Source organism: Macrotis lagotis, chromosome 1 (genome assembly GCF_037893015.1).
Source record: "Macrotis lagotis isolate mMagLag1 chromosome 1, bilby.v1.9.chrom.fasta, whole genome shotgun sequence".
In the NCBI taxonomy this organism is placed as follows: Eukaryota; Metazoa; Chordata; class Mammalia; order Peramelemorphia; family Peramelidae; genus Macrotis; species Macrotis lagotis.
The window spans coordinates 410,499,810-410,704,667 of record NC_133658.1 but is presented as its reverse complement, the minus strand read 5'-3'; the positions used below and the strand labels follow the sequence as shown (position 1 = coordinate 410,704,667).

Sequence of the window (204,858 nt, the reverse complement as noted above, 5' to 3'; positions counted from 1 at the left end):
CTTCAGCATAGCTGCAAATTTCTGAATTTGAATCTTCCATTCTGCTTAAGACCAGAGGTGTCCAACTCTGAGGAACTAAGGGTCTAACTCTAACTAGATTAAAATGTAATTGGGAAATGTTTAACAAAATAAAAATATAGCACAACATTGTGATTTTTCTATGGCAACATGCTACTCACAGGGATTCATTTCTGTTTGAGTTTGATACCACTTTACTAGATCATAGTCGTCAGAATCAGTGAGGCCCAAATGAATGTGTCTCTATATAGCTTTTTTGCAAACTTTAAAGCTTTACATACACATTCACTTACTAATATTCTATACTGGTGCTGCATTATTTGTGCACATCATATCCCTGCATTAGCTTTTTAAGTCCAAGCACAGAAATTCTCATCTTCCATACTTATATTCCCAGACTTGTACTCTTTGAACACAGTTGGTGTTTAAACCTGTTGACATGAATTTGTGCTTGGAAGCAATAGACTTGATAATCAATTCAGCGGGAGGAGGAAGGCCCTTTGATTTTCTCAAGTTGACTGGGAAGGGAAGGTTGGGGCATGGAAAAGGAGTAGGTCAAAACCTCAAAAGAAGACAAGAGTCAATACCATTCCAATGTTTTATTAACAGTTTGAAACAAATAAATCCAACAAATCAAAGTTGATGACATGTCCCAGAAGCCCAAAAGGCGAGGGAAATAGATTTGTATCTTGCTCTTTATTATTTTTTTTTATCAAATGCATCTTAGCAAAAGTGATTTAAAAAAGAAAGGCTTAAAGTCTGAGTGTCAGCCAGCAGAGAGGGACAAGGGGAGTAGTACCAAATACTCCCTCTACCACAGCATCTGAAAAAAGTTGTAGCAGCTGCTGTTGCCCCAAATCCTAGTAGGCCAGGATTCTTGACCTCCCCAACTCCCAGAATTCCCTTTCTGCCCCTGAGGCCTCTAGGTTTTTTCCTTTGGCCCTTCCTCCTATCCTTTCCTCTCGTCCCAGCAACTACATTCCTGGGCTTACACTTGAAGGGTCCCATTTTCCTCTTCTTATCTATGAGTAAGGAAGTAAAGGGGATAGGAGGACAGGGATAATTTCCTAATTTGGGGAATTCTAGGGGAATATGGCACAAAATTGTATCCAGTGTAGGGTGAGGGCACAATATCTATGGAGTATCATACTCACATGATTTTACCCTTTCTCCCCCCCCCCCCCCCAGGACCTTTCTCCTCCCCATAGTGCCCAGTTAGCATTTGCACATTTGGCTCTTCAAATATATTAAATTTATAAAAACTCAGCAGTACCTGGTCCTTTCAGCATCTTGGCCTGGCCTTTTCTGGTCAGGGAAAAAGTATGAAGCCACCCACAGATCTCAGAAATTAATAATCCAGAACTATTGCTTGGGGCTTGGGATTTGAATCTGCCCCATTAGGACAGGTTCAGATGAGGGCAGTGAGGCAGGTCCTGGTCTCTGGAGATAATAAGCCTAGGGGAGAAATTCCAGGAATTCTCACATTTGGGGGGGGGGGGGACAGGGAAGAGGGAAAGGGGGGAGGGTTTGTATATTTTCTAAAAAACATCTTATACAAAAATAGATCCATTTGCAAAACAATTTCTTAGCCAGGAGGCTCTGCCTCCCCTTTCCCTGGAGACTTGGAGAGGGTGGGGGGGCCTTGTGCAGCCATATAACAGCTGAAACTTCAGGTGGGGATGAGCCAAAGCTCTAAGAATAACAAGGGCAGTGGATACAAAGCACTGAGGGGGCAAGTATAGAAGACAAAGAGAGGGAGGGTTGGTAAGCAGAGACACTCAGTTAAGCTGAGAGTGTGGAGAGGCTGTCCTGGCTTGATGCCCAGTCCAGCAATGCCCAGACTCTTGGGCTCATTTTTCCTCAGGTGCTCTACTTCATGTCATAGCTGGATAGTAGTGATCCAGTTCTTTTTACTTTGTGAAGTTGGGAGGAGGGGTCCTTTCCTGGGGTGGGGTGAGGGTGAGAGTTGCTCATTTCTTTAGAAGCAGCAGCCAGCACCTCACCACAAACAATAAATATCCATAGAAATTGAGAGGGAGAAGAAAGCATGATGGCAGCAATGAAAGATGTAAGAAAACAGACAGAAAGTTCAAGAGACCCATGCGGTTCCTAGGGCTAGAGAAGCCACAGCAGGGTACAGGACAGCAGAAGGAAAACGTGTCCAGCAAGATTGACCTTAGGATGAGCCCCTTTGGAGCCAGGGACTGAGGAAGCAGGTGGGGCGCCACCTGAGGTGTGGCACTACAATAACAAAGGAAAGACAGGGTTAAGGCAGCGTAGATGGTCCCTGCTTTGGTAATGCAACAGCCAGTGCTGAGTGGGTGTCCAAGGGCTTCTTCCACAGTGCCCTTTCCTTCTCGCCTCCAGACAGCTGAAGCTGTGTATGCTATATAGAGAGCAGTAGGCCAAAGAAAGGAGGCAGAGAAGGCTGGCTGCCATAGAGGGAAATCCACTTGACCTGTCAGGCTCATGCTGCAAGGCAGGGCTGCCTTGGGCGTAGCTGTTCAGCCAGAGTTACTGCAAAGCCCAGGCCTAACTCGCACGACCAATCAATTCCTTATTTTCATCATGTATATCCCTGGTTCCCTCATTCATCTTCGGCATCTTAGCAGAACATGAAGTCATGGCATCATCCTTTGTCAGCTCTGAAGCAAGAAGAGAGGTGACTGCACATCCAGCCTTCCTGTTGGCTGTAAAAGAAGGGATGTGAGACTCAGTCCTAGGAAAATCTGGTTCTTAAAATCAGGGCTTAGGCTAATGTTAAGACTACTTTATGGAGAAAGGGAGGTCCTAGAGCCATGTAGAATAACAAGAGAATCAACAGTGGAGAGGAGGACTCTCAGTGAAATAAGAAGGATAAAATAGTCAAATGAAGTACAAGAGAGTTCAAATCCATCTTGGTCAACAGCTAAATTCACTTTCTGTCAGCTCAGTGTTCAGCTAGTCACAGCCAGGACAGCATCCCCATATCCTGGAAGAGCCTTCTGCAGGTGGCAGAGGATATCTCATAGCCAGAAGCACTAGAAAGGGCTTACTTCACTAGAAGGTATACACCTTGAGACCAGATTACTCTTTCTTAATGGCTTTCACCCTCAAGGAAAAAAGAAAGTCCTAAACTTCCTAACATCCTATCCATTTAGTTGAATAATGTGATCTTGAAGCTACAGATCTTATTTCAAGATAAGCCAAGGTAGGCAGAGTCATCTGCTGACTATAGAATAGTCATTGGGCAGGGGTTCTTTACTTATTTTTGGTGCCATGGGCCCCTTTGGCAATCTGGTAAAGGCTATGAACCCCTTTCTCAGAGTAATGTTTTTTAATGTTTATAATTAAAGAAAAGAGATGCTAAATATCATGAGCCCCCTGAAACCTATCCACAGACCCTTTCTATGAATTCCAAGTTAAATTTCCTGTTATGAAGCAATCCGAGGCTAAAAGTTGATGAGGTTCCATTCCAGTTATAGCCCTGTCTGTCATCAGTAACACCCCAAATTCTCATACCAGTGACCACAGCACCCTCTCTCCCCCTGCTCTATCCATTGGAATTTCCATAGAGGCTTCTAGGTTTGCAGGGCTTGTTTCTCACGGCTTCAGTGCCCCTAGGACACAAAGGCAGCTCTTCACTACCACACATCTTTGCAACTACTGTCCCTTCCCACGGCCTCTAAGTACAAACAGCATGTATTTGGAAATATGTATGGGAAAATGGGGGAGGTCAGGGTAAGGCAAAATGGAGGATGGAATACAGTGAGGCAGCTGAGGGGATCATGGTATCAATAGGTGAAGGGAGCCTGAAGAGAGGAGAATCTGGTCTATGTATGAAATATTCCTAGAATTTGAGGAAGAGCTAAACTGGATTAGAAAGTCCAAGGAAGTACCACCCCCTCTCCTCTCTTTCCTGTGGCCGTCAGCTGTGATGAACTCTCAGTCTCTATAACCCCCCAAACCTACTGCTTCTCTCCAACATAGAAAATATCAATGGAGGTAGTCAGGATTGGGGGGCACACCTAACATTGGCCCAAGGATATCAGCTCAGAAGTCTCCTTTTCCTCTTCCACTTAACTGGCACAAAATACTGTCTAACAGCAAAGAAGTAATAAATAAACATATTTCTCAATAGCAGTTCTCTGACACTCCAGTTTGCTGTATTTCAGTTTTAACACCTCTCAGGCAGCATGGAGTATAAATGCCTTAGGAATTCCATAGATAATGGATATTCTCTAGAATTTTTTGTTTTGCTTTTTTTTTCCTACAAAGAGTCACTATAGGAATTCTTAACTTATTGACAAGATGACCATGTCCCTTAGAAGAAGGGATAAGTTTTTGATTACTATCTTTTTTTTTCTTTAGACATTCCCTTTCCATGACCTCTTGTCCACCTGAAGTCCCAGGAACCCCTTTAACCTGCCCAGATTTGTCAATCTTTTTGTTTTTTTGCAGTCATTTGTTGTCCCTCAGCTTCACAATTCATTTCTAGAGAAATGAGAAAAGATTTTTAGAAAATTATGATAAGAAACCACCCACGGAACAAAAATAGGTCAATAGATAAAATTAGGAATTAATAAATTCCTAAATACCACATCATTTTCTGATTTGAGGTCAAGTTCTAAGCAATGAAGTAATGATTCTTTGAGTTCAATTTCTTTGTAGAGCTATTGAATAAAACCCAGAATAAGGTAAAACTTCTGATTCTAGACCCAGGACAAATAAAGGACAGGATTAAAGAGATAACCTAGTTTTTTTCAGGTAGTTTGGGGGCAGCTATTGTAAGGAAGAGAAGACTGGTCAAAGTAGGAGACAGGATGAAAGAGTCAAAGTTTAAATGTTGAGCTGTCTTGAAATGCCTTGTTCCTCATTTTCTTTCTCTGTAGAATAAGACTGCTGCATCTGCCCAGGAAAAATTTTGAGGACAAGCCCAAATATTCACAGATGCTAAAGATGATGCTTTATAGATTGTATGCACCTATACTTAATTCATCTTAGAAGTTAATAAGGGACGGGGTTAGGTGGCACAGTGGATAGAGCACCGGCCCTGAAGTCAGGAGTACCTGAGTTCAAATCCAGCCTCAGACACTTAATAATTACTCAGCTGTGTGGCCCTGAGCAAGCCACTTAACCCCATTGCCTTGCAAAAAAAAAAAGTTAATACAGGATCTGCAATACTTTCATTTAACACTAGACAACCTAAAGCACTAGAGACAGACACAATGTAGTTCAAGGTCATTCATATTCTAACTTGTCCATTGTAATCAAACTGAATAGCTTGAACAGCCAAGATCAAGGTGACTTCCCTGTCCCATCCCTATTAGCTAGTTGATTTTAGACCAGGGAAAACTAAAGGCTTGACAACAATACAAACAAAGAAGTATACTGAATATATGAGAAGGTTCTCCCTTATGAAATTTTATTCATATTAACAAATAATATTAATACTGATGAGAAAAGTCAGCAAGAAGAAGCTACACAATGCTGAGGATGGCAAAGGGTTCATGAGATGGAAAAAAAGCTTTATAGAACACAGGAGGGGAATTAGTTAAAATGTGCTTTGAATAAGTTCCCCCAGGGAAGAGGAAACTGGGACAGATGGGACTGTCATAGCTATACTAAAAATTTCATTCATGTCCTATTTAAGAATTTATTAACTCCTAATTATATCTATTGTCCTATTTTTGTTGTGTGGGTATTTTCTTCTTTTCATAATACTCTAAAAATCTGGGAAAAAGAAACATTCCACTGAGGTAACTTTATTACTACCTCCTAGTTTTATCTGAGGGTAAAAATAGGGTTTCCACTGTCATTTTCTGTCTAGTCATGGCCAATTAGTAGGAGCTGAGAGATAGGAAGTAGGACTTGGAGAAAAGGATGGAAGGGAAGAAGGAGATGCATTTCTTTCTTCCTTTGACTCTTGTGCTATTAAGCAGATGGTCAGTACAAGAGGCTACAATTCAGACACTGAAATAAAGTTGAGTCACTAAAACCACAAACTGACTGAATCATCAGCCTGAAAAAGTTCCTGCAGGACAATCACAGAGATTCTTCCCCTCTACACTTAAGCCATTGTTCTTGCACACTGCAGAACACAGCAGCCTGGGCTGTTTTTAATGAACTGGCCTTGAAATTCCCCCTTTCTCCCTTCTAGGCACCCCCCCCCCCCATACTCAATAAAGGGCTTTTGTATGATAGTTACTCCCTAGAGGCCTGTAGATTTTTTTTTCCATTCCTTTACATTCTAGAGAAGATCTGCTGGTGTCTTTGAATAGGGACAGCTGCCTCCCTGGAAATGAACACTCACAGACCCAGGCTGTGAAGATATATAAGCAGTGCCTCTGTATAAGGCAATAAGCCAGATAATGCAGCCAAAAAGGCAGGCAGTAATAAAGGGCTCTCAAAGGATAGGCCAGAAGCCTTAGAGGCAGGATGTAGAGCTATCATCTCCAAGAATGAAGCTTATTAATTCTCTGCATCCCCCTATGCTGCTTAAAACTGTATTGACACTAAACTTTTACAGATTAGCCCAGAAAGTTAACTGATTTGTCTTAGATAACACAGCTAGACAATAAGTAGAGTTGGAACTAGAACCTAGTTTACTGACCACCAGTCTCCTATGTTTCCTCAGTAATACTCAAGAGTTTTATCCAAGCATCATACTTCCCTCAAAAAATGAGACCTATTAACCTTCTTGAAGATTTCTGACAGATGCATTCAGAGATGATAATGCTATGATTGTATGAAAATAGATATTATACACTCATGAAGTGTACAGAATGGAAGGCACTAATAATTACAGGACAGAATCATCAAATAGAATTACCATTGCCTCTGTGACATGAGTGACAATCCATGCCTACTCTCAAACATATGGCTGGGTTCAAGGATACAAATACCTCACCTTGTACATTTAATGTCTGATTTCTCCTATAACCTCCTACACAGAAAGAACCAGAAGAGCTGTCAACTAATTCATTTTCCATAGAGGAACTAAGGCTCCAGTGAATGCTCCTTCCTCAGCCCTTGAATCTTGGATTCTCACTCTATCCACTGAGTCACTGCACCACCTAGCTACCCCAGAATTCTCACTCCAATAAGGGATAGAAGACAGAGCCAAGGAAAGTCACTAATGGTCTGAATATCTATGCACAGGAAATATTATACACTGGAATTCCAGTGTATTCTACTAGATATTCTCTAGGGTCAGATGGAAATTCTCCATGGAAGCTTATAGCTGGTACACTCCCAGCTGAAGAGTTAAAAAAAAAAAATCTGAAGGGCATTGCAGTTAAGAATGGTTTGAAATATTTATTGTGAAACTATAGTATACCTCAGTGATTGTGTAGGTACTTTTGTCTGCAAGTTGACATGAAAAATATCATTAGTCATTACTTAAGTCTATAGGCAAAGTCTAAGCAACACTAATTCAATCTGCTCTGCCTTCTCCCTACTGACTCAATCAATCAAAGCAAAACACTCTACCCAAAGATCACATCTATTACACCCAGAAAATGCTTAGAAATATTCTTTCCCTTCTTGTTTCCTTTCAAATCATCATTTCACTTCTACCTTCAGCTCAAGGGATTCTGTTTTCTTAAGGAACATGATTAAGGTGGTATTATGCTATAACCAAGGATTCTAGCATCCAATTAAATTTTCTATAGTCATTCCATTTCTAGTTATTCAAGTCATGGTAAGGGATGGTAAATAGTTCCAATCTAGCCAAATCTAGCCAATGGAAATCAGATTTTTGGATTAGTACCTGTTGATCTTGAAGTTTATCCTATACAACATGAAATGGAGTTAACTATATCTATTACTTTATACCCTGCTTCTAACAGTGAAACAACTCTCTATTATCTGTTAAACAGTCAAACAACTCTCTAATTAATTAACAGATGATAAGTATGTCATGCTCTAACTTGAATGGAACTAGTTACATTAATTACTATGGTAATTATGTACAATGGGCTCCATTTCTTTTCCAGGACTGTCCCAAGGTTAAAGATGAGATCAGGCAGGACCATAGAATGTTCAGAGAGCAAGCAGCACAATACTTGCCTTTTTAGTAGTGAGACTATGGCTAAAAGAAACCTTTAGTTGTCATTTCCTTCCTTTCTGAGAAAGAGAATACATGTCCTAAGATTCAACTGGTCATATACCAAAGCACAATCAATCCTGAGAAAAATCTTCAACAAACATGATGATGCATCTATAGCCTAGACAGGTGCCTCTCTATGCTGAAAGGAAAAAGAGTAAGAGCTTGGCTATTTCCCACATTTAATTAGGTCCCTCTGCTTCTCTCCATTTCTTTAGTTACTCATCCTCCTCACATCCTTACCTGAATAATAGTTCAACTCACCTTTATTCTTTCCCCTAGGTACTCTAGTTCAGTGTTATAAATCCACTTCTGCAGCAAATCACTCTCAAACACAGGCACAAGTCAATGTAACTCAGAATCCACTTCCTACTTCAGTTCCATACTTTGAGTGGGTCACATCCCTGTCTTCTCTCAGATATCTGATCATCTTACTCTCTTTATCCACTCTAATTCTGACTATACAAATGTTTCCATTCTCCTTATGTCCACAGAAACAAATTGCCTTCCTTCTGCTTCCCTTGCTCTAGATCTAGGATACAGGAAAGAAAAAGTGAAATCAGTGCTCTCCTCTAAGTTAGCAAATGAGCCCTAAGCATTGATGACCAGATGATTTTCTCTATTTGAAGGAAATTCAGGTAGGGTAACTTCTTTATTCACAGACTGCCCATACTTGCTCTCTCCATCAACAAATTAGCTTGGTCAGTTCTTTTCCAGTGAGTAGAATTCGTGTCCTTAACACTGGAATATAGAAAGCCAATGTATGATTATTATCAATTTCCCCCACTCACCTTGTCTGGGTCCTCTCTTCCTTCGGAATGCTGCACCTGACTGTAGGGCTTCCAAGAGACTATCCATCACACCGGTCTCATCACCCTCTGTAAGGAAATGAAGTAGGATATGGAGTTAACTGGTTCATATATTAACACCCTCTTTTTCTAAGCAGCCTGGGTTTTGCTAACATGTTGCCCCCCCCAAACGTAGAAAATGAATTGAGTCTGGTCTCTACTGCTCCATATGGTTCCAACCACAATGACAGATGAGAGTAGAAAGGCAGAGGGGCTTCAAAATCTAAGTTGTGCATACTTTCATATTACTTCAAGGTGACTGAAATAAGAGGTTTCATCATTGAAATCCTTTCAATTAATTAAGGGGCACAGCCTACCCTTACTAGGATCAAGGCAAACAGTTAATTCTTTTCTTGCAAGATATACCCCACCTCTAGTCAGTAACGTGACATAGAATTGCTGGTCTTTAAGACAGAGACTAAGATTAAAATGGTAGAAATGACCTGAAATTCCCTTCCCCCAACAGCTCTAGGCATTCTGTTTAGATGTCTGCAGCAGAGATTGTTCCACTTTGATAAAGGAAGACAGAGAGGAAGCCACAAATAAATGGTCAATTTCTACACAATTTCTATCACTCCTTAATGGCACCCGCCCCCCCCCCCCCCCCCAAGGAGCCACAATCCACTCAGGCCCTCTGGCATAAGCGGAACAATCCTTGTGGGTATACAAGGAGTTAATGTAGAATCCTTGCTCATGGCCCAGGTCTGTTTCCATGGCAACAACTCCTGGGTGGTGAAACCTGAAACTGCAGAATCCCCAGAAACAGCTGTCGTTTCCAAGGCTCTGGCTAAGTGTTCCAAGCGCCACCTGCCTGCTGAATTTGACCAATGCAGCTGACCTACATTCCAACTCAATTACCAGCCATAGGATGACAGGGCATAGGGATGTTGTGCCCCCTGCTGACTGGGTGAAACCCTAACACCACTTAAATGCCAGGGATAAAGAATCAAAAGGCTTAAAAACAGAAGGCATGTCAGAGGTCCCCTCATCTTACCCATCAGAAAACTGAAGCCCCAAGAGGCTGACCCCCAAGGCCATATTGGTGGTGAAAATACTGGGATTTCAACCAGTCTGATTCCTAATTCCATGTTGTTTTCACTGTAACATATATTGTCCCACCCCCGATACCTACAATGGCTTAGGAAATAAGCTTCTAGTTCTATTCCAATCCACAGACACATACCAGAGATGGGTTAAGATAGATCACCTTCTGTGATCTTCATTTTATGGCTAGATGCTGAGAGGCAAAAGAAATTAGTTGGGTTGAGACTTGGTATAAGCTCTGTTTACAAGGCTTTGGGCTGGAAAAGGACGAATAAATGGGCTTTACTGCTTCTTTCTTTAGGCTCCAATAGCTAGGTTGTTATGAGGGATTGAATTCAACAGGTGCTAGGATGGAAAAGGTCCAAGGAGAAAAATAATAAACCCCTAAAATCAGTTTCCAAAAAATCCCCAAACAGACCTAGATGGTTTAAAACCAGGAAAAGTCACAGCCTTTCTTTAAAAACGAAACAAAAACTCTTAACTTTTAATAGGGCACAAACTACTTAGTTTCTCTAAACTAGCTTGAATCTAGTCCTGGAATTTCAGAAGTAAAACCCCCTAACCCTCATTTGGAAGAAACAGCCAGGAGGGGGCTGGGAGGAAGAAGGAAAGAAAGGAGATATTAAGGTGAATTCAGTTGGATACTGTTAAAAATTTGAAATGCTAAATTTAACAATCAAATTTCTGCAGTCACTAACATGAGCAGAGATGGGGGGAAGGGAATAGGAAAGGAATCTGAGCAGGAAAGGAACAGAGGCAGGAAACAGGGGCAGTAATTGAGGCCATATGTTTCAACAAAGGAATGCTTCTGGTAGCAAAAGTGTGTGAGTGGGGAGAGAGAGAGACAGACAGACAGAGAGAGAGACAGACAGACAAAGAGAGAGAGACAGACAGAGAGAGAGAGAGACAGACAGAAAGAGAGACAGACAGACAGAGACAGAGAGAGATTCAGAGAGAGAGAGAGAGAGAGAGAGAGAGAGAGAGAGAGAGAGGAGAGGGGGAGAGGGTGAGTGTGGGGGGTGGGGGGGAAGAGAGAGCTCTTGAGCCATATGTTTCAACAAAGGAATGTTTCTGGTAATAAAAGACGGATGTTGCCTGGGAAGACTGCATCTTTGTGCTATGGTTTGTAAATCCATATTTTGTAACTGTTCTCAAGTCACAGTGATAAGGAGAGTCAGAGGGAGAGGAAAAGAATTAGGAATTAGAGGAGAGGTGGTTTTCTCCCCCAAAAAGGACTTGAAGAGGCTTAGGAGTCCATCTTAGAGAGATAATGTAAACAGAGGTGCAGGTTGTAAAAGACCTGAGAAGCTCCCGAATGGGTAGAATAGAGGAGTATGTGTTTATAGTAACAACACAAGAGAACATGAAAGAAGAGGTTGTATGCTTAAGAAGAAGATAAGAAGAAAAAACAGAGGAAAAAATCGGAAATCTAGCAGAGGAAATCAGAGCAAACACAAAATTGATCTGAGGGATCATGCCAAAAGCTGTTATGAGTCCAACTCAGAAATCACCACTTTCTCTGCTCAAACAGCAATTTCTGCACATTCTCATTGTTTCACCCCCATTCCTTGTTCTTCCTTCATACCTGCATTCATATCTATCAGCTGCTCTCTCTTCTGCTGTTTTTCTAATCGTTCTTTCTCTGCCTTTTCTTTGGCTAGCTTTGCTCGGCGCATCTTTTCCTCTGTCTCCCGACGCTTTTGGTTCTCCTTGACTGCTTGCTATGAGTAAAAAAAACATAATAATTAAGCAAACTGAGCTAGTCTCTGGGAGAAAAACTCTTAGGATTTCTTGATTTGGAGGTAAAGACTACTTGCTTACCAGAAACATATTCCTGAAATTGTTTAAGTCCATGAAGAATTCTTCCACAGTCATTTTTTTGGGATCAAAGAGAAAATAATCTCCTAGTTCCTTAAAGAGGGTTTCCATGTTAGAATGCATCATCCGTAGTTTATTATATTGTTCCTGAGCATCCTTTACAAAGCTGTGAGGTCAAGGAGTAAAGGAACAGGACCAAGAAAACTTAATAGCCTTGCTTCTTTAGATTCTTCTTCAACTATGTATTCCCAGAGAGGAGTGTATCATCTATTAGCCTCAAAAGAGATCTCACTAAAATGTGTTCCTTATTTCTACTCCTGAGTCCCACAGAAATTCCCTTTTATTCCCCTTTGAGTTTCTCCCCTCTTCACATTCATCGAAAGGATATGGTCATTTTCTCCACAAATTTGTCTTTTTCATCAGTAGCAGCTGGGAAGTTCTGAACATCTCGTTCTACATCTGAAATCTGCTTCTTCATTAGATCTAGGTTTTTCTGTAAATTCTCAGCTGAGACTGCATAAGACAGATGCGGTAATAATGAATTTAAAGTTTCAATGAAAAATGAACTAATAGCCCTGAAAGGATCTTTGCCTTAGAAGAGCAGCTCTTCAAGTCAGAGAGTTCCCACTTCCTAACTGCTTCAGGTACTTGATTTCATTTAATTTAGCACTTCTTAATATTTGACTTGATATACCTTTAGAGACATATACTCTCTAATGTGTGCAAGTTTTTCCTAACCTTTCCATTAAGATTCTTAACCATTACCTAGCTGTGTGGCCTTGGGCAAGCCACTTAAGCCCATCTGCCTTACAAAAACCTAAAAAAAGAAAAAAAAGATTCTTAACCATCTTGATGCCTAGAATTAATTGTGTGATGAATTTAATGTGGCAAATCCCCACAACTAAGAAATGATCAATAAATACTTGTTTAACCGAATGAACTGAGTTCCTGTCCTTTGGTTCCTGTGGTCTTGGCCCTAGATCTGTTAGAGGAATAGGGTTTGAGAATAAGATGACTGGTGCAGAAGTGTATAGCAAGGGAAAGTGCTACATGTGTGATATATTGGATTACTTCCACTCACAGAGAATCAGCCTTTCCTACAGCAGGTTATATTCTCTCTGCCTTCTTCCCAGATAGTGAAGTCTTAATTTCTGACAAGAAAGTCTGTTTTTAGAATTAGAAAACCAAGAGAGTCAAGTCTTACACTTAAAAACAAGTGCCTTTCCTCAAGATGACTTTCTTTTCATCATGCTACTAAATATCCTTCTCAATTTTAAACACAGAAGCCCTTCTCCACTTTGTATTTTCACTATGAACTCATATTTCCCCTACATCTCCCTAGACTCAAATGTATTCATTAGTTTTGAGGTTTAATGCATTCTACAACCAAATACTCTTACTTCCCTCTCCAAGCAGATACTTGCCAGTTCCCTATGCCATCTAGTCTCTCCTCAATACTCACCTCTGCTAGCCTTCTCTACATGAGTTAACTCATCAGGAAATTTAAGGACTTCAGGGTAGCTGTTTTCACACATTTCAGCCAAGAAATGCAGCAGGGTCATCTTCTGATCAGTGGACTTGGTGTCACGAAGCTGAGAATGAGAATGTCTGTGAGCAGGGGATGGAGCTGGAACCAAAAGTACCCTCAGCAGACTGTAGCCTCTACTATCTGGTTCAAAGAGCTAGAAATTTGCCCTGGTCTCTCTACATTGTATTCTCCATTCTCACCTTGCAGAGGAAGCTAATGTTGAAGCCAAAGGCACCAGCATTCCTGGACCCAGCATTCATGTAGTTGCCCACGAGCAAGGTTAATTCCAGAAGGCTAGAAAAACTCTCACTCTTTCGTACCTCTTCACAAGCAGCTGTTACAGAAACAATCTCTGGCTTGATATTTTCTACCTGTTCATTGAACTGCAGCTTAAAGAGGATAGCATTGAGTCGAGGTCGAAGGCGAGGCACAGCGCCCATCTAATGGGAAAGACAAAGGGGTTAGAGAATAGCCAGCTAAAGAATTAGTAACAGGGAGGTGTGGGGTAACAGAGGCAGCTTCAGAACTAGTGTCAGGAACAGAATCCTAAAATGGGGTATGGATGAAAAACACTAAGACCAGATTTCAGATGGAGCAAGGCTAAAAGGGGGGGAAGAGGGAATGAAATGGTCACTCACAATGGATGTATGTGTGTGTGTGTGTGTGTGTGTGTGTGTGTGTGTGTAGGTAGGTAGATAAATATTGACAAACTCACCACTACACCAAACTGTTCTGACTCAGCTAGATCATCATATTCATCCTTTAGTTCTGACAGCATCTTTAGCTGCTCTGGCTCTGGCATCTGTTTAATGAGATTCTGAAACAAAGAAAAAAAAAGAAAGGCAAGTGGGAAAAGGGGAGAAAGAAAAGAGAAATGGGGAGGATATGTATGCATGTATACACACACACACACACACACATACACAACATACACAGATATATGAGAGAGAGAGAGAGAGAGAGAGAGAGAGATGTTTAGTCTGCCAAATGTCAGCTGAGTATATTTCTAAAAATTGTCCTAGGATCAATGTGAAGGAAAACTAAAGGGCAGATTGATGAGAGAGCCAATTCAAAAGGCAAAAAGATTCTTAAAAAATATTCTAAAACAATAATATCCTTAAAAAAAACAACTGATCAACAATCTTAATGGATTTGCTCATTTCATCAGTGCAACAATCAGTGATAATTTTAGGGTATCTGCAATGGATAATGCCATCTCTAACCAAAGAAAGAACTGTGGAGTTTAAACAAATACCAAAGACTATTACCTTTAATTTTTAAAAAAAGGTATCTTATTATGTCATTTTGCTATCTCTTACATTTTATTTTTTCCTTAAGGATATGATTTCTCTCTTAACAAATTCAATTTTGATCAATGTATAATATGGAAAAAATGTAAAGACTAGCAGACTGACTTCTGTGGAATTGGAGGGAGGGAAACAAGATTGGGAGAAAAATTGTAAAATTCAAAAATATAATAAAAAAGCTAATCAAAATGGATTTATACTTAGAATGCATAGTTTAACATTAAAAAAAATTAGCACAATAAAATGTCACAAATAAAAAACAAAAATGCAATGACAACAGATGCACAAAAAACCTTGAATAAAACTCAATACTTATTTATGATTTTTAATATATATTAAAAAATAGGGTTAATAACAACAAAACTATTACAGAAACCAAGAGCTAACTAATAAACTAGAATGAAAGTAGGATGCCTTATTATTTTTTGATAATTTTTAGACATATTATCAATAGTAAGAAAATAAAGAAATTAATATCTTAATAGCAAAGAGGGTATTATGATAGGATGACTTAGAAAATCCAAGAGAAAACATAAAAATAATAACTTCAAGAAAATAAGATTAAAAAGACAACCACACAAAATTATTAATATTCCTAAAATAAACTATTAACCCAGAAGTTATAAATAAATACCACTTAAAATGTATTAAGTAGGGGCAGCTAGGTGGAGCAGTGGATAGAGCACCAGCCTTGGAGTCAGGAGTACCTGGGTTCAAATCCGACCTCAGACACTTAGTAATTACCTAGCCGTGTGGCCTTGGGCAAGCCACTTAACCCCATTGCCTTGAAAAAATCTAAAAAATGTATTAAGTATTTGGGAATTAATTTATCTAGTCATATGAAAGTCTTTTTTGTTTATTAAAAAAAAGAACTAAAGAACTTGAAGGGTACTTAAATGTAAAGTACGGGGACATGTGATTTTACCACCATAAAGAGGGCTCCTGGAGAGGAATGCCCTCTCTCTGCAATTTGAAAGTTTTACAGGGTTGTTCCAAGACTCTGAGATTTTAAATGACTTGCTCACAAATACAAAATTAGAATGTGCCAGGGGTAGGACTTGAACTTAGGTCTTCCCCTAGTTCCAAGGACAGTTTTCTTTATCTGCTACAATATTCTGCTTCTTCTGTGGTTAATATAGAAGAGAGGGAGAAAACCACTCAAATTTATCTGAAGGTTTAATACCAACTAAAATATCAATTAAATTAATTAAAATCAGAATTCAATAAGAAAACTTAAATAGATGAACCCAAGCTAAAGGTATCAAGGAAATAATGAAACAAAATAGAAAGTAAGTCAGCATCACTCAATTTCCAATTATTCTATGAAACAGTAATTATTAAAACAATCTCATACTGGGTATAAAAAAGAAAAAACAAATCTCTGATATAGATTAAAATAACAAGATTCAGAACCAAATGCAAATAACTTTCTAGCATTCAATAAATCCAAGAACACAAACCACTGGGAAATGAATCTATTATTCAACAAAAACTGTTAGGAAAAATTAATTGCAGTTTGGTGAAAAAATGCTAACAAATTAGTACCTTATAACATAGTAAGTCCCAAATAGAAAAATAACTTAATACAAAATGTCATTCTATAAAAAATTAAAGCAACTATATAATCAAACATAGCTTGTGCAGTTATGTACAAGAAAAAAATTTTAATCAGTCATGATTCAAAGAAAATTATAAGGTAGAAAATAGTGATAAATTTGACTACAGAAAAAAAGGTTCTGCACAGCTTTAAACACTAAAGCTGGAAGAAATAGGAAATATTTTCTGATAAAAAAAAGATTTATTTTATCTTATTGATGTTGATACTAAGGTTATTGCTGAAAGGGGAAAAAAAAAGATTTGGCTATACAGAAATATACCTAGAAGGATTATTTGTAATAGCAAAAAATTGAAAAAATTGAAAGCAAAAAATTGAAAACAAACATTGACCAAATGTTTGAATAACTTTTGTTATGTGAATGTATACTGTAATAGACTTTTCTTTTTTTCTTTTTAGGTTTTTTTGCAGGGCAAATGGGGTTACAGTGACTTGTCCAAGGCCACACAGCCCTAGGTAATTACTGTCTGAGGCTGGATTTGAACTCAGGTCCTCCTGACTCCAGGGCTAGTGCTGGTGCTCTATCCACTGTGCCACTTAGCCGCCCCTTGTAATAGACTTTTCAAAGTATATTTTCCTATCTTTCATTTTTATATCAGTCATTTCAACCTCATCGTCAATCCCAATAGGGATGTTATGATGTTGGAGAGAGCACTGAGTCAGGAAAACTAAAGTTCAATTTTGGCCTCAGTCACTTAACTAGCTGGGTGACCCTAGGCATGTCACTTAGTCTGTCTCAGTTTCCTCATCTGTAAAATGAGGATAATAAGCACCTCCTTCCCAAGATTGTTCCAAGGATCAGATGAGATAATAACTGAAAAGTGCTCAGCATAGTGCCTATTATCTACTAGCATCTCCATACACACAAATACATGTATGTCTGTGTGTGTGTGTGTGTGTTTGGCTACCATTAGCCCCACTTTCTACCAGCTCTGTTGTTTTTGGATTTCTCTAGACTCTATCATGACCCTGGTCCCACTTTTCAGCTTCCTTTTATTCCCCCATTAGAATAGAAGCTCCCTGAAGACAAGGACTGTCTTTGTCTTTACTGGCATGCGTATCCCCAGCATATCAGTTTGGTACACAGCAGGTGCTTTATAAATGCTTACTGGCTGCCTGAGATCACTGGGCCTGAAGTCAGGAAGAATTGAATTAAAATCTGCCTTCAGGCAGGTTCTAGCTGTGTGACCCTTTGCATCAGTTTATAGACCTAGTTCCAAGTTTCTCTGAATTCCTCAATTAATTTTTGGTTGTGTAATGATATTTAATATAATTCAGGATTACTCTCTATGACAGATAATAAACATAAAATATACAAAGAAAATGCAGGAAGACTGTTTTGAACCAACGCATAGTTAAGAAAGCAGAATTCAAAAAACCAATATATCTACCCAGTGCCTTCAGTTACATGAAGAAAAACAACATTAAACAACAAAAAATTAATGTTGACCACATTGGAATGTTGATTTAATAAAAACATATTCTTTTAACAGATTAGTTCATAGTTTACATGTATAATTATTTTTGTACTGTTTTGCTTTTGTATTTTCTTTTGTTCACAATGTCAATGCTAATATTGATCAATAGGCATTAGAATAAAATTATTTAAAATTAAAATAAATACACCAGATCAGACCAGTGTAAACTGTCCTGTTTTTACTCACCTGCACCATAGATTCTGTCAGAACAGCCTCATTCACTTCCAAAATGACAGTTTTGATCTCCTGATAGGGCATACGGAAAGAACCCAGAAAGATTGCTGCCAGAAAATGAGAAACAAAATATTCCTTTCATTCTCTTCTTCTTCCAATTCATCATGTATGCTGCTGCTAGCATAACTTTTTTTTTTTTTTTTAGGTTTTTATAATACAAATGGGGTTAAGTGGTTTGCCCAAGGCCATACATCTAGGTAATTATTAAGTGTCTGAGGCCGGATTTGAACTCAGGTACTCCTGACTCCAGGGCCGGCACTCTATCTATTATGCCACCTAGCTGCCCCTCACTGAGTCACCTAGCCGCCCCTTAGCTGAACTTTTGTGTTTATTTTTACTACTATTTAACCAAATAATGGTTACAAAATCAACTAGTGAAATGACTTACTGGGGATATATGGAATTAGTACTTACATTACAACAGTTCCCCTAAGTCACATCTTCATTGTATACAAAGAGAAGGGTAAGGCAGTGCAGGAAACACAACACAAATCTCAACAGGGCTTGGTTTAAGTATGATACCTTGTTCTCATCTGCCCTTTTTGCTATACAACTTTAAGAGATATGTGGGGGCAGCTAGGTGGCACAGTGAATAGAACGCCGGCCCTGGAGTCAGGAGTACCTGAGTTCAAATCCAACCTCAGACACTTAATTTATTACCTAGCTGTGTGGCCTTGGGCAAGCCACTTAACCCCATCTGCCTTGCAAAAAAAAACACCTTAAAACAAAAAGACATGTACATGGATCAGAGTCCTCATTTCTAACATCATAAATATCCTTGCTCCAGCCCCACTAACCTATTTAGGATAAAACTGACTTTGGGAGAGGACAAAAAATTACCATGATGAAAAACAAGATGGGTTAAGGAGGAAGTAACACAGAAATAGGAAAACTATGTGGATTCAACGCTATTGGGGGAAAAGAGGGCCTCAAGGAACCTACATTCTACAAGAGACCAAAAGGGATAAGCTAAAGAAGGATTTCCAGGCACACATTTTAAGAATTCTGGACATAATGATAGCAATATTGGTCTCCTGTCCTGGAGAAATCTCAGGGTGCTGAGACTGGATTCCTCTCTTGGAGTCATGTTGATTATAGCTACCCCCAAATTCAATCAGAGGGTACTGTCTAGTGTGCTACAGTTATTCTTAAAACTCTTCAGTTCTCAGATGTGCTTTGCACTTTACTCTTCTAGATGGAGGCAGATAGGTGACCTGGATAGTTGTTGGGGAGGAAACTTCAGGAGACCATGTGAGATCCCTTAACTGCTCACCAGTACTATTGAGAGCACCCACCATGGGCTTTGATTGTGGCAGTCAGTTTAGTTCTTCAGTGCTTCCTGATAGTGTGCATATATTCATATCAAACTATCTCATAGCCATCTAGCTAGGTGTCAATGAGAGCTTTATGGACACCCTTGATGGAGGCTACTTGTGTTTCCACCATCAGGGAATGAGGATGGAGGCCTTCTGAATGGAATGGTATCAATGAGGCATGAATGGCGCCAATGCTTTCATCCTGTACAGGTAGTTGTAATGTTGATTCCTGGTGTCTCCCACTGCAAAAGTCTGGCATTATTCTCTTAAAGAAACTGGATTTCATACTTTATGTCAACGGACCTTAGATAGTCAGATGTCAATGTCTTACTTCATATCTTTGGGAGGGCTGTAGCCCATGGGAACTTAAGGGTCTCTTCAAGACTTCATAGCAGAAATGAGGTGGGGGGGTGGAGCCAAGATGGCAACAAGAACGGATACTGTCTTAGGTGCTCTCTCATAAATCTTCGAAACTAAGGACTCTAACTAAACTTTCCAGAGACAGAACCCACAGGGGGACCCAGTGAGGCAGTTCTCCTACTCAAGGTAACCTGGAAAAGAGCAGAAAGGCTCTGCTCCCTTGGGTCAGAGGGGCAGCCCGCCAGAGGGGTGGCCTGTCAGAGCGAAAGAACTTCAGCCTCCCAGAGGCAGTCCCAGGGTGCCCTGGCTCCCAGCAGCGGGGGGAGTTTCCTGACCTACACCCCGGGGGGAGCACCGGGCACAAATTGGGGGAACAGCTGGGGGACCTCTGCCAGAGCAAGCACGTGGAACCCAGCCCTCCAGGCACACAGCAAGCAGAGTGGCCAAGGCAGGAAACAGAAGCAGGCAGAGCTGGTGAGCAGGAGCCCATTGAGCTGAGGGAGGGGAGTGAAGAGAGAGAGAATGCCGAGCTCTGTCCTCTATCCCTGGAACAGGACTCTGGGGCTCTGACCACATTCAGATCCTGATTGCAGTCTAGGCCCCCCCATAGAACTGCAGGGTCTCCCCCCACCTCAGCCCCATGGCAGAGGGGGCACATATGGTCACTCACAGACCAGGAGGGAGGACAGAGCCTCACATACTGAGATCCTTGTGGGAGTGTCCCAAAAGCTCAGGAAGCACCCCCAAAACAGGCTTAGGCTGGGAAAATGAGCAAGCAGAGAAAAAAAGAGGAACACCACTGAAAAATATTTTGCATATGAGCTCAAGAAGGATCAAAACACTCAGTCTGAAGATGAAGCTCCTGCATCTAAAGACTCCAAGAAAAACAGAAATTGGGCTCAGACTATGACAGAGCTCAAAAAAGACTTTGAAAATCAAATGAAGGAGTTAGAAGAAAAACTGGGGAAAGAAATGAGAGAGATGCAAGAAAAACATGAAAATGAAGTCAGCAGCTTAGTCAAGGAAATCCAAAAAAAAAATGCTTAAGAAAATAGCATGCTAAAAACCAGCTTAGGTCAAATGGATAAAACAGTTCAAAAAGTTATTGAGGAGAAGAATGCTTTAAAAAGCAAAATTGGCCAGATGGAAAAAGAAATAAGAAAACTGTCTGAGGAAAATAAATTTTTCAAACATAGAACAGAACTCAGGGAGATTTGATGAATTTACAAGAAATCAGGACTCAATACTTTAAAACCAAAAGAATGAAAAATTAGAAGAAAATGTGAAACATCTCACTGAAAAAACAAGTGATATAGAAAACAGATTTAGGAAAGATAATTTAAAAATTATTGGAATACCTGAAAGTCATGATCAGGAAAGAGCCTTGACATCATTTTCAAAGAATTACTACAGGAAAATTGCCCTGATATCCTAGAAGCAGAGGGCAAAATAGAAATGGAGAGAATCCACCGATCTCCCCAAGAAAGAGATACCCAAAAAACAACCCCCAGGAATATTACAGCCAAGTTCCAGAACTCCCAAGTCAAAGAGAAAATATTACAAGCAGCCAGAAGAACACAATTCAAATATCATGGAGCTGCAGTCAGGATCACATAGGACTTAGCAGCAACTACATTAAAAGCTCATAGGGCTTGGAATACAATATACCAGAAGGCAAAAGACCTTAGAATGCAACCGAGAATCGACTACCCAGCCAAACTGAATGTCTTCTTCCAGGGAAAAAGATGGACTTACAATGAACCAGGGGAATTTAAAATGTTCCTGTTAGAATGGCCAGAGCTGAACAGAAGGTTTGATCTTCAAATACAGGACTCAGGTGAAGCATAGAGATTGGAAGAGAAGGGGAAAATATGAGGGACTTAATGATGATGAACTGCATGTATTCCTCCATAGAAAAATGACACTGATAATACTCATATGAACATTCTCAATTAATAGAGCAGGTAGAAGGAGCTTTTATAGTTGAAGCACAGGAGAAAGCTGAATTTGAAGATAAAATATGGTGTAAAAATGGAGTCAATAGAAAAAAGGAAATGTAAAGGAAGAAAGAAAAAGGAGAAGGGGGATAGGCCAAGATATTCCATATAAGTTTTTTCTTTATTACCATGAGCTATTGCAATGATATGGAAGGGGGGAAGGCAAGGGGGAATGAGGGAATCTTCACTCTCATCAGAGATGGCTAGGAGAGGAAACAGCATATATACTCAATGGGGTATAGGCATCTGGAGTAAGAAGGAGGGGGGGACAGGGGGGACGGGGGTGGGGGATGTGAATGAAGGAAGAGAGGATGGACCATGGGGGGAGATTGGTCAGATATAACACATTTTCTTTTTTACTTCTTGCAAGGGGCTGGGATTGGAAGGCCTGTCCGGGACCATAGGGCCAGGTGGATGCTGGGCCTAAGGGGTGGTATGGGGGCTCGGGGCCTCTTGGCCCCAGGGCCACGGATCTTGTCTGCTGCGCCACTCAGCTACCCTACAGCAGAGTCAGAGTGAAAGGAGAGAGAAAATATAGTACATGGTAGTGGAGAAATACAGAAGGAAGGAGTTGCGATCAGCAATGGCAACGGTGGAAAAATATGGAAGTAACTTTTGTGATGGACTCATCATAAAAAATGTGATCCACCTGCGACAGTGGTGTTGGAACAAAGAATGAAGCACATTTTTTATTATTATTACTTTGAGGGGGTTGCAGGGCAAATGGGGCTGGGTGGCCTGCCTGGGGCCGCATAGCAGGGTGATCATTGGGTGTCTGAGGCCGGATTTGGACCCAGGTGCCCCTGGCTCAAGGGCCAATGCTCTGTCTGCCACCCAGCCACCCCTACTATTATTACTATTTTATTTTATTTTGGGTCTTTTTTTTCTTTTATTGGCTTTTGCAGGGCAGTGGGGTTGGGGTGGCTTGCATGTCACAGGGCTGGGTGATTGTTGGGTGTACAGGGCCGGATATGGGCTCGGGTGCTCATGGCTCCAGGGCTGGTGCTCCATCCATTGTGCCACCTAGCCATACCTACAATTATTACTATTATTTTTTTTAATTTTAATTTTTTTCTCTCCCCTTTATTGCTCAAGAGAGTCTATATTTTTTTGGGGGGAGGGGGGTATTTTGTTTACTCTTAAACAAGAATATTATATTAATGTATAAAAAACATTATTTGTACAAAATGAGAATATTAAATATAAAAATTAAAAAAAAAAAGACTTCATAGCAAAACACTTTTCACAAAAATGAACAGCAGCACAAATACCAAGCTTCTGTAGTCCATCACCAGCATGATAGTCACCCCCAGACAACCAGTTACTACAAACACCATGGCTTCTCTCCAGTTTTTTTGAGCTTGGATTCCATAGTAGTGACAGCCCTTTGGTTGCTTGGTGCTTCTGGGCATTTCCTTATGGGGGAAGCCAAAGCTTGGCCTGGACAAAAAACATGGTGGCTGGGGGGAGCATGAGAAATCCTCCTAAAATACTGCTTTTATAGTACAATGGTCAAAGATAATTCTATAGAAAATAGAAAATGTCATTCACATATAAAGAGGGAGTACTGGAGTTAAATGTAGATGAAAGCTTACTATCTTCAATTTTTAAAAGTTGCCTTGTGAGGGGTAGCTAGGTGGCCCAGTGGATAGAGCACCGGCCTTGGAGTCAGGAGTACCTGGGTTCAAACCCGACCTCAGACACTTAATAAAAAAAGTTGTCTCGTGTGTTTTTTTTCCTTTCTAATGTTTTCATTCTCATTTTGATTTGATTCTTCATTCACAGAATGATTAATATGGATCTATGTTTAGCATGGTTGTACATGTATGGCCTTTAATGGATTGCTTTCTGTCAGGGGGAGGGAGGAAGGGAGGGAGGGAGGGAGAGGAAAAATGTGAAACTCAAAACTTTGCAAAAAAATGATTGCTGAAAACTACTGTTGCATGTAATTGGAAAAATAAATAAAATATGATTAACAAAAAAAGATGGCTTTTATCATATCATGGCTCTTCTCAAAAAACCTTTTAATAGCTTCTCACTCTTTATAAAAAGTCCAAACTCCTTGTTCTAGAATTTAAAGACTTCCATGATCTGACCCTAACAAATCAGTTCAGCCTTTATTAACCCTTCATTCCAGTCAAACTCATCTATTTGAGGTCTCCTGAACAGCCTGTCACCAAATCTTTGCTATTGGAGATGCCTTTTCTGTCTTCCTGAAATAAAATGTCCATTCAAGTTCCATATCTAATCTCATTTGTCCAACTAATGATCTCTCTCCACAGTCCTTACTGTCTATATTACTCATTTGGAAATTATTTAATATTTGGTGACTTTTTATAGGGTAGGAGAGTGGAAAGAACACTAACTAGGCCTGCATTGGGGAAACTTGGGCTCTAGTTCTGGAGTCTATATTTACTAGCAGTGCAACCATGAACAAATTACATCCTTCTCTGAGCCTTATTTCCTCATCAACAAAAATGAGGAGAATAACCTTCACTTACCTTACCCCTCACAGGATGGCTTCAAGGAAAGTGTTTTGTCAGATGGAAGATGTTGGAGTTAAGCTTCTTGAAAGCAGGGAGTTTCACTTTCAGCTTTCATCTTCCTAGTTCCTGGCATGATGTCTCACACAAACTAAGTCTCAATTCATTCTTGTTGAACTGAACAGTTTTTTTGTATATGAATGGCATGGCTCTTTAACCACACTATAAGCTCTGTGAGGGACAGTAATTGTCTCTTACACATGCCCCTCTTCACACAATAATTATCTCTTACACATACTCATATAGCAACTAGCATGATGTCTTATACAGAGAAAGTGTTCAATATTTCTTTTTGTTTTTTTGCAAGGCAATGGGGTTAAGTGGTTTGCCCAAGGCCACACAGCTAAGTAATTATTAAGTGTCTGAGGTCGGATTTGAACTCAGGTACTCCTGACTCCAGGGCCAGTGCTCTATCCACTGTGCCACCTGGCTGCCCCTTCAATATTTCTTGACCATGCAAACTGTGATCAGTCAGGAATTACATATATGCTTATTAAAGTTTTCTAGCCATCTTCTTCTCATATGCACAAATCAATTTCCATCCTAACTTCTAGCAACAATTTTTCTCATTTACTCTGGAGTGAAATTTCTGACCCAAAAGTTAATTTTGGAAGCAGAGGAGAAAATTAATTTTTGAGCACTAGAATAAAACAAACTTCAAGCATTAGTTTACACTCATCCAAACTAAAATTAAGTTAATGGCTCTTCCATTTAAAGAAAATATCTCTAATACAATGATGAAGAAAGGATATAAAATAGGCAGGTGGAAACCCCAAATTTGAAATCACAGCATCTCAAGGATTGCAAGGTCTTCAGAGACCATCTAGTCTACCCCTTATCTGAATGAAAATGTCCTTTACCATATACCTGATAAATGGTCTTCCCGTTTTCAATCCAAGCTACCCAAGAGGAAGAAGAAGAAGAAAGTTCCTGAGGCAGTACATTCTGGACCACTTTAATCATAAGGCATAGCTGAAGCTGAGTTGCTAGGAAGCTATTCTCCTTCATCTTGCAAGAATGGATCACAGTTATACTTACAGAGATTTTGAGCTGTCTTTGAATCCAACACCTTCAGCTCTTTCACTTTTTTCTTCTGAACTGACTTCTTTTCTTCTCCACCTTCCTGATCCTTCTTGGCTGGGGGGAATATTAAATAGGTAGGATTAACAAGGATTAACAAATTTCATCACTGAGAAGTTTCAATTTACAGAATAGCTCTGTAACCCTGAGGAAATTACTCTCACCTTTGTAAGATGATGCCTCTGATACAAAAGAATCTGAAAGTGACTCTGTAAGGATTCTAAGTATGGTTAACCTACAGAAGGAATCCTAGTGCCTAAAATATCAACTTTTTTCCTGTAGATATTTTATGCATAATATAATATCAAAATATTTTATCTTTTAATACCATAATAATTCAGACTTCTTCTCCCTCACCACTATAAAAGGGATAACTATACTTTTAAAATATTTTATTTATTTAAGGCAATGGAATTAAGTGACTTGCCCAAGGTCGCACAGATAGGTGTCTCAGGCTGGATTTGAACTCAGGTCCTCCTGACTCCAGGGTCACTGTGACACTCAGCTGCCCCCCTGGGATAGCTATACTTCTAAACTTTACATGTTTTTATTTCTTCTACCACCAACTCAATTATAGGTTCTACTCCTTCTGTATTTTCTACTGCTTTTTATAGGCACAGTAGGCATTTAATAGCAACAAAAATAAATGAGATTTATAAGTGTTTTAAGGTTTACAGAGTGCTTTATATACATTATCTTTAATTCCCATAATAACCCTGTGAGGGAAATACTAGAAGCGTTATTCTTATTTTACTGATGGAGAAACTGAGGTTCAAAGAGCTAAATCAATGAACATTTATTAAAAGGTAAATGGCAAAGAAATCTAGACTCCTACTGCTGCCTTATTTCTATTGGGTCCGGATTTGCCCCAACTCACACTAACTGAGTCACAGGAAGGGTGTAAATCCAAGTCTTGACTAAAGTCCAACACCCTTTTCACTGTACCACATTGCCCTTCTTTAACATCTAGAAAGTTTTAAAGTTTTAGTTATGCCTTTTGATACCAACCTCCCCCAATATCTACTGTCTCAGCAAAATCAAACAATTCTATACATCAATATAGCGAAGTTTGTTCAGTTATTCTTCAATAAAAATCATACCAACTTTGGTTTTTTGCTACTATAAAAAGACCTTCATATTTTGGTATATTTGGTGTTGAATGATTGATTAAAGATAATTAAGAAAGTGTACCAGAGTACCAGAAAACACTCAGGAGAGTGAAAGCATAGATATTTACATCCAGGGAATTGTGGAGAAGGTAGGGTGGATTGCTCTCTTGCACTCATGCTCACTCACATCTCTTTCTCTCTCACTCTCTCTCAACACTATCATTTTGATATCCCTGAATTTCTGACAGCCTGCAGTTGCTCTAGTATCAGCACCTGTGTTTGAATACACTCCTAATCTGGTAACAAGGAAAAGGTTGAAGATAGTGCCCCATGTCAGTTCTGAGGCGGTACCCTCAACATTGACCTCTAAGTCACAATTGTTAATGGAAATGGAAATTCAATAAGCTTACAGATGGTAATGAACTTATGACAATAGCTTTGTCACTAAGACTCCAACTTCCCATTTACACCAGAGCAGGAAAAGCAACCTTGTAATAAGGACTCTTGTCATGCCTCACTGATGAAAGAATCCAAAGAGGAAAAGCTGAGTAATTCTAGTTCAAGAAATCATGCAAAGTTTCCAAGGGATAGAAGTCCAGTAAAGAGAAGAATTTTATTTGGGAGTTCATGTCAAAGAGCCAAACTGCCTGGACTCTTCTGGGGCCCACAGTGAAAAAAGAAGACCTTGCATCATCTAGCCACCTCCCTGGCAGTGGAGGAATAACAGCAGAGATATACAGCTGCTGAAGCCCTGACCTAGTCTGTAGATGTGAAGTACTTTGCTGATAAAAGTACCAGCTCTTAAATAAGGCAACTGGCCAAATCTAGCCTTCCCAGGAAAGCTTTGCTGATCCAATGCCCTCCTCTTAATGTATACTACTAGCCTTGCCAGGAAATCAGCTCCTGCAGCTTCCCACTCTTAGCCTGTGTACTCCTGGGGCTAGAAAGCAGAATGTTTGCTTCAGTGGCTGAAAGTCAGTCACTGACCTACTTCTGAACAGTTTAGTGAGGAAACAGCCTGGCTAAAAGTGTAATGTACCTAGTTCATCCTATGAACCTAAACCAACTCTCAGTAATTATACAGATGAAGAAATGAGGAGGTTCAGGGATTTCATGATATCAGTCCTATACATGCCTAACATTCACCCCAGTTAAGATCTCTTCTCTAGCCTAATCTCATTCCCAAGAGATTTCACTGTTATTTATCAAAACAAAATCATGAACCTAGCAGCCCCCAAAACTACAAGCAACATTGAATTCTGCCAATAGAGCACACACACACACACACACACACACACACACACACTTTCTCTCTCTCTCTCTCTCTCTCTCTCTCTCTCTCTCAATAGAGATATAAGGGACAACATAGGATTTGGGAGGTAGCAGGAGCCCAGATATTACAAGGTTGATAGACTAAGACTTCTGTAGACATAATATCCCCCATTTCTTGTCCTTGGGCCATGGCAAAAGTGTCCTAGCTCTGATAAACTGACTGTTTTCCAGATTTTAGAGAACATGCTATAATCATGGCAGAGGAGACTATACTCCCCCCCCCCCCCAATATTTCCCAGATCTCTTCTATACCTCCCATCCTCCCCAAATATTCTACCACTTCCTCTGTGGGAAAATATTAAGGTTGACTATAACTCCATGTTAAGAAGGACACCTTGATTTATGCCTTCTGGGTCCCAATGCACTAAGAAGATCTCCTAGAAGGAATTCAATCTGTCTTCCCTTATTTTTCAAGGTTATTTATGACTTCCTTTACTGTTGGAAGAATATGAAATCTCCTAGCTAAGCCTGCAATTTAAAATCTCGCTCTGTAACATGGCCCACTGCACCTCTCCAAAGGGGCCTGAAAGAAGAGAGGGTCTGACACAGAATGTTAATTCCATCTGTAAGCAGGCATCTAGCTGGATAGAATCATTGCTATGCCAGAAGGCATTCGTCAAACACCTCCCTGCTCTAGGCTTTTCGGGAAAGAACTTGTTCCTTCGTTGCCTAGGAAGCAGAAAGCCTGCAGTGAGGTGTGTCCCTGATGAGCAGCAGCTGAGCAGAGAGGCAAGCTATGCCTCAGCTTGTCTCCCTCTCTTTCCCCCTCCCCACCCAGACTCCTCCCTTGCTAAATTCTTTTTTTTTCCTGCGTCACAAGCACAAAATGGAGACATCCAGGGAGGAAAACAATCTGTATAAAATGGCTGAATGCAGCAGAACAAGGCAGCTGAAAAGAAGCACAAGGACACCCTCTGCTGTCCAACCTGGGGACCTACTTTCCTTTATTTCTCATTCTGTGCTTCATCACAGAACCATGGTCTTTTTTACCCCCACCCCCAACCTCACAGAGGAGAAATTAAAGCACCATACAAAGACAAATTTTTAATATGCACACTCAAAAGACAGCTGTTGACAGAACTCAGAGGCTAGAATGTCTGACTTGCAGTCCAATTGTTTGGTTATGTTAAGTGTTAACAGGCATTCTCTGCAGCCACAGAACAGAACAGGGGCTTTCCCAAGAGCACAGAATTCCATCATTCCCATTCATGATCTAAGAGCCTCTGGGAGCTCCAGGGGTCACTGCCTTCATTTCCCCAGGAATTCCTGCTTCAGGCTCATCTCAATGAAATTTACAAACAGGAAATAGGAGAGTAAAGAATTGTCTGACATCCTGGAAACAAAATCCTCAAGGATTTGCCTGAACTGCAGGTGGGAGTGAGTCAGCAGAGAGGACCAGGCCCCTGGTAAATTTACTGCTGAGAATAGACTTAACCTGCTGCTTCCTTAGACCTGGAAACTCAGCTGAAGACACAACCCTCCCCCACTCCCCAGTAACAAACTTTCAGTCAGGAAGGCCTGATTTCAAATTCTTCTTTTAATACCTTCTAACTATCTGACCATGGGACAAATCACTTAAATCCTCCAATTTACAGGTTTCTTCACCTGTAAAATAATATTAACACAAGGTTGCTGGAAAACTGAAATGCATTTAAAGTGTTATGCTGTTGGGTTTTTTAACTTTAAATGCTATATAAAGGTCAGTTATTATCAGTAGATATTACTTCTATATCTACCTCAACAATACCTGCTCTCTTAGGATGATGTAAATGACAATGCCTAGGCACTCAATATGGGAATTCCTTTAGATTCCCTGGGACAGAACTCCCCAGAATCCAGTCGGGCACCTCACTGTTAAATGGAACAATAGAGAAAAGATGAGAAAAGGTCAGACAGGTAAGTGTGGAAAAAATGTTTTGGGTCAGTATTATGAGTGGTTTGTTTCTACTGCCTAGATAGTTCCTATCTTGGACTCTCCTAAGCAGGATCCAGTGATAACACCCACATATATATGCTTTAAGTCACTTTAGGAAATAAAGGGACAGTACTTGGGGATCAATACCATGTTACCATCATGGACACCATGAAGAAAGAGTCAGGAGCTCTCTATAGGAACTGAGAACCTTCTACCAAGATCAAATGGACTGCAAGTGCTTAATGATCTGAACCACGTGAAGCAATGAGACAAGGAATAGGCTTACAATTGCTGGAACTTAACAGTTCCTTTTGGAGGTTATGTCCCAAGCCCTAGTGTAACAAATGCCCATATGAAGAATTCCCAGTTCTCTTCTTCATGCCCAGAACACAGATGGAGAACTCAGGGATATCTGGTACATCTTAGCTTCAGACAAAAAAACATGGAAACAAACAAGGTAGTGTACCTGCTAAAATCAGTAGTTGTTTCCACCCCACACACAAGATTTTTACAACTAAATTCTCTGCTAATTCAAACTCCCATCCCTCTGAATTACATAGAATTAGAATGTTATGGGTAAGGAAGGTTTGCAGGGAGGGAGAGAGGAGAACCAATAGCTGAATGAGACTAAGAAGTAGTGGCAAAGACATGTGGGTCCTAAGGCTAGAGGAGCAAAATGTTGTCAAGCAGGATTTGGGGGAGCACAAAGGTACATACAGATTTCACAGAGCTATTTGTTGGCTAGGATCTCCAGAAAATAGATGATCATTCAGACAATACAGTTATTCAGTTTCTCTCTGATGCTTTCCTAGCACACCCAGGGTGACTCAACAAGGGAGTGCTGAGAAACACTCAGCATCAGATTTGGGTGGGTAGGAGAGAGAACAGGCATTGCCCCAAGCAAGGACCAAGGTGTGTATCAGCTAAGGTGTGGATGAAAATAATCAGCTTATGTTATGTTAGGGAACAACAGGGCTAGAGGGCAGGAGTCAGGACCCAAAAGGAGACATGAGGATAAGGTTTATTAATAAAGCCAGATTGGCTGGGGGTGGGAGATGAAGATAAGAGTCCATAGCACAGTCCCAGGAAAAGTTCCCCACTTTTATTCAGGTCATTCCTTTCTCAAATCCTACCCAGACCTGAAGTAAACATTCTCTCCCTTTCACAAGAGTAAACAAAAATATATTTCAAATGATATTTAATGAAAGAGGTGATAATCCTACATGTTTTTAGATGATAGTAATATATCCTTGTCTCATTCTTCCTTATTCACACATGGGGCTCTGTAAACAGATTATAAATTCCTCAGAGTTCCTTTATAGCTAAGGGTCCTTAACACCCCCCCCCCCCCCCCCCGTTTTATTCTCAGTTTGGAAAGCAATAAGGCACAAGGCTTAAAGCATAAAAAAAGAACAGATGGAGAGAGCACCCTGCCCCCAGTCTGGCCCTGCTGATGCAGCTGCTTGTTTTTGTCATAGTCCTGTTTTTTTCCCTTCTTTGTTCCTGAGGTGGAGGCCAGGAAGAGGAGGGGGAAGCGGGGGAGGAAAGGGGAGTGCCTCGTCACTGCAGATACTGAAAATCACCTGATACTCTCCTCCAATCCCCAGCTTCTGACTTCATAATTCAGAACCTGAGCCAAAGTAGCTCAACTGCGCTCGCCCCGTGGCTGAAAAGAGCAATGCAAGAGAAGAGGAAAGGAATGAAGAACAGGAAAAAGTTTTGTTTTGGGGGGGTTTTAGAATGATTCTCCTGTCTTGAGGGGGTCCTGGGAAGAAAGAATAAAAAAGTTTAGCCTTTTCTGGCCTGATCTTTCCAAACGGAGCTGTCCATGGCACTGAGGGCAAGGCTAGGATGACACAAAAGCTAGAGAAAAGATGCTTCTGAAATGCTCTTTACAACAGAGCCCCTGGAACACTTTCTGCACCCTCAGGCTCTAAAAGACTTTGGGGGCATCTCACTTGATTGCAGGGTAGAAGGGGAATCTGAATAATTATAGCCCACAGTCTGAACTTAGTTTGGTCTAGCGCTTTTGTCAACTGGGTTTTCATCCTGCCCATACCAGAACAGGGACAGAATGAAGAAAACACTTTCCTTAGGAGGCTAGTGATATTGAGATACAACTGTTCCTGACTCCAAGAATCCAGGGCTTCAGGAACCAAGCTAGCAATCAAGAATGGTGCTCTTTTAGCTAGAAACCTAAAAGGTTGAAAGATTCTACTCAATGCCTGGAACCCACACATGAAAGATCAGATGGGTTAAATTCAACTTCTGCCCTGGTTGCTGTGGGGACTTCATGCAAGAGACAAAGTTCACCAGATATTAATAATTCAATATTCCTCAAGCACAGTAGATACTTAAGATAGATACAATAAGACCTAAAGGAGGCAATATAAAGACTGATATATTTCTGCACTCTAAAGCTGAAAGAGAGGCTCAGTTTATGTTTTTTAATATTCTCAATGTCTAGAAACTTCTAGGAAAACACAAAGTATAAATTACATCAGGAAATTCTCAGAAAGAATTTTGTCCTACAAAGACATCAAGGATTCTGATTTGGAACTTCTCAGTGAGCTTTGTGAAAGCATGCTGGCTATGGGAAGGCCTGGGTTAGAATCCTGCCTTCATCCCAATCTCTGTAGGTCTCAGTTTCTTCATGTAAAAAGTAAGAGAAAATAATGCCTTTAAGAGATGGCTTGTTGTAAAGCTCAAATGAAATAATGTATGTAAAGCATGTCGCAAAACTTTAAGTGTACAGGAATATCAGAGATTATTTTTAAATTGAGGAGAGAATAAAGGAGGGCCAAGACAATATACCTGGCCTTAAATCTCCAGGTTTCAAACTTTTGAGAGTCAATATTAAAAAGACAGGCTGAACGATTAGCAGAGCTCAAGAAGAAAGATGATCAGACAGAGTCCCAGGCAATCCAATGGCATTAGATATTTTGGCTAAAACATCAAAATATCCTCAGCAGGAAAAGTTTCCTGTAGCAAATACAATCTACATGGCAAGTGTTCTAGGCAGGTGGGACCAAACAAAAGTATTATGGTTTTATCCACAAGTCTGATGTTTTAAGACATATTCCCTGCAAAATAGGAATTACTAAACAGTTAAATATAAATTCTTATAGTCATGTTCTTCTCACAAGCAGCTTTGTACTCAAGTATAGGACCCACTATAGGATCATCTGAGTTCTCTTTTTCTTCCCAAAACCTCATTTCACATTTTTTTTAAAGCTCTCCTTTCTCCTTCTCAATATATCGTCTGCATAGTTGCTGTCTAGATAGTTTTGTCCATAATAATGTTTTGTCCTCATTCTTCCAAGACCATGACATCAAGGAAGGTGATGCCACGACAAGTACATGAAATGAATTTGAGTGAGAAAGGGCTGTGCTGTCATCAGTCTCACTTTCTCCTCCAGTCATCTGGGTCCAGTGGCTAGATATTTATCAGAATGACTGGAAATGGCCCTGAATATGAGGTAATCAGGTTTAAGTGAATGCTCAAGGTCACACAGCTAGTGTAAGAGGCTAATTTGAACTACTGTCCTCCCAATTCCAAGACCAGTGCTCTATCTAAATAATGGTGGTGCTCTCTATGCTCATTTCTGAACCATTTCTAATCTTATAACTTCAATTATTCCAAATAGCTGCAATTTAAGAAATATTCATTAATGATGGTTCTAACTACATCTGTTTTCTAGCCCTGATTGGCATCCCTCATTTTTTTTATCAGTTTATTTTTCTGTTCTAGCTTTGCTTATGGAGTTCAGCTTTAGTCACTATTTACTCTGAGCATTTTTCTCAATGTTTGTTAAGCCCCAGAGATCATTTGTATATTTCCTTAAATGTCGTCTATTTTCAGGAGGCCCATCTTGAAGGGAGATCAGAATAAGGAATATAATATTCCTAAGAAGAAATAAACTCATTTCTTCACTCACAAAAATCTTTGCATTGTTAACATCCTTCTTTTAAAATATCAAACCACAAAATGATATTTTGTATATTTTTTTTTTTAGGTTTTTGCAAGGCAAATGGGGTTAAGTGGCTTGCCCAAGGCCACACAGCTAGGTAATTATTAAGTGTCTGAGACCGGATTTGAACCCAGGTACTCCTGACTCCAGGGCGGGTGGTTTATCCACTGCACCACCTAGCCACCCCCTATTTTGTACATTTTAAAGATAACAAATGGGAACTATGAGTGTATTTTTTTAGCCTAATATGGAAGAAATATTTAATTAGCATCTAAAAGAAAAATTTAATCAGTATCAAGAGAGAAAAACTGTTAGAACAAACTTAAATACTGAGACTGAATGATCTATGGAGATGTTACTTAGGTAGCCTGTGTTTCAGATTGGCATAGTAAAAGGAAGCATGCTTTGACACTTAAGTCTTAAGAAAAGGGATCATAGGGGAAGCTAGGTGGCCTAGTGGATAAAGTACTGACCATGGAGTCAGGAGTACCTGGGTTCAAATCCGGTCTCAGACACTTAATAATTACCTAGCTGTGTGGCCTTGGGCAAGCCACTTAACCCCATTTGCCTTGCAAAAAAAAAAAAAAGAAAAGAAAAGGGATCTTATGTAGCCCAAGACATATGAAGTGCAATATAGAATCTACCTCCTGGACTTTCTAAATTTCTAAGATTAGAGGCTCCTGAGAAAGATGAGGTAATGAAATGATATGAGGGAGGAGAAAAACATTAATGACCAAACTACCATAAAGAAGGGCTGAAAATGAAGTTCTGTTTGGGGTAACCTAAATTAAATTCCTGAGAAAATATCTTAAAAATGTATGATCTTTGTTAGCTGTGTGATCTTTTAGACCTGTTTCTTCTCTGGAAAATGGTGGAAGCAATATCCTGCTTCTCAGCAATACCAGGAGGCTAAGTTAAAGCACTTAGAAACCCTTAGAGAGCACCATGGAAGCAGCAGCCACTATTTTTATCAACGATTCCTTTATAGGTTGCTGTGAAGAAAGCATTTTGCAAATGTGAGCTATTGTTGTTCTATTATGAGTTGGGGACCAGGTCAAGATTTTACAGGTTCTAAATATGGATAAGAAACAAGATTAAGATTAGTAAAACTTGTGAGAGCAATATGTGTACGTATTAGGTTGAGTATAAAGCCCCAAAGCAGATCCATACAATGGACTTAGAAGGAATCTAAGAAAAGGATATTTTTCAGGATCTTCACTTCTTCCTTAGAAAGAATGGCTCTAAATATTTCCTGCAAAATAAGCTGGATCTGAAGAGAAATGGGGCATCAAACAGCAGAACTTTTAGAGACTTATTACCATCTGTGACACTCTTTTAGAGGAATATTGAGCCTAACACAAAAAGAGAAAATAACTAGAAATTATGACAATCTTCCAGTTCTTTCATTACTATAAGTCTGGTAGGACTATATATTCTGGTAATCACTGACTGCTGGTCAAATTCTAAGCTAGTTTTTTTTAAGAGACTAAGTAATACAGAACCTGGATCATTTCAGGAAGAATTCCTGGTAACTTGATGGGTGATCAGTATCTTTTGTATTTATAAATTACACAAGAAATAACAAAAGAAACCTGAAACCCCTAAAAATTCTGCCTAATGAATAAGCCTATTAACTTGTTATCCAGAAAACATGTCCAATTTGCTTTTTTTCTTAGTCTGACCCAACATCAAGCCAACAAACAATTCAATATAAAGACAACCTGCAAAAAGACAGTATCACAAAACTAACATAAATAGGGAAATTAATTCCAGAGATCTAAACATAAAAGTATACATTATGCCTTGTCTTTACAAAATCTTCATCCTATATAGCAGGTCTGATGAGTTAAATGAATATTCCCATTGGGAAGGGAACTGATTTTGATGCCACCTGGTGGACAGAAAGGAGAACACAGAAAAAAAGAAAAACGAGGAAAAGTGAGAAAAGTTGGATTCCTTCCTTCTATGAACCTCTTTTGAAGATTGGTTGGGTAACTCCAGGGAAGCTACAATCAGGTAGGCAGGCCTATCAGTTTTCTTCCTGGTTTGTATACCCTGTCCTAAAATTACCTGTAGGACCCTGGAATGAGGAGATTCAGTCTTGCTTCGCTGTGGAGCTCTTCCTCTTCCCTGAGTTGTTTAAATGATCCAAACTTTCCTAAATTAGGGTCAAAACTTCAAATACATAGGATCAAAATGTCACAGTTCTAAAGTTGTAAGGATTCTCAAATGCTATTTAGTCTGAACTCCTCATTTTATTTCAGTCAAGGGAAGTTGGATTTTAAGTAATAAAGGGAACAAGAACTTCACAATTTCAAAACTCAGTCTTCAGATTGACTAAACAGAACTACTTATTTTATCTCTTCATAAAACAAGGAACTGTGCAAATTGGTTTGCTAAGTGGGGGGGGGTCCATGTGTATGATGAAGCAATGGCATTTGTGTCTCTCAAAAACTGAGGAGAGTAGATGTGAGAAAGAGTTCTACTTAATTAGTTTTCTAGTCTATTCCTAGCAGACAATATATTTGGCTTTCAGCAAATATAAGAAAACTGAATTGGTCCTGAGGTGAGCCCAAATAACCCCAGAAAAATGAACATGCTAGAACTAGAACTAGAATAATACAATTTTTGGAGGCAATAGGGTAAATCAAGTTCATTACAATGACAGGGGCTTTTTCTTTTGTCCAAATTTACTTTTGTTCTCTCCTCAGTACAGGGGGCTCACAATAGTTAATATTTTGTCAAATGTTTGACTGGAAGATATCTTAGTCAAAAGAAGAAAATTATTCATTTCACTGTAATTCATAGAATCTAGGTTCTCAAAAGTTATACCAGAAGGGCAAAAACTACCAAACTGGAGAGACTTTTGGAATGATCCCTGTGAAAGAAATTATCTACTGCTCTAAGGCCAATTCAGGGAATCTCAACATCCAATTGGCTGCAAAGTTAAGAAGTGGGTACAGAAATAGTCACAAAAATTCTTCAAGACCTATTAAATTGCTAGTGATTTATATAAATGAAGAATATTCATATTAATGAAATTTCAGACCCTTGAAATATCCTAAGAATTAATGACTACATTGATATGAAATATACCATATTGAAAGCAACTCTTGGTAATAAAAAGCTGAACTGAGGTGAGGCAAAATTATCTCAAAGTTCTAGGCAGGTCTGCTCTTTCTTCTAATGGGGGGGGGTTTACAAAATTCCAAAGATTATATCCCATATTAAGAATTAAGATGCAATTTTCCTGACAAAATACATACTCTAAAAGCGTTCAGCAGAAATCTCTGAATTAAGTCAGTCACAATTACCAAGAACATCATCTATGAAAGTTGTGAGAGTCTCTCATTAAAGAATATTAAACCTCTCTAAATTAAAACTGATATCTTATTGTCTGATCTTGCTGTCTCTTATACTTTATGTTTCTTCCTTAAGGATATGATTTCTCTCTCATCACACTCAATTTGGATCAATGTATACCATAGAAACAATGTAAAGACTGACAAATTGCCTTCTGTGGGGGGGTGGGGGGAGGAAGTAAGATTGGGGAAAAATTTTAAAACTCAAAATAAATAAAATCTTTAATTAAAAAATATTAAATTTTAAAAATCTCTCTAAATTGAAAAAGGAATAATAATTTTAAAGTCAAATACCATTTTGATATCAATAGATTCTTCTAATAAGGAAACTGCACCAGACTTAAGATTTAACACTATACAGTCAAATTCTAATAAGAATATTGATTCAAAAGTGCTAGTTATCAGCTGATTTTCTAACCAAGGGTATTTATAAAATACTTCCATCAAGAATTTACAGAGTTCTTATGAGATTCAGAACCAATCCATACTATAAAAGATATAAGGATTAATCAAATCACATCAACAATCACCTAAGTTATGGAAAAATCTAAGGACCCTGAACTCTAGGTTTAAAGATTCTAAACATGGAAAATAGAAAAAGAGATGCCAAAAAAGAGTCAGTGTTCTTAAGAACATTAACTATTATCTCCATATTTCAGGAAATCAGAATTTCTTTTAAAGGGCATCATTTTGATTGAGAGAGGATTGTAAAGACTTGGGAAAAAAAGCAATGTATAGAATAAGAGTGAGATAAATGCTAACAGACACTTCAGTAGAGATTGGAAAGGGGACCCAGAAATTTTAGTTACATCTAAATTAAATTCTAGAATGCATTCATTTATTTTTAGTTCCATTAATGTTACAGCACTTTGGAAATAAGTTAAAACAAAATATTAAGTTCTGAACTCAATGAAATAAAGAATGAATCATAGTTAAAAGGTTCATCTTAAAAATAAGAGAATTACTGTACTGTGGGAAACAGAAAGGAAAACCTGTAAGAGTTTCCTTGAGAAAACTGGTTTCCATTTTCTTTACACAAATATTCAAATTAGGTTTATGTCTTAGGTCTTTCAGACTAAGCAAAGAGGGCAGAAGGCTTCATCAGGGAATGAAAGGGCAATATAGAGACCCAAACCAGAGCTAGGAGCATGAGCTTTTAGTGCATAAATAGTTCCAGATCCTGCTACTCAGGTAGAAAATGTTTTTTTTTTTATGGTTTTTGCAAGGCAAATGGGGTTAAGTGGCTTGCCCAAGGCCACACAGCTAGGTAATTATTAAGTGTCTGAGACCGGATTTGAACCCAGGTACTCCTGACTCCAAGGTCTGTGCTTTATCCACTACACCACCACACCACTTAGCTGCCCCCCACTACGCCACCTAGCTGCCCCACAGGTAGAAAATGTTAAAAGCATACTTTTGCCATATTTCAGCATTTCAAGGTGATCTGACAGATAAGGCATTCTGTTTATCAACATGATCATAACTCCTGTATGAATTTGTAGATGGTCTTTGACAAACTGCTATGACTAAAACATTCATTACTCTATACACAATCTAGTGAAAAGGTTATCTGAATTCCAACAGACTTGTCCTTGAATAGTAAACACAGAATTCATCACCAATTCTATACTTAAAACCTTTCAAGCTTAATGGGATCTATAAGGCTTTTGATTAAACAAGACTTGCTTCTACATTATCAGGTAATCAGAGAAGAACTTCCAATCCAACTTCAGTCACAAAACTGGCAATAAACTTGGTTCATAAAGGATATAAATATAGAGTCTCATCACTAGAAATAGCTCCTTCATCACTCCAGGTGGTACCCAGACAGACTCACAAACAGAAAGACAAAAGGGTAAAAAGAGGAAAAATTGAAATCAGTGCTTATAGGAATTTGTGTTTAAGAGTAGAAAAAGCAATAAAGTCATTTGTCCTCTGCTCAATTATGAAGTATGAAATAAAGTGTGAAAAGAACAGGGAAAGCTACTGGACTTATCCTTTTAATTATCCCTTTTCTGAAGTACATTTATGAATGCTTGTTATTCAGATCTGGGCACTCCTAGAAGGCACTAAAAGAAATTCTGTTAACAACTGAAATCTGTCTATCTTCAGAACCATGGAAACTCAGCATTTATTAATCTGGATAAATATTACTTTGGAATGATCTATTGGTCCAAGACCAGTTCGGAGAATCTCATCATAAAATTGGCTGCAAAGTGAAGAAGTGGGTAGAAAAATGGTCACAAATTCTTCAAGACCTACTAAATTGCTAGTGATCTATGTGAGTGAAGAATACTCATACTAGGGAAGCTAGGTGTCACAGTGGATAGAGTACCAGCCCTGGAGTCAGGAGGACCTGAGTTCAAACCTGCCTCAGACACAATAATTACCTAGCTGTGTGACCTTGGGAAAGTCACTTAACCGCATTGCCTTAAAAATAAAATTTAAAAAAAAAATACTCATTAATGAAATTACAGATCCTTGAAATATCTTAAGATTAATGCCTACATAGGTATGAAATATGCCTTAATGAAAAGAATCCTTGGTAATAAAAAGCTGAACTGTAGTGAGGCAAAAGTCATGCCAGAGTTCTAGGCAGGTTTGCTCTTTCTTCCAATGGGGGTGGGGGCGGTGTCACAAAATTCCAAAGGTTATATCACAACTTAAATAAGAGTTGAAACTTAATAGTATCAATTTGGTGAAAATGGAAAGTTTTTTACCTAAAAGAAATCAAGTCATAACTTTAGAAAGACTTAGTAGAGACATTAAAAACTTTTCCAGCAAGCCAAAAACAGGCAAAAATCTCTCTTCTGATAGAACGTTAATATAGGATAAATTCTAGGTGATCACATGGTGGGGGGAAAAATGAGAAAGAGGTAGAGAAGGAGCTTGAAGCCATTTTCTTTGAAAAAGATACTAAATGGACCTGAGGAAACATTAGCACAACATCTAAACTAAAGAGATAGCAAAGATAACTGTCATGAGTCTTCACCAGTAAGGTTAAAGGTCACCTTTACCTTGAGGGCTTGGCAAAGAGACAAGAATGAACCCAACCAGCTCACAATACAATACAGATGCATAAGCCACTTCCAAGAGCTACCAGAAACATCCATCAACCTGTTAGGCTCCTTACTGAAACAAATTAAAGTGTAATTTTGCCCCACTAGATTAAAGATAAAAAAATATAACTGTCACATTATAACTATACTAATTTTGTTTATGGGAAAAGAGCTGCTTATTTCATTCATCAGCTGTACACATGTATGTCTGGATAACAAAAACCCAGCAAGGAGATGAAAAGGTCAAATTATAGGAATGACAACCTCTAAATACTACACCCCTAAGGAGAAAATACTCCCCACCACCATCACCACTCCTCATTCCAGTACAAGACAGCACAATAACCATTATGTCCTTGGAAAAAAAAATGGAGAAATAGAGAATAAAGAAATTGTTTTGCTGTTGAATGATTTCCAGTCATGTCCAACTCCTTATGATCCCATTTGGGGTTTTCTTGGCAAAGAAACTAGAATGATTTGCCATTTCCTTTTCCAGCTCATTTTACAAATGAGGAAAATGAGGCTAACAGGGTTAAGAGACTAGCCCAGGGGACGGCTAGGTGGTGCAGTGGATAGAGCACTGGCCTTAGAGTCAGGAGTACCTGGGTTCAAATCCAATCTCAGACACTTAATAATTACCTAGCCATGTGGCCTTGGGCATGCCACTTAACCCCATTGCCTTGAAAAACCTAAAATAAATGAATGAATAAATAAATAAATAAATAAAATAAAAGAGACTAGCCCAGGGTCACACAGCTAGTAAGTTTTTGACACCAGATTTGAAATCAGAAGAATTCTTGGCTCTACTATGCCACCTGACTTCCCATAAATAAGACAAATTAGCTTTCCTAAAATTCAATTTAACAGCATGAGAATAAGAAAAATAGCTAAACAGAGTTGAAAGAACAATAAAGAAATCACACAATATCTGATTTTGGGAGTACTTTTGATTAACTATGATTTTGGTTAAATCTTTTGACCCTTCTGAACCTCATTATTCTCAATTATAAAATGGAAGACAGCAATACCTGTCCCCACCCTAAAAGGCTTTTGTGATGCTCAAATGAGATAATCTATATATTACATATATGTATAAAGAGCTTTTATGAATATATAACTATTTATAAATGTAAGGCTTTTTAATAACAATAATAAGCAGGGAATATGAGACAACAGCAGAGATAACTGCCCATAATTTTCCAAAACACAGCTAATATATAATCTGAATGATGTCTTAAATTCACATTCGTTCCTACTAAGCCAGAGGTGTCCTTGTGATATTTGATATCCTAAAGACTTTAAAATAACATTCAGCCAAATAAATCACATAGGGACTTATTCAGAAAGAACTGAATTCCCAATATTGTGACTCAGTTACCTGAATATTTCTCTTAGCATTCACCCAACACTACTTTTCTTCTCTGTCCCTTTTTGTTTTTTTTGTCCCAGCTTTAATTGTCTGAAATTCTCTGCCATGCTATACTCACCTTTGGAAGCTGCAGGAGAAGTGGGCCAGGGAGAAAAAACCCATCAGAAGTTGGAATGAAATGAGAGAAAGAAGAATCAGATATAGTTCACTATTATCTGTAACCAACCACAAACCCACCTCAACACAAGCTGCTAAAACATAACAGGCACAAGGCATAGTCAGAGTTGGATCGTTCTGTATGTCCTAGGGCACATTGAAATCATACTATCCATAAAGCTGAAATGACTACCTAGCAGAAATGGCTGTCTCATCAATTCTAAGGAAACCTATCTAATTCTGTTAACCTCAAAAAAAAGAACACGTGTTTGTTTTTCCAAAGGGACAGAACACATTCTAAACTCTTTCCTACCCTCAATTTCCTTTCCTAGCTTAGTCAAGGCTGATAAACTCCTCCTCCATAAGGTAGTCCCTAGACCTGAACTGTTCCCTGAAGGAAAAGTACTTACTTTTTGTCTGGGCTGAGAAAGTAAGGGTAAGCTTAGCAAATAGTTCATTGTTCTCAAACCGGTCCTCTTTGGCCTTTGTCCAAAAACAGTCCTGGGAGAGATCCTCAGCAACAAACTGTGGACACAAGCAAGATCTGGAATGAGTGTTATAAGTTCTATACTTTTCCATTCATGAAAACTAAATTGTAGATATGGAAGGCAAGTAGACAAATTTTAAAGTTCCAATTTACAAAATGTCATAAAGCAGATATAATTCTTAAAGCTGAAACAAGAGATATGGACTCCAGATTAAAGCGTAAAGAAATTTCTTTAGTACTGTGATCTCTTTTTTTTTTTTTGCAAGGCAAATGAGGTTAAGTGGCTTGCCCAAGGCCACACAGCTAGGTAATTATTAACTCCTAACTCCAGGGCCGGTGCTCTATCCACTGCGCCACCTAGCTGCCCCTTGTGATCTCTCTTTAACTCTAGATACAAAGCTCTCTAGCTCTAATAACTCTGACTCCTGATACTGTGGGATATTCTTTTCATTAAAGCTACTTCTAAATATCTTAATTTTGTGAGGTGAATATAACAGTCAAATGACCCAATCAATCTTTTCATTTGAACCTGGGCCCTAGGAAAAGGTGATTTATTCAGGATCCTAATAGTTTCAAAATATCCTTCAGTCAAGTTTTGTTTAGACATGATCTTTGTTAAAGTTCAAACAGTAAGAAAGATACAGGTATATGTATTTTAATGACAAATGGAATTCATGATTTTTAGAGCAGGAAAATTATCAGCTAAATAATTTTGGAATGGCTGATTTTTTTAACCACAGTGCTGCCATCTTCTGGGGTAAAAGGTAAAGTACGTTAAGTTGATAATAAAGCCAAATTTAATAGTAGAAAGAAGTGTGCTGAATTCTCTGTGAAGATAGAAGGCTACTTTGTATAGATAAGAGCCTGAATAAATTGTTGAAAGGTACAAAAAGCTAAGACTGCAGACAGACTCAGTCAAAAGAAAGTAAAAAAAGTCTATCCTGGGAGTTTACCTACTTAAAAAAGGTAGAAGCAAGAACCAGATACAATTTTTAACCATGAGCTTTTGAATTTGGCAACTCTCACCTTGGACCAGTTTGGCCTTCGAAGCTGCACCTCTGGCTTATAAATCTTCTTTGGAATCAATCCATAGGGCAGAGCTGGAGCCAAAGTCATTCCCAGACCCCCAAATGCAGGGGGGGGAGGAGGTATACCCATTCCTGGGGGAGGTGGAGGGATACCAGGAACCCCTAAGAGTGGAGGAGGTGGAGGGATGCCAGAACCACCAGGCAAGGGGGGAGGAGGTGGGGGCATTCCAGTACCTCCAGGCAGGGGAGGAGGAGGAGGAGGAGGGCCACCTCCACCAGGCAGGGGAGGGGGAGGGGGAATGCCACCTCCACCAGGCAAGGGGGGAGGAGGAGGAATGGCAACTCCACCAGGCAAGGGGGGAGGAGGAGGAATGGCAACTCCACCAGGCAAGGGGGGAGGAGGAGGAATGGCAACTCCACCAGGCAAGGGAGGGGGAGGAGGAATGGCAACTCCACCAGGCAAGGGAGGGGGAGGGGGTGGAGAAGGTATACAAAAGTCACCAACTAAAGGAGGGGGTATATAAATACCACCAGGAAGTGGTGGAGGTGGAGGCGGAGGGGGTATATTAATACTACCAGGTAGAGGAGGAGGAGGTGGAACATTAATACCACCAGGTAAAGGAGGTGGTGAGGGTGGAGAGGGTACGTGAGAGTCACTAAGCAAAGGAGGGGCAGGGGGAACAGAAGAGACTACTGCAGCTGAGAGAGAAGCCATGTCCTTCTTGGCATCTTCCAGCTCCTTTAACAAACTGGCAACCTACAGAAGAAAGCAATGCCAACATAAGAAATTGAACACTTTCCACCTACATTCCCATCAAAGGGTAGTTCATTCCAATTCCTAAGCATGCCTATCTTGAAGCTTTAGGATGACCAACTTCATTTTTGGGTTTTTTTTGCAAGGCAATGGGGTTAAAGTGACTTGCCTGAAGTCACACAGCTAGGTAATTATTAAGTGTCTGAGGCTGCATTTGAGCTCAGGTGCTCCTGACTCCAGGGCCAGTGCTCTATCCACTATGCTATGCAACCTGGCCACCCCTGATAATGACCAATTTCAACAGGTGGTAATATACCCTACTTCTCTTGCCCAGATGTTACCTTTCCAGTCAGCTGAGAGACTTCAACCTCCAGGTCCTTTTTCTCAGTTGTTAATTGTTGTTTCTCTGTATCCAATGTTTGCTTTTCTCCTTGTAGATCCTGAAGTTTCTGTTCAAAGTCACTTTCCATCTTTTTCATTTCCACCTGTAGCTCATGTCGAGCAGTTAACTCTGAGTCCAGCTAAGGAAAAAAAGAATCAATAATCCAGGAAGCTATTCTATCTCCTAGGGTAAAGCACAAAGCTTTCTCTTTAACTACCATATAATGTTGCTATTTTGCCTCTGGAGCAGCCCTATAACAGAAGCAATGCTTAGGAAGGGAGAATGATAATGCCTGGACCCTAAAACTTGGGAGTCAAGAGTGGGGATACTAGATATTTTTTCACTTCTGAAGTCACAGCTATAGGTCTGAAATTTAAGAACATTTCCTTTATTCAATCTGGACAATTATTGGAATTTACATTTTTATTGCCCTATAACATTTGTAAAGTAAAGCATACAAAAGGGGATTTGGGAGCAAAAGTCACTCTTTCCCCCAAGAGAGCACTAAGGTGTTCAAGGATGGCCACAGAGAACCCAAAATACACTGGTTCAGGTGGGGATAGGTAGCCTCATAGCCACAAAAATCTAGACTTATTCAGACCTTATTGTTCCAAGGGAAGAAATCTATAAATACCAATGCAACCCAAGGAAGAAATCAGTTCCTTAGGGTCTTTGTCATATTTATTCTGTTGATGGCTGAGGAAAGAAAATGGAAAAAGAACCCTACTGTTCCTATATATCCATACTCATGCTAATTTATAAATTAAGCAGCTAAAATACAACTCAAAGACAGAACTCTTTCCATGAACCCAAACTGTCTGCCAACCTCATCAGAATGACTGGGGAAAAGAAGAGGGAGGAGTAGATATGGAGGAAAAGAGCAAACTAGAAAGTTACACAGACAGAACTAACTCTCAGACAAAAAGACAAAGGTGCTTTAAGTAAACCTTCTCTGGCTCCTCATAATCACCTTCTTTTCCAATTCTATAGCTTTGGCCTCAGTTTTCTCCACTTTTGTTTTATCAATCATTTGATCTGAAAAAAAGAGAAGATAAGAAGTAAAATTTCCAAGTCTCTGCCATTTCATTCCATCCTAGACAAGAATCCTTCTATTATACTCTGGGATATATTCTAAAGAGTTGATCCCTTTACCCCCTCATTAACATTCAACCTAAACAGGTTTATATGCCTAGTTTTATATATAAAACATGACCCTCTCTAATCTAATGAAGTACCTCCCAGATCCTACATAGTATCAGAGTTGTCAGTATTTGTGTGAAGATAAGGATGAGGGGCAGCTAAGTGGTGCAGTGAATACAGACCCGAACCTAGCTGAATGATCTTAGGCAAGTCACCTAATCCTATTGCCTTGCAAAAACAAACAAACAAAAAAAAGATAAAAATGAGATTCAGAGAGAAGACAGGGAGAAAGGCCAGTACACTCTTAGGATCTAGAATCATATCTTCTCCCACATGCTTTTATTCTTTCTATTTCCATAGTGTTATCATGCTTCTAATCAAATGTGACTAGAAACCCCAAAATCCTCTCTCAACTTGTCATTTCCTCTTATCCCACATATCTAATTAGTTGCTAAAGTCTTGTTGATTCTATCTCCACAATATCTCTCATATCCATTTCTTTTTCCTCTATTCACAAAGCTATCTGGACAACTTCAAAAGCCTTACTTTAAGGGGAGGAGGAAGATAGTTGAGCAGGGAGGGACTGGTTTATGGCACTGCTTATTACAAATTTCTAGTAAAAAAAATTACGATGGAAATATTTTACATTTAAATTTTGGGGATCAAAATACAATATGGCTCTTTACATAAAGAACCATGACATCAGCAACAACTGAGAAATAGAAGACTATCATCTGCTTTTATATGGTATCCCTCATTAAAGAATATAATTTGATGTTCATCATTTCTTTTAAAGAAGCTTATGGAAATTGATGATCCCTCTTTAGGAATAGACAGATGGACAGCTAAATAACAACAAAGCTCCCAATCACATCCATCCTATGTCTGGTAAATAAAAGAGAATTGACTTAAATGATTATAATGCCTAAAAAATTAAAAATAACTCCATGCTTCCAATTTTCTTTTATCTCCTTTGTATTAAGGGGTGTTATTTTCCTACTCAGCATTTGAAGATGTAAAGATATGTCTCCCAATTAAAGTCCTAACCCACTTCCCAGATATTCAAGCTCATTACTTCAACCTGGTGCCAAGGATATAGAGAACTAGGTACATAGAATCCTGGTCTCTAAGTGATACTAATATCACATTTATCCTTTAGAAAATTGTGAAGGGTCTGTATAAACTATTTTGAGGTCTATTTAATCTCATCATCTATCTGGTTAATTTAACTGACTACCTTGTCTCTGAGAGGAAATGGATCTTAACTACAAAATCTATCCTCAAGGAGGGAAGGAGCTCCTATGGGTGCTTTGGGTGTTCAGTTTCTTTTTTTTTAAGATTTTAGCAAGGCAAATGGGGTTAAGTGGCTTGCCCAAGGCCACACAGCTAGGTAATTATTAAGTGTCTGAGACCGAATTTGAACTCAGGTACTCCTGACTCCAGGGCCAGTGCTTTATCCACTGTGCCACCTAGCTGCCCCCGTTCAGTTTCTATGTATGTGTGGCACCTCAGTCAGGTGCCTCCAGGTACCTTGTTCATACAGAGAAGGCATCAACATTTAGATCAGTTTCTAATTCAAATGGAAAAAAGTTCTAGGAGCTTTTAACAGAAAACTGCCATATCCATTAATGTTCCTTTAAATGATAGCACAAGGGGCAGCTAGGTGGCGCAGTGGATGGAGCACTGTTCCTGGAGTCAGGAGTACCTGAGTTCAAATCTAGCTTCAGACACTTAATAATTATCTAGCTGTGTGGCCTTGGGCAAGCCATTTAACCCCATTGCCTTGCAAAAAAAAAAAGATAGCACAAAGGTAAGGAAAATATGTGTTGATGGTCAAATCTTTACAACTTCTAATGTAATCTACCTAGTCCCAGAATAAATCTCCTATTTTTTTTTTGACCCTCTTCCCCTGGGTCTCCCCACCTCAAGGCTTTCATCAATTCAATATATCCTCCACAGAGTTGTTTAAGTAATATTCCTGAAGACAAAGTGAAATGAATCCCTGACCTAAAGAAGGTTTACATTCTCTACTGGGGAAGACAATAAGATAGATGATGATAGGAAAGGCAAGGCAGACAGAAAGACAGTGAGAGAATGAAATAAAAGAAGAAAATATAAACAAGATGATTTTTTTTGTGGGCAGCTTTGAGGTTCAGAAAAGACTTTGTGTACAAAGTTTGAGGTCATTCTACATACACACACACACACGCCCCTCCCTCCCCAAACAAACTTTCCCTACATGCAAAGATATGAGAGATAGAGAATGGCAAGTCATATATTTTTGTTGTTGTTGTTGTTATTTTAGGTTTTTGCAAGGCAATGGGAGTTAAGTGACTTGACCAAGGCCACCCAGCTAGCTATTAAGTGTCTGTGGCTAGATTTGAACTCAGGTACTCCTGAATCTAGGACCAGTGCTCTATCCACTGCACCACCTAGCAGCCCCTGGCAAGTCATTTATTAAAATAAACAAATAAAGGTTTTCAATGTCATAGAGCAGAGTTTTTATTTTATTCTAGGATAAAAGAATCTAAATACCCTAGCTCTAGGGTCAAGAGAGTAACTTTATTAAGTAAAGCTGTGACCTGATTAGACTTGGACTTCGTGCATATCATTTTGTCAACCATATGGAGCACAGAATGTAGTGAGGAAAAAGACTTGAGGTAGGGAGACTAATTAGGGAAGATACTGCAACAGTTCAGATAAGGGCCTAAATCAGACATTGCAAATAACTCTGGGGAAAGGTGTTGGATGGAAGATATGGACATAGGCATAGAATCTGAAATATCTGGGATCAATAAAAGGAGCTGAAGATGACAATAATTATTGTCATCAGTGAAGGCAAACCTCAGTGACTCTAGAGAGATACTGTTGTCCTGTACATAATATGGAAGTTCAAGGAAATAGCTTTGAAAGGAAAGACAGGTATTCTGGATATGTAGTATTAGAGATGTCTATAGGACATTTAGTTCAAAATGTCCAAAAGTCATTGGGCAAGATACAGAGTAAAATAAAAACTCTTCCATTTTGTATGTAAAACCATCAAGCCCTTGGTTTAGCTCCAGTCTATTTTTCCAATGTTATTTATTATTCATTCTTTTCAGGTACTCTTTTTCAGGACATTCAAACTAGCCTTGTCATTGTTCTTCACAAATAACAATAGCCTATCTCCATGCCTTGGCACAAGTTTAAAAGTCCCTTCCTTCCTCATATCTGCCTCACAAAACCCCTAGTTTCTTTTAGAGATAGGTTTAAATGCCAACTCCTTTTTGAGGCTTTTCCAGATCCTTCCAGAAAGTGCCAGATCCACAAAATGACTTGTTATTTATGTTGGATTTACTTTTTTATGTATATGTTTTCTCCCTCTACAAGACCAGGAGCTTCTTGAGGAGTAAGGATAATGTCACTTTTGCCTTGGTCTCCCCAATATCTAGTATTATGTCTGGCATTTAACACATGCCTATTCTTTTGACTAATTAATGGGAAAGAAGATGGGAGATGGAGAGAATGTTTTGATGAAAAGGCAATAGCAGCGGTAATTACCCCTGTGCTTACCAATCAACCCTTCAATGTCTATTTGGAGGTGTCGGCATTTGAAGTCAGGATCAGCACCATTCTTGTGAAGCACAATCTGGGATATACATTCATCTATTAGCTTGTAGTACTGAGGTCTGCAGAAAGAAAAAGGCAGTGAGGAGTAAAGTACCTTCAGCTTCCTAAAGACATTCTGGTCCTAGAAGTCATATGACTATAACAAACAGTTCTAGTACCCTTCCTTTATTGGTTATTTCAAATTTACTTGTACAGAGCTATTTGCAATGTCTAATGAGTCTTCCTCAATAGACTGAACTCTTAAAGAGAAGGAACTTTCTTTGTGTCTCCATCGATTATTAAAGTATTTGGCACAAAGATGCTTAATAATTGTTGATTTACTGACTAAATCATTAACTCGGTATGGAGTTGCAGGGGAAAATCTGATGCAAGTTGTTATGATCTATTCCACTTCAGCTGCCCTGCATTTTCTGGATAATCAAAAGTCCAAATTCCTAACTTCTCACTCCATTTTTCAGCTGCCTCTCCTCTTCCACAGAATTCTATCTTGTGCATCCTCTAACAGCATATTACCATCATCTGCTATTTGTTTTCAATCAAACTAGCAGTACATAATCCTTATGAAGTACTTATTCCTTTCACTCCAAATGGAAATTAAAGATAACCTTAAAATGTCTTCACTCTTTGTACCTTTTAGTCAATCAGAGGTAATTTTCTGCCTAATTATTAAAAAAGAATATTATTAGACACCTATGAATGAATGGTAGTCCTTAAGTCTTCTTTTCTCCTTCTAATCTACCTTATAATCTAAAAGTTTGTTTTTCCTCCTTAATTTAACAACAAAATAACTAACTGCCCTTGACTTTCACAGACACCTGCCACCCACCCCACCTGGCTTCGTAGTCATTTCGGACCAGTAACAGGTGTTGCAGGATGGACAGAAAGAGTGGCTCAGCCTTTGAATCCTTAACTGTGTTCAGGAGGATCTGGAAAACTTCACTGAAGTCAGTGGAAAATAGCTAAGGAAAGCATGACCTTAGAAACTAGGCTACTTACAGATTCCTGACACTTGTAGTATTTCTATTAAAACTAGTAAGATGCCAGCCATACACTACCTTAAGGACCTGGCCTCCCCCCAAAAAATCTTCACCTTTAGCACATGGAAACAAGCTCTATCTCCTAAGACCCCTTAACTCAAGAGACCATTGTGCACCTTCAGATCTAGATGATTAAATAATGAAGAGAACATAAACTACAGTAGAAGTTGCAATGGATCTCAACATGTAACCAGATTATTGCTAGTGACTATCAATCTTCACCTGAGGAGCACACAAACGAGTCAGAGGCACAATTTTTTCAAAAGGTCATGCTTTGGTCATATTCCTTGAGCTATTTTTATTTTTTTAGGTTTTTTCAAGGCAACTGGGGTTAAGTGGCTTGCCCAAGGCCACACAGCTAAGTAATTATTAAGTGTCTGAAACCAGATTTGAACCCAGGTACTCCTGACTCCAGGGCCAGTGCTTTATCCACTTGTGCCACCTACCCTCCCCGAGCTATGTTGTCTTGCAATTAAATTAAAATCTCTTAGTATTCCCAGGAAGCAAATATCAAGCTTTCTAGCCCCCTCTGTTGTAAAAGACTCTCTGATATCCTTGCCAGAGCTTTCTCAGACAAAAGAAGCCTGACAATTTTGTAAAAATTGTCCACAAGGTTCTGGATCAATTATAGGGACATGGATCCTAATTCCTTAAGCAGTGAAATCTTTCTTAGGACATAAGGATTTCACCCATAGTTTAGCTGTTTCAAATTTAACACAGGTCCCACATGCAGAGCCACTATGTAGCAGAAAGGATATTCCATTTCCATTCGTATGTCTTCCAATCTTCCCTTCAGGTCATAGGAATCTTCCTCCCCTTGTTCATCAAACACAGCCAGTTGTACCTTCATATCTTCATTCTCCATTAGTCGCAGGTCCTATAAACAAGAAAACATAGGCAAAGAACTTAAAAGTGTACATTATGTTCTAGTTATTTTCCAAAACTGTTTTAAAATGATAACCAAGTTTATCTAATGCAGAGAAAAAGGAAAAAAAAACCAGGTCATATTATAATTCTGAAAAATTTGCCCTCACCTTAAGCACTTGTTGCAAACCTGAGCGCATCAACTCACTTCGGATGTGAACTCTGAAATCAAGTTCTTCTGCAGGTGTAATGAGGGCATTGATCAACTGTAGACATCCCACCTAAAATGGAAAAGCAAGACAGTTGAATCAATGTTAACTTAGAAAGAAAACTAAGGAAAGTTCCTTTTCCATTAAACTTATTTTTAGAGAAAAATGTATACCTTCAGCATCTAATATAAAACCTCTAAGAGGTATGAAAATCATGAGGTCTTTATCTAATCACTAGGCTGAATAGATCAGTTTTTTAATATAATCCCTGTGAAACCCTGGGCAAGTATCTTCCTTGTTTCAAAGTTCAGTTTTCCCAATTATAAGTCACAAAAATTTCCTAGCTGAAGTTGAATGTTGGCTGGGTCCATCAGAGGCAATTTGGTCCAAAGACAGTTTTCTGAACTTTTTTTTTTAAGCTGAGAGGAGCCATCACTAGTATAGAAACTCCTCAATGAGTAAATTCCCTCTAATAAGTCTCATCAACAATTCATCCATAACTCAGGGGTTTTTTTTAGATTTTTTTCAAGGCAATGGGGTTAAGTGGCTTGCCCAAGGCCACACGGCTAGGTAATTATTAAGTGTCTGAGGCCAGATTTGAACCCAGGTACTCCTGACTCCAAGGCAGGGGCTCTATTCACTGCGCCACCTAGCTGCCCCCCCCATAACTCAGTTTTAAGAGAGATACCTGAGGGGATGAGAGACTGAATGACTTACCCAGGTTTATTCTGCTAGCATAAGAAATTGGATTTGAACCCTGGTCAGTCTGATTCCAATTCACCCATGTCAAACTGTCTCTCAGTTCAAAATACATCTAACCAAAATTCTTGTCTGGAATATTACTGACAAGTGATCATCTAGCTTCTTCTTAAAAGACCAAGTATCTTCTATGTTGTCCACATCAAGTTAACACTAAATATTAGAAAATATTTCCTTATATTAAGCCTAAAAATCTGCCTCTCTTCTCACCTATTTGGTCCTTCAAGACCAAGCAAAATAAGACTAATCCTTTTCCCCCATAGTTTTCAAATACTTGAAAACTACCATCATGACTCCTCTAAGTCTTCTCTTTTCTAAGTTAAATATCCTCAGTTTCTTTAATCATTTTTTTAATAGGCCACGATCTTTAAGTCCTGGATGCTAACATGCTAGACTTGCTCCAAATTATCCTCTGCCCTTACAAAAATGTGGTATTCAAGTCTTTCTTGGGAAAGAAATCCCATATTTACTCTTTAGCACAAAGCACACAAAAAGACACTAATGAGAGAAATATTGCCCACTGTATTTTCTTGGGGATGCTGCTCTCAGATTACGTACTTTGAGGGCAATGGAAGTTCCACTCTTTAATCCCTCCAAGAGAGGCTGGAAGCGGTCTACTTCCTCCATCTCTGCTCGCTCTGTCATAGCCTCCAAAACTCGTTCATTCCTGCATTGGAAGCAGTAGTTGGAAAGTAGAAAGAAAGGATGGGGGGAAAAAAAGAAGATAAATTATTCAAGGTCCTACCCCAGAGCCATGCATTTGAAGAGAAAAGAAAAGAATATGATTATTCTGGCACAACAACACAAGAAGAAAGATATTTCTGGAAATATAAGAAAATTCCCAAATCACTGCTTCCACCCTCAGAGGCTTCAGAAGTAAACAGTGGTGCAAAAGACATGCTCTAATAATTCTCCTAATATAGAGTTTCTTCTAAAGATAGTCTCCACTTAGGACTCTTAATTGGGAATGAGATTCATCAAATTCTATACTGAGTAGAACCACAGTCTATCCAAAGAACTCCATGAGTTCAAGAGGCACATCCCCTTGCCCTCAAGCAAACTATCCCTCCAGCACATGTACTATCAAGAATTTAAGAAATAGAAAATGGGAAAAGAAGAAAATTCTAAGTCACATACATATCCTCAGGCTGTGGCAGAATGCAGAGAGCAGATAGAAGCTTGGCTGCATCAATCATCATATTGGGAACAGCAGGGTCCATGGCTCTGACCAGCAGCAGGATTCCTTCTTCCGTTTCCAACATTGTCTTGATCCCAAACTGGCAAAGCAAGAACAGGACAGAAGGATGTAAAGATTTTAGAACCGAATGAAAGAATATGAAAGGACAAAATCCCATGCCTCTTTCTCAGCAGAATGTCAGACTATAAGACTGAGCAAAATCTCTTCCCACGTAAGTAAAAGAATCCAAGTTCTCCAAGGAAAGAGATGAACTATTCATAAATATAAATAAATGTACAAATGAATAAGGGAAAACTAATCTGAGATGAAGCTATCTTTTTTAAATATGAATCAAAACCCAAAGAATAAGGGGATTATAGACAGGCGTATGTGAGAAGTACTAGACAAGGTAGCGCACAGTGGATAGAGTGTTGGGTCTTGGCACAAGAAGACCTAAGTTCAAATTTAGCCTTAGATACTTCCTCACTGTATGACCAGGTCAAGAAACTTAACCTCTGTTTGCACCAGTTTCCTCAACTATAAAATAGGGATCATAACAGCACCTCCCTCCCAGGGTCTTTGTGAGGATCAAATGGTATTTGTAGAGCACTTAGCACAGGGCCTGGCACACAGTAAGCATTATATAAATGATAGTTATTATTAAGTAAGGAAAGAGGTTAAACTTTTGAAAAGACTTTGTGCACAGGACAAAAAAACAAGAGAGGATGAGAACTAAGCTGGAGAGGACTAATAAAGGATGTATAGTTGCTACCCAAAAATAGGTAGGAAACAGGATAATAGAAAGTCATTTCACCTCATGCTCTTTGGCTGCTTCTTTGAAGCTGCCAAGAGGAGAGGGGACTCGTAGGGGTGTGGCAGAGGTAGGGAGATGGGCAAGGGAAAACATCTCACCTTGTTGTTCATAAAAGCTTTCAAGCAGCGAATGATCTCATGCTTATTACGGCTGTCGTAGCTTCTGCACAAAGAAGAAGTAATCAGTGAAATGCCTTTAATGTTATATTCCCTCCCAACATCTAAAGAGGCTTCTAAACTGGGACACAAGACAGTCCTAAAGGAAAACTGGGGCAGAGTTATTCTCTTCAACAAATATTTAAGTGCATGCTATGGAGGTGACTACAAAAACCAAGATAAGGAATCCCACTCCTCAAGGAGAAGGAAATGTAATGTAACATGTAAATGAGTTAAGACAAGATTACTTGAGGAGGGTAACAGCACCCACATGGAAATCAGGAAGCATTTCCTAGGGTAGGTGGCCCTTGAGCTGAACCATAAAAGGAGCTGAGGATTTTAAGCTAGGAGAAATAGAAGTGAGGAAGGAATGCATTCCAAACATGGCGGGACATGAAGACAAGAGATGGGAAACTAAGTTTGAGGAAGAATAAACAGAATGATTTGGATGAATTTTAGAGAGGATGAAGGAGCTGGATAGTTATGTGGGAATCAGATTGTGACTTTATAAATTAGGAGGAGTTGTCTATATTTTATTCTAGGGGTATTAAGGAAGAGACAAATATTTCAGAACAATTATTTCAGCAGTTATTAATGAGATTCCTAAATTTTGATCCTAATTAATCCTGTTTTCTCTCTTCAGCTCCAATGCCAAGAATCTAGTTGGAGGAGGATACCACTAATCTTCTAGGCAACCACAGAATTTCATATTCTCCAAAGTCCTATCCCAATATCTCAATGTGTATGGACTACAAGTTCTGACTGTTCAACCAATCTGGAAAGGCTTTAAACAGTGACCCAATGATAGACTGCAAGTTTACTATCTGAGCTAAGTATGGAATTGTCACAATCATGAGTGTGATGAATTTCTGGTCAATTCAATTACATGTATAATTGATACATACCCTCCTCAATTCAACTCAAACTATTTACTAAGTTATAAAAGGGTTGGTAGGGGCAGCTAGGTGGTGCAGTGGATGGAGCACTGGCCCTAGAGTCAGGAGGTCCTGAGTTTGAACACTTAATAAGTGTCACCTTAGACACTTAATAATTGTCTAGCTGTGTGACCTTGGACAAGTCACTTAACCCCATTGCCTTAAATAAAATTAAAATTAAAAAATAAAAGGGCTGAAGCAATTTTCCATGATATACTAATTACAATTTAGAAAAAGGCCCTATAGATTAATACCTCACTCCATGAGACTATTAAATTAAAAAAAGATTATTGAGAATTTGCTATTTGGCAGTACTATATAGTAGGTATTGAATTATTAAGGCAAAAACCAAAGAGTCTCTCTGGCCTCAAGGAGTTTACATTCTATTCAGAAAAATAGGCACACACATAAGTATAGAAAACACTAATGGGGAAAAGAGAACATTAAAAAGCAGGGTGGAGATCTCCTATAGAAGGTGATATCTGAATCATTTTAAAGGAAGAGGGAAATTTCAAGAGAGAGATATGAAGAGGGAAACCACTTTAGGCATGGGGACAATCTAGGCAAAGGCTTGGGAAAGGAGATGGCATGCCCTCTATTGAGACAGCAAATAGACCAATCTAGTTGAACTCAGAATGTTTATGAGGAATACACAATTTTTCTGGAGAGAGGTTACATTCAGATTGTAAAGGCTATTAAATATACCAGACTGGGGGCTTGTAATTTAGCCTAGAAAAAGTGCTACTGAAGCCTCTTGAACAAGGCAGTTAAGATAGTCAAAAGCATGCTTTAGGAATGTCTAACTGGCAGGTATATACAAAATGGGTTAGAATGGGGAAGACTTGAGTTAGGGAAAACATTTAAGAGACTTAAAAAACAAAGGGTCTGAATTAGGGTACTCAATGTGAGAGTAGAGTGAGGAAACAGATAAGAGAAGCTGTGGAGGTAGAAATAATAAAATCTGGCAACTGGAAAGTAGACATGAAGAGTTTCTGAAAATCAATTCTGAGGTTGTAAACTGAAATGCCTGGAAGGGTGAAGAGTTAAGAAAGGGAGTTAAGAAAAGGAGTACATTTTGGAACAGAAAAGAATTCTGTTTTGGACAAACTAATTTTGAGGTGCCTGTGGGACATTCAGAAGGAGATGTCCAGCAGGACATTACTGGTGCAGAGCTGAAGCTCAGGAAAGAAATAGGGTCTCAATACATATGTCTGAGAGTCAAATGAATAGAGGCAATACATAACACCTTAAATAATGCTAAGGAGTGAGGTAAAGGAATCAGGGGAGGAAATGAGAAAGAGGACAATCACTCTAATTCAGGTCTTCATTATTCTTCACCTAGATTCTGCCTCAAGCCTGCTAGATAGTCTTCTCCACACAGCTAAAAAATTTTTATTTCTAAAACTCAGGTTTGACTATGTCAATTTCAATTTTTGGTTTAAGAAGCTCTGATCTGGGATAAATGCAAATCCTTCTTTGGCATTTAAAACCCTTCACAATCTTGTTTTAACTTTCCGTTCTGGGCCAATTACTCTACTTCACAAACTATGTTCAGTCAGATTGGCTGACTTCTTGGTTCCTACACATGATATCCCCTCTCCTGTCTTGTGCTCTTACCCTGATTCTCCACCATGTCTGAAATGCTTTCCCTCTTCACTCCAACTCTTGGCACCTGTAGTTCCTATCCAGGCTCAACCCAAGTAACACTTGGGACCTTTCAAGATAGAAAACTGCTTCAAATATTTACTAGCTATGTGTGATACTAGGCAAGTCAATTAATCTGTCTTCCTCATCTATAATATGGGGCTAATACTAGCACCTAACTTCCAGGTTTATTATGAGGAAAATAGAAGATATTTGCTAAGTGCTTCATTAACTTTAAAACATTATATAAATGCCAGCTATTCATTTTTGGTGTCCCCAGGTAAAATCACTTTGCATTTACTCTGTATATATCAGGACTGGTAACATGCTGCACTCCCCAGTAGAATGTAAGCTTCTTGAGGGCAGGGAATGTTTCACTTCTGTTTTTGTATGTCTATTCACCAGCATATGGCTTATGGTTGATGTTTAATAAATGTTTATTGACTGATGAAGAGTGACCAGAACAGAGTTCCAGGATATACTCATGAAAAGGAGATGGAATATGGATAGTGCAGTTAGTGATCCCCTTCCCTCCAAAAGACAAAAGTAATAATCAGATAGATGGGAGTATCAAAAGATGATAATGTCATGAATACCCAATGAGAAGTAAGCATCTGGAGTTGGCAAAGGTCAACTTCGTCAAAACTCTCAGCAAAAATGAAGAGGATTGGGGTAGCTAGGTGGTGCAGTGGATAGAGCACCAGCCCTGGGGTCAGGAGTACCTGAGTTCAAATCTGACCTCAGACACTTAATAATTACCTAGCTGTGTGGCCTTGGGCAAGCCACTTAACCCCATTTGCCTTGCAAAAACCTAAAAAAAAAAGTGCAGCTTTAGTAGAACCATGGGGATTTTAACCAGATTTGCAAAGGTCTAAGAAGGATCTAGGAAGTGAGAAAGTGAAAATGTTGAGTTTAAATTACTAGAAACTCAGACCTAGAGGGCTGCATCAAAAGTATGTTATATCTGGTAGATTAGGTAACTCCATATCATCACATTTTTAAAGAAAACTAGAAGGTTGGGGATGACTACTTGGCACAAGCTTCAAGGTGACCCTATGCTGGTCCTAGGTATTTCCTCTGCTCACCTCAGAATTAACTCATCTAGTCCTCATCTCAGAATTAACTCAACCTTCACAACTGCATTAAATTAACTTATCCATCTAGCCCAATCCTAGAACTTGATCAGCTACTTGTAAGATTCAGATAAAGGATAACCCAGGGCAGGACAGATTTTACTAGACAGTACTGTATTTAACCAGACCTTACTTCTAGTTTGAGTGAGAATAACCTGGCCTCCATAAAACTAAGGAGATGTTTGATTTAGATGGAATATTTATCTAAAGTTTAATTTTTGGATTTCTTTCCTTGTACCTTGCCTTACCCCTTAACCATCTAAGAGAAAAACTCCATCCTTCGCTGAGAGTAATCCTCCAATCCACTACATCTCCAGTAAAACAACTGTTTATCACAAAATATATGGGTATGCATATTTTATGCTTTCCTCTTTCCAGAAGATAGAGAGATGCAGGAGTCCTCACCCAGGAGATTCCTCTCTCTCATCATGGAGTCGCTTAAGTATGTCCAGCAAGGATGCAAGGCCCTCGGCTCCAAAGGTCTGAACCCAGCTGTAAGGAATCCACAGAATCAATGCAGTATCAAATCAAATTAACAAAATTCATCTAGCATAGAGCATTCTCATACTGCTACAATATTTTCTCCAACTGAAGCCAGTCTCTCACCTGACAGGATTATTGTTAAGTGATACTCGAAGAGACTCTAGACAGCTAAGTAGAGGCATATCCTTTAACCCTGAACGAAGTTCTTGGATGTACATCATGGCAGACCTGGAGCTCTCCTTTTGACTCATACCCTAGAAAGAAAGCAGGAAGAGATGACAGACCAATCAATATCTGAAAGTTAAAACCAGATAAAACAATATTTCTTTAGACACCAGAGTCCATCACTGAGACAACTATATCATGTGGTCTACAAAAAAGTGAGATATGAGCAGGGGACTAGATAAATCTACAGAAAATCTTTCCTCCTATATTTCATTAACAAGACACATACAGGCCAAAGAGAAGAAGCCCAAACAGGAGAGCTGAGGTATTTAGAGCTATATTTTAGGATAAAACATTTACCACAGACAGATATAATATCTTTAAAATAAAGCAGTCTCCATATCTCAGTATTCACTGCCTTCCAGTTTAGCAGTACCAGATCTGAAACTAAGTTACAAAGCAGTGATCATCAAAACAATCTAGTACTGGCTAAGAAATAGATGGTCCAAGTTTTTGAACAGGCAGTTTTCAAATTAAGAAATCAAACCTATTTATAATCAGATAAAAAAAATACTATAAATCACTACTGTTTAGAGCAATCACACCTATCAGATTAGCTAAAGTAGTAGAAAGGAAAATGGAGGAGATGTAGATACTAACACAATTGGTGATGGAGTTGTCAACTAGACCAAAAACTCTAGAGTACAATTTGGAACTATGCCCAAAGGATCATAAAGCTGTGAATACCTTATGCCCCAGCAATAGAACTACTAGATTTTTCATTTCAAAAAGATGAAAAAAAAAAGGACCTACATATACAAAAATATTTATAACAGTTATTTGGTAAAGAATTAGAAATTGAAGGAATGCCCTCAGTTGGGCAATGGTTAAACAAACTGTGGCACATATGACTGCAATGAGGGGGATAGTTTCAGAAAAACCTGGGAAGACTTATATAATAAGCAAAGCATTTTCAGTGACAGCAATATTGAAACAATGACCAACCATGAAACACTTAGCTACTTTATCAACACAATGATCCAAGACAATTTCAAAGGACTAAAAATGAAAAATACTATCTTTAGAGAAAGAATTGACAAACTTTGCATGCAGATTGAAGCATAATTTTTCACTTTATTTTTCTTGCTTTTTTGCAGGGGGGCAACATGGAAATATGCTCTGCATGATTTTACATGTATAATTGATATATACTGCTGGCCTTCTTAATGGGGACTGACAGAAGAGAGAATTTGACACTTAAAATTTTTTAAAATGAATATTAAAAATAAAATTACACAATCACATATCCTTTTTTAAAAAAAAGAAAGAAAACTTACTGCCTTGGAGGTGTGCAAGTACTGGGACACCATCTCCCTCTTGATGATGATGTCTTTCTCTCTCAAAGGTTGCTGTTTTTCCTCATTCAGGTTCATATCCACCTGGTAGGGTAAAAAAGAAGTAAACAAAATCGGTTCTGATGATTTACAGGGTTACATATTTACAGGGTTCTGTATTTAGTGTCCTTAGTAGAGTGCTATGCACACTAAAAGTCATCATTCCTTTCCCTAGAGACTAAATTTCACATGGCATAGCTTTCTCACCAGGAAAGTAGACTTTAAATCTGTTTATATTACACCACCTGAGAACTGTTATCAGATAATTTTGTAGCTCTAGGCTCTGAATATTTACTTTCCCTGAATGATCTAATTCTAAACCAATTTTTCCTCCTTGTAGAGACTACGTTAAAGGGCACAATGACAATATGAGGTACTATTGGCTCCTTTAGGGAGAAAATGAGAAGTCTATCATAAATGACATCATGTACCTACCTCAGTGTAAGAATCTTCAGCAGTCACAATTACAATAAAAAGATATTCAGTGTGCATATCTTAAGAACATACTGATAAAGAAAAGCATGAATCAGAGTGTGTCTATTAAAACTGTTATTATGATAAAAAAAATGTTGGTGGGAGTCGCCCCATCAGAAAGCAAGTTCTATTGTCAATTTGGCATCCCATTCCTTGAAATAGTCATGAAGAATCATCTTACTCTACTTTATACCTGAAAAACTTAAAATTCAGTTCAAATATTCTATTTAGTATTCAGAAGTATGCATTCCTATCACATAAAAAGCATTCTGATTATTTCAACCAATATTATTTTTCTATAAAATTTTATAGTCTAAGAAAATGAAAAAACACCACAGATTTACTGCAGTCACAAGTAAGGATCTATTTAGGAAACCAGGACACAATTAGTTTGCAAGGTTTCCATTCTGTTTACAACAAATAATTTTCTTTCTGAGAAAGAAGCTGGTTCCCAGATTAGCAAAACATTAACTAAGTTTCTGAGTCCTTTCCAGACATGTTTTTGGTCTGGAAAAAAGGCCAAAGTTGCCCACAACTATAGTCATGGTCTTCTCTCTCTCATGGCACAGCATATACTCAGTTCTTTTATGAATCTGGAAATCATATCTTTTTTAAAAAAAGCTAATTTTAGTGCCATACCAATCAAAATTCCAAAAAATTACTTTAATAAATTAGAAAAAGTTATAAGTAAATTCATACAGAGAAATAAAAAGTCAAGAATTTCCAGGGATTAGGGGCAGCTAGGTGGCAAAGTGGATAGAGCACCAGCCCTGGAGTCAGGAGTACCTGAGTTCAAATCCGGCCTCAGACAATAATTACCTATCTGTGTGGCCTTGGGCAAGCCACTTAACCCCATTGCCTAGCAAAAACTTAAAAAAAAAAAATTCCAGGGATTTAATGAAAAAAAGTGCAAAAGAAGGGGGCTTAGCCCTACCTGATCTAAAATTATAAAGCATCAGTCATCAAAACTGTCTGGTATTGGCTAAGAAATAGAATGGTGGACCAATGGAATAGACTAGGTGCAATAGCAGGAAACAATTATAGTGATCTGCTGTTTGATAAACCCAAAGAGTCCAGGTATTAGGATAAAAACTCTCTCTTTGATAAAAACTACTGGGAAAAGTGTAAGTTAGTATGGAAGAAACTTAGATTAGACCAACACCTCACACCCTATACCAAGATAAGATCCAAATGGATACAGGATTTAGACATAAAAATCAATACCATAAGCAAATCAGAAGATCAGGGACTAGTTTATGTGTCAGATCTACGGAAAGGCAGCAGTTTATGACTTAGGAAGAGATGGAGAACATCACTAAAAACAAACCAGATGATTTCGATTACATTACATTAAAAAGCTTTTGCACAGACAAAAACCACTATAACCAAGATCAAAGGAAATGTAGTAAACTGGGAAACAATCCTTACAACTAATGTTTCTGACAAAGGACTAATTTCTAAAATATACAGAGAACTGAGTCATATTTTTTTTAAAAAAAGCCATTCCCCAATTGACAAATGGTCAAATGATATGCAAAGGCAATTTAAAGATGAGACCAAAGCAATCCATAGTCATATCAAAATTTTCTCTAAATCATTACTTATTAGAGAAATGCAAATTAAAGCATCTCTGAGTTACCACCTCACACCTCTCAGACTGGCCAATATGACCAGAGAGGATAATGATCATTGTTGGAAGGGTTGTGGGAAATCTGGGACACTATTACATTGTTGGTAGAGCTGTGAACTCATCCAACCTTTCTGGAGAGAAATTTGGAACTATGCCCAAAGGGCAACAAAAATGTGCATACCTTTTGATCCAGCAATACCACTACTGAGTCTATACTGAAGAGATCATGAAAAAGGGTAAAAACATCACTTAGACAAAAATATTCATAGCAGCCTTGTTTGTGGTGGCAAAGAATTGGAAATTAAGTAAGCGTCCCTCAACTGGGGAATGGCTTAGCAAACTGTGGTATATGTATGTCATGGAACACTATTGTTCTATTAGAAACCAGGAGGGATGGGAATTCAGGGAAGCCTGGAGGGATCTGCATGAACTGATGCGAGTGAGATGAGCAGAACCAGAAAAACACTGTAAGCCCTAACAGCAACATGAGGGTGATGAGCAACCTTGATGGACTCACTCATTCCATTAGTGCAACAATCAGGGATAATTTAGGGCTCTCTGAAATGGAGAATACCATCTGTATCCAAAGAAACAACTGTGGAGTTTGAACAAAGACTAAGGACTATTACCTTAAATTTAGGAAAAAAACCCAACTGATCTTGCTATCTCTTATACTTTATGTTTCTTCCTCATGGATATGATTTCTCTCTCATCACACTCAATTTGGCTCAATGTATACCATGGAAACAATGTAAAGACTGACAAATTGCCTTCTGTGGGGGGGGTGGGGGGAGGGAAGTAAGATTAGGGGAAAAATTGTAAAACTCAAAACAAATAAAATCTTTAATAAAAAAATCCAAAAAAAGAATAAAAAGTCATCAGCTATAATATAGCAGAAAGAAAAAAAAGCTAATTTTTATATAACTTTTTTAGTTTTGCAAAGCATTTAAAAAGACTGTAAAAATGTTATCTTATTTGGTCCTCACAAGAATTCTGTGAAGGAAGTGCCACTATTCATCCCCATTTTAGAGATGATGAAGCTGAGACTCTGATAAAGTTTAAGTGCAATGTCCAGGGTCACACAACTTGAAAATTTCTATCTCAAGATTCTATCTCAAGTCTCCCTGACTTCAAGCCCAATGATCTAGACCACTAGACCAGTTAGCAGTCTCTAGAAAATCACTTCTGATACAGGAGAATTTCAGAAATAAGTGACTCCTACACAAAACATGGTAAGTGAAACCTGCAAAGCTGATCTGCTCTCTCTGAACAGTAATAAGAATGACATGTTAGTATACCCGAAGTAAGTCAAAGGTTTTATAAACACAAAATATTTTTATCAGCAGTCTTTTGTACTACCAAAGACCTGGAAACAGAGGAGATGTCCATCAACTGGACAGCAGTACCATTCATGTGGTACATGGATGTAATGATGTTATTACTTCACTAAGGAACAATGAATATGAAGAATATAGAAAAGCAAATACTTTTATGAAATTAATAAAAAGTGGAAATATGGAAAATATGGAAATATGGAAAACAGCATAAAACAGTATAAATAATGACTATAACAATGTAAAGAAAAAGAAAGAACAAGAATTAAAAAACCAAAACTGAAGACATAAGAAAATTCACTTTTCTCCCTTGTTTTCAGGGGGGGAATATGAATTTGTGATATTGCACATACTAACATCAGACACAGCACTTGATGAGACCTATTGATAGAGATCAACACTGGCTCTAGACAGCTGAGTTGTACCCACTTAGGATCATTCTTTTTTCTTTTTTTGGCAAGGCAGTGGGGTTAAGTGGCTTGCCCAAGGCCACATGGCTAGGTAATTATTAAGTGTCTGAGGCCAGATTTGAAGTCAAGTATTCCTGACTTCAGGCCAGTGCTCTATCCACTGAGCCACCTAGACATCCCTAGGATCATTCTTAAAGAAAATGTCAATAATGACAAAAAAGAAAAGTTCTCACCTCCACAGTATTTGAAGATTTATAAAATACTTTCCTTAGAACCCATAAATACAAAAATATTTACAGCAGCATTTTTTGGTGTTGCAAAGAATTGGAAATTAAAGGGGTGGCCCTTGGTTGGGAAATGGCTAAGAAAATTGTGACATAAGTGTAATAAAACATTATTACATTTTTTAAAATGATAAAAGGAAAGAATTAAAAGAAATCAGGGAAATCTATAAGAACTAATGCATAGGAAAATGAGCAGAATGGAGAATGGAATTTGTACAACATTGTAAAGAAAAAAGCACTGAAAAACTCAACTCTTACAAATGCAATAACCAACCAAAATCTGAAAAGGACATATAATTAAGCATGCTACCCACCTCCTGACAGAGAGGTTAATAGACTTGAAGTGAAGAATGAGATATGTATATATTTTCAGCCATTGCTAGGTGTAGATCTGCTTTTATCTAACCAGGCTCATTTTTCAATAAGGGAAGGTTTGTTGATGTTTTAATTGGGGGAGAAAGGTGATAAGGTGGCCAATAAAAAATAAAAAGAGGGTCTTTGAAATTTTTTCTTTAAAATGCACAGAAGAAAACCAAAGGAAGTTTAAACAAGACAGTCTTGAAATTAACTTGCTGAACTTATTCTATACTTTTTAAAAACTTCTATTATATACCATCTGTATCCAGAGAAAGAATTGTGGAGCTTGAACAAAGACCAAAGGCTATTTATTAACTTCAATTCAGGAAAAAAAAAAACCATTATCTTATTATATAATTTTGCTATCTCTTATACTTTATTTTTCTTCCTTAAGGATATGATTTCTTTTGGGGGAGGCTAAGTGGCACAGTGGATAGAGCACTGGCCCTGGAGTCAGGAGTACATGAGTTCAACTCCAGCCTCAGACATTTAGTAATTACCTAGCCGTGTGGCCTTGAACAAGCAATTTAACCCCACTGCCTAACAAAACTTTAAAAAAAAAAAAGAAAGGAAAAAAAAGAAAGGATATGATTTCTCTCTCATCACATTCAACTGAGATCAGTGTATACCATGAAAACAATGTAAAGACTAGGGGGAGAGGGAAGCAAGAATGGGAGAAAAAATTATAAAACTCAAAATAAAATCTTTCTAAAAAAATAAATAAAAATAAAAATTTCTACTATATAAAACCTACCAGCTGTTGCTAGTCCCAATTTGCAAAGCATGTCTAATGATTCTGATATAAACTGAAGAGTCACTCTGAGTTTTCTTACCAAATTCACTTTTAACTCTGTGACTTTGGGCAAATTACACTTCTCTGTACCTCATTTTCTTGTTTACGAATGCTTCAAGCCCTCCTCTCCCAAGCAGATGATCTTAAAGAATAGCTCTTTCCATCATTAGAATCTGAATATTTTCTCCATGCATACCTGGCAGCTGACCTGGGCACTCAGAAATTGGGCAACAGTTTAAGTGCTACAAAGCTGTTAACTCACAGTAGTAGGCTAGTCCATGTAAATTCTAGTGTTCTAGTTTTCAGTTAAACCTAACATTCTTAAAATGGAGCAGGAAAGGCTCACTGAGAAAGTACTATAAGTACTATGCCCGACAATACATTTTCAGGGATAAGTAATTTGTCTAAAGGTTATGAACTTACCAGCATCTGTTCAAAAAGGCCCAATACTTGCTCATCTGAGATGTCCTGAAGCGATTGTGCAGAAGGATCTTCACCATAGGATGCAGATGAATTTCTATGAGCAGAATTGGGCTTTTCTTTTTCTTTCTTTATTCTCATGCTGGTAAATCTCTCCAGCTGAAAAAGAAAAAGAATCCAGCTTAACCTCTACACTAAAAACCACATTATTAGCCAATCATCTAAGGCCTTATGCACCCATGGCTCTGAGGGGCTGGTGACAGGAGCCTTCAATCTAGTTCCAGGATTTTTCTAGTATGAAATAGTTCTAACCATTATGGTAAACTAACCCACCATTGCCTATTTTCTCCAAAGCAGAGGGCACTAAAGAGCCTTAAACAACTCTTTAAAGTAAAATGAATACTTTACCTTTTACCAAATTCTCTAACTTCAAATATTCTAATCTCTCTGCACTATTATTATATATTGTTTCCCTCAAGCACCAGCAAGAGGGGCAACCAAACCCTTGCAGAAGTTCTTTGCCAAATCCAAAACAATTCAGGACCACAGCCTTTAACTAAAAGGACAAAGGAGGCAGCAACTGACAAAAAAATTTGCTTGGTCAGCCCTGGAGTCAAGAGTACCTGAGTTCAAATCCGACCTCAGACACTTAATAATTACCTAGCTTTGTGGACTTGGGCAAGCCACTTAACCCCATCTGCCTTGCAAAAAAAAAAAAATTTGCTTGGTACTTTGCGAAATATTCTTGAATACTCTTTTGAATATTAGAATATCCAGTCCCTTCTAGTATAAAACATCTGAGCAAATTCCTTGGAGAACAGGAATGTCATTTACTATATAGCCCACAGTACCTAGCAAAAAGTGCTATATAAGTAGTAGGAACTCAATAGGGAGTTTTCAAATGAATATCAACCTTCTCTGTTGGTTGGATGTCCTACAAATACTAATATGAACTTCAGCCTGAATACCTTTTCTTGGATGCACATGTACTATCTTCATTTGTATTCCAGAGTTAACTGGAATCTTACCTTCAAGTATTCATGGACCATTCCTGGCAGAGGAAAATTATATTATGTTCACTAGCAAGTCCCAAGCACAAGTGCCAAAAGAATCACCAATAACCTGCAATTTCTCCTCATGCAACTGTTAATTGTATATATTTGCAAATATATTTAAGACTTTAAACTGGTTAATACTTTATTAAATAAGCAGACAGTTCAGAGTTTAAGGATGCCATTTTAATCTTGGAAGGTGATGAAATTTATGGGCACCATATATGCCAAAGAAAGTACACATGCAATTATAAGGTCAATCATAGCAGAGATTAGGAAAAAATTTATGGATAAGCTTGAGAAAAGATGTCAGTCACACCATAGTGGGAAGCATATGTTCATGGAAACATGATCTAAAAACTGGTAATCATCACAGAATAGGAAATGAAGTAAGAAAACTACATGCAGAATAAAATCACCTTACCTCATCTGCCATGAGCCGCTTCAAAGTCTATGAAACAGAAAAAAGGAGGAAAAAGAGGGAGACAGTTTAGTGAAATGTGAGAAAATGCTCTAAGCACAAGATGAGTTAGGAAAAGAGAAGAGAAAACAATGACAAAGGAGCTATTTTAATATAGCCCTACATCCCCATCAGATTACAAAAAAGAAACTGCCAAACTATACACCTTGAGTGGCTTAAGAGTTAGGGAGGGAATGGAGGATAGAGAGAAAATTTTAAGGAGGGATGCTATGTATTTTTCAGTAAAGAAGCAAAGAGTATAGTTGATCTCCTACAGATCCTCTTTTTCCTCATTTAACCTTAAACCCAACTCCTCTTTTTGTAGTAATATATTGAGTAGATGCCCCTTGAAGCACTATTCTTACAGATAACCTTCTCCCCCTAAAGCAGTACTACCCCTCCAAGGAAAGGGAAAACTAGCTTCCTTGCAGGTGAAGTATAACAAAGGGAACCAATAACAAACCTATGCTCACCATGATTGCCATACCCTATCTTAATTGTGTCATTCTTTTCCAGGATCTGATCCAAAGGAGGTTTCTGAAACCTCACTAACAAGTACTGCATCATGATGTTTTTATTTTTCACCTCATTTTCCTGAATTAGTAAAAGATGAGAGTTTAAAATTTGCTCTGCAAGGAAAAACTAGGTTCTCAAGCAAAGTATCTAGATTGTCTTAGTTTGAAATTACTTACTGTACACTAGAATAGAAAGATGAATTCTGCAAAGGACCTGGGTTCAAATCCTGCCTCTAATGCTTCCAAACTCTGTAAATTTGGGGCAAGGCTTAATTTCCCTGGACTCCAGTCCCCTCATCTTAATATGGAAGGATTAGTTTAGATGACTTCTAAAGTTCCTTCTTGCTCTAGATCTATGATTCTATCCAGAGAACTTTGTTCAATGCCTCTGGATTTTGTGTGGGATTGCCCACCTAGGAAACACCATTTAAGGAACTTGCTAACAATTCCCTATTAGCAACCACAAAGCAAGTGAGGTAAACACAACTATTAGTTGTGTACCTGCAGTAGGAAGAATATGATTAGTTTCAGCAATCAATGAAAAGCTACTTTTGAAGAAAGAACTCAAAGTCCACTGCCAGAACAGATAGCTAAACTGGCTGTAATCCATACCATAGGTTGGGCTAGGTGATGCAGCAGATAGAATTCTGGGTCTAGAATCAGGAAGACTCTTCATGAGTTCAAACTTATTGTGTGACCCTGAGCAAAGAAATGGAAAGGGCAAACTACCCCAATGTCTTTAGAAAGCCCTAAATGAAGTCACAAAGACTCAGGCACAAAAAAAAAATAACACTATGTTTCCCTGATTGAGAGAATTCCTATGTAGAAAAATTATTCATAGCCATAACTTAAGAAAAGGGAAAGGAAGCTAAAGAAAAAGAGAAACATTTATCTGTCACTAAATTCTGTCATTTCTTTCTCTGAAATGACTTTCGGATTCATCTTTTCTTTTCCATTCCCACTGCTACTATCTGACTTCTGCTCTCCACATTACTTGGAGTAAAACATTCCAAGTAGTTTGGCTTCCTTATATTTATATTCCTTATATTTATTGAAAATATCAAATCTAAAATCCTGACTTTTCTCCAGAATTTTTCTTCTCTAGCACTTCATTTTTTCCCTGCTATTTCTCTCTCTCTCTCTCTCTCTCTCTCTCTCTCTCTCTCTCTCTCTCTCTCTCTCTTTAGGTTTTTACAAGGCAAATGGGGTTAAGTGGCTTGCCCAAGGCCACACGGCTAGGTAATTATTAAGTGTCTGAGACCGGATTTGAACCCAGGTACTCCTGACTCCAAGGCCGGTGCTTTATCCACTATGCCACCTAGCCACTCCCCCCACTATTTCTTAATGTACATTTTGGACATTTGAATACATCTCTCCTGTGATTACCTAAATCTAATTTCTCATCCAAGGCCTAATTCAAATCCCTCCCTTATTTGTTCTGAAACTACTAGCCAATTCTAAGTTTTCTTTTCTCTACTTAATATTCAAAAATGAAGTTTAACACTTAATTGTTCTCTAATCCTTAAATTCCTAATAGCCTGTTTCCTCATTGCAAAATGAGGTTGTACTACAGAATCTCTGAGGTCCCTAACAGCTCTAAAGGCAATGGTTTTCTATGCTAGTTCTGCCCTCTCAGATAGACTGTAAATGCATTAAGGGCAGGAAAAAGTATCTTAAGCCTGTTTTCTATTTCCCACAAGTACCTAAAGTTGCTAGATAGTGAAAGAAACCTAGAATCATAAAATACTTTTAAGCTAAAAGGGAACAACAAAAGCATTTTTGTAGTTAAAAGATTCTGTACTTAAAATATTGTTAAATTTTATTTAGGTCTCTGTATTCTTAATTTAGTGTCATCTCCATTACTTAGGAATTCTCAGGAATTCTTGCCTCTGGGTTTATAACACACAAATATCTTCTCCAAAATCGTAAGTCTTCTGTTTTCACTAGTTTTAAATGAAATAAATTTTTGGTAGCAATTAATATGCTTTCTAATCACTTATGACACAGGTCAAAATACACACACACACACACACACACACACACACACACCCCATTTTGTTAATAAATGAAAGGTTGCTTACATGTGTCATAATCCTGGCATTCCAGCAGAGGGCAGAGACAAACAGCAAACAAAACAGATAAAATCACATTTTCAAGAATTTGACAGAATACCAACACAATTGGTCAGAATTTGAATAGAACCCAACAGAGTAAAGGAGTATTGTTTATTTAGAAAGTTTAAAAGCTTCCAAATTAAAAGCTTCAAAGCACATGGTATTTTCAAATAGTTTCTTTAAGGGGTTTTTTGTATATATTAATGTCTTTTTTCCCCCATAGGTTCCCTAGAATATTGAAACATGGAAGGATAGTAGATAGTAGACTAGGAAGGTAAATGCAGCTATATTTGTATTCTTAACCCAGTATTTGTTTATAATGTCCTCCCATCTCTTACTCCCAGCTCTATCTCTTGGTGGTACTGTGGATAGAGTCAGGAAGACAAGAATTCAAATTTGGCCTCAAACACTTGACACTAATTAACTGTGTGACCCTGGGCAAGTCATTTAACCCTTGATTGCCTCACATCCAGGGCATCTCCAGTCATCCTGATCCATATCTGGCCATTGGATCCAGATGGCTCTGGAGGAGAAGATTGGTATCTTAGCACAGCGCCCCCTCACTCACATCAATTCATGTGCTTGTCATGGTCTTTAAGAATGAAGAACAAACATTATCATCAGGAGTTCATCTCATTGTTTCTGAGAAAAACAGAGACCATTGGTCTAAGCTTCCTCTGTTCAGTATCCAAAAAGTTCTCTGCAACATCACTTATTCTCTCCTCCTTAGTTCCAGTTTCTAATGAATAGGTGATCTTAATTTCATCCCTTTCATCCAACAGTTTATTGCTCTCTCAATCATGCCATCTCAAAGCATTCTCAATCTCTCCCTATCTACTGGTTCCCTTCCTGTCATCTATAAATATGCCTAAATTTCCCTCTTCAAAACAATATAAAACAATTCCTTCTTGACTCATCTCCTTAAAAATATTATCCTATAACTCTCCTGCTTTTCAAACTCCTAGAAAAAGTCATCTATAAATATTGCCTCCACTTCATTTCCTCTCATTCATTTCTCAATTCCTTACAATGTGGAAACTGTTCTTTCCAAAATTACCAATAATCTCTTAATTGTTCATTTTGTCAGTCCAGTCTTTTTTCATTTCTCATCCATGAGACTGTAAGATCCTCTGATAGATTGTGAGCACCTTGAGGGCAGAAACTGTCTTTTGGTCCTTCTGTATATTCAGAAGTTAACCATGTCTCAAACATGGTAGGTACTCAAGAAACGTTAATTAAATATTTACTGATTCATCCTTGATCCTTTCTGCAGCTCTGACATTTCTCTGTCTCTCCTGCCTATCTTGGACATCCTCGGTCTCCTTTAGTGGATTATAAGATATAAATTCCTCTATTTGATATCTAATATCCTTTACAATCTGACTCCAGTCTACTTCCTCAGGTTTACTACACATTTCTCCCCTTAGGAACTCTTGGTAAGAGCTTAATTGATCTACTTGCTGTTCCCGTTCTATAACCCATCCATATCCTTTAACTTTGAATAGCCCCCACAGCTCAGTCCTGGATTCTCTTCTTTCTCTAAATATCTTCGCTTAGTGATTTCAGCAGTTTCAATGGATTTTATGAGCTCTAGGTTAAAGATTCCTAAGTCTACAGATTTTGCTTTAATCTCTCTTCTGACCTGCCTTCCTGCTTCTCCAACTGTTTATTGGACATTTCAAACGAATCATCAAATAAGAATTTCAAATTCAATGTATTCAAAATAGAATTTCTTATCTTATCCCTTTTCCCCTTACAAACTTCTCTTCCTAATTTTCTTCTATCTGCTGAGGGGCACTACCATCCTTCCAGCCATTCAAATTCGTAGGGGCGGCTAGGTGGCGCAGTGGATAGAGCACCAGCCTTGGAGTCAGGAGTACCTGAGTTCAAATCCAACCTCAGACACTTAATAATGGCCTAGCTATGTGGCCGTGGGCAAGCCACTTAACCCCAATTGCCTTGCAAAAAAAAAAATTCCTGTATCATTCTAAACTCTTCATTTTCCTTCCACCCTCATATCAAAACAATTCTTGTCTCTTATACTTCCATATGTCTTAACAAACATTTACTTCACCCTACTTGCCTCTACTTTAATTCTGGTCCTGATCACTTCTGCTTGAACTGCTTCAAGAGCCTTTTAATTGTGCTAACTTATGTCTCTCTCCTCCCAAAATTTAATCCAGGTAACCATTAAATTAATGTTCCTAAATCACAAATCATTCCCCCACTCCAGTAATTCCCTAATGTCTCTGAGAGAAGATATAAATTCCTCTATTTGACATCTAATATCCTTTACAATCTGACTCCAGTCTACTTCTTCAGGTTTACTACACATTTCTCCCCTTAGGAACTCTTGGTAAGAGCTGAAATGATCTGCTGTTCCCCTTCTATAACCCATCCTCCATACCTTTCTCTGGTTACCCCCACAGCCTGAAACAAAATTCTTCTTCACTCACACCTTTCCAAATCTCTAATTCATTTCAACTGTCAATTCCTGTAAGAGGTCTTTCCTGTTCTCTCCAGTTGTTAGTGTCTCCCCCTCCCACCAAAACAATCATTTATATATTGTATAATTACTTGTACATGTTGTCTCTCTCTTCCCACTAACCCCCCCCCCAAAAAAAAGACAAGGATACAAACACCTTTGAGGGCAGGAATTGTCTGATTTTTTTTCTCTTTGTACCCCTAGGGCCTAGCATAGTGCCTTGAACACAGAAAGCATTTATTAATTGATGAATCTATAAATCAATATTCCTGTGCAGCTCTTCACTATCTTCAGTGACAACACCTCCCCCTTCTATATTCATCCTGACACCTTCCCTCCTTGTGCTTCCAAATCTACCTCTTATGGTCTTGATTTGGTGGTGCTGTTTTTACCTCTCTTTTTATCGCCTTTACTCTGCACCTCACTGAACTCCTGGCATACAAACATACTTCCTGAAGAAAAACACTGAACTGCAGAATCAAGCCTTTTAAAGACATCTATTTTTCAACATTTTTTAATATAAAACCTGCTGGAGCCAAAAAAACTAGGGTTATTACCTGGAATATGAAAAAAGTTTCATTTAATTGACTGGAATGTTAAAATGATATTTTTATAACCAAAATTAGTTGAAAGAGAGGTTCAAGTCTCTAAATTCAACAAATTTTATAAAAACAACACAGCATTTAGAAATGTACCAGATTTAGAGTCCACAGTATCACCCAGATGTCTGGGTACTATATTTCTGATCACTGCTATATACTGAGATCATCAGTCACCATGATAGAAAGCTATTCCTTCTCTTCAGGGTAAAGAGTAAGTCAGGATTCTGAGTCAATCACCACATGACAATTTTGCAATGCAAACTACTTTGGTGGCAAAAGAAATCTTTTGATTATAGAAAGTTCTTTTTTGAGTTTCCTTGAGAAGCAAAGATACAGGATGACATACAAAATGGGCTCCTATACGAAATCAAACAAACTGAAATAAATAACTTAAAGATGGTCTCTTTCTTCAAGAGCAGGGAGCTTCCTTATTTGCATTATATTATTAGGAATCTAATGAGAGGATGACCAAATCATGGTCAATTAAAGGTGGCTATGTACAACATATTTCATTACTGTACTTCATGAGAACAGTTAACTATGATTTACATCAAATATCTAATAAAAATCTAACATCTTATATAGGGAATTAACATAAATAAGACCAAGAAACATTCACTTGATAAGAGATAAAGTTATGAACAGTTCTCAGAAGAAACTAAATTATAAGCAATCATATTTTAAAATTGCTCCATATCATTAATAAGAGAAATACAAATTTTAAAAGCAAAAGTCAAGAGAGATATTCAATATCAGAGAGATTATTGGGAGGACAGGAATTATTACCACTGGTAGAGCTGTGAATTGGTCCAAGGCTTAGAAAAGAATTGAGAATTATGTAGGAAAAGTCACTCAATTCTTCTTGACCCAGTGATCTCATTAATGATAAATAGCTAAAGGAAATCAATGACATAAAGTTCCATATATATTACAAAATATTCTTAGCAGCATCCTTCATGATAGGAAAAAAAACCCTAAACAAATTGAGGCGTGTAAATTTTTTTTAATTTAAAATTTTTTCTAAAAATTCAAATCATTTTATTTAAAAAACATTCAATTTCTTTCCTTCCCACAACTATCCCAACTTAAAATATAGAAAAAATGTAAAACTTTTATAATAAATATGTAGTCAAGAAAAACAAAATTTCCACATTTTCTATGTCCAAAAACGCATGCACATATATGTGTGTGTGTGTGTGTGTATATATATATATATATACATATATATATATATATATATATATATATATTTTGTTTTAATCAGGAAGAAGGTAATAGAGATCATCATCAGTCCTCTAGAATCACAGTTGGTCATTTCATTGATCAGAGATCTTATGTTTTTCACAGTTGTTTAGCTTTACAATATTGTTATTGTATAAATTGTTCTCTTGGTTTGTAACAGAATGTTATGCAATGTAAAAAAAAACAAATATGAGTAATACTTGAGATTTATATCTACTAAGAAGGTCAAAATACAACATTCAATGGCCAATCTAGATTACATGGTCAATGTGTCACTTTGTTTTGCTTAACTATACTTTGTTACAAGGGAGAATTTTGTGCTAGGACAAGGGGGGGGGGTACCACAAAGTGAAAGTAATTGTCTAAAAAGCATCAATAAAACATTTTAAAAAATAAATTGTGAAATCAAGTCAACAAGAATTTTATCATTCATCTCACTATGTGCCAGGTACTGTGTGCTAAAATCCTGAGCTCACAGTCAAATAAGGGAGACAAAATACAAACAGTCATGCACAAACAAGATATATACCAGATAAAATGGAAATAACTGCAGAAGACACAAGCATTACAAGGACTAGGACAGGTATTTTATAGAAGGCAGGATTTTAACCAAGACTTGAAAGAAGTCATGGAAGCTAGGAGGAAGAGATAAGAATATTCCAAGCCTGGGGGAAAGTCAGTAAAAGTTCAGAGAGATAGTGTTTTTGGGGGGAACAGGGAGGATTGAAGACTATGGGAAGCATAAGTAGTATAAAAAGACTGGGAAAGTAAGAAGGGAGCGGCCATAAAGACTTTTTTAAAAAAGAGGATTTTATATTTGATCCTGAAGGAAAGAGGGGGCTACTAGAGTTTATTGAATAGGGGGGAGACCTGGTCAGATATTATGCCCAGTCTCCATAGGTGTTAAACGTAAAATACTCTATCTCCAAGTCTTACCTAAATATTAATTCACTATTTGTTAAGGTTGACTGGCCAACAGTAGAGTAGTACTTCAAAGCGCAAACTACATAATGTCTGGAGAAGTTGGATGCCCCAACTTGCCCAGTCTCTATAATGTTGCTGCTGGAGGAAGCAAAAAACTGCAGTACTTGTAACTTCAGATCTTCTTGTACAGCTTCTGCAATCCTTAATGCAATTCATTAACAGATTCAGCAGAAACCCTTTCCTTGACATCCATGTCTGTTTGTGGAAAACTCAATTCAGTTTTTGAAGGAAAGGCAGAACTAGAAAATGGCAACATGAACTTATTGCTAAAATTAGCAGACTGAATACCACTTTTGACTTCCCAGTAAACTTGAATTTTGATGTGAGCCTCTTTGTGTCCCTTGGTTCCTAATTTACAAATGCCAATAACACTCACCAAATACATATCTCCTAGAATTGCTGAGGGTGTAAGGAAAGTGGACTGGAGGGTCTGGTAATATAACATCCTGTGAAAAGAAGTTGTGTTAACTCCAAAGATTCTGGGTAAAACATACCTGTGTTGCTTCATTTAATTAGTTGATAAGAATATGATGCTAAAAGTAAGATCATGGTTTTGGTTTTGCAAGGCAAAGACTTGCCTAAGATCACACAACTGTTAAACATCTGAGGTCCTATTTGAACTCAGGTCCTCCTGACACCTAGCTGCCCCAATGGTTGTAGGTTTCACACACACACAAAAAAAATTGTTAAAATTATTACATCCCCACAGACTACATACCTAATCCTGACTGATAGTAACAAAATCATAGAATTACAGAGTTAGAAGACATCTCTGAAGCCATCAACATTTCCAAACTATATAGCAAAGTAACAAAAGAGCAATTCGACTACTTCTTAAAGACCTCTAAAAGAAAACCCACCATCTTCTAATGCAGCTCATTCTACTCAAACACAACTAAGTTTTAGAAAGTAAGTTTATCTCTGCAATTTTCATCCATTGTTACTGGTTCTGCCTTGAAGTCCTATAGAATGAATCTAATCTCTCTTCAATATGACAGCCATTCAAATACTTGTTATAACATCTATAAATACCAATCACTACTCACACTGAGGACTACAAGACTCAACAAAAACCCACCTAAACAAAAAGCACAAATCAGCTCTATATATCCAGAGATAGCATACTCATTCATATAACTTGAGCAAACTGAAGAATCCTCTTAGATCAACACTTCACACCCCATACCAAGATAAGATCAAAATGGATATAGGATTTAGACATAAAAAACAGTATCAGGGGGCGGCTAGGTGACACAATGGATAGAGCACCGGCCATGGAGTCAGGACTACCTGAGTTCAAATCCAGTCTCAGACACTTAATAATTACCTAGCTCTGTGGCCTTGGGCAAGCCACTTAACCCCATTGCCTTGCAAAAACTTAAAAAAAAAATCATGATCAAACTAGAGATCAAAGAATAGTTTTAACTGTCAGATCTATGGAAAGGGGTGCAGTTTATGACCAATGAAGAGATGGAGAACATCATTAAAAACAAACTAAATAATTATGATTACATTAATTTAAAAAGCTTTTGCACAGACAAAACCACTGTAACCAAGATCAAAAGAAATGTAAATTGGAAAAGTTTTTACAACTAGTATTTCTGACAAAGGACTCATTTTTAAAATATACAGAGAACAGAGTCAAATTTTTAAAAAAAATAAGCCATTCCCCAATTGACAAATAGTGAAAGGATATGCAAAGGCAATTTACAGATGAGGAAATCAAAGAAATCCATAGTCACATGAAAAATTGCTCTAAATCACTACTTATTAGAGAAATGAAAATTAAAGCACCTCTGAGGTACCACTTCACACCTCTCAGACTGGCCAATATAACCAAAAAGGACAATGATCAATGTTGGAAGGGATGTGGGAAATCTGGGACACTAATACATTGTTGGTGGAGCTGTGAACTCATCCAACCTTTCTAGAGAGCAATTTGGAATTATACCCAAAGGGCAACAAAAATGTGCATACCCTCTGATCCACTAATACCACTACTAGGTTGATACCCTGAAGAGATCATGAAAAAGGGTAAAAATATCACTTGTACAAAACTGTTCATAGCAGCTCTGTTTGTGGTAGCAAAGAATTAGAAATTGAGTGAATGTCCATCAATTGGGGAATGGCTGAACAAATTATGTTATGTGTATGTGATGGAACACTATTGTTGTATTAGAAACCAGGAGGGATGGGGATGAAGCTTGGAAGGATTTTCATGAACTGATGCTGAGTGAGCAGAACCAGAAGAACATTGTACACCCCAGTAGTAACATGGGAATGATGGTAAACCTTAATGGACCTGCTTACTCCCTTAGTGCAACAAACCACAATTTTGAGGTATCTGCAATGGAGAATACCATCCGGAAGCAGAGAAAAATTGTGAAGTTTAGATTTTTTTTTCAAGGCAATGGGGTTAAGTGGCTTGCCCAAGGCCACACGGCTAGGTAATTATTAAGTGTCTGAGGTCGGATTTGAACCCAGGTACTCCTGACTCCAAGGCCGGTACTCTATCCACTGCGCCACCTAGCCACCCTAATTGTGAAGTTTAAACAAAGACCAAAGACTATTACCTTTAATTTTTTAAAATAGTTATCTTATTATGTAATTTTGCTATCTTATACTTCTTTGCATCCAGTTAAAAAAAAATAACTCTGCCACCTGAATCTTTAGAAATAAACTCCCTTCCTATGAATGAATAGCAAGGAGAAGAAGGAAACAAGTGAGTTTCAACTTCAGTCCACACAAAGGGCAATATTCAATTATGGGACAGCATAAAGTTGAGGAAGATAATTACCTCTTTAGGAAACAATAAACCTCCAGGAAGAGTTTAGCCCACACTAAGTTAAGATAGGAAATGAATAGGGGCGGTTAGGTGGCGCAGTGGATAAAGCACCGGCCCTGGAGTCAGGAGTACCTGGGTTCAAATCTGGTCTCAGACACTTAATAATAATTACCTAGCCGTGTGTCCTTGGGCAAGCCACTTAACCCCATTTGCCTTGCCAAAAATCTAAAAAAAAAAAAAAAAAAAAGATAGGAAATGAATACCACTTGCAGGCAATAACTATTTCTACTCCTTACTTACAGAATCAGTCAGGGATGATTAAGTTCATAAGTCCTACATCCAAGAAAGAGTCCTCAGTTTATCTTTTCCATTTTTTAACTCTTGCTACAGTATTAATACTTAATTCCTGGTATGAGATATGCAACAGGTTTTTAACTCAATTGCCCCATTCTCCCTTCTGGATGGAGATAGGTAATCCATCTGCTTTTCAGTTTCATAACATTTATTTAGTACTACTCCACTCCATAATATTGGTGTAAAAAAGAAATAGCTATAAAATGTTTCATAATGCCAACATCACCACAGTACCATGCATGTACAATAATGAAATTCAATGGGTTAATCTCAGTGCTTCAGTACCTTCATGCTATAAATGAGGCAAAAGCTAACTATAAATACAAAAAGTAAAATTTTTACTTTCAATAAAAGGAAAAAGACATAAAGATCAGGAGAAAAAATCCAGTTATAACAACAGCTATTTGTCAGTGGTAACAATCTAACCAGGAGTGATATATTCAGTTCAGTTATATATTCAGGTATAAGAGCAACAAAGAGTTTGCAAAATGGAATACATAGGGTTGAAAAAACTTAAATGTTCACTTTAAGGAAGTAAAATTAAAGAAGAGAAAAGTCCAAGTGCCAAACCCAGAAGTAGAGATAGCAACTGCCTTGTCACAAGGGAGTATGACCACTAAGAAGGGTCAGTCCCTGACTGGTGGGCTGCACACTTTTCCAAAGTTATTTCCTCTACATATATAGATCAATGTAGGTTTTCATATATACATGTCAAAGAATGTTTTCTTTTTCAACAAACATTTATTAAGTGTCAATCATGTGCAAAGTCCTGGGCTTTGTACAGTGTAAAAGTTAGGTTGAGATTAACTGTCCAGACCCCTACTCCTTAAAATGACCAAAAGAAAAAGGTTCTCTTACTATATCCCTACATCTACATTCTAGAACCAAAAGTTTTCCTTTAAAATGTCCCAGGAAATTTTAACAATCTTCAGGAAATATCTGGTAACTAGATTAAAACAGGAATGTTATGAAAAGATTATTAAATATCCTGGTCTCTGCTTGAAGATACTTGTAAATCCAAAGTTGCAAGGGAATAATTTTCCCCAAATCTGTTTGAAAATAATGCTTTGCATGCAGTGTTTGCCTATATACCTCAAAAAAAGAAAGACCCTACTAGGAGAAAAAGATCCTTATCTTTTCACCAAAAAAATTGGAAATACAGTGGGTATCCATATATTAGATGAAAACTAAATAAATTGTGGCATATTGATCACAAAATATCCTTTCACCACATGGGAAAAAACAAGAATGTGAATTCAGGGAAGTATGAAAAGATATGTATGAAATAAGAATAAAATAAGAAGAATCAAAAGAACCATATACCATTATTTCAGTAATATAAATGACAAAACGACCAAAAGGCAGGAAAATTGACTAATTTTTTTTAGGGTTTGTTTTCTTTTGCAAGGCAATTAGGGTTAAGTGACTTGCCTAAGGCCACACAGCTAGGTAATTATTAAGTGTCTAAGGCCACATTTGAACTCAGGTACTCCTAACTTCAGGGCCAGTGCTCTATCCACTGAGCCACCTAGCCACCCCCATGACTAATTTTTAATAACTAATTATCTTTGGTGAACAAATGATGAAACATACCTGCTTCCTCTTGGGAGAGAAGTGTGGGACTAACTACAAATGTAGAATGTTGCATATTTTTACTTAAGTACCATAGAAAAGATCCAATGGAAAGGACTATATCAAAAAATAACTGATATAAAAACCAAAAGTAGTGGTTAAATGAATTTGAGTTTAACCTTGAATAAATTATATTCTTCCTTTTGTGATTAACAGAGAGAAAACCCATTTTAAATTTCAGAATATAAAAAAATCTGTCTTAGCAGGCTGGCCCAAAATATCCTAAATCTGATAAAAACCCAAGAAGTTTCTGGGATGCAAAGGACAAAGTAACTTTTTGCCTTTTCTTTGCCTGTAGTTTCAGGACCAGGACCCCAGATAGCTGATAGCACAGAAGAAGTACACTCAGGTTTCACTATTTCAGCATAAGGAACAGGTGGGAACTAGGCTGGGAACATTTCATTCCTACTTCAGGTCCACCAGACCTGTACACAGAACCTTGTACCACAACATATTCAGGGGTTAGGAAAACAAGTTGTCAGTGTAGAAGAAGCTCATTCAGAAAGCATTTTGCTATCAAGTATCACAAGGTTATTTCCCTCCCACTTCTTTTACTAGCAAAAGTGGAGGGGAACAGCCTGTAAATATATTCTGACATCATGTAAAAAAATAAACAGAGGGCAAAGTTCTCCCCTCCAGATTCTTTAGGAGTCATGACCTATTCAAGTCTGTAGGGGGAAAAAAAACCATGGCTAATTCAAGTTGGGAGAAGGTTCCATGTGAATAGTGCCTAAGTTCCAACTACCTCATCCATTCCATACCTTCCTTTTTTGAGGTCTCTTTTTTCAGTGCCTTAGCTTAGAGAAACTGGGATCGCTACTTTGAAAAAGGGGTGTTGGTCCACTCTCTTGAAAATATAGTCAGTAACTCAGGAATGCTGTTTCTCAATCTCTATAGCAACTGTCTTCTCCTCCCAAGTTGTGATGTAAGTTGCAGGTCTGACTGCCCTTACTGAAGGGTGGGCACTTGTGACACACCCAGGGCCTGGTAGACAGGAAGTTCCTTCAGTTGCTGTTGCTTTTTCATGTATCCAGGAAGCACTAGGGACACCCTGCTCTTAGTCAGGACTTACCGCTAACCCAATTTTAAAGTCTGTCCACATTAATTTCTCTTTCTCTTTTTTTTAAAGTGAAGATCCTTTTCCATTTTTCTATCATAAAATAAACTCTTAAAAATTCACAACTCAATATTCTGCCTGTTGAAACTAACAATCTGGCTAATCATAAAATTACAATTCTTCTTAACAGGCCCAACTAAACATTTTGAAAAATGACTGATTAAAAAAAAAAGGCTGACCTTTTATATAGTCAGACTAAGATTTTACTGGGAGGACATTCAGAAGTGAAACACAAAAAGTTTAATGACCTAGAATTATGTTATAATTGAGTTATAATGTGATTTATCTGGTACTTTCAATAACTAAACATCTTGGACTGAATTGGACTGAACACAAACCAGTGTTATACAGACTTCTAAACTATAGTAGATCATGCTCCAAAGAACTTCTAGTTTATCAAAGCAGCCATGGATTCCTAAAGTTGCCCAAGAGAAGAGGTTGCCTCACTGAAGAACTAAGCTCGCCAACTCTGAAACTCTTCAACAGAGCCTATTTAACTGTTAAGAGATGCTATATAGGTACTTCCTATAAATAGTGACAGACTGGATTATAAAACTTTTCAGGTCCTTCTAATTCTTATATTGTCACCATTTTCTTTTTCAGCTCTGCTAATATTAAATGCATATGATCAGGCAGAAAATAATTTTAAAGTATTAACCAATTTTGGGGGCAGCTAGGTGGTGCAATGGATAGAGCACCGGGCCTGGAGTCAGGAGGACCTGAGTTCAAAGCCAGTCTCAGACACTTAATAATTAACTAGTGTGACCTTGGACAAGTCACTTGACCCCACTGCCTTGCAAAAAAAACTAAAAAAAAGTATTAACCAATTTCCCTTACCAAAATGTCAACAAACTCTCAATAGTTTCAATCACACTACCTGTGAAACAAGAGAAGTTAAATATACATAAAGAAACCTTCCAAGGGTTTGCTGGAGAATTATGACAATGATCCATAGGAAAAATGGAAAATTTGGACTAGAGAATGATAGGCATGTAAACTACAGCTCCTCTTTCTGATATCAGTCTAATGTCTGCTTCGTGCTTGATAGTCACATCCCACAGAGGCTTCTCACCACTTCTTCTTGTGGTTTCAATCACAGGAAACAGACGTCACCCATGAGCCTAGAAGTAACTAACGAAATAAGCCATGGCGGATGCAAAAAGCTGCCAACTAAAGCCAACTCCCACTTTCTCTAAACAGTGGTGCTAAGAAATCACCACAGACCACCTTACCAAGGGAATCCTTCAAAGTCTACTTAAAGCTAAAAATTTTGCATACTTTTTTCATTTGGCTAAAAGAGTGTTAACATACTAATTTTAAGTTATTTTAATAGCCAGAAGAAAATCCAAGTTTAGTAATGAGTAGACCCTTTTGTATCAGGAAAATTACTACCCTTAACCCTCCCATGGTCCCACCCTTGCCCTTCCAACTCTTAACATTAAAAGGATTAGGCACATCCAGTCATGCAATAATACTAAAATTTCACTTTGAAACAAAGATTTTCATCCTGTCTACCTTTCAGATTAAAAAAATGTACTGCATCAATCTGTCCTTTGAGGGACAGACTAGAGGTAACAACATGGAACCAGAAAATGATTCTAGTTTTGGTTCTGTCACTGATGATATGTGACCTTGAACAAGTCACTTCCTCTGAGCCCCAGTTTCTTCATCTATAATATATAGACATTCAGCTAATTCATCTTTAAAATACATAGTTTCTTCATGTTTCTACTTCTAATAATTGCATTTAACTATCACAGGGTCAAGATTAGATTGGAGAGATAAAGATTTATTTTTCTAAATCTGAAATAGCCTTGAAATACCTGATGAAAACACAAGAGAGAAGATTAAGTAGCCCTAATATCTTCACTTTGATAGCAGAGCTGTTTCCCTGGAATTCTATCTCTAAAATAAATATATTTACATTCTCAGGCTTCTCACTACCTATCTAAAAGCAGAAAATCACCATTATATATTCCAATCTGGTAGACCAAAATGAAAGGAGAGAAAATGGAAGACATATATATTCATTACCAATGTTCTTTTACTCTTGCTTTCTATAAGAATTTCGAAAGGTTCAAGTATTCTCCAGTCAACTCAGGAACTTCCATCAATTGGTTTTACCTCACCTTTATAACCTTGAAAGAAAAGGAAAACAGTCCATTTTGGCTGAAATGAAGAGTGCTAGAATTCAAGACTCAAGACTATTTGTACAGTGTACAGACCACAGTGCTAGGTACTGTGGAAGTTGCAAAGCTTAGGTAAGTCCTTGCCCTAAGGTGTACAGCCTGGTAGAATATAACACAAATAAATAACAATATACAAACTGGAAATAGAAATAAATAACAAACTGGAAATAGTATACAGAAAAAGAGGCCTAAATGTGGAGTCAGGCGGACTAGGATATAATAAAATCCCATAGCCTCTTTGGGTTTCAGTTTCCTTACCTTTAAAGTAACATTATCTCTGAGACCCTTTCAGCTCTAATAAAATTATATGATGCTAAAAAAAATTACCTCCCTTAATATACTGAAGTTTTCCTTCTATCACATGAATCTTTCCTTCTCCAAACTACAGCATTTATAGTCAATACCAAACAATTGTATTTCATGAAGTGATCCTGCCTCATATTGCTGTTTCTTGATTAGTAAAGAGATTATGAGCCCCTTGAAGTCGGATTCCAAAACATCAGTACCTGGAACGGTATCATTACCATAAATACTTTTGGATTTGACTGAATGAACATAATAGAAGTCACTTGCCTTACTGATTATCAATGACAGATAGAGGAATAACAAAATCATGGGGCATACTGCATTAAGAAGGGCAAGAGAAACTTCAGATTCTCTATCACTATCATTCTTCTACAGACCAGATCCTGATGAAGCAGAAGATTTTTATAAGATTTCTTGCAGAAATCATTTAATGATTAACAAGTATACCAATGAAAATGAAAACCACATTTTAGAAGTCTCTTTATTCAAAAAGGGATCTAAAGTTATAAAGCTATCACCCACCCCTTTAGTCTCTCAGAAAAGTTCTGAGGCCCTAAGTAGGATTCTATCAAAGAATTCACTTGGAAGAACTGTCAAAAGGATAAACCCACAAATGTTCAAAGTTTCTACTTCCCCTCCACCACAACAACACTTGCAGTTCCATGTAATTTCCACAGCAAAATTCCTAACAGGTGACACAGTTTCATTTACACAAGAGACTGTGTTGCACTCAAAAACTATTCACTTACCTTTCTGATGACCTGTGAATCAAGAAAAAGAACAAGTTGCTTGGATTTAATGCAATACACAGTTTCCTCCTGCATGTCTAAGAGATAAATAAGATTAGGTTAACTTTTGGAAACTTTTCCTAGTTTTTTTTTTGGGGGGGGAGAAAGGCAGATAAACCTTTACCAATACAATCTTTACACAGACCAATGACGTTACAAATCAAGATTTTTCATACTCAAAAACCTGTCAGGGCAAACTATCTCTGACAGAATCCTGAAATAGTCCTTAATATCAAGGAAATCACTTTTTTTCAGTCTCAGATAATCTTCTAACATGTAAATGCCAAAACACTTATATTCTACCTTGATAAGAATTTCTTCACGGGGAGTTAGTTTCTCATAATAACAAGTCTGGTTAAAAAACAAAGTTACTGAGACAAGCAACAAAGTAGTAGTTCGTTTAATCTTTTCTCTATCATTCTCTCTTACTGTTGGTATCTGTTGCTTTTCTATAATTTACTTCTACTATTCCACATGGGGGGGGGTGTTAAAGGGAGAAGAGTGGTAATTAAAGCAAATTACAATTAACCAACAGTGCTTAGATTTTGCTTCTAGAATAGATACTAACTTACTAACTCAAAATAAGTCAGAAATATTACTTTATATCCATCAAATTATCAAGGATGATAAGAATAAAAAGAAATGTGGGAAGATAAGTAAAGGTGATTAAAGAAAAAAACAGAAGTACCTTATATTTACTAACTATAACTATATAAAGATCATTAAATAGCAACAAAATTCAGACTTGACGACTTTGTTACTACCTTGTTACATAAATACAATTTGTTGATTTCAACAATAGGAATAAATAACATGAAAAAGGTACAAATACTTTTAGTTTAGTAGTTGGGTTTTTAAGTTTTCCTGTTCTTGTTCATACACTTTAACATATAGGGAGACTGAAATTAAATTTTAAAAATAGAATATGAGCTACTATTACCATTATATTTACATACAATTTGGTTTGGGGTTTTTTTAGGTTTTTTGCACCACACAGCTAGATAATTAAGTGTCTGAGGCAGAATTTGAACTCAGGTTCTCCTGACTCCAGGGCCAGGGCTCTATTCATTGCGGCACCTAGCCGCCTCATATTTACATACAATTTGCAACTCTTTTCCCTCTGATATTTTCACCCAGAAACAAAGGTTGCAGGTAGAATTCTGTTAAGTATCCTGGGCTAGGCCTTAACAAACTTCATTAATCATTAAGAGTCTTTCCCCCAATTATAGCAATATATTGCATTACTCAAAAACTACAGTTAATCAAAATCAACTGGAATCTAAATATTGTTTTCTGATAATTTTTTTTTAATTTTTAAAAATTGTTCTTTAATGCTTAAATTTGTGTGTTTACAAAAGAAAGGCAGAGGAAGAGATACAAAAGATTTTCAAGTGGTTAAAGGAGTGAATTTCTATTTAGGTCTTTCTTTTAAATTTCAAGCTAAGACTTAAGCACCTTGGTACAAGAAGCAAGATCTATACTTCTGTTTCCCAGACTTGGAAGTTCATTTGGCTCTAACAAGCCCAAGAAGTGTAGGGACAAAGAAGGAAGAAAAGTATCTGGGCATAGTTGGAGCAATGTTGACTTGTTTCCAACTCCCTTCATCCTACCTGGTGGCAAGCATCCAGTAGCCTTGTTAAAAAGGGTTAGGGTAACTTTTTAAAAACTTTACAAAGCTTTTTTCTGGACATGTATGGTGAGTACTGAAATATAAGACCTCCTCATATCAGAAGGCACACTCTCAAAGAAGTATTTTCAAGGTAGAAAATAGTTGGGTAAAGGTAGTTAAGTAGAGAGGAAATTAAGTGGGGAAAATATATTTATAAAAATACTTAAATATGAAATTTACTTTAGCAAAAAGAAATGGAGAAGAAAAATGATTTTTCTTCATTAAAAATTAAATTAAAAAAAGGACTGGGGAAACCCTAGCATTTTAGAAAGTCATGCATTATTTGTCAATTAAATTACAGATAATTCTTGAATATTAGAATGTTAAATCCTTATCCTCTATTCCCTTTATTATCCTCTTGCACATGAGATTTAAACTTGTTCCTAATTATATCTAGAATTACCATGTATCTACTAAATTGCACCTGTGTTTCACTGCAGGTAAAATGATCTCTTAAGTATAATGTGCAATATCTATTTGTAAAGTGCAGCAGGGCCCTTGGGTTAACAAAAATTTATCATTTTAGCACAAAGAAAGGAAAACATCTCATATGACGCATAGGGTCAACATAAAAGTTTAATCATTTTCTCATTTTTATTATGTCTTTTTGTTTTTTGTTTTAAGTTACAGCAGATCTTTATAAGAGTATCTACATATAATGACAATTCTCTTTTGGCATGGAATTTAATTCTGGTTGCACTATCAGCTTCAGTACATATTGGGTGAAAGAGGATTTCCTTTGAGGCTAGTCTAAATGTACCAGTCATTGTCACTAAGCAACCTGTAGGATGTCTTTATAGACACAGCTAGAAGGGAGCAATTTTCAGATCATTTCAAAATCTGAAATATCACAATCACATTCTTGCACTTTACCCTTCATCCCAGGTATAAAAATCTTTGTATTTAGAGGCAGCTAGGTGGTACAGTGGATAAAGCACCAGCCCTGTAGTCAGGAGTACCTGGGTTCAAATCCAGTCTCAGACACTTAACAATTACCTAACCGTGTGGCCTTGGGCAAGCCACTTAACCCCATTTGCCTTGCAAAAAAAAAAATCTTTGTATTTAGCATCACTTCTAAAAGACACCAATTGCACAAAACTCTTGGTTGGCCTTCTCTGAATTTCTCAATCACAGCTATTATTGTCTTTAAAGGCAATGAGTATTTTGCACAAAAGTTTAAGACTGTAACCTATTTCCTCTTTATAGCCTTTGTATTGATTATTCTTGATCTCTCTCAAAAATCTTTACATAAGTTATTCCCTAATATGATTTCACTGTAATAAAAAAAAATAAAAAGAGGAAGGAAGGGACAAGAGAGGGCATTTATAACCCCCATGTCTCAAGATGCTTCAAATTAAAGATAGAAGATTCCTGTGGCCTCCTCTTCTATTCCTTCTCATTTAAAGTTATATCTTCTAGAATAAATAAATCTATAAAAGAAGTAACTTTAGGGGGGCACAAAAGTATAGCATTTTCTCATTGACTTTTCTTTTTGGTTATATGTGACTATCATTAAATGTGAGGATTAAAGATTATATAGACACAATAATCTCTTACAATCATATTTTAGAAATTGTTATAAACAATCATTCTAGACTGGGACCATCAGTCTCATTTACTACTACTGAAAGAGGAGAGACTACCAAATTTTGCTAAATGAGACTTCTATTATTTACCTGCAAGCTAAGGCTTTTTCAACTGATAGCTTAAAAAAATTGGGGAGAAGACGATCTGTCCATAAACCGGAGTGAAGTCAAACTCATTAAGAAGAGGGAGAGCCTCAAGCATCCTTTTTACAGTTGCTCATGACAACATATAGCAATAGAAATTATATAGCTACTATACAATAGCATTTTACAGTTAGTCTCCATCTCTTCTCCATACCCAGGGCACCTCAAAAGCAAAAAAGCAAATCCTCAGAATTCATCTTTAAGCTTCAATGTAGCTATTTACTTTTTTTTACCCTTACCTAAATCTGACTCCTTTCCTCCTTTCCCGAGAACCTTTTCTTCTAATCCGTGTCCCTCCTAAGATTTGTGGTCAGAACCTTCTAAAGCACTAAAAGGTATCAAACTCTTAAAGGGATTAATGACACTCTCTGAACCTGATATAAATAGTAGTCTGAGGGACTTAATCTCTATGGTTCAGGGTTTCTTCTTAAAGAGGTTCATGTTGTAGATCAAAAGAACAAACTTTAGAAAAGTCACAGAATAAGAGAAATAAATTTGAGTTTTGCTGCTCCCTCTAACTAGAAAGTTTCACTTCAGATTTATGACTGTCATTTATGACTGTCATTACTTTCTCACACAGAAACTTGATGCCACTCCTAGCCTTTAATATCTATTGAATTCACCTTTTTTCCCCCAAAGGCAATAGAAGGGGACTATAATGTTCCTTTATTTATCAGTAAAGGAAGATTTAAATAATTCTTTCCTGAAGGAAAAAAATACAATTTCCCTCACTAGATTAGACATTTCAGCAAGCTAAGGGTTAAGAACAACACCTTTAGAAGAAAGCAGGAACTTAAACTCCACCCTCTCTAAAGCAAATACAAACAACTGGGAAAGGTACAGTGGACTCCAGAGCAGAGAGTGCTAGAAGTATCTCAGCCTCAAGCAACTTACATTCAATAGATTCCAAAAATCTGTGAAACATACCAGAGCTAGGCAAATCAAAGACAAAAAAATTCCTAAGGATGACCTGGAAAGTGTAAAAGGAGCAACGATTGTAAATCAACAAATCTAGTTGGAATTCAGGAGAGGGAGGACAAACTCAATAATGCAAAGTGACACAAAAGATTTGAAGAAACTAAAGGAAATTCCAAATTAGGGGCCCAGAAACCTTTAACCCAGTCTATAAGAGGTTCAGCATCTAAATTAAAGAAACTCAGGGCCACTGTTGTATAAAACAGGGAATACTGTGAACCAATGAGAAATATTCTTTAACTTTTAAGCCCCAAACTCTGGATGAAGAAATAATAACCACTAAAAAAATAGTCAATTAGTGGCCTGCAATAATGAGGCTAATTATAAAGATCAATTGTTAAGAGGCCTAAGGGCATCTGGTTTAGCCATACAAGGGCAGAAATAGAGGAAACATTAATTTAATCCCCTCAGTAACTGCTATCACCAAATTTTACACAAGTGCTTTCTTCTTAAAAACTATGTCATTTATGTGGTAGATATATTACTGCCCTATTTTACAGCTAAACTAAAGGTGGCTTAGGTGATTTGCCTAAAATAACAGTTAATAGCAGAGTTAACATTCAAACCCAGTCACTCCAGATCTATTCCTCTTTCCATTATGCCAGCTGCCCCAATACATTTCCCAAGAGCCTTGGTTAGAAAGTAGTATTTCCTTGCAGTTCATTATTTTATACAGCTTTCTTGCCGATTTTGTGAGAAAATTACTTCAACTGTTTGGGAAAAGGGAGAGAAGAGAAGGAAAAAAAGTTACAAGCAATTGATTCCATCAGAAGGAAAGATTGTAACAGGATTATCATCTTGAAGAAGTGAATATATGATTACCACTAGTGAGCGATTATTTTTTTTTAGGTTTTTTGCAAGGCAAATGGGGTTAAGTGGCTTGCCCAAGGCCACATGGCTAGGTAATTATTAATTGTCTGAGGTCGAATTTGAATTCTTGTCCTCCTGACTCCAGGGCCCATGCTCTATCCACTGAACCACCTAGACACCCCATAGTGAGGAATTATTAAGATCTTGTACTCAAGTTAACTCTCTTTATGGATCTATGGACAATGTGTTCTATACTTTACTGCATGTTAAGAGAATAATAGTGCCCAGGAAAAAAGACAGTGGATTGGAGATTTAGTGTATAGACAAGGGATGAACATCAAGATAGAACCTGATAAGTAAAAGTTTACATGGGTATGTTTTTCTTCAGACAGGATAAAAAATAATTTTCACAAAAAGAAAGCTATACTCAAAATGGACAAGAGTAAGACTGTCAATAGCAGTAAGTGGATGAGGAGGTAGAAGACAGGTTGAAGTGATGGATACGATAGAAAATGTATAAAACACAGTTACATTATTCACAAATTTCTTGGACTTTACCTCTCCACTTAAAGAGGTTAAGAGTATTACCGTAGGAAAAGAGACCAAAGACCCAAGGCAGTGATATTAAGACAAAGAAAAACTCTAAGAGGGAAGAAATATTGGAAGGTCAGAGTAATAACATGACTGAGGGACATCTATAATTGACAAGAGTTTATTTCTTTAAATGCAAGGACAAATTTCTGAGAGGTCACATGTCAGGTAACATTCCTGAGAGGGAGCCATTATCAGATGACACTGGACTAAGGGCCTACAAAATTTTATTGGATGGAAAGTTAACAAGTTAAAAAAGCTAAATTTGACCAGGAAATGAGGGAGAGGGGGAATGAGAGACTTAGAAAATGAACCCAGGAAAGTACCTGGAGAAAGGGGGCTGGGCCAAGGAAGGAGGAACTTCAATGTTAACAGAGGGAAAAAAAAAAGGAAGTTGGGGAGTGAGTGATAGGAGAAGGCAGGAATTAAAAGGTGAGAGAGCAAAAGGGAACAGTTCAGTAAGGGTTACGGGGGAAAAGATCCGAAAGGAAACATCGGAAAAACAGCAAGAGCGGCCGAAGGAGCCGCACGGGAGCCGGGAAGGTGGCCGCCTGAGGGCTCCCAAGGTGGGGAAGAGAAGGAGCTGGCGAGGAGGATGGAAAGGCTCCGGCACTGGCGAGCACGTAGTGACTCCCGGGAGCCGGGGCTCCAGCCTTTCAGATTCGCCAGGTAGGGGTGGGCGGAGAGAGGGGCTGCGGGGATCCGGTCTGGTGAGGGCGGGCCGGGGGAAAGAGCCTGGGCGGCCAGGTGGCCGGGCTGGGGAGAGCAGAGCGGGTGAGGGGGCAGCGGGGGCCGGAGGAGGGATGGGGGAGCCAGGAGCGCTCGGGAGGGGTTTTGGGGGGCGAGGAGGGTGGCCAGGAGCGCTCGGATCTGGAGAGCAGGAGGGGTAAGAGGGCCAGTGGGGGCTGGCCAGGAGAGCGGGGCAGGCGGCGGGGGCGGCTCCCGGCCGTTGGCCCGGGGCCGGGGCCGGGCCGGGGCGGTGGGTGAGTGGGTGGGTGGGACACTCACGAATTTCTTGGATTTGCCGCCGTCGCCGCCGCCGCCGCCGCCGCCGCCGCCGGCCGCGGGCGGCTCCTCCGGGCTCCGGCCCTTCTTCTTGTCCCGGGTCCCGCGGCCCTGGCCCTGGCCCCCTCCGGGTGGCTCCATGTCTAGCCCCTCGGCTCGGCTCGGCTCGGCGCGCCGCCCGTCCGCCCGCTGCCTCCTCGCCGCCCGCCCGCGCGCCGCCGCCGCCCAGCGCCTCTCAGGCCCCCGCCTTCCCCAGCCTCATTAGCATGCGGAGCTGCGCGCGCCTCATGAATATCAAGCAGAGCGCGCCCCGAGCGCGGAGCCTCCCCCACTTCCGCACACTTCCGCGCGGTGCCTACCAACTTAGCGCCCGACCTGGGGGGGCGACCGTTTCAGCGCTCTACCTGCCCGATGGGCCCAACCACTACGCCCGATTTAGTGGGGAAGAAGTTGGGAGTCTAGAATCCGGAAAGGCGCCATCTGCCGGGCCTCCTGAGGAAACGCAAGCTCTCTTTAGCCCTCCACGTTCTGGGCACTGGCGTGAGGAACCTGAGGGACGTCACGGGGCTCAGCGGGGGCTGTCGGTGGGGCTTCCCGGCCCCGCTTCTAGCCAGTCAGCATGGCATGCGACAGGCAAACCCATCCATAGACTTGTGGCTGGGCTCCCCGCCCTGTGTCACAAACCCAACCTCACCACTGGGGTTGGCCTTAGAGTCCAAGTTCATGGACAGCCCAGGCCCACTGTCCTGAGCTAAAGTCCTGGGAAAGGCCCAAAAGAAGTAGAGAGCAAACCCTCATCTAAACCCCAGGCACAGTGACTCCACTCTCAACTCCTCTCCTACCCCCATATTTCCAATAAGGCACAAGGAGCACTTGAAGGAAATATCAAATTCATAGGAAGAAAGCAGTATATAAGAAAAATACTGACTCAATTTATTGGATAAAAACAATGGTAAAATGAACATAAAATATGAAAAGGTGGAACACAAACCCCTCTCTACTTCTTCTTTTCCCAAACAAAAGGGACTCAAGGTAGGAAACAATTGGCAACCCTCCCCTGGTCCCTTTCTAATCTCAAATTAAAATGTAAGATGGGGCACAGTATAGCTGGAAATAAAAAGGTACCTTCAGTATCATCCACTCCTCATCTAAAAATACCTTTGTCAAGAGGAGACAGGGGTCTGGAAATTAGGAGACTGACCCCCAGGGATAACGTGACCTCTCTGATTTGCCTAGGGGAGCTGACTTTATAACCCCAAGTCAGAACTAGAACAGTTTTCCATCACCCTGTCCATCAATTACCACCTCTGACTTGAGAGGGAGGAGACCGGAGCAAGGGTGGTTAGGTTCTGGGACCAGTAGCAGTCTTTGGACCCTTTCCCCACAAAGTGGATGCAAAGTCCCAGAGATGGAGAAAGTCACACAAGCAAAGGTCACTCTTCTAGCCACCTTCCCAGTCCTGAAGTGAGAGGTCACCCTCTGTGGAACAGTCTCTCCAAGCTTCAAATCTCTACATCACTTTCCTTATCGTTGTCATGGTCTCCATCATAGAACTCGTTGGAAGCCTCTGGCCTGGAAGATTGGAAGAGAGATCAGTACTATCAATTAATCAACTAGCATTTATTAAACACCTAGACAGAGGACAGAAGGCAGAAGAAAAAAGGAAAGGGCTAGGGAAGCAAACAAAAGGTGGTAACAGCAGGCTTCAGTGTCTAGATTCCTAAATCTTCTCAAGGTTTAGCCACTTTCTGGCTTTGCCAAAGCAACATTCTCCTTGGAACCCTTCCACCAAGGCTGTTGTAGCCTTTTACACCACCCACAAAGTACTCCAGAGTTCTCCAGGTATTCCTCTTTCCCCTTCGTTTGCCCCAAGCACATCAGAGAGGGGAAAAAAAAACACCCTTCTAAAGCTGTATTCCAGTCCTGTTGGTATATTTTTTTAAGCCTTCCTCAATGGCTATTCTCTTCTCACCCCATACCTGGTATAATTTTCTTCAGGGCCCCTTTCTTCAGCATCAGCTTCATCAGTTCTGTCATAGGTCAGCAGATCAGATGGCACATCATGAATCTGGACACTGGGTGCATGATTCAACATTTTCAGATTCTCAAAGATGGTCTGCCGGATCTGGTCAAGGTACTAGGCACGAAGAAGGCAGGCAGAAGGGAACAGGTTATTTCTCGTCCATTCCCAAAGCATAACCGTTCCCACCCTCACTCTGGAGTATTAATTCCACAAGAATCTTTTCTAGTCAAGGACATACCAGTTGAGAGATATCAACAACTAACATTACAGCCTTTGATTATCATAATCCCTATCAGAGCAACTCGGGTTCTATTAGCAGGACTACCCTGGAACTTCCTTTGCTAGTTTGTTTCTGTTAATCTCTTGTCCTGAAAGTCCTGGTCAAACCCTTACGACTGTGCCCCCCACAACAACTGCTCCCCAATCAAGCAAACAGGAAGTAAGTCCCCCATATCACAACTTGATACCCTTTACTTCCCTGTCCCTTCTCCACACCCACTTCCTATCAGCCATTCCCATTTCTCTGGGCCACTGACCTGGCGTGAATTTTGGTTTTCAATGCGTGTGCTGACATCTGGATGCAATGTGAAGTCTGGGGCAAAGTACTCAAAATATTCTTTTTCGGGGGGAGAAGAAAAAAAACAAATCAGAGCAAAGAGTAAGAAAGTTCAGTACTGGCTGGGAATCAGGGTTCCTGAGTCTCATCTCTTAGACTCCATAGGAAGAAGGGCCAGGACTTTGACCCTCCCTGCAATTCAGTGATTCAGTATCAGAAAAAAATTAACAACACTAGAGAAGAACTCAGCTCTGGCTATTTAAATCAAATTATTCTTTCATCCTTATCCCGAGTCTTCCCCAAAGGAAGGGTCCCAAGGAAAGATTTGTAGAAAATGGAGTGGGGGAGAGGTGGGAGAGGGTTGTCTCACCACTATATGGTAGCTCCTCACTGATAGCTTCTTCTACCAATAGTGATGTCTCATATGTCCTGAAACAAGGGGAAGGAAAGAACTGAACAAGAAAGTTCTAGGCCCATTAGGCAACCTTCAATGAACCCACAGACTCATGAGGATAGAAGAGGGGCTGAACTCACCAGCATCGGGCAACATTTCGCACAGTGTAGCCACCACCACCCAGTACCAGCAATGGGATGTTAAAGCTCTTGACATATTCGACACACTCCCTATTGGGGACCAAGAAATGTCAGCAGTTGAACTAGCTATCCCTTTTCCATCTTCCTAGTCACTTACTTTAGCTCTCCCAACATCCAAGAGCTCCCCATCAATTCCAATCAGACCAAGAATCCAGGTTGTTTATGACATTTTCTTCTCATATCTCAAAGTCATATAAGAATGAAGGACATTAATGGACAGGTCATGTACTCCACTGGCTACTAGACAGTGGAAGAATTTGGGCAAGGGCCCCTACACTGTTGGGTGAACTCCTGTGAGGAATATATGGGAGCACATGAAGAAGAATCTCACACAATAGGCAAGCACAGATGAAGGGAATACCTTCTTTAATGAGATCACAGATTCATTGGTTCTGTGTATATCCTTCTCTTAGTTCTTTTATCTCCACAAGAAAAGGCCAGGACCCCGCCCCTATACTTACGTGTGTGTGTGAGTGTGTGTGTGTGTGTGTGTGTGTGTGTGTGTGTGTGTGTGTGTGTATGGTACTTCTGCCCAACCCCCAAGGGGTTTCTGAAGGATGTCCAGGACAGTATGTAAAGAAGAGAGTCTCACCCATGACCTCGGATGCTAAGGTTGAAGCAGCCCAGTCGATCACAACCCAGTGAATCAGCTCCACACTGCAAAGAGCAAAATACCAGGTAGCTGTGGGACAATAAACCAACTGGGACAACATGGGTGATCATCTACTCTATATTGCTTCCCAAAATTAAGAACTGTCACCCTCCATTGCATGTTCCACAGAGATCAGGAACTAACTCTCCCCCCCCAATTCTTCATTCTCCCTCCCCCACACAGTGAGACATTCAAACTGCTGGCTACCTGTAACACAATGCATGTAGGTTGGTAAAAATCCACCACTTGGTTGATGACAGGCTGGAAGAGGTGCTTGTAACCTGGTGTGGTAAGAGGTAAACAACTAGCACCCCAAGGAGGAGTACTGAATTCAGACACAGGGAAAAGGGGCTTCAGGGAACCAGCTACCCAATTACATACAGGGCAACAGAGCACAAGAAAACAATCAGCAGACAGTGAAGAAAAAAACAAGCAACCAGACAAATAGGTAATCCTTTACTCTGGTCATCGATGCCATCTCGCAGGGGCACATTGAGACAGTAGTATCGTCCACTTTCTGCTCCAACTTCATACATATCACCTGTAAGGGAAAGGTAGCTTCAGGGTAACTTGCTGGGAAAATATTACAAATCTGGATTTTTGACCTCACACATAGCCCCTGTGCTCCCAACAACTATTCAACCCTTTCAATTTCTTTCCTAAAGCTCCCTAGTCATCCCTGGTCCACCATTCTCTCAATCTATCTTCCCCTTCTTCCCCCAGTCTTCCCAGCCAAATTTTTCTACCTGTGCCAGGGAAGAAGTAATTGCCATATTTATGGAAAGAGACAGTCATGACTCGATCAGTAAGATAAAAGGCTTCCTGTACACCATCTCCATGGTGGATGTCAATATCAATGTACAACACACGGGGATGATACCTAGGGAAAAGGAAAACAGTTTGAGACAGATATAGATAGTCAAGAAGGAACTTCTGCCCCAATCCCACATTTACATATTTCTCCCAAATATGGAACCCTTTATGTCCATAGAACCTAATTAGTTTCCAGATTAGAGGAAACTATTCTACCTAGAGAATGTTCTCACACCCTAAGGAGGGTTGCAGGTGGGGAAAGAAAGTGGAGACTGGGACTTATATGGAGAAATAAATGTGATCAAGGTAAAAGGGAACAATTAGGGTTATTAATGTGGCAAGAAATGGATACTGTGGGACACCAATAAGAGGTAGTATGTAATGGCATTGTAAAGAAAGTGCCAAGTTGGGCCTGAGAAACCTAGTCTAAGAATTCACACTCCCTCAGAGTCCATAGAGAAAACCCATTCCCCATTATCTCACCCCATCCTCCCCTGTGAGTTCCTTACTTCAGTAGTTCCAGGATGCCGATCACAATGTCATTGACATAGCAGAAACCTGAGGCCTGTATTAGGAGAGTGACTTTGGGGAGAAGAAGCACCTCATCCCTACATCCCTCACCATATTTTGGCCCCCACCCTCAGCAACCCATGCCCATGACAACCTTAATTTCCTCACCTCAAACTTCTTAGCATGGTGCAGCCCTCCAGCCCAGTTAATGGCAATATCACAGATCTAAAGGAAAAACATCCAATCATAACCCTCCCCATACCTTAAGTATAGACAATATAAAGATGGGACAAGAGATCAGTGGTTGAGGATACCATAGTAGTGGATGAATAAGAGTGACAGGGATGTGTTTACCTTATTATTCAATTGTGTAGCTCCCTGTAGGGAAGCACCTGTGTAACGGGAACAGAACTCAAAGAGGCCTGGGAACACAGGACTGTAAGACAGAGGACATAGCTAGATCACCCAGAGTTTTGCTCCTTTCCCAAAAAATTGAACACCCCCTAGGCAATACACCTAATCCAATTCAGGTCTTCCTTTTACTTCCCAGTCTATTGATTCATGTCTTTTTTTTTTTTAGGTTTTTGCAAGGCAAATGGGGTTATAAGTGGCTTGCCCAAGGCCACACAGCTAGGTAATTATTAAGTGTCTGAGGCAAGATTTGAACTCAGGTACTCCTAACTCCAGGGCCAGTGCTCTATCCACTGCACCACCTAGCAGGCCCTGTCTTTTTGTTTTAAAAGCAAAACTATGTGTATGTATACCATATAAGTGTATATACACAGAGAGAACGTTCCTTATTTATTGCATGCCTACTATTTGAAAAAAAGACACACATAGAACAAAATGAACAATTTAAGATATATAATAATTTGGTATATAATTAGTGTCAAGTGAATGATATAGACAGAAGTGCTATAGAAATTAAGAGGAAGGAGAAATAATTAGCTTGGACTCAACAAGGAAGGCTTCATGGAGAACCTGGAACTTGAGTAAAACAATAGAATTTGAATAGGTGAAAGGACGTGAGTAAAGTTGGGGACACAGAATTTTCATGGTATATTGGGGAAAAAAAGAAAACCACTTGGGAGGTTCATGTAGGGGAGTAGCAGAAGACAAATTTGGAGAGTCAGGTTAAAAGAAAGGCTACGGACAAACCTTTAAAGTGTGGAAGTTTGTACTATTTACCCTGTATATTAGGTGTCCCCGACTTGAATATATATTCCTCAAGGTCAAAAGTGCACTTCTGTGTATCCTTTTACATTCAACACAGTGCCGTATAAAAATTCCTCACAATTCCCCTCCCTTTTTTCCTACAATTAATTCCTTACTCCAATGATCCAACACTAATCTACATCAAAGGTCCCTTAGCCATCCCTCACCAGTCATCCCCTACATTGAAGGCATTGAGACTCTTAGTAAAGCCCTGCATGTTGGTGGGGCTGACCCGCTGCAAGAAATCAATGTAATCTTCTGAATGGAAGCGGCACATATCATGCTGAGAGGCTTGGTATGGCTTGAAGACCTTAGAAGAAAGAAAACATGATGAATTTAAGCAGGATAAATTCCAAATTTGACTGTTTCAATCCCATCTCAGAGGTTCATAAGTACTCCCACCCAAGTACCCATATACAGAAATACAACCTCTTACATGAAGATATCTATGAAAGAGGCTAAAACAAAGATGCTAAGATCAATCGTTGACTATTTTAATACATTTATCCCCACCCACTTTCCTATGTTCCCCAGGTGACCCTTTCGTCCCTCCCCGACTCCTTCCTGTCTCTCTTTTCATAGTGCTGAAGACAGTTCATCTCTCTTCTCTCCCTGACCTGAATGTTTCCTTCAAGATTCCAATGTAACACCATACATGAAACTATTTTGAAAAGCACAAATCAATAAATACATATAATACATTATTATTGTTGTTGAGTTATGACTCCCCAAATTAATTAGAAACTTTCTAAATTGGAGATTATGTCTTTCCCAATAGTTAAAACACCCTAAAGCTAAATACATTCTCCTTTATGTCAAAGTACAGGACTCTGCAAATGGAAGAAAAATAAACTCAGTCTGGATAGCAAAAGACTCCAGAGAGGAGTCCCCTCTAGTAATCTTGCTCTACACAGACCTCTCCAGGGATTTACACTTAACAGTAATCCTCAAAGGGACTATCAGTGATACGTATATGCATACCATTTTAAGTTTAAATAGTTCTTCCAAAGACACGGCTGAGAGCACAGCCAGAGACAAAGTTCTCTCTGTGTGTTATTAGTTAGATTTTTGGTTGTATTTGAGGGGCATGGGGATAGTAGAGGGTACAGAGTAGCCAAGAAGCCCCTTAACTCTCAAACTTGGGAGTCCTTCTAAAACCATACAAGCCAAAACAGAAAGATGAAAGGGCTGAACTAACTCTTTGTACAGGAGCATACCCAGTGTCCTCTCATTCTGTTGGGATACTAAGATTCTGGTATCTTGTGGCAAGAAGTGGATACTGTGGAGCAGCAATGAGAGGTGGCATGGCATTGTAAGAAAAACGCTAGATTTGGAGTCAAAGGACCTTGGTTCAAGACCCGGGCTTTCTCTACAGGTTACAAACCTGTTTAACATTTGACAAGTCACTTCCCTTCTCCTGGTCTCAGTTTCCCTCTACAGGATGGAAGGCATTCACTAGGGAGATCGCCAACATCCCTCCCGCTTCCAATTCCTAGTAATCCATGTCTCAGAGGATGGGGGTCTCCCCCACTCCAGGGCCTCCACGCCTGCCCCCCGGCTGCCCCCTTGCCCTCCCGCACTGCGCCCACCCCGGGGCTCCCGGGCAGGGAGGAGGGCAGACAAACACTCACTATCATCTTCTTGTAGAGTCCATAGTGCAGCACCAGGCTGTGGGTGAGCGCCAGGCGATGGGGCTTCATGGGGTGACCGGCCCCTGGGGTGAGCGCTGGTCAGGCAGGGTGGCCGACCCGCCACCCCGCGGGGCCCAGGGTCCCCGGGAGCTGGCTCCACCCCACCCCCACCTCCCTGCCCTCCACTTGGTCGGGGCTGTTGGGGGTGGGGCGGAGGAGAGGGAACCTGCTCGCGCCCGTGGCCCCCCCTCCCCGGCCCGCACCCCCTCCCCGCCCCGGGATCTCCCCGCGCTCACCGTAGTGGAAGTTCCCCACATCCGGGTCATAGAAGTAGGCCACCGTCTTGGCCATAGTACCGGGGGACCAGGCCCCGCGCCTCCGCCCTCCAGCCCCGCCTCCAGGCCAGTGCGTCCTGCGTCATCGCGCGACGCCACGCCCCTTGCGGAATCCGAGCCGCAAAGGGAAGGGTGGAGGAGCCCGAGGCCCCGCCCCGCTCCTGGATGCCCCGCCCCCGGCCCGTAGCCCCGCCCCCTCGCGAGTAGCGGCGGCTCTGGGCGCGGGGTACCCAGAGCTCCGAGGCCCCGCGGGGAGGGAGCTCCCGGGGTGTCTCCCGGGCCCCCCGCAGCCCCCCGCACCCTCCAGTTCCTCCAGCGCCTGTTCCTCCTCCGGTCCAGGGCCACGGGCATCCCCTCCTCCCTCCTGGACCCCCCGGAGCGGTGGGGCTCCCCGGTCCCGCCGCCGCCCGCCGCGCGGGAGATGGGAGGCTGTCCTAAGGCGCGGGGAGCCGGCGGCACCTCCCGACCTGCGGGGCCCTGCATTCCCGGGGCGCACCCAGGCCCGGAATGGAGGGGGTGCGCCCCGGGCCCGAGGGGCCGCGTGGACACGGAGCCCCGGGCGTGTCGGCCTCTGGTGTCACGCACGCACTCGTCCCCACACCTGCCGCTCCGCCCCCTTTATCCCCGCGCCCGCGCAGGGAGCGCAGCCCGAGCCCGAGCAGCCGGGACTAGGAGCAGGCAGCGGGAGAGGCCCCCTCCCCACCCCTGAGACCCCGGAGCCGGCCTGCCCTCTGCGGCCTCGTCTCCCCGGTCCTCCTCCCCTGCCCCCCGCCTTCCTGGGCCCGCACCTCGGCCCCCACCCCCGGCCCCAGCAGCCGCAGCCCGCCCGCAGCCGGAGCCGGAGCCGGAGCCGGTGCCGGAGCCGCAGCCGGAGCCGGAGCCGGTGCCGGAGCCGGAGCCGGTGCCGGAGCCGGAGCCCGAGCCCGAGCCCGAGCCGGAGCCGGAGCCGGTGCCGGAGCCGGTGCCGGAGCCGGAGCCGGAGCCGCAGCCGGAGCCGCAGCCGCAGCCGCAGCCGGAGCCGGTGAGGTGGTCCGGGGGGCGGGGAGCGGGGGGAGGAGGATGCTCTCGGGGAGGGCTCCCCAGGCAGGGTGACAGGCGTCAGGACGGGGCCGGAGCCGCCGCGGAGCCGACACGCCGCATCCCCGGGGGCCCTGCGGAGGCCACAAGGTCAGCCGAGCCGGGCGCTGGGGGGCGGCAGCGGAGGGGAGCCGGCCCGGGCTGGCGGGGGAGGGGAGCCGGCCCGGGGCTGCGGAGGGAGCTGACTCAGGCCCACAGGACAGCACCATAGAGAGCTCCGTCCAGGTCTTCAGCCCCAGTGTCCTTGGGAGGAAGGAGACGCAGGGAGAGCGGGGCTTGTGCGTGCGGCTGGAAGGAAGGGAGGGAGATGCCGGGGAAGGGGGACGGAGGTTACAACTTGCACCCACTGACCGGGCGGCCGGGCCCGGCCGGACCAGCACCCATTCCCTAGACGGCACCCGGGCTGACAGGAGAAAGGGTCTAGATTTACCGAGGAATGGTCTCCGGAGGGTTCTGGGCGGACTCCCCGTAGGGCTCCAAACACGGAATTCACTGCTCTCCCCCTGACCCGCATCCCTCTTTGGGGTCCTGACCCCGGCTCGGCCCGCCCCCCAGGGCCGTATGTCGGAATTGCACCCAGGACCAGAGCCCCAACATGGGCTGTACATGCTGTTCCTTCTCGTGCTGGTCTTCTTTCTCATGGGCCTGGTGGGGTTCATGATCTGCCATGTACTCAAGAAGAAGGGTTACCGCTGTCGGACATCAAGAGCCTCAGAGCCCGAGGATGCCCAGCTCCAGCCACGTGAGTGTGGGAAAAGAGGGGGAGTCCCAACACCAGTTTTCTGGTGTGTCACTCCGTTATACACTTGTATTTGCTGCACACACCTGCACACTTCACTAATACCCAATGTACCTTATTCAGGTTTTCTCTTCCGCTCTCCTGCACATGGGTGGGAATATGACTCCCCCAGTGCTACCTAGCACCAGAGGGGCTCATATCCCTCTTTGATCCCCTGCTGCATATAACTCATAGCTCATATTTCAGGAACCTAAGACAAAGACAGTTTTTGCATTTTAGTTTGAAGATAGATAGAGTGCAGTGAATTCAGGGCAAAAATCCTGTGACTTCAAGGCCCTGGTGAATTATTTTGTCAACCTGCTTCATTACTCCTGAAATTGTAGATTAGGCTGAAACACAACCCCTGGAAAAGTGGACAGGAGGCAGGAGGAAGAGAAGGATATACTTGTCAAACTTTGACAAATCCCCCACCACCTCTTTATTGATTCAAATTCCCCATCTAGAAAATGAAGGGATTGTTCTCTGTGGCCTATAAGGTCCCTTCCAGGAGCCATAGTACTAAGGATCACTGATCTTGAACCACCACAGCTGCTAGGAAACTAAATGGTCATGAAAATTTAAAAAAATCAGCAGGAAAGAGACTTTGGGTTGGCCCAGCTGCCCTTTCATTAAAGTTGAGACCGTTGTTCACCTCCACAGCAGATGATGAGGATATGAATGAGGACACAGTGGAAAGGATTGTTCAATGTATCATCCAAAATGAAGGTAAGTGCTCATTGACATATGCTCTTCAATCCCAGACCCCATTTCTACATTTGTGACTTCCTCTTGTTACTTCTCTTTTCAAAGCCAATGCTGAGGCCTTGAAAGAGATGCTTGGGGACAGTGAAGGTGAGGCAACAGTACAGCTGTCCAGGTGAGCTGGAAATATGGAGAATTCTCCCAAATACTGGTCAGGAAAACACTTTTTCCTCAATAGCTAGGCCCTACTAAAGTCACAACTTAATCAAATGTGTATTATGATTTAAGAAGTATGAATTGGGGACAGCTAGGTGGCACAGTGGATAGAGCACTGGCCCTGTAGTCAGGAGTACCTGAGTTCAAATCCAGCCTCAGACACTTAATAATGGCCTAGCTGTGTGGCCTTGGGCAAGCCACTTCACCCCATTGCCTTGCCAAAAAAAAAAAAAAGAAGTATTATTTGACTGCTGCCAAATAATTTTGCTATCCAAACATCACTTCCTGAATCCTACCATTCATTCTTTAGGTTAATTATTGACTCTTCAATGTAGCCTCCCTGGATGTGTGAGACAAAATGTTGTCACTAGTTCCTTAGTGTGAACCCCATTTTGGAATGAGGACAAGACAGATAGAAAGAAGTGGGGGGGGGGGGCAGCGGCATAGAAGCACAATGAAAAGAGAATGAAGAAAGGCAGGAACCAAAACTTCACAATTTTGATGAAAGGTACCCAAATATAAATATCTCCAGTACAAATGTATAGGTGAAATGAATTCTCCTCTATTCCTCCAGCCTTGATGGTGCTCCTAGCCTGCAGGATGGAACTCCATCTCACCACCATACAGTCCATCTGGGCTCAGCTGCCCCTTGTATCCACTGCAGCCGAAGCAAGAGACCACCTCTCGTCAGACAGGGCCGATCCAAAGAGGGCAAGGGCCGTACTAGGCCAGGGGAAACCACAGTGTTCTCTGTGGGCAGGTGTGAATGGTGTCCCAAAAGAGGAGGGGAGTGGAGTTCAAGACCTCCCATTCAAGTAGTAGATCTAAGACAACAGGCCTGGCTGGGAGAGTTATCCAGGCTCCTTTAATACTACTCCCCTCCAGTCTTGGAGGGTAAGGGAGAGAAGGGTTTCAAGCCAGGGAGTACTCTTTGGGAGCCACAATGGAATTCCAAGATTCACCTATCTGCTGAGGCTTCCTTTGGTGTCAGAAGCTATCAAATGACACCAAATGGGAGTGCAGAGGGAACTTCTAGCAATCCTAAGCCACTGTATATCCCCTTCCCTCCTAGGTTCCGGGTGACACATATTGAGAAGAGATTTGGGCTGCATGAGCATCGGGATGGTTCACCCACAGATAGAAGCTGGGGCTCCAGTGGTGAACAGGATGCAGGAGGTGGCCAGAGTTCTGGGAAAGGGCAAATTGGGACTGGAACTCCTGCCACAGAGAGACTTCCAGCATCAGGGCCAGAGGCTGGCATCCTATCTAGTTCCCCTATACAGAATGGGGGCCTCAGAGAAAGGAGCCTCGCCCCCTCTCTGATTGAGAGGCCTTGTAGAGCCATGGAAGACTTGGAAGCAGCAGCTAGAGAGAAGGACACAAGGCCAATGCTGACCAGAAGGGAGACCAATGGACAGTCAGCCAAACTGGATGCCTCAGTTCTCCAGGTAGGCCATGGTCAGATGTAAGTTTAGGGAAGGCAGGATAGGTAGAGTCACTGGGTAAAGTCACTGTCCCTGCTTAGGAGGTCCAGTTTTCTGGCTAAATGAAGTTAGAGTTTATGGTATCCCTTTCCTTTTTATCTCAGGTGTCATCGCCAGGTGACTCAGGAGGAGTGTGAGGTACGTCTGGCCCTCCCAAACATGTGTTTCCTTCCAGGGAAGGGGGGGGTACCCCAACACTTCCCTAAGTTGCAAGGTAAATTGAACATATCAGCCTATGATGCTGATTTTTAAGGTGGGAGGGACTAAGGGCACCATTGCCCCAAGGGTCATTGAGAAGGGAGGGCAATCAGAGGTACAGAGTGAGTTGGGAAGGGGTAGAGAAAGAGGCTAGAGGTGGCAGGAAGATTCTCCCCTTCCCTCTCCTTTTCCCCAAGCTTCATCTTCACTCCCTACTACAAGGATCAGTAGCTCGCTGGGCAGGGAAGAGGGGCAAGCATGAAGCCCCCTCTCACACTGAGACAGCATTGCCCTCCAGGAAAACAGAACCACCCCTCTTCCCAGGGACTGTATTATCTCAGGCTGGAAATGCATAGAGTGGTACCCAGCCTCTCAATCCCTTCCCTCCACTGCATCTCCAGCCTAAGGCAGGTCAAAGGGAGGAGTTGTCCCTACATTCTGCCCAGGCTCCTCCTCCATCAACTTGCTCCATCTGCTTGAGCATTGGCATTTAGGAGCAGCCCCATGCTCGAGATGGGCACCTGAAGCAATACTCCTCATTAGGCTCCTTCTCAGCACACAAACGCTCAGGCACTGGCTTGGGCGCCTTGCCCCTTTATTGCACTGTCAATAAATCAGCTCAGACTATTACAGCGGATCTGCACACTGGTTCCCATGCCTTCTGACCCCTCCCCCCAACCCACCAGGGTTAAAAGAGGAGAGAGGGAGGTGGGAGGTGGGACAAGTCACAGGTGGCCACAGAAAGGCAACCTGAAACACAGGAAACCTGACCCATCTATACTGCCTAGGTGTCCTAGGGCCCTGCCCCAGCCTTGGCTTCCAGGAGGGGAGATGAGGTTGGGGAGAAGTCATCACACACTTTCTTTGGTGGCAGCCACTCAGCATTTGGGAGGCATCGATAAGGAGGAGGCTGGGACTCCCCATTGGGCTCAGGTGAGGGGATCCAATTTCTCAGGCTCCAGGACTTTGGTGGGTGGGGGTGGGGGTGGGCGAAGCTACAAGGAAAATGCCAGCAATTAGTGCCAAGACCTCCTGAACCAACCTCTTTTAGCCAACCTTCCCCAGCTGTTGGCCAAGATAGGTGAACCATCTTCCTATATAGACTACCTCAAGAAAGAGGTCTTACCGGCCGGAGACGAGGGGTTGATGACTCTATTGGGCCAAGGCAATCCAATGGGTGGTCTTGGAGAAGGAACAAGAGATCAGCAGACTGGATTCCATCAAATCAATCAAAGCAATAATTTACCAAGTACCTATTTTGCCTATTTGGCACTAACATCAGGGCACAGGAATCACCTAAAATATAGACTCTCTAACAAGTTAGAGAAACAGTAGCATGGAATAATAGTATACAAGAAAACATCTTAATTATATAATTAAATACTAAATAGCATGGTATAGACTATGGATGATATAAAAATTCAAGAGAGAGAGGAGTTCATTTCAAATCATAGAAGCTTTCAGGTAAGATTGAATTAGCTGGGGAGCATGGAGAGGCTATTCCAGGTAGTGTTGGGGAACAGGGGTCAGGGAGAGATGTGCTATGGGACACAAAATTGGCAACAATTTTTTTGAAAGGTTTAATTAGAATAGCCTGTGTCATTTAGGAGATTCATGGAATAGAAATGAATAGGTGGGGTAGGGCTAGATTAAAGAGGGCTTTGAAAGCCTAATAGAAGAATTTAAATCTGAAATGGTGTAAAACATTCTTTCCCTAGGAGTCTTCAGTCTCTGTTCATTCCCAGGTTCCCCAACTCACCCTCAGAGAGAGTTCCTGCAGTCCTTTCAGCAGCAGGGATGGGAGCTGGAGGAGAGAAGCTTGGGGGGGATGGAGATGGCAGCATCTGGGAGATAAGGTGGGAGGTTTATGAATGGTTTTACTGAGGAAGCCAGATCTTGGGTTTGGGAGATAGGGAGACCTTGCCTCTCAAGCCCCACCTCCCAATTTGTCCACTTTATACTACCCCTTTCTGCACAAGTTGCAATGAAATGCCTGTACCCTCAGGGAAGTGCTAATGCCTGCAGCCTAGACCTGAAGTAGCCTTGGGGAGGGCAGGGGACACTGGTCATCCCCTTAAGGTATAAAGTCAGCTCACCTCTTCTTGGTCTGGGGAGTCTAGAGGTCCTGGAGGGCCCAACAACTCCTCTACCAACAGGGATGGGAAAACTCCAACTTGACCTCCAAACTCTCCCCTCCAAAAGCCATCGTCCACACCACCCTGGGCACGGGGCAGCAGCCGGATCAATGCCCCCTCTGGGAAGCTCAGCTCCTCAGCACTCTGTCCTGTATAGCTGTACAGGGCTCGGGCCAAGCACACTATGGAACAGGATCAGGGAGACCATGAAAGGGATAAGAGGGACATGGCACACCCCAGCTAAACACTATGGTTCCCCACTATGCTGAGGCCTCCTCACCTGTGCAGTTTCCCCCGGAGGGGTTATCACTGTGGTGGCCCTCCTGAGGAGGAGCAAGGTCTGGAAAGTCAAGGTACCGTTCCGGAACATAACCCACCACACCATGCTGATTCCGAGCCTGATCACAAGGGAAAAGGTGATGGGGAAAGGGGACATTGGAGATAATGAGAAGGGAGAAATCCAACTGGATCAAAACTCTTCACCTCCTTTTCCCCCCACCCCCAGGAACTTGCTGTCTTAAAAAGGGCCTCCAATTCCATCTCTCCCAACCTCTCCATCCCTTCTCAGAGTTAGCCCAGGGCCCTCAGCCCCTTCACCCTCAATTCCTAGGGCCCCAACACACACCTTGACCCACTCATCTGCGTCCCCATCCTCCACGACCTCCAGCCACTCCCCTTCTGTGATGGTCAGTTCATCCTCCCGCCCGGCCTGAGCCCCACAGGGATGGACTCAGATCCGGACCATTCTTGGTCCTTCCCTCCCCATTCATTCAAGAGGTGCTCCCTCCCCCAACCTGGGCTCTCCCTAGCCCCAACCATTGTGCTCCCACCTGATAGCCAAAGACTACATGTGCTGGACAAGGGAGGGACCTAGTGGGGATGGCTGGAGGAGCTGGCTCTTGAAACAGCTCCCCCCCCTCCTCACAGTCCTCAAAATCTGACAGTTCATCCTCTGCCTGGTAGAAGACACAGAAGAAGATATCAGTTCCTTCACCACAGTCTCCCATCCCCAAAATTGCATTCATTCTTCAGCAAAGATGTGTCCCCAAATCTCTACATTAGTTTCCTTGGCTATGGGGATATATCATCTGATCAGGGTCTGTCCTCCAATTTAATAGAATTTTACCGAGGAGGGGAGGGAATCTTTTGGAATATCCTCACTCTGGAGTAAAGGATCCTCATTGATGAAAGGAGAGGAACCAGTGGGGATGGGCTTTTCTTTGGGTACAGGGAAGAGAAAGTCTTAATCTTACCATGGGAGAGAGGTCTCCTTTCTGAGATAACCGAGCCTCACTGAGTCGCCTCTCCTGCTCCAGCTCTTCCTGGACCTGGGCCATAGCTGGTCGAAGCCACTGCTCTACATCCAATCCGGTGCCTTGCAGCACAGCCAGCCGAGCAGCCCCCTTCACCTGGCTCACCTGGCACATGGACAAGGGAGAAGGAAAAGGGTGTGTGATGGAGCAAAGGGTCACACAATAACTATGTTTTTCACCCTCCCCTGTGTCCCCTTCCACCCATGAAGTGTGTCCCATATAATCCAACTCTTCTAGCCAGGACTATAGAGGTAAGGGGATTTGGAAGATTCTGCCCCAACACACATATTTCGCCTTAAGCTGACACCAATCATACCCACACCTGAGCCCGACGAACACTCTCTTTTACTTCCTGAAGTCGAAGTTCCACACCTGAGGCCTCCCGTTCCAGGGCCTGTTGCCTTTTCAATTCTAACCGTTGCAGTACCTGATTTGAGGAGGGAAGAAAAGTGGGGAGTCTGCTTGATCAGAACCCCATTTTTAGCCTAAGACACCCTATGAATCACATGATAAATTATTTCCTTTCTCCTCAGAACTCCCTACTTCAGGCCCTACTTTCCTTCCCACACCATTCCAAACTTTCCACAACTCACCCGCTGCCCATGACTCTGGACTTTGTAATCTCGGGCAGCTCTGTTGGCCCAATGCTGAGCCTCCTTCTTCAGGCCACTCTCTCCTGGAACACCTCCTGAGCCTCCTTCCAGCTCCAGCACACACACCTGGACATGGGCAGGCACTGTTGGGAAGAGGCACAGTGCCCTACCCCCACCCCCCACCCTAGCCTGATCATCCTCCAGCCTTCTCTGTCTTTCTCACACATCTCTCTCATTCTCTCCCTCTCTCTGTCCCTTTTTCTCGCATACTGTCATTCTGTCTGTATGTATGTATGTCTCTATTTCTTTCTGTCACTCTCACATACTCTTTATCTCTTATTCTCTATCTCCCTTTCTCTGTCTCTATCTCCCTTTCTCTCTCTCTCTCTCTCTCTCTCTCTCTAGGGGCAGAGGTACAGAGATGAGGACACTTCAGGGATAAGGACAAATCCACCAGATGGACACACATGTAGTACTTACCATACAAGGTTCTTATGAAGATAAAATATGATAAAATGGGTAAAGAACTTTATAAATTTTAAAGGCTTGTGTAAATGTCTGTTATCATTCAAGTAGACTGGAAGCTCCTTGAGGGCAGAGGATGTTTCATTTTTGTCACTATATCTCCAGGACCTACCACAGTGGTTTGTACTTAGGAGGCACTCTATAAATGCTTCTGAATTGAATTGAAAGGACACTGACACCCATATATACATATAGGGACAGACATCTACATATAGGGAAGCCCAGATTGGGAGAGATAGGATGATACCCTTAGTAAGAAAAACTAAAGCATGAAGGGGATTGTAACCTCAAAGAGCCCAGTCTAGCACACAGGATCTGGGCTAGTTCCAGAATAATAGAGGAAACCCCAAACACAAGGATGCTTGTCCTGAGAATGATCTGAGGGAAGGAGATAGAAGAGGATCCCACCTGGTCAGCTCCCATTGGCTGAAACTGCTGTAGTGGTGTTGGGGAGAATACTCCAGGCTCTTGGAGAAAGTGCAGCCATTCTTCTTCCCAGCTTACCTGGGGGCAAGGGAGAAAGAGGGCAGGTCCTCCTCAGGAAGAGCTAGTGGGCCATTGGTAGGGAGAATGAGGGAAAAAATATATGTGGGGCAAATGGAGAGAAGGTCTTCTCTGCTGAGAGAGAGAGCAAAACAATCCATTGTTGAGAGGGATTCTACTCCAAGGAATTTGTTCGGAGCAAAAAGGGAAGATCCAGTTGGAGGTAAGCTGAGATCTACAATGGGGAGGGACTTTGGGGAAAGAGGATGATCTTCTATGTTAATGAGAAGATCTATGTTGGGTGGTAGTTTTTGGTACTGACCAAGGATAGGGAGGACACTGACCTGAGCAATCACCTGTCCCCCATGCTGGGCCAGTTCTAGCTCCTGCTGTGCAGCTTCCAGTTCTGTGCGACTCAGCAGGGCCAGGGGATCACCCAGCTGCTCAGACAGGTCCCCAACCAAGCCCTGAAAGATTCCAAGACACTAAAGCCTTGCCCTTTAGCTCCCCATGCCCAGGCTTGAGAGAACGGTGGGGTGGGGGGAACTCCTGACTGGTCTCTAGCAGGCAGCAGCTAGAATAACAGTAGTGATGTTACAGAGATAAAGTGGGGTGCTACAGGACCTGACTTACCTTGAGCAGCGCAGGCAGCTCTTCTTGGTAATAATGACCAAGGTGGGCATTGGTGCTTGCCAAGTTAAGCAGATATTCATTCCGGGCAGCACTCAAATGCTGGGAGTATTGGGCTGATTGGGCTGACAGCTAAGGGGACAAAAGAAGAAATAAGCATATGGGACTGGGGATTCTGAAGCCCCCTTCTGCCCTTCCTACAGGGAAGTTTGTCACTTCCCAGTCATATTCCTAGTCATCTGTCATCTTCCCTGGACCCCAATCCCCACATCTGACCTTGAGGCTGAGTTTCTGAAGGCTGGTCCGGGTATGAAATAAACCATGGTCATTCCGATTCAGCCTGAAGGAGTGAAGTTTAGGGAAGATAAAGAAAGGAAGTAAATGAGGGTGGTGAGAATGCAGAAGACTATCTGGAGAAACTAGTTGCATTAATCATGTTAAATTGTATTATATATTGGTAATTATATTTTTATTTATAGTTTTAATTTATGGAATAAAATAAGCATTTGCTTAACAGTATAACAAAACAGATTACAGATGAAACTGCAAATCTGTTATGTACAACTGGCTATTCCTTTTAAATATATAATAAAGTTATATAATTTTTTTCCTTCTCCCTTTTCTGAGATATTAATAATAATGATAAATAACTCCCATTTTTATAAACCTCTATGATTTACAGTGTTTCCCTCACTCTCCTGTGAGGTAGGAAAAGTATTATTATCCCCACTTTACAGATGTGGTAAGTGAGGTTTAGAAAGGTTAAATAAATCCCCTATGGGCCCCAGAGCTAATAAATACCAAAGCTCACATTTTTAACCCAAATCTCCTGACTCCAGGTCCATAGTCCTTTGCATAGTCCTACTGCCCCACACTAGCCCTATTCTGGAACTTCCCTGCCCCCCCCCCCAGCCTTCCAGTGACCTCTTCCCAAGACTTCTATTTCCCCAAAGCCCTTACCTGGCCTGGACATCAGCTGCCTTTTCCTGAACGAGGCTCCACACTCTCTCCCGCTGCCCATATAGCTTCTGGCTCCGGCTCAGCTCCCTCACAGACTCCAGCACTTCAGCCTGGGCCCGCTGCAACTGCTCAGCACCCTGGGGGTACCTCCAGGACATGGGCATCCTCCCAAATACATGGGCATCATCACATCCACCTTACTCCTCCCTCAGGTCAGATGACCCCTTTCTAGGACTTCCTCCCCTTTAAATCTCTCTTCAGGGTACCCTCCCAAAGCCACTCCCCACACCTTCCTGAGCAGCTGCTCCTTGGCACTTCTTCCTGTGCCCCCAGCCAATTCTCGGTATCGGTCAGCAGCGACAACTCGGGCCTGGCCCCCAGCCATGGTGCCCTCCAGCAGGCATCGCCAGGCATTAAACACAGTCCTGTTCCATCCCCCCCCCAAAATAAATCCCAAGAGCCAAGGTCAGAACTGGAGTGGGGGAGGCATACTAGGACTTTGTATCTTTAAAACAGTAAAAGAACAGATTTCTTTTCCCTTCCCTCCTTCTCGATTCCCTGCACACCCATCAGTCCATCAATCGATCTGCCCATTAGCTTAGCCACAGGGATCACTTGACAGTCTCCCTACCCCCATTGCCATGTCCTTGCTGGGTCAGCCTCCTTCCTACCTAAGCTACAACATCAGCTCTAGCTTCAGCTTCCCAAGTTCACCCTGAAACCCAAGCCTAACTGTCCTGCTACATCCAGAGGTTGCTCATTCATTTTTCTTTTAGTTTCTCTGTCCCAATTTTTCACTTCTTCCCCTGTTCCCCACCTGCCATCAGTCTCCAAGTTCCGATGTCCCTCTTTCTTCAGGAATGGCCCAGCCAATTTTTGTAGTGCCTGGGGGGAGAGCCCATCATTTACTCAGATCCATATATCAAAGGCAACTGCCATCATCACCACTACACATGGGGCAAAGGGAGGGACACTCAGGGCTCATGATTCCTTGGGGAGCCTGAGAAAGGAAAGGGAATGGGGTTTGGGATGCATAGAATTGAAAAGAAGTATGAATGTCATGTATGGTGAGGGTGGGAAATAGGTGGGCATAGGATAGTAGGCAACTACCATTCAGGATAGAGTTGTGAGAAACTACCCTCTGAATCAACATTCCTTACCTGTCCATATTCCCTTTCAATGGCTGCCCGTTGTTTACTGTAAGATCTGTGGAAATAAATGATCATTAGCCCTTCTAGCTTCCCCATAGCTCCGGCACAACCCAGCCACAAGGGGACAAGATTGAGAGATTAGGAGTGAACTAGAATAGATAGAATCAGAGAGTGCTTTAGAGTGACCTATACTGACACTTCTCCAAACCATTAGATTCTGGTACCCTCAATGGAACAGAGTTCGAGATAGGTAGCACCCTGGGGAAACACACTTTAGTTTTTGTCAAGAAGTGGGGACATAAAAGACAGAGATTTGTGTGAAATAGACTTTTCCCTATATGAAAAAGAAGGGAATTATATATATATATATATATATATATATATATATATATATATATATATGTTATCAGGGGAATTTGGGAATATGGATGTATACACATTTGAGCTGTTGGTTGGGCCAGGGGAGGTTTTCTTTAGGGATCTGTCTGACTAGGAGTTATGTATATGTATGAGGGACTTTATTAAGGTAGAGAAACTTATTGAGGATGGCACACCTTCCATAATATAGTGAACACATGGTTTTCTTGGTATGTTTCAGTACTATAGAATAGTTCATGATGACTTCCCATCCCAATCCACTATTCGTTCCCAGTCCTCTTCCACCACGACATAGTCTGGTGTTAGGGATAGCTATGTGTAGTGTGTAGTATATAGAGGGGGGAGGTCTGTCTGTGGGAAAGCATGTCTGTCAGAAACATATGCATGTAAGATTGGAGATGTCTCTATGCAGAGGTGTCGGGAGGAAGGAGACTGGGACGAGGGGTGAGGCCTGCGAAGCTCTCCCGGAGGGAGGCTACCTGATGTCCTCCAGTAGGTCGGCCTCTCTCTGCTGCCGACTCTGCAAGATGCTCAGCTGCTCCAGGAAGCACAGCTTCACCTCCTGGACTGGCTTCACCTGGGGGAAGGGACAGGGAGGGGGTCTGCTCCACTAAGGAATGAGGGGCTAAAGCCCCATTCTGGAAGGACTCCAAGCGGCCCCCACGTGGGGGGTGGGGAGGCGGGAGGGGCGGGGCCCTGGAGGCGGGGCTGTCTCCCTTTCCTGGCTCCATTCCTAGCCCCCCGCCCCGGCTCCCCTGCTCGCCGCCCCCCAGACGGGCCGCTGTGGCCCACCTTGCCCAGCACACTCACTTTTCGCGGCGGCGGCTGCATGTCCTCTCCGGTTCCAGACCCGGTCGGAGCTGGGGCTCGGACTCCGGAACTCCTGGAGGCCCCACCCCTCCAGACAAGTCCCTCCCCGGCCCCCCCTTTTCCCCACCCCCCTCGGCTTGCTCGGATCTGGGCCGTGCCGACTTGGGGAGGCCGGGGACGGGAAGCGGCGGGCGGGGAGGGGCCCCGCGGCTCCGGAGGGGAGGACGCGGCGTCCGCGGGGCGGCCCAGGGAGCCCGTGCTGGGGAGTTTGGACGCCCGGGGGCCGCTGACTCAACCCGTAATTAGTCTCCTTAGCCGACACCTTCTTTTATACAAATCTGTTTATTTCCATATGCAGATCCGCAACTGGGGTGCCCCCCCTCCCCACCACCTCGGGGCCGAGGAGGAGGAAGCGGCTGTGATGACGTCGATGGCCTCAGACAGGGGGACAGACCGCTTCTGGGGGACCAGAGTGGAGGCGGGGCCAGCTGGGGCGGAGACCGACTCCGGTTCGGGGGCTCCGGCGTTTGGCTTGGCCAGATTCTCACCCAACAGGAAAAGCCGGAGCAGTCCGGGCGAGGGAGCTGCCTGGGGCTCCGCGAGTGGGAGACACGGGAGGGACCCGAGGCCTCGGCACCCGCCAGTAAGGAGCGCCGAGGGGGTAGAGGAGGGGTGTCTCGCCGGCACCCCCAGAACTCTCCTCCAGGCGCTGTCCCCAGCTCCTCCCAGTTTTCTCCCTTTCTTTCAAGACGGATCCTCCCTCAAAGCCGACCCTCTCCCCACTCGCATTATAACCTAAGCTTAAGGTCCTGGACGGGGTCTTTCTCACCTCCTCAACCCCATTTTCCAAGAGGGAAGCAAAAGTAAACCAGTAGCCGCTTGTTTTCAAAGTTTATTCAATGGATTCCCACCCTGCCTGGTTAACCGCATCCAAAACCTCCCCACAACCCGGGGTCTTGGAAAGTTAGAATGTCAGTCCTGGAAAGGACCTTAGAAATCCCTTCAACTCCCTTATTTTACAGATGAGGAAACTGAGGTCCAAAGAGGAAAAGGAACTTGCCCAAAGTCAGCGAACAAGTTAGTGCCAGAATCCTGACTGGAGCCCAGGTCTCCTGACTCATCCGTCCCATTATACCACAGCACACGGGATTGTCAGGGACTGGGAGGGGTTCTCCTGGCTGTGGCTGAGGGAGTTCCCATAGGTTCTTCTTGTAGGCTTTATGACCCCTTTTTAATCTTTGAATCTCCAATCTTAAACTCAGGCCCTCAGACAGTAGACACAATGTTTACTGTCTTTTGTCCCATGATCATCTCCCTCCCCATCCTAGAACTGGTTGCTTGGCTTCAGGGTCATGTAAGGGTCTGGCCAGATGGGGAATGAGAATTACAAGATTTGGGAGAACGTCCAGGAGTTTGCACAGGGTGGCTTATAGGGTTAGGGGTCCGTGATGGGGGGCTAGGAGGTTGAGAGGTGGGGAGACTGGGAGCAGAGGCCTCGCCCTTTCGCAGAATCAGCGAGTTTAGCTCCTGTACTAATTTATCCTCCAGAGACAAATGATGTTGAAAACTGGTTTTCCGAGGGGGACCCGGAGGTGGTTCCGGGGGTCCCCTCTCTTGTCCAAGGGAGCTTAACTTAGAAAGAGGGGGACGGTCACTCTGTAGACTCTGGCTTTGCTCTGGAATTGCAGTCTGGCTAATGGGGGGATCCCTAGGGACCTCTGATTCAGATGTCCGATCCAGTGGAAGTAGAGAGTCCTTAGTCAGTTCAGGGAAGGCCCCTACCTCTTCATACAAAGGTTCTTCAGTCTCTTCTTGTTCTTCCACAGAATCCTGAGACAGCTTCAGAGGCTGAATTGGGGAGTGAGTGGAATATTAGGGTTCCAGGGATATCTCATATCCTCCTAAGGGTCCCTCCCCTCTGTTCCCATTGTCTAATGCCCCTGAAACTCCTGCTCCTCCTCCTCACACAGAATCATGCTCCCAGCTTCACAGATCAATGTACAGCACATCAGGAGCATACAGCAATCCCCTGATCAGAGATGGGCACAGAGGAACACAAAAAGGCACATGACATTGGGGCAAAGGGACACAATACTCACAAAAAACATGGATAGTGTTCTCCGGTTGTGCAGGCGGCGCTGGTCATGGCAGCAGGAGTGGGAAAGACATAATGAGCAACAACAGACAGACAGCAGAGCAAGGGCAATAGGAGCATTGAGACACTGAGCAGGGAGTGGGCATGGGGATGATGGACTTTGTTGGGGGGGGGGGAAATGCTGCCCTTGCCCTGTTCCCCTGTGAATAGGATCACCCCAACCCTGACCTTGTGAAGCTTCCTTGAAGGAACAAAGGCAGGGGGAATGAAGTTGTGTCTTGGGTAGAGGGGCTGGACAAGGAATAGTGCCTAGGTTAGGGAGGATTTGGGAGGGTTCATACCAGTGTCTGGTTGGCAGAGAGTAGGGTGGCACCACTGTCATCACCTCGAATAGGCAACAGGGGCATTGTGCCAAATTTCTGTCGGGCTAGGTCAGAAGAGGAATGTCGACGCAGGACCACAGGCTGCTGGTCATCATGCTGGGCAAAGACAAGGGAGATATTAATGGGTATAAGCCAGCTCCTAAAGAGTGTGTGGAGTAGTATTGGGCACACAAGCTCTCCTCCCCTCCTCAATCTTCTTATTTACCTGGGCTTTCAGGATGCTGGTTGTCCAATCCCACATCTCCTCCTCATCTGTGCAGGACAGGTAGCTAAGGAGTAGTCAGAGAGAGAAAGAGAGTGAAAGTGACTGAACACAAACATAGAACTGGGGAAGGCAGCAGGAACCAGATATTTTTAACGTTCTATGAGTCTACAGTGAAGGAAGAAATGAAGTAAGAGAAAGTCAAAAAGGAAAAGAGATAATGGAAGGAAAAGGAGGGAGATGGGTAGAGCAAGAGATAAAAAAATCGGAAGGAAGCTTTAGAATAGATGATAATACTCACAGCTGCAACTTCTCCAGAATCAGTGTAAACCCCCATCTAGGAACCAAGTGAGAGCAATGTTGAAGAGAAAGAAGAGGGATGAATAGAGGTAGGAAAACATTTGAATGGGAGTAAAGACAAGAATTTCAGGTGACTCACGGTGTTGGTGGCTTTAGTTTTCTGCGTATTCCTAGGTAAACTTTTGCACTGTCCAAAGACCATTCTCGTTCTGGCTTAGAACTCTAGAGACAAGGTCAGGAATGTCAGTCACTCAACCAATAAGAAATTAGGGTCAACAAGGTCATGAGAACAACAAGATTATCAATAAACAGCTTCACCTTCTCTCTGTCCAAGGTGGCCTTACCAATTCCAAGCTTATAGTTCTAGGGCCTCTGGGATGGTAGAGGGTAGGGGAAGACATATGGAAGATGATCTCAGAGGCATCTGGGAAGATCATCTCTTAGGGTAGGGCTTTGAGAAGCTGAAGATGACATATCCCAGGTGCACTCACTCTTTTCTCCTTGAGCAGCAATAGGCAGCGTCCCCGAAGTAGGAAAAACCTTTCCTGAAAACGACTTCCTAGTAACTTGGGGGGTTCTTCACGGCACCGAAGGAGACCTACTCGGGGGCTCTCTCGTCGTACACCTGAGCATAGATGGGCAAGTGATGGACCAAGGAAACTGGGGAAAGTGGGATAATCCAAGGATAAATGGTTCAGTGCTCTGTGGATAGGCCCAATTTGATGCCTGCTTAGGGAGAGGCCATAAGTAGTATCGTGGGGACCAGGGATTGATGGGGTGGATCTTACCTGTGAAAAGGCAGCTGGCCTGGGTTAGGGAAACCTTGCGCAGCAACAAGGATGCAGAGCCTGGTTCAGGGAGCTGGCACCACTGCAGAGCTTGTTCAAGAACCCTTTCCTTTGGATGCAGGGGCCGCTCTAGAAGGTGACACAGAGAGGAGCTCACTTCCAACCCAGAACCTGCAACCCCCTCTCATCTATGGCCAGTCCTCATCAGAGCCAGACTCACCAAGCTCGCCATGCTCTCGAATCTCAAATGTCAACCACAGGTCTGTGCCAGCTGCTGCTCCCCTCATCTCTAGTACCTGATTTGTCAGCTCTTCAGCAGTCAGTGTTGGGGAAACCTGAGGCCAGAGAAAAATAGCAGGGGCCAGAGTTTCAGCTCTCTGTCTCCTTTCACCTTTCCTCTATCCTCTGATTACCTTTCCAGTTCTCACAAGACCGACCTTCAGAGTGACACAGTTGTCTGGTAGCTGCTGTTCCAAGTAAACTTCCATGATGATATCTCCAGCTTGTGACAGCTTTGGGTTGGGGTGGAGGGTGTCAGGAAGGAAGCAGTCAATGGAAGAGTAGAGAAGCAGATGTGGGTAAATGGTCAGACTCAGAGACCCCCTCTTGCTCTTTCAGATCACATTAAGTCACATTGCTTTATTTTCCTCCTGGCCCTTATCTTAGGATCAAGATGGGGAATCAATTGAGTATATCATTTGGAATCTCTTGAAGCCTTTATAAATTGGAGGGTGGGGGAGTGGGATAGTGATTGGGGTGAAGGATGAATCAAAGAAGTTCTAGGAAATTAGGGAAGGAATCAAAGGAGAATTTTGGAGGAGTTGCCTAATTTAACCAGAGAGTCAGCATCTTCTCTTGATGTTCCCCAATGCTCTAAGTGAGAAGGCTTTACTTACCTGCACATCCTTCCAGGTAGTAATGAGACTGACTTCCAGGTCAATCTGAGCCACTTGGTCTGAGTCAATCTATGGGAGAATAAGAGGCACTGGAAGAACTGGGAAACTATGGGAGCATAAAGAAAACTAATAAAGTTGCTGGTGGTAGAATAATAATAACAGCTGGCATTTATATAGCCCTTCAAGTTTACAAAGTGCTTTATAATATTATCTCATTTGTTCCTCGAAACAACTCTGGGGTCTAGATGCTCTTATTATTCAAATTGTACAGCTGAGGAAACTGAGTCAGAGGTTAAGTGGCTTGCCCAGAGTCTCAGAGATTGTATCTGTGGCTAGAGTTGAACTTAGTCTTCCTGATTCCAGGTCAGGGTTCTACGCATTCTACCACCTAGCTGCCTACTTTTCCACTTAGAAGCCTTGGAGAAAATCAGAATGTGCTTATTAAATAGGATAAGGAGGATCAGAGATCAGTAGTTGAGGGTCAGTGGGGGTGAGAGTGGCAGAAATGGGGAAACTATCAGAAAAGATGAAATGCACAACTTTCCTTTTCTTTAAGGAATGGTGAATTACCAGTTGAAAATGTAAACACTGTCAGAAGTAGTCACTGTGCAATTTGTTTTTTTATAACTGCTTTCTTTTTTGTTCATAATAAAAGGTCATTGGGGTGGGATGGGGGAAAAGAAGTATCTGGAAATATCTATGACGTAAAAACATATAAACAGAAAAAGTAACAAGAACAGAGTGACTCAGAGTTATGATGGCATGGTCACAGAGATGAGGTCTTGGAAGGAAAGGTTACTGGTCTCAGGAAAGGGGGAAAAGAGATGGCCACTGATGTAGGGGAACTTAGGCTGTTGATGTTGGGGGCTGATGAAGGGGAGAAGGACTGAAAGGAATTGAGGCTGAGGATGTGCAATGTTAGTGGATTAGAGAATCACTGGAGTTGAGAAAGGCCTTACATCAAAGACAAATACGTAGTTGTCGATGAGTTCCTGAAGCACTCGAACTTCATGCTCTCCTCTACCATCTGTCTGGAATACGCTTGGAGCAAACAACAGGGCCAGGTTCCGAGTACACATCTGGTTCAGAGTTGCACATTTCTGCACCCTGAGAGAGAGGCAGGAAAGTCAATGTGGCTACTAACATGATCCAATGGTTGACTGAAGTCAATGACAAGAGTCCTTAAAGATATCATTCTGGGCAATGAGTTAAAAACATTGCAAAGTCATTTTGGGAGATGAAGGAACACTAAGCTAGACTGACCGGAAGAGGTGACCAATGAGTGTGGACAGTGTCCTGTGGTTGACCTTGGGCAGGCATCCAATCACTTCTTTGTAACGCTCAAGCCGCTGAGACTTCTGGGGTAACTCTGAAATCAGAAATAAGGGATGGCAAAGGTTCGGAGACTAAGATATGGGTAGAAATAAGGTTAGGGACACTCCAGAGAATAAACTCTTCTAGACCAGGGTTTAGAAATAGCTAAGGATGATTGGGCTTCATCACTTAGTCATATACATGGATGACCTCTCCATCCTTACCTCCAGGTGGAGAATTTAAGGGATTAGTGAGAAAAGGAAGGATCTCAGAAGGGTTGAAATAGCTTGTGGCAAGTTCCTAGAAAGTTACCTGCAGCCTCCCTCCATCGAGGTAATAAGCGTGCAGAAGTCACAGGGTCATCCAGTTCCCGGAAAAAGCGTTTGAGTGTGTCTGTTACATCTTCCACAAAGTGCTCCCCTGGTCGGAGCTTCACTGACCGGGCATCCTGCCGGAACTCAGCCAAGAGCCGGAGACTTCGTGCTCGAGCACCCCCCTTTCTATATACACCCTCCAAACGAAGACCTAGAGACACCACCCATTATAGTTGCCATTGCACCTTGCCATCTTTCATTATTTTTCCTCATGTTTAAAAGTTGCTAGTCTTCATTCCTCAGTAGTTTTCTATCCTCCCCATATTTACCATTACCCACCCTTAATCCTCCATGCCCCTTAGATAGTGCTATCTTATTCATGGCAATGGATGAAGTTAACAGAGCCTAGATGCCAGAAAAGCTTCCCCATCAGTTCTAGAGACCTGCTCCCTGAGTTTTCTCCTGTTTCCCTCTCTCCTCACCATGCTGAGTGACAAAGCTAATGCAGGCATCCACAATGATGGGAATGTCTCCTCGACTCATCTGTTGCCCTTGCAGTGCTGTGCCCCCTCCACCAGCTGCTCCTCCAATGGCAGTGCTCCAGCCAGCAAAGTCTATACGTCCCTCCCCCTGTAAATAAAGGGTCCTGAGACCCAAGGAGACTTAGGTCAGGGACAGATGAAAAATGGATACAGAATGACTACAATGGTGTGAAGCTACTGAGTCAAGTTGCCAAAAAAAATTGAAGGTAGTAAGGACCATCAAGGCCCATCTATAGTGAGCAATGATATCCCTGACAAATGATAACTTCATGTATCTACTTAAAGAACTCCAGTAATGAGGAAGTCATTCATTCCTATGACAGACCTATCCATTTTTGGACAGCTCAATTTTAACCTAGAGTTACCAGCAGGGGGCAGGAATAACTCAATCTGACCCATCTCCAAAGCTGAAGAGGAGGCTGAGCACACAGAAAGAGCCATCAGAAACAAGGCCACAAGATATGGCCAGAATGCTGGCCATTGTTAGGATGGTGTGGGAAGGATTAGCTCCTTCAAGGGCCCTTACCTTCCTGTTTCCACCAGGACTAGATGGTCTTTCTTCTCAGGGCTGTCACTTGAAGATACCACACCTAGAAGGGAAAGAGAGAAGAGTGAGGAGAGCCCCTTTTGACCTCTATGGGACCCTCCTCCCTTCCTATCCACACCATCCATCCACCCCTAGCTCACTGATCTCCTGAAGTCTTCGAAGGTGCACAGTATCCTCAGGGGCCTGGGTGCCTGGACCTGGTGCTGGGCACAGGAACAGGTGGTCACCTCGAAGAAGGCCAAAGGCAGACAGCCAGAGGCCTGGGGTCAGTGCAGTCTGAGAGGGGGACCGCAACCGTAAACGGCCTAGCTTCAGCAGGCCAGGGCCCAGAAGCTGGTGACAGCTTAGTGGGGAGAACCACTGCAGGTGAAGGGAAAGCAGACAGAGGAAAGACATAGAGTAAGACATCAGGTGAAACCAAGAGAAAAGTGGAAAAAATTAGCACAGAAAAAAATGGGAGAGAGAGAGAGAGAGAGAGAGAGAAGTACAGGGAGAGATGAAGAAAAATCAAAGGAGAGAGAGAGAGACCAAAATGAAAAGAAACATCAATTAGCTCATCTGGGATGATACAAGGGATGCTATTGGGGCTGTGTGTGTTGGTAGGATTGAGGACCCAAGGCACGTGGATCTGTGAGATGAGGAAAAGATAGGGTTTTTTTTGAAAGACAATTGGAGTTAAGTGACTTTCCCACCAAGCTGCCCCAAGGAAAGGGTATTTGTGAAAGGTAATGGTATATTATGAAGGGAACTCTGAACTCTGATTTATTTACCTTGCCCACTGCTCTGGTCCAGGTCTCCAAACTATCAGCTCCATCAGCCCCAAAGTATTGAACCCTTTCTCCAGTCAGAATGAGTTCAAAAGAGAACGGGAACCTGGGGGCATAGAATTGGGAGAATGAAATAGGGACAACTATAGGGAAGAGTAAGGAACTATATAAGATGAGGGGATGGAAGAAAAGACTATGAAAGTACTTGGAGGGCTACCTGTCAAGGTCCCCTGAGTCAACTGGTGGGGGGCTTACCCCCAGACACACCACATCCTGAGGTTGTATCAGACTGACTGGTTCTGGACTGGTCTCTGATGAAAACATCTCCAAGGCTGCACCCAACACACACCACAGCCTGGGGGGTGCTGCAAAAATTGGAGAGGGGCAGGCACCACATATCAGGTAGTATCCTCTATTCTAAAAGTCTCTTTGTAAGCCTTCCCAGTACAGACCCCTTCCTAACAGCATTAAGTTTTTTCAAGCCCAATCCCATCTCCAGAACCACTTCTGCTTTCCCCTAATTCTTCTGCCAGGGTCCCCCTTCCTCACCATCTCGGCCCCGGCGGTAGGGTGGAGGTCCAGGCTTGTTGCTGACTGGGCTGCAGTGCAAATAGCCACTTAGTGTAGCAGGCACTAGGACTTCATTGTACACACCAGGGGATGAGTCTGAAGGATGACATGATGAGGGGCAGGAGATTAGCTCAAGAGATCAGTGCAGATAGTATGAGCTCAAATTTACCTACCTCCAATCATAATGGCAGAATGTCCCAGATTCTTCAGTTTCCCACCTACCCAAATGAAGTCTGGGATAGAGGATAGAATGTGAGGTGGGGGCTGGTGGGATGGCAAGTTTCATTTACTTCTACCTCAAGCCCCCCCCCTCCCACTCAACTCTAGATGGATGAATCCCATTTAAGGCTGACCTTTATTTAAACCATACTTTCTTCTGGTAGGGAAGAACAAAAAGTGATTATAAGGGAGGGATTCAGCATTAAGGAAATTTCGAGAAGGTCCTAGAAGAACCTAGGAGGCTATGTCAAGGCTAGAGAAAAGCAAGAGGTATTGAACTAGAGGATTAACAATAGGGTCCTAAGGAAGTCACCAGAAAAACTTTACCCAGAAAAAAAAAAGTTTACCCAGGGGGAGGAAATTAGAGAAACTGCCTTCAGAGCTGGGTTCCTCATATGAGAAGAGCTGAATCATGGTTTTCAATAGGTTGGGTCCTGTCACAGCTGTACATAGTGCCTGGGTAAGAGAGGAGTCAAACATCAATCCCCTCCCAGAGAATCTAAAGGATGACCCCAAACTGCCCTCCTCCATGCATCCCTCTCACCTGAAGCAGTTGACTGTGGTCATGGTACTGAGGATGGGGTGCCCGAAAAAGACCAAGACGGTATTTGCTGGAGATGAAGTCCCCACGAGGGCCGGGTGGAGTATCTGGATGCAGCCCTCCTCCTGGGGGCAGTCCCTTTATCCAGAAACGGTTGGCTCCATCATTGCCCAGGATGAGGAAAAGCTGACAGATGAGAAGGAGAGCCAAGGGGCTATGATGACTAGTTTCAACAGAAGCTAGTTTTCTCTGATCTCCAGCTCCCTGGGATATCCTATGGCCTTTTTCTTTCTTCAGATACCCTCCCTTGAGTCACTCAATCTCTACCATTAACCACCTTTGATTTCAACTTTTTTTTTTTAGGTTTTTGCAAGGCAACGGGGTTAAGTGGCTTGCCCAATGCCACACAGCTAGGTGTCTGAGACCAAATTTGAACCCAGGTACTCCTGACTCCAGGGCTGGTGCTTTATCCACTACGCCACCTAGGCACCCCGATTTCAACTTTTTCACCAGTTACTTTTACCTGCACAATCTCATTGCTCCAGATGCTTGTATCCAGTTTCAAGCTCTGCACTTTAGACACCCCAGAGCCCAGAGCCCGATGTTGTCCTATAGGAAAGCAACTGGTTTGAATACTACTAGCCTTGGGGATAGAGCTCCCACTCCCCTCCCCTCCTCAGAGTCATCTCCTTACTACTTCTGCCTTGCCCTCTCAGTCTTTCTGTCTCTGAGCCCAACATTCCCCACCTGCACAATGTTTGCAGATAACCACCCCCAGGTTGATTGAGGCCCAGTCAGGACGAGGTGCTCCGCAGTCTGCACAGTGTCGGTTTGCTCTGTTGGACCAGATCTTCTCAGCCACCTCATAGTCAGACAGAGTCTCAGTGATGGCCTCCTGCAGAACAGCTGCCCAGTCCTGGCGAGTGCAGGCTGACTCTGCTGTGAAGCTGGTAAGGGGGCGGGATATATTTGAGCCAGCCCATCAGGATTCAACTTGTACCTTCCTCCAAATCCATCCTCAGACCCTCCTGCTTGCAGTGGATCCCTGGAGGCAGCCATTAGTAATTTTAACATGAACTATTCAAAAGGAATGAATGACTTTGGAGGTGATAAGGCTCACTCACTAAAACGTTTTCAAGTAAAGACTGGATGGTTACCTATTGGTTATATATGAGTATGCTTATTCAAACAGGGAATTGGACTACCTAGCTTTGGAGGCGTCCTCTAATTCTGAGAATCTGACCCTTCTCACTAATTTCTCTAGTCTCATTTTAGTTGTTCATAAGGTCAAAGACTTTCTGAATTCTAGCCTCTGCACCCTCATCCAACAGTCCCATCTTAGATGTAACCCTTCTCTCCCCACCTGAAGCATCGATGGGGTGTAAGAAGGTCAAAGCTTCGATTCTTGGTCTCCCGGACACTGCAGCCCCGAAGCTCAATGAAACAAATTCCAATGCCCAGAGAGAAGGACTGAAGAGATGAAGAGTTGGGGAAGAAGTATCAGGGATTCATCTGGAGGATGGTGCCCTCAAGGGCTCCATTCAGGCTGTATTCCCTGGGTCCTACTCTATCCCTCATGCCACCTCTCTCCCTTTTACCTGCTCACTCTTGTACAGTCCTAGCTCCCCAGGGCTCAGAGCTGCGAACACTTTAGCTTTGTGTCCTCGAAGTTCTAAGGTCCCTGTGCGGAGGGGCCGTGGTGGATGAGGAGGCCGGGGGTTACCTAGAAGCCGTTGCTCCTTTAGTCGAGACTGTAGTGTGGAACACCAGTTGTCCCTCTGAGCTGAAGGCAAATGAGGATGAGGAATGGAGAAGTTGAATCATAGAGCGAAGAGTATGTAGATAATGCCCAAGAGAGCAGTGGACCTGGATTTGTGGTTGATGTGACTACCCTCTAAGAAGACACTTTGAAGCAATATATGAACATCTCCATCTGAGAGCTCTATGGCACCTCAAATTCAGTCATTATAGAATTTATTGTTTATTTTCTCTATTTGTTCCTCCCCCAAGTTTTTCTGCTTCTTTTGAGTATATTACTACCTTTTCAGTCACCCAGGTTTATAACCTCAGTCTTGCCCTCTTCCTTATCACTCCCCTGCCCACAGTCAGTAGCCTTGTCAATTCTACTATCACTATATCTTTGTATCTTCCTTCAAACTGCCAGCACCCTACTTCAAATCTTTATCATCTCTGGTCGAGACTATTGCAAGAGTCTCCTCCCTGCTCTCTGTTTTTAACCTTTGCAATCCATTCTCCATGGGGTTGCCAAAATAATATTCCTCAGGTGTAATTCTTATTATGTCATTTCTCAGCTCAAGAATTTCCAATGACTCCCTATTGCCTCTAGAATAAAATACAAACTCCTGTTTTGTCATTGAAAGGCTTTCATAATCTGGTTTCAGATTATCTTTTTTTTTTTTTTAAGTTTTTGGAAGGCAATAGGGTTAAGTGGCTTGCCCAAGGCCATACAGCTAGGTAATTATTAAGTGTCTAAGGCCGCATTTGAATTTAGGTACTCCTGACTCCAGGGCCGATGCTCTATCCACTGCACCACCTAGCTACCCCAGAACTAGGTAATTATTAAGTGTCTGAGGCTGGATTTAAACTCAGGTCCTCCTGACTACAGATTATCTTTCCAGATTTACTCTGTATTGCTCTGATTGCCATAGTTTATGTTCTGTGTAGTGTCCTATGTTCTTATTCCCCCTTTTGGCATACCATCTCCTATCTCCATCTATGGCTTTGTCCAGACTGTCCTCATCCCTGGAATGCTGCCTCTTCTCACCTTCCCCTCTCAAAATCCTATCTTCAGGCTATCTAGTGCACTTCCTGGTACCCTTACTTGTTATTGCTGTTTCCTTTCTCATATTATCTTGTATTTATTTATGTTTATATGCCATAATAATCATATAACATAAGTTATTTGAAGTTGAAGGCTGTTTTTCATGTTTCTCTTTGTATCATAAACACCTAGCACAATGATTTGCACAGTCTTTTTTTTTCTTTTTTGGTCCTGTGATTTCAAAATTTGGATAGAAATTTTGGTGTGGAAATATTCTTCACAAATGAAAGTCAACAAATCACCTGCAAATAATAGAGAATTTCCTAAAGCACAGAGAGGTTTATCATTGCTCATGAACACACAGTTTGTCAGAGGCAGAAGTTGTACCCAGGTCTTCTTCATGCCAAAGCCCTCCACTCTGCTATGTTGTTTCTCACTTTGCACACAATATATACTTAATAAATGCTTTTTTTTTTGGATTGAAGGGAATTGGATGGCAATGAGTCTACCTCATGGTTTCCTACCCCAGGCTGCCCCTCCTCTCACCTTCACTCTCAGCTCGAAACACAAACACTCTTTGGCTAGTGATGACTTGGAACTTGCAATCCTTACAGCTTCGGATCATCTCTATGACAGTCAGCGGGATAACCCCTTTAGGGAAGGTATCCTGGGGAAGAGATCAGCATTGACCCACAGTCAACAAGTTGGTCTAACCACCCCAGGAATAGTCCCTCTCCTCATTCTGTTTCTCCTTGAGACCCTCATTTTCTCCCTTCTCTCACAAATTTCAGATCCATTAATAACCTAACATTCCTTCTTCACCTTCCTACTCTCCTTGTACTCCATTCCCAACCTCCACATACATGCAAACCCACCTTGTCACTCCCATAATACATCAGCTTCTTTCCATTGAACCTGACAAAACGCCTCTGAAAGACATAATTCCTGGGGGAAAGGAAGGAGGGAAGAATTAGTCTTCCAGAGCCCCAGGTAGGCAACAGGAAGATACTCTCTAATGAAGGGGAAGGGGAGGGTCTCTTAGGGTTAAGGGATAGACTGGCACCTTTCCAAGTCATTTATTAACACCAACACCTTCCAGCCACTCTTCCTAGATCCTACCTCACCCCTCTTATGGCTTCCCCTACTCATACTCTTCCTTTTTTTTTCCCTTTCCAAAGTTCCCCACATGACCCCCTTCCAATCACACCCTTGAGGTGAGAGCTTGTCCAACCAGCCACTAAGCAGGGGTGTAGGGGGATCAGCTAGTGAGGTGAAGCTGGCATAGGGGGAGATAAGATCATCGCCCGGCTCTTCAGGGTCCACAATGGGCATCAAGTGGGTGGAGTCTCCAGGCAGCTCCAGGCTGGCATAGCCACAATCCTCTCCCCCCTCAGGTTCATGGCTGCTTGGCCTAGGAAAAGTAGAGGAGGGATGTGAATCAGTTGACTCTACTCACTCTATTCCTTTGCCTCATGATTGTTATATTCCTCCCCATCATTCCTTGTTCTAAATATTCTCCTTTATGATCTTTCTAAATTTCTCCCCAATATACTCTCTATGTCTCCTTTACATCTTACCTTTTATTATCTTCCTCAAAGCACCTACCTGGGTTCACCAGCTGACTGACTGACACCTTGTGTCTTCCTTCCTTTGGGAGTCCCAGTGACTGAAACAGGCTGAACACCATAATACAGGCTGCTGGGGTCCATGATATGCACTGGAGTTTGGTGAAATATAGATGGGGAGGTAAGTCAAAGGGTAAGAAGCTTTTACATCTTACCCTCACCTCTAATAAATCTGCGATCCCTTTTCCCCATCCTCCTTATGGTCCTCTGCTGACCTGTGCCTCCCGTGGGTCTGGAAGTGGGAATGGGAGTAGGAAGATCTACCATGGAGCAGTCTGTAGGCCTAAGGACAGAAGGGAACTTGTAACACAGGGAAGAAAGAGGGAGAACAGAAAGAAAAAGAACTTTGCCTTCTCCCTCTCCCCCTTATTTCTCCTTCCCTTACTGAATTCCAGATCTTTTAGTCCCTTCCCCAGGTGATTGCTAACCCACTCACGTCTCTTGAAGTCCTGGTTGGGCTCCCCTTCCAAGATCCAGCCCAAAGTAGATATCATTGGGCATCATTGTCATCTTGTGCAAGTTGGGAGGCTGATCTGAAAGACGGGAAGGGGGAAAGGGGGATTGAGGAGTGCTTAGGGAAGGCTTTTGGCTCGCTGGCTGCATGGGGAGCATGTTTTCCTCATCTTGGACTATTAGGCTGGTATCCTCTCTTTGAGATGCTGGAGGGGTTTCCACAGGAGAGTCTGATGGAGGAACTGGAACTGATTCAGCAGGGGTGGTGCCAAAAAAAGTAAATACAGTCCTTGGTTTGGGTACTGGTTTGGTGGGGAGCACTTGAGAATCTGGGCTTGGGGATTGATCCATGGTAGCGTCCAGTGGGATGTCTGTAGGAACTTCCACAGTGGCCCCCTGCAACAGGCGAAGAATCCGTTTGCGATGACCTGTGGCCCAGATGCCCATTCGATCAAGTTCCTTGTGGCCCAGGTTTTGGGCAGCAGCTGCAGTAGACACACCGTGCCTCCGGAATGTATCTGCGTACCGCTCCAGATGTACTCCTGCCAGCCAGACCTCAATGTCCAGGTCCCTGGGTGACTCCATGAGGGTTCAGGCCATTTCCTACACAAGAGAGAGTGGAGGTGGGGGTGATGGAGAGGGCTCAAGGTAAACTTCACAGACCCTTCTCCTCAGTTTGGGATAGAAGGGGTCTAATCCAAATCCTGCAAACCACCCCCAATGACAATCAGGCAAAATTACAGGGATATAGACATATGGCATGTGGAGACACAGAATTTCTAGATTGTCAAAGCTGGAAGGGAATTAAGAGATCTGACCTAAACCCCTTGTTTTACAAATAAAGAAAGGAAGGCCCAAAGAGATTAAGTGACTTGCCCAAGATCACATATCCAATAGGTGGCAGAATCAGAGCCAAAACCCAGGTTTCTTTGACTCACGGTTGAGTGTTCTTTCCATTACACCACACAGAGTCACTGAGAATGCAGATACCTAGAGTCCTAGAAAGCCACTGTGAAGTGAGGAAAGGGACCAAGGTCACAGGAGGGGGCTGGGAGCACTGAGAGCTTCAAGATAAGGTAGTTGGTCCAAGAGCAGCAGCCTGGAACCAAGGCAGAGGAAGGAGAAGGGTCAACATAATCAGGGTGGAGTAAAAGGACCAGTGATCAACCTAGTAAAAATTAGTAAGAGGCAAGAATGGAAGAGACCATTCCCACAGGCCTCTGCAACTCTAACCCAAAACACTGCTGTCCAGTTTCCAGTTCCTCCTCCCCTTCCACCTATTGTCTCCACTCAGACTTCCTTCCTGTCCCTTCACCAAAGAGCCACCCCCACATCCTGCCCCGGCCAGGCTGGCCAGAAAACTCTGATATGTCAGGGCTGGGCCAGAAAGAAAGAAAGTGGTGGATGATGATGGAGTTGACTTTGTCAGTCGAACTAACATTCCTGTGTAGGGATCTGTGGGATATCTCCCCTCATTCCATTTGGCACATCCTAGGCCCACACTCAATCTGAAATGAAACTTTCCTTCATCCCTATTCCCTCTACCCTTTTCTCGGACTTTTTCTGTATTTGCCCCATCCCTATTCCTCCCTTTGTCTAGATTCTTCCCTACCCCACCTTTAATTTCCATGTCATGAATGACCACCCCCAGTCGAGATTTCACTGACTCAAGCTACCCCTCTCCCTTGTGACTCACTCCCTTGCCTGGCACAAGACTGGAAACCAAGTGGTCAGAATGGGGGTAAGATTGCCAATGGGAGGGGGGGAGGGCGGGGCAGGGGGAAAAAAGGCATGGGAAGGAGCGAGGAGAGGGCAGAGTCGATCTTGAGAAAGGAGGGGCGGGTCAACCGTCGGGGGCGGGAGAGAAGAATTTGCAGGAGGCGGAGAGGGGCTTCTCACTCTGGAGATCACGCTTTGAGATCTTAGAAAGGAGGAGCCCTTGAAAGAGGGCTAAAGTGGTCGGGAACGAGAGAGAGAGAGAGAGAGAGAGAGAGAGAGAGAGAGAGAGAGAGAGAGAGAGAGAGAGACAGGACTGGGGGCATGGGAGTAGAGGCAACGGGTCCTCACCTCAATGGGCAGCGAACCACTCAGCTCCATTCACACGGCGCGGGAGCAGCCAGCGTCTAGAAGCTCCAACCTCTATCCCTAGTGCTTCGACCCGCCCGGGCCCTCCCACCACCTGGGTTGTCCCCGCCCCGGCTAGGCTGTCCACTCCGCCTTCTGCAGGCGCCCCTTATGCAAGGACTCAGAGGGAGAAGAGGTTGCAGAGCCGTTACCCAACCCCCTGAATTAAACTGTCGCCAACTTCACGCCGCCCCTACCGCCTGGGTCCTACTAGGAGAGATAGTCGGAGACTCACAAAACTATCCCTCCATCCCCAAATTTTCCTTGGGATACCTCAATCTAAGGGGATCTGGAGATAGGAAAAGGTGACCACAAGATGCAGTCCCAGAGGAATTGCTCTGTCGTTACCTGATCCTTCCTTCAGACCTAGGGGTCCTTAAATCCTGAGATCGGGCATGCTAGCTTATTGCTTCTGATTCCTACTTCCTTCCATACCTCTTCTATGGAAACTACTCTGGTGACTTTCCCACCTTCTCTTACCTCCCTCCAACTTCATCCACTGATACTTCACGAAGGGAGGACTATGGATTGCCCAATAAACTCTGATGATAGAGTTGTGTAGCTGAAAACGGTCCTTATGCCCACTTTTTCAGAAAGATGCTTAATCTCTACAAGCTGGAAAAGATTTCTTTCTCTTTTTTTTTAGGTTTTTTTGCAAGGCAAATGGGGTTAAGTGGCTTGCCCAAGGCCACACAGCTAGGTAATTATTAAGTGTCTGAGGCCGCATTTGAACTCAGGTACTCCTGACTCCAGAGCTGGTGCTCTATCCACTGCACCACCTAGCCGCCCCTGGAAGAGATTTCTGAAGCCTTCTAGTCTAATAAAATAATGGTATTTTATTGATGACCAAATTGAGGACCAGGGAAATTAAGTGATAGTAAGAATCTGAGGCAAGATTTGAATTCAGATCCTTTGACTCCAGCTCTAGTTCTGTTCCCACTGCACTAGGTGAAGAAAGGGCTCTTCTCCAAGGGCTCCTAGATGGAATTCCCATGTTCTCTGTCCCATTTCTCTTTTGCTACATTGTGATTTGGTGGGAAGAGGCAGGTAATGCTGGGTTTTCTGGTTTATATTGGGAAATGAAACATGGACTATATAATGAGGAGATCCTGTTTCTGGGGGGAAAATTGAGGAATGTGGGGGCCTCCTTTTAACTGACCAAAGAAATCATGCTAACTCCTCTCCTTTGGGGACCTAGAATTGAAATAGAATTTATGCTATTGGGGAGAGCTCTCCATATTCAGCCTGGTAAAGTTTACCCTAGCATGTATGAAACAGAACACAGGGTCTCAAGAGAATCAAAGAATTTCAATAGATGGGAATCTATGATTATTGCCAGAAACTCTCCTCTTCCTTCCTCCATTCCCAGATGAAGGCAGAAAAGGAGTGATCTGCCTTTTTTAGATCTGAGAAAACAGGCACAGAGTGGAGGGTGCAGCAGGGTCAGAACAAGGTTTATTTCTGCAGAATATTGGGGCCAAGGCAGGGGCTTGAAGAGGAGGCCTAGGAGATCAGGGTGGAGCCATGAAGAGGGAACCTCTGCAATGATGGCAAACATAACTTCCTTCCACAGAAGACTTATCAGAGATTTCAACTCCAGCTCTATTTCTGTCTATTACTGTCTTTTCTTTCTCTCTCTGCCTCTGCCTCTGTCTCAAACTTCTATGTGTTTCTCCCTTTTATTTCCTTCTCCCCTTGGAAAGCTATGGTCTTGGATATGGGAAGGATGTTTGAATATGAACTTGAAACTTCATACTCCAAATTAAGCCTTAAAGATCAAGACTAATGACCTCTCCTTCACCCACAGCTTCACATATTCCCTCCATCAATTCTCCCCTCTCCTATACACAGGGTGATGCAGGTGGATAGTGCACCAGCTCTGGAATCAGGAGGATCTGAGTTCAAATATAGATCAGACACTAGACACTTAATATCTGAGTGACCTTGGGCAAGTTACTTAACCCTGACTGACTCTCTTCTAAGGCTAACTACAGTCATCCTGATCCTTGTCCAACCACTGGACTCAAATAGCTCTAGAGGAGAAAGTGAGAATGGTAACTTTGCATAGCATCACTTCACTCAAATCCAATTCACATGCTTATCTTGACATCACCTCCCCTGATGTCAAGGTCTTCTTTGAGAATGAAGGACAAACATTATCATCACCATCATCAACATAGTAACCATACTATTCACACAAACTCAAGCTGCTAACACCAAAAAGTTTCACTGAGATATGGGAATCACATACCTGTCAACATGCAACATAGAAAGGATTGAAGCTATTAAATGCCCTGCCATCCTCCAACCTAATACAAATGTTCCAACTTCTCTCAAGATCAGTACCAGAGAAAGTGATAGTTAAGAAAAAGAAAGAAAAAAAAATCAAAGTCAGGGCCAGTAAACAAGGCATTGTTTGAGACAAAAGCAGAAAGGGCAGCGCAACCTGAGGATGGCAAAGTGATGGGGTAGATATATTTATGAGTTTCAGACTAAGTACTGTCTACTCTGACTCCAAACCAAACCCCATATTCTAGGATTTTGCCCTAAGAGATTATTGTTTATCCTTCATTCTCTTTTTTGGGTTTTTTTTTTGTTCAGGTTTTTGTAAGCAAATGGGGTTAAGTGGCTTGCCCAAGGCCACACAGCTAGGTAATTGTTAAGTGTCTGAGATCGGATTTGAACCCAGGTACTCCTGACTCCAGGGCCGGTGCTTTATCCACTGTGCCACCTAGCTGCCCCAAAGACTCATCTTCTTGAGGTCAAATCTGATACTATCTTGCTGTGTGACCCTGATCAAGTCATTTAACCCTGTTTGCCTCAATTCTTCTATAAAATGAGCTGTTCTAAGACATAAAGGGAAAAAAAGACAAAAGACAAAGGGTCTATCTTCCATGAGTGACTTGATCTGAGTTAGGAGATTGGGAATCAAGGTAAACAATCCACATTCCCTTTTTCTCATTCCCTTATCAGCTGAGCAGAGACCTCTGTTTCTTCCAGGATATTTGGCTAGGGATGGGTTTGTGGGCAGAGTACTTAGTTACAATTTTCTTTTTTCTTTTTGGTTATTTGGAGGGGTTAAGTGATTTGCCCAAGGTCACACAACTGGATAATTATTAAGTGTCTGAGGTCACATTTGAACTCAAGTCCTCCTGACTCTAAGAGAGGTGTTCTATCCACTGTGCCACCTAGCTGCCCCCTTTAATTATAATTTTCTATGCTGTGGGTTTTGGTGAGGTAAGACAGGGAGAGGGGGAAAGTTGACTGTCACTAATTGGAAATTCTGAATTAGTTACAGGACTGGGGCTCAGGTCTGTGGGACTGAGCTGCTCCAAATTAAGAAAGGCATTTGAGTTGAGGGCAGATCTCTAAGATTAGCCAGGGATGAGAATTCAGATCTGACAATGGTGGGAGGAGTGACAGGAAATTTGTGAGGAGGAGGGGATTCTCTTCAGGATCACTGCCATGGCAAAGATATACCTCCACCAGGCTACTTTCATCAGTGTTGCCCAGGGAACTACTAAGTAGCCCCCAGAAAGTGGGGACTGGAAGCCAATAACAGGCTAACACCAAGCCCTGTCTTTTCTGGCTCCTTCATACCCTGCCTCTCCTGAGGGAAGATAAAGTATCTAGGGACCAATTGAACCAATAGCTTTTATAACCAGTTATGGCTGTTTTTCTAAATAAAAGGAGAGTTTAATCAACAAGGAAAGAGATCAAGTAATTCCCAGTGATGGGAGAGGAGGGTTCTACTGCTTTCCTAGGTCTCCTGCCCAAAGACACTGAATTCCATGTGACTCTGGCTGTTGCTATAACCCTATTCACCTTAGAGGTTTGAAACTAGGATACTCTACTCACCAACCTACTTAAATATCAATCTCCTAACACAGAAGGTCAACATACTGTGTTCTCATTACACCCTGTCATTCAAATATACTTATTATACCCTATGACCTTATCACACCCTTTTATCTCATGATATCTCATTTAATCCCTTCACTTTGCTAAATCCAATCAACCTATAACTCCCTTTCATTTAGTTACATTCCTGTCTTGTCCTTATGCCTCATCATTCTTGCTAGATTCATCCTGGCAGCACTCTTGTTCCCTGTTTGATATTCCCCTCTTTCATTGTCATCCCTCATCAACCTTGTATTATAGTCATTCCATTGCTACATAATCCTGGTTGCTGCATCTCCTTTGGCCTGTGTACCAATGTTCTCTCAATTCTGACCCTCCATAACTTCATTCTGTCCTCCCAATCCTCATCACCTCCCATCTTTCTGGTGCAGATAGGAACCTATTTGACCATTGCTCCCATTGGTCTTGGTGAGATAAGCAATCTGCAGGGAGAAAGTCCTTCCTTGAAGAAGTTTCTGGGATGGGAGGCAATCAGAAGCAGAATACATGAACAGCCTCTTCCATCCTTTTTCTGGGATTGAGAGCGAACTTCCTCAGTTCCACTGCTTTCTCTTCCTACAGCCCCAGTCCTTTCTCACTTGATGCTTAATGCTGCGGTTGAAGATGCTGTTATCACTATCCAGGGGCAGCCAATCACAAGTCTCTGTCCTTTAGAGGTCTGTGGCAGCTCCCTGAAAAGAGAAGCCAATAGCAAAATAAAATGTCATTCCTCTCCCTGGGATATTCTGGGGTAAGAGGACTCTGGGTCCTCGAAGTTTATTCTCTAAGTAAGGAGCAGGCAAGGATCCTCTGTAGGAGAATAGCTGGACGTAGCCCTGGATACAAGGACAGCATAGCTCCTAGGTAACTAGGGATAAGTAATGGTCCTCCTAGACAAAGGATCCTTCAGGAACTTTGCTTCTTTGGAAAGGGGATATAATTTTCTGGGTCCTGTTTCAGCCATGAAAAGTGACACCTCAGGACCCTAGTGAAATCCCTGAGCACCCTGATGATGGAAATGAAGGTCCTGAACTTTAAGAAACTCATCCTGGCAGCTGAGTGGAGAATGAATGGAATTGAGAGTGACTTGAGGTAGGGAGACCATGACTTCAATAGTGAAGAGGTGAGATGTTGAGTGTGGAGTCATTGTTAGAGGAGAAAAGTGAAGGGGAATATTTGAGAGATAATACAAATCAACAAGATGTAGAAACTTTGGATCTGGGTTGAAAGAGAATGAGGGATCTAGGGTAATGGCTAGGTTGCCAGTTTGATATACTGGGAGGATGGTGGTATCATCTGTAGAGCCTACACTTCCTTGTGGGAGGTGGGAGTGGGAGAAGGGAGAAGACAAAGATAATGAGATCAATTTTGTGCCTGTGGATTGAGGAATGATACTGACAATTAAATTCTCTTTCTTCCCACTTTGCTGATTCTACCTTAAGCCATTCAAGAGCTTAGGCACAGAATCTACTGAATAGCCTGGAAGGAAATGTGAGACTAAAGGCAGGGACTTTGGGAACTGAGAATCCTTTGGGTTAGAGATGGAGGAGATCTGATCAGGTGACAGAAATAATGGGTTGAAAGATTAGGGAAGGAATGGGGAACCTCAGTGGTTGTAATTTATGTCAATGCCTCTATGCGGGAGTCAGTGATTAGGGGCTGAAGTCTCTCATTCCTAGTCAAATCCCTCATGATTTTCTAGAGGGACAGCTCAAGTAGGGATAGGCAGTGAAGGGGGCATAATGAATCAAGTTTTGACCTGAATCACTTGCCTGGTGCTTGAATACTTTTGCCCTTGGCTTCAGACAATAACACCAATCTTGCAGCACTATTTATGTCAATCTTCATGCACTATACTTGAAAGGTCCCATAGTCAAAGTCATCTAGGACATAAATACTATTCCCTCCCAGAGACAAGGGAGGTCCTTTCAAGAACAAAGTACTTAGAACCCCTATCTGGAACACAGATCTTGACTCAAGTCACTTCTCCTGCTAAGATCTTTCAGTACATAGTGAGGTCATTTTCTTCCAGATGGGCTTGGTTACTTGTGACATTTTGTGAACAGGAACTCATGCTTTTTTTCTTCCCCAATTGAACAGTCATCTTAGTCCAGATCCTCTTGCTTTTCTTCATATTTGAAGGTTGTTTTCTTGTTCATTTTCAAACTTTTGTTGTTTGCTATAGAAATAGATAAATTTAAACACCACATATTATGGAGCTTAAAGAACATTTTTTTTCCTTTTCTGGCAGTAGTCTGTGGATATTCTTGATCAATGCTTTAAAAAGGTTTTCTATATTCAGATGTTCCAAACAATTTTCTTTTATTATTTCTTGTATTATGTTATTTAAGGGGTTTTTTGGTCTAATTTATTTTTCTGAGAGACCTATGAGCCCTAAATTGTCTATGCCCATCCTATCTTCAGTCAATAGTATTCATGTATTCTTTTAACATTTTGTCTTTTGATTGTCTTGTGTTGAATTTTTTTCCACTTGAGTGTTTTTGTGTTCCAAATCTGTTCATCTCTTTTTTCATTTCTTTAGAGAGCTTCTACATTGTGGATTCAATTTAAAAAAAAATACTCTGAGTTAACAGCTCTAATTTCTGACATGATTTTCCTGCTTCCTTATTTTATCAATTTCATTTCTCTTTTGAAGAGATCCCTTTACACAGGTACCTGCACGGAGACTCCAGAATTATTCATGAGGGAATGACCGGTAGAACTTACTCCTAAACTCTTCCTAGAAGTTTTCTCCTGCTCCAGTGCCTCCTTCTTCTTAAATCCACATTTCTCTCTTTGAGAAATTGCTCTTTCAAGATCTTGGAAATGGAAGGGATGTCTTTTCTGATTCATCAACTACTGGATCCTGCTAGAGTCATATACAGAGTCTTGTCAGAGACAAGAGCATCAAATTATCTGAAGAGTTCTCTCTGTTCCCATATTTAAAGGAATCAACTATCTGACTGGTGCTTTATCTACTGCACAACATAATTTCAAATACAGTTCCACTTCTCTGCTGCAAACATCAAATGGGAACGATCTGGATCAGATTGAAATGCCCTCAGTCATATATCCCCAAAGTTCTGAGAAAGGTCCGTCCTGATGGTCTGACTGAACTGAACCAATTAGAGAAGACATTTTCAGTTTGTAATGTCTGGAAACAGAGAGAGGAAGAGGAATCCTCTAGAAGAGGGTTAAGAAGACAAAAGGAACCATTTTAGGGGTAGGTTCATTTTTTTCTGATATGGAGAGAACAATGAGAAGAGTCTCCAAGTGACTCTTGACAAAATAGAACTCATTATCTTTTCTAAATCTGACCATCCTCCAAACTTCTCTATTTCTACAGAAGTCACCACTATCCTTCAAATGACCCAAGTTCACAACTTCAACCTTAAAAATCATTCTCCATCCTTCCCTCTACCTCCCCATATATTGTTAGTGCTACATCTTGTGAATTTTACTACCACAATTTATTCTACACAAATATATCTAGTGTCTCTCAAGCTGACTCCACCTATTGCAGATTCTCAGGTCCTCTCCCTTGCACAATTGTCATATTTTCCTGATTTGTCTCCCTGCTTCCAATCTCTTCCCCCTTCAATTCTTCTTCCACAAGGCTGCCAAAATCTATAGCTTAAATAACTGACCTGACCATGTCACTTCCCTGATCAAAAACAATCAGTGATTCCCAATTGCCCCTAGAATGAAATACAAACTCTAACTTGACATTTAAAAGCCCTTCCTAACATGGTTTTAGCCTATCTTTCTAGATATTTAATATTACTTCATTTTATATACTCTGTTCCAGTCAAACCATCCTCTTTGCACTTCCCCAGCCAGATAGCCATTCCTAGATGGAGAGTTAGAAGGGATTTAGAAGTCCAACTCTTTCATTTGACAATTGAGGAAACTGAACTCAGAGAGATAAAGTCAGTCCCATAACTAGAAAACATCTGAGGCAAGATTTGATCCTAGGTCTTGCTGCTGTCAAGCTCTCTAGGCATCATTGCATACTCTTCTCTAGCTCACAATTTAATGCATTTGCTATGCATTCAGCATAGGCTGTCCCTATGTTTGAAATGCTCTCTGTTTCTTCTCATCTCCTCATCTATCTGTTAGAACTCAGAGCTTCTTTCCAAGATAAGTTCAGATTCTATCTCCTCTGAAAAGATTTTCCTGATACTTCTGACTGCTAGTGCTCAGCCCCTCTTCAATATATCTTGGTATTCACATCTCTGTCTAGATAATCCTTAGGTCCCCTTTAAAATACTTGTGAGGAGGGGTGGCTAGGTGGTACAGTGGATGGAGCACCAGCCTTGGAGTCAGGAGTACCTGGGTTCAAATCCAACCTCAGACACTTAATAATAATTACCTAGCTGTGTGTGGCCTTGGGCAAACCACTTAACCCCATTTGCCTTGCAAAAAAGAAAAAACCTAAAAAAAATTTAAAATAAAATACTTGTGAGGGTGGATGGGTAAGGAAGGTTAGCTTCAAGCCATCTTTTAATTCATGATAACTATAATTTAATAAAAACTATACTGTTTTGGAGTAGGGTGCAGTGGATAGAGCACAGACCAGGAGTCAGATTCACCTGAGTTCAAATCTGACCTCAGATATTTAATAATTACCTAGCCATGTGACCTTGGGCAAGTCATTTAACCCCATTGCCTTGCACCCCCCCCAAAAAAAAACCCTACCATTTCATATTATAGTGATAAGTGATAGGACTTCAATATGTAGTTACTTAGGCTAAGTGGTCTTGATGACCATAAACATGTAAGCAATGACAGATGACCTGTACTTTTCCATTGCCTTGACTCATTCTGATCCTGTGAATAACCTCAGATTCTAATTGTATCCAATTAGAATCTGAGGTTATTCACAGGTTACTACATCAATTGTGCACTGACACCCACTCCTGGAAAGCCAATTACCAATTTGAACCTCATTCAAGTATCTGAACTGGATTAGAAAACTCCTCCACCTGAGTCTGATATGGACAAGTGGAGTATGAGAAATTCTATTCCTACCTTCATCTGGGTTTGATTCAGAAAAGTCCCCTCTTATAACTGGTGCTGATCCCCCTCTCAACCAAGTCACTGTCAAAGGATAATTTCCCTCTCTCCCAGGCTCTCCTCCTGTGGGCCAGAATTCTGAGCATATACTCCTACCAAGATCTCCCTCATATGAGCCCCTATGGGACTCACTATCCATCCATGTTGCCATATAGTATGCATGTTTGCTTTCATTTTTGCCTGGTAGTCACACTGCCCCTTAGATGATAAGTTTCTTAGAAGCAGGAAACACAATGTCTTATGCCTAAGAGATATTTAATAAATTTTTGTAGAATTGAATTTGATTTTAGTCATCATGGACATAGTGGTTCCTGGCCCCCCACCCCCCTGGGGCCAATCTCAGAGTATAACTAGGTAAGGTAAACTGATGCTTTGGTCCAATATGTGAAATGAAAGACTACTGAAAGCTTTATACTCTTTTATGGAAGAAGACAGCAGCAGAACCTGCTTTGCCAATCTGGGGCTGATGGAAGTGAAATGAGCAGAAAACCATTTGAAGTATCAGCAAGCCTGGGAAGAGGGATTACTTGGGCGAGGGGGAAAGAGCCTGATGCTGATACAACGAGTTCTGACCCAGACCAAGAAGAGGGGAATGAGACCCAGTTTTTGTTCAACAAGCTAGTGATGAAAGGTAGTCTTTCAGGGACTGCCACTTAACACACTTGCCAGTCAGACTGGGGAATAGTGGTGGCCAGGGAAGTCGCTATACCTCCCATCCATGATGGACAAGCCATGAAGAGAAGACCCTTCAAACAAGGCAAGTTTTAAGACAGAAGACAGTGCTTTTAGACTAGAGTGCTATGTTTTCTTGGGTTTGCTTCTTCATCCTTTATCAATTCAGTTCAACAAGCATTTATTAATAGTATGCTAGGCACCAGGCGTATAACAGTGATAAAAACTCCAGACAAAAACTGTTTCTGAACTCAAGAAGCTTATAATCTACTGGGGGGTGGGGAACTATGCATGTAGATAAGAAAATACAAATTTCAAGAGGGAGAGAACACAAACCAAATAAGGGGAAGGGGGATCAGGAAAGGTCTTAGGGAGGAGGTGGCACCTGAGTGATGCTCTGAGGGAAGCTAGGAATTGCTCAGGGTGGAGATAAGAGGAGTCTATTTTAGTCATGAAGAACAGCCTGGGTAAAGCTGTAGAGACAGGAAATGGAACATCTCGTGCAGGTAGCCTTGAGTAGCCTAGTAGGAAATGGGTAAAATCAATCTGGAAAGATTGATGCCAATCCAATTTTGAAAGAATTTATGTGCCAAATAAAGGTGGTTATATTTTCTCTTAAGGACAATGGGCTGCCATGAAATTCTTAGGCAAGGGTTTTATTTCTTTCCTCTAGGTTTTGTCATTCCTGATATTTCAAACTTCCCCTCAAGGGATGGGCAGGAGGGTCAAGTTGAAATTGTACCTGACTAGCCTGTAAGCAAAAAGGGAGATATTTCAGGACTCTCAGGACCTTCAAGAGACTGGAGATTAGTAGTCCTAGCCAGAGGGAAATACTTTCCAGACCAAATTTTTGGACTTGGTTGTTTCTCAGTGTGATCCACCCCCCCCCCCCCCCAGACAGGTACTATCTGAAGAGCAAGCAAGATAAGTAAGAGAAGAAGCAGCTGCTGAGTCCTGACTGAAGGTCCATATCTTTCTTGGGAATGAATTTCTTTCCCACCCTAAACTTTTACCTCCCAAGATGTTCAAACTTTTTTACTAAACTAAACTCTAAGAGGGAGGAAGGAAACGGGTTCAGAATTATTCTGAAAAGACCAAGAGATATTCTTCTTTCTCAGCTTCTTGTCTTGAATCATGAAAAAGAGGGGCTACTGCTTTAAAAGGACCAGAATTCTAGTTTCCCTGAGGAAGGCCATATTTCAGGGACCTGACAAAAATGGACTATGAGTCAGGAGAGCAGGGTTTGAGTCCTGCTTTATCTTATCTCCAGGTTTATGTTTCTAGTACTCCACGATGGTCTCTAAAGGCTCCTACAGCTCTAATAGTCTGTAAATCTATGAGCATTTAGGATTCCTTTAGAGTTCACCTCATCTTTGCCTCAGTTTCAATAAGTTGAGTGGTCTTCCTCCATCTCTGAGTAAGTCACTTCTCCACTTTGGGGCCTCAATTTCTTCCTCTATAAAATAGAGTAGTTGAACCAGATAAGGCCTAGATCTAACATGATACTTTGAGTTTTGTGGGGGAGGTAAGGGGTGTTTAGGGGAGAGGCAAAAGTGACTACTGCAAAGTATTTTTCAGTTTGATATGAGCGTTACCATGACAACCTCAGGTTTCTTGGATGCCAAAGTGTAACTAAAAGAAAGACCTTATCATCTAGTTAATAAGAATAATTAGTGAAAACAGGAAATTACCATAATGACCCACTTCCTTGGGGTGGATGATAGTGGGTGTCAGCCTCCCCAGTTGTAGCCTTATAGTATCTGGGGTCTTGCCCTTTCTACCAGTGTGTTGCTTAACCCAACAAACTCAGGATGTCTTCCATGCCGCTTGCCCCAAGCTCTAATTTGTGGCCCTTATTAAGCCAATGAACATTTCAGTGTGGTCATTTATATCTTAAAACAGACAAAAACAAAGAATCAGGGACTTGACTTATTTTGTTGATGTATAAACTTAAGGAAGTGATGGAGAAAATACTAATAATGAAGAGTGAACTTGAGTATGTCAAGCATATGTCCCTACTTCCCAGCTCCCCAGAGAACTGGTCGTTAAAACATTTGCCAGCACACCCCTGCCTCTCCTATCTCTCCCTCACTTCCCCATCCCATGCAAATATTGTTAGTTTTGGCTCTGGCTGAATCCAAATTCCTCCAGTCACATAGGACAGGGCTTTATAGAGACACTAAAGGAATATTGGGAGGGGGAGAATAAATATTAAGGTTAGAATGGACTCTGCTTTCCTCCATTATTCCACTAGATGGTGGTGTAACATCAAAAGAGACAAAGTCCAACTGCTAACTGAACCTGAGGGTGATTCTTAGCAAGACAGCACCCAGTTAGTTGGTTTAAAATATATTGAATCTACCCTTGGCTCCTACCCACCTCATTTTTCCCAGTCTCTCTATCTAATTCTGCCCTAGGCCATATGATTCAAATATCCCTGATTTCTGTCCCAACCTAGTTCTTCCCTGTGCACCACCTCCCTCATCCCATTCTGGCTTGTATCCTTCTCCCCCTTATGTCCTTTCCCTTCCTGTCCTTTCCATGTGTTACCTTCTCACTCAACTATTTCCCCCCACCCCAATTCTCCCCCACCCACCCATTCATCCAACAAAATTTCTCTCCCACACTTATGCCTTTGGAATTAGGGACCACTCAGCAGCTATTTTGATTCCAAGGGGCTGACACAAAACCCTTCACCTCCCATCTCCAGGTCTTTGTACTGGCTGTTCCCTCTACCTAGAATACACTTCCTCCTCATTCCCAACTCATAGGATCCTTCTCTTTTTCTCAAGATCCAATTCAAATCTTCTTCATGAAGCCTTTGTATCTATTCTCCACATTTATTCTGTATTTACTTATAAACTCTCTGTCCCTATTGTCTCTCTTATTTGTTCATTGCTAGTTGATATTATTTCATTCATTCTATTTGCAACCCTGGGGCAGAGCGCTGTTTCTTCCACAAAATTGGTGCTTAATAAATACTTGATGACTGATTGATTGATTGCTTAAGGTTGTTGGGAGGGGGTTGTATTTCCTCTTCCCTCCTCACCTTGAGCCCCAGAATTTGCACCAGGCAACAAATAGATCCCCTAGGGGGTACTTCATCCTTCTCCCTCTGTTCCTTTCCCTAACTTCCCTCCCCAATACATCCTTCATGTTCACCGCCTTTTCTCCCAGAGGAGGCTTTCCTCCTAGCCTCTGCCAACAGCTCTAATGCAGGAACCATTAAGTCCGTCTCCATTGATTTGGGGATGCAAATATATGTAAATCAATGCAAATGAGCACGCAAAGGAGGCTGTGCTGGGAGGTTCTAAGTGGCTGTCAGTTCATTGACACCTGTTCTGAGAAGGGAGCTGCCCGCCCCCCCCTTCTTTTTTTTCTCTTAGATCACCTGCCCCTCATTCCTTAGGGACTAGGATGTCCTGCCTGCTCTCCCCAAATGACATGGAGTTCTAGCTGGAAGGGGGTGAATATGTTTCCCCAACTAGATCTTGTTAAAGCAGAAAGAGCTCTAGATTTACCCAGAGGACCTAGTTTAAATCCTGACTCTGCCATTTGTTTTCTATTTGACCTTGGGTGAAGTTACTTAATCTCATGGAGACTCAGTTTTCCCAATTGTAAAATTAGGGAGTTGGATGAGATGGCCTGGTTCCCTTCCATCCCTAGATTTATGCTCTGGTATAAAGAAACTCTTGGTTCCCTTCCCCCTTTTTGCTCCTTCTGTCTTCCTTTCCAACAAGGCCAGGGAGTCAGTCAGTCCTCTATAAAAGTTCTGGTCATATCATGTTTTTAACCTAGAGATTTGGCAGACATACATGGATGTGCACACCTAGAGACACTCATTCATTTGGAAAGACACAAGCACGCGCACGTGCACACACACACACAAACACAAAACATTCAGAAGATGTACACTCACACTTGCTTTCAGAAACACAGTGAAGGAGCCTGTGGGAGGCAGAATCTGACTCATCAGGACCAGAGCTGTGGGTGGTGCTTTTGTCCTGATTTCCGGGGCTGTGAGCTCTACATTTCACAAAGAAATGTATGGGGGATGTCACAGCCATTTCTCTGACTGACTGACAGGGACAATGATAGAATGGTCACCCCTTAGCCTGGAAGGGCTGCTTGCAGCTGGACAGATGGGTGACTGATGGGGGTGGCACAGTCATCTTTTCAATTGCCTCTCTTCTGGAATCTACCCACCCCTCTGCCTGTTGAATTTTTTTCTTTCTTCAAAGCTCAGGTGCCACCTCCTGCAGGAGACTTCCTTGATCCCTCCCCTCAATCCTCAGCTAAAGAAGATCCTTCATGTCTCTATGATAGGCTGCTCCAGGGTCCTTATTTCATTTTAACCTGTATTACAGTTATCTGTGTACTTCTCATTCCTTTACAGGATTGTACCTGCCTTAAGAGCAGAAATTGTTATCACTTTTCATCTTAGTAACCCCAGGGCTCAGCAGAGTATCCTCTTCATAGAAGGTACTTTTAAAATGTTCATTTGTCTTTTGTTCTATGTCTTTATGTATGACTTGTGTCTGTGAGCTGGCCAATCCAGTTAACAGTTATTTAGCACTTACAATATCCATAACACTGAACAAGGGGCTGAGGATGCCAAGACCAAAAAAAAAAAATGAAAGAAAAGAATTTCTGACCTTCAGGTGTTTATATTTTGTTAGGGATTAAACTATAAACAGATAAGAAGAGCAAACACTAACAATAAGGGGAATCAGAAAAGATATATAGCAAGAGATGGTCCATGAGCTGAGCCTTGAAAGAAGGTAGGAATTCTAAATGTGTGTCTAAGTCACTATGACACAAAATCATGTTAAGAGCTACCATATTTCTATCCCAAGGGTTCATGTGAGATGTGGTCATGAATTTGCCAAACTTAATTAACTTTCTCTGGATTTCTGAGAGGCCTATCAGCAACCATATTAATAAGTTGGTTGTTTTATCTGATACAATGATTCATTTCATTGTCCCTTTAACTAAGTGTAACTTTAACTATGTACTTGGAACACTGGACTGGGAACTGGGAGAGGTAGAAAGCTTGTATAACATAGTCTCTGCCTTTATGGAGCTTATACACAAATAATGATAATAACAAGCAATACAGGCATAACTGATTCAGTGTGGTTTCTGAAGCTGCCTGTAACTCTGCCCAGCCTTCAAGATCAGGAGTTCTGACTTTAATGACATAAATGTCACATTATTGGGCAAGTAAGTTCCTAGGATAAACTCATACAGTAATAGGTTGAGTTAATCTTCATTAAATATAGGAGATAAAACATATTCACCTCACAACAGTAACAGGGGGAACACAGGTGGAGGACGACTTACAAACCTGCAGTTTTTTCCTTTTGTTATCAGTGAGAAGTTGGTTGGGTGTGGAGGAAGAAAGACAGATGGACAGAGGTGAGTGAGGTTGTAGGAATGCAGAGTTGGCTATAAAGTCCAAGGCGGCTCCAGAAAGCTCCTTGGAAGAGGTGAATCTGAAGAAAAGGTTTAGGAAGACAATGGGAGGGAGAGAGGAATACTGGGGAGGTAGAGCAATTTGTTCGGATAAGTAGGTAGGGAGGGGCTAGGGGAAAGGTAAGAGAAAGACATTGGGATCAGAAAAGGGATCTCTGATGAAATATTGACAGAGAAGAGCAGAAAAAGTTTAAAGTGTTTAAGAGTGGGGTGAACCTAATAATGGAGCATCAGAAATCAGACTGGTAACTAGGGTGAGTGATTAAGGCTTTGCCTCAGGGCACCAAAATTTAGAAAGCATTGACAGCAGGTAGAAATAATTGAGCTCAGCACCTTGTTAGCAAGAATAAATAGTTAAAATAGGAAGCTACCAGATGGTGGCTTCCTCTCCCCACTCCTACCAGACCCTCTGCAGCTATACTCCAGGTAAACCTCTCTCTTGGGTCTAGTGAACCCTGCCTTGTTCTCTTTCCTGGTGCTTCCCTTCATTGGGGGAGGCCAGGTACCACACAAATTCCATCTCAAAACCAAATTTATCTTTAAAAATTGACTTGAGAATTGCTGCCTGAGGAACTTTTTTTTTTTTTTTTTTTTTTTTTGGTGATGATGTTTGCCCCAGGCATGAGAATTGCTAGTTAGAGCCTTGTCTGAAACCCATGATTATCTCCAAGCTGGGAACATGAAAAAGAAAATGCTGGAGAAGAAAACTTGCATGTGGTCAATCCAGAGTTAGAGCTGGACCATCAGGGACTTCTGGGCCCTGGCCATCGAAGCCCAGAAGTGATTAAAGGTCCTTGTGGCAGGCTGTGCGGGAGCCAGGCCGGAAGAGAAACCCAGTAATTAACAAGCTGGCACTCACATATCCACACATCAGATCGGCTGAGGTGCAGGGATAGCTGTCTGTCAGCAGAAGCTGCCAGTGGAATTTTTTAGACAGCTGGGCTCAAGTTGGGAAATGAATATAAGTTACATTTCTATGCATCGTTGTGCCTAGTGGTAAAAAAAATTAATCAGTGACATGGCTGTGACACATACTCATTTAAGAGTCTACAGAGAAATGTTCATTTGTCAGAGCCAGCAAAGAACAGATTATGTGTCAGCTGGGGAGGGGTGAAATATGTGTACAATGGCTAATAAACACCGGTGTGTAAGGGGGTCAATTGATTGTGTCAATGACCATATGACAGATATATCATTGAGGAGCCATGGGCATTCCCATGGTGCCTGGGGTAGGGGTGGGGGGGTCTTCTTCTGATGACAAATACACAGCCTGCCACTGTTAATATTCCTGACCAAGGTGTAATGCTTGATCCAAACAGGCTAGGGGAGTCTCAAGTTGTTGCAAGAAAATAAAAATATAAAAAAAAAACCATGGAGAAATATCCCCCAAAATTCATCAAATCATACTTAAAGTTAGTAAATTGTTCTGTGATTGGCAAAGCAACTGCAAAAAAAAAAAATTAACTCCTGCTTTAAAAACATGCTAAAATTCTGTGTCCAAAGGCCTTTATTACTACTTAACCTGGGAGACTTAATTCCTCAGCACTTATAATGGTGATATTTGTCCTTCACTCTCTCTCTTTTTTTTTTTAAAGATTTTTCAAGGCAATGGGGTTAAGTGACTTGCCCCAGGCCACACAACTAGGTAATTATTAGGTATCTGAGGTCAAATTTGAACTCAGTACTCCTGACTCCAAGGTTAGTGCTCTCTCCACTGTGCCACCTAGCCACCCCTTGTCCTTTACTCTCAAAGATGACCATGACATCATGGGAGGTGATGCCATGACAAGCAGGTGAAATGGATTTGAGTGGGGGGAGCCACTGTGCTAAGTCACCAGCCTCACTTTCTCATTCAGTCATCTGGATCCAGTGGTCAGATATGAATCAGGATGACTAGAGATGGCCCTGGATGTGAAGCAATCAGGGTTAAGTGACTTGCCCAAGGTCACACAGCTAGTCAGTGTCAAGTATCTGAGTTGGAATTTGAACTCTGGTCCTCCTGACTCCAAGGACAGTGCTTTATCCTCTGTACCACCTAACTGCCCCTTCAGCAACTATAATTGGCATTCCAGAAAGATAAAACTTAAAATCTAACTAGACTGTCAATTTCTTGAATCCAGGGCTCAAGACTGAGACCTGACTTAGGTTTCTGGAACATAGTAGATATTTGACAAATCCTTGCCAAGTAATTCAGGCTCCAGTCTTGAATTGTAGAGAAAAAGCCACTCCCCATATAGAACCACTATCATCTAAAACTATTCTCTGTTGTATTTTTCTGTGACATGATTCTACCAGGAAAGGCCAGGGCCAAGCTGTCAGAGAATTACCCTGCTCACCCCCCATTTCTCTTTTTAGTTGCCAGTCCAGTGATTGCTGCACTGATGCCCACTGTAATTCTCATGACATCTGTCCTTTGATTTGGGATGCAGTGACACCCTGAGAAAATATTTGCAGATCAAATTTCACATGTTTCTGTGAATGCCACAATTACAGAAAAGCACAGGCTGAGACTTGTTTTGAATTTCCAAACAAAATGCCTATTCTTATAACTAGTCTCAGCTTCACAGTTCTCAGGGTGGGCTTGTGAGCTTATATCATTGTGAATATTATGTAACTGAAAATTCACAGACCACCTCCTCCCTATAGGTTAGGTGAAAACAACTCTCTAACCAGAGGTGACAGAAGGATGGTGGGAGCAGAGGTGGGGTTATTGGTTCTCATACAGTCACTTGATCTACACCCAGACCTCTGGGAGGAGAAGGCCTTCCTGCCAGGCCAGCCAGTATGTCATCATCAAGGGCCATTTAGGCTCAGCCCTTGGAATGCTATCTCTCCTGAAATTTTGAGAAGGAAGCAAATGAGAAATCAACAGACCCAGAGGGTTTGTATATCTCTAGGGATAAGATGGCAAGTCCAGAGTCCCAAATTGTAAGGTCTTTGATGACCTCAGTTGTACACATTAGGAAAAGTCACAAGATTACATTCATAAGTTTATACATAGACACAAACATACATACACACACACATATTAGTATGGGCATATGTATTTTAAGTTGAGGAATTACAGACTTTCTGTTACACCTAATAAAGTATAAGGTAAGACAAGATCCCTAGAGCAGACTGGAAACATCCTTAGAAGTTCAAATGAACAGAATCAAGACTAGGAGTACTTAACCTAAAATTTGTAAACTTGTTCTTAAAAATATTTGAAAACTGTATTTCAGTATAATTGATCTTTTTTGTAATCCTGTGTTTTTTTTATTTTATGAGTTTAGAATTGTTCTGCGAAGAGCTTCGTAGGTTTCACTAGACTGTCAAAAGGATCCATGATTTTAAAAACATTAAATTAAATTAAAAAGTGAAGATCTCTTGGTTTAGGGACTAAGGCACTTTTCTCTCAGGGACATTTAAGCCAAGCAGATTTCTGATCAGCACATTTTCCCTGTCTTGGGGGAAAGGGAGGCTATGTATGTTATGGTAAAAGTATTAGGAATCAGAAGCTCAAGGTCCAGTCCTGACTCTACTAGAACTGCCAGGGTGACCTCGAGCAGTCATCTGACCTCTTTGAGCCTCAATATCCTCACCTGCAAATTGGAGATAATCACATTTCATAGGCTTATTGTGAGGCCTAAGTGAGCTAATGCCTGTGAAAGTTCTGTCTAAAGTGCTAAGCCCCACATAAGTGTAAAGGATTATTATTATCTAGAGGCTCCTTGTGAGAGCTTAATTATTAGTCAGCATTTACAGGCTGGATTTTTTTTTTTTTTTGGTAAAGATCCTAAGGCCATTCCCCAGGGCTGCTTAGCCTAGAGAACTCATAATTTTGTTCCCATTATACAAATGGGAAAACTGAGGTTCCAAGGGTTTAAAGATTCATTATAAGAGTGAGAATGACTGAGGTCTATTTTCAAAGGTTACCTATTATTGCCCTAATACAGAGCTTTCCAAAGCCCCCCCCCAAATACAATTTGCCTCTGGAGAGGCAAGTGTTTCCAAAGAAGAATCAAGAAAGGGAGGGAACAAGAGTCAGCTGCTTCCAGGTGTGAGGAGCTCTAAATAACACTGAAGCACTCCTGGGTCTGCTCTTAGATATTGGAGTTGGGGAAAGTCTCAGAACCAGCAGCAGTGATTGGGGATTTTACAAATGTTCCCTGGCTTGAGCCAGTGGCTCTATTTGGGCCTTCTCCTGCCCCCCACACCTACCTCTTTGATGAGAAGCACAGATGATTAATGTGAATGTGTTTACAGTCCCCAAACCACCCTCTCTTGGGAATGTGGAAGGCTCAATGGACAGTCGCCAATTATCATTGGAGCCTCAATGCCCCTGAAGGAAGAGACTGGCTGTCTGCTCAGGTCCTTAGGGTTCCCTTGGCTGGAAACAGCAACATGGCCTCCTCGCTTCATAATATCAGGGAAAATCACTAGCTGAACTGACCAGACCATACCAAAAATCAGGAAGTAAGGCTTTGGTAAAAGAATGAAGAGAATTGGGGGAGTATGTTGTATGCAAGAATTAATGGAGTAGAGGGGGTATAGGAGGCCACAGGGAAGGAGATAGTCACTAAATCATGTGTATGTTGGTGTCCCCTTGACAGATACCATTAGGATGGCTAGGGGCCCTGGAGCAGGAAAAGAAAACCCCTAATGCAATAAGCCATCAATTTTCTATGAGTGGATTATCTGCTACTAAACTTTAATTGATTCGTGGATTTAAAACAAGATTTGCTGTAAAGATTCTCAGAAATAGAAAAGATCTTAAAGATCATCTAGTCCAACTTCCTCATTTTACAAATGAGGAAATGAGGCCCAGAGAGGTTTAGTAACTTGCCCAGGATTACATGTTTTGTTGGCTGCTAAGCAGACCCAGAACTGTAGAAACCTCCTCCATTCTCTGCCTGAGGGGCCCTGGGGGAGGGGGGAATGGGGATGGGAAGGGAGTCCTAGGTCATTGTTAAGATGATGGATCTGAAAAGCCAGTCTGTATTGATAAATGTTTAATAACCAGCTCTTTAGGGGTAGGAGGAGGTGGGAAATGTACTAATAACATATTTTAAATATTATCTTCATTATTAATATTTACTTCACTTCCTTAAGCCTAGACAGATTTATAAAACAATAAATCAAGCCCTGATATGTGACATTTGCTGATTTCCAAGGTATGAAATGTGAGATTAAATTTAATTTATTAAGTTTAAGAAGTTGAAATTAAATTTTCACATTGAAAATTTAACAATTGACTCTATTGGAACTGGTTCTAGCATATCTTGAAAGACAATAAGTGTGTATATATATATATATATATATATATTCATATATATATATATATAACATACCCCAAAGACAGTGATTATATACATATATACATATATATATGTATATATACACACACATACACACACACCTGTGCAGGTATCTGAGAGCTTGTGTGTTCTTGTAAGCACAGGTGTGAGACACTGAGTGTATGACTGTATTCATCTCATAAACTCTCAAAGGTGAAAGGAAATTATTCAGAGATTAGCCAGAGCAAATTAAATCAACAAGCATTTATTAAGCTCCTACTATGTGCCAGTTGGCATAGCTATGCCAACTCCAAGATCTAAGACTGGGACTAAAGAGACAAAAATAAAATAGTCCCTGTCCTCGAGGAACTCCTGATCTAATGGGAGGGACAATATGGAAATAGCTAAGCACAAACAAGCAATTAGATGGGAGATAATCAGGATTCTTTTGACTGGAACCAACAATATGGCCACCTCTCTCCACAATATTCTGAAAAAATTGTATTTAGAGAGAAGGCTCTAGTATTAAGCAAGAATTGGGAAAGACTTCTTATATAAGGTGGGATTTTAGCTGGAACTGGAAGGAAGCCAGGAGGTGAAGATGAGGAGAGAGAATTCCAAGCATGGGGACAACCAAGGAAAATGCCTGAAATCCATAAATGGAATGTATTGTCCTAGGAGCTCCAAGAAGGCTGGTGCAGCTGGGTCATAGAATACATAGAGGGGAGTGAGGTATAAGAAGACTGGAAGGGGAAGAAGGCAGCCATGTTATGAAAGGCTTTAAATTCCCAATAAAGCATTTTATATTTGATTCTGGAGGTAAGAGGAAACAACTGGGGTTGATTGAATAGGGGATATTGAGGAGAAACTTCACTTTTAAGAAGATCAGCTGTAGAATGTACTGGGGGGGAAGACTTGAGGCAGGAAAAGTATTTAGCAGATTATTGAAAAATTACGCTATATTAAGGAATTTTGATACCAAGTGCAAAGTTGATGGGAGAAGGGTGATAATAGGTGAAGAGGAGGATGCAGAAGTCAGTCAGAAGAATAACTCTTTGAAAGGATGCAAAAGGTGGAGATGGGGGGGTCAGATGAACATTTTTCCTGGTTCAATAGATAATTAGAAGTTAGGGACTGAGGGAAATCACAGATGATTATTTTTCCATTTGATTCAGTCCTTCCAGGCAAGCCCTGGTACAGGGAGGTTGCAGTTTAGAGGTGGGCTTGTAAAAGACCCTTGTAAAAGAAGGTGGGCCCTAGGAGAAAAGCATGACTCTTATGGTATCATTGTACTAGAAATCCCTCAAGCCCTAATAGGAGGTATTTGAATGGGGGGGGGGGGTGTTATGGAGGGACAGAAATGTATCTAAGAAGACAATATTTGGATTGTTGGATGAAACAGAAGGAAGGTGACAGCAGATGAGGAAGGGGCTCAGTGGAGGGAAGGGAGGAAGAAAAGAGAGGCACTTGAACTCTTTAAATGAAACATTATTGAAATCAAAGGTTGAAGAGTGTTAGCAGGCAGGCAGATGGGTAGTATCTTTGTAGTAGAAGGTGGGCTGCTGATGATAGAATTAGCACCTTCATAACGTTGTTAAACAGATTGTCCAGAACCCTCTGGGAAATGATGGGAGAGAGACAATGAAGAGAGACTCTGGGAACCTCAGGAGCCTAGGGATAAAAAAGGTTCCATAAGTCCTGGATGGGGTGGAGTGAAGTAAGGATAAATATAGCCCCTCCCCTCCCTGTTGTCCCTCTAAGGTAAAGCTGTGGTCACAGTGCCGGAATTACAGCACTGATCCTCCAGTATTCATGCTTTCTCTGCCTGGCATGAAACGAATAGCAGAGAGCAGGCTAGAGATTAAACACACACACACACACACACACACACACACACACACACACACACACACATAAACATAGCTTCTCCTTGAAAAGGTCCTTTTTTCTCACTCCTCTGGTACCAGGCACCCATTTTCTCTTGAGGAATAGCATGTTCAAAAATCACATTTTAAACTCCTCCTGCTATCCTTCCTCTTTCTCCCAACTTGGGCCCTTTTCCCTACAGTCATCCCCTTTTACTGGTTTGATGTTTCCCTTAATCCTCTTTGAGCCTGGATTCAGAGCTTTTTTTTTTTTTTTTTTTGCTAGAGGAAAGAGAAGAGGTTCCATTGATTATGAAGGGAGCCTGGGTTTGATTATTAATTCCTGTGCAGAGGGGCCAGGCTATACATGATAAAAACAAAAGAAAATTCATCAGGGTATGAGGAAGAACTAATTCAACCTAATGGCTACAATCATAAAGTCTTGGAGCCTCCAGCAAAGGGGTATGTGTGTTCTTCATTTCCCCAGGAACTTTTGTACAGAAATGACAGGTTCTGTGACTATAGGCAAATCAGTCCTTTGCTTGATGCAAGTCAGGAACATGAGGAGATGCTGATGCCATTGTGAGAAATATCCTAGGGGGCAGCAGGGTGTAAAGAATAGCAACATTGGTCTTAGATACAGAAAAACCTAGGCTCAAAGTCCTCCCTTGACTTTTTATTGGCTATGTAATATTGTGTAAGTAGATTAACTTTTCTGAGACTCAGTTTCCACATTTGCAAGTTTAGAATAATACTTTCATGATATAATTCTAATTTATTGTAATTCTAAATTCTGATACATTGTTGTGAAGATCAGAGATAGTAAATATAAAGTAAAAATGCTGGGTAAAGTTCTCTTCTCCTCTTGATCCCCATTCTTTGAGAAAACTCTGCTTTGGACTTCTGCCTCTCCTTCCCCTTGAACCTATCTTCCATACTATCCCAAAGTCATCTTTCTTCCCTCTTACTTTGAAAAAGAAAATCTGAAACCCCAAATCTACTTCCTCCTTCCCAAAGTAACCATAGAAGATGTCTATGATGTCTTATCTTACCACAGAATGGAAGCTCCTAGAGGTCAGAGTCAGCATTGCTTTTTCAGGAACCCAGCACATTATGACATAATAATAATATCTAGGCATTGGGCTAAGCATTTTATAATTATTATCTTATATGATCCTTAACCCTGGCAGTGCCATTATTATCAAGATGAGGAAACTGAGACAAAACTAAGTTAAGTGACTTACTCAAGTTAATACAGCTAATAAATATCTGATGTCAGGGTGGCTAGGTGGTGTAGTGGATAAAGCACTGGCCTTGGAGTCAGGAGTACCTGGGTTCAAATCCAGTATCAGACATTTAATAATTACCTAGCTGTGTGGCCTTGGGGAAGCCACTTAACCCCATTTGCCTTGCAAAAACCTAATAAATAAATGTCTGATATCATTTTGAACTTGGGTCCTCCTGACTCCAGGATTAGTGCTCTATCCAGTGTACCACCAAACTGCCCCTAAATACAATTCTTGTTTTTTCCCACTTTAGAATCTTCAGTTCATCTTTGTTCCTCCTGGAGTTTCAAAACTAAGTCACCCTTCTCTCCTTGGTTGATGTTACACCACTCAGTGTCACTAGTCAAAGGAATATGAAAATCCTCAACCATCTACTTTCTTTGAGCTTGTGTGTATCACACACACACACACACAAACACTCTCACACTACAATCTCCCATGTTATTCCATATGTTGGGAAGAGCCTCCCACACCCCAAATGTCAAACCACTTCCCTCCTTTCATTCAAAGCAACTTTGAAGAAAGGAGAAAATGATCATCTGTGGATGCCAATGCTTTATTCCCTTCATTGCTTCTCCTTTAGCTACAAAATTACAAAAGGAAATACGCAGAAGAAATTCTTCCCATAATTAATAGCTCAATCTAGCTCTTTCCCCCCTGGATTGTGTGCTCCTAAAAGAGAAAAGAAAGAGCTCACCCTGATGTCAAAGTAGATTGGCAAATACTGCTGAGCTAAGCAGAAGGTTTTTTTTTTAACCCCTGGAGTGTTGGGGACTGAAGAGCCCCAATAAGGGCTAGAAGCAGGGGGATGGACTAGATGATTTGTGAGAGTTCCTTCTGGCTCAGTGATGTTAATAGATGATTTGGGGGGTGCTTCTTAAAGTTCAAGTCCCCAATGCAGAGTAAAATCAATCAACCAACCAACCAACCATACCTTCCTACAGGGAGTTCCTAAACCACCAATCTCTTGGAGGTTAGATGATTCACAGGTGCATTCTGATTTAAATTACTTGGGAGTGGGAAGGGGGAAGGGGGAGCAAAGAATGCCTTTTCCCTAGTATAGTCACTAATGCCAATGTAGATTGATAATTGCTGTTGATTTTTAAACTGTGCCTTAGTATCCTAATTAATATTTGATTACATCAGCACCCCAAGGCTGTTAGTGAAGGGTAAAAGTCTTAGGGATGGAAATAATAAATAATTCCCTTTCTCCTCTTCATCCTCCCTCCCCCTCCATTTCTCCATCCTTTATGCTCCCTATTAAAGAGATGTTGCACCCCTAAGGTAAATCATGTCCTCCAATCAGTCAATTACAAAGTCTTCATTAAGCATCAACCAAAGGAGAAGGTGGAGTACAAGGAAATGGATAGATGGAGGCTTGTGAGCCAGGAGCTGCTTGGCAAAGAACGCTACCCTCCTGGTCCAGGAGGCTTGATTGCAGTAATCCCCAACTGTAATAAATTTAATTCAAAACATATTTAGTAAATCCCTACTGTGTGTCTAGAGCAATGCTTGGTGTTGTGGATGTTAAAAGGGAAAAAAAAATTAGACCCTGGATTTCAGAAATCCAAGAAAGGCTTCTTAAACTGGGTTGAGCCTTGTAGATTAGAGGAATTCAAAAGTAGAGTTGTGGAGAAAGGGGGAGCATCTAGGTAGTGTAGTAGATGGTGTCAGGAGGATCTGAGTTCAGATTCAGACTCAGACACTTAAGAGCTATGTGATCCTGGAAAAGTCATGTAACTTCACTGCCTTCCCCCCACCAAAAAAAAAAAAGTAATAATGGGGAAAAATAAAAGAGAGTTGGGAGCAGAGTATAAGCCAAAGTTTTAGTATGCTATCAAACCATAGTACAGTCTGGAGAACTGGAGATTGGCAGAGTCATTCACATTCAATTAACTCAATTTGGAGAAGCCCAAAGTGGTAAAGAACCAATAACAATAGAAATGGAGGGACTATGGACATAGAATAATGCATATTCTGCCAGACTCTGGATGTCTTGGTTGTTTTTGCTAAATGAATTTGTTTCTTTTTAAATTTTGTTTCAATGATAGCTGCTGGGGGTGGCTAGGTAGCACCAGGGCGGCTAGGTGGTGCAGTGGATAGAGCACCGGCCTTGGAGTCAGGAGTCCCTGAATTCAAATCTGACCTCAGACACTTAATAATTACCTAGCTATGTGGCCTTGGGCAAGCCACTTTAACCCCATTGCTTTGCAAAAAGCCTAAAAAAAAAAAGGTAGCTGCTGGGTAAGGGACAGAAAAGGATATAGTCAGAAATGGATGCAAAATAACAACAAATGCATTAATTAAATTTTTTTTTCAGTGAGGTTGGGAGAGGTGAGAAGAAGAGAATGTGAACCCTTAAATAAAATAAATTTGAATTAAAAAATATTCTAACTTCTCTCTCTCTCTGGACTGGGGAGAGCTCATCTTGAGACTTGTGGCTATGATGATTATTCTCCCAGAAGGTAACTGGAGAAGGAAACATGTGTTCATGGCTATTAATTCTTTTTATAAAGAAATTATATTTTAATTTTTTTTCATCTGTATGCCCAAGATCACATAGATAGTAAGTGGCAGAGCTGTCCCTTCCATCACTCCATAGTGCTATAATAAATGGTCCCCTTTTGCCCTTGGGGATGAAAAGTTGGGGAAAGATGCAGTGTGGAAGCCAGGGAGCCCTATTGCAGACATGACCAGAACATTATAAAGGCACCTTCTAGTGACTGTACTTTCCAAAGCACTCAGGCTGCCAGATAAAGGAGTCCAGTCAAGTTAATAATCCCACCTTGGTCTTCACAATTTCCTGAGGAATGTGAACTTCTTATCAGAGAGGTGTCAGAAAAATGGGTCAGAATTTGTTCCATCAGGTGTGGCCCATTGTTGGAGATGAATACCTGAGATTGTAGAATCAGCTAAAATAACATGTCACACATGGGTCTGTGTAAAAGAATGTTGGATTTTGTAACTGGCAAATTGAAAGGCTGCTCATACTATAATGGTTAAAGAAAAGGGGAATTATCTCATGCCTTTCTTTTTGTCTATCAAGGTGTCAGCATATGCTAATTAACTGGCAAAGACTTCTCAGAGAAGAGGATGAACAGCCATTATGTTTCTGAGGAAGGATTTATCTCCTGTTGTTGGTGGTGCCAGTTGGAAGAGGGGGTGGGGTATGGCACTGGGTCAGACATGTGAGGATAAAACCACTTCTTAGTTTGAATGAAAGCAAGAATGTACTGAAAATGCCTTCTGTCTAAACTTGGTTTATCTCCTAAGATTCAAAATAACCAAACATTGCTATAGGGGTGGGCTCAGCTTCTAGGCAGAGAGGGTTTGGGGGGGGTGGTGCAACAGCAAACATCCAGACATCTATTATGGTGAAGTAGAAAAGGACCTATGAAATCCATGGAAATGGCTCCCAAGTCTAAGTTTGCTACCAATCACCTTTATGACCTAACCAAATCACTTCACCTTTTTGAATCTTGGATTCCTCGTTCATAAAATGGATTGAATTAAATGATCTACAAGGTACTTTTCCCAGTTCTAAACTTTATGAAAAGATGGTTCAAAGAAAAGTGGGGGGGGGCTGGCTAGGTGGTACAGTGGATAAAGCACCGGCCCTGGAGTCAGGAGTACCTGGGTTCAAATCCTATCTCAGACACAATAATTACCTAGCTGTGTGGCCTCCGGCAAGCCACTTAACCCCACTGCCTAGCAAAAACCTTAAAAAAAAAAAAAAGAAAAGAAAGGAGCTTGGAGACCTAGAGACCAGCAAAAGCTTTTTCCAACATGCATAATTGATTCTGTCAGGGTTAGTTGAGGTGAGAGGGATGCTGTTGCATCTCAGCAAGGTTCTCCATCCAGGAGTTGGTCCTAGAGGACTTTGTGTCCTGCCTCAGTGAAAAGAGGTGGGATTTAGGGAGTGGTTGGATAACTGGTCTACTATGGAATGAATGGTCTGTGGCCTAGGCAATGAAAAGAGGTGGGATTTAGGGAATGGTTGGGTAACTGCCTAGGTCTGTGGCTTAGGCAGTGTGGGTTAGAGTTAGAGGGATGTTCCCCTCGCTTCATCTTCGCAGCCAGGGTCTGAATATAGGATTAAATTATCTCAAATGCACTTAGGCCTCAGGAGTAGCATCTCTTGAGAGTCTTGACCTTTCTTACTTGGTGATATGTCTGCTCAGGAGACATCCTCCAGCAACACCACTACTGAGATAGTTTTCTATCTTAGATTTTAGAGGAATGTCAGCCTAACACTCTATGGAGAAGGATGATATTCCTCATTGATTAGTATAATGGCAGTGCTAGGGACACAAAGTAGGAACTTACCAAGTATTTGTTGAAGTACATTGCTAAAGTATAATGGAAGGAGCAGAGAAAGAGAGGGAGGGAGGAGGAGGAAAATATAGTGGAGGAAAAAAAGGGAAGTGGAGGGGATTTGGGAGAATGGAAGGAGAAAGATGAAAGAGGTAGATGGGGGAAAGGAGGAAGGTTGAGAATAAGGAGAAGTTGTATTGGGAAGGAGGAGGAAAAGGATGGGGAAGTAAAAAGAAGAAGCAGAAAAGGAATGGGAGTATTGGAAGAGACCTAGTGGAAGAAGAAGGGATGAATAAGGAGGGATAGGAAATGCAAGAGGAGGAAGAAAAATTGGGAAGGGGAGCAATGAAGGGAGGCAGAGGATAGAAGGAGAATGGAAGCAGGATGGAGAGGGGAAAAGAAAAGTACATTTTTATCAGAGGAGGTTTGATTTTGAATATATCTCTGTAGGGTGTTAGGGAAGAGGCAGGAGCAGGGGCAGGCAGATATGTCACAGTCCTTGAATAGAAAATGTCCATCAAAGATCAGCAAATCAGAGGGTGTTTAGGAAAACACAAGTTACAGTTGGAAACAAAAGAACAAAACACCAGGCAAATATATCATTTTACTCAGCCCACAGTTTTGATCCTTTTAGGATGTGACATATTGCTTGAATGAGCATAAATCCCCTCTTATATTCTGTCCATCTAGCTGACATCTGACCGAGATATAACAAAATGATGATAATAATAATGATGATGATAAAGTTGGACTATGCCCAAGGGGACAACCTGTACATATCCTTGGATCTTCACCTTCATTATTATCTTCATCATCATATACTCTCTACCAACTAGATCAGACTTTGTATAGGGGAGGGAAAAGAAGAACAGAGTTCCCAAATCTGCCAGAAGATCTCTTAGCTTTGGCTTGGTCCTTAGCACACCCTCCCCTCCTCCAGCAAATCTATATATTAAAAAAAGTTTACCTCAATTCTATTATGGCTGATCCTGTGCTGGATTCTGTGTAGTGTTATCAAGAGGCAAAAGATTCATTTCCTGTCCTAGGGGAACTTAGAACTTTTGGGGGAACAGAATTTCATATATATAAATAATACATAAATAATAAATAATATATAATAACTCCTAGTCCAATGCTCTTTCCCCTCTACATAGCTTCCAGTATGAATAGAAGGTGGAAAAAGCATTCAATTTGAAATAGAGAACTTGGGTTCAAATCTACTTACTATTGTGTGATCTTGAATAAAGACATTTAATCTTTCTGAGCCTCAGTTGCCTTTCTGTAAATCAAGAGGGCTAGATTAGGTGACCCTTAATTTCCCTTCCACCACTAAATCTATGAGCCTATAATAAGGCATTTTGTCATCTAAAATGACCACAGGGAAGAAGTTGGCATGATTTCAGTTATCTCTATGCTTTTTTCTCCAATAATGGCACAGCTCAGGCACAAGCCCTTATCACCACATGCTTACACTATTGCAAGAACCTGTCAGGTGGTCTTCTTGCCACCCCAGCCCATTCTCCACTCAGCTGTCAAACTGATCTTCCAAAAGTGAAAATATGATCATGTCACCCTCCTATTACAAGCTCCTGTCACTATATCACCTCTAGGATCAAATATAAAATCCTCTATTTGACTTACAAAGCCTTTCATAACCTAGTTCCCTACCTTTCCAGCCTTTTTGTTCCTGGGACTCTGGGATCTGGTGACACTGGCCACTGAAGAAGACAATCCATCTTCAGACTCCAAGAATTTTCACTGGCTGTCCCCCTCTCTGTTCACTTCCACCTCCTGGCTTCCCTGACCTCCTTCCAGTTCTAGCTCAAATCCAATCTTCCATAGGAAGTCTTTGTTAATTCCCCCTTAATGCTAGTATCCTCCCTTTGTTGTTTTTCTCCAATTTATCCTGTCTATAACTTGTTTGTACATAATTGTTTGAATGTTGCCTCTCCTATTAGGCTGTGAGCTCCTTGAGATAAGGAGCCTTCGTATCTTTTGCCTTTCTTTGTATCCCCAATATTTAACATTGGGACTACAACAGAGAAGATATTTAATAAATGTTTATTGACTGCCTTGTTGACTGACATGGGAAGGGAACCTGAGGGGAAGTTACATTTGATTTTCTTAGCTAAAATAGATAGGATGGACAAATGCCATGTGACACTATTCTCCTCAGCCTCCACACCCCACATTCTTCACAAGAGAGGAGAATGGTTTCTGGTTTATTAACATCCACTGCAGTGAGACTCCTGCATGTCACAGGTTCTTAAAATCTCCATTACCAAGTTCCCTTTCTTCTCCACATTTTTAGGTTATGTCTGGTTATTGTCTCCTGCAGTTAAATGTGTCAAGTTCAGTATTTCAGACAATTCCTCCAGGCCCTTTTGGTGGTGAAAGAATTACAGGAGCTCAGAGTTGGAAGAAACTTGAGAGGTCATCTAGTCCAGCCTAGACCTAAGATGGAATCCCCTCTGCAACACCCCTAAAGAGGAGATAACCAGTTTTTACTCTTTCCATTTCAGTGACGTGGTCCCCCAAATGACCAATTAACTAAAGCAAGTACAAGAATAGCACCGGGAAGAATAAAATAATATTACTCATAGTCCACATTTAGCACTTTATGAATTACAAAGCACTTTACATGTTACCTTATTTGATCCTCACAACAAAGCTGTGAGTTTAATGCTATTCTCATTCCCATATAGATGAGGAAATGGAAGCTGAGAACATGACTTGTCCTAAGTCTTACTGACTCATGTGAAAATGGGTGTGTAGAGGTGAGGCTAGATTCTTTGCTCTTCTCTCTGAGATTGAATTTCTAATGAACTGAGATTCTGAAAGGGGTGGGGGGTAGGGAATGGGAGTAGGAAGTTGAATTTATTTTGTAATTCCCTTTGGAGAAAACTTTGCCTCTGCTCAACTCCATATCTTACTACTCTGACTATTACAGTTCTTTGTACATAATAGACTTATTGAATGAATATATGATTATATGCCTGCCTCTTCCAATGTCTTTCCAAATCTTCAAATTCTAATGTATGTTATGGAGGGATTTCCTCCCCAGGTTGACTTTTAACAAATTAGATATTGGGGCTTAAGGAGATCCATGTTCCTAAGGAGACAATAATGCAAATCAAATGAAATTGTAACAGATATTGATGCTACTTACCAGCATAGCAGTCCAAGGGCAAATAATAGCATTTCTGAAGACAAGTCACCCTTGATCAGCAGGTAAGTAAGAGTAGGCAGCAGCTGTTGTCTTGACATGTTGTTACCTGGCACAGTCAGATCAAGTTTCTACTCTGAAGAAAGGGAACAAATAATAAAGAGATTTTACCTATTGAAGCCCATGCTCCTCCCAAAGCTGGTGTAGCATCTATATTCCTTAGTTCTCAGAAGTACCTTCGAAAAGAACTTCCCCACAATATAACTCAAAGAGGACATGTCCCAGGGTGAGGGACTCTAGGAAAGAGATTCATACCTTAACTTGCCTAGGAGAAGTTGCAATTGGAGGCTGCTGGAGAAAAAACAGAGGGAGAGAATAATAATTGCATTATTTTATATATATATATATTTTTCATTTTTTCCCAATCACATGCAAAAACAACTTTTAACATTCATTTTTTATATTTTGAGTTCCAAATCGTTTTCTTCTTCCCTTCCCTCTAATTGAGAATGCAAGCAATTTGATATAATTTATACATGTGCAGTCATGTAAAACATTTCCATATTAGTCATGTTGTGAAAGAAAACACAGATAAAACAAGGAAAACAAAGTTTTAAAAAACATGCTTCAATCTGCATTCCAACTCCATCAGTCCTAAAACTGACTCCATCAGTTGTTTCTCTGGGGTAGATAACATTTTCCATCATAAGTCCTTTGGATTAGTCTTGGATCATTGTATTGCTAAGAATAACAAAATCATTCATAGTTGATCATTGTATAACATTGCTGTTACTATGTACAGTGTTCTTCCAGTCCTATTCATTTCATCTTATATCAGTTCATGTAAGTGTTTCCAAGTTTTTTTGAAAGCATCCTGTTCATCATTTCTTGTCACACAATAGTATTGAATCACAATGATATACCACAACTTGTTCAGTTGTTCCCTAATAGATGAGCATTCCTTTGATTTCCAATTCTTTGTCACCACTAGAAGAGATACCACAAGCATTTTTGTACATACAAGTTATTTTCTTTTTTGTATTTTAACTCTTTGGGATACAGACCTGGTAGTAGTATTGCTGGATCAAAGGGTATGAACAACTTTATAGCCCTTTGGGCATACTTCCAAATTGCTCTTCAATAAATCAGTGTAGAACTCCACCAATAGTTCATTAATGTCTCAATTTTCCAACATCCCTCCAACATTTGTCATTTTCCTTATCTTCTTAGCCAATCTGATAGGTGTAGGGATACCTCACAGTTATTTTAATTTGCATTTCTATAATCAATAGAGATTTAGAGCATTTTTATATGACTATAGATAGCTTTGATTTATTCATCTGAAAACTTCCTGTTCCTATCCCGATATGTTCATATTCCATATACATTTATCAATGGGGGAGTAATTCATATTCTTATAAATTTGACTCACTCCTCTATATATTTGAGAGATATTATCAGAGGAACACAATAAAGTTTTTTCACAATTATGATTACTGATTATATATTTCCCTCCATCCTATTTCCCCCTTTTATTCTACCCTCTCTCTCCTTTAACCCTGTCCATCCTCAAAAGCATTTCTACTGCCTCCCCAAATCCATCCTCTCTTCTATCATCTGTGCCCCAACCCCTACTCTTATTCCCTTCCTCTCCTACTTTCCTGTAGGATAAGGCAAATTTCATACCCAACTTAGTGTGTATACTATTCCAGTTCCAATGAAAGTAAGATTGAAGGACCCCTTCCCACCTTTGAAGTACCTCCTCATCTCTCTAGTCTTTTCCTCCACTGTAGAAGCTCTTCCTCATCTTCTATGTCAGCTAATTTACCTCATTTCACCTCTCTTCCCTTCCTTCTCCCAATATAGTCCTTTTTCACCCCTCCCCCCCTTTTTGCAAGGCAATGGGGTTAAGTGGCTTGCCTAAGGCCACACAGCTAAGTAATTATTAAGTGTCTGAGGTCAGATTTGAACTCAGGTACTCCTGACTCCAGGGCCAGTGCTCTATCCACTGTGCCACCTAGCCACCCCCAATCACCCCTTCTTTTTTTAAGATGTTATCTTTTAACATTTTTTGTGCCTCCTTTACCAAGCCACTCTTTTTTTCATTGTTTTCCTGCATCACTCTCATTTCTTTCCCAATTTTTTCCTCTACCACTTTTAATTCATTTTAAAATCCTTTCTGAGCTCTTCTCAGAATTCTTTTGAGACCTGAAACCTGTTCACATTTTTTCTTTGAGGTTTTGGATGTAGCCATTTTGACTTTGTCTTCTGAGTTTATATTTTGATCTTCCCTATCACCATAGTAATTTTTTATGGTCATATTCTTTTTTTGCTTTTGGGTTTTTTTTGTTGTTTCTTTTTTGTCATTTACTTATTTTCTAATCTGTTTCTTGACTTTTAACTTTATATTAAACTAGGGTTCTAGTTCGGAGTGCAAGAGACACTGTTCCAAGCTTTAGGTTTTTTTGTGCATCTGTTTTCAGAGCTAGTTCTGGGGATCTGTAAGCTTTCAGTTCTTCCAACATGCTGTGACCTAAGGAGATGTATTTTCTGGATTGTGCTCTGGTCTGTGGGCAAGTACAAGTACTTTTATCTGCCCTGGAACTGAGATCAGGGTCCCTGCTTCCCTATGCCACAAGCTCTGGTGCACTAAATGTTCTCCTCACCTTGGGACTACAACTTGGATCCATGTATCGGCAATGCAACAGAGTCTTGCACCCAATTCCAACAAAGGAGCCCCTATAATCTCCTTTTGGCTAATTGTCCAAACCCTTTACTGTCTATGGGCTAAAAATTTCAGAAACTGCTGCTGATGATTCAGTTATACCCTTAAGGCCTGATGCTAACTTTTGCTGGGATGGCCTGTACTGAACTGCATTCCACTCTCACCCTGATATGACAGACCTCTCCTGACCACTTTACAATTATCTTTGACTACAAAAATTGTTTCACCCCATCTATTGATTGGTTCTGTCATTTCAGAATTCATTTTGAGGCATTATTTTAAAGTTGTTAAGAAGGGAATTTGGAGAGGACAGGTGAGTCCCTCTTTTCTCTCTCATTTTCAGCATTCATTTTTAAAAAATAAATTTTATTTATATGTTTCTTTCTTATATCATCTACACTTCCCAATATGTCACTACCCTGGTTCCTTCCAGAGAGCCTTATTTGGTAACAGAACTTTAAAAGAAAAATGTTTGCCAAAATTAGCTAACATACTAAAAATGTGTAGTACCCTATTCAGAATTCCATTTCCTTAGTCCTTTATTTCTAAAAGTATTAGAGGAAAGTGTTTTCTCATATCTCTTCTTTGAGGTTGTTGGAGTTGGTTCTAAAGCCAGCACTCTCTTAATTCTAGGTTCAATACTGAGAAGAAATGAAGGACTCAAAAATCTAGGAGTAACAAAAGGAGATTTACCATTCCCTAACCCAGAAAGGATATTCAACAAGGAAAGTTCTTAACTTTTCTCAACATAGCCACTGATCATCAAGGCAGGGTATGGTGAAAAAGACTTGGTCACTTCTGTGGTCTTCTGAAGTTTATCGAGTCAGAGGGGTTCAGATTTCTTGAGGGTAGGACTTTATACTCTTAGGAGACAAGGAAGCTGGTTCTGGGAAGCTTGGATCAATGAGATCTCTGTCTTCTTTTAGGGAAAGTAACACTTCTTGCTGGAAAGAAAGAGGAGAAATAGGTCTGACCTATGTTGTTGGAGAAACATTGGTACTATAACAAAGACCAAGATTATTCCCTATAATTTTGAAGCATTTGATTTTAATTTTTGATCTCAGGTGGTTCCCTGTAGTTGGAATATCCTCCCTCCTCCTTTGTACTTGTTGAATGACAACCTGTCTTTTATCTTGTTCATTTCCTATCTACTTCATGAAACCTAGTCTAATCTCTCCCACCAGTATAGGCAATGCCTTCTCCCCTCAGATCTCACAAGGTACTTCATTTTGCTCATCTTTAAGGTGTGCATAATGGATTAAAATATATTGTAACAATCTCTGTGTGTCTTTCTCCCTACTAGAGGGTAAGTTTAATTGAAGACAGGAAATTTGTCTTAGTTAATTTTTTTTCCCTTTTCACATAGTAGGCACTTAATAATGTGTTGAATGGATACATACATAAATGAATGAATGAACTGGTAGTACCCAGTTCTCTTAATTACAAGTTCTGTAGGGTTTTTTCGGAATACATTTCTTTCCCATCTTTGTCTGAGAAATCCTTAACTATCCTTTAAAATAGTGGTTCTTAATTTGGGATCCATGATAGATTACAAGTGATCTGTGATTAGAATTTTTTTAATGTCTTGATATAATTGACTTCTGGGGCACCTAGGTGATCCAGTGAATGGAGTATTGGCCTGGAGTCAGAAGGACCTGCATTCAAATCTGAACTCACATACTTGACCTTGAGCAAGTCATGTAACCCCATTGTTCCACAAAAATAAAGAAAATATATAATTGTTTCCTTTATAATGTAAGTTTTGTTTTATGCATTTAAAAATTATTCTGAGAAGGGATCCATAAGCTTTGCCAGATAACCAGTGGGATCCATGTCACATAAACAAACAAACAAATAAATAAATAGAGAGAAAGATAAACAGATAAATAAATATGCCCCTGATCTAGATAGTACGTAAAGTCCTTTTCTACTCTGCTTTCTAAAATATCATCATAAAATTATAGTTCATATATTTAGAATTGAAAGAAATATCAAAGGTCATTTGGTTCAATTCTTCTTCCCATTTTACAGTTGAAGAAACTGAGATCTAGATAGGTTAAATGATTTATCCATAATCACACAGATAGTAAATAGCATAGTCAAGATTTGAGCCAGAGTCTCTGACTCTATCCTCTGACCCCAGTGAGTGAATGGAAAGACAGGTAAAAGTGACTACTGGTGGATCTAGCTAAAACTGGGGGCTAAAGGTGAAAGGTAGAGGTTAGGGAGACAGTAATCTAGATATTTCTCCTTCATATTTCTCCATTCCTAAGAACAGTGGCATTCTTTTGCTCGTACTCATGGAGAGCCCAAGTTATTCCATTCTGATCCATGAATTATTGATATTCAGTTTAATACTCTAGTCTCTAAGTGCTTCCCAAACATAGAGAAACCCACGAGATTCTTTAGGCAGGCAATAAAGAGTTAGTACCAGGAACCTATTACTCCAGAAATAAAATGATAATTGTCACAAAAAGAATATTCTCCCCTAGGACTTGGGGTAGAATGTCCTAAGTGTGGTCCTTTTCATATACTGTAGGCCTATACTTCTCTATACTTCATTTCCCCCCAATCTGATCCAACCCAGCAGGCATCTCTTGAGTCCCTACTAAGTGCCAGGCATTGTCTGTCCCAGCAAATGCTAGGAAAATAATCAAGGGAGTTTATACTCTATTGTGGGGGGGATGGTGTTAAGACATGTAAAGTATATACAACATAAATTGGGAAGGAAGAAGAGTATATTAACAGTTAAAGGGATCAAGAAAGGCTTCCTGGAAGAGAAATCATATGAGCTAAACCTGGAAGGAAGCAAACCCTCACAGGGTTATTGGAAGGGAGGATCAAATGAGATAATGCAAAACACTTTGTAACAATAAAGTACTATATTAATGTAGGCTATTATGATTTCCGTACCAACATTGCTGGTTTGGCTTAGCCCTAAAAGGTTTAGAGCTGAAAAAGACCTTAGAGACCAGATCATCCAACTCTGTCATTTTTCAGAGGAAATAACTGAGGTCCTTATATAGGAAACAATTTGTTCAAGGTCACAAAAGTGAGCTAGGACTCCAACCTGTGTTTCTTGACTCCCAAACTAGTGCCTGCTCATAACACCAGCTATGTACCACAGGCACTGTACTAAGTGGCTACTGGGGAAAGTCTCATTTGGAATCAACCCTCCCCCTTCTTTTTGATGATTGTTGAAGAAGTTTTTAGTCTTGCTCTTCAACCCAGAGAAAACTGTAACATCCTTCCTTGTTGATGGGCAATCCAGTCAAAAATTGGAAACAGTTGCCCTTCTTTTAAGAGTATTGGGAGTGAACTGGGCTCAGTGTGAGGGAAGAAACAATGATATCCTGGCACTTGGAAGAAAAAAAGAATTCAGCTTCTGAAGAACGCCTCTCTGATCATGGGAATGGAAGTCTGAAGTCTGCCTTTCAAGTTCATTGATGCGTATTAACATTTCCGAAAAGTCCCTTCCTTTGAAGTATATTAACAATTCATTCTTGCGGTTCTTTAACCCAAGGCTGGATGATAGTGAAGTTCCTCAGATTTCATAGTAATCCTTGGAGACATTTTGACATTCAGATTGTCACTGCCAGCGTGGGCTGCGATGGAATTAATTGACATGGATGAAACCCTCAATTTCTGAGGGCTGTGTAATAAAATAAAGGTTATTGTATTATTGCTAATTCTACCACTAATGATAAAAGTGTTAAGGATTGTAACCACAATATGGTATTAATAACAGGGGCTTAATTTTATTTTTTTCAAAAAACCTCCTTGACTAGAGGGAATGAAGTTCTGTTGGCTGTGAAGTAAATTTTTGTAAATCGAATCCTATTTTCCCAATTGAATTCACAGTAAAATGGGAAGGAACTATATTTCCCTAAGGGAAAAATCCTCAATAGCCAAAATTGAAAACCCTTGGCAAGGAGGTGATTATGGCTTTGCCACATAAGCCTAATCATATGATGGATTCTGAAGAAATGGTAAGACTTTTGTCAATTCCCCCCCCCCCCCAGCTCTGGGATCACCCTTGTGATGTCACCTTCTTACCACCTCCATCATGGCTCAATGGATAGAGCACTGGTTTTGGAATCAGGAGGACAGGAGTTTGAATCCAGCCTCTGACCTTGATTATCCAGCATCCAGGTCCATCTCCATTCCTCCCAATTCATATCTGGACCCAGATAGCTCTGTAGGAGAAAGTGAGGCTGGCTTAGCTAGCACTTCCTCACTCAATTACAATTCATATGCTTGTCAAGGCATAACCTCCCTGATATTGTAGTCTTCTTCAGAAATGAAGGACAAACATTATTATTACCACCCCCATCTGACTCCAGTTCTTAGACCACTAGAATTTCTTTTACTAGAGAATAGGACAAAAGAAGGAGGAAAGTATAGTTTAGTAGGAAGAGTATAGGAAATTAGAATCAGGGAAGATCTTGGTTCAGAGACCTGCTTTACTAATTACTACGTCTATGATCCTAGTCAAGAAACTTAGTTTCTGTATCATCTTCCTCATCTATAAAATGGGGATGATAATCCTACACTAACTGCATCCCAAGGATAATATGAGGAAAGTAGCCAACAAATTTGAACTATCCATGAAATAGAATCTTAGAACTGGCAGAAGGAAATTAAGAAATCATTTAGTCTAGTGGGGTACAACTAAAAATGAGAGCCACTAAACCATACATAAAGAATCTCTTCAGGCCATATAATGACTTAGAAAACTATATATTAATATTGTATTTTTTATTTAGTTAAATATTTGCCAAATATATTTTAATCTGGTTCAGATCACACTCAGGAATGTTGTAGACCATATAAGGCCCTTGGACTACATATGTATCATGCATCTGATTTAGTCTTCCTTCTTCTCCCCATTTTACTGATAAGGCCTAGAGAGTCCAAGACTGTGGTAGCTCATGGCAGAACCAGGATTTAAACCCAGGTTCTGGCTTCATACTCATAAAACTAATTCTGCTCTTCTCTTCCTTTGATCTGGATGTTTGAAGTGTCATTATCTGACACTTTTGACAGTATGTCAATCTAAACTAGGTGACTAGGTGTCAACAAACCTAAACTCTGTTACTTGCTCTGCAGCTATCTTCTGGTGTGACCTTAAGCAAGTCATGAGACAATATTTGACTTGAAAACAAAATATAATGAGATAATAATGTACCAGGATGCTATATAGATCAGCCAAAAATGACTTGAATTCTCAGTAGTCACACTGAAAAATGAAGCAGTTGCCCACCTTATCAATACTACATACTGAAAATGAGAAGTCCCACCCATGATAAAAATTCTATCCACCTCCAGAGAATGAAGTGATTAAGTGAAAATTGAAGCAGAATTTTTCCATTTATTTTATTTTCTCATTTGGTTGGTTGTTTGGGGTTTTTGTTTTGTTTTTGCAATAGGGCTAATATAGAAATATGTTTTGCATAATTTTACATGTATAATTGATAATATATTGCTTGCCTTTTCAATGGATATGGGAGGAATTAGAGGGAAGGAGATACTTTGAAACTCAAAGTTTTAAAAAATTAATGTTAAAATAAATAGAAAAAGAATGAGAAATTTCATGTTCAAATCCTAATTCTGACTCTAGAGCAGTGCCCTATACACATAGTAGGTATTTGATAAGTAGTTATTGATTGTTGATGCAAATAAGCTAGGTGAGTGGACTGAATGAGCAAATTACTTAACCTCTCAGTACCCTCAGACAAAAATCTCTAAGGAAAGTTAAATTAGTGGAAGGAAATTCCAGAGGTAAAGTAATTCACACTGGTGAAATAATAAACCTGAATTAAACAACATACATGTACATATATATATTCTATATATTTGTTAAAGATATTTGTAAATATATGTGAAATAAATTATGAGAATGTCTGGCATTCTGTAAAATGAGTTTATTTAAAATTAAAGACTTGAGTATTCACTTTTCAAATAACCATACCTCTTTCATTGACTCCAGAAATGGCAGGTCTGTTATTGTCTTTTGGGAACTTCTCTTCCCTTTCTGCATTTCCTGGTGTACATCTCCTGAGGATGGCACTAACCCCCTCACTACCCCTCCTGTAGACTATCCTAGTTATAGAGATTCAGATATGTTTTGGAGAGGCCAATCAAACCAGTCAGGACTTTCTCCCAGAGTCACTTGTTTTAAAGAAGCCCTGAAAATGCTGTGGACTCCCAAGTCCTTGGAATTCATTATTACTCTGTTTTACTGGGTCTAATTTTGGGGCAAAAGCTGGACGATGGCCGACAGGAAAGTAACACTCTGCTCTTGTCCAGGTGCCCTCTGCTACAGTTCTTTTCCTAAGTTTCTCTCCCTCTTCAGTTTACTGAAATAATACAACTCTTAGAATACTCTTCATTATGCCAGAGGCAATCTAAGATCTTTAAACTTGCTAGAAGCATTTCATTGGGTATGCAGCAAAGTGTTAAATTCAAAGGTCAATAAATGTTGATAAATAACGCCGTTAAAATGTATGATTAGTTACTTATTAGAGAAATGCAAATTAAAGCATCTCTGAGGTACCACTTCACACCTCTCAGACTGGCCAATATGACCAGAAAGGACAATGATCATTGTTAGAAGGGTTGTGGGAAATTTGGGACACTAATACATTGTTGGTGGAGCTGTGATCTCATCCAACTTTTCTGGAGAGCAGACTGGAACTATGCCCAAAGGGCAACAAAAAATGTGCATACCCTTTGATCCAGCAATACCACTACTGGTTCTGTACCCTGAGGAGTTGATGAAAAAGGGTAAAAACATCACTTGTACAAAAATATTCATAGCAGCCCTGTTTGTGGTAGCAAAGAATTGGGAAATGGCTTAACAAACTGTGGTATATGTATATCATGGAACACTATTATTCTATTAGAAACCAGGAAGGATGGGAATTCAGGGAAGCCTGGAGGGATTTGCATGAACTGATGTTAAGCAAAATGAGCAGAACCAGAAAAACATCCTAACAGTAACATGGGGGTGATGATCAACCTTGATGGACTCATTCATTCCATCAGTACAACAATCAGGGACAATTTGGGGCTGTCTGCAATGGAGAATACCATCTGTATGCAGAGAAAGAACTGAGGAGTTTGAACAAAGACCGAGAACTATTACCTTTAATTTTGGGGGAAAAAAACCCCTGATATCTTATTGTCTGATCTTGCTACCTCTTATACTTTTTTTTTCCCTTAAGGATATGATTTCTCTCTCATCACATTCTATTTGGATCAATGTATACCAAGGAAACAATGTAAAGACTGGCAAATTGCCTTCTGTAGGGGGGGGGAGAAGGAAGATTGGGGGAAAATTGTAAAATTCAAAATAAATAAAATCTTTAAAACAAAGTATGATTAGGCTGACAAATTGGTAATAGTAATCTTTCTACTTTACCTGCCCCACCCTTAATTCTCAGTGTTGCATTTTTATTTTTTTATTTTTATCTCATTTTTATTGATTTCATAGGTTTTTTTGGGGGGGTTAGGTTTTTTTTTTTGCAGGGCAAATGGGGTTAAGTGGCTTGCCCAAGGCCACACAGCTAGGTAATTATTAAGTGTCTGAGACCGGATTTGAACCCAGGTACTCCTGACTCCAAGGCTGGTGCTTTATCCACTGTGCCACCTAGCCACCTCCACTGTGCCACCTAGCCTCCGATTTCATAGTTTTTACATAACTTTTATTTCTCAATTTCTCTCACCCCCAACTCCTACCCAGAAAGTCATTCATCCTTTGTAACAAAGGATAAAAAAGAAAGAAGCAAAACAGCTCAACAAAACCAACAAATCAACTCAACCTGAGAGTATGTACAACATTCTATATCCATAGCCCTCCCTACCATACTCACACTTATACATTACAAAAAAGGGAGGGAATTATGTTTTCTCAACTATTTTCCACAGCCACATTTGGTTATAACAATTACACAATATTAAGTTCCAGTTTTTGTCCTTTCCATTTATACTATTGTCATTGTATACATTGTTATCCTCCTTCTGCTTGGGTTTACTTCATTTTTCAACAATTCCCATAAACCTTCCCAGGCTTCTCTTAATTCTTTGTATTTGTTGATTTCCTTTGACTCAGTGATGAATTATTGCATTCAAATTCTATAATTTGTTTAGCCATTTCCCAATTAACGGTTTTCTATTTTGCTTCCAGTTCCTTACCATGATGAAAAACATACAACTACTTTAAAGGACCTTTAAAGGTCAACACCTCAGAGTTAGAAGATACCTCAGTGATCACTTAGTTTAACCAGCACTGACCTTTCTCCTGAGTCTATTGGGAATGTCAAATTGAATGTTTCATGGAGATTTCAAACTAAATCTGTCCAAAACAGAACTCATTATCTTTTCCCCAATACCCTTCCTCTCTTATCAGCATTTCTCCTGCCTCCAGTCTCTCCCTACTTCAGTTCATCTTTCACTCAGCTGCCAAAGTGATTTTCCCTAAAGTTCTGGTCAGTCCACATCACCCCTCCTACTCTATAAACTTCAGAGGCTACCTAGTAGCACTAGGATCACATATAAACTCTTCCATTTGGCATTTAAATCTGTATACAATACATCTGTTTCCTATCTGGTCACTTCATACTTTAATCCTTTCTACAAGTGCTGTGGTCAGCTACACTTATTTGCTTTGTCTTTGCTCTCATTGGACACATTTCTGGACTTCATTACTTTGCACTGAAGTTTTCTCATTCTTCACTCCCTTTTTTAGCATTTCTCACTTCCTTCAAACTTGTTTATCAAATCTCATCTTGTGCAGTAGCCTTTCCCATCTCCCTTGCCCTGTACCCTGCTAGTCCCCTCCAATCTAAGAAAACCTTGTATTTATTCTGTATATTGCATGTGACATAGTTAGTTGTATGTTTTCTCCCCCAAATTTCTTGAGGTAGGATGGGTTTTTGCCTTTCCTTATGCACCCAATGTGCCTAAGTGTGCAGGGACTGGCATCATAATGCTTCATAAATGTTGATTGATTGATAGATTAATGTATTCATTATTTTTATGTAATAAAATATATTTTTAATATGGTATAATATTTATTTTAATAACAATTTAATATATTTTAATATGATACAATATTTTAATAATGGTGATTTAATATATTTTAAAACTTATTCATTATTTTATTTAATAAAATGTATGATGTTTATTTTAATAATAATAATTTAACATAATATTTTAATATAATATTGTTAAGATAGAATAAAATAAAAACCTTAAAACACTTTATTTTTAGGTTTCTCTTAGATTTTCTACCCCCTTAAAATAGGAGCTTGTTGAGGGCAAGGACTGTGTTTTTACCTTACCTTGTGTCCCTAGTACTTAGTACAGTGCCTGATAACTAGTTGTTTCTTCTCCTTCCCACAATCCCTGCCAACTCTCCCCCCCCAAGAAAAGAAAAAGAAAATCCTTGAAACAAATATGCATAATTAGTCAAACAAATTCAATCATTGACCTTGTCCCAAACAGTATATTTGTATTCTGTCAGGAGATGTGTAACATGCTTCATCCTTGATCCTTTGAAATCAGACGATCATTGCATTGATGAGAATTCTCCAGTCTTTCAAAGTGGTTTTTCTTGATAATGTTGGTACTATCACTTAAATTGTTCTCCAGGTTCTCTTCATTTTATTCTGTATCAGTTTATATGTCTTTCCAAATCTCTCTGAAATTGTCCCAGTCATCATTTCTTTGAACACAGTAGTATTCCATTACACTCATATACCCTCATAAGTGTTTTAGTAAATGCTTCTCAACTAACCGACTGAGAAGAGCGAAAGGGTGAAGGGACTTGCCCAGAGTCATATAGCTAATAAGTGACTGATAGAGCCAAGCCTCAGTCTCAGGTCCTCTGACTTTGAATCTGGTGTCCATTCTATTGTGTCATTTACTTTTTATGATTCAAGCAGGCTTAAGACTCTGGGAACAGTCAATGAAAAATATTACTATTTTGTAAACTCACCCAAACCTGTAGCTCTTCTAGTTGGAGGTCTAACTGCATGTTGAATTTGAAATTTTAAAGCTTCAATCACTGAAAAATGTTGTAACCAATATTTCAAACAGGGAAATTGTATTCAGGATGGACCTATACATTTAACCTCAAAATAGCAAGAGATGGGCTCAAAATTTCCACAGCAAATGAAAATCATTTTAGAATTGAGATTGACTATGGATAGTTACTGTTAGGAGGAAAAATGAACATTTTCAGGAACAGATACTGGTTTTGGCTCTATGCTGAGCTTATAACATATAGATAAAGATGTTTGTCATGACATGTAGCCCTTATTTTTATGGTTTTATTATTTTTCCTAGTTTTTTCCCCCTCAAAGAAAACTTGCAAGGTAAGTGGTATGAGTACAATTGACAGGAGAAAAAAACTGAGGACCAGAAGAGTGGGGGGTACCTTGCCCAAGATAACTGGGCTAATAAAGAATAGATTCTTACTGATCTATTTAATTCAATTAAATAAACATTTATTAAGCATCTGTTATGTGAAAAATATTATACTAAATATACAAAAAGAATAGTCCTTGTCCTCAAGGAGCTTATCATCTAATTGGAAAGAAAACATGTAAACAAATATATAAAAAACAAGCTATATACAGAGTAAATAGGATTTTTTTTTGTTTTTAGCAAGGTAATGGGGTTGAGTGACTAGCCTAAGGTCACACAACTAGGTAATTATTAAGTTTCTGAGGCCAGATTTGAACCCAAGTCCTTCTATCTCCAGGGCCAGTGCTCTATCTACTGTGCCACCTAGGTACCCCCATAAATAGGAAATTATTAACTGGGGTTAGTTTCCTATAATAGGTAAGATTTTAATTGGGACTTAAAAGAAACAAGGGAGGTCAGTAGTCTAGTTGAGATTGTTTTTTTCTCACAAAGAATTTTATTAGCTAGACAAATGAGAATTATTTTTTAATCGAAACTTTATTTTATTTTTCCAATTACATGTAATGGTAATTTTTCAGCATTCATCCATTTGCAAATTTGTGAGTTCCACATTTTTCTACCACCCTCCCTTCCCTTCCCCCTCTCCATGGTGGCAAACAGTCTGAAAAAATTGTAGATGTACATTCCTGTTTAGCATATTCACATATTTTGTTGTAAAAGAAGACTTAGAACTAAGGGGAAAGAAAAACTATTAGAGAGAAAAGAGAAATATAAAAGAAGTTTTAAAAAAGTGAACATAGTATGCTTTGCTCTGCATTCAGACTATAGTTTTGTTTTGCTTTGTTTTCTGGATGTGGTTGGCATTGTTCATAGAAGGTCTCTCAGGGTTGTCCTTGATCACTGAACAGCTGAGAAGAGTTGCATCCATCATTGTTGATCATCTCACAATGTTGTTGTTAATGTGTACAATGTTCTCTTGGATTTGTTCACTTCACTTTTCATCAGTTCATATAAGTCTTTCCATGCTTCTCTAAAGTCTAAGCACTCATGATTCCTTATAAATCAATAGAATTCCATGACATTCATACACCATAACTTGTTCAACCATCCCCAAATTGATGGGCAACCCTTCAATTTCCAAAAGAATAAGTATTTTTACCCCTATTTTACAAGTTAAGAAATTGAGACCCCAAAAGATGCAATGATTTGCTCACAGTTACATTGCTGATGTTAGAGCTAGAACTTAAACCCAAGTCATCTGACACTAAATCCAGTACTTATCCACTCTACTAAACCATAACAGGAAGGATTTAGGTTAGATTTAAAGAAGTTTCTGATTAGGATGGTCAATGGATTCCAGGAGGCATTACCGAGGGAGATTTTCAAGATTCTAGCTCTGAAGGAGTTTAATTAGTTGGTTTTCATTAGTTCCAGTCCTCTACAACTGTGAAGTATTTCTCTGGCATCGTCTCCTTTCCTCTCATTCCTTCTGTTCCCCATCCTTTCAAGCTGCCCCTACCTCCCAGAGTTCCAGGAAAATTGATCTGATAAATTAATTCACACTGAGGAGTTAGGGATGTAATATCCTAACATTCCCAGGAGCATTTGCATTTTAAAGAGGAACCTGCTTAGCCCAAAGGAACAAATGGGATTTTAGGCACAAGCACAGGAAATATTTTCATAGAGGGACATTTCCTTGACCCTTTAATCACACAACAGATGTCTATCAGATACTCTACCTACTCATAAGAATAGAAGTGTGATAACCATTTGTGTATTTAGCAAAAATTTGCCTAATACTGAAGTATGCAATGCTCGATGCTAAAAAAAAAAAGTCATTCTTATACGAAGAAAAATTCCTTAAAAAAAGAAATGTGAGCCAAGACAAAATTGTCAGAATACTCTCTGGGACAAATTATACTATATCTCATTGTTTTTTCTCCATTGCCTATATTTTTACCTGAGTAGAATAAGATTTCTCCATTTGCATCTCCCTGCCCATGCTTCTCCATAGCTTAGAGGTAGTTAAGGGTTTTCTAAAGTTAACACAACATAGTATAAATTCTGACAGATTCTACAAACCTAGAAAAGCTTTAAAAATGATCCAATGATAGACTGAGGTTTTGTCGTCCAAGGACCAGGCTAGTTAAAGTAGAAAGATTTATTCGAAGTTAGGCCACCAGATAATTTTTTTTTCACTCTCAACATTTCATCAGATAATAGAGAGAATTCATATATAAAAATATGGAACCTTGAAGTATCAAACATATGATTTCTCTATTTCATTGAAAATCTAGACCTTCATGGTATAGAGGATATAGTGCTGGACTTAGGATTGGAAAGACTTTGGATCACATCTCACCTTGACACTTATGAGCAACATGGCCACCAGCAAGTTGTTTAAGCTTTCTGAAATTCGGTTTTCTCATCTGTAAAATGAAGGAAGTTAGGATTTGGACTATGTGGCTGTTAGGCTTCCAGCTCTAAATTTATGATCCTAGGATCTTAACAAGGACAGTCTGGGAAGAATGGTAGAGAGGAGGGAGGGGAAAAACCATGTTAGCCAATCTTAGTAACTAATTAAAAGCCTTGGTTGTGATTGTTGCTGTTTTTAACACTAGATGGTCACTCATAGCCTTTTTTTTATCCCTTTTCTCCCAGGCTGTCTCCTTGAGTTCTTACTACTTCTACAGTGGCAATAAAGGATCCTTCAAAGGGTCAGCCTTTCTTCTATTTTCCAGGTGCTAGGATGTCCCTCTCCTCTGCTCCCCTCCCTTTCCCTATTTTCCATATGTTAGGCTGCTCCCCTCCCTCTTCTGCTCCCCTCCCCTTCCCTCTTATCTCCTTCTTCACCTTCCCTGGACTGGGGCCAAGATCCATCAGGATGGTAGGAGATATGGAGGGAGGAATGAGGAGGGAAAGGAAGATTCCTAATGACCTGGTCTTTGTTGATAGCAATTACCTTCACAGTCTGCTGCGGGCAACAAAAACCAAGGGGCTTCTGCAAACCCATCAGAATATGGATCTAGTATAGAAAAGCATGAGACTTCTCTGCTCAAAATGCAGCATTGCAGACAGAGAGGAGTGTGTATCTGTCACTGAATAAATCTGAAACAGATTTCATCAAGGTAGAATGGAGCCTTGAAGCTGTGCTTGATGACTTGAAACAGAGAAAAGGGAGAAATGGAAGAGAGACCAACTATGAATGCCTGGTGATTCCTGTCTGTGGTGAAAAAGGGGCAAACCTTGATTCAGGCTTGATGTAGAAGTAAGCATTTCAACAGGTCTTCGACACTTCTGTCCACTAAGCCACCTATCTGTTTTAGTAGTGAATAAAGTGATGGACCCGACCAGAGATCCAACCCTATCTCAGAAACTCACTGTGTGACCTTGGGTAAATCACTCATTCAGTATCAGTTTATTCCTCTATAAAATGGGGATAATGTGGATCTGCATCCCAGGGTACTTTGCAAATATTAACACAATACATAAAATTATTGGATTATTGGTGAATTGGAAACTATAGTCCTGACCAGGAAATATAAAGGAAAGCCTCTGACAGTCCTAAATGAGGAAAGGCTCTATAGACATACCATCAGGGGATGGTGAACTCATACCTCATCCTAAGCTGCAGGATTCAGTGTCCCAGAATCCCCAGGGTTTGTTCTTCCCCTATGATCCCCTAATAACCTTTTTATCTCCCCTGGGTCAGAAAAGAAGCACAAGGAGCAGAAGGTGGGAAATGTCATCATCACCATATCTACAGTTTCCCCCTGGATTCAGACTAATCATGGTTTCTATCTCAGCTCTCAGTGGCTAAGGAGCCTCTCCTCCCTTTCCCTCCCTCCTCTTCTCCCAGTTTGTTTCTGTGTCTCCTCCTCTTGCCTCTCCATTCCCATCCCAAAGCAGTCTCTGTTCCCCTGACAGTTCCCCAACCCTGATCACTTTGCCAGGGTGGTATGCTGCCTATGATAGAGATGGGCTTTAACTCGGCAAAAGGTTCCCCTGAGCTTATCCCTAATTACCCAGGAAGGCAAGCTAAAGAAGAGCCACATATAGTGGCACCTGAGAATTTGGTCTGACAGCAATTGATGTCCATGTCTGTCCTTTGCTTTATCGCAGCGCTCTCTCTCTCTCTCTCTCTCTCTCTCTCTCTCTCTCTCTCTCTCTCTCTCTGCCTCTCTCTCTCTCTCTGTCTCTCTCTGTCTCTCTGTCTCTCTCTCTCTCCCCTCATGCCCAAATTTCTCTGACAAGAGGCTAGAGAAGGAGATGAGATACAACCACTACAGCTCCCATATGTTAATCAGTCCTGGAAGAAGCTGCCACCGCCAATCACCACCAAGGCTCCTGAACCAGGGGGAAAAAATTGCTGTGGGCATGAACCTGACATCGTGTTTGCTTTCACTATATCCACTTAATGGTGTCCCCGGGGCCAGCAGGAAGGACTGTGGAGAGGGGGGTGGCTAGCAGCTGGCTCTCTCAATCGCAGCACCAGGAGTAGAGGGAGCAGGGGCCAGGGAACAGGCTCCCCATTTGAAGAATGGTCTCTCATGGTCTTCATGTGTGGGGGTATTCTTACACATTATCTGCTGCTCTTTCTGCAGAGAACAGTTCCCTGATGCCCAGTGGTGCATTAGCAGCTAATGCAGATGGATTCATTAGCAGTTCTGACTCAAGCAGCCCAGCACTTCCATAGACTGATCCCTTACTGCTAGGACTAATAATAATAATAATAATAACCATTCACACTTATATAGTTTTAAGCATTATAAAGTATTTCCCTCACAACAACCTTATGGGATTGTGCAATTTATACTATCCTCATTTTACCAAAAAGGAAGTTGAGGCTCCCAGAGGTTAAGTGACTTGCCTGGGGTCATACAGCTAGCCAGAAACCATTTTTTCAAAATCCAATCCTCTTGCGATTAGCTCACAGTTGAGGATCTGGGGGAGGGAGGCTCAGGAGCCAGGAAGAGTTGAAATCAAGACAACAAGGAGTGGAAGACCAGGATACAAGGGATTTGAGGATGAAGGATCATGATTCAGGAGATCTGCAGAAGGAGAATTAAGACCCGGGGGGGGGGGGGGGTTGGGAGTGGAGGATCATGACACAGAGGATTTTGACTCCTCTTTTGCATCAGAGGACCCAGCTGTCTTTCAACCCAGCTCTGTTCTTCCCCTAGGGGTCAAAGTGCTGTGACTCCCTCCCTTTTCATAGCCGTCTGCCAGAGACTCATTGTAGGGTGGGGACATGAAATGAAGAGAGAGAGAGAGAGAGAGAGAGAGAGAGAGAGAGAGAGAGAGAGAAACTCAGCTCTTTATTCTCCTCATTAGAGCAAGAGTTCCTTCTCTGCCAGCAGCCTTGACAGGAGAGGTGTCAGTGACAAGGTGCTGACTTGTCATCTACTTAGCCAAGGGAAAGAGTGGGAGGAGAAAAGTCACCCAAGTCAATAGGCATTCTCCATAACGCTTTCCCAGACCACTCTAGTCCTCAGGGATCTCTCTCTCCTCTGAACTCCTACTGCATTTGCTGTCTGTGACACACAATTTAGCCTTTAAATCAATATAGCCTTTCTTCTTAAATTTTCTTTAAATCTATATAGTACTTCTTTAGTACATCTACCCAACTAGAGTGGAAACTCCTTAAGGACAGGGATCATTTATAACACATCTCCTGTTTCCACCATAGAATTGGGCCTTCATGGTACATATTTAACAGTTTACATGGTAAATGAATGAATGAGTGAACAAGAAATAATATTTTGTTGCCTAAGATCTAAATTCCTGAACCGGGGATTCACTTTTCTGTGTTCCAGATCTAGTGTATATATGTTGCTTATGTGAGTGTGTAAAAGAATATGACACAAATTAGATGATGCCTAAAAAGTGTTTTTCAAACTTTAAAATACTATATAAATGTCAGATAGCATTATTTGACCCAAAGCTGTATTGTATGATATATCAGCAAGAGCACTGACTTCAAAGCCAGAGAACCTGGTCTTGAATTCCATTTCTGCTACTTATTCTGTGACCCCATGCAAGTCACTTAATTAAGCTCCCAGGACCTGAATTCCCTAAGTATTTTTTGTTTGTTTTGTTGGGTTTTTTAGGTTTTTGTAAGGCAATGGGGTTAAGTGGCTTGCCCAAAGCCACACAGGTAGGTAATTATTAAGTGTCTGAGGCCGGATTTGAACTCAGGTACTCCTGACTCCAGGTGCTCTATCCACTTCACCACCTAGCTGCCCCTCCTAAATCTTTAATAAAATGGGGGATTGGATTGGATATATCTAAGGTTTTTTTTTTTCCTACTGTAATACAACTATCCTGTCTGATATCTTCTGTCTCAGGAAGCTCTTAGAGAAGGGTGAAGACTATAGCTGGAAACGTCTGACTTCTAACCAAGAGTAACTCCTCAGGACTCATTATCTTACTGACCAGTTCTCCTACTGAGTTCAATATGGATGCACACAAAGTCCGTTTTAAGGTTGTGTGTGGGGTATTGTGTCCTCGGCAAAAGGAAAACTAGAATGGTTCAGGACCTTGGTCAGCACCCAGAAAGGTAATTTAATCTTTTTCTCCCTCTGCATTACTAATCTCTTTCCACAATCCTGACCAGTTATTTCTCATTGAATGCATGCTTTTCTGGTGGAGGATCCACAAAATACTTTTCAGTATAAAATGGTAATGACCTTATCTTGGAGGAATTGAAATCTGACCCCAAGATCTAAGTGATGGAAGTGTGAATTTGGTCATAAATCTGGATTTGTGCAGAGGTTGAGGTTCAAGGGCACTGGTTTGAAGAAGACATGTGGAAGAAAAATATCACCTATACTTCCCTATCACCAGTATAGGTGTTTTCTCTCTGTCCCCCAATTCCTAAAGTTTTCACTGACTGACCACCAATCCTAGAATGTTTTCCCTTCTCAACTCTTGTCTCCTTGCTCCCCTGGCTTCAAGTCTCAGCTAAAGTCTTAAAAGGCCTTTCTCAGTTCATCTTAATTTTTGAGACTATCCCCAATTTATTTTGTGTAAATCTTGTTTGTACATAATTGTTTGCCTATTGTCTTTCCCAATACACTGTGAACTCCTTGAGAGCAGGGATTGTATTCCAGGGTTGAGTTTTCTGGTCTCTCTTTGTATCCTCAACATTTATTACAGTTCCTGGTACACAGAGTGCTTGATAAAAGCTAGCTGTCTGTGAAAAAAAACATGAGGAAAAAGAAGCATTGTCCCTACTCTTCATGAAACTTCCCTGTCCTCTGGGAACTTCCTGGCTAAGAGAATCATGAACCCCACCCCTCTCCTATAGTTCTATAGTAATGCAATTAGAGCACTTAATAAATGTTTGTTGAATGGAATTGCAAGCTGGATGGGATTCTAATGGGAGGAAGGAATGGAGAAGACTAGATCTCTCCATAACTCCCAAAGGAAAATCACTTCCTTGGAAATGTAGACATCCTAGCCTTTCCTCTTCCTTTTCTAGATTATGACTCTACTTCTGTTTCTTCTTGATGCATATTGACCTCACTTTTAGCTCTCCAGAGAATATTCCTTTTCCCCTTCTTATCCCTCTCCTTTTTTGTTAAATTTCCTTCTCCCCCAAATCCCACATGCCCTTCTCTCCTTTCCTTGTCCTCTCCCCCATCCCACTTCTCCCTTATTTCCCTCCCTGTTCTTCCCTATTTTGAGTGGATAAGTCTTCTTGTTACTAGGAGGACCCTGTAGACTAACAACACTGTGAGATCCATAGCAATTTCTCTTCCAAATAATTCTTACAAGCAATTAATTAACCTCATCAAGTCCTTTATGGGAAGAAAGAGGGCAGGAGAAAGCTTGATAACACTCAGAGCTGCATGGAAGTTGAGAACTGTGTGAAAAACATACAAGGGGCTCAAGTATGAGTAATAAGCCTCAATAGTAACTTTATTTTGCAGGCAGAGTGAATAAATATTTGTAAAAATAAGAAGATTTGGGGATTAGTTAGATTCAAGATAATGAGAGATGAAGAAGAATAGTTTTGGCATCATTTATTCTTTCATTTGACAAATATGTGTTCAAGGCCTCCAATGTACCCAACAAATGGAGTTGGGCTCTAGAGCTGATCCAGTGTTTGTTAAGACAATCTATGACAGTCTCATAAAGCTTACAGTCTAGTAGGAGGGTGAGAAACACAGGTGGCTGTAATACACAATAATAAGTGATAAATGACTATTTTTGTCTTTCTTTGTGTTCCTAGCTCTTCACACTGTGTCTGGCACATTGTAAGTGCCTAATAAATGCTTGTTGAGTGATTAATAAGTGTATTAGAGATTGTAAAACATGAGATCTGAGAGGGACTGATTATTATTACTGACTGATTCCTGATTAGAGAAGGCTTTATAATGTGGATGGGCTTTGAGTTGTACTTTAAAGGGTAAGTAGGAACTTAACCAGCAATTAGAGGGAAGACATCCCATGCACAAGGCTGAGAGGTAAGCAAAGGCATAGATAAACAGAAGACAGGGAACAGAGTGGGCAGAAAATAGACCACTTTGACAGGATACAAAAGAAAAGGGTCCCACACCATTTGAAAAAAACTCAATTTTTATGTGACAAACTCTTGAACAGTAACAAACCCTTCCTTTCTTTCTCTCTTCCCAAAAGGACCCATTCTAAATACTTTTAATTAGGCCTGCATGGGAAGTCATGTAAACACTGGGAAGATAGACAGCCTTCTGGACTTAATGTCTTTTACTTCTACCAATGACCTGAAAGGCCAAAAGGTCCTTGAGTTGATAGGAAATTGTACATTTGACCCTCCCTGTATCAGGTCAAGCTGTGTGGGGTGATGAGAAAAGACTAGCGCCCTTGGTGTGAGGGCTTGCTGAGCCTTTTTCAGGGCTGCTCATTCACCTTTGGTATCCACATTGATGCAAATCTTGTGGCTCCAAAAACCTGTAGCATGCACAGTGGTCATACCTGCTAACCCATCTTGGCAGACAGGCTAACCCAGGCTGAGGGGAACTGACAGGCCTCAAGCTTGTTGATGTGTTAGGGGGGTTGTCTACTTCCAAGCATACAAAGACTTTCTCCGGTGGAATGGACCAAGGAGAACAATTTGTTTCAATGGCTGAAGCAGTTGCTGTGGAACTTGGTCAGACCTCAAACAAGCCAAGACCATTCACTGCATCTTGAGCCATCAGTCAGTCATCATGATTTTTGTCCTGCTACTAGCCTTTGTTGATCCTGGAAAAGAAAGTTAGACTGAAGACTGTGAGTCTGCCTCATGTGCAAGTCAAGACATCATGTTTGATGTCACTGGTCCTTTTCAAAAAAACAAAGAACTACTACTACCACCACTACCACCACCACCACCACCACCACCACCACCAACAACAACAACAACAACAACAGCAACAAACAGATTGGCTCTGTAAAAATGAAACAGGATAACTTCTCTACTTCAGACATTGAACTGTCATTTTGTTTCAGGAGATTCTATCTTGTTGTCAGTGCCCCAAACATGAAACAATGTCGTGATATTCAAGATCTTTTTCATCTTCCCGTGAGTTTAACTTTCCAGAGTCTCTCTCCAGAGCCCAAACCAGAAACTGGCAAGGGAAATAGGAAGCAAAGGAGAGTTAATGCTACTCAGAGAACCTGATCTTTTGCATTTCCTGACATTCTTGGATTTGGCATTTACAACCTCAGGGTTCTATTCAGAGGAGGCCTTTTGCATTTGATGTAAATATTATGGTGATGAGAGACGACACAGAAAATACTCTGTAGGAAATTTAAATACACACCCACCAGGCTGGGAATCTTTCCACAGCTCCAGGTTGTTACTCTGCTGGATTGATTCCTCAATGTTCTTTGGTTAACCCAGAAAAGGTCTCCTCTGCCCTACAGCAGGGAGGGCCAGAGCTCCCTGAATTGTTTCTTCAATTTATGGATATGCATCTCTCACTTCTCTGGAGCTTTTTAGTCTCTTAGAGTGAGTCCAAATTGGAGCAACAACAACCTCTCCTCAGAGTGGACATCACCTTTAATGTGAACCCAGGAGAGATTCAGACAGGGCTGTCACTGACAATTCTTTGGACTTGAGTTTGAGGAGGAGGAGGAGGGATTGGGGCTCCAAACCTCCAAAGAATCACGAAGTTCTGGGCATTCTAATATTTTTTAATTACTTTCTCTAAAGGGGGAGGGATAATATGCAAATATTTAACTATGTACATACAAGATGAGTAGCATAAATAGAAGGTAATTTCAGAAGGAAGGCACTGGCTAGGAGCAGGAGGAAAATCATCTACAGAAGATGAGATGGCTTGAGTATATGAAGTATTTAAGAGTGAGGAGTCCAGGATAAAAATGATGTTGTGAGCTTGGATAACTGGAAGGATATGGTACCCTTTTAGTAACAGAAAAGTTGAGAAGAGGGAAAAGTTTGGGAGGGAAAGATAATTAGTGCTAGTTTGAACATGTCATGTTAGGGATACCTATAGCACATCTATTTTGAAATGTTGGTCAGGCAGTTGGTGATGTGGGACTGGAGCTCAGAAGAGAGAATAGGGTTGTGTATAGCTCTGGTAATTATCCACATAGAGATGATAACTGAAACCTTGTGAGTTGATGAAATCATCAAAGGATAGAGCACAGAAGGAAAAGAGACTGATAGTGTGGAGTTAAACTGACTCACCAAGGGATGAAGATAGGAAGAGAGGACAGCATAGCCACAACAAACAAACATGGTGACTTGGGAAGAAATTAGAGAGAAGGCAAAGGGGGAGGGAAGAGCCCCCCCCCAAGCCAGGTGGCACAGTAGATAAAGTACTGGCCCTGGAGTCAGGATGACCTGAGTTCAAATCTGACCTCAGACATTTAATACCTCCTTAGCTGTGTGATCTTGGGTAAGTCACTTAACTCCATTGCCATGCCAAAAAAAAAAAGGCACAGGGAAAGATGGAGTTTTCAGAGATTATAACTAATCATGGGTCAAATGAACAGTATAGACAGTAATACATTCTTTTTTAAAAGAAGTTTTCATTAACATATTTTGTTTTTAACATCACCTAGATTTCCTTCTATATGTCTCTTACCTCCAGAAGAGCAATCCTTGTAACAAAATATTTTTAACAAGAAAAAGATGAAAAGGAAAAAATTTAGTAAAGCTGATCAAATATTCAAAATAAATCCAATGTTATATGAAAGATATCAAAACCATGTACCCTACCTCTATAAGGGCTTAGATGAGATGAGTATTGTCGGGGGTGGGAGAAGATATTTGCTCATATTTCTACATTCAGGCCAAACTTATTCTTACATTTTGAAACATTCAATTTCTACTGTTTTGTGGTTGTCTTTCCCATTTACATTATTGTAGTCACCATATATATATATATATAATTTTTCCATATCTGCTTACTTCATTTGACTGTTTTTAAAGCTTACTTTATTTTACTTTTTTTTTAATTAAAACAATCATTTAACCTTATATGTAAGGTTAAGTAAATAAAATTCCTATATTGGGCTTGTCCTAAAATGTAAGACTCATTCTGCACCTTGAATCAATCATCTGTCAGGAAGTGGGTGATATGCTTCAGAACTGATCCTTTGGAATCACTATTGACCATTATATTGATTGGAATTTCTAAGTCTTTTAAAATTGTTTTTCTTTGCAATGTTTTATAAAACATTGAACAATCACTCAATCAATAAACATTTATTAAGCACCTATGATATGCCAGACATTTATGATAAGTAGCTTACTTCATTCTGTATAATCCAAGTTTCCTCAATTTTCTCTTAAATAATCTCTTTTGCCATTTCTTATGGTCCAGCATAATTCTATTACATTCATATACCATAATTTATTTCTCTATTCCCCAATTAACAGGAATCTCCTGAGCTTGCTATTCTATGCCATCAACTGCTACAAATACATATAGATCCTTTTTTTCTTTTTTTTAATCTCTTTGGGGATAGGCTTTAGTAGCGTTATTGACAAGCCAAAGGATATACAATTTGAGAGGCATAGTTCCAAATTGTCTTCCTGAGCTTCTTCACTTTGTATCAATTTATATGTCTTTTCATGTTTATTGGTAGTCATCATACTTTTTTTAAAAATATGGAAATAGGCCCCCCTCTTTCCCACCATGAAGGAGGGAGGTATGCCATTTTATTAAGATATATTAATAAAAACCATTTTAATCATTCTAGACTAAGTATTCATGAGACATTTATAACACTAGCCCACCTTATAACATTTTCTTGGCCATCATTTTGATTCCCTGACCAGGAAAGCTTTGGCTTGGACTCCAGAAAACTTGCTTCTCAGCATAGGCAAGTTGACAGAACTCTTATCTAGTGTCCTGGGGATTGATGCAACCTGGGTTTGGTCTGGCCCCCACCTTTTCCATCACTATGGTTAAACCTAGGGTAACCATGGATGTGGCAGGTCAAACTCAGAGGCTGTCACAAGGTATCCTTGGAGACAAGATAGACCTGACAACCCAGAGCAGAAGCTGAGGAGAAAAGGAGAAAAGGTGTCAACTGGAAAGAGAAGTAGCTGGCATCTTCAAAGAGGCTACCTTAGCAGTACAATCAACAGTATGTCATTAGAGTTTATCAGATTCCCAGTAAGGAATTAACTCCAGAATATAGAGACAAAGAAAGAACCAAAGACAAAACCTATGTTGAATCACCAGGAAGCAGGACCAAAATGGAAATTCCCAGAAGCCTGAGTCTGGTGTTAGGTACAATATCCAGGACCAAGTATGTCCTGTCAACCTATCAAATGAGATGAATAAAGAATAACCAAAGCACAAAGCTCCAATAGAGAAATTAAGGCTGTAGGTATTAGCAAACAAATGAAAATGCTGGAACATAATGAAGAACTACTATGGCTTAAGAGAAAAACAAATGGTATCCCCAGAAGAAAAAGAATGCTACAAGAAATCTAAGTGGAGCCTCAGAGAAAAGAATATATGGTAACAAGGAAAGTAAAAGTACCTGGAAGAAATTGAAGTAGGGGAAATATTAAGAAAAATATATTCTTTAATCTGCATGAACCATATACCTTCCATTAACACTGATCCCACTACCATCTCAATTGTCCAGATTATAAGAAGAAGATAGTGAATTTAGTAAAGTACCTTGCCCCAAACTGGCAAGGAAGGACTCCAGTAAATCCCAGTCTCCAGGCACAAAACAAACCCTCTAGCCACTAAACAATGGATGCTGCCTTAGCCTGAAAGGATTGTCTTGGCACAAATAACCTAATTACCTCACCTCTGCTCTCTCAGCTACCTGCCTCTAGGCTATCAGCCTGCTCAGAGGGAGCATAATTCCCCAAATAACCTCTCACTCTACTATGCACTTCTTTACTATGTATCCCAGCTTGCTTCTTTCCTTTAGATATCAACCTGTTCTTGGGGAGCATCATCCCCAAACTGAACCACCACCTTCATTATGGAGCTGGATCCATGTTAATCTAACTCCAATCATCTGGCTGGTTCCTTTCCGTCCCCCCCCCCCCTTTCTTAATTGTGCTGTTCTCCTCAGACTAAAGTTCTGTGCTTAAATTTATTGTCTTAAGAACTCTTTACCTTGCTAAAGATCGTAACCAGTGAGCTTTTTGTAACTTGTGAACTTTTGAAGCAACCTGTGAATTAAAATCTATGTCTTTTCTTTAAAAAAATGGAAATAATCCATTACATTCATGTACCATAATTTGTTTAGCCATTCCCAAATCAATGGGATTGCTTCCACTTTGCTTCTAGATCTTTGTTACCACAAAAACACTACTATAATATTTTGGTGCATATAGAATCTTTCTTTTTGTCAATGACTTCCAAGGAATATTCCTAGGAATCTTTGGGTCATAACAATTTTAATCACTTTATTTAAATAATTCCAAATTGTTTTCCAGAATTGGACCAATTCACAGACCTACTAACAGTGTATTACTGTGCCTATCTATTCACAATCACCAATATGACTTCCTGAGGAAAGGATTTTTTGAGAACAGGGAAAGTATCATAGAGAACTTGAAATTTGAATTGGGTAGCATGGATAGGATAAACAGAAGAGGGATACAGACATATATGATAGTATATAGCAGAATTGAAGTTATTTGCACAAGATTATATACCTAATAAAGGTATGCCCAGGTCCTCTGCTGCTATTTTCTTTTTTTTTTCTTCTGCTGCTATTTTCACTCCATCACACTAACATATTTTTATGCATCTTTCCTGAAGACATAAAGGAGACTTGTTCTTGGTGTCATCCCAGGTTGCAGGCAAACCTGTAAGACACCTTTGAAGAGAATCACCTGGATAAGAAACAAGTTATGGGGGCAGCTAGGTGGCATAGTGGATAAAATACCTGCCTTGGAGTCAGGAGTACCTGGGTTCAAATCCGGTCTCAGACACTTAATAATTACCTAGCTGTGTGGCCTTGGGCAAGCCACTTAACCCCATTTGCCTTGCAAAAACCTAAAAAAAAAAAAAGAAACAAGTTATGCATTGTAATTGAGAGAATTTTCATTTAGGTACTGGGGAAGAGACTAACTCTGATACTTCATTGTGGCACGGAAATGACCCTGAATTCCTAAGATTATATTGGGGAGCACAAACTCTAGCAAATCCTACTAGTGTGGAAAGGCTTTGAATGATAGCTCAATGAAAGACTTCATATCTGTTCTCTAAGACTCAGTCTAAATGGAGAAGTTTGTCAACAGGTTGGACATAGAGTGATAAATTTTTTGCTGGCAACAACTCTTACTAACTGAAATCTCAAGTTATAGAGGGGTTGCAGTCTTCAATAAAATTATAGATTCTAGAAACAGTGAAGTACTGCAGGATATAGCAGCATGAGGGCAAAAATGTCATGCTAAGGTATCAGTTGAATTGAAAGGTGAGGGCTTGGGTTAGCCATTTAGGAGTCAGAGTGTAACTTGCAAAAGTATAATTTCCCTTTAGCCCAGGAAAATTTTTAATATGTGGTCTGTGAACTTGATTTCTTTTTTTTAGTTTTTGCAAGACAAATATGGCCCAAGGCCACACAGCCAGGTAATTAGTAAGTGTTTGAGGTCATATTTGAACTCAAGTCCTGACTCCAGGGCTAGTGCTCTATCCACTGCGCCACCTAGCTGCCCCTAAACTTGATTTCTTTAAAAAAATTTTGAAAATTGTATTTCACCATAATTAGTTTCCTTTATAATTTTATATATTTTTATCTCATATGTTTTAAAACATTATTTGGAGAGAAGATACATAGTCTTCATAAAGCTGTCAAATGGATTTGTAACACAGAAAAGTGAAGAACCCCAATTTGAGATAAATATTCCCTTCTGTGGCAAAAGGAAAAAGAAAGATCATTGGAGTCTGGAGCATATTGTGACCACTTGCTATCAGGTTTATTTTGAGAAACAATGTCCAGCAAACTTTTCTTCACTTTGAGGTATGTCCAAATCCCAAGAGAATGGCCATGGGTGAGTCCCAGATTGTATCTTTGCTCTGAATTTCCATGGATCTCTCCTCCCTACTCCCTCAAGATCCTGTGTTCCATAGCTCTGGAGTTTGGCTGGGAAATGAGAAATATGGAACTATCCTGAACATCCACTGGGTAAAGAGAGAGCAGCTTGGGACTGGGAGTCTCATCTTGGTTGGGTTGCTTTACCTAAAAGCAAAGAAGAGTCACCTATTTGACAAAACTCATTTGGCTCAGTACCCACAGCTAATCCTTGAAATGGTGAGCATGATGATACAGGCCTAAGGACTCAGCCCTGGGCACATTTCATTGCCCCTAGATATAGGTAGGTGAGTGTTTAATGCTACTGGAAGAAGTTTGCTTAGAATTCCATTATGAGTGTGTTTGTTAAGGCAGGAGACAAGGGACAACACAGGCTCTGCTGATTAGGTGGGTTTGAAATTGATAAATTACTTTGTATTGGGGCAAAATGATTTGACCAGATTTCAAATGTCTCAGAGAAGGGAAGCTTCTTCTGCGCCAAGTATTGATTGCATTTAATAGAGCTGGTACTTCCTCACCTTAAAATACAAGCAAAGAAGTCAAAGGAGGTGTAACTTCTTCTCTCCCTTTCTCTCCACTCCTTCTCAGAGGGTGGGGTACATAGGGGCTAGTGACTCTCAGGGTTCAGGGGGCATGAAAGCTGTGCACTAGTACTGGGTTACCACTACTCTGGAGTAGATTGATGGTAGGGGACAAGGAGAGGAGGGAAGCAGGGGTCCTTTCCATTCTTCACCAATTGATTGGATGCCAAACTGTGACTGTTCAGGTCTTTGACGAATCACTACCCCAGTGATGAATGCCCTGAAGATTTTATAGAGTATAGGGAAAGGCCTCTCATCAGGGAGCCAGGCCCAGGAGAAAGGAAGGAAGAGGTTCAAACAAAAGTATTGGTAGGGAAAGAGGAAAGGAGCTGAAGGGCAGGAATGAGCCTAGAATTTCTATAAGACTTTACCAAGGGCAGCTAATCTTGTCCTTTTCTCTCAAGAATTTGGCCTCAATTGCTAAATAAACCATGTTTTCAAAATTCATTTATTCTGTCTCCCTCTGTCTCACAGTCTGTCTCCCTAACTGACTTGAAAATGACTAGACTGCCTCTTCTTGCAAGAAAATCTTCTCTTCTGCACTCCCTCCCTCCACCCTTTAGGAAGAATGGAAGAAGCGGAGAGAGCAGAGGAAAAAGTAGGCAGTGGGAGTGATGGGCAGAAACATGGAGAAGAGTGGGAAGCCAGAGGCACCAGGGAGACAAGCAAGAGAGAGGTGTTTCCCTGCGGTCTCTCTGGGCAGCATGTCATCACAGAGTTAGGGCTAAAAAGGGAGTCCAGAGACCTTTTCTCTCAGGTTCATTCCATTTTCACCACTAGCTGCATTTTGAGCAAGTCATTTTGCTTTCCTGGGCTTGATCTGCAAAATGGGTTGGGCTGATTTCTAATCTCCCTTCCAGCTCTAATGTTTTATGATACTGTCTTGAGAAAATAAGTCTTTCTAGGATAAGCTGGGGTTGTACAAATGATAGCCAATTCCCACAGTCAGAGGGAATCCTCTTTGCTGAGAGTCTGACTCTCTCTTGAAGGGAAAGGTTACTTCCACATAGCATTATCTAGGATATGATTTTTTCCTGAAGGGTTTTCTCTCCCCATCTACAATCCAAGCTTAATCCTGCCTATTTGATTTGGCAATGCTATCTGCTGGCTGCCCCTTTTCCTGTTGGGCACATTATGAAAAGCAATTCCTTATTTCTTTCCACACTTCTTCTCCAAGCTGGTCATCTTGTGAGCCCAAACTTCCATCTTCCTTCAGTGAGGGAACCTGGTTGAAATCCAGACTCAAAGGCAGCTGCTTCAACCACTGTCCTGCCCTCAGATACTCTTCTTTCTCTGTGAACAAGAGAGCTTCATTAAGACCCCTCTTCTTCCCATATCAGCAAACCCCTCCTCCCCCAATCCAAGACCCAGTGAAGTCCACAGCCACCTGGTGCACAGTCCGAAGTTCCCATACCAAGATCCCTTGAACCAACATCTCCAAAAATCACCCCTCCATTGGGATTAATTCTGAGCTCACGTTCTGGAAAGCTGCCAAGGGAGCAGGAAGCTATGTTGGTATAAAGAATCACAGAAAGGGCCGCAGGTAATTATGTCTCTTTTAAGCTGCTAACAGGATTGGCCGTTTGATAAATGGGAGGATTTGAGGCTGTTTTGTCACTGACAAGCTGTTGTAAGATCATATTGGAAGCTGAAGACAGTTTATCTTTGCATGTGCTGTGGAGAGAAGAGGAATTCTCCATGGATTTTACACCCTCTTCAAATTAATGTGATTTCTTTGGCCTGTAATGTGCAGAGGGGAGTGAGTGATCTTTATGACTCACACCTGATTAGATTACCCTGCTTCAGCACTCCCCTCCAAACTGGATTCACTGTCCCTTCCCCCACTCGGTGAAGTTCCACACTTCCTCTTGCTTACTCTATCTTTCTCCTCTCATACCAGTTCTTCTCCAGGCTTCTTTCTCTCCCCTTTGGCCTCCTCCACTTCTTTTTCCTCCAGTCCCTGCTTAACTCCATCCTCACCCTAGTGAAGGACTCCTTTAAGCCCAGAGCTCCATTATAGACAGGGAGGTAGAAGGGTCTGGTCTTTGTAGTTGTTCTGAAAGGGGGAGAAGGAAGAGAAAGAAAATTGATGAGGGAAAAAGATGAGGATAGGAGCCAGTAGAGAAGGGAAAGAAGGGTAAGAAACAGATAAACTGAAAAGATGGAACTAATAGGAGAAAGATCTGGTCTCCCTAATAACCTCCAGCTCCCCAGAGAGTCAGAACTTAGTGGAGGGTGGTATCAGGAAGGTCATCCCTTCCACAACCTCTAGTCTATTCCTGGAGTCTTGGAGAGGTCATTATAACTATAATTTTGAGTGCTAAAGTCATAATCTAATGATATTCAGGATATCTCCACCAATCACTGATCCCACCTGAAGTACCATCTTATGGAGAAGTTTCACCAAGAGTTGAGGCATCCGGGAGAGGCTATGTGGGGCAGTGGATAGAGCACCAGCCCTGGAGTCAGGAGTACCTGAATTCAAATCCAACCTCAGACACTTAATAATTAGGCAAGCCACTTAACACCATTACTTTGCAAAAAAAATTATAATAAAAAGAGTTGAGGCATCATAAAACATTGCAAATGGGAGCAGGAGAAGGGGGGTTGGGGGATGTTTTCTTCTTGTGGAAAGATCCTCTGAGAAGACAACTACAGGGCAACTATTGAAGTGTTCCTCACAACAACCTCATTAATGATTATGTTCGTCCTTCATTCTTGAAGAAGACTATGACATCAGGGAAGTGACAGCATGACATGCCCATAAATTGGATTTGAGATTGCCCATGAAACTTTGGCAAGTTAACCCTGGTGTGCTCATCTCATCAGGTTCCTTCCTCTGGTTGAGTGGTGGTGGCAAAGAGACTTGAAGATACTCCTTCAGGGAATGGAGGAGAGCTAAGAGCCATTTTTTCTCAGCATTCCTTTCTCAATTCTCATTCTCCTCTCCTCTCTCTTCATCTTCCCCCCTTTCCCTTTCTCCCCTCCTCTTTTCTATTCTTGGTTCTCCTCTCCTTTACTCTTTTTTTCTCTCTCTATTCTCCCCTCCTTTGTTTCCTTTTCTCCTTTCTTCTCTCCCCTCCTCTCCTTTTCCTCTCCCTTCATTCTCTCTCTTTCCTCTTTTCCACTTAATCCCCAACTCCCCCAGATTTCCATCCTCCTTCCTAGTCAAAGTTCCTGGGAAGTGAATCCCTAGGGAAGATGCTGGGCTAACATAGACTTGAAAGAAGAGAAGTTGTATTACTTTGGGAGCAGCCTCAGAGGTTCCCACCAAGCAGCTTTTGTTTCTTTCTGTGTCGGTGTCTGTCTGTCTGTCTCTATGTCTGGTGTCAGCTTTTCAGACTCCTCTCTGTCTCTCTGTGTCTATTCTCTCTCTCTCTCTTTGGGTGTGTCTCTTTCTCTGTCTCTGTCTCTTTCTCTTTTTATTTCCCTATCTTTCTTTTTTTGTAGGTTTTTTTTTGTAAGGCAAACGGGGTTAAATGGCTTGCCCAAGTCCACACAGCTAGGTAATTATCCCTATCTTTCTTTCTGTCTCTGTGTGGCTCTGTCTCTGTCTCTTCATTTTGTGTCTGTCTCTTTACTGCTGTTTCTGTTTCTGCCTTTCTCTGTCTCTTTGTGTGTGTGTTTTGTGTCTGTCTCTCGCTGTCTGTCTGTCTCTGTCTCTCCCCCCTCCCTCCCTCTTCCCTTTTCCTCCCTCCCTTTTCCCTTTTCCTCCCTCCCCTTGCCCAGTTGGAGGCAGAGTAGGGGAGGGAGTGATGCCCTTGCTTTTTCTCTCCTGCCCCCTCCCCGGCGTTGATTCCCTCCCCGCTTTCCCCACACACTACTCGGCTGGGCGTTTTGCGCCTCATTTCACAGGAGAAGCGTTTATCCTAAAGCAAGCTAACGACCCTGGCTCCCCAGCCCCGAGGCCAGGATGGCAAGTCGGAGCCCCCCACGCCAGTCTTGGCAGCTTGGAGCCTTCAGTACTCTCACCCCCCGGCGCCCTCTCTCTTAGACTGGCAGGCGGGCCAGCTGTGGGTGTGCTTTCCGACCTGGCGCTACCAACGTTTATCTGCAGAAAATCAGTCTTTGTGCTCAGGACATGTGTGTTATAGGAAGCATGGAAGAGAAAACACGTGTGCTGCGCATGTGTGCAAGACAAGCCTTCTGCTCCTCCAGGCGTGCCATAGGAAACTGAAAAGAAAATCTGTGCAACACCATGCATATATTTATGGGCACGGGTTAGGGACTTTCTTTTATCACTGGGTTAAAATAAAAGCCATTTTGACCGCTGTCTGAGACCCTGTTTTGAGAAGGGCAAAAATAATTTTATCAAAGGATAGAAAGGGAAAAAAAGAAAATAAGTCTTCAGTTCCCTATTTCCCCTCTAATGTAGGAAGACAGTGCATGTGATACAATGGGGAAAACAACGGATTTTAAGTCCTAAGATATAAATCCTATCCATTATCTAGAATCAGGAGGACCAGAGTTCAGATACTTTCTAGCTGGGTTACCCTGGGCCTTAGTTTGCATTAGTTTCCTCATCTGTAAAATAGTACTTACTTCCCAGAGCTGGGTGAAAATTAAATGAGATATTTATAAAGCACTTTACCAACCTTAAAGCCCTATAAAAAATAAGATCCTTTGAAGGAAGATTGCATTTGAATCCAGAAAAAGAACTGACAAATATGTATGTGTATATATACAAAATATATATATATGTATGTATGTGTGTGTGTGTGTGTGTGTGTGTGTGTAGATGTGCATACAGATTTGTATCCATTGGTAGCTATCTCAAAAGCTTAAGGGGGAGGGGAAAAAAGTCACATGATAACTGTTGATTATTGGAAAGGAATAGCAAGTTCTGCATAATGGATCTACAATTACAGATGCAATCCTCTATTTTTCTGGCCCACTTTGTTATGGAAATGCTTGTTTCATTTCTTAAATTCAGAATAAAATAAATATAATTACATTTTTTAAATAATAAAAGACCTAAGTTTTTTAAAGAAGAAAGAAAAGAAAGTGATAGAGAAAACATTAATAATGCAGATTAAACTTAAGAAATAATAATAGCCATGGAAATATGTTTTTCATGACTGCACATGTATAATCTATATTGAATTGCTTGCCTTCTTCAAAGAGGGGAGAAGGGAAGAAGGAAGAGAGAATTTGGAACTCAAAACTTTAAAAACTGATGTTAAAACTTGTTTTTACATGTAATTGACAAAATAAAATATAAAAAATTAAATAATTTTTAAAGAGCTGTAGAAATATGAATATATTTTAAAATGATAAAAATCTTAATTATCCTTTCTTGTCATAAGTTTGCTCTTTTGGTTTAAAGTATGGGAATTAGACTAGATGATTTTCAGACTCTCATCAGGGTATAAATGCTATGATCCTGAGATGAAGCACACACATATTGAGAAATTTCAAAAAAGACAGAGTTGTCTTTGAGAAAGACATAGCTATAAGCCCAACTTCTAATAAAAACTAGTTGTGTGACCCTGGAAAATTCATAAGGATTCCCACTTTCCCTCAACAGTTAAGATTGTAAATTGCAGAACAGTTGCCTCTCTACATTGGTAGAGGAAGTTTCCTTACCTGGAGTTCCCCAAAGAAATTCCAGTTCAAATTCTCCCCTTCCCAGGAGTATTGTGAAGCTCAAATGAGTAATGAATGTTTGAAAATCTTAAAGCACTAAATAAATGCCAATAGATTTTTTTTAAACGATTATTATTAGCATTAAGTCACCTCACCAGTAGTGAGGACCTCATTTCTGGAACTTCTATTGAATTCTTTTTTTTCTTTTTCTTATCTTTTTCTCTCTTTCTCTCTAGGCTTGCCAGGATCATCCTAACTTCAGGGCAGGTGCTCCATCCACTGTACCACCTAGCTACCCCCCCCCCACATTGTGCTTCTGAAAAACTCAAACTTTGCTTCTAGGAATAATACAGGGGTGTGATTTTAAATGTATAACAACCAGGCTCTCAGGAAGAAAATAATATTGTACATATACTTATAAATTTATTCTGCACTATTAACCCTTTTCTTTCCTTTTTAAAAATTTAATTAATTTATTTTTCCAACTACATGCAAAGATAGTTTTCAACTTTTATTTTTTTGGTCAGATTATGAGTTCAACATTTTTTCTCCCTCCTTCCTTTTCCTCCCCCTTCCCCTTGATAGCAAGTAATTTGATTTAGGTTTTTTATGTATTAATATATATTTATCCTTTTTCTAAATCTAGAGTCTATATTTTCTAGATCAACAAAACAATAACTCAAACTCTGATTTGTAGCATTTGCAATTTCCTTAACAAATGATTTGAGCTGACTCCAGAATACTTTTGACCCTCCCCAAAGGAAAAAAAATATATTGCTGAAGATCCTTGAGAAAATAACAAGGCAATTTATTAAGAGGGTAAAAACAATGTAGTACTGACTGAATACATAAGTGCTAAGGGACTTAGGGGTACTCCATTAGCCTGGGGAAGGATCATGGGATCATAGAACACAAAATGCTAGAGCTGAAAGAGATCTTAGAGATCATCTAGTCTAGGCCCCTCATTTTACCCATGAGGAAACAGAGATGAGAGAAAAGAAAGGAATTTTGAATTGAATCTGAAAGGATGAGGGAGCCATAGTTTGGCAGAGGAAAGGAGTACAGGCAGGATTTTGTAGGTGATTCTCTTTAAAATCTTTCCACTTATGTAGCAATGTGGTTATTCTTATAGTATTTTTACTTTTATTGATCTTTTCTTTTTATATATACTCCTAATTTTCATTTACTAATACGTACTCATATATGTTATATATTATATATAGGTACATACATATAGATTTGTATATGTGTATATCAACTAAAACAACCAAACAACAAAACATATCCCTTTTATCTCTTACAAGCCATCCCTTTTAAACAGAGAATTAAAAAGAAGCAATAATGCAGCAAAACTAATCCACATATCAAAGGTGTCCAGAAATACATGAAAAGTTTCATACTTCAAATCTCCCATATTCTAAAGAAGAGAAAGGTCAATTTCCTCAACTGTCTTGCCGAGTGAAGTTCGATGATAATAATTACACAAGTTTTTTTTTTAATTCTTTCCATTTGTATCATAGTAGTCATTGGGTGTATTGTTTTCCTGGTTCTACTTGACTTTATTCCGTATCAGTGCATATAGGTCCTCTCATACTTTGCTGTATTCTTCATACTTAATAATCATATGCCTTTTAAAAATTATGCTGATTTATTTGGTTTTCAATATCATTTTTATTTGCAAACAGGTCCTTTTCCGATCCTTAGGAAAAAGCTATGCTTTGTAAACTTCACTAGGTGATCCAGTATATAGCCTAGAGTCAGCAAGACAAGTTCAACTTTAGCCTCTGATACTACTGTGTTAATCTAGGAAAATCATTTACTTTCTGTCAGTCTCAGTTTCCTCATCTATAAAATGGGGATAGCATTTCCTCTCAGGGTTATTGTATCAATATAATAATTAGAAAACACTGTCAGACACATGAGAAACACTACATATAATTATTATTAAAATATCATGCAAACCTTTAAGTTAGGTCAAAAGGCTTGCTGTTATTTTTATAGCATGGAACAAAAAAGGGGGGAGGAGTCAATTAAACAAAATTAGTCAAACACTAAAAAAGTCTGCACATTCTTATTTTCCTACATCTCCAGAGAAGACAATGACAAACTTCATCTTTTTCCTGAGACAGAATTTAGTTTCTTTTTGTTGTGTTATTCTTTCCATTCACATTGTTGTAGTCAATATGTATATTTTTCTCTTGGTTTTGCTTCATTTTTCATCAGGTCATAAGTCATCTAGTACTATTCAGAATTCTTTATAGCACTTTTTTTTATCATAACATTGACTATAATCATGGCTATCACAATTTGTATAGACATTTCCCAGTTGATAGGTGTCATTTTATTTCCAGTTCTTTACTACTACAAATGATGCTGCTATGAATAAGGTACACTCTATATGGGTCCTTTCTTTCAGTCTTTGACCTCCTTGTAGCATATCTTAGCACTAAAATCACTAAGTCATAGTACCATTTCTGTAGGATGTATATGTGCTTCTGTTTGCCCATGTTTCTATCTGCTCACATGAGTGAGCCCATGTTTCCTGTGTGGTACCTACCCCTCTAGAGACCTCAGCATGTTAGGGGTCAGAATTGCCCGGGTGAATGAGGCTGGATGCCCTTACTGCTCAGCATTCTGGGAATTGTAGTTCCTGGGTTTGGAGCTGAGCCTGATCTTGAGTGTAGATCTGGCAAATATTGCAGTTGCCATGGTAGCAGTTGAGCTGGAGCCATCAGAGCCCTTTCATCCATAGCTTAGCTCAGAGAGCCTTCCAGCAATAAAGTATGAGCTCTAGGGAGGAAAGGAAAAGAAGAGCAAGGACTCCTGGGTCTTCCTGGGAGGCCTTAACTCAGACCTCATACTATGTGCTTTATGCAATTGAATGAAATCTCATCTGGGTCCTATTGCACTGATCCAATGGTCCAACAAAGTCCAGCAATTTCAAACTGGTAGGTTGAGTTATTAAGGTCCCAGGGTCCATCAGACAATCAGACACAGGAGATTAGGCACTTACCGTGAGAAGAACCTTAAATCCTATACACCTTGTGGGAAATAAAGAGAAACAGGGAATAAAAGCCCTGCCCTTCCAGAATTGACTGTGTATATGAGAGAGATAATACTCAGGGGGGAAAAAACAGTTCAAGAAAGCTTACAATACAAACAAAAATGAATTCATAATGATTTTGGAACTCTTATGATTTTATATCAATTTTTATCAATTAACAAACATTTCTTAAGAGCCTACTACAGGGGTGGCTAGGTGGCATAGTGGATAAAGCACCAGCCCTGGAGTCAGGAGTACCTAGGTTCAAATCCAGTCTCAGACACTTAATAATTACCTAGCTGTGTGGCCTTGGGCAAGCCACTTAACCCCATTTGCCTTGCAAAAACCTAAAAAAAAAAAAAAAAAAAGGAGCCTACTATATATATCAGGTACTTTGATGGGCACTGGGGATGTAAATATTAAAGTGAGATGTCACTTCCCTAGAGCAGTTTACATTATACTGGAGGTAGATGGGGGTTGGGGAGGGGGGAGAGGGAGGATACAATATGCTCAGGTTAAAATAAATACAGGTTATATTACAGAATAAAAACAAAGGGATTGTGGGGCGGGGAGACAAAGACACTAAGAAGTAGGGGGATGAAGAAAGGTCTCTGAAAGGAGCTAGCACTTAAACTGAACCTTAAAGGAAACCTGTGGTTTCAACAGCAACAATAATAATAGCTGGCATTTATATAGCTTTAAGGTTTGTAAAGTGTTTTGTATATATTGTCTCCTTTGATCTTCACTGCAGCCTTGTAAAATAGATGCTTTTATTATTCCCATCTTTTTCAGGTGAGGAATCAGATTAAGTGACTTGCCCAGGGCCACAGAGCTAGTAAATGTCTAAAGCAAGATTTGGATTCAGATCTTCAAGACACTACCCTTACTACTCTATTCATCATGCTATGTTGTCTCTCTTCTTCTTTTTTTTTTTTTTTTTTTTTTTTTTTTTTTTAGTTTTTGCAAGGCAATGGGGTTAAGTGGCTTGCCCAAGGCCACACAGATAGATAATTATGTCTGAGGCCAGATTTGAACTCAGGTACTCTTGACTCCAGGGCCAGTGCTCTATCCACTGTGCCACCTAGCCGCCCCTGTTGTCTCTCTTCTAAGAGATAGAGAAAAGAATGTAGACTAGTGGTATCAAACTCAAATAGAAACAATATATATAAGGATCCCTATAGAATATATAGAATATATAGAATATATATATATGTATATATATATATATATATATATATATATATATACTCCTTAGAAAACCACATACTGATATTATTTATATTTTATTGTATTTATTTTTTTTGTTAACCATTTTCTAGTTTCATCTCTATATGGTCTGGGTAACACTTGGGAGTGTTGCAGGACATAAGTAGCTCATGGACTACATGTTTGATACCTCTGGAAGGGATCGTTTTGTGTAAAATATGGTATAGACCAGGGGCAGCTAGGTACCCAGAGCACAGAACACTTACTCTAGATTCAGGAAGACCTGAGTTCAAATCCTGACTCAGATATGATACTAGATGTGTGACCTTGGATAAGTCACTTAACCCCATTGCCCCCACAAAAACAAAAAAAACAAACAAAAATATGATATAGACTAGTGATAAATGGCAGATGGAAAAGCATGACATTGGAAGATAGAATATCCTGTAAGTGGAATAAGTATCATTGTTTGACTGGAGCATTGAGTTCATGACAGGGAATAACATGCAATGAAACTATAAAGATAGGCTGGGATCAGATTATATAGACTTTTAAATGCCAAACAAAATAATTTGTATTTTATCTTAAAGGCAATAGGGACTTCATGAGCAGAGGAGTGGCCTAACCAGACCTGCAGTTGAGGAATATCCATTTGGCAGGTGTGTGGAGATTGGATCCGAGAAAGGAGAAAATCAATACAGAGTCCAAAGAGCAAACTATTATAATAGTCTAGGCAAAAGGTGAGGAGGGCCCAAACTAAGATAGCTGCAATGGAAACGACCTAATGAACTTGACCAAATGGTTTGGAATTATTGAGTTTTGTTGGGTCAGTTGTGAATCAATGAAAGTTCATCCAGTAAGTCCTGTCAATTCTATCTCCTCGATGCATTAGAACTCATCTACTTGTAGAAGGTACTTAGGAAGGGGGTATATTTCAGCAATTATGAGGAGGAAGACTTGACAAGACCTGAAAGTGAATAGGGAGGCGAGAAAGTGGAGGTGATGAGCATAGTTTTTTTGCTGAAATTTGATGGTGAAAAGGAGGTTTTAGTTGTACCAGATGATAGTCCAAAAGGATGCTAGCATCGAGTAAAGGTTTAAGGAAGAAATCTCAACTTATTTGTAGGCAGCAGAGAAGAATCTAGAAGATAAGAAGCTGGAAGTTAAGATAAAAAAATAAGAAATTGACTAAAGGGAAAGGTTTCAAGAGGAGTCAGAAGAGTAAGTTAAGGGATTGGCATTGGTAAGAAAAGACATTTTATCTAAGACTAGAGTAAAAGAGAACATGAGGAATAATGTCTAAGTGCTTTGAAATATGGAATTGGGAAGGGGAGGGAATTTGTAAGTTTTTCATAAGATGGAGTCCTTTATAAGAGGTAGGGCAGAGGTAATGTTTTAGGTAATTTGGGAAGAAAAAATTTGAAACAGCCACTTCTGAGAATGCTCTAGAATCAAATCTCAGAAGAATAAAAGGACTGTTGTATAGAAAAAAAAAGGCCTAGCTGAGACTGGATACTGTAAATTTATAGTGAACTCAGGTTAAAAAAATTGTTCAACCTTCTCCAACTGTGTTGAGCAATGTAGAAACAGGATCCAAGGAGGTGGATGGGAACAATTCAGGATTAACGCAATATGGAAAAGAATGAATAGCAAAAGGACACAGGAATAAGATAAATACATTGTAAAGTTGAACTGGTTGACTAAAGGGTTGAAATTTTGAAGGGAAGACAAATGAAATCAAAGCAGTGGTAGTAGGCCTAAGGAAGAAGGGAGGAGGTGAAGAGTCTGAAGGTTCTAGTAAGGACTGAAAATAGGTTTAAGAGGGATAAGCATGGGGAGAGAAAGAGAGCAAAGAAGATAGGAAACTAGGGGGGTAGGCGGCACAGTAGATAGAGCACTGGCCTTGGAGTCAGGAGTACCAGAGTTCAAATACGGCCTCAGATACTTAATAATTACCTAGCCATGTGTCCTTGGGCAAGCCACTTAACCCTGTTGCCTTGAAAAAAAATCTAAAGAAAGATAGGAAACTATAGTCAAAGGGAGGAATTTCAGAGTCAGAGATTATGGAGACATCACTAGTAGGTAATGGTAAAATTAAAGTTCTTTGTGTAACTGAAACAACGTGAAAGTACAGATCACAGGAACTAAGGAATAAATGAAGGGAAAAAATTATGTACAAAGTACAAGGTCTAAGGACGGAGTAAAGAAAATAAAAAGTCAACTAATCAGCTGATCTCAAGAGGTCATACCCTAATAGGGTCAAAAAATACAGCTAGGCAGTTTTTAGCTACAAGTGAGGTGCAAAGGCCCAATGGCCCTACAAGGTCTGGGGCACAGTGGCAAACAGTGATGCATCTTCTTTAATGGCATTTCCATTGATATCCATTTCTGATGTTGTAGTATTTGACAGTGCCAAGAACTTTGGGAACAAGATCATTCTCTTCTCTTCATTAGTTAGGCCTGCTAAGAAGGAGGGGGCTGTGCAGCCCTTATAGAAACGATTTCCAGATTCTATCTCCACTTCAAAAGTTGATGGCCTGAATCAATTACAGGTGCTGTAGGGAAGGCAGGACCAGTGTTCAGGGATGGAGAGATGCTGCTATTCCCAGGAACTCTGGTGCAGAGTCCTAGCCAATCTCTATCAGAATCTGAAGGGAAGGTGATGCTAGTGGTTTGATTTGCCTGGCCCACACTATCTCCTGTCTCTCAGAGAACTTCAATCCTTCAGCTAAACTGACTTGCCTGCCTTAGAGTATAGTAATTGCTTTATAATTGGTATAGAAAGTAGGCCCTTCTTTACCGGAGTTATTCCTATTGAAATAGAAGCAGGGGCAGTGGTCTGCAAGGCTTCCCAGGACTCTAGGCTTACCTGCCCATTGATGTCAGGTGTCAGATAAATTGTAAGCAAGGATACTTAAGAGGATATTATCGGGGCAGCTAGGTGGCACAGTGGATAAAGCACCAGTCCTGGAGTCAGGAGTCCCTGGGTTCAAATCCAACCTCAGACACTTAATAATTACCTAGTTGTATGGCCTTGGGCAAGCCACTTAACCCCATTGGCCTTGCAAAAACCTAAAAAAATAAAAATTTAAAAAAAAGAGGATATTATCTTGGAAGAAGTTCTCCAGTAGAGTGCCCCAAGAATGTCCCATGGTAATTGGCCTGGTGCTTTTAAATTCTAATTATCTAGGAACTGGACAAAAGAATAGAGGTTTATCAGATTTGCAGAGGACACAAAGCTAGAAGCAATAGCCAATACGTTCAATAGCAGTTTGTATCAAAAAGATTTTGACAGGTTAGGACATTGGGCTAGATTGAAAAATGAAACACTTAATAGGAGCAAATATTATTCTTATGTTTCTTTTTAAAAATCCACTTCAAAAGAACAAGGATGGGGAAGACAGCAGAGTGTCTGATATAGATCTGGAGTATAGGGAGTATGGTAAGCTCAGTATGGGTCAACAGTATGTTAAGGAAGCTTAGAAAGCTAAGGTAACATTGGGTTACATTAAAAGAGAATAGCCTCCAGGAATAAGAAGGTAATTGTACTATGTCCTGGACAGACCATATCCAAAGAATCCTGTTCAATGTCCAGAAGAGAATAACAAGAATGGTGAAAGAATTTCAGTTTATATTATATAAAGATTAATTGAAGAACCCTAGGGGGACATTTAGGCTAAAGAACAGAAAATGCAGAGGAGATGTGATCATTGTGTTCTAGTATCTATAGAATTGTCATGTGGAAGATGATTAGGAGTTTGTTCTCTTTGGCACCCAGAGGGCAGAACCTGGAGCAATGTCAGGAAAATGTTAAGTGTCAGGAAAAACTTCCTCACAATTAGAATTGTCCAAAAGAATGGACTTTCTCAGGAGAAAGCAGTTTCAATGTCAGTAGAATGGAGAGAGGGGTGAAGGGTTTTTGTTTTCTTTTCTTTTGGGGGGTTTTAGTATGTGTATGTATTAGATGGTATAGGGCTATCCCAATTCTAAAATTTTCTGATTCAAACAGAAATAAAACTTTGCATATAAACTGCCAGAGAAAGGGAATGGTCAAAGTAGAGTGGACTGAATCATGAAGGCTTCCTAGAGATAGTGGGGGTGAGGGAGGACATAAATCATCAGAGAGCAGAATGGAGAATATTACCTGAGAGATAGCCTCTAGTCCCCAGCAAGATTCTTATCCTAGATCTAGTTTCTGGGCAGGCACTTCATATGGACAAGGTCCAGGAATGTCCTTGGCTTGGAGTCATGGCCTGAGTCAGAGACTTGACCCCCTTCTATAACACTGAGTTAAAGTAGTTTCCACTTCAAGACTCATTCTCCCACCAAATGTACATTCATGAAAACATTTCCTGCTCTGGTATTGATGAAGTAGGCCAGGATCCAGGGTTGAAAAGAATAACTCAAATTTCTAGGATGCTTCAGGGTTTAGAAAGCACTTTGCTAACACAAATGTATATAGTCCAAAAGTAATCATCCCCATTTTACAAATGAGGAAAATGAGGCTTGGAGAGATGAAGCTAACACAGCTCTGAAGTGAAAATATACCACTGGGTAAAAAGTACCTTTTATTCTGGGTAACATAAAAGTACATTCATTCAGTTTTCAATAAGCATTTATTAAGGCCCTATTCTGTGTCAGATACAGTGCCGGATGCTAGGGGATATACTAATAAGCATATAATTAGGTGCCTATTATGTATCAGACACTGTGATAAGCATTTTACAAATAGTATTCTCAATAATCCTTAAAGCCCTGTGATCTAAGTATTATTATTCCCATTTTACAGCTGAGGAAATTGAAGTTAATTGATAGACACAGCTAGGAAGTATCTGAGGCAAGAGTTGAATTTGGGTCTTCCTGAGTTCAGCTCCGTCCTTTCATGCACTTCACCACCTAGCTACCCAAAAGAAAAATGGGGAAAAAATGAAAAGGCCCTTGTCCTAAGGGAGTTTACATTTTATTAGGGATACAGATAAGTCAATTCAAAAATTAGTTAGATACAAAAAAATTTTGGTTGGAGGGCACTAGCAGCTTTGAGGAAGAGGGGATATGAAAGAGAATAATATGCTACAAACCCAGAAAGGAAAACTGAAGTCAATTTGTAAAAGGCTTAGTTTCCAGTGAAGATGGCAGTGAAGATTGGAGAAGAGAAAAGAGAATTAGTCATGAGTTTTGAATATAAAATCTATGATGATAGATTTAGAAGTAGAAGGGACCTAAGAGGTCATATACTGCAGCATCTTCATTTAAAGATAAGAAACTGGGGCCCAAAGAGGTACCTAAGTTCTGATAGGAAGTGAGAGAAACAGGATTTGAACTGACATTTTCTGAATTTAATAGATTAAAAACTCACCAAGACTCTCAGAAAACTCCCATTTAAGATCTGCAAAGTGCATATAGATACAGGTACCATTGCTTTATGTGATAATCTATAAAAGTTTCAACTTTTCATCTAATTGCAAATGCCCCACATTCCCAAGTCTAACAATTTAAAACTAGAGAATAAAGGTAACATCTCTGAAGCCAGCCCTCCTGTGGTCTAAAAAATACAGAGAACAAGTCATCTTGATGCTGCTGCTCTATGTACATGCCAACATATCATGCATATCTCATATTCAATGTGTCAACATATGTCAAACACCAAAACACCTAGGAGAGATTCCTCTACAAAAAGAGTTGGCATATGCCCAATGGC

The 204,858-nt window shown here is 40.8% G+C and overlaps 5 protein-coding genes, 2 long non-coding RNA genes and 1 pseudogene across 20 annotated transcripts; 2 read left to right on the top strand and 6 right to left on the bottom strand.

The window, feature by feature from the left end:
- Positions 1 to 602: 602 nt before the first annotated feature.
- Positions 603 to 91,023, bottom strand: DIAPH1 (diaphanous related formin 1). The gene is made up of 28 exons (XM_074212750.1): positions 90,825 to 91,023; positions 66,893 to 66,919; positions 65,420 to 65,575; positions 59,658 to 59,759; positions 58,279 to 58,409; positions 58,078 to 58,164; positions 53,904 to 53,967; positions 52,952 to 53,091; positions 52,373 to 52,481; positions 51,017 to 51,127; positions 50,741 to 50,859; positions 49,777 to 49,893; positions 48,889 to 49,004; positions 45,167 to 45,231; positions 44,156 to 44,335; positions 43,059 to 43,817; positions 41,956 to 42,070; positions 41,508 to 41,516; positions 25,231 to 25,329; positions 17,929 to 18,023; positions 14,058 to 14,159; positions 13,543 to 13,782; positions 13,277 to 13,406; positions 12,204 to 12,327; positions 11,818 to 11,983; positions 11,582 to 11,717; positions 8,896 to 8,982; positions 603 to 2,708 (listed from the first exon to the last, which is right to left on the bottom strand). The coding sequence occupies exons 1-28, from the start codon at positions 90,960 to 90,962 to the stop codon at positions 2,551 to 2,553; spliced, it is 3,882 nt and encodes a 1,293-aa protein (XP_074068851.1). The 5' UTR covers positions 90,963 to 91,023; the 3' UTR covers positions 603 to 2,550.
- Positions 18,030 to 25,223, bottom strand: LOC141506209 (protein C1orf43 homolog; annotated as a pseudogene).
- Positions 91,024 to 91,731: 708 nt separating the features above from the next.
- HDAC3 (histone deacetylase 3) lies at positions 91,732 to 99,234 on the bottom strand. 4 transcript variants are annotated; one of them, XM_074212747.1, is made up of 15 exons: positions 99,112 to 99,181; positions 98,816 to 98,898; positions 97,352 to 97,494; positions 96,324 to 96,405; positions 96,138 to 96,194; positions 95,969 to 96,024; positions 95,393 to 95,526; positions 95,107 to 95,187; positions 94,854 to 94,927; positions 94,587 to 94,651; positions 93,935 to 94,024; positions 93,771 to 93,829; positions 93,381 to 93,460; positions 92,801 to 92,958; positions 91,732 to 92,393 (listed from the first exon to the last, which is right to left on the bottom strand). In XM_074212747.1, the coding sequence occupies exons 1-15, from the start codon at positions 99,164 to 99,166 to the stop codon at positions 92,324 to 92,326; spliced, it is 1,287 nt and encodes a 428-aa protein (XP_074068848.1). In that variant the 5' UTR covers positions 99,167 to 99,181; the 3' UTR covers positions 91,732 to 92,323. The 4 variants fall into 4 exon arrangements, with proteins under 4 accessions (XP_074068848.1, XP_074068845.1, XP_074068846.1 ...); XM_074212744.1 differs by lacking the exon at positions 98,816 to 98,898 and having other exon boundaries at positions 99,112 to 99,234; XM_074212745.1 differs by lacking the exons at positions 95,969 to 96,024; positions 97,352 to 97,494; positions 98,816 to 98,898; positions 99,112 to 99,181.
- Positions 99,235 to 100,257: 1,023 nt separating this feature from the next.
- On the top strand, positions 100,258 to 104,567 carry RELL2 (RELT like 2). 2 transcript variants are annotated; one of them, XM_074212749.1, is made up of 7 exons: positions 100,258 to 100,969; positions 101,669 to 101,731; positions 101,816 to 101,882; positions 102,498 to 102,683; positions 102,996 to 103,371; positions 103,512 to 103,545; positions 103,803 to 104,567. In XM_074212749.1, the coding sequence occupies exons 1-6, from the start codon at positions 100,789 to 100,791 to the stop codon at positions 103,542 to 103,544; spliced, it is 906 nt and encodes a 301-aa protein (XP_074068850.1). In that variant the 5' UTR covers positions 100,258 to 100,788; the 3' UTR covers position 103,545; positions 103,803 to 104,567. The 2 variants fall into 2 exon arrangements, with proteins under 2 accessions (XP_074068850.1, XP_074068849.1); XM_074212748.1 differs by having other exon boundaries at positions 101,666 to 101,731.
- Positions 102,650 to 112,686, bottom strand: FCHSD1 (FCH and double SH3 domains 1). The gene is made up of 20 exons (XM_074212743.1): positions 112,584 to 112,686; positions 112,253 to 112,350; positions 111,405 to 111,450; positions 111,062 to 111,129; positions 110,534 to 110,669; positions 110,245 to 110,381; positions 109,561 to 109,624; positions 109,288 to 109,416; positions 108,999 to 109,121; positions 108,580 to 108,675; positions 107,647 to 107,772; positions 107,376 to 107,480; positions 106,994 to 107,158; positions 106,571 to 106,696; positions 106,366 to 106,449; positions 106,021 to 106,138; positions 105,702 to 105,922; positions 105,365 to 105,449; positions 104,732 to 104,787; positions 102,650 to 104,600 (listed from the first exon to the last, which is right to left on the bottom strand). Exons 1-20 carry the CDS (start codon positions 112,602 to 112,604, stop codon positions 104,535 to 104,537), a joined length of 2,070 nt encoding a protein of 689 aa, XP_074068844.1. The 5' UTR covers positions 112,605 to 112,686; the 3' UTR covers positions 102,650 to 104,534.
- Positions 112,687 to 113,434: 748 nt separating this feature from the next.
- On the bottom strand, positions 113,435 to 129,068 carry ARAP3 (ArfGAP with RhoGAP domain, ankyrin repeat and PH domain 3). 7 transcript variants are annotated; one of them, XM_074212737.1, is made up of 34 exons: positions 128,989 to 129,068; positions 127,798 to 128,020; positions 126,905 to 127,524; positions 126,684 to 126,751; positions 126,449 to 126,560; positions 126,051 to 126,254; positions 125,719 to 125,788; positions 125,390 to 125,510; positions 123,660 to 123,844; positions 123,425 to 123,531; positions 122,809 to 123,008; positions 122,585 to 122,670; positions 122,065 to 122,247; positions 121,868 to 121,976; positions 121,281 to 121,397; positions 120,949 to 121,096; positions 120,735 to 120,837; positions 120,105 to 120,324; positions 119,944 to 120,007; positions 119,358 to 119,521; positions 118,874 to 119,086; positions 118,511 to 118,616; positions 118,207 to 118,354; positions 117,248 to 117,316; positions 116,789 to 116,863; positions 116,572 to 116,686; positions 116,352 to 116,480; positions 116,055 to 116,188; positions 115,703 to 115,785; positions 115,565 to 115,600; positions 115,267 to 115,330; positions 115,020 to 115,157; positions 114,683 to 114,721; positions 113,435 to 114,431 (listed from the first exon to the last, which is right to left on the bottom strand). In XM_074212737.1, the coding sequence occupies exons 3-34, from the start codon at positions 127,504 to 127,506 to the stop codon at positions 113,934 to 113,936; spliced, it is 4,710 nt and encodes a 1,569-aa protein (XP_074068838.1). In that variant the 5' UTR covers positions 127,507 to 127,524; positions 127,798 to 128,020; positions 128,989 to 129,068; the 3' UTR covers positions 113,435 to 113,933. The 7 variants fall into 7 exon arrangements, with proteins under 7 accessions (XP_074068838.1, XP_074068839.1, XP_074068840.1 ...); XM_074212738.1 differs by having other exon boundaries at positions 127,860 to 128,020; XM_074212739.1 differs by having other exon boundaries at positions 127,912 to 128,020.
- Positions 129,069 to 131,342: 2,274 nt separating this feature from the next.
- LOC141506201 (uncharacterized) lies at positions 131,343 to 185,585 on the bottom strand. Of its 4 annotated transcripts, none has more exons than XR_012473799.1 (6): positions 185,467 to 185,585; positions 175,597 to 175,663; positions 163,542 to 163,747; positions 161,143 to 161,357; positions 160,082 to 160,214; positions 150,962 to 151,118 (listed from the first exon to the last, which is right to left on the bottom strand). It is a non-coding gene; the product is annotated as an uncharacterized LOC141506201 (long non-coding RNA). The 4 variants fall into 4 exon arrangements; XR_012473797.1 differs by lacking the exon at positions 161,143 to 161,357 and adding an exon at positions 158,138 to 158,191; XR_012473798.1 differs by lacking the exons at positions 150,962 to 151,118; positions 161,143 to 161,357 and adding an exon at positions 131,343 to 133,637.
- Positions 139,927 to 155,755, top strand: LOC141506204 (uncharacterized). Its single transcript, XR_012473800.1, has 4 exons — positions 139,927 to 140,110; positions 143,090 to 143,175; positions 144,067 to 144,111; positions 155,645 to 155,755. It is a non-coding gene; the product is annotated as an uncharacterized LOC141506204 (long non-coding RNA).
- Positions 185,586 to 204,858: the final 19,273 nt, after the last annotated feature.

Bases quoted from the DNA above. Each gene is read 5' to 3' on its own strand.
- DIAPH1 (XM_074212750.1), bottom strand. From the start codon at position 90,962: ATGGAGCCACCCGGAGGGGGCCAGGGCCAGGGCCGCGGGACCCGGGAC. The intron at 51,128-52,372 runs GTACGTAATCTG...TTTCCATTTTAG, and splicing joins GAACTTCCATTGCCCTCAAA to GTGGGATGTCTACAGTTGAT. The intron at 11,984-12,203 runs CATATCCTTTCG...TCCTTGACCTCA, and splicing joins AAATTTGTGGAGAAAATGAC to CAGCTTTGTAAAGGATGCTC.
- HDAC3 (XM_074212747.1), bottom strand. From the start codon at position 99,166: ATGGCCAAGACGGTGGCCTACTTCTATGACCCGGATGTGGGGAACTTC. The intron at 94,025-94,586 runs GTGAGACTCTCT...GGTCCCCAATAG, and splicing joins CTTAGCATCCGAGGTCATGG to GGAGTGTGTCGAATATGTCA. The intron at 92,959-93,380 runs GTCAGTGGCCCA...CTTCGTGCCTAG, and splicing joins AAAACCAAAATTCACGCCAG to TACCTTGACCAGATCCGGCA.
- RELL2 (XM_074212748.1), top strand. From the start codon at position 100,789: ATGTCGGAATTGCACCCAGGACCAGAGCCCCAACATGGGCTGTACATG. The intron at 101,883-102,497 runs GTGAGCTGGAAA...CTATTCCTCCAG, and splicing joins GCAACAGTACAGCTGTCCAG to CCTTGATGGTGCTCCTAGCC. The intron at 102,684-102,995 runs GTGTGAATGGTG...CTTCCCTCCTAG, and splicing joins ACAGTGTTCTCTGTGGGCAG to GTTCCGGGTGACACATATTG.
- FCHSD1 (XM_074212743.1), bottom strand. From the start codon at position 112,604: ATGCAGCCGCCGCCGCGAAAA. The intron at 109,625-110,244 runs GTAAGGGCTTTG...TCACTCCTTCAG, and splicing joins GCAGCTGATGTCCAGGCCAG to GCTGAATCGGAATGACCATG. The intron at 106,697-106,993 runs GTAAGATTAAGA...GTCTTCTACCAG, and splicing joins AAGGAGACCTCTCTCCCATG to GCAGAGGATGAACTGTCAGA.
- ARAP3 (XM_074212736.1), bottom strand. From the start codon at position 127,506: ATGGAGTCACCCAGGGACCTGGACATTGAGGTCTGGCTGGCAGGAGTA. The intron at 120,008-120,104 runs GTGAGCTAGGGG...TTTCCCTTCTAG, and splicing joins TCGAAGACTTCAGGAGATCA to GTGTGGTATCTTCAAGTGAC. The intron at 118,355-118,510 runs GTCAGTCTAGCT...CCTCTCTCTCAG, and splicing joins CTCATTGGTCACCTCTTCCG to GGTGCAGAAATGTGCAACTC.